The sequence below is a fragment of the Balaenoptera physalus genome, assembly GCF_965194825.1.
Source record: "Balaenoptera physalus genome assembly, chromosome: 17".
In the NCBI taxonomy this organism is placed as follows: domain Eukaryota; kingdom Metazoa; phylum Chordata; class Mammalia; order Artiodactyla; family Balaenopteridae; genus Balaenoptera; species Balaenoptera physalus.
In genome coordinates this window covers 49,292,068-49,518,388 of record NC_138895.1, presented here as the reverse complement: position 1 = coordinate 49,518,388, position 226,321 = coordinate 49,292,068, and the positions used below count along the sequence as shown (strand labels likewise).

The following is a 226,321-nucleotide window of genomic DNA, read 5'->3' as shown; positions in this document are numbered from 1 at the left end:
CCAACTGAAGCAGGTGTAGGTTCTTCTCCACCCCCATTATCTTCCAGAGTAATGCAGTAGCTTCCTAAGCCACCCTCACCTCTCTTCCTTCTGTCTTCCATTCTGCCACCAGAGTGGTCCTTCTAAAATGTCCTACATTGCCTGGGACTTCCCTGGGGGCACAGCGGTTAAGAATCCGCTTGCCAATGGGGGACAGGGGTTCGAGCCCTGGTCCGGGGAGATCCCACATGTTGCAGAGCAGCTAAGCCCGTGTGCCACAACTACTGAGTCTGCGCTCTAGAGCCCACGAGCCACAACTACTGAGCCCACGTGCCACAACTGCTGAAGCCCGCGTGTCTAGAGCCTGTGCTCTGCAACAAGAGAAGCCACCGCAATGAGAAGCCTGTGCACTGCAACGAAAAGTAGCCCCCGCTCACTGCAACTAGAGAAAGCTCGTGCATAGGATAAACTTCAGACTCTTAACATGCATCCAAAACTCTCCACGGCTTGGCTTCTTCCTCTTGTCAAGAATTTTCTTTGCCCTTTCCTCAAACCAGTCTTAGTTTCCAGCTGTAACAAATTATTTGTAGTTTCTCTAATGTGCCCAACTGTTTCAATTTTCCTGCTGGTACATTTTGTTTCAAGTTTAGAATCACCTGTTATCTGTCTTTAAAGATGCTACCCTTCCTTCAAAATCCACCTCATATCACAGTCTGTATAAAGGTAGCTCTGCCCACTCTTCCGCTGTAGATTTAGTTGATCCCTTTTCTTTTGTGTTACTACCATTCCTCTACTATAGCACTTACACCAGTGAGCCCTTCAGGGCAGTAACTGCACCATTCCATCTTTGAATTCCCAGTACCTAGCCCAATAATTGGCACATAGTCAGAACTTAATCATTGTTAGTGAGTTTGATTTTGGATATATGGCATTTAGGATAACTGTGGGGCATCCGGATGGAGAAACGTTCTGTCGGAGGAGAGTGGTAGCAGTGGCTGTTACTGGCTTTAAAGTAATGCTTTTAACTCTGAATGAGAATTATGTAAGCACAGAATGGTAAAGTAAGAAAAATGTTGGGTAGGACGCCCATTTAGACAGTAAGCAGAGGAAAAGAAGCCGGAAAAAAGAGATTAGGAAGAAGTTGCCAAGAGCACAAGGATGGAGCCTGGCACATAAAACATCCCTTTTTAGATGCCTAAATAAACAAGCATAATGATGTCTAGAGATGCTGTAACCAAGTTAGTCAAACCTTTCAGACCTTATCCTGTGTATAGCTGTACTTCTAACCTAAAATGAGTCATTCGGTTGGTAACCTGCTTTTCACGCTTGATTTCATCTCCGGAAACATTTGCAAGTGAATGTTTTCCTACATTATTTTTAATAGCATCCCACTGTAGGACCTATTAACCTTTCTATACAGTGTTCCCCAAAGTTAAAATGGGGAGGGGAAGAGCCTATCAAATTAGGAAGCCCTCACGGAGCCTCGGAGGGGTGTGGGCATGGAGGGATGGGAAAGCGCGTACAGACTTCCTCGGGAGGAGGCTGGGCCGGGGGCCTGCGGGTCGCGGGGCCGCCGGCGGGGGCGCCGCGGAGCGAGAGGAAGGGGCGGCGCGGGGCGGCGCGCAGCGGTTACTCAGGGCGGGCCGTTCAAACCGAAGGAGGGAAACGCGGCGGCCCCACGCGAAGCTGGCGTGGGGGTTGCCATAGCTTGGCGTGGCTGGAGGCGAGGCCGCGGCTCCTCCCCTGTGCTCCAGCGGCAGCCGCCTCGGTCCTCGCCCGCCCGTCGACCCCGGGGGGGCGGCCGCCCCGGGTCTCCAGGTGGGCAGGAGCGAGGGACGCCAGGTGTGTGCGGGCTGGCCGGCCTCCGGGCGTCCCCGGGCCCGCGCCCGCTCTCGCTCTGCTTCCCGGGTTCCGGGACTAGAGAGGCGCCCTGACGCCGTTCACTTTCCCCTCGCTCTGCTCCAGGGGACGCCCACCCACCCTCAGCCCGTCGGTGGCTTCCTGGGCCCTGTGGCCAGGCCGGGCCTCCCTCCGACAGCCTGGCCTGGGGAGGGTCCGCGGAGGGACGAGAGGCCCAGTTGACGCCTTGCGGAGACCGTTAACCACCCACCCGCCGACTGCTTCTGGGGGAGGAGATGACCGCGCTGCAGCTTACACTGCATCTCAGAAACCCCAATTTAGGAAGTTTCCTCCGTTCCAAGGCTAGCTGGAGAAAACAAAGATATTAAAATTACTGTTGTCCGGAAAGCTGGAGGAAATTCAAAATGATTTAGGCCTTTTCAAGTGTTAGAACTAATCCCTGTAGCATGTACTTCACGTATCCAAATTTTAGCCGGTATCGTGCTACTGCACGTTTCAATGAATTGTTCAAATTAAAATTTTCTCTTTAAGTGGTATTACTTTGGTACGAATTTTAAAGGCAAAGTGAGAAATTTCCTTTTTTGGAAGCCTACATAACGTTGACGTCTAAGAACTCAAGCTTTACTGATGGTAAGATTTTACACTTTAACAAATGAAGGAAATTTGGTTCTAATTTGTTATCATATTGTAAGTACTTCATTGAGTTAATCAGTGCTTTTTTTTTTTTTTTTTTTTTTAAGAGCGCTATAGAGATAAGTGTTCTCAATCCTCATCAGGAGTCTGGTTTTAAAAAACGAATATTGAAGAGGCTTGTTTGATTCATCAGTGAACTGTTGAATCAGTAAAATTGAACAAGTCAACAGGCATTCCACGATTTTGCATAAATAATTTTAAATTTAAAGTTTGAATAACCACATTTTGTTTGAGACCAATGTCTTGGGTTGAAAATGATGAAAGATGAAAAAAAATGATGACATCAGAGAAAGCACGGTGGAAGCAACTTCAAATGTGTAGATGAACAGAAAAAATTAGGAAGTTTTTTGTATGTTTAAAGCAACCAGTTTATGGTTTTTAGCAGGGAGAGGATGATCTCTGCACCCCTACTTTTGTTTCTAACAATTTGCCTCTCAGATTCCCAAATTCTAGCATGGTGAGACACCTAGTGGTGAAGTAGCAGAATAGTTACATTTGTTGTAACTTTAAAAAAAGGCTCGGACCTAACTTTACCAAATGATATGAGTGAAAACTGTTACTTAATAGAGTGATTCTCAGAGAGGGGGAAATATTCGTGGATGGAAGTGTAATTTGAAAACACACTCTATCTTATTAACTTAATATTTTGAAAACAAAATTGTTTTAAAATATAATATGAATTATAGAAAGCAAAGTTTGATAAGTTTGGCTGGTAAGCATGTACAGAAGAGAGCAGTGATTGTCACAATCTGAGGGAATCTAAATCAGAAGAGAACATGTGTGAGATTTACCAAAACGGAATATAGGTTTTAAAGACTGAAAAACACCTAGATACTTTGCCCAGTAACAATGATCTCCTAATGATCATTACACCGTAAAGAAACTATTTAGTTTTGTGGTTATTGTAGCAATTTTTTTTAAGCTCATTCATTTACATATTTAACTGATGTAACTTAAGCATAAATAAATTACTCTCCCATTATACTCAACTAAAATATATCTTCCCAAGATCTTTTTAATAGAAAAGAATCGTGTACTTGGTCTGGAGAAAACTTTGAACGAATGACAATTTTCTTAGTGTCCCTTGAATAGTCTGCAGAAATACATGCTATGATAACTTTCTTATCTTTTCTTCTTATACTTTGAGCTAAGATGTAATTCAAGTTTCCATAAAGAAAGAATGCAATGATAGCGTTGAAAAGGTGAAAGAGTAAAGTGTTTCCTTAAAAAAGAAAAAAGAGTAAAGTATTTCCTAGTGTCATTCCTTACAAATATAATTACTGAATCACATTTCTTCTTTAATGAATGTACTTGAATTCTTTATTTGCAATTTCAAGAATATTATAAAGGGTGGGTGTCCCCCAGATAGAAAATATTTAGAAGATGAAGGCTGAATGAGTATAACTTGCCAGGTTTGAGATGGCCATGTATCTGTGGGGCAGGGGTTCATTTTCGCTAACTCAAGAATGTGTTAGTAATTTATTAGTGAGCCAAAGAGTCTTTGCAAAGGTGAAAGTCTGGGAATTTAGACCTTGTGAATGATGAGGAGGACTGAGTTTCTGAGACAGGCCCGTGTTACAAGTATAAATGACATTATCCTAGAGTTGTTTAGCCATATTGCAGTTTAGTCTAGTGGCAGCACTTACTTGACACATTTCCCAAAGACATGTTTAAAAATCAGCATATAGTTTTTTTTTTTAAGTAGCTTTATTTACATCGCAAAACCTCAAAAGGAAATATCCAACTGACTAAATATAGGTCAGCACAAATAAGCTAGAATATTAAAACTACAATAATGTACTTTAGCGCTGTAAAAGTCATAAAGTAATAAAATCATCTAAAAATGATGCCATGAGATTTTTTTTTTTTCTCAAGTGTAGTTCAAGAAAATATTTGTGCATGGTGCCTAGACTATGCTTAGTCAGGTAATCTGTGAATATTTACTTCCTGGAAATTTTGGTCTTCATGATGTTGAAACATTGTTTTAAATAAGATACACATGAGTATAGTGTAGAGTAGATTTGTTTTTTAAAGTAACTTTTATTGCCATACAATTTTCCATTATTATTTGTGCTCATAACAAGTAATGTATTTTGGTGTAAACTGCCAGACTGTTCATTTCAAAGGAAGAATAAGATTTGTTTTCACTTTGTAGAAACAGAGATTTTGAAGATGTCAGAAAGGCATTCAGGTCAAGCTGGCACTGGAGCAGGAAATGAGGTGGACTCTCCTATTGTCAATGTCAAGTTGTCCAGCTTTGGAGACTTTTGTTCCACGTCTTCATTTCAAGATAGTGGCTACAGTGAGCTGTTAAAATCGTGCAGCTTTGATAATACAGATAAAGAATCATTTGGAAAGAAAGAAAGAGGCTCAACATTAATCCATGAACATCCTGAAACTTCAAGTCTGGCCTTAACACATAGTTTAGAGTCTCCCACTCAAAGAAAGAGATTTGTCTTCCCCAGGAAGGAAAAGGATAAAACCCCAGACCTGTGTGAAACTCCTAAAGTCAGTGGAAAAAAATTTTTACTGCGTAGAAGATTGGACGTATCTTTCTCTCTTCTAAAGGGGGACTTTGAATCACAAAATAGTTCTCTTGAAAGTAGTACAAGCCAAGTTCCCAATTTAGAAAAAAATATTCCAAGCAGTGCTTTAGGTTTCCCAAGGCAAAATAATTTTAGTTCTTTAGTTACTAGCACTTTGAAAACAGAAGAAGCGACTTCCAGCAGTCAAAAATTGAGACTTAATTTTTCTCAACAGAAGACGTCCACAGTTGATGATTCCAAAGATAACTGTAGCCTATTTGAAGCTGAATGTATATCTCCAATTCAAGGCAGTAGTTTTAAAGACTCTATCACACATGACTTTAGCGACAGCAGTCTATGTATTAATGATGAGAATACATATCCTGAACTTCTGGGCTCTTCGGTCAGTGGAACAACTTGTGGAACAGATGAGGACATATTTGTGACTCCAATAAGTAATCTTGTAGCAAACGTTAAATTTAATGCAAGTCAAAGGCTTTCTCCTTTAGGTGAAGTGAGACGCAATATTTCAACACCTGAAGACAGTGGTTTTAACTCACTTTGCTTGGATAAATCAGAAGATTCCCTCGCTGACCAAGAGGGCTCTTTCCAAGAACTGCTTCAGAAACATAAGGGAACTCTCAAAGTCAGGGACACGGTAAAAAGATCAAGGCGTCTTGGAAGATTAAGAAGATTGTCCACCCTTAGGGAGCAAGGCTCACAATCTGAGACAGAAGAAGAAAAGCAGCCCAACCTCTCTGTCTCTGAATCAACACCAGTGGCCACTTCAGACATCTCAGAGAGTCAGCCAAGCAGTGACAATAAGAGTGGGGATTTGAGTTTAAGCTTTAAGAATTTATCAAAGACCCCAGCCTTGCAGTTAGTGCATGAGCTCTTTATGAAAAGCAAAAGGAAAAGATTCCAGCAAAGCAGTGCACGTGAATTGTTAGAAGAAAGGGACGGGGGGAAAATAGCTGTACTACAGCGTGTACTTGCCGGACTGATTGGCAAGAAAATGGGTATAGAAAAACTGGACATCTTAACAGAATTAAAATACAGAAATTTAAAGCATGTTCTTGCTATGGTTTTAGATTCCTTGGCTGCAGAAAGCCTATGCAGGTAAGAATTTTTTTTTTTTCTGAAATAAAACTGCCTTTTATCACTTTTTTTTAAGTTGGAAAGCTTTTCTGTTAGTTGAGTACTTTTTAAAAATTTTGTTTTATCTATCTTGATTACTTTATATTTTATCAAAGGTGGTTTAGTGAAATTCTTCAGTGTCTCAGAAATTTCACAGAAATTTCAGTATATTGAATGTTGCTTCATAAGTAAAGAGAAACTAAGTCACATATATAGGAGTATTGAGGGTAGGAACTAGAGTTACAAGACTAAAGAGAAACTGTGTTTATACTGGCAATTTTGCAAAGTGCAGGACTATCAGAAGACAAGCCCCTTGGGAATGCCGTGACCAGGAAGTAGGGAAGCCATGTGGAACAGGATTTTTGCAAGATCATGGTTGGGGGAGGACATGCAAGAGAGTTAGTGAGCCTCTTTTTCCATAGGTATATGTGAAGAGTTGGGTTCATAGAATCCTTACTCTTTTATGGCCCCTGCTTCTATTAAAACCCTTCTTCACCTTTTCGCCATAAATTAAGTGTAGGCTATTGTAGAGAATTGTAGAATCTCATAGCTGGAAGTCTTCTGAACTGTCTAGTCCTATCATGTATTTTGCAGATGAGAAAACTGAGCTCCAGAGAAGTGACCTGCCAATGGTCACTCAAGGAGACAGAAACAGATCCAGGTCTACAGCTGAGCCCTCTGATTTCTAAGCCCATATTTCCCCAAAACTCTTATTAAGGTTTAAGTCCTTTCAGAATAGCCTTGATCAGGAATGTCTTTGGTGTCACCCAAATAGGATGATAAGCAGATTAATGACCTACATACATGTGCCTTTTAAAAATGTTCAAATGAGATAAATTATTTGTTTAAAAAAATACGGAGATGGCTGCGATATAGGAATTTTATTTTTATATGCTGGAGTATTTGGATACAGACCAGTTAAAATTAAAACTTGGGTGACTCTTTTGGGTGCTTGCTTGTAGGAACAAATGATATTCAGTCATATTTCAATAATTGCCTTTGCTGCCATCCCTCTAGATTTATGGTATTTGTATTGCAGAGTGCATGTATAATCTTGGCAGTGCTTATTCTTGGTAATATGAGGAATTATGGTCAGTTGAAATAGCTGAGGCAAATACCCAAATGTGTATTTCATTTCTTCCCCGTTAATGAGTGACTTTCTGCCTATATCTCTCCATCTGTCTGGTGTAAGGCACATGTATCGGCTTAAGGAGAGGCAATGGCAATTGAAGTGGCCACGGTAACTGGAAGAATAGTAGTGTTGACAACTCAACTATAACCTGGGGCCCTCCATAACCTTCTCCTGGCCTCATTCACTTTGAGTGATTTGTTAAGTTAAAGTAATAAAAAAGACCATATTAACAGCTGCAGGATTAGCTTTTCTTTAATAATTAATACAGTCAAAGTTATTGATAAATAAGCGATCACTAGACATAAATTGTGTTTTTCTTTAGCTGCTTTAGTCTCATAAACTTTGGTTTATAAAATAGGAACTTTGTAGTGCTACCCATAATAATGTTTATTACAGCTGACCCTTGAACAGCCAGAGATTAGGGGCGCTGACCCTCTGCCATGCAGTCTAAAATCTTTATATAATTTATAGTCAGCTCTCCATATCCGAGTTTCCTCCGTATCCGCGGTTCGGCATCCCTGGATTCAACCAGCCAGAGTCTGTGTAGTATTTACTATTGAAAAAATCCACCTGTAAGTGGATCCACAGAATTCAAACCCATGTTGTTCAGGGATCAACTGTGTTTGGCACTTAGTACTTCCAATAAAGGATTGATTGCTTTTGTGTTTATTTAATCAAAGTGACAGAAATTTGTTAAATACAATAATAGAAATTTATAGAATCTCTTGCACTACAGTTGATAATCATCTGCTGCATGTCATGTTCCAAATTTTTAATCTTAGTGTCATGTTTAAGTTAAATCCTCTTAATTAGTCTCACAGTGGACTCATTTGGGTTTATATGAAACTTTGTTTTTTCCTTAACCATCTATGAGATAGTAATCTGTCAATATGATGCTGGCATATTTTAATAGGTATTCTTTCACAACTTTGCAGATCAAGTCATATTTTTAATGTAAAATTTTAGCTTTAAATAAACTATCCAAAATCTTTAAAATGAATTTTTCTTATTGTCATGTGTGAAAAATATTAATTCTGTGGAATATATACAATATAAGGACTGATCTTTCTGTTACAGTGTTTGGAAAGTGAGCAGAAATTGGCGTGAAATTATTATTCAAGATAAAAAAGCAAATCAGAGGAGGAAATTTCATATCACACAATTGAAAACAGATTCTGAGGTAATGTATATAATACTATTCTAAAATGGATTTGTATAAATATCTAATAATCCCATATGGCTGGACAACCTCATTTGGTTTTCCTGCTATCTTGCTATCTTTTAACCTTTCCATTTACCAACATTGACCCATAAACTCTTTTTTTTTTTTGTTTTTGGCCATGCCGTGTGGCTTGTGGAATCTCAGGGATTGAGCCTGGGCCATGGCAGTGAAAGCCTGGAATCCTAACCACTAGGCCACCAGGGAACTCATGTACTCATAAACTCTTTATTTTTCCCAAACTCCGTCTCTACCCAGTGCATCAGTGGAGTAGACTAACTGACATCAAGAACATCTTACTGGGTTTTGTTGTTAAGTGTGTATGCTGTTAGCAGTATTTGAATACCATTTGAATAGGATATGCTGGACCCTATTCATAGCTAGACATCCTTATAGCATTTTCCCATCCAGTCTTTTGAGTAGATACTACATGCAGTTGCTCAGATTACAATGGTGAACATTTGTGACATGATCCCTTGCTTTCTTGGCGCTCATACCCTGTGGGTGATACTGGTATAAACAGGTGATTACAGTACAGGTGTGTTAGAGGAAGCCCAGAGTTCTCTCTATTGAACATTTAAAAGGAGTGGGGACCAAGAGGAGGAAAAAATGCATCTCAGCTGAGAGCTGAATAATGAGTTAGACAGGGAAGGTGTTTCAGCAGAGGGAATAGCATATATGAAGGCCTGGAGGTGAGTGAGCATGGCAGATTAGTACATGTAAAACATCATAAACTTGTGCTCTCTTGAAGATTTGAGGTCCAGCTTTGAAGTTACAAGAAAAGTTATACAGAAGCTGATTAATTCTTCCTGGGGATACTACTTTGTATAACAGCCATCTGATGACTCTGGCACCCATATTTACTGTATATTCAACTTTTAGACCTTTCTTAGGCATCAATACCAAAAGAAACTCTGAGAATTAACTTTCTTATTCTTATTCTAATAAAAAGTGTTTAATAACATAAGTAAATTTATAATTTGGCTAAATATAATAACTGATATGAAGCATGGCATAAACTAATATGAACACCTAGATACAGATTGGGGGGTTTCTCATTCCAAGGAAATATTAGGGACTGCTATTAACTAAAGTATTGACTTTCTATTTTATTTGAAGAAACGTTTTACCTTCTCACCTATGATAATCCTTCACGACTGACTCACGGCTCTTGGCTACTGCTGCAGCTGCTGGCTCTGGGAGCTTATAATACTGAAGATATAAATTTCCTTCTTAACATATCGTTTCAGAGTGGCTCCCTACATGCTAAGGACAGACCAAAAACACATTTTTAAGCAAGTACCCATTAATATTAAACTTACAGCTCCATGTACTCTTTACATCCTATGTGGAAGAAACATGTTGTTGTATTGGTAAGCCTTCGGGTAATTCTAGATAAAGCATTCTACCCTCATATCCTAGCCACCATTTTTTTTTTTTTTAACTTGGTTTCTTAAAGGACTATACTTTTTTCCTTACTTGAGTTTTTTCCTTTATTCTGATTTGCTTTAATTTTTTTTTCAGTAGACACAAGTATATGGTTTAAAACATCAAATTGCACTTTAAGGCTTATAAAAAAGCACATATTCTACTGCCCTTCCTACTCTTGATTCTTGATCCCTTCCTACTCTTGATTCTTGCCCCATCGAGGCAATCACTTTTTAGTTGTTCCTTTTGATATTTACCTCCATATTTCTGAATGGCATGCCTTTACTGCTATTTCTTCTTTTGTTTTTTTCTATAGAGGGACTAGGTTAGTTCTCTAACCTCTCACCACTACCTATCTACCCACCTCTCCCTCTGAAGTCCTTTCTCCTATCTTATGAATGTAGCTACACCATCGTTTGGGAGCGAATTAGAATTAGGTGCTGACATTATTAAGACTGCGTTGAGATTCTTATGACTTTTTGACAGCTGTAACATGTAGTACAGTATGATTATACCTGTTATACCTTTTTTCTTATAACTTTTTTCCTCAGAGTTAATAATTGCCCAGTTTCTTTCTTTCTTTCTTTCTTTTCTTCTTTTTTTTTTGCTTAGTGTTTCTCTATACAGATCCCTGACTCATCTCCTGTTATCCACCAGAACTGGAAATCTCCTCTAACTCTGAATATATCAGGTATTCTACCTGTTCTCTCCTCTCCTCAGAGACGTCCTTCCAGATGCCTTTTGCCCTCCTATTCTGAAATGGACTGGTTGCTTTCTACCTGAACTATCCTAATGTATATCATTAACCAAAACAGAAAAATTATAAAACAAAGTTGTTTGGTGGTTTTCCTCATACTTGTATAGTGTCACTGAAAGCCCTTTATATGTAAAAATTAAAAGGCACACACCAGCTACGTGTGATAGGATCTCTATTTAATCTGTTTGCTTTACAGCAGTGAGAATGACCATTAAAATCAGAATATCACACTTTTTCCACTGAATTTCTTAATTTACTGTAGTCTTCACTGTTCTCTTATAATCATGGAAATGAACATCAGTAAGATGACTCCCCTGTCACGTTTAAATATTTTCTGGTAACGTGATGGTGACTATATTTTGAAAAATGTTGGTGCTCACGAATGCATGCCTTTGTTGACTACTTGACCTTATACTGTTCAGAGATAGTAGCACACATTTTAAGCTCCAAGAGGGCAGAGATTAGACTGTTTTATTCACTTGGCACCTAGTAGATGTTTTATGAATATTTGTTAAGTGAATGAATGACTCTTCTGTGGATGAAATTTGTTTCAACAACAAATCTCTCTTCATTTTTTGGTGCATGCAGCATCACTGTGTTTGCCAACTGCATCGAAATCCAATGGGTGTCTTCTTTTAGTATGCTCTTGTGTCATACGCTTCTAGCTTAGGCTGCAAATCATTTATAAAGTGTAACATAAAGAGATGTATTGAGTCCTTGAATAAGTTCAACTGTATTCATTCTAATTTCTGAAAACCAATATTCATCCATTACACTTATGCATATGTTGTTAAACTGTTAATGGCATAAGTTTTCATGGCCAGCTAACTTCATTCCTATACTTATCCTACTGTCATTTCTCATGTTTTTAACTCTCCCCATTTAGGAGCCAACTCTGGCAAAAGGAGACTGTCAAGGGAGAGGAAACACAATTATAGTTGGACACTTGAGGAAATTCACCTGTAGTACATTTTATTTTGATAATTGGTTATGAATGCCAATTTGTTAAAAAAAAAAACTTACTATTTTTTCTCATTCCCAACCTTAACAAAATAGAAGGCTATAAGGATTATTCATTGAAAATATTTCTTGGCTAAATATTTGAGTAACGTGGAAATCCAGTTCAAATAAGAGACATTTTTTTCTCCTTTTAAAATATCAAAGCTGTTTAAAACTCAAGTGTAAAAATTAATCAAGTATTGCAAGTATCTGGTATTTGTAAAAACCAGCCAAACAAATTGGGTTTCATGGTCTAACCAGGCCCATTATTTTTCTGACATGTGGCTAAGGTAAGAAACCTTCAAAGAATTCCATGACGTCCCGCTTTGATTCATCTCCTCTTACACCTTGGCCTAAAAGGGGACTTGTTAAACTCTGATCTGTGGGCCAAATCCTGTCCATCACCTGTGTTTTTAAAGTAAGTTTTATTGGAACACAGCCCTGCTTTTTCATTTACATATCTCCATAGCTGTGTTTGCTAAAACAACAATTAAGTGGCTTGCAACTATCTGGTCCTTTTCAGGAAAAGTTTGCAAGCCCATGCTCTAAACAGAAAAATAACCAAGCATGCAAACTTAAAGCTAGCATTTATGGTCTTAATTTTTTCTTTTTCTTTTTCTTTGACTTTTAAATGCTAGATGAGAGGGTTTGTTTTTTTTTTTTTTTTCCTTTTTTCTAAAAAGGAAACGTTTAGGGAGAAAATTCCAGTAGTGTAAAACCACTTCCAAACATTTAAATACATGTGCATCAGAAAGCTGTCCTGGAACTTTTGATATTACAGTGTTGACCCCTCTTGTCTTTTACCACAGGGGGCTATATTAAATGTTGATGATGCTGCCACTCGGCTCCATCTTTTAAATCGATCAGCTTTAAGATCTGTGCAAGCACAGGCTAGGACACCAGGTTTTCAGAAAGAACAAGTTTCAACATTTTCTCCTTGGGGAGAAGTTTTGACACCTATAGCGAATTCTTCTGTTACTCACTTAAGTAGTAAACAGGAAGAATATGTTAAGGTGAGTATTTATCATAAGTTATTAGAAGTAAATATTTACAGAGTTTGAAATAAAGCAATTCTCTATGCGAAAATGGAAGATTTAGTTTGTGTGCTTTTACTGCAGGTTGCCAAAACACTTTTTATTGATGAAGCATTAAAACCTTGCCCAAGGTGCCAGTCCCCTGCTAAGTACCAGCCTTATAAGAAAAGGGGACTGTGTAGCAGCACAGCCTGTGGTTTTGACTTTTGTGTGTTATGTTTGTGTGATTATCATGGGTCTGAAGAATGTAGTAGAGGAGCAGCAAAGCCAAGGAATAGAAAAGATGCTCTTCCAGGAAGTGCCCAGAGTAAGCGGAATTTAAAACGCCTCTAAAGAGACTTCACATATAAGAGAAGCATTCCCTCTAAGCAACATTTTGTTTGACTTAAAATTATGACTATTTTGAAAGCATGCAAGTCTTCCCATCAATGACAGATGATGATTTATTTCCTACTTTGTATATATTGTGATCCATGTCATTGTATGTTTTCTTTAAAGTAGTGAGCTTTGAAAAAATCTTATTTTACGATGTCATTTTTACTCATTTTAATAATTTAGTGTTTTTAAATAAAGAATTTTCAGTGTTATATATATGTATTTAACTGTTTCATGTAACATTTAAAAATTGTGCATTTCATCACTATGTGTTGAAATGTTCTTTGATTAATTTTCAAAAATAGTTTTCCAAATAGTATTAAAAATTCTGAACTTGAGATAGATGCCCTTATAGATTTCAAAATCTTTGAATATTTGACTGAAATGAAATATAAATAAAATGTTTTCAGAAGTTCTGTTGAATTTACTCTATAATCTCAATCTTTCTCTTAATTTAGTGAGTGTCATATTTGGGCAGACTTCTGGTTAAATAAAATTTACTTAATATTGATAGCTAAGAAGATGTAAAAAGTAAATTATTAGATATATGTGGTTATTCACCATGAGAGTCTTAGGTAATAAACACCCATAAGTCACACGTAAGTTTCTTTTACCCTTGTTACACATGAAATTGTCAGTAGTGCAATGTAGAAATCTGGAATCCTATCTCTGGTCTGTGAGGAGGCACTTTGTTATTGTTTTATGTATTGCAATCACATTGCCCTCTCAGTGTGTCACATTTGTCATCTTATGGTTACTCAGTCCATTAAGAATGTAGTATTTTATTTCACTCTGGTGGTGAAAAAGAAGATTTTACCACATTTAGTTTTAGAAATCAGTAATCTACATGTGTTCCTCTCTACTGAAGGAACTGTTAAACGATGGAAGTTCAATTAAAAAAATTTTTTTCTGGCTTTAAATCGGGATGAGTATTGTAATAAAGTCAATATGAGTGAAATAGTGTAAGGACTTAATACCACATATTTAAATGAGTTTATAATAAAAATAAGACTTTCTGAAGACAAAAGATCAGAGTAGAAATTCAAAAGGTAATGAATGAAGCTAAGTCCAAGCTTCTTATTGGTAGGTTTTACATTTGCGATGAGGTCAAGAGGTAGGTAGGTTAACTGGAAGAAAATCATATGGAAAATCATAGGTCTACCTATGGAAAATCATAGGTCTGTGTAATCTAAAGATACAAGGCATGAAGACAAGAATAACTATTAACACATTCCATCCATATTCATGAATAACTTTATGAAAGTCTCCAGCTATTCAGAAAATAATCATCATTATCCTAATTGCTGTAAATTATTATGTATTATAGTAACTGGCTGGTGCAGCTACCCTAGCCATATGTTCCAATAGCGTCCTGTGTTTCCTCTGTCGTGGCACTTAGTTCACTTTGTTTAACTTGTTTCTTTAATTTTCTTTCCCCATGAGACTGTAAACTCTGTGAAGGCCTGTCATATTTGATTTAAATACCATTGTATCCCTAACACCTAGCCTGGTACCAGGCAAGTAGCAGGTGCTCAGTAAATATTTATTGAATGAATGGATTTTTTTTAGTGCTACCAGTGTTAACTTTTTATCCAAGTAAACCATTATAACGCTATCCTAATAATTTGTTCATTTTTAATGCTTGATTTCATTGATTAATGCTTGATTACCAAAAAAAGTAGAATCTAAATGATTTCTTAAATTGATTTGAAACATGTAATCTAATCAATAGATTTGCTTGGTCTACTCATTCTTTTAGCTGATTTTTCTATGACTAGTTAGGGTGTAATGCAAGGAATACTAGGCCAGGAATCAAAAAGCCTGGGTTGGTATCCTGAACTACTTACTAGCTGTGCCCTTATGCAAGTCACTTATTGATTCTGAGTATATTTCTTTAACTATAAATAAGGGAAGTTAAAAGAAATGATGTATTGTGAAATTACCCTGTTAACACCAATCAGTGTTACTACACGTTTGGCTGTATGTGAATACAATAAAGTGAAATAACATTTGTGGGGATAGAGCATATGATCTTGATACCATTAACACTATGCTGAATGAAACTGTAAAGTCAACCTCTAACCTGCTTGTGAAAAATGTCTGGTTTGAAAAAAAATTCAACAAACCATTAATTGAGCATTTGCTATGTCCAGGCAATGTTTTAAGTCCTTTACATGAGTTAACTCATTTATTCCTCAAAGCGACTCTATAATGCAGTTACTATCATTCCTTTTTTATATCAGGAAACCAAGAATCAGGTTAAATAATCTAAAATCACACAGAGAGCAAATGTGGGGAGCCAGGATTCTAGCAGAGGTAGTCTGCCACTTGTATGTGACAAAACTCTTTGCAGAACCCTTGTTGATAAATTCAAGATGCATATAATTACCATGTCTTTAATGGAAGACTGTTTTGCCATTTAAGAAAAATCTTTTGGTATACCAGGAAAAAAAATTCTAAGTTAGAACAATTCTGCCTGAATAGAGTAGTTCCTTAGCTCATGTGGCTTAAACAACTATCTCATCTGATAAACTAAATGAATTGCATGAATACAATTATCTTGAGAGCTCAGTTCCAGAAGAAGGCCACTGCTTCCATCCCAAGGTCTGTGTAATCTAAAGATACAAGGCATGAAGACAAGAATAAGTATTACCACATTCCAGTAATGACTACATTCTTACAGGTTCTGATTACTGGGTGAGAGTAAGTAATAAGAAGAAGCTCACTGATCATTTCTTGATGGGACTACTCAGTTCCCAAGAAGATTCCAAAACAAGACGGATGATTAAATTTGGCACTTTATTCTTCTGTTTCACTTCTTAATGAAGACATTAGGAAAAGAATTAGTATTAATTCTGGGGAAAACCAATAAATTCTTTACGTTCTACTGATTTAGGATAACAATCTCTCTGTTGTTTCCCCCTATTGTGTGCCTCCCTTGCAGCCTTGCTAGCAAGTGGGCAAGAATATTCTTTCTATTTGACTTCTACTTGATTCCAGGAATGATGGATATTTTTTTATTTTGACCCCCTAGTTTGGGAAAAAATGGTGATAAACTTGTGATAAGTCATATAAAGTGAAACAACACTTTAAGAGCTATCTGATCATTTTATTATAACATTTCTATGGGCGAAAATAATAGATTTTAAAATCTATTCCAGCTATTTAAAAGGCTTAATAAGGTCTTATGGAATTCTTATCAATAATTTAATGGTAAAAGTACTACTGAGAAAACATTTTTGATACTTACGTAGCACTGCGTAAAGCTAAGTTTTTTGATTACCTTTCCTTAATTTATGACACAAAGCAAAACCGTCAAAAATTTATGACTCGGAAACTTACTGAACATTTCTACATTTGATCTCTTATGTTCCTGGTTTGCATTAAGTTACTTATATGGATTTATTTTAAATTGTGTCTCTTAAAAATAGTATAATATATTAAAAGAAGGAAATACCCATTATTGTTTCTGTGTGGAGGGTAAATATTTCAAACCTCACACTAAACATTCCACAAGGGGGCACCAAAGACTCATTTATGGTGATTTTGGCTACCCTTCAAAAAAAGTAAATTTCGCTTTTATATATTTGATATTGATGTGGTGTGACATTGCCAGATAGGGGAAATGTTCCTTGACTTAATTTTTAAAGGGTATATAGAATAAATTTTGGTAATAGTTATTACTAAGAGTTGGTAATTAAAATACTTGAGCTGACTTGCAAGAGTGTACTGTTTTCCGGGATGACTTTAGCAGAACACCTTGTTGGCGGCTGGGTCTGTAACTTGGCCATCTGTGTTCCCTGGCCCAATGGCTCTGCCATGCTGGCTCCTTCATCACAGACTGTGGAGCCAGAGGAGTGGAAGGAGCAGTAGAAACATGGAGGTGAGTGCTGATCATGACTGGTGATGGCATGCTACCAATTTTTTCCCTCTGGAATTCTCATTTCTGCAGAAAGATGGTGCTGGTTCAGGTCCCAATCACATCCTGCCTAGATTCTGCTCAGTGCCTCCTAACAGGTCTCTTTGCTTCTACTTTCTCCCCATCTGACTCTGTCCTAAGTGTCCATTGCCAGGTTATTTGTACTAAAACATGGCTCCAATTACGTTGCTTCCTATTAAAGATGTGGCAGAATTTAGGATCTCCTAATGGTCCTAACCTTCTAGCAATCTCTCCCACTATTCCACTGTACATTTTGTTCCAGCCAAACCAGACTCCTTACTGTTTTCTAAACTTCCCCTGTGCTTTCTCCTGCTTCCTCTCTCTCTTGCCACTGTAAATCCCATCAAATCCAGGTAATCCTTAGTTTCTTTCCATGAATCATTTTCTTTTTTTTTTTTTAACATCTTGTATAATTGGTTTACAGTGGTGTGTTAGTTTCTGCTTTCTAACAAAGTGAATCAGCTATACATATACATATATCCCCATATCTCTTAAACCAAACAAATAAGAAACCCACGAACTGTGGGTGGTGACATTGGTCTGCACCTTACATTTTCCTTATCTCTTTTCCTTATCTATCACTGATACAGAGCTGCCTCATTCTTTTCACTAGCTGCCTGTGGCTGTACCATAATAGAACCCAAACCCCTCCTGATGGACAAATAGGTTGTAACTGAGCTTTTAGTCTTTGTTTTCTTTTTTTTTTTTAATTTTTAAATTTAATTTAATTTAATTTTTTATACAGCAGGTTCTTATTAGTCATCCATTTTATACACATCAGTGTATACATGTCAATCCCAATCGCCCAATTCAGCACACCATCACCCCCACCCCCCACCACTTTCCCCCCTTGGTGTCCATACGTTTGTTCTCTACATGTGTGTCTCAATTTCTGCCCTGCAAACCAGTTCATCTGTACCATTTCTCTAGGTTCCACATACATGCGTTAATATACGATATTTGTTTTTCTCTTCTGACTTACTTCACTCTGTATGACAGTCTCTAGATCCATCCACGTCTCAACAAATGACCCAATTTCGTTTCTTTTTATGGCTGAGTAATATTCCATTGTATATATGTACCACATCTTCTTTATCCAGTTGTCTGTCGATGGGCATTTAGGTAGCTTCCATGACCTGGCTATTGTAAATAGCACTGCAATGAACATTGGGGTGTATGTGTCTTTTTGAATTACGGTTTTCTCTGGGTATATGCCCAGTAGTGGGATTGCTGGGTCATATGGTAATTCTATTTTTAGTTTTTTTGTTTATTTTTAAAATTAATTAATTAATTTATTTATTTTTGGCTGTGTTGGGTCTTCGTTTCTGTGCGACGGCTTTCTCTAGTTGTGGCAAGCAGGGGCCAGTCTTCATCACGGTGCACGGGCCTCTCACTATCGCGGCCTCTCATTGCGGAGCACAGGCTCCAGACGCGCAGGCTCATTAGTTGTGGCTCACGGGCCTAGTTGCTCCACGGCATGTGGGATCTTCCCAGACCAGGGCTCGAACCCGTGTCCCCTGCATTGGCAGGCAGATTCTCAACCACTGCGCCACCAGGGGAGCCCCCTAGTTTTTTAAGGAGCCTCCATACTGTTCTCCATAGTGGCTGTATCAATTTACATTCCCACCAACAGTGCAAGAGGGTTCCGTTTTCTCCACACCCTCTCCAGCATTTGTTGTTTGTAGATTTTCTGATGATGCCCATTCTAACTGGTGTGAGGTGATACCTCATTGCAGCTTTGATTTGCATTTCTCTAATAATTAGTGATCTTGAGCAGCTTTTCATGTGCTTCTTGGCCATCTGTATGTCTTCTTTGGAGAAATGTCTATTTAGGTCTTCTGCCCATTTTTGGATTGGGTTGTTTTTTTAATATTGAGCTGTTTATATATTTTGGAGATTAATCCTTTGTCTGTTGATTTGTTTGCAAATATTTTCTCCCATTCTGAGGGTTGACTTTTCGTCTTGTTTATGGTTTCCTTTGCTGTGCAAAATCTTTGAAGTTTCATTAGGTCCCATTTGTTTATCTTTGTTTTTATTTCCATTACTCTAGGAGGTGGATCAAAAAAGATCTTGCTGTGATTTATGTCAAAGAGTGTTCTTCCTACGTTTTCCTCTAAGAGTTTTATAGTGTCCAGTCTTAAATTTAGGTCTTTAATCCATTTTGAGTTTATTTTTGTGTATGGTGTTAGGGAGTGTTCTAATTTCATTCTTTTACATGTAGCTGTCCAGTTTTCCCAGCACCACTTATTGAAGAGACTGTCTTTACTCCACTGTATATCCTTGCCTCCTTTGTCATAGATTAGTTGACCATAGGTGCATGGGTTTACCTCTGGGCTTTCTATCTTGTTCCATTGATCTATGTTTCTGTTTTTGTGCCAGTACCATATTGTCTTGATTACTGTAGCTTTATAGTGTAGTCTGAAGTCAGGGAGTCTGATTCCTCCAGCTCCGTTTTTTTCCCTCAAGACTGCTTTGGCTATTCGGGGTCTTTTGGGTCTCCCTACAAATTTTAAGATTTTTTGTTCTAGTTCTGTAAGAAATGCCATTGGTAATTTGATAGGGATTGCATTGAGTTTGTAGATTACTTTGGGGAGTATAGTCATTTTCACAATATTGATTCTTCCAGTCAATATTGGAAGAACATGGTATATCTCTCCATCTGTTGGTATCATCTTTAATTTCTTTCATCAGTGTCTTATAGTTTTCTGCATACACGTCTTTGGTCTCCCTAGGTAGGTTTATTACTAGGTATTTTATTCTTTTTGTTGCAATGGTAAATTGGAGTGTTTCCTTAACTTCTCTTTCGGATTTTGCATCATTAGTGTATAGGAATGCAAGAGATTTCTGTGCATTAATTTTGTCTCCTGCAACTTTACCAAGTTCATTGATTAGTTCTAGTAGTTTTCTGGTGGCATCTTTAGGATTCTCTATGTATAGTATCACGTCATCTGCAAACAGTGACAGTTTTACTTCTTCTTTTCCAATTTGTATTCCTTTTATTTCTTTTTCTTCTCTGATTGCCGTGGCTAGGACTTCCAAAACTATGTTCAATAATAGTGGTGAGAGTGGACATCCTTGTCTTGTTCCTGATCTTAGAGGAAATGCTTTCAGTTTTCACCATTGAGAATGATGTTTGCTGTGGGTTTGTCGTATATGGCCTTTATTATGTTGAGGTAGGTTCCCTCTAGCCCACTTTCTGGAGAGTTTTTATCATAAATCGGTGTTGAATTTTGTCAAAAGCTTTTTCTGCATCTATTGAGATGATCATATGGTTTTTTTTTTTTTTAATGTTCTGTGCGTCATTGCATTTTTTTTTATTTTATTTTATTTATTTATTTATTTATGGCTGTGCTGGGTCTTCGTTTCTGTGCGAGGGCTTTCTCCAGTTGCGGCAAGTGGGGGCCACTCTTCATCACGGTGTGCGGGCCTCTCACTATCACGGCCTCTCCCGTTGCGGAGCACTGGCTCCAGACGCGCAGGCTCAGTAGTTGTGGCTCACGGGCCTTGTTGCTCTGCGGCATGTGGGATCTTCCCAGACCAGGGCTCGAACCCGTGTCCCCTGCATTGGCAGGCAGATTCCCAACCACTGCGCCACCAGGGAAGCCCGATCATATGGTTTTTCTTCTTCAATTTGTTAATATGGTGTGTCACATTGATTGATTTGCATATATTGAAGAATCCTTGCATCCCTAGGATAAATCCCACTTGATCATGGTGCATGATCCTTTTAATGTGTTGTTGGATTCTGTTTGCTAGTATTTTGTTGAGGATTTTTGCATCTATATTCATCAGTGATATTGGTCTGTAATTTTCTTTTTTTGTAGCGTCTTTGTCTGGTTTTGGTATCAGGGTGATGGTGGCCTCATAGAATGAGTTTGGGAGTGTTCCTTCCTCTGCAATTTTTTGGAAGAGTTTGAGAGGGATGGCTGTTAGCTGTTCTCTAAATGTTTGATAGAATTCACCTATGAAGCCATCTGGTCCTGGACTTTTGTTTGTTGGAAGATTTTTAATCACAGTTTCAACTTCATTACTTGTGATTGGTCTGTTCATATTTTCTATTTCTTCCTGCTTCAGTCTTGGAAGGTTATACCTTTCTAAGAATCTGTCCATTTCTTCCAGGTTGTCCATTTTATTGGCATAGAGTTGCTTGTCTCTTAGGATGCTTTGTATTTCTGAAGTGTCTGTTGTAACTTCTCCTTTTTCACTTCTAATTTTATTGATTTGAGTCCTCTCCCTCTTTTTCTTGATGAGTCTGGCTAATGGTTTATCAATTTTGTTTATCTTCTCAAAGAACCAGCTTTTAGGTTTATTGATCTTTGCTATTGTTCTCTTTGTTTCTATTTCATTTATTTCTGCTCTGATCTTTATGATTTCTTTCCTTCTGCTAACTTTGGGTTTTGTTTGTTCTTCTTTCTCTAGTTCCTTTAGGTGTAAAGTTTGATTGTTTATCTGAGATTTTTCTTGTTTCTTGAGGTAGGCTTGTATAGCTATAAACTTCCCTCTTAGAACTGCTTTTGCTGCCTCCCATAGGTTTTGGATCGTCGTGTTTTCATTGTCATTTGTCTCTAGGTATTTTTTGATTTTCTCTTTGATTTCTTCAGTGATCTCTTGGTTATTTAATAATGTATTATTTAGCCTGCATGTATTTGTGTTTTTTACGTTTTTTCCCTGTAATTGATTTCTAATCTCATAGCGTTGTGGTCAGAAAAGATGCTTGATATGATTTCAGTTTTCTTAAATTTACTGAGGCTTGATTTGTGACCCAAGACGTGATCTATCCTGGAGAATGTTCCATGCACACTTGAGAAGAAAGTGTAATCTGCTGTTTTTGGATGGAATGTCCTATAAATATCAATTAAATCTATCTGGTCTATTGTGTCATTTAAAGCTTCTGTTTCCTCATTTATTTTCATTTTGGATGATCTGTCCATTGGTGTAACTGAGGTGTAAAGTCCCTCACTATTATTGTGTTACTGTCAATTTCCTCTTTTATAGCTGTTAGCAGTTGCCTTATGTATTGAGGTGCTCCTATGTTGGGTGCATATATATTTATAATTGTTATATCTTCTTCTTGGATTGATCCCTTGATCATTATGTAGTGTCCTTCCTTGTCTCTTGTAACATTCTTTATTTTAAAGTCTATTTTATCTGATATGAATATTGCTACTCCAGCTTTCTTTTGATTTCCATTTGCATGGAATATCTTTTTCCGTCCCCTCACTTTCAGTCTGTATGTGTCCCTAGTTCTAAAGTGGGTCTCTTTCATTAGACAGCCTATATATGGACCTTGGTTTTGTATCCATTCAGCAAGCCTGTGTCTTTTGGTTGGAGCATTTAATCCATTCACGTTTAAGGTAATTATCGATATGTATGTTCCTATGACCATTTTCTTAATTCTTTTGGGTTTGTTTTTGTAGGTCCTTTGCTTCTCTTGTGTTTCCCACTTAGAGAAGTTCCTTTAGCATTTTTTGTAGGGCTGGTTTCATGGTGCTGAATTCTCTTAGCTTTTGCTTGTCTGTAAAGCTTTTGATTTCTCCATCGAATCTGAATGAGATCCTTGCCGGGTAGAGTAATCTTGGTTGTAGGTTCTTCCCTTTCATCACTTTAAGTATATGCTGCCACTCCCTTCTGGCTTGTAGAGTTTCTCCTGAGAAATCAGCTGTTAACCTTATGGGAGTTCCCTTGTACATTATTTGTCGTTTTTCCCTCGCTGCTTTCAATAATTTTTCTTTGTCTTTAATTTTTTCCAATTTGATTACTATGTGTCTCTGCGTGTTTCTCCTTGGGTTTATCCTGTATGGGACTCGCTGCGCTTCCTGGACTTGGGTGGCTATTTCCTTTCCCATGTTAGGGAAGTTTTCAACTATAATCTCTTCAAATATTTTCTCGGGTCCTTTCTCTCTCTCTTCTGCTTCTGGGACCCCTGTAATGCATATGTTGTTGTGTTTAATATTGACCCAGAGGTCTCTTAGGCTATCTTCATTTCTTTTCATTATTTTTTCTTTATTCTGTTCCGCAGCAGTGAATTCCACCATTCTCTCTTCCAGGTCACTTATCCGTTTTTCTGCCTCAGTTATTCTGCTATTGATTCCTTCTAGTGTAGTTTTCATTTCAGTTATTGTATTGTTCATCTCTGTTTGTTCTTTAATTCTTCTAGGTCTTTGTTAAATATTTCTTGCATCTTCTCGATCTTTGCCTCCATTCTTATTCTGAGGTCCTGGATCATCTTCACTATCACTATTCTGAATTCTTTTTCTGGAAGGTCGCCTATCTCTACTTCATTTAGTTGTTTTTCTGGGGTTTTATCTTGTTCCTTCATCTGGTACATAGCCCTCTGCCTTTTCATCCTTTCTATCTTTTGTGAATGTGGTTTTTGTTCCACAGGCTGCAGGATTGTAGTTCTTGCTTCTGCTGTCTGCCCTCTGGTGGATGAGGCTATGTAAGAGGCTTGTGCAAGTTTCCTGATGGGAGGGACTGGTGGTGGGTAGAGCTGACTGTTGCTCTGGTGGGCAGAGCTCAGTAAAACTTTAATCCACTTGACTGCTGATGGGTGGGGCTGGGTTCCCTGCCTGTTGGTTGTTTGGCCTGAGGCAACCCAACACTGGAACCTACCTGGGCTCTTTGGTGGGGCTAATGGCAGACTCTGGGAGGGCTTACACCAAGGAGTACTTCCCAGAACTTCTGCTGCCAGTGTCCTTGTCCCCACGGTGAGCCACAGCCACCCTCCGCCTCTGCAGGAGACCCTCCAACACTAGTAGGTCGGTCTGGTTCAGTCTCCCCTGGGGTCACTGCTCCTTCCCCTGAGTTGCGATGCACACACTACTTTGTGTGTGCCCTCCAAGAGTGGAGTCTTTGTTTCCCCTAGTCCTGTCGAAGTCCCGCAATCAAATCCCACTAGCCTTCAAAGTCTGATTCTCTAGGAATTCCTCCTCCCGTTGCCAGACCCCCAGGTTGGGAAGCCTGACGTGGGGCTCAGAACCTTCACTCCAGTGGGTGGACTTCTGTGGTATTAGTGTTCTCCAGTATGTGAGTCACCCACCCAGCAGCTATGGGATGTGATTTTACTGTGATTGCCCCCCTCCTTCCATCTCATTGTGGCTCTCCTTTGTTTTTGGATGTGGGGTATCTTTTTTGGTGAGTTCCAGTGTCTTCCTGTCGATGATTGTCCAGCAGCTAGTTGTGATTCTGGTGTTCTTGCAAGAGGGAGTGAGAGCACGTACTTCTACTCTGCCATCTTGGTTCAGGGCTCCCATGAAGCATTTTCTGATCTCTCCAACAAGACAAAATTCTTACCTTCTTTGAACATAGTGTTTATTCATACCTTTCTTATGGTATTTATGGCATGTTTTATTTGTATTAAATTCTTGTTTTCTACCATTAGCAAGTTCCTTAAGAGCAGAATTGTTTTATTCACCTCTCTGCCTCTTTTAGCAGAATGTCTTGTGCATGATAGATGTTGCAAGTATTAATTGAATTGCTGAATTAATAATGATTATCACATGATATATAATATAATAGTTATGATGAGTGAGAATTAAGATATGCACGCATGGATGTGTATATACACACACACATGTTAGGTGTTTAAGGGCAGAGGATTTTGGCCTTTAGAGTTGAAATATGCATCACTTTATGATTAAGTGGTATATTACTACATGCAGAAAGTAAACAATACATTCCAATTTTTATGTGCTAGGGTGGCAAAGATATTTAATTTTTTTGTGTGTTGGTATTCAAGAGAGGGAAATATATGTTCAAAATATAGTACTTTAAAAAAAATTATTTATTTATTTTTGGCTGCGTCAGGTCTTCGTTGCTGCACGCAGGCTTTCTTTACTTTTTATTTTTTATTATTTTTTTTCAGGCTTTCTTTAGTTGCAACGAGTGGGGGCAACTCTTCATTGTGGTGCGCGGGCTTCTCATTGCAGTGGCTTCTCTTGTTGTGGAGCATGGGCTCTAGGCGCGCGGGCTTCAGTAGTTGTGGCACGTGGGCTCAGTAGTTGTGGCTCATGGGCCCTAGAGTGCAGGCTCAGTAGTTGTGGCGCATGGGCTTAGTTGCTCCGTGGCATGTGGGATCTTCCCAGACCAGGGCTCAAACCTGTGTCCCCTGCATTGTCAGGTGGGTTCTTTTTTTTTTTTTTAAGTAACACTTTTTTTTTTTTAATTAATAAATTTATCTATGGCTGTGTTGGGTCTTCGTTTCTGTGCGAGGGCTTTCTCTAGTTGTGGCAAGCGGGGGCCACTCTTCATCACGGTGCACGGGCCTCTCACTATCGCGGCCTCTCTTGTTGCGGAGCACAGGCTCCAGACGCGCAGGCTCAGTAATCGTGGCTCACGGGCCCAGTTGCTCCACGGCATGTGGGATCTTCCCAGACCAGGGCTGGAACCCGTGTCCCCTGCATTGGCAGGCAGACTCTCAACCACTGCGCCACCAGGGAAGCCCGTCAGGTGGGTTCTTAACCACTGCGCCACCAGGGAAGCCCTATAGTACTTATTTTAAAGGAAAAAAATATTTTATTTCTTTTTTTTCTCCAGCTTTATTGGGATAGAATTGACATATAACATCCTGTAAGTTTAAGTTGTACATGTTATTTTGATACACTTATATATTGCAAAATGATTACCACCATACTCTTAGCTAACATCTCCATCCCATCACATAATTACTATTTCTTTTTTTGTTGGTGAGAACATTTAAGATTTACTCTCTTAGCAACTTTCTTTTTTTAAAAAAATTAATTAATGTTTTATTTTTGGCTGTGTTGGGTCTTCGTTGCTGCACACAGGCTTTCTCTAGTTGCGGCGAGCGGGGGTTACTCTTTGTTGTCATGCGTGGGCTTCTCATTGCGGTGGCTTCTCTTGTTGTGGAGCACGGGCTCTCGGCGCATGGGCTTCAGTAGTTGTGGCATGCAGGCTCGGTAGTTGTGGCTCATGAGATCTAGAGTGCAGGCTCAGTAGTTGTGGTGCACGGACTTAGTTGCTCCGCGGCATGTGGGATCTTCCCGGACCAGGGCTCGAACCCATGTCCCCTGCATTGGCAGGTGGATTTTTAACCACTGAGCCACCAGGGAAGTCCCTCTTAGCAACTTTCAAGTGTATAATACAGTATTATTAGCTATAATCACCATGCTGTACATTAGATCCCTAGAACTTGTTAATCTTAGATTAACTGAATGTAATTTTATTTCTTGAATGTTTTCATGTGTTTTTGTAAATATTAATGACTTGAAGCTTATTTGGGTGTCACCTGAGAAGAGCTGAATGATCTTAAATGTTTAAAATAAATATTTTAATAATAATAATGTCATGGGTTAAGAACAAAACAATTACGATCTGGGTGATCTTATTGAAGTACACATCTTGAGTGTGTCTCTCATTTGTTTAAAATCTTAATTGAATTGATGAATTAATAATAATTGGTTACCATATAAGATAAATTTTATCCAAATCTGTTTTCTTTTTCAGCTGATATCAAATAAATTTATCGAAATCTCAGTTTGCTCTTTAAGCTGATATGCTAGAGTACTTCGAATATAGTTGTTTGCTTTTGAGAGGGTGAAAACTGAGCCACTGCCCCTTTCATACTCTCTTTGCTCCAGCCCTCTAACCAGTATCCCTCTCCCATGGCAATGCTGCTTTCTCCTTCGGATTGCCATTCTCTCTCTTCCCCTCTGCCTCACTCCTGTTTACCTTTAAAACTCTGCTCAGTGGACACCAGGGCTGATCACCTTCCCCCCACTCCCTGGCTGGTTATGTCACTCTCTGGAGACCCTTTGTATCTGTGTTCTCACAGCATTTATCAGAACTTTTATGCTTTCTTTGTTAGCCAGTGAAGTCCTCTGACCTGTGTCTGAGTCCCCAGTACTTAGTCTAGTCCCTTAGCACCGAATAGAAGTTCACTGCTTGCCAAAAGTCTTCCCTGCCACCTCCCCTATGCCTAGCCTGGGTTAGGTATACATGGGGTGCCCTGGGTGCCCTGGGGCGCAGAGAGTGGGAGCTCTGTGTCATTGTTGAAAACGAGGGGTTGTCAAGACTGCTGTCATGAAAGGCCTCTTTTTCCCTTATTCTCTGCTGCCAGGGAAATGTACACTGCTGCCTCTCTCCTTTTGTACTGATACAGAGGATAATCTGCACTCATTTTCAAGTTACTTTGTAAGTACTTTTGAATTGTTTCATGAGGAGTGTAAATGTGCCAAGGGCAGGGGCTGTTCTTTCTTACCACTCTCTAGTGCTCTAGAGTCTACTAGTATAATCAGAGACACAGTAAATGTTGACTAAATGGGCTGTGGAATCCTGAGACAGTGATCTCAGTTTAAAATATTTATAGATCTTTATTGTTGGTGGCTAATTTTTAATTTGGCCAGGAAGTGAACGATGTATATTACAGACACTATCTCATTATATTAAGAGCAATGCTATGAGAGTGGTACCATTATTTGCTTTTTTTCCCCCTTTCAGATAAGGCTTAGAAGAGTTTAAAATTGTGTTCATCCCCACTAGTGAATTTAGGGCTGAGGTTAAAATGATGGCTGTTTGACTCCAGATATTTAGACTTGGCTTTCTGCCTGCTCATACTAACCTGAGTAGTATCCCTCTCCTGTGGCAGCAAAACTTTGGTTCTCCTGCTCCCTGATTATTAGAGAATCACTTGCTGTTGGCTTGGCTTCAGGTAAGGAGATAGGAAATTCAAGCTAATGGACATTTTATTTTTCCTGATCACTGATGCCTGACTGGCAGATCAAAAATTAAGATCTTCCAGCAATCCCACTCCTGGGCATATATCCAGAAAAGATGAAAGCTCTAGTTTGAAAAGATAATGCACCCCAATGTTCATAGTGACACTATTTACAATAGCCAAAACATGGAAGCAACCTCGTATCCATCAACAGATGAATGTATAAAGAATATGTGGTATACACACACACACACACACACACACAATGGAATATTACTCAGCCATAAAAAAGAATGAAATAATGCCATTTGCAGCAACATGGATGGACCTAGAGATGATCATACTAAGTGAAGCAAGTCAGACAAAGACAAGTATTATATGATATGTGGAATCTAAAAAATAGTACAAATGAACTTATTTACAAAACAGAAACAGACTCACAGACATAGAAAACAAACTTTTGGTTACCAAAGGGGAAGGGGGGGAGGGATAAATTGGGAGTATGGGATGCACACTACCATATATAAGATAGATAAACAACAAGGATTTACTGTATAGCACAGGGAGCTATATTCAGTGTCTTGTAATAAACTATAATGGAAAAGAATAAAAAGTATATATATATATACACATAAATGTATAACTGAATCACTTTGCTGTACACCTGAAACTAATACAATACTGTAAATTAACTATACTTCAATTTTTAAAAATTAAGAGATCTTTTATTTTGACCAATCTACTAATGTTCTTTATAACTTTTTTAAAAAGACTTTTTTAGAGCAGTTTTAGGTTCACAGCAAAATTAAGAGGAAGTTACAGAGATTTCCCATAGACTCCCTGTCCCCACACTTGCATAGCCACCCCATTATCAACATCCCCACCAGAGCAGTACATTTGCCGTAACTGATGAATCTACATATACCATTATAATCACCCAAAGTCCATAGTTTACCTTAGGTAGGGTTCACTGTTGGTGGTATACATTCTATGGGTTTGGACAAATGTATAATGACTTGTATCCACCATTATAATATCATACAGAGTAGTGCCACTGCCCTAAAAATCCTCCGTGCTCTGCCCATTCACCTCTCTCTCCACTAACCTCTGGCAACCACCGATCTTTTTACTGTCTCCATAGTTTTCCCTTTTCCAGAATGTCATGTAGTTGGAATCATACAGTATGTAACCTTTTTCAGGTTGGCTTTTTACTTAGTAATATGCATTTAAGGTACTTCCATGTTTTTTTGTGGCTTGATAGCTCATTTCTTTTTAGCACTGAGTAATATTCCATTGTCTGCATGTACCAGAGTTTATCTATCTACCGAAGGGCATCTTAGTTGCTTCCAAGTTTTGCCAATTATGAATAAAGCTGCTATAAACATCCATGTGAAGGTTCTTGTGTGGACATAAGTTTTCAACTCCTTTGGGTAAATACCAAGGAGCACAACTGTTGGATTATATGGTAAGAGTATGTTTCGTTTTATAAGAAACCACCAAACTGTCTTCCAAAGTGGCTGTAACATTCTGCCATCTCACCAGCAATGTTGTGGTTAGTTCCTGTTGGTCCACATCCCCACCAGCGTTTGGTGTTGTCAGTGTTTGGATTTTGACCTTTTGAAAAGGTTTGTAGTGGTATCTTATTGTTGTTTTATTTTATAACTTCCAATAATAAAATCTTTATTTCTTCATTAAATATAATTCACTAATTTAACACACATTTATTGAGCATTTACTATATCATGGCAGGTTTTGTTCTAGGTGCTAGGCCTGCAGGAGAGACCCACACAGGTCAAAAAATCCCTTAGGGCTCAAGTTCATTTTTTTAAAAAAAGTAGAGATGGGGCTTCCCTGGTGGCGCAGTGGTTGAAAATCTGCCTGCCAATGCAGGGGACACGGGTTCGAGCCCTGGTCTGGGAAGATCCCACATGCCGTGGAGCAACTAGGCCCATGAGCCACAATTACTGAGCCTGCGCGTCTGGAGCCTGTGCTCCGCAACAAGAGAGGCCGCGATAGTGAGAGGCCCGCGCACGGCGATGAAGAGTGGCCCCCGCTTGCCACAACTAGAGAAAGCCCTCGCACAGAAACGAAGACCCAACACAGCCATAAATAAATAAATAAATTAATAAATTAATAAAGTAATTAATTAATTTAAAAAAAAAAAAGTAGAGGAGGGGAGAAAAAAAAGGAGGAGAAAAAGAAAAAATAATGTATTCTCTATTTGTAAAAATTACAAAACCCTAGAGCAATATTAGAGTTTTAAAACTTTAGGGAAGCGTTAAAAAATTGAATTATCTCATCAGTTTGTGAAAGAAACAAAGTAATGTAATGGAATATATTGACAATTAGAATAAATCTAAACCAGCAGGTCCAGAGGGTAGTTATCTTGAATAAGTTAAGAAATTGCCTAATGAATGTATTAAACTAATTATGTTCCTTCTTCAAAAAATTATGAACTGTTAAGTGAAAAAATTAAAAAAAGAATGCCGTTTTCTAGTTAAGTGTGATACGGAGTGTATGTAGTTGTTATCCAGTATTGATACGTAATTTCACAAAAAGGAAAGAATCAGTGATTATCAAAAAGAAAATGTAAAGAAACAATATATAAATGTTATAACTGCCACAACTGCAGTTATTTTAGGGATTGGAATGGGGGATGGTATTGTATATCATCAGATGTTGAGTTGCCATCCAGCTCCTAGGAAAAACATTCTACTGCATTATCCTGTCATTTTGATTCATTTATTCATGAATAAAAATGATTCATGTAAAAATTAAGGATATAGTTTAGCTATGTGGAAATAAGTGAAAACAACCCAAATGAGAACAAGCAAAGGCTATTTATTCAGAGCTTGTTTTAGCAAAGGAGTCAGCCACCATCATTTGCATGTGGCAGTGGCTCAAAGGCAGGCAAGAGAGTGGGAAAGCTGTATAGTGAAAAAAGGGGAGAACTTCAGGTGTGCTCTGATTGGAGTTTGTTAGCAGGGGAAGCTGGAAGTGGGCTATCTAGAATCCTATGTTACTAGTTAGGGAAGCATATTTGGTTTTCTCTGGTTGGTCCCGAGTTGGAAGTGAGGGCAAAAATGAGAGAAACTGGCAGTTATTGATGAAGTCCTGACCATTTGGGGCTTATTGCTGCAGAAGTTGTGGCTTGGCTTCCCAGGCTGGTTGCTACAGAGGTTATTAAAGTTCTCTTGTCATATATGGTCTGGCCATTGTCCATTTGTACAGTCAGACTTTCTATTAAATATCCCATTACTATCAAAAATTAAAATCACAATGGTAATATGAATTTCATCCCGTTGATGCTATTCCTGTTCACATTTAGAAAGGTTTGGAACTAGGCTTAAGTTTGACCCTACCACACCAAACCCAAGAAACGACCAATAAGTTGAAATCACTAAACAGGTAGGATGCCTGAAAAATCTGCTGTTGACTGTCAAGGAGATATATACACATACACTCCAGTCTCTCCAGCAGTACCTGTGAGAATCGTTGGATAAATCCCTGTAGCTTCTCACCCTGAGCAGGCTACAAAGAATAGCCCTAATGCAAATTAATCCTTGCAGTTCAGATCAGCCCTTGTGACTTTCGGTTTAGGATTCATATTTGGAGACCTGATCATTTTTCTTTGTCTACAGCACCTTTACATGATATCACTTCTGTCCTGTTCCGCAGTTTCGTCACAGTTTTAGCTATTTTGCAGGGAGACTGTCTGAGATGCTCTCCAAGATTCCCCCCAATTGACTTTAGGTGTACTACAAAGTCTATGTTTTAGTAAGTCTATCCCAAATACATCCTTCAAATTCTCTAATAATATGTCCAGAATCAGAAGAGAATAAACAAAAACTTAATTCCATTTACGTAGATATAGGTCTTATTACAAACGTGGTTTTGAACTGCCTAGGTTTTCAACAATGGTATAGACTACTAGTAAAAAAAAAAAAAAAAAAAAAAAAGGCCTTTTTGGAAATACTAGCTAGTTTTGGGGGCAGAAACATAATAAAATGTGTTAAAAGTAAGTAAAATATAGTCATCAGGGAAATACAAATCAAAACCACAAAGAGATACCACTTCACACCCAGTAGGATGGCTAGAATCAAAAAGACAGATGATAACAAGTGTGAGAGAAGCTGTGGTAAAATCAGAACCCTCATCCACTGCTGGTGGCAATATAAGATGGTACAGCCAATTTGGAAAATAGTCTTGTAGTTCCTTAAAAATTAAACAGGGCTGCCAAACAAACATAGAATTACCACATTACCTAGCAATTCCACTCCTAGGTATATATCCAAGAGAAATGAAAACATGTCCACACAAAAACCTGTACACAAATGCTCACAGCAGCATTATTCATAATGGCTAAAAAGTAGAAACAATCCAAATGACTATCAACTGATGAATGGCCAAATTGTGGCATAGCCATACAATTGAATATTGTTCAGCAACAAAAAGGAATGAAGAACTGATTCATGCCACAACATGGATGAATCTTAAAAACATTATGCTAAGTGAAAGAAACCAGTCACAAAAGACCAATATGTGGTGTGATTCCATTTATATGAAATGTCCAGAATAGGCAAATATATAGAGACAGAAGGTAGATTAGTGGGTGCATAGGGTTTGGGTGGGGACGGGATAATAGGGGTGACAGCTAAGAGTATGAGGTTTCTTTGAGGTGATGAAAATGTTCTAAAACTGATTGTGGTGATGGTTGCACAACTCTGAATATACTAAAACCCACTGAATCATACAGTTTAAATAGGTGAATTTTATGATATATGAATTCCATCTCAATAAAACTGTTACCAAAAAAAATCATCGAAACATTAGAATAGCTTCTTATCTAAGCATTTGGGTTCAAGTAACTGCCTTTCTGATTCTTATGCTGTTTTTTAAAATCTCTAATGAGATTATTTTTAGCGAGAAAAGCTGCCTAGCCTGGTTGTTAGAGAAAAAGCTTTGGATGAGACAGGCCTGGATGAGTTGGTGGTTTCAACACTTTCAGGCTTTGCTTGTCTTTGAGCAAATTTTATAAGTCCAAGTCTCAGTTTCTTAAATTGTTGAGGATAATATCAATCTCCCATGGTTATGGTTATTGTTAGAGGCCCACAGCCTGTGCAATAAGTGTTAGCCACACTTAATGTGAAAACAAATTATTGTCTTCTCATCAGTATGGCTACCTAAAACAGGAATTAACGTATCTTGTCTGTGAGCAGGGCAGAATGACTGCAATGGAGAGAAGATGTTTCAACAAATATGTACTGAGCAGTGGCACTCAGTAGTGGGTGCTGGGTGGGGGGTTGTTAAAAGAACATGAATCTCCTTCACCCCCAGGAGTTTACTGTCTGGTGAGTGGCACTGAGCGTAGAGGGTATCCCTTTAAGACATGAGTTTGTACCAACTACACAGGAGCAAGAGGAGAGGTCAATGAAAGGAGCTCACATGAAGGTATTCTGGAGATGACACCCAAGCTGAGTATTGAAGAATGAGAAAATTTAGCCTGATAAAGAAAGGCCAGAAGGGCTTCCCTGGTGACAGAAAAACGGTGCAAGCAAATGCCTGAAAAGCTCGTTTGTCGACTCTCAAATTTATATCTCCCAAATTCCAGGCTTCTATATCAACTGCAAACTCAAAATCTTTGCTTTGCATGGCTAATAGGCTTCTTAACCTCTCTCCTACCTGTGTTCCTCTCACAGCTTTCTCCATCTCCAATGATTGCAACTCCATCCTCCTGGCTGCTCATGGCAAAAACCTTGGAATTATTCTCAACTACTTTCATTCCAACATCCACTTTGTCAGGGAATCATCTTGGCCCTACCTTTAAATATATGCAGAATTTGAGTCCATCTCAAACCTGTTACTCAAACCTGCTACTCCCCTGCTCCTCCCCTGCTCTGAGCCACCCGCTCTTGTCTGCTACTACCTGGCCCATCTGCATTCGCTATACAGCACCCAGAGCGATCATTTTCAAATAAAAGTAAAATCGTGGTACTTCTTTGTTCAAACTCCTATAGTTCGTGTTTCACTCAGAATGAAAGCCAGAGTCCGTATGAGGGCCGACAAAGCCACTGTTGATTTGTTCCCTCACCCATCCCCTTCCTGTTCTCCTCACTAGTCTCCCTTGACTTCATTTGGCCCGCTGATTCTGTTTGGCCAAGGTAGTGGTTTATTGCTTTATTTTTTTGTCTTTGCCTATGTACTGCTGAAGAGGAAATAAATATAACTAAGCAGGTGTTAGGGTTTCTTGCAGTACCAGCACCCCTTGTCTTACTTCTTGTTTGCTTAAGCACTCACACACCTGCAGGCCCTAGGAGGCAAATGTGGAGCCACTGAGGGTTTCAAGTAGGTCACATTTGCATTTGGATAATTTTGCTTTCAGCATGGAGAATGGACTTAAGGGGAACTCTACTGGAAGCAACGACCGAGGGACAAGTTAGGAAGTTTTTTACTACAGTCCAAATGGCAGCCTGTGCTAGGACTCTGGTTGTTAGTGGGAAAGGAGAGAAGGTTCCAGAAATACTTCAAGGTAGAATTGGCAGGACCTAGTGCTTGAGTGAATATGGTGTTTCTGGCTTGAGTCACTTGGTGGAAGAAGGTATCGCTTACTGAATATGGGATTTATGTAAGAAGATGAAATTTGAAAATAAGAAATGGGAAAAATTGTGAATTTCCCTTTGGACATTTTGATTTGGAAGCATCCAGGAAGAGCTACCACGGGTAGAAATTGGATTTAGGGTTCTCAGGTTCAGGGGGAGAGCTCTGGGCTGGAACCTTGAGTTAGCCACGACGTTGCTAGAAACGCTCACTTTTCCCTAATTAGAGGTATTGTTTTTCTTTTTTCAAATTTCACTCTTCACTTAAACTCCTCTATCATAACTTTTCCGGGAACATACACTATGGGCAACCTCAGTATATTGTCCCCTCTTCATGATTCCTTCGGTAATTTTAAAATCTTAGCTATCTTGAGAATTTGGCTGCCCTAACCGATTGGAGGAAAAGTGTGAGGACGATCTGGTTCCTAAAGCACGTGAATATTTAACTTTTTATACAGGCAGTCATATAACTGAACGCGCTCAAGAGCTGTGTGTGGCGAGTACTCGCCCTCCTTCGGTACCTAGAAAACTCTTCCCTTCCTTCCTCGTCTTCTCAGGACGAGCCAGAGAGGCCTCCATCCCCGCACCCGCTCGGAGCCGGTCTTTTCTTACTGTGGACGGTGTGGGCGGAGCTTGTGCGGGAGCTTGTGCGGGGAGAACAGGCCTGAGCCGCAGTCACCACAGTAACGAGACCCCAGCTAGTTCGGGCTCTAAGGGCGTTGCGTCTCCAGGGCCCTAGCGGTGGCAGCGCGGGGGTCTGGGCGCGCGTCGTCCCACAGCCGTTGGCGGCGGGGTCGGCCCCTGACCCGAAGGGGGGCGGGCTGGGACGGACGGCGTACCTTCCTCGGCCCGTGGGGGGCCCGAAAGGCGCGTGACTGCCCACTGCTCGGCGCGCGCCGTCCCGCAGCCGTTGGCGGCGGGGCCGGCCCCTGGCCCGAAGGAGGACGGGCTGGGGCGGACGGCGTACCTTCCTCGGCCCGGGGAGCCCGAAAGGCGCGTGACTGCCCGCTGCTCGGCGCCCGCATTGTCTCAGTTCCATAGCAACTCGGGCCGGGCGGGGCCACAGCGGCCGGCGCAGTCCGGGGCCGCGCGCCGCTCCGCGTCGGCATCCGTTCCCGGGGCCTGACGGCCCGCACGGGTGCCGGGGGCGCGGGCAGGGGCGGCGGCATGCCCGAGAGGCGGCTCACCGCCGGTAGGTGGGGCGGCCGGGGTCGGTGTCGGGGCCGGGGCGCGCGGGCCGCTGCTCTCGCCCGCGGGGCGGCCCCACTGCGCACCGCCTCTGGGTTCCCGCGCGTCCCGTAGCACTGGCTCCAGAGTTCTCTCACCGCATTTTGTAAGGAATTTAACCCCTCAACCCTTTCCCAGTGCTTCGTTGGCCCCGTCCTATTTTATCTTGCTTAGTTCTCCGTTTTGCAGCGGGAGTAATGGAGGCCTCCGTCTATTAAGGTTAACTCCGGGGTCAACAGTCAATTAGTGACCAAGCTGAATTCCAGAGGCCTTTCCTCCCCACTTCCACCTTGAATTCCAACTTAAAATTCAGTCCATGTGCAGAGAATGAACAGAGGGCCAAGAGTTTTACTGAGCTTGCCCACGTATAAAGCAGCAGGGCTAAGTGCTGTCTCAAATTATTTCATTTACTTTAAAAGGAAATCAGATTTGAGTGAGATAATGTAATATTTTATCTTGTTTCAGAGCCACCAACTATTACAGAAGAAGGATTTGTAAGTACAATTTAGAGGGCTACTTTTTTTTTTTCTTGGCTTTTTTTAAAAATAGCAAATCACAGATCATTAAAAAAAAAGCTGTTTTCTTCTTTTTGTCAGATGAGTATAATAGAGGCTTCCGTTTCATAACAAGGGTGCTGAGTACAAGAATTGCTTATTTTTTAACAGGTACATTTTTAAGAAGGGGCCAACTGATTTTTATGGTGGATGCTATTCATTGTTAAAGTTCTTTTACATAAATGGCCGCATTTAATTTTGCTGAACTTGTTAATGACTCCATGAGTGGTAGACTTCATCTCCATGGTTTTGTTGTGATGGGGCTGTGCAGTTCCTGGTTACAGTAAACATTAGTAGGTGGCATTGATTGATAATAAGTGGTCTATTTACGGCTATAATTCCTTTAAAAATGTGCTAAATATTTTCTCAGGTCAGACTTCTGGAGAGTTGAGTAATAATAAGTACTTGGCCAAGTACATTGTAATTGTTGTCATTTAGGGGAGTGCTATATCTAGGGTGGTGGGCTCTGCTGTGGTTCCCACAGTGTATTTAAGGAACTTGCCCAAGGTTATACATTAGCTAGGAGGCCGTAGAGCCTCATTCCTACTAAGGTTTGATTCCAGCAGTTCTAACCACTTCTCTAGATTATTTGCTTATGTCCTACAGCACTTATTTCTCTTGTTGGTCAATTATCTTATTTGCTTTTGACTTTTTATTCAACAAACGTGAGTGCCTCTACATTCACAGTGCAGTGCTAGATGCTGAGGATAAGTCTCCAAAAGTTCACAGTCTAGTAGGGGCTATGAGAATGGAGGCTCTCTGCTAGCTTCATTTGCTAGTATTTTCCACTTTCACCCTTCCAGACCTTTGGTCCACCATTGAGAGAGGGAGACCAAAATAGAGGCACAAAGAGTGTGTCAGAAACTCCAACCATCTTCCTGTTGCCTTGGCATCTCTCTGTGTAGTGGCAAATTTCTTTAATCTGCTTCCTGAACTGTTCTTCACATCAGCAGGAGGTAGGTAAGCATTTCTGGAGATAACCCTTTCCCATACAACTCCAGCACGAACTCTGACAAGCACCCAGCGGCATTACCCTTTGAGCTGTCTGCTAACCTCTCCAGGTCTTTTCCCAACTTATGGGAACTCATAACATCTTGAAGATTCTACTAGCCACTACACTTCCTCTTGGTTTCTTTGTACCACTGTCTCCCAGTTATCCCATCTCTCATTTTTATGTCCCCCTTTCTGGCTTCTCTTTTTTCCTTACCCATGAAAGTGTTGACCTTCTTCAGGATTCTCTGGGAGGACTCCTCTTCTCCTCCTATGGCTTCAGCTACTCTTATTTCACAGGACTCCCAGATCTACACATCTCCAGCCCACACACCTCTTACGATGCTAGAACTCTGTATCTATTGGGTTATTGGACACTTACATCATCTGGATGTCCCTGCATCACTTCAATAGTCTAAACTGAATTAATCACCCCACCCCATTCTATCTTTCTTCCTCTTTTTCTTATTTTGGTTAATGGTGCCACTGGCCATTCAGTCACCCACATCAGAACCTTTCTTCCCTTTTCTTCACCTCCCACCTGCGGTCATTTAGCAGGTTCCTTTCATAGCCAGATCTTTTTCTCCATCCTCAGCGCTGTCTTATTCAGGCCCTCATCCCTGAGCATGGACTTTGGCAGCAGTCCTCCCTGATATCACTGCCTCCAATATTCCCTCTGCCAACTTCAATTTTCCTTTGCCTAAGGCTTAAAGAGCAGACTCCTGTGCGTCCGCTCTGCTGGATTACTTGCTATGGCTTTGCTCTGCCTTTATATTTTTCCTTCTCCCATCAGTCCTACCTTGGCTATCAGATTGCTGTTAACTCTTTAAAAAATTACCATGTTACTCAATTACTCAGAGCTTTATTAATCCTACTATTTACTGAATGCTGGCTGCATGTTAATATTTAACCTCAAAACAACTCTATTAGGTGGTTATTAACACCCACATTTCACAGGTGAGGAAGTCAGTGTTCACAGAGGCTAACTAACTTGGCTTGGGGCCACACATCTAGTAACTGGCAGAGCCACAATGTCAAAAGCCTCCCTTTAGCATTCAAAATCTTTTCTACAACGTTTCAGCCTTCTTTAAACCTTACCTTCCGATACTTTCTATGTGATAAAGACAATGTTCATACCATTTTAGGTTTATAAAGTACTTCCACATGCCCTCTGCTCCAGCCAAACTGCCCTGCTTGCTTCCTTGCCTTTGCTGTTGAGTTTTGTCTCAGTTGCCCTTCCCCATCCATTTCACAGTCTTGCACATGCTTCAAGGTTCAGCTCATCTCCTCCGTGAAACCTTTCCAACCTAAAATCATCCAGATTGCCTTTGAGCCCTGTGCAGCTTTCAGTTGTGACCAGTTTGTGACCAGATCCTCAAATTCATATGCTCACCAAGCATTATCTATAGGTTAATTAATTCATATGTCTTGCACATAATATTTGTCTCTGTTTTTCAAAAGTATAAAAGTATTTTTTTCTCATTAATATTTTTAGAAGAAATTGTGTGACAGAGATCTCTGGTTTCCCAAAATCCATTCTACCATTTTCCATAATACATGCCAGACATATTACTCTCCAAAATAATTACAACATTTTCTAGCCTCCCTTGCAGCTAAATGTAACCAAATTCTGCTTACAATGGAATGTAAGCAGAAGTGTTGTGTCATACTTCTGAAAAGCTGATGTTTACAGAGATTAAATAACTCACCCCTGGGTCACACAGCTAGTAACTGGTCAGGCCACAATTAGAACCTGTGTCATTCTGACTGTAATACTCAGATAAATGTAAAGGGAGAGAACATGCCCTTCGTCTTGTTTCCTGCTGGCTGAAATGAGGATGTGATCCTGGAGCTGAAGCAGCCATCTTGGATTCTGAGATAGAAGTGGCATCTTGAGGATGGCGGAGTCACAAGATCAAAGGAGCCTGGGTTCCTGATATGTTGGGAAGCCAGTATGCCAGTTCTGAACTGCTTATAATTACATGAGAGAAATAAACTTTTGTGTTATTTAAATAGTGTTTTCTTGGTTTTCCATTACTGGCAGCAGAGTCCTGTTCTAATATAAAGTGCTTCCATAGTCATAGGAACTTTTTGCTTATTTCATTTTCTCAACCAGTGATCTAAAAACTACAGTGCTATTAAGTATGTCTGCAAAATATTTTAACCCTACGTCTTCAAATGAGAGAATAACATTTAGAATAAATCATTTGTTGTCAGGGACACATTGCCTTGTATATATTTTAACTTTTTGTTTGTAAATTTTGCAATTTCTTAACAAAATTGTGAACTCCTGGAGGGTTAGTGTTGTGACTCAGTACACCTTAATATTCCCTATAGTTAATAGAACAATTCCCAGAATATGTTATTAGATGATTAATAAATTAGTGTAATTGCTTCACTTACAATTTTTTGCAAAGCTTCATTTGATATATATTCTATATTTTCTATTTTAGCATTTTTAAGTAGCATTTTTTCTACTTTAGTGTCTTTATTAACTTTGGTCTTTGATAATTTTCTCAGGGAAAATATATACAAAAAACTTACATATTCAGTTTTCTCATTAGTTCCTTTGGGGGTATATTTTTAATTATATAAGCAATGTATAAATACATTCCTGTAAATAATTCAAATAATAAAAGTGATAAAGTGAATGCTTCTCTTCATTACTTCCCTCAATCCCATACTCTTTTTCATATTCCATAAAAATTGAAGTATAAATCTGTCATAGCAAGAATAGTAGAGTTCAGACCGCTTTATGATACATTGAGATTTGATTATGTGTTAGGTATACATTGAGAAAAGTTTAAATTTTAGAGTGACCCCTAAAATTGTTTTTGACTTTAAAATAGAAAATAAATTAGTATTAAAGACTTAAGTACTTGACTCTTTAAATTCAAAATAATATTTTTTTATTGTGCCTTAAAAATTGAAACTATGCAGATATGTCATGCTTCAAAAATAGTCTTTGTAGAGTAAAAATTTTGTAGTATAATGATCTATTTTGTTGAAGGATTTCTGATATATAAAACTCAGTTTCAACTTTAAAAGCAGATGCCATTTAAAAAAGAAAAGTTTTTTTAAAAAAGCAGATGCTCTTTATTTATACCATAAAATTGAGACTGTAGTTTCAAGCAGTATTTTCTGTATTTTACTTGTTAAAAATGGTATTTATTTTTAGTTAATCTTTAGTCTGTTTAAATTCATATTCTGTTATTTGTATAGGGTGAATGAATTTATTATAAACACAGAGCATTTCCCAAGCATGAGGATATTCTCATTATTCTAATGTAATATGCAAAAAAATCCATATGTTCCAGTCCTCATGAACAAGACTGTCTAATTATATGAACATTAATGACCAACTGGTATTTGTCTTTTCAGATTGTAAATATGGCTGACTGCACATCAGTTGGTTGAATGAACTGTGAGCGCACACTCGGTTGACACGCTAGGTGGCGTTATGTGGAAGTGGTGGAGGGCAGGGGCAGGTGGATGGAGGTACCATCCTGCTTCCCTGCTCACTTTCTTTTTAGAGGGTGCAGAGCGAGGTGCGAGAAGTGTTTCCAACAAGTCATTTGGAAACTGAGACTGGTCCTAGAGGTCCTCTGGAAAGTGTAGGCTGTTTGGAATCCTTCCATCTCTGTGGAGTCCAGTTCTCTGGTTGGAATCAAATTCTCTAATGCTTTTTGGAACTGCAGAAAGTGCGTTAGAAGTTCCATCAATATGATAGTCAACAAGTATATCATTAAGCAACAACTTGCACTTCTCATTGTATTAGGCACTACTGGGGACACACACTGTCCGTCGCTATTCCCAAAAGTTGTATACCTTCTGATTGGCGAGGTGGCCTTTAATATGAAACAATGAGGACACACAGTTTATATTTAAGTGTGAATTTTGAGGTTTAAACCAAAAGCACATTTAGAGAAGCTTTCTATCCGTAGGTAAGGTGTGGCATGGGAGAAAAGGTGATAAAGAGTGTGAGATACTCTCTTTTAAATTAGGATATCAGATTGTAAGAACTTTTGTACAGGGAGGAAGCCTTACGGTATTTCACCAAATGAATTGACTGAAGCCAAGTAGGTATAATTAGACAGTGTGATTGGATAAAAAGGGAATTGAGAGCTTCCTTTACCTTCTCCAGGCCTTTGAGAATTTCCTCCAGGAGAGAGCGTGAGAACAGAAACCAAATGGAAAAGTACCGCGGGGTAGATGCTGATTGTAATATGTGATGATAACCCTTGGTATCAAAGGAGATCCATACTTTTGTTCTTCATTGCTTGAGCCACTCTTATTTTCTCCTTCCTTCATAAACTATATTCATAATACAATATACAATTTTGCGATCCCGTGAGGATCTGATAAATGGGCTTTTGGCTCTTAAGTTTCCAAAGTGCCTTGGATCTATGCAAGATATACTTTCAACAAGCCACTTTGTGAAGTTTGTTTCCCCTTGTGTTCTCTTTTTGTTTTTCTTTTTTGGCAACATCTCTGCTTTTTATTTTATTGATGTTGCTTTATTAGAGTCTTTCTTAGGTTATCAGTCTCTTCTCTTTAGGTTTCATGTCCTCAGTATAATCATTCAAGCATTCACTCAACAAAAGTGTAAGCATCTATTATCTGAAGCATTGGGATTTTTTTTTATTGAAGTATAGTTTATTTACAATGATATGTCAGTTTCAGGAGTACAGCAAAGTGATTCAGTTATACATATATATTCTTTTTCAGATTCTTTTAGCATTGGGAATTTTCAAAGTGAGTAAGAAACAGTCTTTTTCCTCCAGAAATTCACAGTCCAGAGAGTGAGATATCTAAACAGACAATTATAGTCTGAAGTATTAAAAGATATGATAGGGTAAACATATCATAGGGGAAACATCACATTTCTTCTCTTCTTTTGGAGAAGAAAAAAGGATAGGTGGGTAAATAAGAGGAGAAAAGATTTTCCAAGTAGAATAATCAGCATGCGCCAAGGTGCAGAACTATTAAAAAAATTGCTATGACTGCAGCATGGTAGTATGAGATGAGGCTAGACAGCTGGGCAGGAACTAAATTGCATTCGTCATAAGCCATTTGTTGTGTGTTAGAAAAGGATGGGGGATTGGGAGACAGGTGGAACTCTTGTATTGATTATGGTGGTGTTAGGAAGATTGATCTCTACTGTAATGGTGATAAGGAGAGGTAGGAAGATGAGGTTTGGCATGTTATGGGCAGAAGGGTGAAGCAGAGGTCCCAGGGGTCTGACCATTAGTGCATGGGATCGCAGGGTAGTGGTCAGAAGATTGTCAGATAACCAGGGACTGATTCTAGATGTGGTGATAATGATTTGGGATCTATCATTTAGTACACAGGAGGCTAAGAAGGCTGTCCATAAGTGCAGAGAAACATGATACTGTTTCCTTGTACATAAGTCCTCCCATCCCAACATTTTTTTAATGAAAAAATTTAAACATATAGGAGAGTTAAAAGAACTGTATGGTGAATACCTATATACCCATCACCAAGGTTTCACAGTTATTAGCATTTTGCTACATTTGCTTTTTCATGTTTCTGTCCTTCTGTCCATCACACCGTTTGTCCATCAATCCATTTTATCTTTTTATGTATTTCAGAGTATAAGCTGCAGACATTGATATGATACAGATCACCCCTAAACATTTCAGCATTTTATATCATAAACTAGTGTTCAATATTAGTTTATGGTTCTTATGTTGAGGTAAAATTTATGCACAGTGAAATGGAAAACTTTTGAGTCCCATTTGACAAATTTTGACAAATGTATACACCTGTGTAATCCAAACCTCCATCAAATATAGAACATTTCCATAATCTTAGAAAGTCCTTTCATGCCTCCTTCCAGTTGATCCTTCCTCCATTCTCCAAAGACCACTGTCCTATTTTTTCACCATTGGATTATAGATTCAAATTCATATAAGTGGAATCATACAGTTAGTTTTCTTTTGTGTAAAATTACTTTTGCTCAGCATAATGTTTTTTTTTTAAACATCTTTATTGAAGTATAATTGCCTTACAATGGTGTGTTAGCTTCTGCTTTATAACAAAGTGAATCAGTTATACATATACAATATGTTCCCATTTCTCTTCCCTCTTGCATCTCCCTCCCTCCCACCCTCCCCATCCCACCTCTCTAGGTGGTCACAAAGCACCGAGCTGATCTCCCTGTGCTATGCGGCTGCTTCCCACTAGCTATCTATTTTACATTTGGTAGTGTATATATGTCCATGACACTCTCTTACCCTGTCACATCTCACCCCACCCCCTCCCCATATCCTTAAGTCCATTCTCTAGTAGGTCTGTGTCTTTATTCCCGTCTTGCCACTAGGTTCTTCATGGCCTTTTTTTTTTTTTTTCCTTAGATTCCGTATATATGTGTTAGCATACTGTATTTGTTTTTCTCTTTCTGACTTACTTCACTCTGTATGACAGACTCTAGGTCCATCCACCTCATTACAAATACCTCCATTTCATTTCTTTTTATGGCTGAGTAATATTCCATTGTATATATGTGCCACATCTTCTTTATCCATTCATCTGTCGATGGACATTTAGGTTGCTTCCATATCCTGGCTATTGTAAATAGAGCTGCAATGAACATTTTGGTACATGACTCTTTTTGACCTATGGTTTTCTCAGGGTATATGCCCAGTAGTGGGATTGCTGGGTTGTATGGTAGTTCTATTTGTAGTTTTTTAAGGAACCTCCATACTGTTCTCCATAGTGGCTGTATCAATTTACATTCCCACCAACAGTGCAAGAGTGTTCCCTTTCCTCCACACCCTCTCCAGCATTTATTGTTTCTAGATTTTTTGATGATGGCCATTTTGACCGGTGTGAGATGATATTTCATTGTAGTTTTGATTTGCATTTCTCTAATGATTAATGATGTTGAGCATTCTTTCATGTGTCTGTAGGCCATCTGTATATCTTCTTTGGAGAAATGTCTATTTAGGTCTTCTGCCCATTTGTGGATTGGGTTGTTCGTTTTTTTGTTATTGAGCTGCATGAGCTGCTTGTAAATCTTGGAGATTAATCCTTTGTCAGTTGCTTCATTTGCAAATATTTTCTCCCATTCTGAGGGTTGTCTTTTGGTCTTGTTTATGGTTTCCTTTGCTGTGCAAAAGCTTTTAAGTTTCATTAGGTCCCATTTGTTTATTTGTGTTCTTATTTCCATTTCTCTGGGAGCTGGGTCAAAAAGAATCTTGCTGTGATGTATGTCATAGAGTGTTCTGCCTATGTTTTCCTCTAAGAGTTTGATAGTGTCTGGCCTTACACTTAGGTCTTTAATCCATTTTGAGTTTATTTTTGTGCATGGTGTCAGGGAGTGTTCTAATTTCATACTTTTACATGTACCTGTCCAATTTTCCCAGCACCACTTATTGAAGAGGCTGTCTTTTCTCCACTGTATATGCTTGCCTCCTTTATCAAAGATAAGGTGACCATATGTGTGTGGGTTTATCTCTGGGCTTTCTATCCTGTTCCATTGATCTATATTTCTGTTTTTGTGCCAGTACCAAACTGTCTTGATTACTGAAGCTTTGTAATATAGTCTGAAGTCAGGGAGCCTGATTCCCCCAGCTCCATTTTTCGTTCTCAAGATTGCTTTGGCTATTCGTGGTCTTTTGTGTTTCCATACAAATTGTGAAATTTTTTGTTCTAGTTCTGTGAAAAATGCCAGTGGTAGTTTGATAGGGATTGCATTGAATCTGTAGATTGCTTTGGGTAGTATAGTCATTTTCACAATGTTGATTCTTCCAATCCAGGAACATGGTATATCTCTCCATCTATTTGTATCATCTTTAATTTCTTTCATCAGTGTCTTATAATTTTCTGCATACAGGTCTTTTGTCTCCTTAGGTAGGTTTATTCCTAGATATTTTATTCTTTTTGTTGCAATGGTAAATGGGAGTGTTTTCTTAATTTCACTTTCAGATTTTTTGTCATTAGTGTATAGAAATGCAAGAGATTTCTGTGCATTAATTTTGTATCCTGCTACTTTACCAAATTCATTGATTAGCTCTAGGAGTTTTCTGGTAGCATCTTTAGGATTCTCTATGTATAGTATCATATCATCTGCAAATAGTGACAGCTTTACTTCTTCTTTTCCAATTTGGATTCCTTTTATTTCTTTGTCTTCTCTGATTGCTGTGGCTAACACTTCCAAAACTATGTTGAATAATAGTGGTGAGAATGGGCAACCTTGTCTTGTTCCTGATCTTAGTGGAAATGGTTTCAGTTTTTCACCATTGAGGACAATGTTGGCTGTGGATTTGTCATATATGGCCTTTATTATGTTGAGGAAAGTTCCCTCTATGCCTACTTTCTGCAGGGCTTTTATCATAAATGGGTGTTGAATTTTGTCGAAAGCTTTCTCTGCATCTATTGAGATGATCATATGGTTTTTCTCCTTCAATTTGTTAATATGGTGTATCACATTGATTGATTTGCGTATGTTGAAGAATCCTTGCATTCCTGGGATAAACCCCACTTGATCATGGTGTCTGATCCTTTTAATGTGCTGTTGGATTCTGTTTGCTAGTATTTTGTTGAGGATTTTTGCATCTATGTTCATCAGTGATATTGGCCTGTAGTTTTCTTTCTTTGTGACATCTTTGTCTGGTTTTGGTATCAGGGTGATGGTGGCCACGTGAATGAGTTTGGGAGTGTTCCTCCCTCTGCAATATTTTGGAAGAGTTTGAGAAGGATAGGTGTTAGCTCTTCTCTAAATGTTTGATAGAATTCGCCTGTGAAGCCATCTGGTCCTGGGCTTTTGTTTGTTGGAAGGTTTTTAATCACAGTTTCAATTTCAGTGCTTGTGATTGGTCTGTTCATATTTTCTATTTCTTCCTGGTTCAGTCTCGGCAGTTTGTGCATTTCTAAGAATCTGTCCATTTCTTCCAGGTTGCCCATTTTATTGGCATAGAGTTGCTTGTAGTAATCTCTCATGATCTTTTGTATTTCTGCAGTGTCAATGGTTACTTCTCCTTTTTCATTTCTAATTCTATTGATTTGAATCTTCTCCCTTTTTCTCTTGATGAGTCTGGCTAATGGTTTATCAATTTTGTTTATCTTCTCAAAGAACCAGCTTTTAGTTTCATTGATTTTTGCTATTGTTTCCTTCATTTCTTTTTCATTTATTTCTGACCTAATCTTTATGATTTCTTTCCTTCTGCTGGCTTTGGGGTTTTTTTGTTCTTCTTTCTCTAATTGCTTTAGGTGCAAGGTTAGGTTGTTTATTCGAGATGTTTCCTGTTTCTTGAGATAGGCTTGTATTGCTATAAACTTCCCTCTTAGCACTGCTTTTGCTGCGTCCCATAGGTTTTGGGTCGTCGTATCTCCATTGTCATTTGTTTCTAGGTATTTTTTGATTTCCCCTTTGATTTCTTCAGTGTTCACTTCGTTATTAAGTAGTGTATTGTGTAGCTTCCATGTGTTTGTATTTTTTATAGATCTTTTCCTGTAATTGATATCTAGTCTCATAGCGTTGTGGTTGGAAAAGATACTTGATACGATATCAATTTTCTTAAATTTACCAAGGCTTGATTTGTGACCCAAGATATGATCTATCCTGGAAAATGTTCCATGAGCACTTGAGAAAAATGTGTATTCTGTTGTTTTTGGGTGGAATGTCCTATAAATATCAATTAAGTCCATCTTGTTTAATGTATCATTTAAAGCTTGTGTTTCCTTATTTATTTTCATTTTGGATGATCTGTCCATTGGTGAAAGTGGGGTGTTAAAGTCCCCTACTATGATTGTGTTGCTGTCGATTTCCCCTTTTATGACTGTTAGTATTTGCCTTATGTATTGAGGTGCTCCTATGTTGGGTGCATAAATATTTACAATTGTTATACCTTCCTCTTGGATCGATCCCTTGATCATTATATAGTGTCCTTTGTCTCTTGTAATAGTCTTTATTTTAAAGTCTATTTTGTCTGATATGAGAATTGCTACTCCAGCTTTCTTTGGATTTCCATTTGCATGGAATATCTTTTTCCATCCCCTCACTTTCAGTCTGTATGTGTCTCTAGGTCTGAAGTGGGTCTCTTGTAGACAGCATATATATGGGTCTTGTTTTTGTATCCATTCAGCCAGCCTGTGTCTTTTGGTGGGAGCATTAATCCATTTACATTCAAGGTAATTATCGATATCTATGTTCCTATTACCATTTTCTTAAATGTTTTGGGTTTGTTATTGTAGGTGTTTTCCTTCTCTTGTGTTTCTTGCCTAGAGAAGTTCCTTTAGCATTTGTTGTAAAGCTGGTTTGGTGGTGCTGAACTCTCTCAGCTTTTGCTTGTCTGTAAAGGTTTTAATTTCTCCATCACATCTGAATGAGATCCTTGCTGGGTAGAGTAATCTTGGTTGTAGGTTTTTCTCCTTCATCACTTTAAGTATATCCTGCCACTCCCTTCTGGCTTGCAGAGTTTCTGCTGAAAGATCAGATGTTAACCTTATGGGTGTTCCCTTGTGTGTTATTTGTTGTTTTTCCCTTGCTGCCTTTAATATGTTTTCCTTATATTTAATTTTTGACAGTTTGATTAATATGTGTCTTGGCGTGTTTCTCCTTGGGTTTATCCTGTATGGGATTCTCTGTGCTTCCAGGAGTTGATTAACTATTTCCTTTCCCATATTAGGGAAGTTTTCAACTATAATCTCTTCAAATATTTTCTCAGTCCCTTTCTTTTTCTCTTCTTCTTCTGGTACCCCTATAATTCGAATGTTGGTGCGTTTAATGTTGTCCCAGAGGTCTCTGAGACTGTCCTCAGTTCTTTTCATTCTTTTTTCTTTATCCTGCTCTGCAGTAGTTATTTCCACCATTTTATCTTCCAGGTCACTTATCCTTTCTTCTGCCTCAGTTATTCTGCTATTGATCCCATCTAGAGTATTTTTAATTTCATTTATTATGTTTTTCATCGTTGCTTGGTTCCTCTTTAGTTCTTCTACGTCCTTGTTAAATGTTTCTTGCATTTTGTCTATTCTATTTCCAAGATTTTGGATCATCCTTACTATCATTATTCTGAATTCTTTTTCAGGTAGACTACCTATTTCCTCTTCATTTGTTAAATCTGGAGTGTTTTGACCCTGCTCCTTCATCTGCTGTGTGTTTTTCTGTCGTCTCATTTTGCTTATCTTACTGTGTTTGGGGTCTCCTTTTCACAGGCTGCAGGTTCGTAGTTCCCGTTGTTTTTGGTATCTGTCCCCAGTGGCTAAGGTTGGGTCAGTGGGTTGTGTAGGCTTCCTGGTGGAGGGAACTAGTGCCTGAGCTCTGGTGGATGAGGCTGGATCTTGTCTTTCTGGTGGGCACGTCCACGTCTGGTGGTGTATTTTGGGGTGTCTGGGGCCTTATTATGATTTTAGGCAGCCTCTGTGCTAATGGATGGGGCTGTGTTCCTGTCTTGCTAGTTGTTTGGCATAGGGTGTTCAGCACTGTAGCTTGCTGGTCATTGAGTGATGCTGGGTCTTGATGTTGAGATGGAGATCTCTGAGAGATTTTTGCCGTTTTGTATTACGTGGAGCTGGGAGGTCTCTTGTGGACCAGTGTCCTGAAGTTGGCTCTCCCACCTCAGAGGTACGGCCCTGATGCCTGGCTGGAGCACCAAGAGCCTTTCGTCCACACGGCTTAATCTAGTCCCCAAATCTCCACGAGGCACAGAAAACAAAATAAAATAAAACAAAAACTCTTCAAAAATGCATTGGCAATGAAGTCAATCCTCCTCACATAGGTCTTCTTAAAATTAGGTCATCTAGGCTTCATTCTCACAGAAGGTCAGAAAAGGCTATCCCGGGAAAGGAAAGAAGCCATCTGCAGCCTTGCCCCACCTCAAACGAGAAGACAGCTTAGGTGTTTCCTGGGGAGGGCCGGGTTTTGCCACATCTGGATGCATAACTAGTTAGCCCTCCATATGAAAAGCTTTTTCTTTCTCCTTTGTGCTTTGTCTCCTTTCCCTTGCTCAGAGGGTGCCGCATGCAGAGGCCTCACACCCGGCCCTTCAGACCAGAGTTCCTGGTGCAAAACGGCAGCCCGGACACAGCTCCACGGGCGTCTCAGCATAATGTTTTTGAAATTCTCCATGTTGTTGCATGATTCTGGCATGTACATAATTTTTTATTGTGGTAAAATATACATAAAATTAAACTTAACATTTTAACCATTTTTAAGTGTATGATTTCAATGGCATTAAGCACATTCACATTGTGCAACCATCACCACTATCCATCTCTAGAACTTTTTCATCATCCCAAACTGAAACCCTGTACCCTTTAAACAATAACTTCCAATTACCCCTCCTCTAGCCTCCAGTTACCATTATTCTACTTTCTGTCTTTATGGATTTGCCTAGTCTAAGTAACTCATATAAGTGGAATAATACAATATTTGTCCTTCTGTGTACGGCTTATGTCATTTAGCCTGACATTTTCAAGGATCATCCATGTCATTGCATGTATCAGAATTTCATTCCTTTTTAAGGCTGAGTAATATTCTATTATATATACATACCATATTTTGTTTATCCTTTCACACATCAGTGGACATTTGGGTTATTTCCACCTTTTGGGTGTTGTGAATAATGGTGCTAGGAACACAGGTGTACAGATATCTGTATGAGACCCTGCCTTCAGTTCTTCTTATACCCAGAAGTAGATTGCTGGATTATATGGTAATTATATGTTTAACTTTTTGAGGAATGATGGCTGTACCATTTCACATTCCTGTCAGCAATGCACAAGGGTTCCAATTTCTCCACATTCTCACCAGCACTTGTTATTTTCATTTTTAAAAAAAAATCGTAGCCATCCTAGTAGATGTGAAGTGATATCTTGTTGCGGTTTTGATTTGCATTCTCTTGTTACTATTGTTGTTGAGTATCTTTCCATGTGCTTGTTGACCATTTGTGTATCTTCTTTGGAGAAATGTCTATTCAAGTCCTTTTCCCGTTAAAAAATTGGGGATTTTTTATGTTTTTCTAGCTTAGTTCTTTATATATTCTGGATATTAAACCCTTATCAGCTATATGATTTGCAAATATTTTCTCAGATTCTGTAGTTTGTCTTTTTACTTTCCTAGTGGACTCCTTTGATTCAAAAGTTTTTAATTTTCATGAAGTCCCATTTATTTATTTATTTTTTGCTCATGCTTTAGATGTCATATTAAAGAATCCATTGCCAAATCCAAGGTCATGAAGGTTTATCCTTATGTTTTCTTCTAAGTATTTTATAGTTTTAGCCCTTATGTTTAGGTCTTTGATCCATTTTGAGTTAATTTTTGTATATGGTATAAGGGAAAGGTCCAACTTCATTCTTTGGCATGTGGCTATCCAGTTTTCCTAGCACCATTTGTTGAAAAAAATGTTCTTTCTCCACTGAATTGTCATAGCACTCTTGTTGAAAATTATTTGACCATATATGAGAGGATTTATTTCTGGACTCTTTTCTATTCCAATGGTCTGTATGTCTGTCTTTATGCCAGTACCACTTTATTTTGATAACTGTAGTTTTGTAGTAAGTATTGAAATCAGGATATATGAATCCTTCAGTTTTTGTTCTTTTTCAATATTATTTTGGATGTTTGCAGTCCCTTGAAGTTCATTGTGAATTTTAGGATGGGTTTTTCATTTCTGCAAAAAAAAAGGCATTGGGATTTTGATGGAGAGTGTATTAAATCTGTAGATTGCTTTGGGTAGTATTGTCATCTTAGCAATATGGTCTTTCAGTCCATGAACGTGGCATGTCTTTCCATTTATTTATATCTTCTCTAATTTCTTTCAGCAATTTTTTAGTTCAGTGTACAAGTCTTTGCCTCCTTGGTTGTTATTCTTTTCTCTGCTACTGAAATGAATTATTTTCTTAATTTCCTTTTTTGATGCACATAACTTTTTTAAAAAAATTTATTTATTTATTTATTTATTTATTTATTTTTGGCTGCATCAGGTCTTAGTTGCAGCATGTGGGATCATTTCGTTTGGGCACATGGGCTCTTCGTTGTGGCGCACAGGCTCTTTGTTGTGGTGCATGGGGTCTTTGTTGCAGCGCGCAAGCCTCTCTCTAGTTGTGGTGCATGGGCTTCTCTCTAGTTGTGGCATGTGGGCTCCAGAGGGCATGCGCTCAGTAGTTGTGGCACATGGGGCTCTCTAGTTGTGGCGCATGGGCTTAGTTGCCCCTCAGCATGTGGGATCTTAATTCCCTGACCAGGGATCGAACCCACGTCCCCTGCATTGGAAGGCAGATTCTTAACCACTGGACCACCAGGGCAGTCCCCTGAGGTGTATAACTTTTTAATATTAGGTTTTATGCTTGAGATGACTGTATGTAATTTCTAATCAAGACTTTCAGTGTTGATTTTTTAATATTCTTGTATAGTCTCTCTTGGTGAGAAACTGTATCTCCTAATAGGTATTAACATTTTTTAGACTTTTTTACAACCATTCAAAACTGCAGGAGTTGAAATTAAATTTTAAATTTAACAGTACTCCCTCTTTTCATGACAAATACAATGTTAAAAATTCTTAGGAAAAACAAATTTAGAAGTCAATAAAATGTTTCAGTTATTTCAAAATAATGATGAAACTCTATACTGCAGTATATTGCATATATTTTTCAAGTGATTGCCTTGTATCTAGCTGGTATACTACTACAAGGATCCATCAGTTGCCAGCAGACAGAAATATCTGTTGTATGTGAAGGCCAGATTTGGAGCCATCATCCTTCCAGGGTCTCCCCTCCCCCTTTCCTTCAAGCTGTTAGCACCTTTTGGCTGTGAACTGTCTTCTTGGACATCTCAAACAGAAACTCCTCCAGCAGCTTCGTAGCGCAGTGGTATGCTCTGCAGCTAGCTAATAAATCCATGTCCAGGGGCTTGAGCAGCTCTTTGGCTATGCTCAGTGTCTGGGTGTGGGATGTGTCTGATAAATCACTGACTCCAGGGAAAGGAGTTGGATCTGAGGAGTCCCAAACAAGTTTGCTCACAACCAGAGGTCACCATCCTGGGAGCACCAGCCATCCCTGACTGTGCCTGGTAGCCTTGAGGTCTGAAGAGGTCCACTTTCACTTGACCCATTGAATTCCATTGTCTGCACACCACCACGTGTCATGGCCATACCGGGTGGGAGGCTCTGGTCTAGTGACTGGCCTGTTTAGAAAGGAGAAAAGAAAGAATTTATATGTACTTTAGGAAGAAGAAGTAAAAATAGGTCCATCCTGATAGGCTTAGACCTTATTTCCAAAATTATACCTATCTCCTGATCGATGATAGCATTCCCAGTCTAAAGTGTGTCAGTTTAGGATTCTGCATTGGAAATTAGATGAATGGCTTTGGTTAATGTGTGAATGGCTTAAAAGGAAGTTGGAAACTTGGATTATTTTTCTAGTTGTGCCATTAGCTAACTGATTACTATGTTTTGCTTTCCAACCTCTCTTTCCTCATGCATTTCTCTCTTTACTCTGCATTATTGCCTCTCGTGTATACTTCTAAATATAGAATTTGAAGTTATTTGAAATATAATTCAAATGCCATTTTCCCCACTTGATTCTTTTCTGATTCCCCCTACCAAATAATATCTTTCCCTCCTTTGGGAGGAAACGTTTTATGTTGTAATTTTCTTATGGCATGTATTGTATTCTTTCTTGGACTATGGTTTTTGTCTGTATTTATCTCATTTCCTCTTCCTTGTTTAGAAGGTCTCTGTATATCTTGCATCTTTTAGAGTTGTGAAGAAGTTGTAGTTTATCTCATTTGAGAGTCCAGCAAAATGATTTTTTAAGCAATAAAATTTTTTACCTATTAGAATTAGCAAGCACATATAAACTATTTTGTTTAACCCTCTGTCAGGAAGAAATTTGAGAAGTTTGGACTAAAAATGGAAAAGCTGACTTCACTTTCACAGATGGCGCACCTGTAATACATGAAAAAACAGGTTTCAAGAGTGCATTCAATTCTGAAAAAATGTTCCTGCCTTCCATTGCATCATTCTGCAGAGAATCTGTGTTGCAAATTTTGCAGCCAGGTTCATGGAATGATGTAATGGAGGAATTGATTGTAACTCAATTTTCTTCTTGATTGTACCACTAACCGTCACCAGTTTATTGGTTATTTGGAAGATATTAAACCTGAATATGGAGACTTAGTTCATTTTACTACAGCCAAGTGACTGGATTGTGGAAATTTATTGCGAGTAACTGAGCTGCTTCTCCAGATCAAGGCCTTAAAAAAATTTTTTTTAAACTAAAGCGTTTGGAGAATAAAGGGTTTATCAGATTCTCATAGGTTCACAGGACTTTATTACTGATGTGACAAGATATCAGAACACAGTGAACTAGAAACTGCAGTGGGAAAATATGCTCAATTATTTAGAGAGGTGCAGGACTTCCCATTAACGTGTGACAAGAGGATTGAGCAGATGGCACTTGAAGGCTACACTTATTTGCATTGGGGAACTAACTGCCCTGATATCAGCAGAAACTCTTATGGTTAATATTGGTAGAAATTAAGATACAGTTTCAGAAAAGAAATACAGATTTTGATGTATTTGAATAATAACGTCCATGGTTGTAAGTGCAAACTGAGGATGTGACTGAACACCCAGGGAATGCCCTCTTGTGTGGTGCCTCAGGGGGACCTGAGGGAGCTGAGAGCACATTGCTTACCAAGGGTCAGGGCAGTGCTGCTGGAGTCAGGTGTGTGGGCTGGTACCGCCTGAGAACTCCTGTCCATCTATCCGGAGATGAGTTCACAAATTGAGAGTAAATGTTTAGAAACCTTACAGTAATTTGTCTGACAGAGTATGGAATTTAATAATAAAAATGTTGGGCTTGTATTATGTATATTTTTATTTCACTTTCTAATAATTCATTCTTATTGTATTTTACAAAAGTTATCTGTCTGAAATCGATTAGGGAGAAAACAAAACAAAACAGGTACTTCATCACAGGTGGCTTGGAAAGCATTGATTAGAGTCTCTTAGAAGTGTGAGGCATCTGTAAATGAATATATGAATCTGAGGATTCTGTAGAAATTTCTGGCAATGTGACTGACCAAATTCTAGGTGACATTTAGGTCTATGAGGATTTATGAAATACGCATTTTGTTTTATTGCTAAAAATTAAAAACGAAATGGCTCTTTTAGAAAAACTAACAGGGACTGTACTCCATTACAGTTACTAATTTAAAATACTCAACTTTCCCATCTGTGGATTTTTGATCATGAGCCCAGTAGTGTAAAATTTGGCCACACTTATTGTAGTACAATGCCTTTACCTAGGAAATTTACCCAGGAAATCCTAAAAATATTTATTGAATTATTTATTAGTTTGCTAAATGAAAATTAAAGTAACTCTGAAAGGTGAAATTCAAAAGATGATTAGACTTTTAGCCTCCACCAAATGTTATCTGCCTTGTTCTGCTGTATTTGACCTGTGCCAATCAGAATTTTTTTGAGCATGTATTACTAAAGTACCACTATGAGGGCAGTATGTTTGTGAGATCCTGAGTTTGATATTGTTGTTTTAATCAGCTGAGATTTTTAGTAAACTAAATCCTTAGTTGTTCTAACCAGTTCATATTTTTACTAAGTTCTTTGATATAAATCCTATAAGTGATTGTTCATAAGTCTATTCTGATACTGCAATTACTTAAAGAAATTACCCTGAAAATCTGTTTTCCAAAGTAGGTGTTAATATACTATAATATCTTCCTTATACTTTCACACTATACTTCAACAAATTTTTAAAAGTTGGCCCGTATAAGAAGAAAATAATCAGCCATATGGAAATAATAGCATTGTGTCGTATTGTCAACTTTCATGTTAGATTTGTGAAACTGAAATATAATTACGAATAACAAAATAAACACACGTACTATACAACAGGGTATGTGATGATGTGCTTTTGACACAATGGAAACAATTACTAATAAAATAAGGTGTTTTATTTGGAAGAGAGACTTTGTTATTGGCAGTGGCTTTCCAGTTTGCCAACTTCAAAAGTGACTACGTTGGTGGATGAGATAGTTATGGAAAAAAAATGTATACAATCCTTATTCTTAGAACACATGCATTGTCAAAGTTTCTTCATGCAAAAGTTACGCAGGACCCAGATTACTAAAACTGTCTCATTCTAAGGGGGAGGAAGTGGAATATTTTCTTCACTTAGTTTATCACTTCTTTTAGGCAATTCATGAAATTCTTCATTCTGAATTTCATCTTAACCCCAAACACTGGTTCTGTCTTTATTGACTCTGCCTTTATTCTTATGAAATAAGTATATTTAATAAGTCCATGGGAAATTTACTGTGTGTAGTATTTTGTACTTGTTGACGTTTCTTTGAGCATCGTGCTATATTTCTCATGTGCTCTGTTTTCCAGCTAAGTACAGTGGCATCCTTTTAAGAGGATGCTCCATTCTATTTTCTTATTTCTTCCTTCCAGAGATTGTAACACTGTGTTCTATTTATAGTGAGGGTTCACTCTTGACTGACTGAAAATAATTTGAAGATCTACATTATAATCTGTTGGTATCAGAATTAGAGAATAATATTGGCATGTTTTAAGACATTTTAGTGTAAGCATAATATTGTTTCTGTATTTTTGCAGGAAGATTCTTTGGCAACAGATGATTTCCTTGTGGACTACTTTAATGAATTCCTAAGCCTTCCAGTGAGTGTATTATTATGTTCTGTGGAATATATTATCAAAGCAAAATATTGTAAACACTGGATTATCTTGTGAGACAAATTTATCAGGGATAATATTTTTTTAAATACTAATTAAAGCATTTAGATAAAGTTTTGCCTTTTTATGGAGTTAATCATTTGGGTTTGAATCATATTTAGGAATTATTCTTATTGAAGAAGCTGGGTCAGTTATACTACAATAAAAGTAAATAAATAAAGAAAAGGAAAAAAGAAACCTGGGATTTTTCGAACAATCAAAAGCATTCTGTACAGAATTGGATACAGTTGTATTTGGGTATCATTTTACACTTTAAACTGAGGTGATGAGGAGAGAATATAAAAAAATTTAAGAAACTAAATTTCTTGCCTCTAGGCAATTATTGTCATCCTCTTGGACAGATATTAAAGTGGAATTTGTGTTTAAGGAAACTAGCGTTTTATGTCAATAGTAAATAAGACTCGAGACACTGTTGTTGGTGTAGCATAGGTAGATGCCAAATAAGAGTTTTGGTCTTAGACAACAGTGACTGGTAGAGTAAGTATTGAGGGATTTAGGAAAAGTGAAATGGGGATGCATTAAAAACACTTATACTGTTGTATAGAAATAAAGTTCATCAGGAATGTCAGATGAAAGAAAGTTAGATAAGAAATGGTTTTTATTATTGTTATGGAAACTTTTTTCATTCAAATACTTACTAGGCAAAATTTGAAATATAAAAAGTCACAAATAATTTTAAAGCGACTGGACCCTAAAATGAGTAATCTCTTAAATCCCAACCACTGAAAATGATTTTTGAAGGGAACGTATTAGATGTATTTTTTTGCCTAGATTAGCTTTTGTGTATATGTATGTATCTATGCATGCAAGTTTGTTTTGTTTCCTTTTTTCCAAAAAGAATTTGCGATTTCTCCTCCACCTGGCATGCTAGGTGTTTGGAACCATTATGGGGGTCAGGTTGAGACACCAAGCCACGCTCTCGCCTTCCAGCATCAGGCTTGAGCCACATTACAGGACACCCCTGGAGATTCTTCTGTGGTCTGACTCTTCAACTTTCTTTGTCTAATTGTATATTATAAAAAACCCAGCAGAGTCACAAAGTTGTCGGAATTTTGTTCTTCTGGATTATGTAGTCTTTCCTCTAGGCTCTGCATTCTCCATTCTTCCTCCAAAAAAAGTACATTTTTGTGAAGTTTTAAAAAGAAGAATCTTTATATTGGGTCTAATTTCAGTTTCTCAAGATTTACATTTCATTGTCTAAAGATTTATGATTATCTTGACTTTTACTTGCTTTAGAAAATAAATCCCCCTGCCTAACTTTCTTTTTAAAAATATTTTTTAATTCTAGAAGAAATATAACAATAGTATAGAAAATTAACTTCAAACGTAAGAAAAACTCGGCTGAAGTCCTGCCCTCCAGTTAGAATAGACGTGACCTTTTCTTGTACATTTGCTTCAAGGCTTTAGTTGAATTGACTGAGTGTGGTTTCTGTTGAACTCTGTCTCTGCAATAATGTTTTTCATCCCTCCCCAGCAGTTTCGCCCCTTCATATGTCCCATGCAGCCCACCTGGGCCACTTCTCTCTCTTTTCTGTCTCTCCAAATTCTTCTGCTTTTACATTCTCTGTCTCTATGTCTCTCTCTCTCTCTCTTTCTGTCTCTGTTTCTCTTCCTCTCGTTCCTTTGCATTTACATTTGATACCACACAATCTACTTACTAACTACCCATGCTTCATGCCATAAAATGGGAGGAGGGGAAATGTCACAGGTTTTCAAAAAGAATTTGGGGGCAGGGAGGAGAAGGAATAATGGATTCTCAAACCAAGTTCCTAGCAAGATTCTAGAACAGATTAGTAATGTTTGGTTTATGAGCACTTAGCTAAGAATTAGAAGCCAGCATGGGTTTACTGAGAATTAGTGAGCCAAACTAATCTCTCTCTCTTTTTTTTGGATAGTTATGAACTGGCACTTTAGGGAACAATAAGTTTAATGTATGAGGATTTCAGTAAATAATAATAATGATAATAAATTGAACCATGTTACTTCCTACTCAGAACTTTGTCTAGTGGCTTCTCATTACACTAAGAATAAAATCGAAAATTCTCTATGACCTGGCTCTTGCCATCTCGTGGTCTTTATTTCCTAAGCCTCTTCCCCTTGTTAATTCTTTTCCAGCCTAACTGGAAAACTTGGCCTTCTTTATGTTTCTCAAACATGAATATGCCAAAGGTACTCAGGGCCTTTCAGCCTGGAGGGCTCTTCCCTGAGATACCTGTATCACTTTCTCTCTGATTTATATCACTTCTGTTCAGGAAGCCTTCCCTCCCAACCTTGTCTAAAACAATACACGAAACACATGCTCCACTTCTGCTGCTGTATTTGTCTGCAAAGCCCTATCATGATCTGTGAAATTCGTTCTCAAATATTTGAAAGAGTTCACTAATCACAGCTAGAAGGGGTTGACTCTTAACAGACGACAGATTGAAATCCAGATTCCTTAATATGGACTCTTTGCAACATGGCCTCGGTAGAGCCTTTCTAGCTTTGTCTCTAGCTTCGTACTTCTTATGTCACCCTGTGTGCTCTTTCCTGCTTCCCGCAATCACCCTCCCTCACCTTGACCACACGTGCTCTTCCTGTGCTCATCTCCCAGTGCAGTGGCTAGGAAGGGGGGGCGGGCAGAACTGTTGGCGCTCAGCCCCTCCACTCATTACTCATGTGATCTTAGACACGTTCCTTAATTACCTAATTCTTCGATTCCTTTCTCTACCAAAACAATACAACTATCTTACAAGATTGTTATGAAACGAGGTAACGTGCATTAAGTGCCTGGCACAGAATTAGTGCTTCTCTTTCCTTTCCCTTCACTAACTAGCCCATCTTGTCATCCATTCCTGAAACACGAGGAGTGGTCACTCTTTAATTGGATTGATGGATCATTGTCATTCTAGAGAATAGTCTGTCCCATGCAAATCTGTCATTGGTTTTGATGTTTAAAAATTATTTTTTATCGGAGACTTGGATGAAACATTGCAAGTGAACCAGTGTTTTTCCAGCTTAAGGTCACTCAGCTAGTAAGTGACAGGGTCCACTCAGGTCCACGTGGCTCAAGAACTTGTCTTACTGCACTGTAGTGACTATAGACATGGCAGCAGAGGGATAAACTAATAGTTTGGATAACAGAATCTGGTCTCATTTTTGTCATGGTAGTCTGAAATGGGCTAAAACAAACAAAGCTAATGTGTTTTTAGGGTGCATTAATAGAAATGTAGTTAAGATCAAGAAAAATATTAGTCTGAAGCATAGCAGGCGCTCAGTAAATGGTTTTTTGAATCGGATTGAATTGTCAGACCGCATTTGGAATATTGTGTTGCATTCTTGGTGCTGTATGTTAAGAATTGCTCTGCCAAACCAGACTCAGGAAGACTCAGTTAATGGATGCTCTGGAAACCATGTCAGATGAGTGAGGGTTGAAAGACGAGTCGGTGTTGAACCTGGCTTGGGAATGGGTAGAAGTGCTGTAATGAAGAGCTCTTTCCAAGTATTTGAAGATCTGATTGAGCAAGAAGGGTTAACATATTCTGTGAAGCTAGAGGGCAGAACCAGGGCCAGCATTTATGAGGAAATTGATTTTCACTCACTAGAAGAAAAATGTTTAAAGATTGTTTTCTAACAATAGAATGGCTGGCTTGTGCAGAACTAAACTCCCTGTGATTGAAGATATTCAGGTATAGGTAATCATTGGGGGCAATATTTTATAGGGGATATATATACTGGGTGGGAGATTAGACTTTTTCAGCCAAAGAAAATTTGATTAATTTCTTCTCCTCTAACTGTGTATTTCTCAATCTCAGGAGTTACGCCGTAAATTTCTTGGGGCCAGGATAGGTCCCTTTCTTCTGTGTCTCCCTAAACTTCTTGAGGACGATTTTCTTTTTATTTTTACGTCTTCCACGTAAGATCCTTGAAATAAATAAGTAAACCTTCTAATCTGCCTCTGCTTCTCTACCACCTGCACCCTCCAAAAAAAAAGGCCCAACAACCTAAGCCCAAGAGTGTAGATACATGTTATAACATTCTCTCTCTAAAAGAGCTCTTAAGTTGTCTAGATTTCTGAGATTTCCTTCACATATGTAGTGCAATGCCCAAGGTCCCATAACTGGATTGTGGCACAAATGGGCCTAGGAATCAGGCTTTCTGTCTCCTACATCATTTCTTTCCATTACACCATTACACCCTTGGGACACATTGTAAGATCCAGAAATTGATGGCTGGTAGCCTGCCTCCATGTTATTTTTTGATGAGGGGAATCCAGGACAGTTGCTGCTATTATAAATGATTATGGCACTTTCCAAATCCTAGCTTTCATAACTTCATTCCGTTTGTTCTGGTGCCAGGTTCACTTTTAGATATTGTTTTCATTTGGTGTCTGGGAGGGTTTTTTTTTGCTGTCAACTCTTTATGGACAAGTGTTTGCTTATTAAATTTTCTTCTGTGCTATAGTGTGAAAACACTTTTTTTCCCTTTTGGTTTTGCTTTGTGTGTATTATGCTCAGTGACTGTTGTGGGATTGAGTAGATGAGCCCACATACAGATTTAGGTTGGTCCTCTGTGGGTGGTTTAGAATGTTTGTGACATTTATGGTTTGCAGAAGCTGAAGGGGTGGCCTATTCTCTACCCTCCTTGCAAGGATAGGTATGTCATGTGTTTGCCAGACCATGCTTAGCTATGTGCCTTTGGAATTTTACCATAACTTCTCTTTTTGGAATGATTCTCCACACTTTTTTAAAATCTGTAAACTATTATAATTTCTTGCAGCTTTATGAAGGAGTTATATGTTAGATTGTTGGGTAAGGGGAGAGCGAGAGAGAAGGAGAGAGAGTATGGATTTGGGGAATGGGTGGGATGAAGTGGGGATGAAGGACTTGGGTCTTCCCCTGCCAAGATTTAAATACTCAGAGACTGATTTTTAAAGGTGTTGTTGGAGCCCTAGGTAGTACTGCTTAGTTCAGCATTTGTTCCTATGGGTGTTTTGATAAGCCTTGTAGCTCAAACATAAAGCACTCAAATTACCTAACGTAACTCATTTTATTAACTAATGATATTTTCTCTGCATTTTATGTGGCACATTATTCCTTCCATCCCACTGGTGAATATGTCCAGTAAATAGTTTATGGTTAAGCATCTAAAATGACAATAAAGCTTAGATTAAAAGAAGTTGTTATTGGTAACTGACTTGTTATATTCAAGTTGTCAGATGTTTCTCATTCACTGACTAAGATGCATGTTTAAAATATAGCTTTGGAACTCAATTAGTAGAGACAGAGTTGGAGCAGAGATGAACGTGTATTAAATTAACCTAGTCATTAGTTTTTAATTTAAATACTGTTCAGCTAAATAATTTGGCACCCGGTAAGTTTCAGTGGTGCTGGGCTGGCAGTTAAAGCACATCACTAATTATTCACAGGTTTTTTTTTCCTCCTCTTTTCAAAGAAATGTGGAACCAGCAATTTATTGTGGTAAAAATATTTTCATGCACTTGCTTTTTCTGTGAAAATATTTTTCGCACATGGATGACTGGTACTACAAAGTTAGCTTTCACCACCTTCAGGTCAATTCGTTTTAGAACATTTGGAAAATGATACCCTTGAAATAAGAAAATTAAGTAAGGGAAAGAGCAGTCTGTAACAGCTTGCAGAGGATTGGGTTTGAGGCTCAAACTGAAGATTTTTCCTATCATATGATTAAAAGCTGAGTGTTCTCTAAATCAGCCTACTCAGCTTTCTGCGGGAAAGTCTTCCTCCATCGTTCATTTCTGTCTCCCCCACTTTACATGTCTTTTATTGTCACGTACTAAACTAATTTGAGGAATTTTGTGGATGAGCTTAGAAACGGTAAAAACAAGAGGACATGACGTGTGAGAGAGATTCTTCTTAAGCAGACAACAGGACTTGGGAGAATAAAGCCCAGGGTTCTTTCTCCTATAGACCATAGATGGTATAGACCATAGATGGCCAGCCCCTCCATGTATGTGAACACGCATGAAAGTCAGCATGAAGTAGGAAACAGAATGTGGGCTTTGAAGTTTGCTTAACCTGGATTCTGTCTCCCCCCAGCTAAAAACTCTGCAGTGGCTCCCTGTCATTCTAAAGCAATGATTCTCAAACTTGAGCATGCATCAGAATCACCTGAGGGCTTGTTAAACACAGACTACTGGGACCCACCCTCAGAGTTTCTGATTATGGGGTGAGGCCCAAGAATCTGCATTTCTAACAGGTTCCTAGGTGATGCTGATGCAGCTGGTCCAGGGACACCCTCTGAGAGTCACTGATTTGAGAGAGTAAATTGAGAGTTATGGCATAAATAGCAAGTCCTTGGTGAACTTCTCCTCTGCCTTTCTCTCCAGGCTTCCATCTCGTTATTCTCCCCTCGAATATTAAGCTTCAGCACCGTCAAACTGCTTCCAGGTCCTCAAAAGTGCCCTGTTGTCTGGTGCTCCTTGTCTATTGTTGGTGCATGTATCTTGATACACTTGCTATTTCTTTTGCTGAATTCCCTTCTCTCCCTCATCTGGCTGTTGAGACTGCCTGTTTATTCTTCCAGACTCAGCTTTCTCTATACAACTTCCTGAATTTCCTAAAGATAGTTAACAAATCCTTCTGTGCCATCACTCTAGTTTGTATATACTTCTATTGTAGTTACTGTGGGTTAAAGTGGACTTGCCTTATACACGGGTTATTACTCAAAATGAATTATTCGTGCTCTGCAGAGTGAGCGAGGGTGATTTAAAGAGTGAGGGTGACTGTTTACCAGTCCACAAACACACATAGACCAGTCTGTGAACATCCTAGAGAGCGTGTGAGATGGAAGATGAGAATCTGCCACTCCCTCAGTGGCTCTTCTCCCTCTTGCCTCTTAGTGTAGTCATCTTCTCATGCTGAGGGTGATTCTCGTGGTAAACATACATATTTTTGTATAACATGAGCTTTAAACACAAGCCCACCACTTTATCTGGTCCCTAAATAAAGTAGTGACACATTTCAATGTCAGAGGAAAAATTGACTGTGATAAACTTCTTGAAAGATAGAACAACACGATACTAAGTGTTTTCAAGGATTTCAAGGGATAGTTTTGACTAAATATGATTTCACCTTATGTGCTGACTGTAGGACCCCTTTCCCTTGTCTCACATCTCAGTTCATGTCTTGGGATGTGAGCCCTGTTGATTTTCAAAATCAGGGGCTCGTCTCTCACGCGCAGGTCTTTAAAGTTGGGATGCCTGATGTGGGGTTCGAACCCTTTGCTACTCATGGAGAAGCTCTGGGTTTTGAGTTGCCTCGCAGGGTCACTGCACCAGGGGTGGGGTTTATGACGAGGTTGTATCCCAGCTTCTCCTACCTGTTTGATGTGGTTTGCATCTTGTTTGCCCAGTGTGTAGTCATCACTCAGCCAGCCTTTTGGCTTCTTTATGAGGAAATTGTTCCATATGTAGCTGTGGACTCAGTGTGTCCATTGGAGGAGGCATATTCAGGATCTTCCTAAGACGCCATCTTACTGTAGGATGAGTCTTTATTAAAAAATATATGTGTGTGTATATATATATATACCCACATATACACACACAAACACATAATAGGTATTTATACATATACACATATATTTCTAACTCCAATTTTGTAACATCCTGCCATTTATTAAATTTTAACTATAGTATATCTAGCATATCTAGCCATCTGTTAGTAAAACTTGGAAGAATTGATGCTCTCCCTAGTACCCTTACTGATCCAAGGGGAAGGGCTTAATGTCTTCTACTACCTGGCTAAATATATATAAATTAATCCACATGAGTATGCAGTTTGCTGAAGGAATCCTAAAATAAATTAATATTCTGGAAAAGGGACCTGATTCTGAATTTGGAGGGCAAAATGAGAAAAGACACAGCCAATCTACCATATACTTGCTATGGAGATAGAGGCCCCAAACATGTTAGTGATTTACCCAAAGTCACAGAGCTACTTACTGGCAAGCTGGTATTCAAACTCAAGACTCCTGACTGTTGTATATTAACTGACTGACTTTAAATAAAAGTTGGCAGCATTTAGTAATTACTGAGAAAAGCTCAGAAATATTGTCTTTCACTCTCTCTCCTTTTTTTGGTCACAGTGAATGGAACGGTGTTGAAATAGTCTTAAATGAAGAACACATTGTACTTAATTTTCTCCTTTTGGGCAAGGGAGACTTAGCTTTCATGGCTCCTGGGGATGAAAGAGACAACAGGAGTGTTATTTCTTCTTACTTTACTCATTCTTCCCTAGTAATCCACCCCCTTCTAAGAGAATAACATTGCTTCATAGAGACCAGGTGTGTATTTCTTTCCAGTTCCAAAGAAGCACAGAGATAAGAGGTTTATGCAAAAGGACTTTCTGCCATAATATATCCTGACACTTATCTCATGGCTTAAGTACATTTGGAAAAGAAGGATTCAGTGGGTTCCCTTACCTGTAGTCAAGAGATTTCTAAGCTTCCAAAAGGAAAGAGGTAATGATTAAGAATACAAAACTTTGTGTAAGTATATATGCATACATGTAAGTATCAAGTCTTCTTGGAGACAGTGAGTTTCTGGTTTTTAAAATTGTAAGACGTATTTCCACAAATTTATTTTGCAGACCTTTTCAGAGGCAATTAGATTTAATGTGGACTATGGAGTTTTTGAAGTAGTTAACAATGCTCCACAACTTCTGGAAAAGCAACTGAAAAAAATTCTCTTAAACCAGCAACCTCGAAATCCCATCTATGATGTTGTAAGAAAAGGAAAGAGTGATGTTAAACCTGTTCAAGTGAATGCCCCTTATGAAGATGAGACCATTAATGTCAACTACAATATCATGGTAAGAAAGTATATTTGAGTTTATATCTTGCTAGATAGATAAAGCATTAAGTGAGATTAACATCAGGTTCCTTGGGCTTCCCTTTCTGAAGTGTAACTGTATCTATTAAATTTTATTGTACTTGCACAAAGTATTTGTTAGTTACTGTATCATCTTATTCATATCAAATGGCCAGTTTAGTCTAGCAGTTTGTTGATATTTGATTATCAATATGAGAAGGTTCATGTAATTTACTTTGAATATTTAGAAAATAAGTTTAATTTGGGGCAGTATAAATGTATGTATGCTTTACAGTTTGGATGCATTCTAGAAAGTGTGGGTATACAGGCATAGCTTGGAGATATTGCACGTTTGACTCCAGACCACCACAACAAAGTGAATATCATGATAAAGCAAGTCATACAATTATTTTGGTTTCCCAGTGCATATAAAAATTATGTTTACACTACATTGTAGTCTATTAAGTGTACCATAGCATTGTGTCTTAAAAAACAATGTACATACCTTAATTTAAAAAATACTTTCTTGCTAAAAATCACTAACCATCATCTGAGCCTTCAGCAAGTCATAGTAGTAACATCAAAGATAACTGATCACAGATCACCATAACAAATGTAATAATAATGAAAATGTTTGAAATATTGCAAGAATTACCAAAATGTGACACAGAGACCTGAAGTGAGCTAATACTGTGGGAAGAATGGTGCTGATAGACTCGCCTGCCACAGGGATGCCACTAACCTTCAGTTTGTAAAAAACACAGTATCCGTGAGGCACAATAAAGCAAAGCACAATAAAACAAGTTATGCCTGTGCAGTGAATTTATTTCATTTGAGTTCTATCCTATCAAGCATTTGGGAATTGAGATTTCTGTCTTTTAATTATTATATTAGTTTCAGGTGTACAACACAGTGATTTGATATTTTTATACATTGTGAAATGAAAACCACAATAAGTCTAGTTACCATCTGTCACTATACAAAGTTATTACAATATTATTAAGTATGTTCCCTATGCTATACTTTGCATCCCTGAGACTTATTTTATAATTGGAAGTTTGTACCGCTTAATTCCCTTTACCTATTTTGCCCATTCCCCCGCCCCTAGAGGTGGAATTGCTGGATCATATGGTAGTTCTAGTTTTAATCCTTTGAGGAAACTCCATCCTGTTTTCCATAGTGGTTGTACCAATTTACAGTGCACGAGAGTTCCTTTTTCTCCACATCCTCGCCAACACTTTATTTGTTGTCTTTTTTGATAATAGCTGTTCTGACAGGTGTGAGGTGATATCTCATTGTGGTTTTGATTTGCATTTCCCATCCAGTTAGTGATCTTGAGCATCTTTTCATATACCTGTTGGACATCTGTATATCTTCTCTGGAAAAATGTCTATTAAGGTCCTTAGCCAATTTTTTCAATTGGATTTTTTTGTTGTTGTTGTTGAGTAGTATGAGTTCTTCATATAATTTGGATATTAATCCATTATCAGATGTATCATTTGCAGATATCTTCTCTCATTCAGTAAGTTGCCTTTTTGCTTTGTTGATGGTTTCTTTTGCTGTGCAAAACTTTTCAGTTTGATGTAGTCCCGTTTGTTTGCTTTTGCTGCCCTTGCCTGAGGTGACAGATCCAAAAAAAATATATATTGCTAAGACCAGTTTCAGATAGCATATTGCCTATGTTTTCTTTTATGAGTTTTATGCTTTCAGGTCTTACATTTAAGTCCTTAATCCATTTTGAGTTTATTTTTGTATATGGTGTAAGAAAGTGGTCTAGTTTCATTCTTTTGCATATAGTTGTCCAGTTTTCTCAACACCATTTATTGAAGAGACTGTCTTTTCCCCATGGTATAGTCTTGCCTCCTTTGTCATGGATTAATTGACCATATAAGTATGGGTTTATTTCTGGGCTCCCTATTCTGTTCCATTGATCTATATGTTTGTTTTTGTGACAATGCCATCCTGTTTGGATTACTGTAGCTTTGTAGTATAGTTTGAAATCAGAGAACGTAATACCTCCTGCTTTGTTATTCTTTTTTTTTAAATTTATTTATTTTATTATTTTATTTTAATTATTTATTTTTTCTGGTTGCATTGGGTCTTCGTTGCTGCACGCGGGTTTTTCTCTGGTTGTGTCGAGTGGGGGCTACTCTTTGTTGCGGTTCACGGGCTTTTCATTCTGGTGGCTTCTCTTGTTGCGGAGCATGAGCTCTAGGCACGCGTCCTTCAGTAGTTGTGGCATGTGGGCTCAGTAGTTGTGGCTCGCGGGCTCTAGAGCGCAGGCTCAGTAGTTGTGGCACACAGGCTTAGTTGCTCTGCGGCATGCGGGATCTTCCCAGACCAGGGATCGAACCCATGTCCCCTGCACTGATAGGCGGAGTCTCAACCACTGCACCACCAGGGAAGCCCTGTTCTTCTTTCTTAAGATTGCTTTCGATATTTGGGGTCTTTTGTGGTTTCATACAAATTATAGGATTATTCTAGTTCTGGGGAAAGTGCCATGGGTGTTTTGCTAGGGATTACTTTGAATCCATAGAATGCTTTGGGTAGTATGTACATGTTAACAATATTAATTCTTCTCATCCACAAGCATGGTATATCTTTCCATTTATTTGTTCATCTTTAATTTCTTTCATCAATATCTTACAGTTTTCAGAGTACAGGTCTTTCACCTCCTTAGTTAAATTTGTTCCTATGTATTTTTTTCTTTTTGATGCAGTTATAAATGTGATTGTTTACTTAATTTTTCTTTCTGGTAGTTCATTATTAGAGTATAGAAATGCAACATATTTCTGTATATTAATTTTGTACCCTGCAACTTTACTGAATTTATTTGTTCTAATAATTTTTGGCAGAGTCTTTAGGGTCTTCTATATATAGTATCATGTCATCTGCAAATAGTGACCGTTTTACTTCTTTTTTTCCAGTTTGGATGTCTTTTATTTCTTTTTCTTGTCTGGTTGCTGTGGCTAGGAGTTCCAATATTATGTTGAATAAAAGTGGCAAGAGTGGGTATCCTTGTCTTGTTCCTGATCTTAGAGGAAAAATTTCACCATTGAGTATGATGTTAGCTGTGGGTTTGTCATATGGCCTTTATTATGTTAAGGTATGTTCCCTCTGTGCCCACTTTGTTGAGAGTTTTTTTTTTTATCATAAATGGATGTTGAATTTTGTCAAATGCTTTTTCTGCATCTATTGAGATGATCATATGATTTTTATTCATTTGTTAATATGGTATATCACATTTATTTGTCGATATTGAACCATCCTTGCATCCCTGGGATAAATCCCACTTCATCTGATTTATGATTCTTTTAATGTGTTATTGAATTTACCCTCTATGTTTTATTGGGGATTTTTGCATCTTTGTTCATCAGCTATATTGGCCTGTAATTTTCTTTTCCTTTTTTTTTTTTTTTGTAGTGTCTTTGATTTTGGTATCAGGGTAATGCTGGCCTTGTTGGATGAGTTTGGAAGTGTTCCTTCCTCTTCAATTTTTTGGAATAGTTTGAGAAGGATAGGTGTTAACTCTTTTTAAAATGTTTGGTAGAATTCCCCTGTGAAGCCTTCTGGTGTTGGACTTTTGTTTGTTGGGAGGTGTTTTTTTTTTTTTATTACTAATTCAATTTCATTATTGGTAATTTGTCTGTTAAGATTTTCTGTTTCTTCATGATGGACTCTTAGAAGATTGTATGTTTTTAGGAATTTATCCATCTCTTCTAGGTTGTCCAGTTTATTGACAAATAATTGTTTGTACTAGTCTCTTATGATTCTTTGTATTTCTGTGATATTTGTTGTAACTTCTCTTTCATTTCTGATTTTATTTATTTGGGATCTCTCTTATTTCTTGATGAGTCTGGGTGAAGGTTTATCAATTTTGTTTATCTTTTCAAAGAACTAGCTCTTCATTGATCTTTTCTTTTTTTTAAGTCTCTATTTCATGTATTCCTGCTCTGATATTTATTATTTTCTTCCTTGTACTAACTTTGGGCATCATTTTTCTTCTTTTTCTAGTTCCTTTAGTTGTAAAGATACATTGCTTATTTGAGATTTTTCTTATTTCTTTTTTTTTTTTTTTAATTAATTAATTAATTAATTTATTTATGGCTGTGTTAGGTCTTCGTTTCTGTGCGAGGGCTTTCTCTAGTTGTGGCAAGCGGGGGCCACTATTCATCGCGGTGCACGGGCCTCTCTTGTTGCAGAGCACAGGCTCCAGATGCGCAGGCTCAGCAATTGTGGCTCACAGGCCTAGTTGCTCCACGGCATGTGGGATCTTCCCAGACCAGGGCTCGAACCCGTGTCATCTGCATCGGCAGGCAGATTCTCAACCACTGCGCCACCAGGGAAGCCCTCTTATTTCTTGAGGAAGGCCGGTATCACCATGAACTTCCCTCTTAGAACTGCTTTTACTGTGTCCCATAGACTTTGGAAAGCTGTGTTTTCATTTTCATTTGTTTCAGGGTATTTTTTATTTCCTCTTTGATTTCTTCACTGATCCATTGGTGGTTTAGTAGCATGTTATTTGGTCTCTCCATGTTTGTGTCTTTTCCAGTTTTCTTCTTGTACTTGATGTCTAGTTTCATACCATTGTGGGCAGAAAAGATGATTGATATGATTTCAGTCTTCTTAAATTTATTGAGACTTGTTTTGTGGCTTAACATGTGAGCTATCCTGAGTAATGTTCCATGTGTACTTGAAAAAAAATGTGTATTATGAAATTTTTGGGTGGAACGTTCTGTATCTGTCTATTAGGTGTATCAGGTCTACTGTGTCATTTAAAGCCAATGTTTTCTTACTGATTTTCTGTCTGGATGATCTGTCTGTTGATGTATGTTGGTCACTAAAGTCCCCTACTATTATTGTGTTACTGTCTATTTCTCCCTTTGTGTGTGTTAATATTTGCTTTATATACTTAGATGCTCCTATGTTGGTGCTTAAATATTTATGAATGTTATATCCTTTTCTTGGATTGACCTTTTTATCATTATGTAATGCCTTCCTTTGTCTTTTGTTGCATTGTTTGTTTTAAAGTCTATTTTAGGCATGCACAGTCAGTAAGAGGTGGGCGGAGGATGCGGGAGATGTGCGTGGCTGTGTTTTGCCGGCCCAGTAGGGGAACTGCATGCTTGAGGTGACCAGGGACTGAGCATTTCAGATCTGCTTGGTAAACCTGGTGCACCACCATGCTGGCCACAAGACTTGTGTGTCTCCAGAAACTACCTTCCAGGGTTTTCCACCAAGGTTTCACCAAGGCCTCCCCTATTGTGAAGAATTCCATCACAAAGAATCAGTGGCTCTTAGCACCCAGCAGGGAATACGCCACCAAGACAAGAATTGGAATTCGGCATGGGAAAACTAGCCAAGAGCTCAAGGAGACAGCTTTGGAACAATCATTGGAAAAAATATTTTAAATTGATCAGATGGAAAGATGGTTTATTGCTGCAGTTGGTCTTGGAGCTTTGTGCTACTATGGCTTGGGAATGCCATTGTCTAATGAGATTGGAGCTATTGAAAAAGCTGTAATTTGGCCTCAGTATGTGCAGGATAGAATTCATTCCACCTATATGTACTTAGCAGGAAGTATTGGCATAACAGCTTTGTCTGCCCTGGCAGTGAGCAGGACTCCTGCTCTCATGAACTTCATGATGAGAGGCTGTTGGGTGACAACTGGTGCAACCTTTGCACGCATGATTGAAGCTGGAATGCTGGTACGGAGCCCAGGCCCAAAGCATCTTGCTTGGTTACTACATTCTGGTGTGATGGGTGCAGTGGTGGCTCTTCTGATGATATTAGGGGGGCCTCTTGTCAGAGCTGTATGGTACACAGCTGGCATTGTGGGAGGCCTCTCCACCATGGCCATGTGTGTGCCCAATGAGAAGTTTTTGAACATGGCAGCACCCCTGGGCGTGGGCCTGGGTGTCGTCTTTGTTTCCTCACTAGGATCTATGTTTCTTCCACCTACCACTGTGGCTGGTGCCACTCTGTACTCAGTGGCAATTTATGGTGGATTAGTTCTTTTCAGCACGTTTCTCCTGTATGATACACAGAAAGTAATCAAGCATGCAGAAGTAGTACCAGTGTATGGAGTTAAAAAATATGATCCCATCGATTCGATGCTGGGAATCTACATGGACATTTTAAACATATTTATGCAAGTTGCCAGTATTCTAGCAACTGGAGGCAACAGAAAGAAGTGAAGTGACTCAGCTTCTGACTTCCTTAATACATCAGATATCTGGCTTGTCTAATAGGGGCAGATATTCTTTAAATAGTTTGTGCAAGCAGCTTTCATGGAAATTTAGAAGATAAGAACTTGTCAACATGTTTCAAGTGTTCCAGTAACGTGATGCTTCAGGTCTGCTTTTTCTTTTGGAGAATAAATTCAGTAGTTCTCTTCCAAATAGCACACATATTTTCAATTCTCATGTTTGAGTAATTCTAAAATGTTCTAATGAATGTGAAAACCAAGTTTTGTGTTGCAGGAATTTAAGTATTTTATCTATTATTAAATTTATTTGGTTAAGTGAAATTTAACAAACTTGTGTACCTGCATTTTTCATTTGGAATGTGGAATATTAACAAGTAATGTCATAAGCGATGTAGGGGTTTGGTAAAGGGACCAGAGAGAAGTAAAGGGACACCTGCAGTCTTTCTTTGAATACTTAGAGCTTAACAGTCGTGTAATTGCGGTGAGCCAGTGAAGGGGTCTGGATGTTTGGAAACAAGTCATGGCTGTACATCTGCTGAACTTGTCAGAAGTGTTGAGCAGAAAACAAAGACATAGGTGATTCTCCAGGCTCTCCTTATAGTATAGATGTGGTCATATTTGGCTTTTCATTGTTTGACACTGTTAGGAGAGTCCACAGTGCTAATCATATGGAGAATTCCTGTTATATATATTATGTGTGTGTGTAAGCCTTACTTTTGAATCATCTAGAACAAAATATCCTTAAAACACTCAGGAAAAAATATTCAAAGCATGCAAATTGTTGCGTTTTTAAGTGTACAAACAACATGTGCGTAGTTGCTGAATGTTTCTACAAATTTATTGAAATGTTTAAAAGAATACATGCTTGCCTTTCTCATCTCTTCAGGCTTTAAAGCTTTTATCAGAGAAGCCTGTTTGTGGTTTACACTTGAGATTATGAAAACAGTTTTTCCCCTCAGATTTGGTTTCTTGCATTCCCTCTCAGAGGAATCACTAAAAAAAGGAAGGCAAAGTGAGGCTTCTTTCATGAACTATATCAATCAAAAATGTAATGGAGAAAACGCTTCATTAGAGTTTCCCCTAGCAGAATTTTTCTTCTGTCCTCCACAGACCATTATTTAACTCTCTTGTGCCATTTGTAAATTTTTTGATACGGAAGAGTTATTTTTGGAAGTTCTTATGAATGAAATAAGTGTATGATTATTGAGGTAGTTGGTGTTTTGACAAATATTTATTACAGTAATCCATAAATAACTATTCTAACCACTTCAAGTTACATAGGATGCTTATTTCTGAAATAATAAAGGTTCTGGCCAGATTAAAAAAAATAAAGTCTATTTTATCTGATATGAGTATTGTTATCCCAGCTTTCTTTTGGTTTCCATTTGTATGGAATATCTTTTCCATCCTTTAACTTTCCGTCTGTGTGTGTCTTTAGATCTGAAGTGAATCTCTTGTAGGCAGCACATAGATGGGTCTTGTTTTTTTATCCATTCAGCCACCCCATGTCTTTTGATTGGAGCATGTAGTTTGTTTACATTTAAAGTCATTATTGATAGGTATGTACTTATTAATTTTTTTCTGGTTCTTTTTGTAGTTCTTCTTTGTTCCTTTCTTCTCTCTTGCTCTCTTCCTTTGTGACTTGATGGCTTTCTTCGGTGTTATGCTTGGGTCGTTTTATCTTTATTTTTTGTGTATTTATCATAGGTTTTTGTTTGTGATTCCCATGAGGTTCATGAATATAACCTATCTATACATGGCAGTTTATTTTAAGTTGATAGTTGCTTAAGTTCAAATGCATTCTAAAAGCATCACATTGTTCCTACTCCCCCATGTTTTATGTTTTTGACATCATATTTTACACCTTTTTATTTTATTGTAGTTATAGTTGATTTTACTACTTTTGTCTTTTAGGCATCATACTAGCTTTTTAAGTAGCTGATATTGCCTTTACTATATATAATTTTTGCCTTTACCAGTGTAATTTTTTTCTTTCAAGTATTTTCTTATTTCTATTTATGGCCTTTTCTTTTCCACTTAAAGAAGATCCTTTAACATTTCTCGTAAGGGTGGTTTAGAAATGATGAACTCCTTTATCTTTTGCTTCTCTTAGGAACTTTATCTCTCCTTTAATTCTGAACGATAATCTTGCCAAGTAGAACATTTGTGTTTGTAAGTTTTTATTTTTTCAGCCCTTTAATATATTATGCCACTCTCTTCTGTCCTGAAAAGGTACTGCTGAAAAATAAGCTTGTAGTCTTATGGAAGTTCCCTTGTATGTGACTAGTTATTTTTCTCTTGATGCCTTTAAAATTCTTCCTTTATCTTTAATTTTGCCATTTTAATTGTGATATGTTTTGCTGTGAATCTCTTTGGGTTCTTCTTCTTTGGGACTCTCTGTGCTTCCTGGTTCTGGATATCTATGTCCTTCTCCAGGTTAGGGAAGATTTCAGCCATTATTTCTTCAAATAAGTTTTTGCCCCTTTCTCTCTCTCTCTTCCTTCTGAGTCATCTACAAATTTTAGTATGTCTGATGTTGTCTCAGAGGTCCCATAAACTATCCTCATTTTAAAAAAAACACTTTTTTTCTCTTCTGATTGGGTGATATCCACTATTCTGTCTTCCAGATCTCTGATCTCTTCTTCCATATCATCTATTTTGCTATCAATCCCCTCTAGTGTATTTCTCATTTCAGTTATTGTATACTTCAGCTCTGATTGGTTCTTTCTTATATTTTCTAACTCTGTTAAAGTTCTCACTGTATTTCTCCATTCTTCTTCCAAGTTTAGCGAGCACCTTTATTATTATTACTTTGAACTATTTATCAGGTACCTTTCTTATCTCCATTTCGTTAAGCTTTTTTTTTTTTTCCTGGAGTTTTAGCTTGTTCCCTTTTTTGGAACATATTCCTCTCTCTCCTCTGTTTGACTTTCTGTATTTTTTTTTGAATTTTATTTAATTTATTTTTTTATACAGCAGTTTCTTATTAGTCATCAGTTTTATACACATCAGTGTATACATGTCAATCCCAATCGCCCAATTCGTCACACCACCACCACCACCCCACCGCTTTCCCCCCTTGGTTTCCATACGTGTGTTCTCTACATCTGTGTCTCAATTTCTGCCCTGCAACTGGTCCATCTGTACCATTTTTCTAGGTTTCATATATATGTGTTAATATACAATATTTCGTTTTCTCTTTCTGACTTACTTCACTCTGTATGACAGTCTCTAGATCCATCCACGTCTCAACAAATGACCCAATTTCGTTCCTTTTTATGGCTGAGTAATATTCCATTGTATATATATACCACATCTTCTTTATCCATTCGTCTGTCGATGGGCATTTAGGTTGCTTCCATGACCTGGCTATTGTAAATAGTGCTGCAATGAACATTGGGGTGCATGTGTATTTTTCAATTATGGTTTTCTCTGAGTATATGCCCAGTAGTGGGATTGCTGGATCATATGGTAATTCTACTTTTAGTTTTTTAAGGAACCTCCATACTGTTCTCCATAGTGGCTGTATCAATTTACATTCCCAACAACAGTGCAAGACGGTTCCCTTTTCTCCACACCCTATCCAGCATATGTTGTTTGTAGATTTTCTGAAGATGCCCATTCTAACTGGTGTGAGGTGATACCTCATTGTAGTTTTGATTTGCATTTCTCTAATAATTAGTGATGTTGAGCAGCTTTTCATGTGCTTCTTGGACATCTGTATGTCTTCTTTGGAGAAATGTCTATTTAGGTCTTCTGGCCATTTTTGTATAGGGTTCTTTGTTTTTTTAATATTGAGCTGCATGAACTGTTTATATATTTTGGAGATTAATCCTTTGTTTGTTGATTCGTTTGCAAATATTTTCTCCCATTCTGAGGGTTATCTTTTCGTCTTGTTTATGGTATCCTTTGCTGTGCAAAAGCTTTTAAGATTCATTAGGTCCCATTTGTTTATCTTTGTTTTTATTTCCATTACTTTAGGAGGTGGATCTAAAAAGATCTTGCTGTGATGTATGTCAAAGAGTGTTCTTCCTATGTTTTCCTCTAAGAGTTTTGTAGTGTCCGGTTTTACATTTAGGTCTCGAATCCATTTTGAGTTCATTTTTGTGTATGGTGTTAGGGAGTGTTCTAATTTCATTCTTTTACATGTAGCTGTCCAGTTTTCCCAGCACCACTTACTGAAGAGACTGTCTTTTCTCCATTGTATATCCTTGCCTCCTTTGTCATAGACTAGTTGACCATAGGTGCGTGAGTTTATCTGTGGGCTTTCTATCTTGTTCCATTGATCTATGTTTCTGTTTTTGTGCCAGAACCATATTGTCTTGATTACTGTAGCATTGTAGTATAGTCTAAAGTCGGGGAGTCTGATTCCTTCAGCTCCGTTTTTTTCCCTCAAGACTGCTTTGGCTATTCGGGGTCTTTTGTGTCTCCATACAAATTTTAAGATATTTTTGTGCTAGTTCTGTAAAAAATGCCATTGGTAATTTGATAGGGATTGCATTGAATCTGTAGATTGCTTTGGGTAGTATAGTCATTTTCACAATATTGACTCTTCCAATCCAAGAACATGGTATATCTCTCCATCTGTTGGTATCATCATTAATTTCTTTCATCAATGTCTTATAGTTTTCTGCATACAGTTCTTTTGTCTCCCTAGGTAGGTTTATTCATAGGTATTTTATTCTTTTTGTCACCATGGTAAATGGGAGTGTTTCCTTAATTTCTCTTTCAGATTATTCATCATTAGTGTAAAGGAATGCAAGAGATTTCTGTGCATTAATTTTGTCTCCTGCAACTTTACCAAATTCATTGATTAGCTCTAGTAGTTTTCTGGTGGCATCTTTAGGATTCTCTATGTATAGTATCACGTCATCTGCAAACAGTGACAGTTTTACTGGTTCTTTTCCAATTTGTATTCCTTTTATTTCTTTTTCTTCTGTGATTGCTGTGGCTAGGACTTCCAAAACTATGTTGAATAATAGTGGTGAGAGTGGACATCCTTGTCTCGTTCCTGATCTTAGAGGAAATGCTTTCAGTTTTTCACCATTGAGAACGATGTTTGCTGTGGGTTTGTCACATATGGCCTTTATTATGTTGAGGTAGGTTCCCTCTATGCCCACTTTCTGGAGAGTTTTTATCATAAATGGGTGTTGAATTTTGTCAAAAGCTTTTTCTGCATCTACTGAGATGATCGTATGGTTTTTCTTCTTCAATTTGTTAATATAGTGTATCACATTGATTGATTTGCGTATATTGAAGAATCCTTGCATCCCTGGGATAAATCCCACTTGATCATGGTGTATGATCCTTTTAATGTGTTGTTGGATTCTGTTTGCTAGTATTTTGTTGAGGATTTTTGCATTTACATTCATCAGTGATACTGGTCTGTAATTTTCTTTTTTTGTAGTATCTTTGTCTGGTTTTGGTATCAGGGTGATGGTGGCCTCATAAAATGAGTTTGGGAGTGTTCCTTCCTCTGCAATTTTTTGTGGGAGTTTGAGAAGGATGGGTGTTAGCTCTTCTCTAAATGTTTGATAGAATTCATCTGTGAAGCCATCTGGTCCTGGACTTTTGTTTGTTGGAAGATTTTTAATCACAGTTTCAAATTCATTACTTGTGTTTGGTCTGTCCATATTTTCTATTTCTTCCTGCTTCAGTCTTGGAAGGTTATACCTTTCTAAGAATTTATCCACTTCTTCCAGGTTGTCCATTTTATTGGCATAGAGTTGCTTGTAGTAGTCTCTTAGGATGCTTTGTATTTCTGCAGTGTCTGTTGTAACTTCTCCTTTTCCATTTCTAATTTTATTGATTTGAGTCCTCTCCCTCTTTTTCTTGATTAGTCTGGCTAATGGTTTATCAATTTTGTTTATCTTCTCAAAGAAACAGCTTTTAGTTTTATTAATCTTTGCTATATTGTTTTCTTTGTTTCTACTTCATTTATTTTTGCTCTTATCTTTATGATTTCTTTCCTTCTGCTAACTTTGGATTTTGTTGTTCTTCCTTCTCTAGTTCCTTTAGGTGTGAGGTTAGATTGTTTATTTGAGATTTTTCTTCTTTCTTCAGGTAGGCTTGTATAGCTATAAACTTCCCTCTTAGAACTGCCTTTGCTGCATCCCATAGGTTTTGGATCGTTGTGTTTTCATTGTCATTTGTCTCTAGGTATTTTTTGAGTTCCTCTTTGATTTCTTCAGTGATCTCTTGGTTATTTAGTAATGTATTGTTTAGCCTCCATGTGTTTTTGTTTTTTACGTTTTTTTCCCTGTAATTCATTTCTAATCTCATAGTGTTGTTTGTGGTCAGAAAAGATGCTTGGTATGATTTCAATTTTCTTAAATTTACTGAGGCTTGATTTGTGACCCAAGATATGATCTATCCTGGAGAATGTTCCGTGCACACTTGAGAAGAAAGTGTAATCTCTTTTTGGATGGAATGTCCTATAAATATCAATTAAGTCTATCTGGTCTCTTGTGTCATTTAAAGCTTCTGTTTCGTTATTTATTTTCATTTTGGATGATCTGTCCATTGGTGTAAGTGAGGTGTTAAAGTCCCCCACTATTATTGTGTTACTGTCGATTTCCTCTTTTATAGCTGTTAACAGTTGCCTTATGTATTGAGGTGCTCCTATGTTGGATGCATATATATTTATATTTGTTATATCTTCTCCTTGGATTGATCCCTTGATCATTATGTAGTGTCCTTCCTTGTCTCTTGTAACATTCTTTATTTTAAAGTCTATTTTATCTGATATGAGTATTGCTACTCCAGCTTTCTTTTGATTTCCATTTGCATGGAATATTTTTTTCCGTCCCCTCACTTTCAGTCTGTATGTGTCCCTAGGTCTGAAGTGGGTCTCTTGTAGACAGCATATATATGGGTCTTGTTTTTGTATCCATTTAGCAAGCCTGTGTCTTTTGGTTGGAGCACTTAATCCATTCATGTTTAAGGTAATTATCGATATGTATATTCCTATGACCATTTTCTTAATTTTTTGGGGTTTGTATTTGTAGGTCCTTTTCTTCTCTTGTGTTTCCCACTTAGAAAAGTTCCTTTAGCATTTGTTGTAGAGCTGATTTGATGGTGCTGAATTCTGTTAGCTTTTGCTTGTCTGTAAAGCTTTTGATTTCTCCATCCAATCTGAATGAGATCCTTGCCGGGTAGAATAATCTTGGTTGTAGCTTCTTCCCTTTCATCACTTTAAGTATATCATGCCACTCCCTTCTGGCTTGTAGAGTTTCTGCTGAGAAATCAGCTGTTTACCTTATGGGAGTTCCCTTGTATGTTATTTGTCATTTTTCCCTCGCTGCTTTCAATAATTTTTCTTTGTCTTTAATTTTTGCCATTTTGATTACTATGTGTCTCGGCGTGTTTCTCCCTGGGTTTATCCTGTATGGGACTCGCTGTGCTTCCTGGACTTGGGTGTCTGTTTCCTTTCCCATGTTAGTGAAGTTTTCGACTATAATCTCTTCAAATATTTTCTCTGGTCCTTTCTCTCTCTCTTCTCCTTCTTGGACCCCTATAATGTGAATGTTGTTGCATTTAATGTCCCAGAGGTCTCTTAGGCTGTCTTCATTTCTTTTCATTCTTTTTTCTTTATTCTGTTCCGCAGCAGTGAACTCCACCATTCTGTCTTCCAGGTCACTTATCCGTTCTTCTGCCTCAGTTATTCTGCTATTGATTCCTTCTAGTGTATTCATTTCAGTTATTGTATTGTTCATCTCTGTTTGTTTGTTCTTTAATTCTTCTAGGCCTTTGTTAAACACTTTTTGCATCTTCTCGATCTTTGCCTCCATTCTTATTCCGAGGTCCTGGATCATCTTCATTATCATTATTCTGAATTCTTTTTCTGGAAGGTTGCCTATCTCCACTTCATTCAGTTGTTTTTCTGGAGTTTTATCTTGTTCCTTCATCTGGTACATAGCCCTCTGCCTTTTCATCCTTCTATGTTTCTGTGAATGTGGTTTTTGTTCCCCAGGCTGCAGGATTGTAGTTCTTCTTGCTTCTGCTGTCTGCCCTCTGGTGGATGAGGCTATCTAAGCGGCTTGTGCAAGTTTCCTGATGGGAGGGACTGATGGTGGGTAGAGCTGGGTGTTGCTCTGGTGGGCAGACCTCAGTAAAACTTTAATCTGCTTGACTGCTGATGGGTGGGGCTGCATTCCCTCCTTGTTGGTTGTTTGGCCTGAGGCAACCCAACACTAGAACCTACCTGGGCTCTTTGGTGGGGCTAATGGCAGACTCTGGGAGAGCTCACGCCAGGGAGTACTTCCCAGAACTTCTGCTGCCAGTTTCCTTGTCCTCACAGTGAGCCACAGCCACCCCCCGCCTCTGCAGGAAACACTCCAACACTAGTAGGTTGGTCTGGTTCAGTCTCCCCTGGGGTCACTGCTCCTTCCCCTGGGTCCCGATGCGCACACTACTTTGTGTGTGCCCTCCAAGAGTGGAGTTCCTGTTTCTCCCGGTCCTGTCGAAGTCCTGTAATCAAACCCCGCTAGCCTTCAAAGTCTGATTCTCTAGGAATTCCTCCTCCTGTTGCCGGACCCCCAGGTTCAGAAGCCTGACGTGGGGCTCAGAACCTTCACTCCAGTGGGTGGACTTCTGTGGGCTTAGTGTTCTCCAGTCTGTGTGTCACCCACCCAGCAGTTATGAGATTTGATTTTACTGTGATTGCTCCCTTCCTACTGTCTCATTGTGGCTTCTCCTTTGTCTTTAGATGGGGGGTATCTTTTTTGGTGAGTTCCAGTGTCTTCCTGTCAATGATTGTTCAGCAGCTAGTTGTGATTCTGTGTTCTCGCAAGAGGGAGCGAGTGCATGTCCTTCTACTCCGCCATCTTGGTTCAGTGACTGTATTTGATTCTGTGAATTAAGCAAAACAGCTACCTCTCCTGATTTTGAAGATGTGGCCTTGTGTAGGAGTATTCCTTGTGTAAAGTGCTTGTGCCAGGCAGCTTTGGAATGCCAGCTGGAGCTGGAGAGGATGTGGACTGGGATGGGGGGGGGGTCCCCAGGGCATACAGCATCGGGGCTGCCTTGGTAGGATGGTTGGAGTTGGAGTAGACCCATTCCAGGGTTTCCCCAGGCATGCCTCGCCAGGGCTGCTCTGGCAAGATAACTGTAGCTGGAGTGGGTGCAGGTTGAGTATTCCCAGGTTGCACTGCACAGGGTTGAGATTTCTGATCTTGAAATTACATTGTGTGGTTCTGACTCCCTGGCATTAAATTGTCTCAGCTTCTGAATTTTGTCTCCCTAGCATGATGTAAAAAGACTTGGGTTCTAATATTGGCTCTTCACCTTACTAGCGCTGTGCTTTTATACAAGTCATTTTGATGAGCCTCATTTTCCTCATCTGTCAAATGATGCCTTCAATACCTACTACTTAGGTTTGTTGTGTGAATCAAATGAAAATAATAATGTTTAACAATACTGTTTTCTCTTGATTTAAAATGTCTGATGGACATTTTAAGCTAACATATATCTAATACTTAAAACATAGCTCTTCTCCAGCCTGGAAGGTCTTCAATTCTTCTTTTACTGAATTCAGATATATTTCTGTCTTTCTTGTTTACTTTCATCAAATTAAATGTATTAATAATAATAACAGTATTTATAAATAATGTTTATAAATACAAAAGTAAAAATAGTAATAACAACTATGTTACAGCATTGTTTTGAATTTAAAACAAGGAAATCTATTATGGACAGTATAGCACTGTATAAACATTTAGTTAAAAACTTTTTTCCTGGACTTCCCTGGTGGCGCAGTGGTTGAGAATCTGCCTGCCAATGCAGGGGACACGGGTTCGAGCCCTGGTCTGGGAAGATCCCACATGCCGCGGAGCAACTGGGCCTGTGAGCCACGGTTACTGAGCCTGCGCATCTGGAGCCTGTGCTCCGCAACAAGACAGGCCGCGATAGTGAGAGGCCCGCGCACCGTGATGAAGAGTGGCCCCCACTTGCCGCAACTAGAGAAAGCCCTCGCACAGAAATGAAGACCTAACACAGCCATAAATAAATAAATAAAATTTAAAAAAAAATAATAATTAAAAAAAAAAAAACAAAACTTTTTTCCCTAGTTGGGACAGTGATATTTATTGGTTTATTCACTTTCTTCAGTGAACAGAAATTTTTTATTTCATGGAAGTCTTTATAACCTACTTCTTTATTGTTAAAAACTGTTTATTAGGAGCTTCTTATTTTTTTATTGAGGTACAATTGACATATAACATTATATTAGTTTCAGGTTTACAACATAATGATTTGATATCTGTGTACAAAGAGCTTCTTAACTTGAGTTATGTATTTTGACACAGTCTGTCAAAAAGATCTAAAAGGTGATCTTATTCGATATATTCGAGGTAGACTGTGATTCATTAAATATACATATTGTAAACAATAGGACAACAATTTTAAAATATTTTAAAGAGGTATAAATCATATAATAATAGTGGAGACAAAAAGGAATAAGAAAGTACTCAAACCAAAAACAGGCAGAAAATGAGGAAAAAAGAAATAAAGGCTATACGGAACAAGCAGAAAACAAGATGGTAGATTTTGAGCAAACCACATCAGTAATTAGCAGTAGCTTAATAATATACATGAATAATTACATTAAATTTAAATGACTTACACACCCCAGTTAAGAGTCAGAGTCAGATGGGTTAAAAAAAAGACCCACCACTATTTTCTGTCTTTACGAACATCACCTTAAATATAATACAAAATTTTGTTGAAAGTAAAAGAGTGGAAAAAGCTATACCATACAATTACTAATTTAAAGAAAGCTGGAGTGACTGTATTAATATCAAAGTAGACTTCAGAACAAGGCATCTTGCTATGGATATAAAGAGACATCACATAGTGATAAAGGAGTCAATTCACCAAGAAAGCAGAACAACCCATAATTATGCACCTTACAAAAGAGCTTCAGAATACATGAAATAAAAGCTGATAGCACTGAAAAGAGAAATAGACAATCCATAGTTATAGTTAAAGACTTAAACACTTTTCTCCCAGTAATCCAATAAAAAAAAGACAGAAGATCAGTAAGGATATAGGAAATCTGAACAACACTAGGAATCCAGTCAATCTAATTGATGTTTCTAGAATAATTCACCTCACAACTGCAGAGTACACAGTCTTTTTCAAGTACACTTGGAATATTTACCAAAATAGACCAATTCTGGGCTGCAATACAAATTTCAACAAATTTGAAAGATTTGAAACCGTGCAGAATTAGTTCTCTGACCATAACAAAATTAAACTATAAGTCATTAACAGAAAGACACCTGGAAAATCCCCAAATATGTAATTAAACAACAGACTTTTAAATAGCCCATAGCTCAAAGTAAGTCCCAAGGGAATTTAGAAATTATGGGGAATTGAATAAAAATTAAAATGCAACATAAAATTTGTGGGATGCAACTAAATAATTCTTCAGAGATAAATTTATAGCATTAAGTGCTTATGTTAGAAAAGACTAAAGATCACAAATCAATGATCTAAGCTTCTACCTTAGGAAACGAGAAATAGAAAATTAAGCCCAAATTAAATAACTAAATGACATAATCAGTTAAATGGAAAACAGAAAGACAAGAGAGAAAATCAATGAAAATAATGTCTAGTTCTTTGAAAAAAAATCAATGAAATTGATAAACTTTTAGCCAGAATGATGAGGAAAAAATATGAGAAGAAATAACTGATCAGTATCACAAATGAAAGAGGGGACAGCAGTATGGATACTACAGACATTCAAAGGAAGATAAGGGAATACAAACAGCTTTATGTCCATAAACTCAGTAATTAAATGCAATAGACATATTCCTTGAAAGATACAAATTACCAGTGCTAACTCAAAAGGATATATGTAATCTGAATAGTTCTAAATCTATTAAAGAAATTGGATTCATAGTTTAAAATCTTCCTACATCATACTTAATGGTGAGAAACTCAAGTTTTCTCACTAAGATCAGGCACAAGGCAAGAATGTCTCCTCCCACCAATCCTTTTCAACATTGTAATGGAAGTCCTTGCTAATGCAGTAAGGCAAGAAAAGGAAATACAAGTTATACAGATTGAGAAGAAAGACATAAAACTGTCTTTGTTCACAGATGACATGATCATCTATATAGAAAATCTGAAAGAATAAACAAAAAAAACTCCTGGAACTAATAAGCAATTATAGCAACATTGCAGGATACAAGGTTAACATACAAATGACAATTGCTTTCCTATATACTAACAATGAACAAGTGGAATTTTAAAATAAAACCACAATACCATTTATCATAATAATACCGTTTACCATAATAATAAACATAATACCACTAGCATCCCCCAAAATGAAATACTTAGGTATAAATCTAACAAAATATGTACAAGATCTATATGAGGAAAACTATAAAACTCTGATGAATGAAATTAAGGAACCAAATAGAGATATTCCATGTTCATGGATTGAAAGACTTGATATTGTCAAGATATCAGTTTTTCCCAACTTGATTTATAGATTCAATGCAATCTCAATTAAAATCCCAGCAAATTTTTTAATGGATATTAACAAACTGATTCTAAATTTTTTGTAGGGAGCCAAAAGAGTTGGAGGACCGATGCTAACCCTACTTCAAGACTTACTGTAAAGTTACACTAACCTATACAGTGTGATATCAGTGAAAGAAAACACAAATAGATCAATGGAACAGAATAGAGAGCCCCAAAATAGACTCCCGTAAATATAGTCAACTGATCTTTGACAAAGGAGCAAAGTTAATACAGTGCAGCAAAACAGTCTTTTTATTTTTAAGTGAAAGCAGGTTTATTTCAAAAAGCACTCCTTTCAACAAATGGTGCAGCAACAACTGGACATCCAATGCAAAAGAAATGAATCTAGACACAGACTTGACACCCTTCACAGAAATTAACTCAAAGTAGATCATAGTCCTAAATGCAAAACACAAAACTATAAAACTGCTAGATGATAATACAGCAGAAAACCTAGATAACCTTTGGTAAGGTGACTTTTTAGATAGAATATCAGAGACATGATCCATGAAAGAAATCATTGTTAAGCTGAATTGCATTAAATTTAAAAATTTCTGCTCTGCATAAGACATTATCAAGAAAATTAAAAGACTAGCCAAAGACTTGAAGAAAATATTAGCAAAAGACACATCTGATAGAGGACTGTTATCCAAACTAACAATAAGAAAACAAACAACCTGATTTTATAATGGGCCAAAGAAGATATAGAAATGGCAAGTAAGTATATAAAAGATGGTCCACATTCTATGTCATCAGGAAAATGCAAATTAAAACAACAGTAAGATACTAGTACACACCTATTAGAATGGCGAAAATCCAGAACACTGACAACACCAAATGTTAATGAAGATGTGGAGCAACAGGAAATCACATACATTGCTGGTGGAAATGCAAAAGTGGTACAGCCACTTTGGAGGACATTTTGATGGTTTCTTACAAAACTAACATACTCTTAGCATACATTTCAGCAATCATACTCCCTGGTTATTTACCCAAAAGAGTTGAAAATATATGCCCATACAGACACCTGCATATGGATGTTTATAGTAGCTTTATTCATAATTGTCAAAACTTGGAAGCAACTAAAATGCCCTTCATTAGATGAGTGGATAACTAAACTGTGTACATCCAGACAATGGGATATTATAGAGTGGTAAGAAGAAATGAGCTTTCAATCCACAAAAAATACATGGAGGGACCTTAAATACATATTTCTAAGTGAAAGAAGTCAATTTGAAAAAGGCTACATACTGTATGATTCCAACTATATAATATTCTGGAAAAGGCACATCTATGTAGACAATGAAAAGATTAGTGGTTTTGTATAAAATGGATAACTAATAAGAACTTGCTGTATAAAAAAATAAATAAAATTCAAAAAAAATACAGAATAAAAACTAAAAATAGAACTACCATACGACCCAGCAATCCCACTACTGGGCATATACCCTGAGAAAACCATAATTCAAAAAGAGTCATGTACCAAAATGTTCATTGCAGCTCTATTTACAATAGCCAGGACATAGAAGCAACCTAAGTGTCCATCATCGGATGAATGGATAAAGAAGATGTGGCACATATATACAATGGAATATTGCTCAGCCATAAAAAGAAATGAAATGGAGGTATTTGTAATGAGGTGGATGGAGTTAGAGTCTGTCATACAGAGTGAAGTAAGTCAGAAAGAGAAAAACAAATACAGTATGCTAACACATATATATGGAATCTAAGGGGGGGAAAAAAAAGGTCATGAAGAACCTAGTGGCAAGATGGGAATAAAGACACAGACCTACTAGAGAATGGACTTGAGGATATGGGGAGGGGGAGGGGTGAGATGTGACAGGGTGAGAGAGTGTCATGGACATATATACACTACCAAATGAAAATAGATAGCTAGTGGGAAGCAGCCGCATAGCACAGGGAGATCAGCTTGGTGCTTTGTGACCACCTAGAGGGGTGGGATAGGGAGGGTGGGAGGGAGGGAGATGCAAGAGGGAAGAGCTATGGGAACATATGTATATGTATAACTGATTCACTTTGTTATAAAGCAGAAGCTAACACCATTGTAAAGCAATTATACTTCAATAAAGATGTTTAAAAAAAATACAGAATAAAATCAAGCATGTCAAAATATTAAAAAAAAAAATGATTAGTGATTACTAGGGGTTCCAGGGGCCAGAGATGAATAGGCAGAGCATAGAGGATTTTTAGGGTAGTGAAAATACTCTGTATGATATTACACTGATGGATATATGTCATTATACATATGTCCAAACCCATAGAATGTACAACACCAAGAGTGAACCCTAAGGTAAACAATGGATTTTGGGTGATTATGATGTGTCAGTGTAGGTTCATTCTTGGTAAAAAATGTACCATCCTGTGAGTGATGTTCATAAAGGGGGAGGCTATGCATGTGTGGATGCAGGAGATATGTAGGAAATCTTTATCTTCTCAATTTTGTTGTAAACCTAAAACTGCTCCAAAAAAATAAGTCTAGGGGGAAGAAGATTCCCACGAAGAAAACTCTAGGTCCAGATGACTTCACTGGTGAATTCTGTCAAACCTTTAGAGATGAAGTAATACTAAATTTATGAAAACTCTTCCAAAAAAAACAAAAGAAGAGGGATCAATTTCCAACTCATTTTATGATGCCAACATTATCCTTATACCAACACTAGATAAAGAAATTTCAAAGAAAAGAAGAGCTTACAAACTAATATCCCTCATGAACATAGACACAAAAAAGTTCAAAAAAAGCAAACTGAATCTAGCAATGCAAAAAATACTAATAATGAAGCATATTTTAGAAGAAAACACAAATGTAAATCTTCATGATTACATGTGTCTTCATGATCAATAGGCATTGATATTTTAGATATCACACCAAAAGCATAAACAATAAAAGAAAAAAATAGATAAATAAAAATTTAAAACTTTTATGGTCTAAAGAAAGTGAAAAGACAACCCACGGAATGGGAGAAAATATTTGCCAGTCATATATCTGATAAGGACTGTGTATCTAGACTGTGTAAAGAGCTCTTACAACTCAACAATAAAGAGACAACCCAATTTAAAAATGGACAAAGGATATGAATAGATATTTCTCCAAAGAAGATGTAAAAATGACCAATACACATATGAAAAGATGCTCAACATCTTTAGTCATAAGAGAAGTGCATTCAACATTGGGAGGTGAGGTGGAGGAGTTGGAATGAATGGAGAGTGATTGCTAATGGGTATGGGTTTTTTGGAGAGGGTGATGAAAATGTTCTAAATTTGTGGTGATGGTTTCTGAATATACTAAAATCATTGGCTTATACTTTAAATGGATGAGTTGTGTGAAACGTAAGCTATATCTCAAAGCTGTTATTAAAAAAAAGTGTTCGCACATACACACATCACAATGAACTATTTCTACACACCTATTATGATGTACAAAATAAACAACAAATAAATATTGACAATACAAAATGCTAGCCAGGATGCAGAGCATCTAGAATTCTTACATTGTTGATGCAAATTGCATTTTGGAAAACAGTTTGGCAGTTCTTCCTAAGTTAAACATATACCATACTACCTATCTATCTTATTCCTATATATTAACCCAAGAGAAATAGACAGTTATGTTCACATAAAAACCTGTATGTGAATGTCTCTAGTTGTTTTATTATAATCACCAAAAGCTAGAAACAACCCAAATTTCCTTACTGGGAATGGATAAATAAAATGTGGTTCATCAGTACAGTGGAGTACTACTCAGCAATGAAGAGGAATGGACTAGTGATCCATGGAAGAACATAGATCAATCTCAAATGCATTATGCTAAATGAAAGAAGCCAGAGTCAAAGGCTACATACTATATTGATTCCATTTATATGACATTCTGGGAAAGGCAAAACTATACAGAGAACCTGTCAGTGGTTGCCAGGGCCTGGGGTTAGAGGGAGTCATTGACTGCAAAGTGTCATGAGGAAGTTTGGAGCTGTTGGAACTATTCTACATCTTGACTGTAGTCATGGTTACATGACTGTATGTAATTGTCACAACTTGTAGCACTGTGTACTAAAAAGGATGGATTTTACTCTATGTAATTTATACCTCAATAAATGACTAGACAGAAAATCTAGTCCATTGGCAGATAGCCATGCTTTATTTAGTTGCTCGTACATCTAAATATAATTTTTATTAATCTAATCCTGGTGACAGTTTAAAGAGCTTGTGTATGGCTAATTGGAAGTAGTTCTAGAATGATTTACCGACAGCCACTTTCCCCTAACCTTTTGGTTATCTGTTTTTCTTTCTTAACATTTTTTTTAGTTTTAAGGATTAAATAATTTTATTTTAGGTAAATTATTTTTGTGTTTCTTATAGTATTTATTAATTTATCCTTCTATGGTTGGCAGGGTTGTTTTGTATCTCTTTGGTCATTATATTTTAGTTACTTAAAAACACCTTGAAAGGATTTTTTAGCAGTTTGACTAAAGACTTTTCTTCAATTTTGATTTTATTGTTTTATACTTTTCACTTAATTTTTAGATCAAATAGATGCAAAACATACAAAAGGGAAAGAGTTATAGGTGAACTGTTCATTAGGTAAATATTATGCAAACTGATTTTGTATGAACTGACTAGTTCCACAGCCTTGTAGAATTCCTCAAGTGTTTATGTCGATTTTTATGTGCGGTCTGGTATCTTTCTGTGATACATTGAATGCATTGCTCATGAGAATTCAAGACTCCTGTGTGGTTGGTTGTCAGTGTGTAGCATATGTGGAATCCTTCTTACTCAAGATCCAAATGTCCTTCAGATCTCACTGATAAGCAGTGAGACAGTCAACAAGATGCTACTGTTCAGGTGCTGGCTGTTTCCAAAGTTTCTTCTATTCTTTCAGTACCCAGAAGATAGTCTTTGGTGAAGGCAAATGGGTGTTTTTGGCTAAACAGGAGGAAACCATTGTTTGCTCAGTTTTCCAGTCCTGGGGAGCCTAATGACTTGGTGCCACATGTCAGCATTGCTGAGCACAGGTGCACCCTCAAGAACATTAGCTTCTCAGATGGTGGCAGCACTGCTTTGTGAGCCTGCGATTTCCTCAAAGGAGATAGCAGTGGTCTGCGTTGACTCTGACGTTAATATCACAGCAAAATTTTTGCTTTAGCAGACAGTCAATGGAAGCCACATAGTGCAGACACATTTGCCTCACTGAAATGCATACTTTATTGGTTGTTTTACTTATTATTAGCATTTGTTTAGTGTCCGAGGTACTGGCATTGATTAGAATTCTGGGAAAAGTGAATATAAGACAAAATAGAAACAATAGTGTATAAATGTCTTAGGATGAATAGCAACTTAGTAACTCTTCCGTAAATTCATATGGCCCTCACAACCTCAAGGTAAAATCTAAACTCCATAATGTTATTTAAAAGACTACTCATAATCAGGGCCCTGCCTACTTCTCCAGCCTTCCTCCCTCCATCTCTCAAATCTTACCCTGTGATTTATTAAACTAAACTTATCTTTATTTCTTTCCTGCTTCCCTCTTCAACCTAGCTAATCATGCTTCTAGTCAATTATAGTTTTTAAAAATTTTTATTGGAGTATAGTTGATTAACAATGTTGTGTTAGTTTCAGGTGTACAGCAAAGTAATTCAGTTATACATATACAAGTATTCTTTTTCAAATTCTTTTCCCATATAGGTCATTACAGAGTATTGAGTAGAGTTCCCTGTGCTATGCAGTAGGTCCTTATTAGTTATCTATTTTATATACAATAGTAGTGTGTATATGTCAATCCCAATCTCTCAGTTTATCCTTTCCCCCTTCCCCCCATAACCCTAAGACTGTTTCTACGTCTATGACTCTATTTCGGTTTTGTAAATAAGTTCATTTGTACCATTTTTTTAGATTCCACATATAAGTGATATCATATGATGTTTGTCCTTCTCTGTCTGACTTACTTCACTCAGTATGACAATCTCTAGGTCCATACATGTGGCTGCAAATGGCATTGTTTCATTCTTTTTTAATGGCTGAGTAATATTCCATTGCATATATGTACCACATCTTCTTTATTTCTTCTTCAGTCAATGGGCATTTAGGTTGCTTCCAGTCCTGGATATTGTAAATAATGCTGCAGTGAACATTGGGATGCATGTATCTTTTTGAATTATGGTCTTCTCAGGGTTAATGCCCAGGAGTGGGATTGCTGGATAGTATGGTAGCTCTAATTTTAGTTTGTTAAGGAAACTCCATACTGTTCTCCATAGTGGCTGTACCAATTTTCATTCCCACCAACAGTGTAGAAGGGTTCCCTTTTCTCCACACCCTCCCCAGCATTTACTGTTTGTAGATGTTTTGTTGATGGCTATTCTGACCAGTGTGAGGTGATACCTCACTGTAGTTTTGATTTGCATTTCTCTGATAATTAGTGATGTTCAGCATCTTTTCATGTGCTTTTTTGGCCATCTGTATGTCTTCTTTGGAGAAATTTCTATTTAGATGTCCTCCCCATTTTTTGACTGGGATGTTTGTTTTTTGTTATTGAGCTGCGTGAGCTGTTTGTATATTCTGGAGGTTAATGCCGTGTCGGTCACTTAGGTTTGCAAATATTTTCTCCCACTCTGTTGGTTGTCTTTTCGTCTCATTTATGGTTTTCTTTGCTGTGCAAACGCTTGTAAGTTTAATTACGTTCATTTGTTTATTTTTGTTTTTATTTTCATTACTCTAGGAGGTGGATCCAAAAAGATATTTCTGCAATTTATGTCAGAGTGTTCTATGTTTTCCTCTAAGAGTTTTATAGTATCCAGCCTTACATTTAGGTCTTTAATCCATTTTGAGTTTATTTTTGTGTATGGTGTTAGGGAGTGTTCTAATTTCATTCTTTTACATGTGGCTGTCCAGTTTTCCCAGCATCACTTATTGAAGAGACTGTCTTTTCTCCCTTGTGTATTCTTGCCTACTTTGTCATAGATTAGTTGACCATAGGTGTGTGGGTTTATCTCTGGACTTTCTATCCTGTTCCATTGATCTATATTTCAGTTTTTGTGCCAGTACCATACTGTTTTGATTACTGTATCTTTATAGTATAGTCTCAAGTCAGGGAACTTGAGTTCTCCAGCTCCTTTTTTCTTTTTCAAGATTGCTTTGGCTCTCTGGGGTCTTTTGTATTTCCATACAAATTTTAAAATTTTTTGTTCTAGTTCTGTGAAAAATGCCATTGGTAGTTTGATAGGGATTGCACTGAATCTGTAGATTGCTTTGGGTAGTATAGTCATTTTGATAATATTGATTCTTCCAATCCAAGAACATGGTATATCTCTCCATCTGTTTGTGTCATCTTTGATTTCTTTCATCAGTGTCTTATAGTCTTCTGAGTCTTTTACCTCCTTACGTAGGTTTATTCCTAGATATTTTATTCTTTTTGTTGCAGTGGTGAATGGGATTGTTTGCTTAATTTCTCTTTCTGATCTTTCGTTGTTAGTGTACAGGAATGCAAGCGGCTTCTACACATTAATTTTGTATCCTGAAACTTTACCAAATTCACTGATGAGCTCTAGCTGTTGTCTGGTAGCATCTTTAGGATTTTCTATGTATAGCATCATGTCATCTGCAAACAGTGACAGTTTTACTTCTTTTCGAATTTGGATTCCTTTAATTTCTTTTTCTTCCCTGATTGCCATGGCCAGGACTTCCAAAACTATGTTGAATAAAAGTGGTGAGAGTGGACATCCTTGTCTTGTTCCTGGTCTTAGAGGAGATGCTTTCAGTTTTTCACCATTGAGAATGATGTTTGCTGTGGGTTTGTTGTATATGGCCCTTATTATGTTGAGGTAGGTTCTTTCTATGCCCATTTTCTGGAGAGTTTTTGTCATAAATGGGTGTTGAATTTTGTCAAAAGCTTTTTCTGAATCTATTGAGATGCTCATATGGTTTTTATTCTTCAGTTTGTTAATGTGGTATATCACATTGATTGATTTGCATATATTGAAGAATCCTTGCATCCCTGGGATAAATTCCACTTGATCATGGTGTATGATCCTTTTAATGTGTTGTTCGATTTGGTTTGCTAGTATTTTGTTGAGGACTTTTGTGTCAATGTTCATCAGTGATATTGGCCTGTAATCTTCTCTTATTGTTGTATCTTTGTCTGGTTTTGGTATCAGGGTGATGGTGGCCTCATAGATGACCTTGGGAGTGTTCCTTCCTCTGCAATTTTTTGGAAGAGTTTCAGAAGGATAGGTGTTAACTCTTCTCTAAATGTTTGATAGAATTCCCCTGTGAAGACATCTAGTCCTGGACCTCTGTGTGTTGGAAGTTTTTAAATTACCATTTCAATTTCAGTACTTGCAATTGGTCTGTTCATATTTTCTATTTCCTCCTGGTTCAGTCTTGGAGGGTTGTACCTTTCTAAGAATTTGTCCATTTCTTCTAGGCTGTCCATTTTATTGGCATATAGTTGCTTGTAGTAGACTCTTATGATCCTTTGTATTTCTGTGATGTCAGTTATAGCTTCTCCTTGTTCATTTCTAATTTCATTGATTTGAGCCATCTTCCTTTTTTTTCTTGATGAGTTTGGCTAAAGGTTTATCAATTTGTTTATCTTTTCAAAGAACCAGCTTGTAGTTTCATTGATCTTATCTATTGTTTTCTTTGTCTCTATTTCATTTATTTCTGCTCTTATCTTTATGATTTCTTTCCTTCTGCTAACTTTGGGTTTTATTTGTTCTCTTTCTCTAGTTGCTTTAGGTGTAAGGTTAGGCTTTTTTTTTTTTTAGGTTTTTCTTGTTTCTTGAGGTAGGCTTGTATAGCTATACACTTCCCTCTTAGAACTGCTTTTGCTGCATCCCATAGGTTTTGGATCATTGTGTTTTCATTGTCATTTGTCTCTAGGTATTTTTTATTTCTTCGGTGATCCATTGGTTGTTTAGTAACATATTATTTAGTCTCTACATGTTTGTGTTTTTTACAGTTTTTTTTTCCTGTAATTGATTTCTAATCCCATAGTGTTCAGTTTCCATTTGCATGGGATACCTTTTTCTATCCCCTCACCTTCCATCTGTTTGTGTCCCTAGATCTGAAATGGGTTTCTTGTAGACAGCATATATATGGGTCTTGTTTTTGTATCCATTCAGCCAGTCTGTATCTTTTGTTTGGAGCATTTAATCCATTTACATTTAAGATAATTATTGATATGTATGTTCCTATTGACATTTTCTTAATTGTTTTGGATTTGTTCTTGTAGGTCTTTTTTCTTCCCTTCCTCTTTTGTTCTCTTCTCTTGTGATTTGATGACTATCTTTGGTATTGTGTTTGGGTTGCCTTTTCTTTTTTGTTTGTGTATCTATTGCAGTTTTGGGGTTTGCTGTTCCCATGAGGTTTTGATACAGCAGTCTATATAGGTACAAGGTTGCTTTAAGTTGCTGGTCTCTTTCCCACCTAGAGAAGTTCCTTTAGCATTTGTTGTAAAGCTTGTTTGGTGGTGCTGAATTCTCTTAGCTTTTGCTTGTCTGTAAAGCTTTTTTTTTTTTTTTTTTTTGTTGAATCTGAAAGAGAAGCTTGCTGGGTAGAGTATTCTTTGTTGTAGGTTTTTCCCTTTCACCACTTGAAATATATTGTGCCACTCCCTTCTGGCCTGCAGAGTTTCTGGCTTAAAAATCAGCTGATAACCTCATGGAGATTCCCTTGTATGTTACTTGTTGCTTTTTCCTTGTTGCTCTTTATATTTTTTCTTTGTCTTTAATTTTTGTCAGTTTCATTAATATGTGTCTCAGCATTTTCCTCCTTGGGTTCATCCTGTATGGGACTCTCTGCACTTTCTGGACTTGAGTGTTTCCTTTCTCATGTTAGGGAAACTTTTGGCTATAATATCTTCAAAAATTTCCTCAGGTCCTTTTTCTTTCTCTTCTCCTTGTGGTACCATATAAAATGAATGTTGGTGCATTTAATGTTGTCCCAGAGGTCTCTGAGACTGTCCTCATTTCTTTTCATTCTTTTTTCTTTATTCTGTTCTGTGGCAGTGATTTCCACCACTCTGTGTTCCAGCTCACTTATTCGTTCATTTGCCTCAGTTACTCTGCTACTGATTCCTTCTAGTGTGCTTTGTCATTTTAGTTATTGTATTGTTCATCTGTTTGTTTGTTCTTTATATCTTCTAGCTCCTTGTTAAACATTTCTTGTGTCTTCTAGATCTGTGCTTCCATTCTTTTTCTGAGATCTTGGATCATCTTTACTATCATTACTGTGAATTCTTTTTCAGGTAGATTGCCTATCTCCTCTTCATTTAGTTGTTCTTGTGGGGTTTTATCTTGTTCCTTTTTTGCAACATATTTCTCTGTCATCTCATTTTGTTGAACTTTCTGTGTTTGTGGTCTCCTTTCCACAGGCTGCAGGACCATAGTTCTTATTGCTTCTGGTGTCTGCCCCCTGGTGGGTGAGGTTGGTCCAGGGGCTTATGCAGGCTTCCTGGTGGGAGGGACTGGTGCTTGCCCTCTGGTGAGTAGAGCTGGGCCTTGTCCATCTGATGGGCAGGGTTGTGACAAGGAGTGTGTTTTAGGTAGCTATGAGCTCAGTATGACTTTAGGCAGCCTGTCTGCTGATGGGTGGGGCTGTGTTCCTGTCCTGCTGGTTGTTTGGTCTGAAGCATTCCAGCTCTGCAGCCTGTAGGCTGTTGGGTGTGGCCAGGTCTTAGTGCAAAATAGGGACCTCCAGGAGAGCTCACACTGATCAGTATTCTCTGGGGTCCAGTATTCTCTGGTGCCCACAAAGCCCCACCTCCGCCACCAGTGCCCCTGCCCCGACAGTGAGTTACAGCCAATCCCCGCCTCCCCAGGAAACCCTCTCAGACCCTAGTCAGGTCTAGCTGTGATTCCTATGGAGGTATTGCTTTGTGCTCTGTCCCAGCGCACACGAGGTCTTGTGTGCACCCTCCAAGAGTAGAGTGTCTGTTTCTTCCAGCCCTGTGGAGCTCCTGCACTCAGGGGTTCTTCCTCCTAATGCCTGACCGTAAGACTGTCTTGAAGGTCTATTTTTATGTGGGAATGTCCCTATGTAGTCTCTGTGTGTTTAATATTTTTTGGTGCAAGGGCTGTTTTTAGTATGGATGTCTGCTACCTCTTTCCTCAGTGTATGCTGGCCGTTATCCCTTGATAGGAGGTGTGACTGATGTTGTGGTGACCTAAGCCTGCACTGGATATTGAGCGCAGCCTCCTCTTTGCTCTGTGGTTGTTAATTCCCTGTCAGGGGCAGGGTCTGCTCCCTACTTGTTGTAGTAGAGACCCTCAGATCTGTTTCTGAGCTGTGTTTCTAATCTGCAGTAGGTGAGATTGGAGCACTCCCACTGGGAGAGAAGCCACTGAGTTTTCCTTCTCTGGAGCTGTTCACCTGTGAGTGAACTCTATTGTGTCACTTTTCACCCATTGTGTTGGCTCACAAATTACACTGTTGTTGGAACTGCTCTCAGCGCCCCCTTAACCGTGGGTATGCCGGCAATTGGCCCCGGCGTCTCTCAGGCGTTGTTTTCACCAGGCCACCAGTGCAGATCCACCGAAGTCATATCCCAGGACTGCAGTAGTCGTGTACCTGGACCCACTGTGGTAGCTGTGGAGGCAGCTCAGATTCTGGCCTGGTCCAATCCCTGTGTGTACGTGCCCACAAAGCCCACAGCTGCTAAAGCTAGACCCGTCTCAGCTATGGGAGCCCTCGTCCATTTGGACGTTCCTCAGTTGCTGAGTTTACAATGCCGACAGCGGGGGTGTAAATCCGTGGTTCCTGCAGCCTCGAGGAGAGATTTCAGCTCTTCTTCCTTAGTTGCATTGCCCTTGGGGCTCAGCTGTGGTTTCAGCCCCACCTCTGTATGTGTTCCTCTCACTGGCATCTGCTCTTCAGGCTGTCCCAGAGCACATGCAGCCACCCAGGTGGGCGGGGGTGGAGGCGGCGACGGGTGGGGCATGCGAGCCTGCTCAGGCAGGTGACCATACTAGTGCCCCCCGAGGCAGGGGCCAGTGCATGGGGAAGGGGGCTGCAATGGTGGCCTCACCCCTTGCGTGCCACTCAACAATGGCACTCCGCTTCTATGGCGGCCTGGGCTTCTTCCATGAACATTCCCAATCGTGAAGCTCCTTACTCCTGTCCCTTCAGGCTGTCCCTTCACAGCCAACAGCTGTCCCCTTCCTGAGTCCACTCTCCAGACCCCGTGTTCCAGCATGCAGCCCCGCTCGTCCCAGCAGACACAGGACTCGGTCTGGGGAGCTCAGGGCTGCGGCACGGACCATCTGGGCCATCCGTGTAGGTCTTACTCTGTCCTGTCTGCCACAGACTGGTTGCTGCCCTCTCCTCCGAGCCCCTGAAGCTCCCTCTCTGTCCCAGCTGGTCTCCCCACCGGTGAGAGGGCTTCCCTGAGTGTGGGAACCTCTCCTCTCCTTCAGCTCCCCTGCAGGGGTGCAGGTCCCGTCCTGTTTCCTCTTCTTTTTTTCTTTCTTAAGTCCTACCCGGTTGCGTGAGGATTTTTCTTGCCCTTTTAGGTGTCCAAGGTCCTCTGCTAGTGTTCAGCAGGTGCTCTGTGAGAATTGTTCCATTTGTAGATGTATTCTTTTTTTTTTTTTTTTTTTAAAGATATATTGATTGATTGATTGATTGCTATGTTGGGTCTTCGTTTCTGTGCTAGGGCTTCCTGTAGTTGCGGCAAGCGGGGGCTACTCTTCATCGCGGTGCGCGGGCCTCTCACTATTGTGGCCTCTCTTGTTGTGGAGCACAGGCTCCAGACACGCAGGCTCAGTAGTTGTGGCTCACGGGCCTAGTTGCTCCACGGCATGTGGGATCTTCCCAGACCAGGGCGCGAACCCGTGTCCCCTGCATTAGCAGGCAGATTCTCAACCACTGAGCCACCAGGGAAGCCCAGTAGATGTATTCTTGATGTACTTGTGGGGAGAGGCGAACTCCACATCCTCCTATTCCTCCATGTTGACTCTGTGCCCCGCCCCCCTAGTCATGTTCTGTGGGAAACCTTTGCTGGTTTTCGTGCCCATGTGGCCTCCCACAGAATCCTGAACTTCTGGTGCTTACAGCACTCTGTTATTATTGCTTATTGAATTATCTGCAAACTCCTTAAAGGAAGGGCCTTCTCTTTCTTGTTAACCTTGGTATCCTCGATGATCATGCCTGGTGATGTTAAACATTTAACATAATTTCCTAAAATTGGAAGGACAAAGGGCTTGCAGTTACTCTAGCAGTCTTACCAAGTTTTCTGGTTAGTTCTTTTTCTGTTTGTGATTATTTTTAACCCATTTTATGACTGTGAAAATACTGAGACTGAATTTTTTGTCACTCTTTCAGTAAGTTACTTAAGTTTTCTGGATTCAGCTTGTTAATCCGTAAAACGTAGATAATAGTTGATATAGGGTTGTTGAGAGAATTGAAGAAGTACTTGTGACTCAGGGTTCTTACTCTCTCCTGTCCAAATAGAAGGTACAGGCAGGCCTCCCTGTAAGAGCTAGAGGTAATATTGCTCTAGTGATTAAGCCATCATTATCCTGAATGGTGAATTTCTTTGACACACTTTTTCTTTTTCACTTGTCCTCTAATAGTGTCTCAATCGTGAACAAGGTATTCACTGGGTCAAAAAAGAAAGACTTCCAGCATTTCTGGAAAGTGATTGCTACTTTGAATACAGGTATTGTAATCCCATCAATATACATATTTTTAAATGATTTTTTTCACCAAAAATAATTTTTCTGTACTTTCTTAATAAAATTGTATACCTTTAAACTCATTTGAGTTTATATTCCACTTGCTATATAGTATAAGATAGAACATTGGTAAAAATCACTTAACTTTTGCAAAGAGATTTTGTAGAAACAGTACCTAATAAGTGTATTTCAATTCTGCTTCTTTGATCATTATATTTAAAATTTTTTTCTACTTCTGTAAAGGTATTTATGTTCAGGGTGTTAAAAAATGAATATGAGTGTCATAAAAAAGACAGAATGTTGTAGTGCAGGGCCATGTTTTTCTTTTGTGCTCCCTGACTTCTAAAGTTTAAGTACCTAAACATTCTGAAGTTTTACTAAAATTTGACTTTTGCTTAGAACAACTGTTTTTTTAAATAAAAATAAAATAAATTAAAACAGAATAATTATTAATTAGTAATTCTATGAATAAGCCATTAATTTTAGCAGATCCTAAGAGAATCATCCTGCAGAGTTAGGACGGGAGATTGATTTGAATACATAAAACAAAATTTTAGGTTTTTTTTTTTCCTGAATTCTACCATATTTGAAACTTATTTCTAGTTTGTATGATTTCTGAAATGCAGGTTAGCCAGATTGGTTTCACAAGTAAGATGGAGTGAATCAGGCATGAATATCACATTAGGTGCAGATTTTTCTCCCTGGGTCCTGAAAAAACCAACCACTCCACCACCTCCTCCTGTTGAAGAAGATGATGCTATAATTATGAAAAAGTTCTACATTTCTCTTGGCGAGGTAAAAGTGTGAGTGTTTCTTTGTGTCTTGCCGCTTCAGTGAAACTTCTCATTTTAGGGATATGAATTTCATTTGTACCACTTGAATAGGAAAATGATTTCAAATACTTCTAAAGTAGATTTAGCAAATATTCTTTTGCATTTATGCTGACTTATTTGCCCTACACTCTTTCATCTGAAATGTAATTAGAATTATTATCCTCATGTGTACAAAGGAAAAATGCAAAATTGAAGAACATCCCCAATGTCACCTGGGAAGCAAGGGTTTCATTGTTCATTCCAAATTTTTTATTATTTGGAATCTGTAATTTTTGTACAAAACAACAATAAATTGGGCCTTCTCTTCCCTATTGTCAAGATTATTCTTCAGTAATAAAATGCATAACTGTTTAGCTGTTATCAGATAAATTTGCCCTTCACAATTGGAGAATGTTGGGTGGTATGGGTACATTTGAAGAGATCTAACCTAGAATCAAATGTCCTTTTGGGGAATCACAGTTTAGTGAAAACTGTTGTTTGATCTTTGCCTTTGCCAGGGCGGAACAATTTTCCTTCTACCCTTCTAAGTTCTTTGCCTGGTCTATTAAAAAAAAAAAAAAAGACATAAGACAGGGTAACAGGAAAAAAACAAATTAATTTAGTATGTACGGGACCCCTATAAGAATATAAGACCCAAGAGCAAGTTGGGCAGTTGAGGCATATATGCCATCCTGAGCTAAGGAATGTGGTAGGGGCCTGGGGCTTCAAAGTGGAGGAGGGTAATTCACAGGACTATAAGAAGACCAGATGTTTGGTAATTAGATGTTTACCTGCCATATACATAGGTCGGTCATTCAGATAAAAGTTATCTCTGGTACTGGCTGTCTCTGAGCCAGGTCCCCTATGTAAATTCTTTTAGGTAGTTAAAGGAGAGGTAAGTGTTTTTCTTGAGTCTTCTGGGTCGTGATCTCCTTCAGCTCACAATAATCCACAGTGCCATGGCATATTTTGGGGTCACGTATTCTGCTTCTCTTTAGCCTCTATTTATCATATCTTCTCTCTGGGAACACATTTCTAATACACAGTTCTTTACAAAACCAGGAATTGCAAATATGTTACCCATGTGTTGCTATTCTCCTAGTTTGCATTCATGACGGAGATTGCTAATCAATTATGGCAATTTTCCTGCTGAGCTAGGACTTGGCTCCAAATTCTTTTTCAACACAGCATTCTAGGCAGGCACTTCCAAGTGATCAAAGATGTCATACAAGAGGAAAACTATTTGCCATCTCTGTTGGAATGGATATCCTTATCCTATCTTATGTGAACATTTTTTTAATGTGTAAGCTCCTATTTAATTTCGTAGTTTGACAGTTCTATCAGCAATATTTGGCAAAAATGTTAAAAAATTATGCCAGTCCCATAATTCCCTCTGAATAATGCTCAGGGATGTACTGAAGGCACATTTTTCTTTTCTCTTATATTTATTTTTAGGTATTTATTTTTTATGTTAACCCATATGTTATAATAATGTTAGGGATGTCAAAAAATATACCGATAGTAGGGGTCAATAAACATACAAAGGAAAGAATCAATCTAGGGGAATAAGTTCTGATTCCTTACAGGTAAATTTAATCAAATATAAGAGAATAAAAATCCAAGCTAGTTTACTTTTACTATTTTCTGTGATGGAAAAAGCTCATTTCTGTCAACTTGAGTAATACTTGAACTATATATTTTTTTAATAGCCTTTAAACTTTGAGGATTCAGTTTTCTTTGGGCCCTTAAATCACTAAACCATGACTATAGATAGGGATTAATCCATATAATCGGTAATATTTCTTTGAGTCTTCAGTTATACCATCTAAACACAAACAATTAACCCATCTTTTAAGAGTATAAAGTAGAATAGTTAACTGCTTTTATGTCTGGCTAACTACTTCTTTCTCCCCTATCTTCTACTCTCTCTTCTTTTTTGTGCAGTTGAAATAGCAAGGACTCTTGTATGTTGGTCTCTCTCTATTCCTTGAAAGTTCCTTAATTATTTTGGTCTCTTCTCAGTGCTTAGGATACTACTTGAAATAGAGTAGTCATTCAATAAATATGTTGAATGAACATATAATTAGTAATAAATGACTTGGTTTTAGAGGAAGGAAAAGAGGAAACAAAAGGCAATTAGATTCAAAGCTTTTATCTACCAAGGAAACCTTACTTCTAAGAGGGGCAGTGAGTACACCGATGGCACCTGATATTTCTTTCTCTTGCTTTTGGTCTTATTGTGTGGCCTGACTTACCCTACTAATTCTGCATAATAGTCAGGGAACAATTCTATTCCATTTGAGCCTTGCCTCCTCTGTGAGTGTTCCTTAGGCTGAGGGCCAACCAGGTTGGAGAAAGGAGAGATGAGAGTAATGCTGGACACTCCCTTTTCTGCTTCTGTTGAACAAGCTGGATTATCCTAGAAGAGTAGGTGAGGACATGACTAAGAGAAGCAGGAAGAAGAATCTTCCCAGGAAATCTGAGATGGAGTTTCTTAGGACTGGGGTTCTAGAAGCCGTGTGTCAGGTTGAGAATTGGGTCAGCTGGCTCAGGAGTACATAAAAGAAAGGAAACATTGAAGGCTCCATCCAGGGGCAGGTGAGTCAGGAATCAGCCTTCAGGAAGCATCCAATCCAAGCAAAGTTGTGAAAACTGAATCTAAGGTAAAGGGGAAGTTGAGCATGGAGAGGTTTCCAGTGCTACTGAGAGTTAAGTTTTTGTCATATTAGGGAGGAGTTGTTAAAAACACTGAGCCAGGCCAGACAGAATTGGGGGCATGAAATAATTGGGAAAGTTGTGAATGGGAGTAGCTGGCAAAAGATGCATCCAAAGACTGATGAGCCGCTGGTGACTGCCAAGTTAAAGTTAGATGGTGTGAATTTGTAGTGAATCCAGGAAGTAGGATTGCATGCTTCTGGTGGAAGAGTGAAGAATTTGATGGGTAGTGAGCTCATTTCTTTCCTTTGATCATCTAATATGAAAATAATCTGAATTGAAATTTCCTTACCATTATTCTCAGTTAATGAGTTTTTCTGTGTACAACATTCTTTTCTTTCACGGCATAATTTTTCCTTTACATATTGCACTATGCAAATGAATATTATCATAATGACTTGTCCAGATTCATGACTGGAAGAATACTGCTAATCTTATGTTAAACAAATGTGCTCCTTTCTTCCTAGGCCTCCTATACTCAAACAAAAGATTGGTTTGCATTAGCAAAACAAAGTCAGCAGACAGTATCAACCTTTTCATTACCTTCTTGTGTATTCCACAACAAAATTGGATCACCAGTTATTTCATCTGTTTCTGGTAAGCAGAAAAGGACAAAAATGACCTCAGAACTCCTTTTTACATCTTCTGTTGTTATTCTAAACTTACAGTACAACACTTAGTGGGTGGGGAGAAAAAATTATCTCCCCTGCAACACCACTTTCTACTGTTTTTCAAGAGACAACCTGATATAGTGAAAAGAGGATGGGTTTAGAACCCAACTCTGATACTTATTAGTTTGTGACTTCTGCAAATAATTCCACTTCTGGGAGCTTTGCTTTTGTCATCTGTAAGATTAGACTAATGATGCATACATACTGAATGTATAGAAAATGCTTAGTGCTTCGTACCTAATGGACAGTCAATAAATATTTGTCTTGTCATTATTTCCTGTCACAGTTTACAAATTCTTATTATTAAGCCTTTGAAATGAAGTGGGTGCAACCTTTCTCTTCTCCCCAAAGTAAATAGTGATTTATGGAACTTGAGTTTTCCTTCTGTTTTTAAGTTCAGACTGTTTCTCACCTTGAAAAGCAGATAAATTTCTACTCTGGGGAACTTTTGTGGGTGATACAAACTTTTCATAAATAAAGGGAACCTTCCAGAAATGGGAGTAATTAAATATGATATTGCTAGAGGGAAAAAAAATCTTGCAATGTGATTCAGGAGGGGAACTCAGCAATTCACTAACAATTCTTACATAATTCCTTTGAAAAGTATAAGCAACCTCTGGAGGTGATAAGTCTGGATTCTCTAGGATTGAACCCAAATCTAGGTAAAGGGGAAATCATCTTCCTAACTGGAAATTGCTGAATTTATAGATTTCTTGCTATTTTCCCCAAATAGTAAAGTAGAAAATTGGAGAGTGACGTTAGTAAGCAGGAAGAGAAAGGATAGCAGGAAGGCAGTGAGCAGAAGTGCCAGGCTTGCACTTTACCTCCAAGTCTGTGGGGTTGAGTGTATACCCAGTATCCTTTCACAGGTTTACAAAAGTCTAATCTCAATTTTGGGGAAGTTTAGTATATTTATTTTCAATTAAAATTGTAATGAAACATTTCCAGTTCATTGAGACTTGAAATCTTTTACTGAGAAAACTGAGAGTGGGACACATGGATCAGGGTTTTCCTGATCCACGGCTTTGCAAGGGGTAGATTTGCCATGTGAAATAAAGCACTGATATCAGACATTTCACTGATCTCTGAAAGACAGAAGAATAGGGGCTAGACTATATCTTTAGAAAAAGTGTAAAAGCAATCCATTTGTATTTGTAAGTCTTCACAAGGGCCTTATGCAATTTTGTAATTTTAATGATAGGTTGTAAGTATAGTAGTAATTGAATCTTTCTGATAAAATAGTGAATTTTTTAAATTGCTAGTATGACTCCAGTTCTGGTCTGTTCATCTATCATCTCATCACCTATGGCAGCTAATTTTATTTTACCATACAACATGAAATATTAGAGTACATACAGTTGTTTGATGTACACATTCTAATTCTTTAATAGGTTTGGCCTTTGTATGTTGACATTTTCAGCCTGGAATATTACATTTTAAAAGTGTATAATGTCTTTTTGAAGATCCTCTTTATTAAGGATATCAAAGATTTAATTCATCTGCCACCAATATCCCCTTTCATGTCCAGGGAAGACATGGCTAATCCTTGTTGGCAGTTTTTTTCTCTACTGATCCCAAATGTAGCCTTAGACTCCTCATGACACTGGTCCCTGCAGTCACTACCGATGATAAACCCATTTGCCATCCTAGCTCTATAACATCTAGTTAATAATTAAAAGAAAACTTTTACATTCATATCTGATCTAATAGCCTTTTATGATTTAATGCAGAGAGTTTTATCTTTGATGATGGAGTTCACCCCAGGACGGAAAAGGGCCCATCTACAACCACTAGGTTAATTTCCAAATTTGAAGAAGATGGGCCTGTATCTCTACAAGACACTCCTTCTCAAGCTCTTCTGAGGACATACCTTGAAAAGCAACAGGATGTTGATGAAAGCCTGACATTGCATTTCTCAACATGTGAAGAGTTTTTAAGATCTTATATAAACTTTATTTTGAGAGTGGCAATTCATCAAATACTTGGAGCACCACTTAGAGAAAGCCCAGATTATATAAATTTCAGAAATGTAACAGAAGTGGTATTAGATGAGTGTTTGGGGACTACCTCTGGCAAGAATGTTTTGCTGAGTGAAACGCTAAAGGAAAAGTCAGAAGACGTGTTAGCACAAGCAGTTTCAAAAACTGAGAGCGTTGGACTAGAAAGCAGGGCTAATTGGTGTATTTCTCACAAAACTTATGACATTGGCAATAGAAAGGAGTTTGAAAGATTTAAGAAATTTATAAAAGGTACATTAGGGGAGAAATATTGGTGGCTCTGGATGGATATTGAGAGGTTAAAAGTTCTTAAGGATCGTGGAAGACATCAAAGGTATTTCTACTTTTTTATTTTTCAAAACAGTTTTAAAACCAAATTATAGAATATTAGTTTGGGTCATCTAAGCACCGGCAGAAAGCCTGAAATACATATTTAAATGTAATTTATACTTTTAGAGGAATGAATAATAATAAGATTTATTTTATTATAATAATATTGATTTACGTAAAAGATACCTTATGCCAGCGTAAGGGGCTGGCTGTTCCTAGCAGCCTGCTCAGTTAACAAATTCTATGGTCTTTAGTCAGGTGCCACTTAGACATTCATATCTGAATGTGATAGCTGCTAGATATGATGCGGGCTATCCTCTAGAGAGCCTCTTAAAAGTCTGATGGGGCACAGGTCTTTGGCCGCTCCATATGTTTTAGGTCACTATAAGTCTTAAGAACCTTAAGAGGACCCTGCTTTAGGAAAGTCCTTATCTTGTGTTTTCCTGATCTGCTCTGAACTCTGAAGCAGATCAACTATAGCAGACCGCAGTTCCCATTAAAGGTTTGACTGAGTAAGTACTAGTGACTGGATTATTCCAGTTATCTCAGTGGCATTCAGATCATAATGCCACTGTTGTTGATCATAATGATCATAACGTCATTGTTGTACAAGTTATAAGAGCAGGGATTACCAAATGGTTAATTATGAAGCATGACCTGATTGATCCCAGGGTAGAAGGACACTACCACTTGCCAAGACATGTTAGGGAAGGGATATGCAAGCAACCTACATAGATTCTTCAGAATTAATACTGTATTAGTTCCTATTGTTGCTATAATAAATTACCACAAACTAAGTGGCTTAAATCAACACGAATTAATTCTCTTACAGTTAAAAGGTTAGAAATCTAAAATGGGTATGCAGGGCTGCATTCCTTCTGAGCACTCTAGGGGAAAATCCATTTCCTTGCCTTTTCCAGCTTCTGAGGCCACCTACTTTCCTGGGCTTATGCCCCCTTCCTCCATCTCCAAAGCCGGCAGCATGACATCTTTTCTCCTCTCTGACCGCTGCTTCTATCCTCACTTCTTTTCTCTATGACTATTACCCTCCTGCCTCCATCTTAGAAGGACTGTTAAGATTACATTAGCACCAACTAGATAAGCCAGGATGATCTCCTCAAAATCCTAATCACATCTTCAGAGTGCCTTCTGTCATGTAAGGTAACATTCTTAGGTTCTGGAGATTAGGATATGGACATCTTTGTAAGGCCATTGTTTGGCCTACCAAAAATACCCTTCCCATTCCCATATCTGTGAGAAATATTTTTATCTCCCTGTAACTCACTTTTGGTTTTAAGACAGTTCATTACTTGCCTGAAACATTTTGGAAGTGAAAATATTTGGCTAGTTGAATATTGTGTCAATGTGTGTGTATGTTTGTGTATGTGTTTTATTTCAGACATATTGAGAAGATGAAAAAATGCTATCTAGTGAGCAGTGGAGACTGCTACCTTTCTGCAGAAATCTTATCAAAATTTAAACTGCTAGATGGATCTCAGTGGAATGAAGAACACTTAAAAAATATTCAGACTGAGGTTGTAAAACCCTTACTTCTTTATTGGTAAGGAAAAATAATATGAATCAAAGTTATTTGCTTTCACTTTTCTTAAGCTAGTTGCAAGTTATACTTTTTTGTCTTAAGGCTGTAACATTTATGGAAATTTTAAATGACAAGATTATTATATCTTTGGCCTTCTCTAAAGTACCTATCCTTTAGATAATTTTGATATTTGAGGGACTTTAAATCCGTAATAAGACTAGACAGTACTTAAGCTCCGTTTGAACTTTGTGAGCATATCCTTCTACCCCTGACCTTTTTACGCTCAGGACCTCATGAAATTGATGTGTGTGTGTGTGTGTGTGTGTGCATGTGTGCGCATGTGTACATGTAGCTTGAGTTAGATTTGTCTCAATAAACATTCCATGAGCACTTTCTATGGGCCAAGTGTTGTGCTAAGGATACAAGGGTGAAACACAGTCAAGTCTAGTGATCCTAGTCTAGTGGGAGGAACATACATATAAAATGAGTGTAATAAAAGAAAATGTGGTGAATGCACAGGATACAGAGAAGAGGTATTATTTCACCTGCGACTTGAGGGACTCTAAACAAGAGAAAGAGAATGGACCTAGTGGAGAAAATGTGTGCCTTCTGAGGATCAGTGAGCTGTCCAGTGTGGCTGTGATGGATCTGATCATGTTACTTCTCTGCTTTAAGTCTTTAACTAGTTACCCCAAGGCTTTCAGTGTAAGGTTCAAATTCCTTAAGTTAACAAATAAGATTATCATGATTTTTTTTTCAATGATATGTGTTTATTTCATTAGCTCAATCACATCCCCCCTTTTTTTTCTTAACATCTTTATTGGAGTATAATTGCTTTACAATGGTATGTTAGTTTCTGCTTTATAACAAAGTGAATCAGTTATACATATACTTATATCCCCATATCTCTTCCCTCTTGCATCTCCCTCCCTCGTACCCTCCCTATCCCACCCCTCCAGGTGGTCACAAAGCACCGAGCTGATCTCTCTGTGCTATGCAGCTGATTCCCACTAGCTATCGGTTTTACATTTGGTAGTGTATATATGTCCATGCCACTCTCTCACTTTGTCCCAGCTTACCCTTCCCCCTCCTCGTGTCCTCAAGTCCATTCTCTAGTGATCTGTGTCTATATTCCCGTCTTGCCCTTAGGTTCTTCATGACCTTTTTTTTTTTTTAGATTCCATATGTATGTGTTAGCATACAGTATTTGTTTTTCTCTTTCTGACTTACTTCACTCTGTATGACAGACTCTAGGTCCATCCACCTCGCTACAAATAACTCAATTTCGTTTCTTTTTATGGCTGAGTAATATTCCATTGTATATCTGTGCCACATCTTCTTTATCCATTCATCTGTTGATGGACACTTAGGTTGCTTCCAAGTCCTGGCTATTGTAAATAGAGCTGCAATGAACATTGTGGTACGTGACTCTTTTTGAAGGAATAAACCTACCTAAGGAGACGAAAGACCTGTATGCACAAAATTATAAGACACTGATGAAAGAAATTAAAGATGATACAAATAGATGGAGAGATATACCATGTTCCTGGATTGGAAGAATCAACATTGTGAAAATGCAATCTACAGATTCAGTGCAATCCCTATCAAACTACCAATGGCATTTTTCACAGAACTGGAACAAAAAATTTCACAATTTGTATGGAAACACAAAAGACCCCGAATAGCCATAGCAATCTTGAGAAAGAAAAATGGAACTGGAGGAATCAGGTTCCCTGACTTTAGACTATACTACAAAGCTACAGTAATCAAGACAGTATGGTACTGGCACAAAAACAGAAATATAGATCAATGGAACAGGATAGAAAGCCCAGAGATAAATCCACGCACATATGGTCACCTTATTTTTGATAAAGGAGGCAAGAATATACAATGGAGAAAAGACAGCCTCTTCAATAAGTGGTGCTGGGAAAACTGGACAGCTACATGTAAAAGAATAAAATTAGAACACTCCCTAACACCATACACAAAAATAAACTCAAAATGGATGAAAGACCTAAATGTAAGGCCAGACACTATCAAACTCTTAGACGAAAACATAAGCAGAACACTCTATGACATAAATCACAGCAAGATCCTTTTTGACCCAGCTCCTAGAGAAATAGAAATAAAAACAAAAATAAACAAATAGGACCTAATGAAACTTAAAAGCTTTTGCACAACAAAGGAAACCATAAACAAGATGAAAAGGCAACCCTCAGAATGGGAGAAAGTATTTGCAAATGAAGCAACTGATAAAGAATTAGTCTCCAAAATTTACAAGCAGCTCATGCAGCTCAATATCAAAAAAACAAACAATCCAATCCAAAAATGGGCAGAAGACCTAAATAGACATTTCTCCAAAGAAGATGTACAGATTGCCAACAAACACATGAAAGAATGCTCAACATCACTAATCATTAGAGAAATGCAAAGCAAAACTACAATGAGGTATCATCTCACACCAGTCAGAATGGCCATCATCAAAAAATCTACAAACAATAAATGCTGGAGAGGGTTTGGAGAAAAGAGAACCCTCTTGCACTGTTGGTGGGAATGTAAATTGATACAGCCACTATGGAGAACAGTATGAGGTTCCTTAAAAAACTAAAAATAGAACTACCATACGACCCAGCAGTCCCACTACTGGGCATATACCCTGAGATTATCATGATTTGTCCCTGCCTGTGTCTCTGGCATTATCTCCCATCTAGGTATTCCAGATTACATGTAAACTTTTTATTTTTCCATATATAGAGAGAATGTTGTTTTTCTCTTTCTCTATAAACTTCTATTCTTAAATATTTAAGAAATGCAGAAAGGTGTAAATTATACTATAATAGGCACCTGTGTACACACCACCCAACTTAAAAAATCATTACTAATACAGTAGAAGCTTTCCTTTTTTAAATTTAACTTTTTGTTTTGAGAGAACTGTAGATTCATATGCAGCTGTAAGAAATAATACAGAGATTCTGTATACCTCACCCAGTTTCTTCCAATGGTAACATCTTGCATAACTGCAGTGCAATATTGCAATGAGGAAATTTACATTGATGTAACTCTCCAATCTTTCTTTTTTCATATTTTGCCAGCTTTACAAGCATTTATTTCTCTGTGTATAGTTAGTTCTATATAGTTTTATCACATGCATTTGCTGTTACAGTCAAGATACAGAGCAGTTACATTACCACATGCCTCCCTTTGTACTGCTCTCTTATAACCATACCTACCTCTTTCCTTCCCTCTTTCTCATAATTCCTAGAAACTACTAATCTATTATATAAATGAAATAATACAATATGTAATCTTCGGGGATTGGTTTTTTCATTCAGCATAATTCCTTTGATATCCATCCAAGTTGTTTTGTTCTTTTTCATTGCTGAGTAGTATTCTGTTGTACGGATGTTATACATTCATTCACTAATTGAAGGACATTAGGGTTGTTTCCAGTCTTTCGATATTACTAATAAAGCTGCTATGAACATTGATGTACAGGTTTCTGCATGAACGTAAGTCTTCCTTTCTCTGGGATAAATGTCCTAGAGTGAGATTAGTGGGTCATATAGTCTGTTTTTAGTTTCAGTAGAAACTGCCAAACTATTTTCCAGGGTTGATGTACCCTTTTACATTCCCACCAGCAGTGTATGAATGATCCAGTTTTTCTGCATCCTTGCAATTGTTTGATGTTGCCACGGTTTTCTATTTTAGCCAGTAAATACTTATTTACTTATTTTTATAAGTGTGTAGTGATATCTCATTGTAGTTTTACTTTGAAACTCTCCCGTTGTTAATGATGCTGAATGTCTTTTATATGCTTATTTGTCATTTGCATATACACTTCATTGACACATCTGTGTGTTTTGTACATTTTCTGATTGTGTTCTTCCTTATTATTGAGTTTTAGAGTTATTTTTATATTCTAGATAGTAGCCATTAGTCAGATATATAGTTTGCAAATATTTTCTTCCAGTCTTTAGCTTGTCTTCTTAAAGACAAGCTTTCTGAAGTCTTCTTAAAAAGGTCTTTCATACCTTCTGGATGGGTGAACATGTAGAGGTGCACCCACATCCCTTGCCCTATGCTTCTCTTCCATCTGGCTATTTCTGAGTTATATCCTTTTATAGTAAGCCAGTCATCTAGATTAAGCAAACAAGTAAAAATATTGTGGATAATGGGAACCAGAATTCTCATCAATGTGGAAGAGAGTTACAAATATAGAAGAGAACAGAGTGAATCCTGTGGTGATGAACTGGAATTAGAGGTGCAAATGGAAAATGCAGCTTTCACAAACTCATGTTACCATACTAATTATGAAGACTTATTCACTGAAAAAAACAGGACAAATCAAACAACAGAAGACCATGCAGACAAGAAAGGAAACAACTTGCAAGGGAAAATCTGAAATTAAACATGTGTGGGATTTTCCCTGGGAGGGGGAGGGGAATATATTGGAGGACTCTCTAAATGAAGGGTTCCACTTAATTGTTACTACAAATGTTTCATTAGAGTAGAGGCAGTTATCCTCTTGAGCCAAGTTTATTCAACTAATGCAAACTTTCCTATGTCAAATACACCTACTATTAAGAATAAATGTAACCGTATCTGAAAAACCAAAAAACAATGAGTCTTTTATAGAGCAAAATTTTTGAATTCTGATGAGGCCTTCCTTTTATGGATTATACCTGTGGTGTCAAACCTGAGAACTCTTTGCCTAGTGCTATATTCTGAAGATTTTCTCCTATGTTTTTCCTAAAAACCTTATAATTTTATGTTTTACATTTAAGTCCATGGCCCATTTTGAGTTATTTTTTACATATAGTGTGAGGTTTAGGTCAAGGTTCAATTTTGGTTTGTTTTTTTTCTTGCTTATGGATATCCAGTTGCTCACCCTCATTTATTGAAAAGGCTGTTTTTCCTCTTTCCTTCTTTTCTATGTTTTCCATTAATATACAGTGAAAGCAAACTGTATAGATTCACATAACCACCATGACAATCAGTGTACAAACAATTCTATCATCTTAAGAAACTCTCACACCACCCTTTTGTCATTAGACTCTTCCTCCACTCCCAACCCCTGGCAGCCACTGATCTGTTCTTTGTCACTATAGTTTTGTCTTTTTAGAATGTCATATAATTATACAGTATTAACTTCTGTTGGTCAGCATAATGCCACTGAAGCATAATGCATCCCAGTTGTTGCATGTACCGTAGTTCATACATGTTGTTATTTGGGCTTTCCAGTTGTTATTTGTTGGTAAGTAGAAATGTGATTGAATTTGTGTGTACTCACTCAGTGTTGGAGAGGGCAAAAGCCCTTCCAGGCTCAGTTGCTAACCTCAAACAGGCCTGCTGTGCTTTTCTGGCTCTTTTGGTGCTCTTCCGTTCTCAGGTCCATCAGGCACTTCCTTCTTCTTCTCACCGACACACCAATGTCTTGCAGGTCTTATGGCTGATCTTTTGTACCCACCTGCCTGTATATTGGGGTTTGTGGGGATACCGTGTCACATTAACATTTTGTTCTAAATGTCGTCTGTGAATTTTTGGTTTTGCCATCTAGCTGTGCTGTCTGTTTTTATGAAGGGATTCTGAGAGGTAGAAAAACAGTATTGCTGACTTTGCCACTTTCCCAGAATTCTTTCTTAACCTTTTTTCTTGATCTAGCTAAATCCTGTATATTCTTTAAAATTCAAACCTAAACACAGACAAACATTCATGTCACCACCATGTTGCTTGGGAAATAAAGCATTACCGAGACCCCTGAAGTTGCCTTCCTGATCATGCCATCCTTACTCCCACTTGGGGGTAACCAGTATCTTGACTTTTGTGATTATCGCCTTGCTTTTCTTTGTAGTTTTACCAACCATGTATGCAAATAAATCCCTAAGCGTGTATTTTTATCTGCCTGTTCTACAACTTTATAAAAATGGAATCATGTTGTATGCCTTCTTTGCGTCTTCTATCAACAATATATTTGTAAGATTTGACTGTAACTGTATTTAAGAGTTTTATTAATTTTCACTGTTGTATATGGTATTCCAGTGCATGAATATACCATAATTTATTTATTGTTTTAAAAAATTTGTGTCATTTTCTCTTTTCACAATTACAAGCAATGCTGTACACATATCCATTTTTCCAAAGTAGTTGTACCAATTTGCATTCCAACCAACCAGAATATGAGAGTATCCATTGCTACAAATCCATGGTAACATTTAATATTGTCAGATTCTTAAATTTTTGCCTATGTATTTGGTATGTCATTGGTGTTTTGTGCTTTTTCACTTACATTTCCCTGATTATTGGTGAGGTTGATAACCTTTTCAATATTGAGTGGTCATTTGGATTTCAGCTTTCATGAATTGCCTGTTTATCTTCCTTGCCCATTTTTCTATTGCGAGATACATAGATAGATGGATAGATAAATAGATATAGATAGATATACATACATTCACATACACACACATGTATGTACATATATATACGTGTTTACACACACATATATTGGATGCAGTTCCTTTGGTGGACTGTGTGGCAAATACCTTCTCCTGCTCTCTAGAGCTTCAGATTGAGGTGTACAATCAATGTACATGAGAACCTGTATGATGGAAGCGTGAAAAAGAATACAATACCTGTTTAGAATTGACTGTGAAATGTAGTCCACAATATTTGATGAATTCACATAGTGGCTAATAAAAACTTAATGCAATGAATTAAATAAGAATGCAAGATTAAAATGGGGTCATGTGAATATACTGTAATGATGGGAATTAGAAAATTGATATACCCAGATTTCCTGTCCAGCACATGTATGATTTATTTGATAAGGGTCTTGTAAATATGCCCACTTACTAATTGGCATGAAAATAAGAGGTAATTTTAGATATTTCCAAGTCTGCAAGTACAGGTTTTGAAATATGGTGTAAAATGACCACCCAGATCTTTACAGGGTGCTTTCTGATCCTAAACTAATTATGGACTTTGGGTTCTCTTCCACTCCTAACCTGTGTTTACATCAGGAAAGTATCTACCATCTTCCTGTTTTTAAAGGGAGGCAATTTTCTACCAGGACCTGAAATATGAAGTGGGAATTAGTCTTTGGGCCGTGGCACCAGGGGGAAAACCTAGTCCAAGAAGTAATTAACAACAGGCCCTGACTGCTGGAGTTAACCCCATAGGCAATATAGAGTTAGCCCACAGACTGAGTATGGGAATATCCATCCAGTTAAGTGGGGCCTTGATATTGTGCCAAACATTCTTTTTCCTAAATTTCTGGCAGTAGTGTAGGTCTTTCATTTATTATCTAAATTGTTATAAAATTAATTCTTACCTTTAAATTTAAGGCTTGAAAATAGATCATATGATTCACAATCTACTTTAGTAGTATACTTCAGCATTATAAAAATGTTTATATATTTTTAAATGTTAATTTCATCCACTAGTTTTTATTTGGTATTATAGATAAATTGTAAACTGCTTTAAAACAGATCACAGGTACATTTTATTTTTGTTTTACTAGAAACTGTAAATTATTTTTTAAAATTCCTTCATCGAATAGATATATGTTTCTTTTTCTTATCAAGCAGATAATAATTTGAATGCAATTTTATTAATTATTTTTTCTTCGTGTATATTGCCTCTTTATATTGTATAAGTGAATGTGATTTCAGGCAGTTGATATATCATAGAATAACATTGGAGGGAGGAGCTAGGCAGCAGAAAAAGAAGAAATTATTAGAAAAGGGATGTGGCAAGACTGATAATTGTGAGCACAGATATTATACATTTGGTAGCCTCTTGATTTTTGAGGCTTATTGTCTAGTTTAGTCTTAAATTTGTTTTTCCTCCAACTAGGGCACCAAGATTCTGTGTTACTCATTCACCCTCAACAAAACATGCTAGTGCTGAACTGAAATTCTGGCACCTTCGTCAAGAGAAACCAAGGAAGGATGTCGACCCTTTTCCACAAATGGCAACCCTCTTGCCATTAAGACCTAAATCTTGCATTCCACAGATACCTGAGATGCAGGTAGAATGTACATCGATACTTTGATCTCTTAAGTTTGTAATAAAATATCCATGCTTGGGTTTTGTACACTAGTACTTAAGTTTCATCATAAACCTTTTGTTGCTGTTGTTAATGTACATGCTGCAACAATTAGGAAATAAGAAAACCTATGATTTGTTCTCCACCAACCAGCCAATGTGATCTTCTAAAGATGCGTGATCATGTGCTCACTTGCTCAAAACTCTCTAGTGGCCTCCTCTCTCCCTCAGAATACAAGCCAAAGTCTTTACACAGCTGTTCACACCCCTGCTAACTTCCTGACCTTATTTCCTAGCATTCTTCTCTAGCTTACACCACTCCACACTGGCCTCTTTGCTGTTCTTGGAACACACCAAGCAAAAACCTGGGAGGGTTGCACTTGCTGTTCCCTTCACTTGCAGCACCCTTCCTCCGGATATGTTTGCCCCTCACTCACTTTGGTGTCTGCTCAGATATCCCTTAATCAGAGAGGCTATCCTTGACTCTTCCATGTAAGCACACTTGTGCGGGACAGCGCAGATACCCTCCCTCACTATCGGAGCCCTCTGCTCTGCTTTATTTTGCTTTATTGTACTTAAGACCACGTGATTTATGTTTATTGTCTTTCCGCTCCTACTAGAATATAAGGGATTTTTCTTTGTTAATTGCTTTTCCTCAGTGCCTAGAACAGTGCCTGGCGCTTAATAAATATAAACTGAACAAATGAGTGAAAAGTAGCAACAGCAAAATTAGAAATAGTGAGCATTTTTTCACAGTGGGGAAGAATAAGATAGTACAAAAGATAGGGGGGGAAAGTCCACAAAGAGAAGAAAAGTTAACCAACTTTACAGAGAAGAAGTAAATAATCCTATATGCTTTGGCATAGAGATATAATAAATGTAGCTAACACCTGCATTTCAGAAGTAAGGAGCCTTATTAATCTTTCTAGCTTTAAAGGTGTCACAGAATGTTAAGTGTTATTGGCCATAGTCACACACAAGCCCTTCAAAAAAAAGATTACTTTATGATCAGGATATCTTATTTTTAAAAGTCAGGAAGATGTATAATTACAGTTTTTAAAATTCTGCTTCTACAAGTAGTGCTTTAGAGCTGGAAATACCTTACAGTTTTTCTGTTAGTGGTTTCTTAATCCTATATACATACTAGAATCACATAGAGACCTTTTAAACATACTGGTGCCTGGGTCCCACCTTCAGAGAGTCTGATTTAATTGATATAGACTGGGTGAGAGTCACTGTAAAATCAGGAGGTTGGCTTAGAATTGAAGTTCTCATCCTGCCTGAACATTAGAATCACATTTTAGAACCTACATTTTAATAAGATTCCTAGGTGATGCGTAGGCAAAGCATTGCTACAGGCTGCTGGTTCTCAAGCTTCAGCATGCGTGAGTCACCTGAGTCAGAATAGAGACTTCAGGGCTGCACCTAAAGATCAATATTCAGTTGGTCTGGGATGGGGCCCAAGGATTTGCGTATCTAACAGGCTCCCTCCCACGTGATGTTTTTGCTGCTGGTCTGGGGACCACACTTTGAGTTAGTGTCACTGTAGTGAACTAATGGTTTCTTATCCATTGTTTAGACATTTTTCTGACCTCCTTTGCACTTGTGGCCTTTTTGTATGCCACTCTACTGATAAATCTGAGCTTCCTTGTTAGCTCATGTGACTTTGTGACCCAGTCACCAAGTTAATACAAATCTTAGAGGTGTGGTGTAGGGAGCACATCATCTGATAACATTTGGCTTTCTGAGTACCATCACTATATGTGGTCATCGGTGTTTTCTAGTTGGATAACTAATTCTGATCTCATTCTGTTTCCCCCGCAGAAAACAGTGTAAGGAATGGAACTCGATTCTATTTTCTTTATTTTTCTTGTTTTAAAAGTTGAGATATCATTTATGTAGAGTAAAATTCACCCTTTTTAGTGTACTGTTCTGTAATTTTTGACAAATATATACATTGTGTAGCTACCATCACAATCATGATATAGAGCAGCTCCTTAACCCACCCCCCAATTCTACTGTGCCCTTTCGTCAGTTTTTTCTCTATCAGTTTCTTTCTGGCTACTTTTCTTGCTTTCTCCCAAGCCAGAAAGCTCAAAAATTCTAATTTAGGCCATCCTCTCATTTTAAGTATAATACACTTAAAAAATTTTTTTATATTAAGAAAACTTTTTTATTGTGGTAAAAAGCACATAACAAAATTTACCGTCTTAACCATTTTCAAGTGTACACTGAGGTAGTAAGTATATTTGCATTGCTGTGAAACAGATCTTCAGAACTGTTTTACCTTGCAAATTTGAAACTATATACCCATTAACCAACCCCTCCTGCATCCCCTGGTAACCACCATTCTACTTTGTGTCTATGAATTTGCCACTTCTGTATGATACACTTTTCATAAGCCCAGTCCCCTGTGGTCCCACTCATATAGTGAGTATTGGTTAATGTCATGCTTTGTTCCAAATTACTAAAACAGATGTGAGCCCTGATACCTAGAATGTTATAAGTAAAACATACTTAAGTAATTAATTTTGTTTAGAGAATTCTTAAAAAAATATTAGTAGCTGTTAGGCACCTAGAGTGTATATAAGATTTTATTGTTTGTTCTGGATAATAAAGCATCACAAATAAATTTCTTGCTCTCCAGCAGCACATATTACATTCTAATTGAAGTTGACATATAAGAAAAGTTTGTTTCTTTTTCAAATTATAAAAATAATAAAACTACTGTAAATTTGGAAACTGAAGAGACAAATCACTCTGATCTCACCAACTTGTAGACAACTATTAACCTATTTTCTCTTAGGCTTTTTGTGAATTTTTAATTGTAATACACTTATATTTTTCGATTCTGGTAATTTCTTTTAACATCTTCATCAGTATTTTTCCATAATTTTCATAATCCTTACTTTTAAGTATTATATAATGTTACATTTATATATAATATATATATAAATACATGTATAAGTATATATAATTGTTTCTTTCTCCTCTCTTTGGACATTTAGGTGTTTGTATTTTTTTGATTCATGTATGTAGCATCTCATGTTCTAGATTTAAATAATTAACTTTTACCATAAAGAACATTTAAGAATGAGAAGAATACCCATGAAAATAAAATGTCCAAAAATGGAAGGAAATAGTTCTGTTAAGATATAAGTCTCTTATGGACCAGTGGTGTCCACACCTCTTTTCCCGCCCTGCTACCTGCATTCCCTACCCCACCACACACACATACACATACACACACAGAGCACTAAAACTTATTCAGTTACAGAATAAAGTTTTTACAAAGTTCTTCCTCCAGGAAAGAGTCTTTTTTCATAATAATGTAAAGCCTTTGGCCTTGTTTTTTTAATACTCTAAATAGGTATAGGGATTTCAGCCTGCTGGTTGCATGAAAGTCGGAGTTTGAGAAGGAGAATAAAAAATATTCTCCTTCTCAAACATAGCATAGTAAGTGGTAGAGTGAGGAAAGAAATCCTCTAATGATCAAAACAATTTTGAGGTATTTTTGGAGAGCTATGCTTTATTCTCTGTCCTTTTTTCCCCATTTTGCCCATTTTTCACTTTGTTCATTATCTTACTGCTTTTTAGAAAGAAGAATCCAGATTATCACAACTTTCTAAATCTCCCAAGAAACCACCTAGAGTAAAAACAGCAATTCAAAAACCTTGGAAGAGTGAGTCTTTGAATCCAGTTTCTTCTAAGGATGATGTGATTAAGAAAGGGTAGGTGCAGCTTTTTGTGTCCCAAGTGCTTTTCTGCAATGGTAAGATTTTTTTTTTTTTTAACTTTTTTATTTTTGGCTGCGTTGGGTCTTTGTTGCTGCACATGGGCTTTCCTCTAGTTGGGACGAGCGGGGGCTACTCTTCATTGCGGTGCGCGGGCTTCTCACTGCGGTGGCTTCTCTTGTTGCGGAGCACGGGCTCTAGGCGCGCAGGCTTCAGTAGTTGTGGTGCGCGGGCTCAGTAGTTGTGGCTCCCGGGCTCCAGAGCTCAGGCTCAGTAGTTGTGGTGCACAGGCTTAGTTGCTCCGCGGCATGTGGGATCTTCCCGGATCAGGGCTGGAACTGCAATGCTAAGATTTTTGAAGAATATAAAAATTAAATAGAAATTGAAAACTAATAATTTTATTTTTTTACATGAGTTCTTATATTTCAGGGATAGATATTAGAGGGTTGTATTTCCCATGCATACTCTAATTAATTGTAGAACGCCTAAGATTGGTTAATTTTAAAGATGTGGTAGTTATGATCTCTAGCTTCTCATGAGCTGTACAATCAAAAGACGTCTCTGAGATTGCCCTTCAATTCTTTTCCCTGCTCAGTAATATTTCTCAAGCTTGAGAACTCAAAATACCCTCAATAATATTGTACTTATTTAATACAGTATATTTTAAAAATTCGTTTAGATTTGCCCACCTATTTACCCTTTTCATTGTTCTTTATTTCAAACGGAGTTATTTTCCTTCAGCCTGAAGAAATACCCTTTGGTGTTAACTTTGGTGTGGAGTCTGCTGGTGGATAATTATTTGTTTAAGGATTTATTACTTCACTTTTATTCTTCTTTATTGAGATAAAATTTACCTATCATAAAATTCACTATTTTAATCATGTTCAGGTATACGATTCAGTGACTTTTAGTATATTCACAAAGTTGTAAAACCATCACCACTATATAATTCCAAAACAGCTCATCACCCAAAAAAGAAGCTCCATCTCATTAACAATCACTCCTCACTCTTCCCTCCCCCAACCCCCGGTAACCACCCATCTACTCTCTGTACCTTTCCCTTCAAAGGAGAAGAGAGGGAAGGGTTCAGTAACCAAGGCAATGAGGCTACCTTGGACAGGAAATAGGACACTTCTTCCTGAGACAGGATGGAAGGACGTAAGGATGGGTGTAGGTGAATATATTTGTTGATAGATAAATTTGAAATGCTTTCAGCTGCAAATAACAGAAAAGTTGACTAACAATGGCCTAGACAAATGGAATTATTTTTTTCACAAAACAGGAAATCTGAGTGTAGGCAACTGCCAGTATTGGTTCACCAGATCAGGAGTATTGTGGCCTAAGTCTTTGTAATGCTCTTGGCCATTCCTTTATAGTCAGTGGTGTTACAGCGCCTGACGTCAGGCTTTCAAATCATAAAGAAGGAGGAGGGGCAATATCCATTAATTCTCTCCCTGTAGTCAGGAAAGCAGGCTTTCATAGAAGCTCCCCAGCAGACTTCATTTTATATCTCAATCATAACTGTGTTACATGACAACCCCTGCCTACCTGGAGTCTTGATAAGTGAATATTCAGCTTTTTTAGTATTTTAGTGATGCTGGTGATAGAATCATGTTGTCAGAAATGGGTGTTGAGTTAGCCAGTCAATTAATAGTGTCTGTTACATGGTGCAGGGGAAACTGAAACATGTTGTACCTACATTTTGTCTGAGAAGAACCTGCAGAGTAATCTGCTGGTGGATTGGAGTGGAGGAAGGCTGGTGAGTTGGAACAGGCGTGTGTTATGGAGCTGGAAAATGAAGTTTGGAATAATTGCAGTGGTCTGTGGGAGAGGGAGCTGGATGAGAAAATATAGAAAGATAATGTCGAAAGTTATTAGTCTAACTCCAGAGTCTTCCATCATCTCATCTCAAACTACCACATATAAACCCTTGTGAATCCCACCTGTTGTGAGGATTAAATATGATCATATGAATTATATTTGGCACAATGTTTGGTATGTAGTTTAGCTGTTAGTGTTCTCTTGACCTAAGAAAATTGGTTAACTTGCTGCATTTTAAACAAGACTTTGCCTACTTACCTTCATACATTGTTCACTCTTCTCCCCATCTGAAGAACCCCTCTAAACACACCCCCCCCACACACACACAGAATTTATCTTCCACCCATTATTCAGGAAAAAGCTCATTTCTTTAATTACTAATATAGCTCCAAGGGACTTCTCATTCTTACACGCCCGTAGTTTTATTATCCGTCCCAGACATTTGGCATCTGTGATATGTTCACGAATTCATTCAACCAGCAGTTATTTTATTGAGAGTTGTCTTTATGTATGACTGTACCTCATTTTCTCAACTGCCTCTTGAGGGCTGGAATTGATGCTGATACTTTTTTTTCTAATTCTCTCACAATGCTTAGGAGCACGCCTAAGATTCGGTGAATGTATACCAAAGGTGCTCAAAATATTTGTTGATCAATTAGTTCTCATCCCTATAATTTAGGTCAAGGCACATGTCAGAAAGCAGCAAAGTTATTCGTTTAACATCTTTTACTGACATTTCTGAATGTCTGAAGCCCCAGCTGGGTAGAAGATATACTTATACAGAAGAACCTGTGGTAAGTATTTTGAGAACTGAGTAATTTGATTCCTCATTTAACCTATTCAATGTCCCCTGAATTTAGAGAATTTTTATTGATTTACCATAATGACTTTTTTCTTTACTGAACAAAAAATTTATTTTTTCCTTGCAAAAGGATTTTTATGCAAAAACTTTCTATTTCCTTTTGTAGTACCATGTTGCTGTATACTCTGTTGATTACTGTTTTCAAAAACAGCTATGTTCTTGTTTTGGTATGATCACACCTCAGACACAAAATAAAACCCTCTAGGATTTTAATTAAATTTTTAACATTTTATAAAACATAATATTCGATGTTATGTTTTGGAAATATGTTTAGAACTTTTATAAAGCAGAGTATTTCCGGTGTGTGGTTACCTTAATAATGTGGATTTAATACACCAGTTCTAAATGAAAATTTCACATTCTTTAGCAATTATACTTTAGGTAGAAACCTTCATAGTCCTAGTATGGGCTGAACATTTACATATAATTTTGGACTATTTATTTTATTCTAAGCAAACAGTTCTCCTTTTCTTCTATTTAGTATTATTTCCTACCCAAATAATGATTTTTTAGCTTTGGAATGCTAATGGTTAATCATCATAAAAACATTAAATTTTTACCTCAGAATTTGTTTAGTAGGGGGATAAAGGGAGAGGCAGAGAGACACTATAACAGAGATAGCAAGAACCTGACTTAAACCCTAAATCGTCCATTCCACAGTTATCTTAAGATTACAAAGAAGAAGTCTGAATTCCACACAACAAATAGCAAAGAACTCATGTGAATAGTGGACGCCCTTTCTTATTCTAGAGTTACTCTTGTGCTTGGAGAAATAGCCAGCTCTCTGTGTTTCAGAAACGGTGTTAGGCTTGCCAGCACTGTTGGCAGAGAAGCCCATAAATAGCAAAGTTTTATGAGAACTTATACTGCCATTTACACTCTGAAGGCCGTGACCTGTATGGAGTGAGACTGTCCAAAGAGGGACCCCGTAAGGACAGTTAATGAGCATCACTGAGAGGCCTTGAAGATATTTCTTTTTATAACTCTTGTAGCTATTATAGCAGCAGTTCAAGGCTAAAATAACAGTAAATACGTAGGAAAGAGGCCACCAACAGAGATTTGGAAGACTCCTAAAATGGTGTCACGGTGCCTGAAATGTGAAAATAGTTGAGGTTGGGAAGTCAGTTTAATATTAAGTTTGAAATCAGATTGGTTTATAATAGAATGAACTCTGCTGCTATAGTTGGCTCCATAAATGAATCTTGTGCGACAGGCAGATGCAAACATACTGCATTAATTACATATATGGTACAAAAATAAAATAAAATAGTCCAGTGGGGAAATGACAGCTTGGTAGAATTTATGAAACCCTGTTGTTGTACAATGCCATAAAAAAATAACAATGTTTCTGGGTGGATAATGTACTTCTGTTTTGTTATCTAGATTAAAACCATGGCAGATGGTGCCTTGGGAGGATTTCACATGGAAAATTTGTTGCAATCTTTGTATGTAGAAAATAGAGCTGGATTCTTCTTTACTAAATTCTGTGAGAACTCAGGGAACAAGGTAGAAGATAATTATTTTAAATCTAATTTTATACTTTTATTTCATTTAAAATGAGAGATTGAAATAATTTAATGCTCAAGTAGTCATATTTGATGTTAAAATTCCCATCTCCTCTGGTAAGAAATCTCATGCTAAATATTTAGTAAAATTTTAAATATCTTAATTATAATTCTCTTTGGTTCATTTTCCTACTAAAATTACAAAGAAAAGTAAAATACAGATAGACAAGAATTGACTTGCATTATTAACAATAGATTACTTTCATATAACTTTGTTTCAGTGTAATGTATATTAACTTCAGTGCTGATTTCTATCAATCCTTTACTTTTTATTTTTAATAAGTCTAACAATGACAGTTGCAATGAATAGTGACAAACTTATTTCTAGGTTTTTTGTTTGCTTGTTTTTTAGTTGTCACAAACAGTCTTTATTTTGCTCAAATGAAAAGTATTTCACTAGCTCAATTATTAGAGTAGTGTTTGCTTCTGGTATAACACACATTTGCCCATATATATCCAAATACCTTCAGATTTTGGTTTCATGCCAGAGATAGCGTGATTACTTTTTAATTATTAACTAGAACACTTACTATTTTGATGACCAATTATGTGAGAAACATATATGCAAAAATATAATGATCCAGTGACAATACCAATAAATAATTTGTATGTTGCCAGTTTGTGATACAAGATAAAACCACCTTAAATTGAACCTGATTTATAGTAACACCGAGGAGCTAAACAATTATTTTTATTTGAAATTAGAGCTTTGTAGAGCTTTAATAATTGGGTGGTAGTAATTTATGTACTTTTTCCATCTGCAGTTGTGGAAGAACAGTGTGTACTTTTGGTTTGACCTACAAGCTTATCATCAGCTTTTCTACCAAGAAACAATTCACCCTTTTAAAGTATGCAAGCAAGCTCAAGTAAGTAGTAAATAATGTTGGTTCAATGTGAAGCACTAAGTACACAGAAATGAAAAGTTGTGTCCAGCCTCAAACAAGAGAAATCTGGGAGTGTGGGCAAAAAGGCAGCAGGTAAATTGTTGCCATTGAATTACTTTATTTAAATGTCAGCAGAATATTGTTTTATAATCTGATTTGTGGGTTCTCAGTTTTATCTATTTTATTTGGTATGCCTTATTTTCTCTTTGCTGCCGATTAATTGTTTTCCAACAAAGGACATCTTATCTTTTTTTCTAATTTATGCCTTTTTAGTTTGGTTGTGAGTAATTTAAAAGAGAACCCTGAGAGAGGACTTGTAATGAATCATTGAAGTGATTGGGAGCAGGGGCATTGACCAAAGATGTTCTCTGAGCTTCCTGCAGCAATCAGCTGTTGGAGATACTTAGGCTGTTGGCCTGTCTAAAGATGGGGAAAGAATGTTGACTGATTCCGTGTGGCATAGGCCTTGTGTCATCACCTGACCTTCTGTGCTACATGCTATGCAAGACAGATACTCAGAGTTGGAGGAAAGAACATCTTAAGACCTCTCCAAAGCAAAATAGAGGACGAAGAACAGAGGATTCTCTGCAAAGAGAAAGAGAGAGTAGCCATTTTTTGAGGGGAGAAGGAAAGGGAATAGAATTATGACTCAAGCTAACTTACCTTTTCAGTTTTTATTCTTAGGCTCTCCTAATCTTTTATGGAGAGAGGTCATCAAGCCTAGAAAACTGCTAATCACTTCTATATCTGTTGACCACTTAAGTCGTTCTTATAATCTGAAATAACCCCATTCCAGGGGACCTTTCCTCGAGCAATGCTGAGGAGATTAGCTTCGTCATATTGTTTATTATCTTATTCAGGACATCAGAGAGTACTGCCGGGTGTTTGCTGTTACCTCCACCACCCTGACTTTGGCATTAATAACTATGTTTTATAAATCAGCTGACAGAGCTTTGTACTTTTTACCATGAGAATTAGGGCTTCGGTTCCTACAGAACCCAGATCTGGCTCCATGAAATCATGAAACTGTATCTCTAATTTGCCAGTACCATTTTCTGAGACCACACAGTTGGCTCTTCTGCTTGTTAATCCTTTACCTGTAATTCTCTACTTATCCTTCTTTCCCTAACCTATTGTCTCTGACTGCTAAAGTGCCACCATTATTTTTATTATGTTTTCACCACTGCAAGGCTTACTCCTCTAAAAATCTTCAGCAGCTCACTCAGTTAAGTAGGTTTTTTTGTTGCTGTTGTAATCACAATACTTCCATACACTTGTAAAAGTGGAAATTCTGTTTGAGCTTGGCAGATGTTAATTCTTTGTAATGGTATTCAACTAGCTATAAATGATTGTGAAACAGGATACACTCACGTTTTGGTTACTCTGAGATATTCTGTTTTGGGGTTATCGAGGCCTATAAGCTTTTTATCCTTCCCTAGCTTCTCTTTTGAAGAGTCAAAACAGTATGGGGGGAGGGGAGTGATGGAGACATTGGTTTTAGTTTAACTGGGGGAAATAAAAAGAGCAAATCATGTAATCTTTTTGACTTGCTTGCTTTTTGCATCCGTGGTTATTTTATTTTTTGGTTAGTGGAGCAATTGTCTAAATTGGTTTAGGTTTTAATTATCCAAGATTTCTGCCTCCAGATATAAGAATTGCTTCTAATACCATGATCCTATAGATTTGTTTCACAATATGAAATACCATTGGTTTCTTTATAATAGAAATGCTGTATAACTTCCTTCAAGGGTACACGTACAATACAGATCTTTGGATTGATCAAGCCAATGGCAGAATATAATCAGCTGGCACTGTGTTAAAGTTGCCATTAACTTGATTTTTATTTTGTTTTTATACATCTGATGAGCTGCGTGGTAGGAGACCAAGAGTTGATTACAAAAGACTTACATGCTTTTCTGTATGGTGATCGACACATTACATACGTTGAAGTTTTACTGCCTCAAGAAGTATTGCAGAAATATCTGTAGGCAGAGTAGATGGGAGGTCAGTGATAGTGATTTAGCATGACTAACTGTGGTCCAAGAGTTTGAATGACAGTCTTGGGCACATCCTGAAGGTTTCATTGCACAGCTTCCAGATAGAATCGTTCAGTTAGAAACCAAATGAAATGGTCTTGGCAAGGAGGAAGAGAAACACCACCAGAGTGCAGAGATACAGTCTTTGATCCTCGCAACAACTTGCCAGTGGACCATCTATCACTGCCAAGATTTGGAACCAGGATTTCTGCCGATAGTCCTACTGTTTTTTTAACATTACATACTTGCTTCAGTGATAGACCATTACAATAGAATGAAGTGGATCTGGGTACCACAGTCTTTTGTAAGTTCTTCCATCTTTGTAGAAATCTTTCAAACTGTATCCCAACAAAAACTACACATTTAGAATTTACCACTCTCCAAAGCATATACATTGAGATTTTTTAAAAATTAGTAAATGTATTATACATGCATAAGTATTATACATGTTTACACATATGTATACACAAACATGTTCAAAATAAAAAATCAGTGGGAAGGAGGAAGAGAGAAAAAAAGAGTATAAATTAGAGCCTAGGAGAAAAATTATGTGGAGAATGTAGGAATTAATGAGTAGAGAGGGTAGATAAGAATGAAATGGAAGTGAGGAATAAGAGGATTACTAGGTAAATCCACAGCACTTTTACCACAGAGTGCTATTTAATATAAAGATATTCTTGCAGCAGTGTGAGATTTTTGCCTTATTGAATTGAACATCAGGGTAACACATTTTTTAATTGAAGTATAGTTTATTTACAATGTTTCGGGTGTACAGCAAAGTGATTCAGAATATATATATATTAATTTTGTTTTATACCCAGTAAGTAGTCTTAACTATTTTTTTTATTACCATCAATGCTGTGTAGATTTATTTATTTATTTATTTATTTAACATCTTTATTGGAGTATAACTGCCTTACAGTGGTGTGTTAGTTTTTGCTTTATAACAAAGTGAATCAGCTATACATATCACGCACAAATTTCTTGCTTACCATTGGTTTTTGCATCACATTCCTTCCTTTGGGTTTGATTTCTGAAGAATAGCTTTTAGTAGGTTTTTCATTAGGATTTACTAGTGGTAAAAATCAGATTTTTTTGTCTGAAAATGTGTATTTTATTCTCTCATTGATCATTCAGTTGAATATAGAACTCTAGGTGGACAATTTTCTCTCAGCACTTTGCAGATATTATTCTACTGTCTTCTGGTTTCCATTGCTATTGTTGAAGAGTCTGCTGTTACTCCCTTGAGGGAGGATGTTTTTTCTCATTCCTTTTACAATCTTCCCTTTGACTTTGGGGTTCTGTATGTCACCTCAATGTGTTTACTACAATTATCTTTCTTGGGTCTAAGTTGCTTCTAGAATCTGAGGAGTCATGTCTTTCATCAATTCTGGAAAATTCTCAGCCATTAGTTCTTTCAGTCTTTCTACTTCTCTTTTCTGGATTCTCTGGTCAATGTTGGTGCTTTTCAGTCTATCCCATATCTCTCTTAATCTCTCAAGTTTCTCCATCTTGTAATATCTGTGTTATATGTTTTAAAACTGAACAAGATCAGTTTGTTTGATCTGTTTTCCAGTTCATATTTTGTTTCTTCAGCAGATTTCAATCTGCTGTTTAACACATCCATTGAGTTAAATCATTTAAGGAATTACTTTTTTTTATTATTAGACATTCTACTTGTGTTTTTAAAATCTTCTTGGTGATTTATCTTTTTGTCTTATTTTTCTTCATGTTTTTAGTTCTCCTTTTATGTCTCTAAGCATTTTAAACATATTTTATAGTCTGTAGCTGTGTTAGGTATCTATTCCTACACAAGGGTATTATCATAACTTTGTAGCTTAAACAACACACCTTTATTACCTCACAGTTTATATGGATAAGGAGTCTGGGCACAGCTTTGCTGGGTCCTCCACAAGGCTGTAAATCAGGATATTGACCAGGACTGGTTTCTCATCTGGGTCTCACCTGGAAAACAGTCTGCTTCAGTGCTCACCTGGTTGTTAGCAGCATTCAGTTCCTTGCAGGCCACCAGAATAAGAACTCATTTTTTGTTAGCTGTCAGCTAGCAGCCACTTCGGCTCTCTGCCATGTGGCCCTCTCCACATGGTAGCTCACAACATGGCAGCTTGCTTCTCCAAAACCAGCAAGGGAGGGAGTTTCTTAGTAAGACTGGCATTACCATCTTATGTAACATAATCATGTACACGTAGTCACATAAATCTCATCACTGTTGCTGTATTCTGTTGGTTAGAAGCAAGCCATACGTTATGCCCACACTTAGAGGGAGAAGGTTATGAAAGGGAATGAACACTAGGAGACACTGTTCATGGGTGCCACCCTAGAGTCTGGCTGCTACAATATCCAATAATTCCATGATTTGTAGTTCTTGGGAGAACTAATTCTGCTATTTATTATTTCTGCTGACATGGTGGATTCTTTCCTTGTGTGTTTTGTAATTTTGACTTATGAGCTCTTATAGTGAAGTTTTTATCTGTGGTGCTTCTGTTAGGCACATTTTTAATGCTAATTTGTCATCTTGGGGTTTCCTCATTTGCCAAGTGTAATCTTGAAAAACACACCCAAATGATGGTAAACTCATGATAGTGCATCCTCAGGAGATATTTTTCTTTTACATAGAGTATAAGCCAAGACAAGCAAGCTTCTTTTTTGTTTCCTAGGTTTGGTAGGTGTATATATGTACATTTTTTCCCACTCTATGTTTCACTTTGTGTGTACCCCTTCAAGGACCATGGTGTACGTATGGGTCTCAGTGTTACATTTTCACTTTGTGAGGGTCCAAGGCCTTATCTCCTGTACCCTGTGGCTCTTATAATCCACATCCTTGATTCACCCCATGGTAGTGTCATCATCAGCTCATGCTTAGCACCCTGGTTTTCAGTACACTCCTTAATTTTTACCCATGGTAATTTTCCTTACTACCACAGCTATGCATTTAAAAGGATATTAGTTATACTTTATCCAGTACTTCTAGGCAGTTTATAGAGAAAAAGGTTCAAGTAATCTAGCCTGCCAACGTACCAAAAAAGGGTGTCTCTGCAAGAAGCAGTCATATATTTTCTAATTTAATACCCATAGTAAGAATGGGAGGTATTTTTATCCTATTTTTTATAGATAAAAAAGAATCTAGATCTCTGAAATGTTAACTTTGCCAAGGTTTCGTAGCTGAGAACAAACTTAAGCTCAAACTTGAGGTGCAAAACCTACTTCAGTGCTGTACTTTGCCTTCTCTGCTCTACATATAAAAGTTCATCACGTCTACCTCAGAGGACTTTGTAAAGTCTGCATAAGATAATGTAGGTGGAAATATTTTGTAGTTTAATGTAGGGCCCTCTATGAAATAAGTAGGTATTACTATTATTAGAGTCCATACTTAAGGTTCTATCAATTGCCTGGTTAATGGAGAAAGAAGATAGGAATTTGAAGAAAATAGGATAGAAGAACAGCAACTCCTAAACCAACAGCTATTCATTCAACCAATACTATAACTTATTCTGAGATTAAAAATACCACTTAAATCAAAATATGCTTCATATAATTACAACCTTTTAAGCTATATTTTATAATATTTTGTTACTCACTTCTTAATTAACATTCACAGAGAGCCTGGTATGTGCCAAGTAATGTTCTGTGAATGCAAAGATAATTAGGAGAAAGTTCTTGGCTTAAAGAGCTCACTTTCTAGTGGGGGAGAGAGAGAATTATGGAGGTACTTCAGTCACATTTAAAATAAAACCAGATAATAGCATCTTAACTGGAAATTAAATAAGTTCTTCCTTTACTGGCAGATAAAAGTTGGTTATCGTTTTTTTTTTTTTTAAATCAACTTCTTTTCAAATACCTGTAGAAGGGAGAGATCTATTTCCTTTTTTTTTTTTTTTTCCATTTTTTGAGCCAAAAACTTTTCTCCTTTGGTCTTATTCCTGCTCTGTGAAGCAATACAAAATAAATCTCTGTCTTCTGGGTGACAACTCTTCAAACAAAAATATTATACCGTCCAGTTTTATTCATCTCAACAACTTTAGACTAAATCTCAAATCTTTTACATTTGAGATTTAGGTCTTTAATCTTAGCTAGATGAAATCTTGACATTTGGAAGTCCCATTCCTGACATCTCCACCCAGTAATTTGACAGCTTGTAAATATTCTGACCTAATGCTCTAGTGAGCGACTCCTGTGCATCTATATCCCTACAAAGAAATCAGTTGATGGGTCCCATGGCAAATAAGTCAGTGTAAGTGATTACCCCTATTTGCCCAGGATCTCTAAGGGTTTACTCTATTTTTTTTTTGGAATTTTATTTTATTTTATTTTATTTATACAGCAGGTTCTTATTACTTATCTATTTTATACATATTAGTGTATATACGTCAATCCCAATCTCCCAATTCATCCCACCACCAACTGCCCCCCCCCCCGCCCCGCTTTCCCCGCTTGGTGTCCATACGTTTGTTCTCTACATCAGTGTCTCTATTTCTGCCTTGCAAACGGGTTCATCTGTACCGTTTTTCTAGATTCCACATATATGTGTTAATATACGATACCTGTTTTTCTCTTTCGGATTTACTTCACTCTGTATGACAGTCTGTGTCCGTCCATGTCTCTACAAATGACCCAATTTCATTCCTTTTTATGGCTGAGTGATGTTCCATTGTATATGTATATACCACATCTTCTTTATCCATTCGTCTGTCAATGGGCATTTAGGTTGCTTCCATGACCTGGCTATTGTAAATAGTGCTGCAATGAACATTGTGGTACATGTCTCTTTTTGAATTACAGTTTTCTCAGGGTATATGCCCAGTAGTGGGATTGCTGGGTCATATGGTAGTTCTATTTTTAGTTTTCTTTTTTTTTAAATTTATTTATTTATTTAAATAGCGGTATGTGTATGTGTATTTAGCATTGTCAGCTATTCTCTTCTAGAATTTCACTTATTTATTTATTTATTTATTTATTTATTTATTTTTGGCTGCGCTGGGTCTTCGTTTCTGTGCGAGGGCTTTCTCCAGCTGCAGCAAGCGGGGGCCACTCCTCATCGCGGTGCGCAGGCCACAGCCTATCTTGTTACGGAGCACAGACTCCAGACGCGCAGGCTCAGTAGCTGTGGCACACGGACTTAGCCGCTCCGTGGCATGTGGGATCTTCCCAGACCAGGGCTCGAACCCGTGTCCCCTGCACTGGCAGGCAGACTCTCAACCACTGCGCCACCAGAGAAGCCCTATTTTTAGTTTTTTAAGGAACCTCCATACTGTTCTCCATAGTGGCTGTATCAATTTACATTCCCACCAACACTGCAAGAGGGTTCCCTTTTCTCCACACCCTCTCCAGCATTTGTTGTTTGTAGATTTTCTGATGATGCCCATTCTAACTGGTGTGAGGTGATACCTCATTGTAGTTTTGATTTACATTTCTCTAATAATTAGTGATGTTGAGCAGCTTTTCATGTGCCTCATGGTCATCTGTATGTCTTCTTTGGAGAGATGACTATTTAGGTCTTCTGCCCATTTTGTGACTGTGTTGTTTGCTTTTTAATATTGAGCTGCATGAGCTGTTTATGTATATCAGGCATTAATCCTTTGTCTGTTGATTCGTTTGGAAATATTTTCTCCCGTTCTGAGGGTTGTCTTTTTGTCTTGTTTAGAGTTTCCTTTGCTGTGCAAAAGCTTTTAAGTTTCATTAGGTCCCATTTGTTTATTTTTGTTTTTATTTCCATTACTCTGGGAGGTGGGTCAAAAAAGATCTTGCTGTGATTTATGTCAAAGAGTGTTTTCCTCTAAGAGTTTTATAGTGTCTGGTCTTACATTTAGGGCTTTAATCCACTTTGAGTTTATTTTTGTGTATGGTGTTGGGGAGTGTTCTAATTTCATTCTTTTACATGTAGCTGTCCAGTTTTCCCAGCACCACTTATTGAAGAGACTGTCTTTTCTCCCTTGTATATTCTTGCCTCCTTTGTCATAGATTAGTTGACCGTAGGTGCGTGAGTTTATCTCTGGGCTTTCTATCCTGTTCCATTGATTTATATTTCTGTTTTTGGGCCAGTACCATATTGTCTTGATTACTGTAGCTTTGTAGTATAGTCTGAAGTCAGGGAGTCTGACTCCTCCAGCTCCGTTTTTCTCCCTCAAGATTGCTTTGGCTCTTCGGGGTCATTTGTGTCTCCATACAAATTTTAAGATTTTTTTGTTCTAGTTCTATAAAACATGCCATTGGTAATTTGATAGGGATTGCATTGAATCTGTAGATTGCTTTGGGTAGTATAGTCATTTTCACAATATTGATTCTTCCAATCCAAAAACATGGTATATCTCTCCATCTGTTTGTGTCATCTTTGATTTCTTTCATCAGTATCTTATAGTCTTCTGAGTCTTTCACCTCCTTAGTTAGGCTTATTCCTAGGTATTTTATTCTTTTTGTTGCAATGGTGGATGGGATTGTTTCCTTAATTTCTCTTTCTGTTAGTGTATAGGAATGCAAGAGATTTCTGTGCATTAATTTTGTATCCTGCAACTTTACCAAATTCATCGATTAGCTCTAGTAGTTTTCTGGTGGCATCTTTAGGATTCTCTATGTGTAGTACCATGTCTTCTGCAAACAGTGACAGTTTTACTTCTTTTCCAATTTGTATTCCTTTTATTTCTTTTTCCTCTCTGATTGCTGTGGCTAGGACTTCCACATCCTTGTCTTGTTCCTGATCTTAGAGGAAATGCTTTCAGTTTTTCACCACTGAGAATGGTGTTTGCTGTGGGTTTGTTGTATATGGCCTTTATCATGTTGAGGTAGGTTCCCTCTATGCCCACTTTCTGGAGAGTTTTTATCTTAAATTGGTGTTGAATTTTGTCAAAAGCTTTTTCTGCTTCTATTGAGATGATCATATGGTTTTTATTCTTCAATTTGTTAATATGAGGTATCACATGGATTGCTTTGCATATATTGAAGAATCCTTGAATTCCTGGGATAAACCCCACTTGGTCATGGTGTATGATCCTTTTAATGTGTTGTTGGATTCTGTTTGCTAGTATTTTGTTGAGGATTTTTACATCTATATTCATCAGTGATATTGGTCTGTAATTTTCTTTCTTTGTATTATCTTTGTCTGGTTTTGGTATCAGGGTGATGGTGGCCTCATAGAATGAGTTTGGGAGTGTTCCTTCCTCTGCAATTTTTTGGAAGAGTTTGAGAAGGATGGGTGTTAGCTGTTCTCTAAATGTTTGATAGAATTCACCTGTGAAGCCATCTGGTCCTGGACTTTTGTTTGTTGGAAGATTTTTAGTCACAGTTTCAACTTCATTACTTGTGATTGGTCTGTTCATATTTTCTATTTCTTCCTGGTTCAGTCTTGGAAGGTTATACCTTTCTAAGAATCTGTCCATTTCTTCCAGGTTGTCCATTTTATTGGCATAGAGTTGCTTGTAGTAGTCTCTTAGGATGCTTTGTATTTCTGCAGTGTCTGTTGTAACTTCTCCTTTTTCATTTCTAATTTTATTGATTTGAGTCCTCTCCCTCTTTTTCTTGATGAGTCTGGCTAATGGTTTATCAATTTTGTTTATCTTCTCAAAGAACCAGCTTTTAGTTTTATTGATCTTTGCTATTGTTTTCTTTGTTTCTTTTTCACTTATGTCTGCTCTGATCTTTATGATTTCTTTCCTTCTGCTAACTTTGGGTTTTGTTTGTTCTTCTTTCTCTAGTTCCTTTAGGTGTAAGGTTAGATTGTTTACTTGAGATTTTTCTTGTTTCTTGAGGTAGGCTTGTATAGCTATAAACTTCCCTCTTAGAACTGCTTTTGCTGCATCCCATAGGTTTTGGATCGTCGTGTTTTATTGTCATTTGTCTCTAGGTATTTCTTGATTTCATCTTTGATTTCTTCAGCGATCTCTTGGTTATTTAGTAACGTATTGTTTAGGCTCCATGTGTTTGTGTTTTTTATGTTTTTTTCCCTGTAATTTATTTCTAATCTCATAGCGTTATGTTCGGAATAGATGCTTGATATGATTTCAGTTTTCTTAAATTTAGTGAGGCTTGATAGGATTTACTCTTACATCTGCAAAATTTCACAAGAGAGAAAGGAAACTAAAAAACCAAGTCAATTAATGTCATCAGGCCTATACCATCTCTTGGTGTTTTTAGGAAGCTGTAAGTTGTGATATAATAATAATGTAGAATTCATTTATGTATTCATTCAACAATGTTTTATTGCTGTCCTTCTCAACCTCTCTGGCCCCAAATCATTTAAATTTTCCATTAGGTGATCTTAGGCACAGTGTGGATCCAAATGAAGTTCATTCCAAGTTGTGCCCTACCTCAGGGTTCTACAGTAATGTCGATGTATTTGGCCCCTTTGCTCCTGCTCCATTTTCTATTACTGTAGAAACAGGAAATAAACATAACCTGGGTAGCACTTAGACCAGCAGTTACGAGCACATTTGCCCTTGCCTAAAAATGTTGCAGTTATTTCCACAAACATTTATCAAACATCTAGTACATGAGGCTCTGATCCATGCTGGAAGCACTTTGAGAAACAAAGCACATACAGGTGCTACCACCTAAATACTATCAAAGTTCAAGAATATGCTCTTGGGCTTCCCTGGTGGCGCAGTGGTTGAGAATCTGCCTGCCAATGCAGGGGACACGGGTTCGAGCCCTGGTCTGGGAAGATCCCACATGCCATGGAGCGACTAGGCCCGTGAGCCACAATTGCTGAGCCTGCGCATCTGGAGCCTGTACTCCGCAACAAGAGAGGCCACGATAGTGAAATGCCCACGCATCGCGATGAAGAGTGGCCCCCACTTGCCGCAACTAGAGAGAGCCCTCGCACAGAAACGAAGACCCAACACAGCCATAAATAAATAAATTAATTTAATTAAATTAAATAAAAAAAAGAATATGCTCTTTTTTTTGCCTCCTTTTCCAGAGAGTCCTAGAAAGATTGAGAAAGAAGAGACCGTGTAGCTCTTTCTCTATGAAATTTGCATTGTCCTGACAATGTTTTCCAATGAAGTCTGAGCTAATTTTAGGTAACCAAAACTTTGGGTGTTAACCACAAATTCCTTTGAAAAAATTTTATGGCATAAGAGGGGCAGTGTTGAAGATTTTTTTGATAATCAGCTTAGCTTTTTCTTTGCTTGCTGTCATCCATTATGTTAATTGTTTAGCTCCTCTCTTTACTTGGCATTTACAGGACTTAAATACTTCAGGGTGGTCCTGACATTTTCATTAAAGTGGTATGAGCTAAATGCTCCTTCTCTAGGCTGATGATGTATTTTCAGGTGCACTAACAGACATCATTATTTCTTCATACAGCAGTAGTATTAAGAATCAAGCTGAGTTTCCTAAAAGATGAATGGGCATGGGTGAGGGGTCAGGTTGGGGTGATGATTAAATGTGGAAAATCATGTACCTCTTTATAGCTTAATGGTAAATTTCAGAATCTTCATAATTAGGTTGTTTCTGAGTATCAGGCCTGTTATTATTCAGGCTTTGTTACATTATTTGTTTTTGTTACCAGAGAGATGGTGTCTCAAGTACCAATCGGGCTTGGACTGTCGAACACTATGAATCACTGAGCACAGAATCCACAGGGTTCTTGTCCTGCATCCCATTTTGTGGCACTTGCTGGTGAACTGGACTAAGGAAGAACACATGTAGCAGCCAGCTCTCTGGCTTACAGTTATTCATTCGTTTTCCCTGTTCCTGATGTTCATACCAGCTACCCATGTTCAATCCTAAGATTTTGAATATTATAGGATTCTGGACCAAAAGAGATCCTTTTTTAATCCTTTTGTTTCCAGAAAAATCAACACCTGAACTTCTCTAAACCATAATTATCATTATACCTGACCTTTATTTAATGTTTACTATCTGTCAGGTTCTGTGGAAATCACTTTACATGGATAATTTTTTTTAATTCTTGACAGTTCTAAGAGGTAGATATTGGTGTCCTCTCCATTTTACAGATTAGGAAACTGAGACTTAGAGAAGTTGAGTAATTACCTAAGGCAATACTTTCCATTTAGCAATTAGCGAACTTGGAATTAGAACCAAGTATTCTGACTGCAGACTCTGTAGTCTTAACTTCTAAGTCATTGCTTTCTGATTAATTGTCTCTAGAAAAAAAGGAGTATCTGTTTATCACCTTGTTTAATTTTTCACTTTGGTATCTTAAAATATCTTTATGAACATTGAATATCAAATTTCACCCTTAATAGTTTCCCCCACTGGACTATAAGTTCCAAGAAGACAGTCTGCTTTGTTTACCTCATATATTCAGAACTGGAGCTGGCACATAAAAAGTGTTGTAATATTTTTTGAATGACTGAATGAACTCATTGGCATGCTTATATTCTTAGCAACATATTGTAAGCCTAATTATAGATAATAATTGATTATTTATAAATGACTGCCAGCTGGGTGCTTTTAATTGTTAAAAAAATTTTAAATAAAATAGCTTCATGAGCCCCCATATACCATCACCCAGCTTCAACAATGATCAAAATTCTGTCTTTCCAGACATACTGTGTTTATAGTCCAAGATTGCTCTTAGTAAGGAGCCCTTTACAAGCTTCACTGGAGCAACAGTGAAATCTCCCTGTCTCCTCCCACCTCACTCAAGGAACTTTAAAAGTAAGGTTGTTTTCTGAAACTTAAACTATGAAATCAGTGTGTAATAATTCAGAATGGATATGAGCAGTTGTCTAGAGACAGAATGGCTTCACAGGCCTCAAGACTTCTAATGAACATGCCAGTACATCTAAAAAAAAGAGTGTTCCGGGCAAGAAGAGGCATTGATCAGCAGCAGCATCCAGAAAGAGAGGTGTTACAGAGGCAGTCCTTGACCATGCCCTTGAAGCGCTATCCTCAGCCAGCTGCTCCTGTGAGCAGCTGGGCAGCCTGATAGATCCGGAAGGAAAGAACATTCATAGGATCATAGTTAACTTCCCTTATTTTGACTCCAAGCAACCTGCTACATTTGAGCTTGCTTTCCAAGGTGCCATGCTGGTGAATGTAAATATCCCATCTGTTTGGTGGTTGATTTTCTCATTGTAAAGTAATTCTTCAACGCCCTGGTTTTAGTATCAATTTCTTGTGCTTTGTTGGCCTGGGTTAGCTTCTCTGTGAGGCAGGTTTTTTAGGCCCAAAATGTTAATATAGTCATGCTTTTCTTACTGAATTATTCTTTGTTCACTGATTTTCAAGGAATTATTTTTATTAGAGGTTAAATAATTCCATTAGTTTAAATATATATTTTGCTTTGGTCTGTTAAAATGTTTTTTAAATTGAATCCAAAAATTATAAAAATAAAATCCTTGTTTTTTGCTTAGGTTGCCTAAACTGCTTAATAATAACTCTTTTTTTAAAAAACTTTATTCCATCATATACTGAGTTGATTTTGCTTAAAATACCTTAAGCAATGGCCCGAGTCAGTCTTAAGCCTAGTCTGTTTTGTCCCTTCAGTTTGTGGTTTGTTTTTGGCTTTACTTAACATGTTGTTTTCCCTTTTGATTTTTCATTCTGTCCAAAATGATTCAAGTTTGTTTTACTCTTTTATCCTATTGGCATTTTCTTAGGTTCTCTTTTGCACTGAATTCTGCTTAGCAGAATCTGAGTAATGGCCAGAAATTCTCTGTTTGATTGTCATCACATTATCTTTTTTGTGCAACTCCATCTTGTGTTGATCTCTGCAGTAGTTTGCCTCTCAGTATCAGGATGTTGCAATCTCTAGAGCCCATCTTTAAGATTCCTACTTGAAAAACCCCAAGGTCCTTCACATGAAAATCCATTTGTGGAAAGCTCCATCTGTAATTTATTCCCTCTCGGCATAGCTCCTCAGTAAAGTTTTTGAGTTCCTTGTGGGGTATGAGAGGTCGTTAAAAATCATCATTTTTTCCTCCTTTTGCAGAAAAAAACAACAACATTGGATTGCTTGAACTTGCTCATTATTTTTCTTCTTCCTCATATGAACTCAGATAATGATGTTCTATGTCTGCTAGAGCTGTGAAGTTATGAAAACAGACTTCTCTTTTTGCTGAAGTAAATATTTTGTGATTTCTGAAAGTATCCCATATCAGGGCATTTACATTCCTTTTGTAAACTCCTCTAGGGACTCTTTGCCTTAGCTTTTTGGAGCACAGTTTCATTTCATTTTTTTATATGAACTCCAAGGATGGAATTATTGAGCTCAGTTGAGAAGATCCCACGTTACTTGCTATTTGCCTTCAAGTACAGTAATATGTTTTTGTTGTTGTTGTTACAGCGTAGTGGACATCTGCTCTGCTGTGTTCAGGATTATCTGTGAAGTGATTTTGGTCTCTTTGGGGTCCAGACACTGCATCAAGATCCATTAGTACCAGTTAGTTTTATTTCTCATGATGCTTTAATGTTTCTCCTTCGTAGCTTCTCCTTATACTTTCTCATGAGAACAAGTTAACAAGCTTTTCCCAACTAAACTCTTACTTCTTCTGGTTTCCTAATCCGACTGAAGTTAAATTTAACATTTGAAGTTTAACTTTGCCCTTTTCCAAATAAAGACTATTCAGGATGTAAACAAACAATTTTAAAGAAAAACTTACTTGCCCTGCTCCTGTAGTTTGACTTTAACTATTAAAAAGAACTTTACTGTAGCCGTATTTTTAAAAATGGATGCCAGTTAAACAGTATTGAAGTAAACTGTGTTATAAACTGGCATATTCTGGCCCGAATTAGTTTATTCTGGTATGTGGCTTTGCCTCCAGTGAGTATATGAATTAGTTGGTGTCATTTGCTTTTTTCCTACTTTATTTCTCTTTCTTTGGTAATCATGATAGGAAAAGAGAATTATCTTTGCCTTATACTCAGTGGTATGATGATAAATGTTTAATAACCACCTCTCTGGGCGGTAGATAAACAGCCCTGATTTGTAGCTTTTGCTGATCTCTGGGTGTAAATACTCTCACCGTGGACGATTACAAGCTGCCAACGTGGCGTTACTGAGCACAGAGTTGAGAGGAGAGGCGCAGCAGCCCACCATTATACAGTATTTCCACCAGACAGATAGAATAGAGGTAAATAACCTCAAGAGCATGGGCAGTCATAAAACAGTAAAATCATTAGGATGTAATCGGTTTTGAGTATTCATCATCTTTGTTTTTGATATAATTTGCTTAATTGTAAGTTTATATAATTTTTGATAGTGACTGAATTTAACAACCCACTCACCAAGTTCCTGAAAATTCGTGAATTAGCTCTTGTAAGCTGGCTTCAGTTTACAGTGGAGGAAGAGATAATGACAAGGGTAAAGGATCAGTCTGATCCTCTCAATCTTATATTTCTCTAATGTTATCGCTGGAGATCCTGACCCTCCACCTTCAAATTTTTCCTCTACCCTTTAGAGACTGCCAATGAACTCCTCGCTTGTACCTACCAAAGAAAGCATATTATCTTTGCTCCAGAATCTCCAGAGCCTGCACAGTTTGTTTAGTATAAACTGAAAATAAAAGGAGTTTAAGAAAAATCTTTGTATATTTCAGTAGCCAAAGTTGTTTTCGTCTTTTATCTTTCGAGTGTATGAAATAGTGTCATGGGTTTTATGGGATATTTCTTCTTCTCAGGGGCCAGCGAGGTCTTTGTTGATACTACCCTGTCAGTCCATCTGGCAGGACCCTAATGCTACCTCCCAATAAGTAGAAGGAAATGGCAACAGCAGACAGCTTTATATTTCCTCTACGCTCTTGGTGGGCATGTTGGACAGTTACTAGAAGATGGTGAAAGATACATATCTTTGTGTAGCCTTACATGATTAGAGTTACTTCTTTTACTATTGCAGTGGAGTAATGGGTCTAAGAAAAAAGGATTTGCTAAAGACACCAAATGCTGAAGCATGATTGTTTTCTCCTAATCTCTGGAATACTTTAATAAGTTATTTTGAAAATCTTCTTTTTAAATGTCCCCAGTTTTATTAACCTGGTGATATGCTCTGCTAGTTGTCCTGTAATCCGGTATTAAGATCTCACAGCATATAGGTTTTTACACATCTCGTACCTAGTTTACTGAGGGACTCATTTTACGTCATACAGTTCTGCAGTTGGCCTGGAGGTGACAGCAGAACATCATGCAATCAGTGTTACCAGGCAATCATAGAAAGATACATACACATGATCATTAAAATAAATACATCAAGACAAATTATGTGAAACTGTTCCATTAACATAACTAACAGCTGAAATGTAACATAGCAGATCAACACATGTGCTACAGCATTTGGTGTTATTCTTGACTTTGCCTTTTAAGGCTACACAGAAATTGTTCTTATTTTCGTTGGAACACAGATGAGTATCAAGCTGCAGCTCATCAAATGGCCCCTACTTATGGAAAAGATGCTTTCCCAAAGACTGTGCTCACCTTTGGCACAGCGAAAGTACTTCGTTGGGTGCTTCTACAGCATGATAATTGGAATCTAACCCCATAGCTGGCATCATTTAGTCCTTGGTACAAAGAGAAACCCAAATAGCACAGAAAGTTTTGGAGGCTATTTCATTATTTTTTTGCTTTTTACACTGTTAAAAACAAGAATAAACTCAATAAACCCCAAATTCTCCTTCCTCAGGTATGTTCCTCTAGACTTTATGATGCAGTAAGAAAACATCAATACATTTCAGGGTCTATGAAAATCAATAAAATGTCGGAAAGCCAAGCCTGGAATGCATTATGATATATTTGAAAGGAGATTGGTATCCACTTTCATCCAAGAATATGCTCATCACATACACTTTCAAAGTGAATTTGAAAGCTATTAAGTGGCAATGCTGAAACCTTGCATGGAAAGTATCTTAGCATTGGAAAAAATATAAATTGCAATGGGAAGTATCATATTTTAATTTGAGCCGTCTCCTATGTAGTGCAATACAGTTGTTGTGTTCAGGATATTAGCTCTAAGTAATGAATCATCTGAGATTTCCTTGAAAGGCAAGCAGACACATTTTTGTATTTTTTCCTATAATTCCAACAAGGTCATGTGTATTAAAAATAATTTAAATTAAATATTGTTTGTCATCTTACTGTCCTTTAGAAGGCAAATGTTTATCAAAATCTCTCTCTCTCTCTCTGTCTTCATTTCTCCCAGTTTGTTTCTCCATTCCACTTTCCAGTTCCATTCTTCCTCCTGTCTCCAAGGTATCTATCCTACACCTTTTTTTCTTCATAGTCTTGAGAGTTTAGCTAAACAAGAAAATTAACTCCCAGCATTTCAAGACTGTAAGAGATGTTTCAGGGGGAGGCATGGCTTTTTATTTGCATATCTGATACAGATGCCAAGAAAGTGAGTCACAGGCACAGGTATAGAGCAGGGCCGGGCAAGCCGCCCATCGTGCATTTCCTGCTTACATAACCTTTGAGTGTCTCCAGGAGAGATGGGGTTTAGAGAGAGCCATGCTGAGTGCAGTGCCAGGCAGTCTGATCACAGACAGGCTTGTATCCCTTCTCAGAAGCTTCCCTGCTGGGTTGTTAAAGAATCATAGGTTAATGTTTAAACTGGAATCATGTCGGCCACAGCTGTTTGTGAGTGAATCTCCACTTTAATGTGAATCTGAGTAGCTGACTAGGATATGAAGGGAGCATTGTCCCCTCCAACATTAGCTACATTGTTATTTAGTCAGTGGCTGAAAAGGAAGAACTGGGTGGCCAATAAGAAAGCAAATGATGCAGGATACTTAAATGATGTTTCTAACCTGTGATTAGACTATATTACTTAGCTATAATAAAGCATAATCTTTATGTTTCATTATAAGGTCAATTTACATCAACGTACAAATGATTTTCACCATCTTTATATAGATCTTAAATGTGTTGTTTAGCTTTTTAATTTTGTTTCATATATATGATTACATCCCTTATGTTTGTTATATATAGTCAGTTGGTCAGTTATCCACTTAAAGATGATCTCTGGATTATTAGAATCACATATTAGAAAGACATTCTCAGATGTAATGGCAAAATTAAGTTGAATATACTATAATTTTACTGTGTGGCCTAATTAAGGATTGATAAATCAGTTTTCTCCTCCTTACCCCTGTAACCACCTTTGTCCCCACCCTCCTGGAGAGGGGAGGAAGAGGAAGAGACCAGAGACCAAGCCTCAAAGGAAGCCAATAAATGCGCACAACGTGGGCTTTCAAGACCCTTTCTAATGCTTCCAGTTCTGTGATTTTATAATAAAACTGGTAAAGAGTCAAGAAGGCGAGGGGAGTATATTACTCTTAAGGATTATGCTAGTTATCATAGCGGGGGTTGATATTTGAACAAAGAGAAGTTACTTAGGTGATAACAAACAATGTTCTGATAAACTGGCTTCGAGAAAGCAAAAAAAAAAAAAAAGTCGGAGGGCGAACAAATACCTACATTTAGGTACAATCAGAGAGAGGAAATATTTTAAAATTTCTTTTAAGATTTTGATTTAGAACATTTATTCTTAACAGGGAAGTCTGTGAAACTTCAATCCAAGTTCTAAATAAAATATTCCTGCTTTGGGATTTTTGGCTTTTGATATCAGGTATTCAATTCATATGATTTCAAATTAGACAAATGTGTGTTCCTTAGAAAGTAGTTCCTCTGCCTTTCTTTCCTTTATTTTTAGCTTTAAATATGTGTCGAGCACTTCCAGGTGTCTTGTTTTAGAGAAACTTTCATTTTGTCTAACTGGTGGCAGTTAAATATAGAGAGACCATATAATTTATCATCTAAACCAGGATTCTTTCAAAAATAAAGGGGGAAATATTAATAATTATGCCAGGATGGTAGGCTTAAACCAGAATGAAGTCACGTGGCTACCCTAATTGTAGCTCCTTGAGGTTATGGGATATGCAGTTAAATCATTTGTGGAAAAAAACAGACTCAGAGAAAAAGAGATCAGATTTGTGGTTACCAGAGGTGGGCGGTGTGGGGAGGGAAAATTGGATGAAGGTGGTCAAAAAGTACAAACTTCCAGTTACGAGATAAGTACGAGGGATGTAATGTACAACATGATGACTATAGTTAGCATTGCTATATGGTATATATGAAAGTTGAGAGTAGATCCTAATAGCTCTCATCACAAGGAAAAAATTCCTTGTCTTTTCTTTTTGTTTCTATATGAGATGACGGATGTTAACTTATTGTGGTAATTATTTCATGATGTATGTAAGTCAAATCATTATGCTGTACACCTTAAACTTTTACAGTGCTATATGTCAATTATATCTCAATAAAACTGGAACAAAAAAAAAAACTGGAACAAAATAGTCGAACAACAACAAAAAGTGTACATGGAGCCCTGTGACTTTATAGAGCACAGTAAGAGTGTGAGGTCAGGAAGTAGGGAGTAGCCTGGAAAGGGTCTGATCTAGCTTGGAGAGAAAACTGTGTTTTATTATGGTTTTTGTTGGGATGGAACTGCTGCCCCTTATTTCCTCCTCATATTTTTATATTTGTCAGTTTTTTCTTGTTTTATTGTAGAGAGTTAAATTCACAGGACTTGCATTTGAGGAAGAAGGAAAGTGAGGAAGAGTCAAAGACTGTGCTGTGAATCGTATGAAAACTGGAAAAGGAAAAGATAATGTGTTATATTACTGAGTCATTGAGTTGGAGGGTCCATAGGCTATCCATGTAGCTATAATAAGTAGGCAGCTAGAAGCAAAGATTTTCAGTTCAGGAAGGAAATCAGGTCTAAAGCTGTGTATATTTGTGTTTCTTCCACATATAGTTGATTGTTAAGTCTCTGAGAATGGATGAAGTCTTTAATTCATTCATTCATCCATTCATTCATTCTAAATGTATCATTATGCTAGATGCTAGGGATACAGTAATAAACAAAGTAGACCAAATCTGTCTTCATAGAGTTTATAGTCCAGTGGGAGAAACATACAAATACAGGGTCCTATGGGCACACATAAGAAAGATACCTAAGCCAGACTTCAGGAGTCAAGGAAGACTCAGTCCTTTAGGATGAATAGAAGCCCAGCAAAGGGGAAAAGAGGAGGAGGGTGGAGTATAGAGAGGGCATAGAGCACATACTGTGAAAGTCTTGTGAGAGAGTGCCTGGCATGTGTGTGAAACTGAAAGAGTATGAATTAAGAAGAAAATATAGTTGAACATAGAACTTTAATGAATGCCTTCCTTTAAGGGGAGGATATGGAGGAAGAGGAATCAACAAAGGAGCCTAAGAATGGAAATAGGCAGCGAATCAGGAGAAAGTGTTGAAGGCAGAAGAGAGAGTCAACAGTGTTAAAGCTGCGTAAGGGGACTTCCCTGGTGGTGCAGTGGTTAAGAATCCGCCTGCCAATGTAGGGGACATGGGCTCGAGCCCTGGTCCGGGAAGATCCCACATGCTTTGGAGCAACTAAGCCCATGCGCCACAACTACCGAGCCTGCGCTCTAGAGCCCGCGAGCCACAACTACTGAGCCCACGTGCTACAACTACTGAAACCCACACGCTCTAGGGCCCGTGTACCACAACTACTGAGCTCACGTACTGCAACTGCTGAAGCCCCATGCCTAGAGCCCGTGCTCCACAACAAGAGAAGCCACCGCAATGAGAAGCCCGTGCACCTCAACAAAGAGTAGCCCCTGCTCACCACAACTAGAGAAGGCCTGCACGCAGCAACGAAGACCCAACGCAGCCAAGAATTAAAAGCAAAACAAAACAAAAAAAGCTGCGTAAGGCATCAAGTAGGATGAAGATTAAGGAGAGAAACCATTGAATTGGCAATTACGTGGTTCTTAGTAATCTGCGACATCAGTTTCTTTGGCATGAGAACCAGATTGCAATAGATTGAGGAATGATAGAAAAGTGAGTATGAAGATTTGTTGGGAAGGGAAAGAGAGAAAGGGTGATAGTTTGTGGACAAAATGGTGACAATTAGAATAGGAGAGATGCTTTGTTAGAACACCTTTGAAGCATTAGAAAGGAGATGAAATCAAAGGAAAGGTGGATTAAGGGTGTAATTGGTGTTGCACGTTTCTGGGGAAATGGAGTCAACAGCATGCATGAATCATTTAGCCTTGGGAAGGAAAATTTTGAAACATCAGAGAAAGAGAAAGATTTAGAAGAAAGCTCTTGAGGGGACAGTTGAGGGCATCCATACCAGTGGTTTCTCCCAGTTGAGTGGAAGATAAAGTCCACTGAATGTGGAGAAGCATAAGGGTACAGTTGGGAGCGCTAAGGAGCATGGCAAAGTTTAGAAATAAGCAAAATCTTGCCAAGTTTTGTGATCACAGCTGAGGTGGGGTTTTTTTTGTTTTTTGTTTTTTTGTCGTTGTTTGTATTTTAAAGAGTATTTATAACTGAACCAACTATCATAGCTTTTATTGGGAGCTTGAGTATAGAATTGGAAAAATGAACGAATGATTAAGGTGACCCAGAATTTGGCCTCAACAAGGTAGCAGATTGAGGTGGGAGGAATTAAGGATGTTTTAAGAGTGTAGTTGAAACGATGGGCAGTTTTCAGTCCAAATTGTGTGAGAAAGTAAGACAGAGTAGGTGGTGCATGATTTATTTAGAGGACAGGAAGAAACCGCAGATTGTGCTGAAAGTAAAGCAAAGCTTGGTGAGAGGTACAAAAAGATGAAGAGTAATGGTCAGAGCGAGAAAGCTGTGCTATTAATATAGTAAATGGTAAAGTGAAGTGAAGGTCATTCTGAAGAAAATCATAAAGCAAAATTGCAGAAGGTATGATGGAGTATATAAATGGCATCTAGGGTGTCATAAGACTGTGGGTAGCAGTAGATTTTAAAAGACATGAGGGAGTGAAGGCAAGACTGGGAGTCGAAAGGAAAGGAATAGATTTGGGTGTCCACCAGAAGCTGACAGTCACTTCTATCACTGTTATTCTAGTCACCATTTCAGCTTCTTTGGTACTTTACCCTCTTCACTGTTATGCTTTTAAATCAAAGGAATCACCTTGATGTCTATACAAAGAGTTTGGTATGTGGCACACCAAGTCTCCTTAAACTACAGTTTTGAATGTAGCTGACTCAGTGATAAAATAGTTGCTTTATTTTGCCATTAGAGGATATTCCTGCCCCAATAAAACCTGAATACTGATTTTTTTTTCTTTTCTTTTCTTTTTTGCTAAATAGGAACTGATTTTAAGTGATTTGGGGGGTCAAATTTACTTTCCTTTGGGGTAAATTTGAAATTACTGAAACAAATTCTAGAGACATTTTTTAATGTTGTTAATTTGATCATGTTAGTTTTTAGTTTCTTAATTTACCTTAGTATAGACACTATTTTAATTAGTGCACTTTTTAAAACTTGCAGTTTAGAAGATGTTTAAGAGTAGATTTTAATCTGATACAATCTTAGCTTGTTAAACAGGTTAGATTTAGGTCATTCTTCTAAATAACTCCCAAGGTTAGGAAAAATTGCCATGTGTGTCTGAAGCAAATTTCATTTAAAATATTTTAGAATCATTTGGTAAGAGTATGGTTCACTTTGGACTATTAAATCCAGCAGGCTATGTACCTATATTTTAGGGAAGGGACTTTCCAGACTTGCAGATTATCTAATTAAATAGAACATCTAGAATGGCTTTTAAATACGCCCCTTCTCCCGTATTTCACAACCCTTAGGAAGAAAGAGATGTTCTTTGCTGCTGTTCAGGACTCATCTTTTAATAGCTTCAGAAATGCTGGAGTCTGCTCCATCTGCTCCTTTCCCCCCTCCTTAACCTCACTAATGTTATCTAAAGACCTTTTCAGTTCTCTTTATCTTCCTAGAAAATTTCAATACATGACTCATGAAATTTCTCCCTACTTTTTCTTTTTTATCACCTTGAAGCTTTTTCAATACCCAAACTAATAATCCTTATAACGTATGTGCTAGAGTGTTTCTTAATTTACCCAATTCCAATGTCTTTTATCTCCATTTCTCCTAAGTTAGCTATAGGGATGGCCATATATCAGAATTCATCATAATTTGGGACTACTCCAGCTTAAAATTTTTGAACTCTGAAATTTCCCTTTCAGATCGTAATTTCAGATTAGGCCACTATCTTCCATTCATTCATTTAGCAAATATTTATTGAGTGCCTATTATACACTGAACTTTATAGTCCTTCCTTTTAACTATGCTACATGGGCTTCTCCTTTATCTTCACTTCTACTTCTTTGATACTCTGCCCTGCTTGTTATTGTATTACTACCCTGACTGTAACCTCATGTGCTTTTCTACCTATAATGGGCCTCATGGTTGGTCATTTCAACTGCACTTTAAATCTGAACCTTCAATTCTGACTTCTTTTTCTTAGGCTCTTTTACGATTTCCTCTGACCTTATTCATTATTATTATATTTTACAATCAATATGTATTGATATTTCCCTACATATTTATGCTTTATATTGTTCTATATTCCATCCTGCTTTTGTCTAGGGCTTCCCTTTAATTAATTAATTAATTTAGTGTAGGTCTGCTGGTGATGAATTCTGGTTTTGTTTATTGACTTATGACATCTTTATTTCCTTTTTATTTTAGAAGAGTATTTTTTTTACCAGGTATAGAATTATAGGTTAGCAGTTATTTTCTTTTGGCCCTTTAAAGACTCAAGGCAAGAGTCTGTATCAGGTCCACCCCTGCTCTTAGAGTGTTTTGAGAGCCTGGGGTTTATAGGGGCTTCCCTGCTGGCAGGTCCTGAACTATAATCCTTGTCCTCTCAGTGCTGAGAAACGTCCAAATACTCCAATTATAGGTAATTATAAGGACTTTGGCTATTATTCTGTGTGAGATGGGAAGTCACTGGAGAGTTTGAATGGAGGAGTAATACACAAAAGAATTTCTCTGTTTGCTGTGGTTTAAAAAAAAAAAAGACCATGAAGAAGCAAAGAAGAACCTGAGAAGACCAGTTAGGAGGCTATTGCAGAAAAGCAAACAAGAGATGAGGGTGGCCTGTAATTTTTTGTCTGGCTATTAAAATAACTTCCAAACTGCCTCAAATCTTGATCTGCTCAAACCGTTTCTTCCATATGATGCCACAGTGATTTATTTCTAAAATTCATATCTAAAGATGTCACTCCTCAGAGATTCCCCATTTTATATCTTTAGGTAAAAATTCAAATTCCTTACCAAAGGAAAACAGATCATATCCATGCTCTGGAGCCTTCCTCCCTTTATATCCTCCTTTCTTATTCTACCTCTTTCCTTTAGCCAGTGTTATCTACTTGGAGCCTAGACTCTCTCTATAGGTTATAAAACCCCCTTAGGCCTCCATGCCTTGGGCCATGTTTTCCTTCTTCTTGGACTATCCTTCTCATCAACTCCCCTCTCTTGTCTGACTTACTCCAACTCATCTTTAAAGATTCAGATTAAAGACTAAGGAAGAAGCTTATCTTTCTCTTGGAAGAGTTTCTGAACCTTTTCCTTCCCCATTCCAAGATAAAAATGAGTCTTTTCTGTGGATTCAGTACAAATCAATAAACATTTATAACATCTACTCTCTACCAAAACAGTTTTTAGGAGTTGGAGAATCAGAGAGGACTAAGCTGCATTATTTGCCCTCAAGATCCTTGTTCTAGAAGAGAAGACACATAAATACATGATTGCATTATAGTGTGATAAGTGTAGTAGTAAAAAGCATGATCTTGGGAGGAGGGTATGAGTGAAGGGCTCCGAGAAGAGGAGAAATCCATATCGGTTTTTAAGAATAAATCAGAGTTTATCAGGCAGACAAGGTGCATGGGGTAGGGCATATATACAAGATTGAAGGAACAATATGTGCAATGGTATAGAATGGCAAAACATCAAGGTTTAGGGAATTACAGAAAAATGCGTATCTGAGTGTAAAGTTTAAAAGGTGATTAATGGAGGTGAGCTTAAAAAGAAAGACAATTATTGAAGATCTTATTTTCAATACATACCTTTATTGTAATACTTAGCATACTGTGTTGTAACCACTGGTTTTCATCTCTATATCACACCAAATGGCTCCTTCAGGGCAGGCATTCATTAATCTTTACATACATAGCACCTATCCAAGTGTCTAAGATGTAGTGGATACACAGTAAATGCTTATGTTATTAATGTGAACCCTTTAAAACTTTTAAAAGATTATTTTACATAGGACTATTATTCGGTATTTGGTACAAATATCTATCTATCCGTCTACCTATCTATCTTATCGCCTGGGTCGAATCTAGGCATTATCAGTTCCAAAGTCTAAGTATAAAAATAAAATTGAAATAAAATGCAATTAATTAGAGATTCTTTTTTTTTAGATAACTATTTATTTTGATATAGTGATGTAAATAGAACAGAATGAAGAAAAAATTATGACAGAAATCAGATAATCTTTAAAACGGAGGAGTGTGTCGCTTTTGGGAGAAATCACCAATAGTCTTTCTTTTTTTAATTTTTATTTTTAACAGCTTTATTGAGGTTTAATTTACATGCCATAAAATTCATTAATTTTAAGTATGAAGCAATAACAAAAACTTCAGTTAAATGTGATGTGCAAGGCATGACATATCCAGTATGTAACATTTTAAAAATTAAATGTTATTAAATTGCTTCTCAGATTTAAATAGCTGTTATTGAGAGACGAGACAAATGAGTAGAATGGAAGAGACATTTATGCAGCTTTGTCTAGGAAGCTAGAAGTTCCATGTACATCTTTCCATCCACTCTTATTTCCTTCTTGTATCTCTTCCACAGCATTGGACACCAGAGGGAGACAATTAAGAACTCTGGAACTCAGTTGGGTAGGGGAGGTAGTCTGTTGGGTCTCTAGATTGATAGTCAGTTTTCAGCCCTGGTGAATTCTTGTCTCTTTTTCCCAAAAGGGCATTTCAAACCACTTTGGAAAGTAACACAAATATGTTAGAAATGTCATGAACATAAGGAAAAGAGACGTATAACCTGGAATCAATCATAATAATACATAATAGTAATTTGAGAAAAAATGGAATACCCAAATCACGTACACTTATACAAGATCCAGTGACTAGCTGACTAATAACCAACAAAGAAATAGGAAAAGAAAATGAAAAGCAAAGGTTTTGAATAAACACATTGCTTTGTCTTAAGTAGTTTTACACATCTTTTCAAGAAAAACAATCTCTTGAGCTTGTTTGCCTTCTCTTAACTTTTTAAAAATGGCTTTGCTGAGGAATCTACTAACCATTATGGTTTCTTCCAATATCCTCTCCTTTCTCCCCCTTCTCCCTTAGCATCTTTTTGCCACATACATTGCTCCTTCAGCCACTCTTGACATTGGACTCCAACAGGAAAAGAAGAAAGAAATTTATATGAAAATACAGCTGCCATTTGAAGACCTTTTCGACACAGCAGAAGAATATATCCTTCTCCTCCTTCTTGAGCCTTGGACAAAGATGGCAAAATCAGACCAAGTTGCTTACAGAAAGGTATTGTGGCACTGATGAATTGTGTGTGAACAATTCAGGTTTACTCCAAAACTGATGATGGCCAACATTGTTAACTCACAAGAGAGAAAAGCTGGAAAAGATTTCATGTGGGCCAGGGACTCAGAGTTAAGATTTGGGCAGACACAAAATTGGGGCAGGGAAAGTATTTATTAACTTAGTTTTTGCCAGTTTCCGTGTTGTGTCCTAACAAAAGGCTAAAATTGATGTCATTTTTAAGTCTGTCTACAAATATGTCAGCAGAGAAAAATCTGAGTTTTGGTTTCCTGTGAACCAATAAAATATGCCATGATAATATACTGGCTTTGTCACTTCTTGCCATTTCTCAGCAGTGACTTTAATTTTGATTAATGGAAGGAGGCTGTTTATTTTTATTCTGGATGAATTACAGTAAATATTACACCCATGGAAAATATAAACGTTTCATATATACTGTGGAAAGCACATTCTCTGACTTAAAGCACCCTCAGATGTTCATCAGGTCAGACTGCTTGATTTGATAAAAGTATCAACACATCTTTTTTCATTCCAAAAGAGGTCATTTTAAGTCTCAGTGCTTGAATATTTTCACTATTCTTATTGATGGGTGGAGGAAATTTCTTTAAATGTTTATTTTGAATCACAAATTAAAACCATTTGTGGGTATTTTTAATATTAAGTTAATGCATGTACCCTGTACATGAGGTCATTTCAGATGGATCCCTGCTGTCTCTGTATTGCTCTTCTTCATTCAGATCTCCTGAACAACTTCTTGGTCATGTCTTCTCCCAGAAAGGATGGGTGAGGTAATTAAGATGAAATTAATACCAAGCACCTCGGATAGAGTCACCTTATTGGATAGTGACCAACACAACTCTACGGCTCACTAAATTCATTGACCAAACTAATGAATTTTTCAGTCCTGATTTCGTTTTGTCCTGAAAAATTAGCATTTGTATCCTTTCTACTACAAAAATACTTATTTTACACTAGGAAAATTGGGATATTATATGAAATTTTTAAAAAATTCTCTCCAGGGACTTCCCTGGTGGTCCAGTGGTTAAGACATCGTGCTCCCAATGCAGGGGGCCCAGGTTCCATCCCGTCAGGGAACTAGATCCCGCATGCCACAATGAAGATCCCACATGTGGCAGCAGATATCCTGCGTGCCGCAACTAAGACCTGATGCAGCCAAATAAATAAATAATTGTTTTTTTTAAGAAAAGAAAAATTCTCTCCAGTCATGATTTTATTATTTTTTAAACTAATTAAATTTTTTTTGGCCACGCCTCGCAGCTTGCGGGATCTTAGTTACCCAACCAGGGATGGAACCCATGCCCCCGCAGTGAAAGCGCAGAGTACTAAGCACTGGACAGCCAGGGAAGTCCCCAGTCATGATTTTAAATACAGTATATGGTACAGAGGAAAATGGATATAAGATATGGTCCTAGGATGACAAAACAGATTCAGAATTATAACTGACTTCCCTAAACCAAGAAGTTTTAGCATTAGCAGTGATTCTTATGAAATGCCTGGGACAAATTATACACTCTTTTTAATAAGAGGAAAAATAAATTTCTCTTAATTCTATAAACTTCTTAAGTTCAGCCCAGAGGACTCCTCGAAAAGTCCAGCTGGCTGGATCACGTAGACTCTTTCCCAAAAGGGATAAACAAGAAGATTTAACCAAAATGAATTATTAAATACAGGAGTTCTCAGTCGGACAAACTGATTTCTCTCAATAGAGAAATGGAAAATGATCTTGTTCTCCTGACCGTATGAAGCAGTGCAATACGCACTCTGAAGGCTAAGTCCTACTGTGAGGTTTACTTGGATGATTGACTCTCCCCTCTCTTGCTATGGCGGTAAAACCTTTGCTCACAGACTGATAACAATAGAGTCCAGTCATTTTTTTTGTTCTACTGTGGATTATTTGGTCCCTAAAGCTAACAGTGCCTATCTTCATGACTATTATCCTGTTATAAAGAATAGAAGATGGAAAAGTGATCCACCCAACATGTTTGCATTGTCTGCTGGTTCACATGGGGTGTCCAGAAAGGAGGAATGATCTTTGGTGGCATTATATCATTACATAGAAATGTATACGTTTTTTATCATTTGAAGCCTGACTTTGCTGTAGCTAATGTCTTTCACTATGTGGGTCTTCCTGCTTCTGCCTCCAAACTAACTTACTTTATTGTCAAGTGTATTTATTTTTTAGCCCACTGTTATTGGCAAATGGTGCATTCCTTCCCCACTTTTTCATAATGCACATTGTTTTGATGTTACAAACTTTATTATTGTGTTATTATAGGTGGAGCTGGTGGAGGAAACTCGACAGCTAGATTCCACGTACTTCAGAAAGCTACAGGCTTTGCATAAAGAGACAGTTTCCAAGAAAGCTGAGGTAAGAAACTCTCTACTTAGAAAAACACAGATTTTAACCTAGGAAGGATTATCACTGCATATATTGGGGGGGAGCGGGGGAGGGAGTAGGGATCCTATATTGAGGAAATCATGTATTGATAAAGTAGGGGACAGGCAGTTTCATTTTCTGCTGCTTCTTTGCCCAACATGCTGCATTTGACAGGTGTCACATTTTATTGACACATTTAACAACAAAGCCAGAAAAATAAAGCAGATGAAGTAGCATAGGGAGCCAAGATACACGTTTGCCTTAGCTAGGAGCCTTCAAGCCACATTATATTCCTTTGAATGTTACTGGTTATTTTCTGTATGGCAGCAGCGCTATTTGTTGTCAAGTCACAAAAGAATTAAATTGAGTTTTCCAAACAGAAAAGGAAGTGTTGTGTGACAGCAATAAGCAAAATAATAAAGAAAAAATATGGAAAGGCTTTAACAGAGTCAATAAAAAGATCATAGGATTGACTAGGATATTAAAGTGTTAATTTTGATTTATAAATTTGCAAATTTGTGATTGGCTAAGTAAACCATGATAGATCCATAAGGCCATAAGATTAAATGTGCGTATCTACATAAAAATGACAGTTTAGATTCATACTTATTGACATGGAAAATGCCCCCGACATATTATTATATAAAAATGTGGGGAACAAAAACACTGGTATCGTGTAATCCTATTCACCTAAAATTATACATGCATTCCTAGGTGTATACATATATGCAAAGAGGGCTATCTGGAAAAATGTTCATCAAAATATTAAAAAGTTAGCTCTGAGTGGTAAGGTTTCAGGTGATTTTTAAATTTTCTACTTTGTACCTATCTGAAATCTTTATTCTTTTGCAATAAAGTTTTACACAAACAGTAAAGCTATTTTTTAAATGTAACCTTCATGTTACTGCCTTATAAACACAGAAATTCTTTATTTGAAATTCTATTAATATCTGGAAAGGATACATAAAAATTCATAAAGTTGTATCTTTAAAATTTTTTTTGAATTTATAATACTATTCATAATACTTATACCTATCAAAAATTGATTTTTTTAAATATAGGTAGTTTATCTCATGGTCTGATGCTTTTCAAAAACAAGTAGGGAGGTGAATTAATTATATAGGGAGTTACATAGGAAGGATTTCTGAAGAATAAGCCTCTCTAGCTCTTTGCCCTGAAGGACTTGTAAACTGTTCGCAAAACATCAGAGGTGTTAAAAATACGTGACAATTAACTGTTATATGAAGGAGATTACATCTAAAGTATCTTGTACTACTCTATAACATAAAAAACTTTTATACACAAACTAATGTTTTATGTTCATGATATATCGTTAAGAAAAAGAACCAAGTTACAAAACCATACATAGTTGTATAGTCCTATTTCCATTTGTAATAAACCACATGTGTGTACAAAAAAGACTAAAAGGATACACATAAAAATGTTTGTGGTGGTTATCTCTGAATGGTAGTACAATGTATGCTTTTTGTTTTCTTTTTATTACAAAAGACATATTACTTCTGTACCAACAAAAATAATAAAATTAATATTTTATGAGCAAGTGTATAGTAAATATTTACTAATGTTCCTGAAAAGAAGGGAATGGAATGGAAAGGAACAGAACAGAATTTGATGTGAGTTAGAACCAGATTCTAGATTCTTTACCCAGTTCTACCATTGGGCTGATAAATGCCATTGGCCTAATAGTTAATTTTTATTTCAGTTTCTCTTTAAATTTGGAAAATAATTTGTTATATTTAAGAGATTTTTATGAAAAGTATTATTTCATTAGGACACTACTTGTGAAATTGGATCTGGTATTTCAGTACTTCCTCATGTCTCTAAACAAACAGAATACTGGAATAATGTTCCTGCAGAATATAGGCATTTTAATTTTAATGATCTGCTTAACAACAAACTGGAGTTTGAACATTTCCATCAGTTTCTTGAGGCTCATTCTTCAAGGTAAGGAACATAACCATTTTAAAATTTATTTCTCTCTTAAAATATTTTTCTAAACTGCTATTTCTTTAAGATACTTGTTTTGATTCAACATATGATAAAAATGGTTTGGTGCTAGATTTTACCCATTTCAGTAAAAATTAATGAAACCTGTATGGATAACTTTTTGTTGGGAATTGCATTTTGATAATAGCAGCCTCCAAAATGTTATTTTAAGTGGTCAAACAATATTTGTTGATACTTTTACCATTGGCTAAATTAAAACACCAGTACGTTTTATTTTTGCCTATTCTGTTTCTTTCTTTTGCATTTTTCTAAACAGGTACTCTAATGACTCTTTCTGAGAATGTCTCTTTTATATTTCACTAAGCTATTGAAATTACTGTACTATTTTGTGATTTTCATTAGTTAATACATAAATGAAACATTATAGTTTTGCATAGAATCTTGGTACCTTATGACACATTTATCTAATATAAACTGAAGTATTAATCATATTTTTTCCAATAATTTTCTCCCAAGTTAACAAAAACTGGTTAGACCTGGGAGCCAAGTTTCACATATATAGTTTCCCTTCTTTGTGATGATAATTATTCTAAATTTAGCAGGTTGCCAAATAGACATGCAATAGGTGGAAATTTTTCCATATTTGAAATTGATAATACTAGTTCATCATTAATGGAAGAACTCTGAGACCCTACCAGTATGGTGGTAGATTCTTCTCTGATCCCAGCACTCCTTGTATCCATTCATATATTTAGCCAGGATAAGACAATATTAATAATAATATTAATAATATTGTACTCATTAGTTCTGTGGTCTAATCGGTTGTGCTAACTACTCAATACAGCACTTTCTAAATTCTGTCAAAACAGCAACTTGTTTGGTGTTTAATAGAATTGAAAGAAATAAATAAGAAGGGCTGTACTTTTTCATTTTAGCATGGACCTTATGTGCTGGACAGACATTGAACAGTTCCGAAGAATAACTTACAGAGATCGAAAGCAAAGGGAGGCAAAATCTATGTACATTAAAAACAAGTACTTTAATAAAAAATATTTCTTTGGACCCAACAGTCCAGCTTCTCTATATCAACAGGACCAGGTATCAACATGGAGACGTATTTTCTACATTTAAGTGTGAAAACTAGTAATTTATTTCTTTTTGCCAACAATCTGAACGTCTTCTTTTTTTCTTTTGCTTTTATGACTTATATGTTAGACACTTTTGATATCTTTTTTTTAGGTATTCATAATTATCTACAAATGTCTTTTTTTAAAATAAAGGCTGCCTTCCTTTGTTTACTTATTTTTTTCCATAATTTAAATTATTGATTTATTTATTTATTTGGCTGCACCGAGTCTCAGTTGCGGCATGTGGGGTCTTTAGTTGCGGCATGTGGGATCTTTAGTTGAGCGATGCAAACTCCTAGTTGCAGCATGTGGGCTGTAGTTCCCTGACCAGGGGTCGAACCCTGGCCCCCTGCATTGGGAGCGTGGAGTTTTAACCACTGGACCACCAGGGAAGTCCCTCTACAGATGCCTTAAAATTCACTCAAGTATTATATATTATTAAAACTGTGTTATTTTTAAAGTAATTTATGGAATAAAAATAACTTTCATTCATCCACTCACCCATTCATTCAGCAAATATGGGTGCCTGTGATATGCCAGACGCTGTTCTAGGTGCTCAGGATAAGTGGTAAACAAGGAGGACAAAGTCCTTGCACCTTTCAAAAGCAGAAAACAGCCATTATCAGCCATTAAGCCCCATCTCTACCCCTTTTCTGTTCTTCTCTTACTTGAAATTACTCCAAACATAACTGATCTTTGAAAAATCCTGTTTGCCATTGTACTGTCTCCCAAAACAATTTTTATTGACCAGGAACAAAGATTTTCCATTTTGTTGAGCCAAGATCATATGGCTTTAATCACAACTTATTAATAACTAGATGGTGTCATTACTTACAGCAAAAATGTCAGGCTGGGATTCAGCGGTGGTTTTGAGTGTTCATGTAACTGATCACATGAGATATGGCTCAATTTTAATGCCTTTGAAATATAAAATTAAGTGTTATAATTTATTTAACCTGAAGTTTGCTAATACTAGAAGTTTGCTAGATCAAATGTGTAGCATTTGATTTCTTTATTTTCGTAGTTTAAAAGGATGTGTACCCTAATGGCATACATTTGTAAAATACAAATCTCAGATTAATTCAGTAAATTAAAGAAAAATTCAGAGCTATTCACAAGTAGGGCATACCAAATTAAAAATCTAGATCTTTGGGGGGAAAATAAACAAAAGTCCTTGGGAGTAAGAGGGAGAAGAAATTCTAGAATTAAGCAACCTTAACAAAAATGTCTTGCCATTAGTTCCCTGAGATACAAATCTGGGATGTATTAGCAAAAGTGGCTGGGAGTATCTCAATAAGCATAAGTATGAAATAAACACATGGAAAGCATTTGTTTTCTGTTTGGCTTGTGCTACATTGTGTGAGGTTTCATGGTATCTGATGCTACTGTGTGAACCTTCCATAGTAAAACTTGCTGAGAATTAAAAATTCAGTGGAAAAAGTCACCCATTGCTGTCATAGCAAATGATTGTACTTACTACAGAGGAGTTTTCCAAATGACCCTTCTTCCTCATCTTTGTCTTTACTTTTATTTATTTTTTATTTTTTTTATTAATTTATTAATTTTTTTATTTTTTGGCTGTGTTGGGTCTTCATTTCTGTGGGAGGGCTTTCTCTAGTTGCGGCGAGCGGGGGCCACTCTTCATCGCGGTGCGCGGGCCTCTCACTGTCGCGGCCTCTCTTGTTGCGGAGCACAGGCTCCAGACGCGCAGGCTCAGTAGTTGTGGCTCACGGGCCTAGTTGCTCCGCGGCATGTGGGATCTTCCCAGACCAGGGCTCGAACCCGTGTCCCCTGCATTGGCAAGCAGATTCTCAACCACTGCACCACCAGGGAAGCCCCCTTTTATTTTTATTTACATATTTTATACTTAAGGATTTCTGCATCACCTTATGTTTTATATAGACCATGCTAGTTCTAATCCTAGTTGTGTGGCCAATTTGCAGTTTGATTAGCAAAGTAGTCTTTTCTCTTATTCTCTTTTCTTCTTATTTTTATATAGAAACCATATTATTGTTAATATTATTTGATTAATATTATTAAAGGATGGCTAAGAGAGTCTCTTTTTTATATAAAACAGTATTATTATTAGGATTAAGTTAATCTTATTAATCAAAGGAGAGCTAAGACTCCAACGAGGAGCCCAGTTTTTTTCTGTGTACAAAAATCTCACCAGTTTTGAGTGGTATATACACAGAAACAGGATGATTTATAGTAGGAATTGGCCATTAGTATTGTTTTTTAATTAATTAATTTTTATGGCCATTAGTATCGTGGAAGCCAGTAATTATATAGAAGGAAGATTTTGGCCACAGAGAAATTGTCTTATAAAAGGGCTACTTGTGCAAGTCAGAGACTATTGTCTGTATAACCTGGCCTTTTTCTACTTCCTGCTATCTCTGTTTTCTTCTTTGAAGTTGTTGGAACAGCCCTACATTGCTACCACCACCATCATTCCACCATCTCCAACCCAATGTTTATTGGTAATATGCATATTTATAATGTCTGAGTCAAGGTTGTTTCTTAACTAATTAATGCCTTATTTTTCTCAGACACAAAAGAAAATGCCTTCTCAAACAAGTCCATTTGAGTAGAATCAGAGATTCCTAGAATATTAGACCTAGAAGAGAACTTAGAAAACTAAAAGTCTAATGCCCTTATTTTACAGTCGAAGAAACTGTAGCCATGGAGAAAAAAATGGCATTGCAGTTGTCACACAGGATAGAAATCCCTGTGTTCTTTGAAATATATTATCATAAGCAAAATCATACATCTAAAACAACCATCACATAAACCACAATTCTCTGTTTGATGTTAGGGGAGTTATCTGTCTTTACTATACACAGTAAAGCCAGGAGCTCTTTTACAGAAAATGAAAATTCTGGCACCCATCAGGTGCTCAGCAAATAGTCTTGGGGTGAATGAATAAATGAATGACGATTAGCATTTCTTTACCTAAACAGAAGTTTGTTGTTTCTGTTTCATTTTTATTTTCTTAGATAATGCATTTAAGTGGTGGCTGGGGAAAGATTCTCCATGAGCAGCTTGATGCAGCTGTTCTAATTGAAATTCAGAAGCATGTCCTAAATAGGCTAGAAAATGTGTGGTTGCCATTGTTTCTTGCAAGTGAACAGTTTGCAGCACGTCAAAAGATAAAGGTATGTAAATTAGTATAATCTTGGGATAGCAACGGACAGCACCTCTCAAAGCCTCAAATGTGAAAGCCTGTTGACTCAGCCATTGTATTTCTATGGCATAGTGGTTAAGAGCAGGAAGTCAGACTTCCCAAGTTTTAATCTCAACACTGCCACATATTAATTGTACAACACTAAGTTTTATAACCTTAGTTTTCTCATTTGGAAAAGAAATAGAGTTAATAAGAGTAATAGCTTCATAAGATTGTTATGAAGAGGAAATGAAATGATATATGTGCAGTTTCTTAGCGTGGTGCCTGGTACACAGCAAATACTCACATACTGTCTATTAATATAGTTATTATTTTTTACATTATTATTATTGAGTCTTCATATAAATGGGCAAGGATGTACAAAGGGGAAGAGTTAAATGAATAAGAATTCCATACTATGGAAAACTATGCAGTTTTCCATATAAAATGAGATTATAAAAATGAGATTTCCACATATACTGATAATGAAAGATGTTATTTATTGAGTGAAACAAGCAGGATGCAGAACAATACATAGAAGATAATCCTGTTATATGTACTTATATCTCTATGTCTGTCTATTTATGCATTTCTCTTTCTCCTCTCTATGTTTATGTTTATGAACAAAGATCAAAGAAAAGATCTGCCTCCTGGGAATGGGTATGGGGAGTGTGAAGGATTTTTACTTTGTAAAGTAGGGTTTTTGTTGTTGTTGTTTTGCTTTGTTTAGTTTTTATTTTATAAGAAGCATGTGTTGCTTCAATAATTTTAAAGTCATTATCACACCTAAAAACAGGCAAACCTGATCTTTACAAAAAGAACACAAGGAGTAGAGAGCATGTAATTTTGGACTTCAGTGTGCAAAGCACATGCCATTAGTATTGATCAGGAAGAATGTAGAAAAGCTGCCCTCCATATTTAATTTATCAAACACTTTGAGTCTTACTTATCTGGAAATATCCTTAGTCTTCTTAGCACCTTAAGTTATGGAAAACACAGTACAGCTGGGAACATAGAACTTATAGTATGGGGAAGAAGACCTGACTTGTTTTAGGCAAAAAGTTCCTGGAAGTAAGCTTTGGGACAACTCAGATTTCCTCATTTCCTTTCTTCAGGCTAACTCTAATTGTCTATCCAAAGCCAAGTAAAAAGATATTTGGCTCATTAATATTGTTTACCGTGTTTTCTCACTATGTTTACCACAATAATTTTATTGTAATTTACAGCTCCTTCCTAACTTAGCAATTCTTTGGGTGGCCAACAACATTCACTGATTCTGGCAACCTTAAGCCAAAGACAAAAGGGAAGGAAGATCAAGAATTTTTAATAAAATGATGCTGGAGCATCTCACGCATTTAGGGGAAGAGTTGACACCCAAGCTTTACAAAGGCCAGGGGCCAGGACAGCCCTGGGAACCCAGCAAGAAGAATTCTCAGATCTTTTCTCCAGGCTGTGGCTACCAAAAGACTCAGCAGCAGTGATTCTAGTCCCTGTCTGTCTGGGTCAGCTCCTGGATCTACCTGCTATAGACAGGGAGGTAGAGTCACATAGCACAGACTTGGCAGGAGTGGTTCCCAAAAAAGGGAAAATATTTTGAATAGGCAATAGCCTCAAGAAGTATCTACTGTATTACCTCCCTGTGTTGAGTAACTTTTGTACTCTTCCCAAATTAGTTGTGGCTAGAGAATACACAAAAATGTGGGGAGTCCTAATTATCCTTCCAGCTTCAGTTTCTATGGGGCCCAAGTGAAACTGTTGTCTACCTTTGGGGCAATACACTCAGGTACTATTATCTGCATTTTGCAGATGAGGAGACTGCTAAGAGAATTTGAGTGACTTGCCCGGGGAACTGGACAGGGCTTCCGTTTCTAAGTCTTATCCTCTTCCTCCTGTTCTTTCTCTTATTCACACTGACCTTCACCTCATTTTTTAAAGCTGTTAAATCAGTAAATGATTTCAATACTGTAGACATTCTGAATAACTCGGATTAAATCATTGGTTTGCTTCTAGGTACAGATGAAAGACATAGCTGAAGAGCTTTTACTACAGAAGCGTGAAAGGAAAATTGGAGTCTGGAAGGCAAGTAATATTTGTTATGTTCTTCCTCTTGTAAGTTCCACTGTCAGAGTATTGTTTTTCTTCCTCTTCTTGTACAGAGACCCTCATTGTAGATAATGCTTTCTAAGCCACCAGATGCTGACACTGTTCTTAATTGGCTGATGGAATCGGCAGGAAAGTGTGATTCTACTAGAGCCCTCTTCTTAAAGAGTTCCTTGACCTGCTCAACCCTAGAAGTGTGCGATTGGACTTTAAATGTGTATTTTTAGTTGTTTTGCTTGTGATGAATTTATTGAGACAGGCCGATCATTCCAGCATATGGTAGTTTATTTATTATTGGGAGTGGATTACACAAAAAGAATGAGGAGTATGCAGCAGAATCAGCAACTTAAATTATCTTATATTATCCTCTTTATTTAGAATTACATTTTAACTTTAAAAGAATTAAGATAGCTATCATTTTGGTGATTATTTAAACCACTACAATATGATACCTTCCTAGAAATTGCCTATTTTGCTTCTTAACAAGCATGATAAACACAGTCTTCTTTTTGAGCCTACAAATGTATGTGTATTTGTTCTTCTATAGGTCTTGATAAAATGTCAAACTAGACCCAGGTGACCCCCTACAACCTAACAAAGATAAAAATCTATTCGACTGTTAGAGGAGCGTATGTATCTGTTAGGATGCTTTTTTCCTGTATCTTCCTCTTGAAAGGAAACAAACTGTTCTTATATTTGTCCTTTGCTATGTATTTTTTAAAAATACTAAATAGAATGGGCTTATATGTCATATTATCGTACATTATACATTATGTTATTTTCTGTTTAGTTAAATTATGGGTTTTAGTTAAATTACTAAGTTTTAGTATCTTAAGAAGCAGGTCTTAAAACATTATTTGTTGAGTGGGTTTTAAATAAACATCCCAGTCTAATACATAGTTGTTCCTATTTATAGGGCTATAATTTTAATATGGACCATCTGGTGATGGTCTTAACTTTTTGTCCTTGGAACACCACATGTGCCTCACTAAAATAGTGATAGACATCTATTCACTTTATCTGGGGTAAAGGCACCACCATTCGTCTAGACTGCCTGGAGTTGCCTTCGCTTTTCAGTTTCCAACTCAGATGTCATCCTCAAAGCCCTTCTCTGTAAAGCTCTTACTCCTCCAGGCAGAATTAGTTACTCCTTCCTTTGCATTCCCATAGACTTTTTTACATAACTCTCTTAAAACACTTTTATTGTTGGTCACATATGATTTGTTTCAAGAAACTTATTTTATGCATTGTCAGTAATGGGTATTTATCATGTGCAATGGATATTTGTCATTGATTGTTACTATAATTCCTAAGTTCATCTAAAATATTGCCTTTAATGTGATGCTTCCTTGCATGGTTGTAGGCTAAACTCAGATTTGGGGCACTTCAATAAATTTACCAAATGAAAAAAAATCTATTCAGTAAATTCTATAAAATCTATTATTTTTTTAAATCTGAGAGTCTAAAGGAGGATGAATATGTGATCTAAAATGGTCAAGGTAAAAAAAGTAGACATCATATACTTCAGAATTGTGAAGATAAAGTAAGTAATACCTTTAAGCATTAGTAAAACAACATGGCTTTTTTGTTGCGTAAAGTAAATCCTGGGTCAGAGAAAGTTTATTATTAAAAATATACACTGATAATTATTTCCTCTGGTTGTTAATTATTAATATTAATTTATTATTAAAATAATATAAAGATGTCTCGCCTAAAAACATGATCTTTCGGGAATTCCGTGGCGGTCCAGTGGTTAGGACTCAGCACTTTCACTGCTGTGGCCCAGGTTCGATCCCTGGTTAGGAAACTAAAATCCCACAAGCGGCACAGTGTGGCCAAAAAAAAAAAAAAAACATGATCTTTCTAGGATAGAATTATAGTGAAGCTCCACAGTAAATTTCCTATTTAAATTAATAAGATTAATTGGTAATTTTTTCTAAAATTTTTGAAAAATATCTTAAATGTTCAACTGTTTTTACTTTTTAAAAGGCAGGAAAGTTATATATTAATATATAACATATAATATATATAATTATAACATTATGATTACTTTGTTCTGTTTAAGCACAGAACTCATACTGTACACCAAAGTGTAGTTTTTCACCATAGTCCGAAACTGTAATGATTGTTAACATTCTTAATGTAGTCATATGTTCTAAGTCATCCAATCATTTCTTTTTCTCTCCACCTCTTAAGAAACTGATGCCATAAAAATACAAAAGAGACAAAAGGGAGAACAGAGGGGGAAAGCTGCCAAATTCTATTTATCCATGCCATAAATTTCAACAGACAAAAATAAAGGAGATAGAAGTTGGTAATTTTTAGCCTAATAAATGACTTTATTATTAACTTCTGGAACACAGCTAATTTTCTGTATTCTCTGATTTGGACAGCCTGTGGAGAGTAAGTGGATATCGTCATCTTGTGAAATCATTGCTTTCCGTAAAGCATTATTGAATCCAATTACCGCAAGGCAGTTTCAACGGTTTGTGGCTCTAAAAGGAGATTTATTGGAAAATGGGGTGCTCTTTTGGCAAGAAGTACAAAAATATAAGGTATTGTATTAGAAGCTGGAGAAAAGCACCTCTTTTTAAGGAGGAGATGCATTAACATATCAGTTTCCTAACTTTTTGGGCAAGATTTATATAAGATATCCCAACTTCGATGTTTTCATACCAATGTGTAAATATTGAGGTATCTATTGTTCTGTGTTAGATACATTTATTATTATACAGTGAAAAGTAAGAGTTAACCCTGAAATGATAGTATTAGGTTTTTCAAGGTTTCACGTATATTATGATCTAACAAGAATCTTCCTGAAAAGTTTTAACTATATTTTTGCATATTGCTTATCTATAAATGTACTATACACATTTTTGCTGAAGATATTCATATTCAGTACTTTAACCAAGACCTGTTTACAAGAATTCCTCCTAACCATATTTGCAGCAATAGTAATAAGAGATAGTGGATTACAGATAAATAAACCAACAGAGATGAGAGAGGCTTTACTATTAGAATGGCCAAATTCTTAACAAAATAAATAAATGAAAGAACAAGTTATTAGGTGCAAAAGCAGTTTATTGTCAGGTTTAAGTGTTTGACGGAATCATATAGAATCTCTGCACTGAAGAGGAGGAAAGGACTTCCTAGGTTGTGTAATCTAGACTTGAATACAGGAATGTTGTCTAGAAATACCTAAGAGTAGGCATCCCTGCTCCCAGGGTTAGCAGGCTCATTTCCTTGCAAGCAGCCTATTTAATCCCATTATAAAAATAGGGAGTAAAAATAAAGCTGGAATTTAAGAGGATAATGCTTTCAATTGGCCTACAATCTACGTATGTATAATATTATGCAGTACTAATACTCTGCAGCATATTTATTCTATATAGTTAGTAGTTGCTCAATACAATCTTATTTCCAGACTTTCTCCAGCATTCCATGAAACTGTTTTCTACCCTTTTCTGTTATCACCAGTTTTTGTACCTTTGTTAACATAGAAATTTCCTCAGGAAAAAAAAAAAAAGGATTTTGAGATAAGCTTTTTAAAAATCTATCACAAGATAAGTAATATTAAGATAATTTTTTTGAAAATTAAAAAGGAGGTAGAGTCTGTTTTCCATAACAGGAAATTATTATGAGTGAGCAGAACAGTCTTTAAGCTAAAATGAACATGAGTAAGTCCAACCCTGCTAGGATAAGAGGTAATGAGATAAACTGTGCAAAATAAGCATTTAAGAAAACATAGACTCATACATAGTCAACCCTTAACTTTGTGACTGTTTCTCCTTCAAGACTTCCCTTGGTCTTCATTTAAGTATCTTTTCTGTGGTATAGAACAGAGGACATATAATACTAGGTAGTTATTAAAAATCATGCTTTAAGGGTGAATTTGTTTATTCAATAAGCATTTACTAAATCACTAATGTGCCAACTATTATGCTAGATTGTAGGAATAAAAAAAATGGATAAACTACACTGCCCTCCTTCAAGGAGGGACTCATCCATGAAAACAAAATATCATGAAATAACATTGATTATGATCCCTGTTCTAACTAGTTATAATTTGGGCACAGAGGGGAAAATGATTCAGGGAGGGTGGTAGCTCAGGGAGATCTCAACAGAAGTAACGATACTTATAGGGAACTCTACTCAATACTCTGTAATGACCTATATGGGAAAAGAATCTGAAAAAGAGTGGTTATGTGTATATGCATAACTGATTCACTTCGCTGTACAGCAGAAACTAACACAACATTGTAAATCAACTATACTCCAACAAAAATTTAATAAAAAAGAAGTGGGACTTCCCTGGTGGCGCAGTGGTTAAGAATCCCCCTGCCAGTACAGGGGAAATGGGCCTGAGCCCTGGTCCGGGAAGATCCCACATGCCGCGGAGCAGCTAAGCCCGTGCACCACAACTACTGAGCCTGCACTCTAGAGCCCGTGAGCCACAACTACTGAGCCCATGTGCCACAACTCCTAAAGCCCACGTGCCTAGAGCCCGTGCTCCGCAACAAGAGAAGCCCCTGCTCGCTGCAACTAGAGAAAGCCCACGCGCAGCAACGAAGACCCAAACAGCCAAAAATAAATAAATTAATTAATTAATTAAAAATAAATAAATAAAAAAGAAGTGATGATACTTGAATTGGGTCTTGAAGAAGTTTGCCAGGGGGAAAGCATTCCACCTAGCAAGTCTTACTGTGCTCACTTTTCTATGGCTTACTCATATTAAGTGTTTACATCTGTCAGATATTTCCTTAATGCTTTTCATGTAATAACGACTTTATTCTTTATAAGAATCCTAGGTCAAAGCTGTTAATTCTCACCATTTTACAGATGAAGAAGCTAAGGCACAGAAAAGTTAAGAAACTTCTGACATCCTTCAGCTAATTAAGTAGTAGAGCTGGAATTTGAACCAAGACATTCTATTGCTAAAATTTGTGCCCTTAATCACTAAGTTATGCTCCCTCCCAGTGATGACTGTAGTAATATTTAAAAGATGGCTACACTGATCTTAGTCAAACATTATTCTGAATTGTGAAAAATTGGAAAGAACCCTGATGTACAACAACAGGACATGGGTTATTTTAATTATGATACATCTATACAGTAGAATACTCTGCAGCCATTAAAAATTATGCTCTAGGAGATTAATCAATGAGAAAAGATAATCATCTTACTGATTTTTTTAAAACCTACTTTTTTAAAAGCTATTTTTAAAAAGCTTTAGCTTTAAAAGCTAAAAAAACCTATTTTTTTAAAAGCTACTAGAAAGCAGTATGATTTACTATAAAGTGTGTGTGTGTGTGTGTGTCCATCCCCACAGAGAAAAGACCTGAAGGAAATATACATCCAAGAAATACTTTTTCAGCACCTATCAAGGGCCAGGCTAAATCCTGAGGATACAACTGTGATCAAAACAGTCTTTCCTGTCAGGGCTTACAGTGTTAGGGGAGGGACAGACAAGTGATAGATAAGATGATTATAAGAGTGTGATTAGTGTAGTGGTGGGAGAAGCACAGGGTAAAATGGAAGTACCTAGGATGTCCATCTCCTGGACTGGGGGAGACACAGAAAGTTTACTAGAGGACAGTACAGTTGACCCTTGAACAACACAGGTTTGAACTGCAAGGTCCGCTTATACCTGAATTTTTTTCAGTAAATTCAGACTACAGTACTTCACAATCCACTGTTGGTTGAATCCAAGGATGTGGAACTACGGATACAGACGGCCAACTGTAAAGTTATACGTGGATTTCCAACTGCGAGGCAGGGTTGGTGCCCCTAACCCCCACGTTGTTCAAGGGTCAACTATGTGCTTAACACATAGGCCTTAACGATAGGTAAAAGTGAACTCTGCTACAGGTATAATAGGGCAGAACAACTAGAAAAAATACCAGTCCTGATTCTATCTAAATTCTATCTCTATACTCTCAAAGTTAAAACCATATAATTTCACAAATTTGTTTTTATTTCATAATCCTTATATTCCATAATAATAAGCCAGGCTTACAAATATATGATCATTTCCCTAGTAATGGCAAAAAATTTAGTTTTTGGTAACATACCAAACATATGTGTTATAAATAGGCATTTTCAGAGGGAATACTAAATTGAGTAAAAAATGCTGTTATCTCAGTGTAACATTTATATCAAGATTTTTCACATATACCAATGCCAAATTTATATATGTAAAGTTTTATATGGCAAGCACTAGAAATTTTCTTTCTTTAATACTGTCTGTAAGATAGTTATTACAATGCCTGTCATATAGTAACTACTTAATAAATGTTGGCTTATTTCTGGCCTAGAATTAAAGTTTCCAAATCTGTGTGCTTTCTAGGGATTTAGAGAACAATGTCTTTGATAAAAAATGTCATAATTCAAGCTAAGCTACCTCTTTATTTTAAAAAGTGATAGCCTTACATCTGTGACATAAAACTGCGTCTTTTTAATGTACAATTACTGTTTTTAAATTCTTTAGCTATAAAGATGATAATGTAATAGGTTATCTGAAAAAATATAGCTCCTAAGAGATGCATAATAATACACCTGTAACCACCAGCATTCCCGCTTGTGTTGCTAGCCTTTTTGAGCCTAAATCACCTTGCTGTAGAAACAGTTATGTAGAAAAAGCTTTTGCATCCACCTGTAAGTTGAGTAAGGTGCCTATTCTCAGTGCTCTCCTAGGGCCCTGTTTATACCTTTATCATGCCACTTATTAACTATCTCAGATTGGAAAAACGTTTTTCATGCTTCACTTGCAATAGATATTTTTCTGAACATCTTTATTGGAGTATAATTGCTTTACAATGGTATGTTAGTTTCTGCTGTATAACAAAGTGAATCAGCTATATGTATACATATATCCCCATATGCCCTCCCTCTTGAGTCTCCCTCCCACCCTCCCTATCCCACACCTCTAGGTGGTCACAAAACACCGAGCTGATCTCGCTGTGCGATGCTGCTTCTTCCCACTAGCCATCCATTTTACATTTGGTCTTGTATATATGTCATTGCTACTCTCTCACTTCATCCCAGCTTACCAATCCCCCTCCCCATGTCCTCAAGTCCATTCTCTACGTCTGCGTCTTTATTCCTGTCCTGCCCCTAGGTTTGTCAGAACCACTTTTTTTTTACATTCCATATATATGTGTTAGCATACAGTATTTGTTTTTCTCTTTCTGACTTACTTCACTCTGTATGACAGACTCTAGGTCCATCCACCTCACTACATGTAACTCAATTTCGTTTCTTTTTATGGCTGAGTAATATTCCATTGTATATATGTGTCGCATCTTCTTTAACCATTCATCTGTCGATGGACATTTAGGTTGCTTCCATGTCCTGGCTGTTGTAAATAGAGCTGCAATGAACATTGTGGTACATGACTCTTTTTGAATTATGGTTTTCTCAGGGTATATGCCCAGTAGTGGGATTGCTGCATCGTATGGTAGTTCTATTTTTAGTTTTTTAATGAACCTCCATACTGTTCTTCATAGTGGCTGTATCAATTTACATTCCCACCAACAGTGCAAGAGGGTTCCCTTTTCTCCACACCCTCTCCAGCTTTTATTGTTTGTAGACTTTTTGACGATGGCCATTCTGACTGGTGTGAGGTGATACCTCATTGCAGTTTTGATATGCATTTCTCTAATGATTAGTGATGTTGAACATCCTTTCATGTGTTTGTTGGCAATTTGTATATCTTCTTTGGAGAAATGTTTATTTAGGTCTTCTGCCCATTTTTGGATTGGGTTGTTTCTTTTTTTGATATTGAACTGCATGAGCTGTTTATATATTTTGGAGACTAATCCTTTGTCAGTTGCTTCATTTGCAAATATTTTCTCCCATTTTGAGGGTTGTCTTTTCATCTTGTTCATGGTTTCCTTTGCTGTGCAAAAGCTTTTAAGTTTCATTAGGTACCACTTGTTTATTTTTGGTTTTATTTCCATTTCTCTAGGAGGTGGGTCAAAAAGGATCTTGGTGTGATTTATGTCATAGAGTGTTCTGCCTATGTTTTCCTCTAAGAGTTTTATAGTGTCTAGCCTTACATTTAGGTCTTCAATCCATTTTGAGTTTATTTCTGTGTATGGTGTTAGGGAGTGTTCTAATATTCTTTTACACTTAGCTGTCCAGTTTTCCCAGTACCACTTACTGAAGAAGCTGTCTTTTCTCCATTGTATATTCTTGCCTCGTTTATCAAAGACAAGGTGACCATATGTGCTTGGGTTTATCCCTGGGCTTTCCATCCTGTTCCATTGATCTATATTTCTGTTTTTGTGCCAGTACCATAGTGTCTTGATTACTGTAGCTTTGTAGTAAAGTCTGAAGTCAAGGAGCCTGATTCCTCCAGCTCCGTTTTTCTTTCTCAAGATTGCTTTGGCTATTCGGGGTCTTTTGTGTTTCCATACAAATTGTGAAATTTTTTGTTCTAGTTCTTTGAAAAATGCCATTGGTAGTTTGATAGGGATTTTTTGGAATCTGTAGATTGCTTTGGGTCATTTTCACAATGTTGGTTCTTCCAATCCGAGAACATGGTATATCTCTCCATCTGTTTGTATCGTCTTTAATTTCTTTCATCAGTGTCTTATAGTTTTGTGCATGCAGGTCTTTTGTCTCCTTAGGTAGGTTTATTCCAGCTATTTTATTCTTTTTGTTGTAATGGTAATTGGGAGTGTTTCCTTAATTTCTCTTTCAGATTTTTCATCATTAGTGTATAGGAATGCAAGAGATTTCTGTGCATTAATTTTGTATCCTGCTACTTTACCAAATTCATTGAGTAGCTCTAGTAGCTTTCTGGTAGCATCTTTAGGATTCTCTATATATAGTATGTCATCTGCAAACAATGACAGCTTTACTTCTTCTTTTCTGATTTGGATTCCTTTTATTTCTTTTTCTTCTCTGATTGCTGTGGCTAAAACTTCCAAAACTGTGTTGAATAATAGTGGTGAGAGTGGGCAACCTTGTCTTGTTCCTGATCTTAGAGGAAATGGTTTCAGTTTTTCACCATTGAGAACAATGTTGGCTGTGGGTTTGTCATATATGGCCTTTATTATGTTGAGGTGGGTTCCCTCTATGCCTACTTTCTGGAGGGTTTTTATCATAAATGGGTGTTGAATTTTGTCAAAAGCTTTTTCTGCATCTATTGAGATTGTCATATGGTTTTTATCCTTCAATTTGTTGATACGGTGTATTACATTGATTGATTTGTGTATATTGAAGAATCCTTGCATTCCTGGGATAAACCCCACTTGATCATAGTGTATGATCCTTTTAATGTGCTGTTGGGTTCTGTTTGCTGGTATTTTGTTGAGGATTTTTGCATCTATATTCATCAGTGATATTGGCCTGTAGTTTTCTTTTTTTGTGACATCTTTTGTCTAGTTTTGGTATCAGGGTGATAGGGGCCTCCTAGAATGAGTTTGGGAGTTTTCCTCCCTCTGCTATATTTTGGAGGAGTTTGAGAAGGATAGGTGTTAGCTTTTCCTAAATGTGTGATAGAATTCGCCTGTGAAGCCATCTGGTCCTGGGCTTTTGTTTGTTGGAAGATTTTTAATCACAGTTTCAATTTCAGTGCTTGTGATTGGTCTGTTCATATTTTCTATTTCTTCCTGGTTCAGTCTCGGAAGGTTGTGCTTTTCTAAGAATTTGTCCATTTCTTCCAGGTTGTCCATTTTATTGGCATATAGTTGCTTGTAGTAATCTCTCATGATCCTTTGTATTTCTGCAGTGTCAGTTGTTACTTCTCCTTTTTCATTTCTAATTCTATTGATTTGAGTCTTCTCCCTTTTTTCTTAATGAGTCTGGCTAATGGTTTATCAATTTTGTTTATCTTCTCAAAGAACCAGCTTTTAGTTTTATTGATCTTTGCTATTGTTCCCTTCATTTCTTTTTCATTAATTTCTGATCTGATATTTATGATGCCAGTAGATATTGAGGCTTTAAAGGACAGGTGCTGTGTCTTGGGGCTCAGCTCAGTGTCTGGCATGTAGCAGGAACTTAATATGAATTTGTTAAATGAGTCAAAGTAGACACTAAAGCTGCTCCTTTGCCAGGAGAAGAAAGAATCAGGATTAAATGAAACCCGTATTTACGTAAAGTATGTGCATCAAAGTCTTAGGTTCCTTTAAAAGGCAGAGATTGACAGAATGGGTGGGAAAAACATGGAACTAGATGCTATCCATGAGACATACATAGATATGAAGACACAGGCTAGGAGAAAAAAAGAAAAAAATCTCTTAGGTTCTTCAAACCCAAGAGAAATAAAAGCTATGATTTTTTAAGATAGTCTTGAACATGTCCCAGTAACCTCTTGATCTGAAATTAAAATATATATATATTAACTGACAGACATATTGACACATTCTATAAAGTATTCTATTAATGTATTAATCATATATTGTTCTATCTTTCCTCCTTGTTTAGGACTTGTGCCATTCTCATTGTGATGAGTCCCTCATCCACAAGAAGATCATGACTATTATCAACTGCTTTATTAATTCCAGTATTCCACCAGCTTTACAAATTGACATTCCATTAGAGCAAGCCCAGAAGATTATTGAACACAGAAAGGAGTTGGGACCATATGTATTTAGAGAGGCACAGGTAAGAAATCAGGGCATGTAGTAAGCATACTTTAAAATAGATTAACAATCTAGATATTCTTTAAAAGTTTTTGCATTATTCGTATTTGGCAAAGCTCTAATCCTCCTAATCCTGGGATTTATTCTGTTTAATTTAAAAAATGTTGTGTATGCCACAGAACATAGAAACTAGTAACTTACTATTTTGTTGATGATAATATACAGCAAATACAATTATTTAAATTCTGTACTTTGACTTTGCATGGTTATCATTTTATTTCTAACTTATAAAACTCCAGTTAATTCCTCCTTCCTTTCCCACCATTCATATTTCCTTTTAAAATATCTGCTACCACAAAAATGTGTAAAGTATGTGTGTCCCAAGATTTGTGTATTTTTAAAGGTTGGAATATTCACATAGCTCATAAAATAAGTGAGAGGAGATTTAAGTACCCAACCAACATAAAGTACACAAGCTCATGAAAGGAAAACCATGGCTGTTAACCTGCTCAAGTTACTTCTTTTTAAGACAAATAATAGAAAACAGTGAGTTGCTGAACATAATTTATTTGCATTTTGAAAAGCCTTTTAGTGATGTTCCTGAAAAATGATTAAGAAAAATAAATTATAATAGGGGTAATAGGGAAGGCCATGTCACTATTTAAGTGATATGAAACAGAGATTTAGGGTATGATTGCCCTTGAGCATGGAAAAAGACCATTATTCCTTAATATTCATTTGCAAGCCAGCTGTGTTCTAAGTCCTAAAAGGAACTGAAAGTAGACTCACCATCCAATTATGCATTGAAATAGGTAAAAATAAAGAAGAATGATTGAGGATGTGCTAGAGAGAAATAGAAAAAACATGGTGTCAGAATTGTAGCATCTGTTAATGAAAAGATCACTTAGCCTAGCCTAGGTCTCCTGATAGCCAGGAGACCATCTAGCCTCAAGTCTGATGGTGAATGTCTGGAGCTGCTTACGTAGGTTGGTTCCACTGCACTGTCCAGGGATTACAGCCAGTGAACTTTATTGGAGTCCTCTAGTTTATGCCTCCTACCTGATTTCCCAAATCAAAGTCCCAAACATATCTTAAATATGGACTTTGGAGTATCAGAACACAAGAGAATATTTAGGGGCCTCACCTCACCAAATCTATTGTTTCTGTTTTCTGTAAGGAAGCTCAGAGAATGGCATATCTCCTACCCAGGTATACAAGCCAGAGATCTGGTTGCCATCTTCATGTCTTCCCTATCCTTCATTCCTTACCTTTGGGGATCTTCAGTCACTTATATGTATCCATTTGTCTCCTTCTTATCTGTTATTCTATCTACTTTTCTCCAACTCCATGCCGCTACCTCAGTTCACATCTGCAATGTCTCACATTGATTACCAGAATTCCCTGCCTCTAGGCTCTCTCAAAACCATTTAACTCACTGCAGACAGATCCATCTTTTCAAAATGTATATTTGATCATGTCATTGCTCTGCTTTCAATTTCAATTACTCCCCATTGTCTTCAGAATGAAGACCAAGCTCCTTACGACATATTTCTCTAACCACATGTCTTCCCACTCCCTGCCATCTGTCTCCCAGTCTTACTGAAATATTTGTACTTCCATAAAGAGGGCTTACTTTCTTGCTTCCAGAGCTTTTTACAGTATCATCTTCTCTCTCTTATGCTTCTATGATATCTTGTATTTGTCCCTGTCAGAACACTTATCACACAGAACTGAAAATGGCTATTCTCATGCCTCACTTTCCCATCGGACTGTAAGGTCTTTGAGCGTAGGGAATGTTTCTTATTTGCCTTTGCGGCCTGAGTGCCTGGCATAGAATAGACACTCAGTAACATTTTTGAACATATGAATGAATGATGTGAGAATAGATGGATCATGACAGGAATAGATCAAACTGGACATGAGAGCAAAGTTGAGCAAAAGGGCTGAATAGTAAATATAAAAATTGCCTGTTTTAGTATTTATTTCACTATAGCAGTGGTCCCCAACCTTTTTGGCACCAGGGACCGGTTTCGTGGAAGACAGTTTTTCGACGGACTGGGGTCGGGAGTGTGGGTGGATGGTTTTGGGATGATTCAAGCGCATTACATTTATTGTGCAATTTATTTCTATTATTATTACATTGTAATATATAATGAAATAATTATACAACTCACTATAGTGCAGAATCAGTGGGAGACCTGAGCTTGTTTTCACTTACCACTCACTGATAGGGTTTCGATATGAATCTGCAAGCAGTTGATTTCTTATGGTCTCTGTGCAGTCTAACCTCTCTGCTAATGATAATCTGTATTTGCAGCCGCTCCCCGGTGCTAGCATCACCGCCTAAGCTTCACCTCAGATCATCAGGCATTAGATTCTCATAAAGAGCACGCAACCTAGATCCCTCACATGTGCAGTTCACAGTAAGGTTCACGCTCCTTTGAGAATCTAATGACGCAGCTGATCTGACAGTAGGCGGAGCTCAAGCAGTACTGTGAATGATGGGGAACGGCTGTAAATACAGATGAAGCTTTCCTGGCTCACCCACCGCTCACCTCCTGCTGTGCAGTCCTGTCCGTGGCCCAGGGATTGGGGACCCCTGCACTATAGCGTCTGCCTGTCCCCCACCTGCATTCCTAATAGCTTGAAAGTTTTCATCACCCAGCCATATTTTCACTGGCCCTTCTCACTCATACTAGAGCATTGCCCATCTGCTGGCAGTGAGCAAAGTAGCTCTGTATTTATTAAAACATTTACTTACCCACAGTTTGGTTATCTTTTAAGGTTTTGGAGGTATAGGACAATTTTCATGAATAACATGTATGTTATTAACCTTAATTGCAACTTCTAGAAATAGAGCAATTTTATGTCTACCTTGAAAAATTGTGTCCTAATAGGGTGACTTTTACTGGAAAGCCTTCTAGATGAAAATAAATATATTTGAGAGCTGGGAATGACTTAGGTTTTGGAGGGGTAACTGAGAAGTAGGGTCAATAGTTGGTAAATAGAGGTGGAGGAGGAGTATTTAAGTTTAAAAAGTGCATATAAAAACTACCATGATCGTTTAACTTTGGAGAAGGGGATTACTTAATTAAATGCATGACAGATAAATGTAAATGAAAATTTTTTAAAAGCCTGCACTTCATCAAATAAAGTATGTTTAGCTTTTGTGTTCACAATCCCAAGAGGCTATAGCATTCAATGACAAGATAGTATTGTAAAGGGAGTAAATAGTTTTACTAATGATACTCATGTACAGAAACGAGGAGTCATGAAATATATCAATTCAGGACGCTGTTGATCACTGCAGCATTTACTTTTTAAAAATTCCACTTTCCCCCTGAAGAGTTGGCTTAGAGCCTAATGGGATAGTTCATTTTTCTCCAGGGCATTAGGTATAGGCCATTCCCAGCAACAAAACGTTGGACTTGATCTGATGTGGCAAGTCCTACCTTCTTGGAAGTAATGTATGCCTCTGGAACTAATGGAAAAACTTGGCATGGGAATTTGAGCAACAATTCTTATCTCTATAAATATCACAATTAATCACTTAATGTAGAGTGTCCTAAGAAAGCATTTGTGCAGGATACCACTCTGCTTTTTAAATGTTACTTTTCTTGCTCTCACATAAAAGAGAGATTATATCATTTAAAAGTTACTCAAGATTTATTCTTAGATCTGCAGCTTTGTTTAAGAGCTTTTCCAGAGGCAAAATGGTATTTCCTTTCTCTAAAAGAAAGGAAAGGGGACCGGAGAGGAGTTCCCCTTGATGAACTGAATATTTGGAATACTTGCATAAAACAGCAGAGTGTATGGCAGATCAACTGGTATATGTTTTCAAAGAAAACATAAATTTCTTATTTTAAAAGACCTAATGGATTCTTTATTAATACAATCAACTGGATAGGGAAACATAAAGCATAAAGTGACTTTTAACTGTATTTAAGAGTATGTTTTTTTTAAAAGAAAGACTTCTCATTGGTAGTAAAAAAACATTGATGATAAGCATGTGCTGAACTAAACTATACCAAGATGTCTGGAGACAATAAGTTGGAGGAAACATGCTGTATATTAAAGAATAGAATAGTTAATCCATTATTATGGTGAATTAGAGTTTAAATTGGTACATTTGTATAAAACTGTAATCTGAGACATACTTTGTTTTATATACAGATGACAATTTTTGGAGTTCTGTTTAAATTTTGGCCTCAGTTTTGTGAGTTTAGGAAGAACTTAACTGATGAAAAAATTATGAGTGTTTTGGAGAGAAGACAAGAATATAGTAAGCAGAAAAAAAAATTGGTAGTCACAGAAGACGAAAAATTTGCAAAGGTGAGACAAGAATCATTTTGGGTTTAATCAGACTTTTATAAGTTATGTGATACATGTAGAAGAATTTGGGCTGAGCAAAAATACAGAGAAGTTATAGAATACAGATTTTAGTGATTTTTAAAGCCTTCATTCAGAGGTTTCAGACTTGTTTTTGAATTTTAAAAAATTTATCTCAAATGTCATCTCTTCTATGTACCTCTCTTGGAGAACACTTTATATCGTCTTGTGAATAAGTTTTTGCATCTGTCTTTCTCACTGGACTGAGATCCTCAATTATACCATCTGTCTTATTAAAAACACTTCTACCACTATCCAGCACATGCTCAATTATAAATTATTGTTTACCAAATAAATATGGGAATGAATGAATGAATGAAAAAATATTATGTACTGGGAGCAGCATTTTCAATATTAAAATTAGAGAATGATATATTGACTGTGAAATTTACAAATATAAGTCATAAATTGTCCAGCCTGCCTATTTGTCTTTTAGTCTGTCCATTCATTTATCAATTCCTCTATCTTTATATTTACCTATTTTCCTTGACTTGAAAAGGGATAACAAGTAATGTATTTCATCTTATTTGTAAGTTTATCCCTATTCTGTTTTTTAAAAGAAATTTAAAAGATAATCTAAAGATATAAAAGTAATATAATTATAACACCCATATTTGCACAGGTCAAAATAAACAGTTAACATTTTCCTCATTTGCTTTTCATTTTTCCTTAAGAAGTGAAATACTGCAGAACAGTAAACTCTCTTAACTCCAGCCCTGAGTTCTATTACCCTCCCCATCTCCAAGAGCAACCATTAAGTTTGGGGTATGTTCTCCCAGATCCTTTTTAAGATAGTGTTTTATATGGGTATATGGATTCATAAACAATCCAGAGGACTATTTTGTATGTATTTTAACTTACGTAATGGTACCATATTTTATTAGTCTTCTCAGGCTACCATAGCAAAATATCAGAGACTGGATGGCTTAAACAACAGAAATTAATTTCCTCATAGTTCTGGAGACTAGAAGTCCCAGATCAAGGTGCCAGCTAATACGATTCTTGGTGAGACCTCTCCTCCTGGCTTGAAAATGGCCACCTTCTTGTTGTGTCCTCACAAGTTGGGGAGAAAAAGAGTTCTCTCTCTCTTCCTCTTCTTATAAAGCCACAATTCCTTTGGATTAGGACCCTACCCTTATGACCTCATTTAACCTTAAGTACCTCTTAAAGACCCTATCTCATGATACAGACACAGTGGAAGTTAGGACATCAACATATGAATTTGGGGAGACACAGTTCATTCCATAGCACATATTGTGCTTTCTACATCTTGCATTTTAAATTCAATTTTGTCTTTTAATTCTACCCACACTACTCTACTTAGATCTCATTTAATCAGTTTAATTGCTGCATTTCCATCATATGAATAAATATACTATTTTTATTTAACTTTCTTTTTTTTTTTTTTTTAAGTTTTGGCTGCGTTGGGTCTTCATTGCTGCATACGGCCTTTCTCTAGTTGTGGTGAGTGGGGGCTACTCTTCCTTGCTGTGCACGGGCTTCTCATTGCGGTGGCTTCTCTTGTTGCCGAGCACGGGCTCTAGGCGCGAGGACTTCAGTAGTTGTGGCTCGCGGGCTCTCGAACGCAGGCTCAGTAGTTGTGGCACACAGACTTAGTTGCTCCGCGGCATGTGGGATCTTACTGGACCAGGGATCGAACCCGTGTCCCCGGCATTGGCAGGAGGATTCTTAACCACTGCACCACCAGGGAAGTCCCTAACTATTTCTTTATTGTTGGATTTTTTTCAATTTTTACCATTACAAACAGCACTGCAGACAACATTCCTGTAAACGTCTTCATATTCACATGTATAAAAATGTTTTTGGAATGGCTGAGTAAGAGAGTATGAGCGTGTGTCAATCTGTATTCCTACTTCTCCCCATTTGGTTTGTTCAGACTTTGAAATTTTTGTCAGTCTGTTGATGACAAGTGGTATGTCATCATGCTGATGCATTTATTTACGTTCACCTAATTATTAGTAAGGTGGAACAACTTTTCACATGTTAACTGTTCGGATATTTTGATCAGGATTGTAATGAACCTATAGGTCAGTTTGAGAATTGATGTCATAACAATACTGTGTCTTCTACTCCATGAACACAGTTTATCTCTGTTTATTTATTCTTTCATTTCTCTCATCAATGATTTGTCATTTTCAATGACAGGTCTTGAGTATATTTTGTGAAATTTATTCCAAAGTATTTCATGTTCAAAATAATGCTATTGCTATTATATTTTTAAATTTCAAATTCCAAATTATATTTTAGAAAAATTTTTATTTTGAAATAATTAACATTCACAGGAAGTTGCAAAGATAGTAGAGAAGTCCCATGTACCCATCACCCAGTTTACCCCAGTGGCTATACCTTACATTAACTATATACAATAGTAAAATCAGGAAATTGATATTGATACAAGGTGTGTGTATAGTTCTATGCCATTTTGTCACATGTGTAGATTCAAGTAACCAACACTATATTCAAGATGCACCACAAAGATGTCCCTCGTGACTATAAGTCATATCCATCCAATTACCCATTATAATGTCTGTTAGCCATGAATCTGTTCCCCATTTAGAAAATTTTGTCGTTTTGAGAATGTTATATAAATAGAATCATACAATATGTGACTCTTTGAGACTGGCAGTTTTCACTCTACATAAATACCCTTGAGATCCATCCACATTGTTGTGTATATCCATAGTTCATCCTCTTTAATTGCTGAGTAGTGCTCTGTGGTACATTGTACCACATTTTAACCATTCACTCATTAGAGGACATTTGAGTTGGTTCCTGTTTTGGACTATTACAATAAAATGCTAATGTAGTCACTCTTGCCTTCTTCTCCTCCTTCTCCTCCTTCTTCTTATTCTTTTATTTGAGTGCTTTTATTTAATAATAGCTTTATTGAAATTTAATTCACATACCATAAAATTCACGCTGCTAAAGTGTACAATTTTGTGGTTTTAGTATATTTACAGAGTTGTGCAACCATCACTACTACTTAATTTTAGAACATTTTCATCACCTCAAAAAGAAACTCTGTACCCATTAGCAGTCACTCCCCTTTACTCCTTCCCTCTCAGCCTCTGGAAGCCACTAATCTACTTTCTATATCTGGACATTTCATGTAAATTAAATCATATAGCATGTGGTCTTTTATGGCTGGCTTCTTTCACTTAGCATGATATTTTCAAGGTTCATCCATTTTGTAGCATGTTTCACTACTTTATTCTTCTTATGGCCGACTAATATTACACTATATGGCTGTACTACAGCTTGCTTATCCATTCATCAGTTAATGTACTTTTTGGCTATTATTAATAATGCTGCTATGAACATTCTGTACAACCTTAAGTATAGACATGTTTTAATTTTTCTTGGGACCTAGAAATTGAATTGATGGCTCCTTTTGAGGAACTGCCAAACTTCTCCCAAGCTACAGAACCATCTTGCTCTCTTGATTTTCACATGGTATATTTTTCCATTCCTTTACTTTACTGCCTACATCATTATATTTTAATTAAGTTTCCTGTAAACAGCATATAGTTGGGTCGTGGTGGTGTTTGATTTTTGTTTTTAGTCTACTCTACGAATCTCTGTTTATTAATTGGTGTATTTAGTCTGTGTATCTTTAATGTAATTATTGATATGTTAGTTCTTAAATCTGCCATTTTATTTTTTGTTTTATTTGTTCCCTGTTTCTTTTTTTCTGTTTCCTTTGTCTCGCATTCCTGTGGATTTACTTGAACATTTCTTAGAATTTCATTTTGCTGTATCTCTGTTTGGATGTTTCAGTGGTTGCTTTAGATATCACATTATACATGCATAACTTATTGCAGTCTATTGGTGTTGACATTTTACCAGTTTGAGTCTAGAAACTACCTCCCTTTAAGTCTCTTTCCCCTCACCTGTTTATAATTATCCTAAATATTTCTCAACATATATTGAGAACCACATCAGACAATTGTATAATTTTTGCTTCAACCATCAAACATAAATCAGGAAACTCAAGGTGAAAAGTCTACTGTATTTACCCTTACTTTTGCTCTTGCTATTTTTCTTCCTTTTTGATGTTCCAAGATTTATTATTTTCTTCTTTCTTTTTTTCCTGTAAGTAAGGTATTGTTTCTCACTTACTGCTTTCAAGATTCTTTTCTTTGTCTTTAGTTTTCAGAATTTTGATTATGATGTGTCTTGTGCAGATTTCTTGGGGTTGATTCTGTTTGAGCGTTACTCAAGTTCTTGAGTCTGTATGTTTATATCTTTTGCCAACTTTGGAAGAGGTGAATTTATATTCATATTATATATATGTGTGTATATATGTATATATACACTTTCTTTATGATCGATATTCGTGAACCCTTGGGTACCTTATAGCTTCGTTTCTGAGAGATTTTTATTTTTTACAGTCTTTTTTAAGCTCAGTAAACTGTCATTTTACACTGCCTTTTAAAATTTCTTTATGTTTCTGTTCTGAGTTTCTTTTTTTTTAACATCTTTATTGGAGTATATTGCTTTACAATGGTGTGTTAATTTCTGCTTTATAACAAAGCGAATCAGCTATACATAAACATATATTCCCATACCGCCTCCCTCTTGTGACTCTCTCCCACCCTCCCTATCCCACCCCTCTAGGTGGTCACAAAACACCGAGCTGATCTCCCTGTGCTCTGTGGCTGCTTCCCACTAGCTATCTGTTTTACATTTGGTAGTGTATATATGTCAATGCCACTCTCTTACTTCATCCCAGCTTACCCTTCCCCCTCCCAGTGTCCTCAAGTCCATTCTCTACTTCTGCATCTTTATTCCTGTCCTGCCCCTAGGTCCTTCAGAACCCTTTTTTTTCTTTAATTAGATTCCATATATATGTTTAGCATATGGTATTTGTTTTTCTCTTTCTGACTTACTTCACTCTGTATGACAGACTCTAGGTCCATCCACCTAACTACAAGTAACTCAATTTCGTTTCTTTTTATGGCTGAGTAATATTCCATTGTATATATGTGCCACATCTTCTTTATCCATTCATCTGTCGATCGACACTTAGGTTGCTTCCATGTCCTAGCTATTGTAAATAGAGCTGCAATGAACACTGTGGTACATGACTCTTTGAATTATGGTTTTCTCAGGGTATATGCCCAGTAGTGGGATTGCTGCGTCGTATGGTAGTTCTATTTTTAGTTTTCTAAGGAACCTCCATACTGTTCTCCATAGTGGCTGTATCAATTTACATTCCCACCAACAGTGCAAGAGGGTTCCCTTTTCTCCACACCCTCTCCATCATTTATTATTTGTAGATTTTTTGATGATGGCCATTCTGACCCGTGTGAGGTGATACCTCATTGTAGTTTTGATTTGCATTTCTCTAATGATTAGTGATGTTGAACATCCTTTCATGTGTTTGTTGGCAATCTGTATTATCTTCTTTGAAGAAATGTCTATTTAGGTCTTCTGCCCATTTTTGGATTGGGTTGTTTGGTTTTTTTGATATTGAGCTGCATAAGCTGCTTGTAAATTTTAGAGACTAATCTTTTGTCAGTTGCTTCATTTGCAAATATTTTCTCCCATTCTGAGGGTTGTCTTTTCATCCTGTTTATGGTTTCCTTTGCTGTGCAAAAGCTTTTAAGTTTCATTAGGTCCCATTTGTTTATTTTTGGTTTTATTTCCATTTCTCTAGGAGGTGGATCAAAAAGGATCTTGCTCTGATTTATGTCATAGAATGTTCTGCCTATGTTTTCCTCTAAGAGTTTTATAGTGTCTGGCCTTACATTTAGGTCTTTCATCCATTTTGAGTTTATTTTTGTGTGTGGTGTTAGAGAGTGTTCTAATTTCATTCTTTCACATGAAACTGTCCAGTTTTCCCAGCACCACTTATTGAAGAGGCTGTCTTTTCTCCATTGTATATTCTTGCCTCCTTTATCAAAGATAAGGTGACCATATGTGCATGGGTTTATCTCTGGGCTTTCTATCCTGTTCTGTTGATCTGTATTTCTGTTTTTGTGCCAGTACCATACTGTCTTGATTACTGTAGCTTTGTAGTATAGCCTGAAGTTAGGGAGCCTGATTCCTCCAGCTCCATTTTTCTTTCTCAAGATTGCTTTGGGGGCTTCCCTGCTGGCGTGGTTGTTAAGAATCCGCCTGCCAATGCAGGGGACACGGGTTTGAGCTCTGGTCCGGGAAGATCCCACATGCCACAGAGCAGCTAAGCCTGTGTGCCACAACTACTGAGCCTGCACTCTAGAGCCCACGAGCCACAACTACTGAAGCCCACGAGCCACAACTACTGAAAGCCCACATGCCTAGAGCCCGTGCTCCGCAACAAGAGAAGACACTGCAATGAGAAGCCCATGCACCGCAACGAAGAGTAGCCACCACTCGCTGCAAGTAGAGAAAGCCTGCGCACAGCAATGAAGACCCAACTCAGCCAAAAATAATAAATATATTAAAAATAAATAAAGTACAAAAAAAAAGATTGCTTTGGCTATTCGGTGTTCTGAGTTTCTGCATTTATGATTTGGAGTATTTCATATATGAAAATGTTTGTGTAGGGATATTTTATCCACTTTGGGCTCCTGTGTTAGAGTTTTCCTCTGATTCATGATTAGATTTCTTGGAGAGTAGTGTCATCAGCTAAAATATTGGAGTTCTCATTTTCTGTTTTATTCTTGTAATGGTTTTATATGCATATAACCTGCCATTTCCTGCTCATTTTGAAATGTCTTATATTTTCATCAACCACCAGTAATAGGGAGCAGTCAGAACTCTTACACACTGTGGATGGGAGTGTACATTGATAGTCACTTTAGAAAACAATTTGACTTTATCCAGTAAATTAAAAGATGCACTTAGCCTTCAACTTATCAAATCTACTTGAATAATTCATGGACACAAATATCAGGAGATATGTCCTAGAATAATTCATGGACACAAATATCAGGAGACATGCACATGGTTTATAGCACCCATGCTTTCTATAGCAAAAAATCAGAAGCTATTCAAATGTCTATTAACAGGAGATTGGAAAAACAAATTCATGTAGTAGAACACAGTGCTGTGATGGGAAACAAATTAACTATAACCACAATAATAAACATAGGTATATAGCAGGAGTATAATGTTGAGTGAAAAAGTTGCAAATGAATAGAACCAGTAAAGTTAAAATTCGTATAAAACTAATCAATACAAATGTGGGAAATTATAAATAAGAAAAAGGGGGCTTCCCTGGTGGCACAGTGGTTGAGAATCTGCCTGCCAATGCAGGGGACACGGGTTCGAGCCCTGGTCTGGGAAGATCCCACTTGCCGCGGAGCAACTAGGCCTGTGAGCCACAATTACTGAGCCTGCACGTCTGGAGCCTGTGCTCCGCAACAAGAGAGGCCGCGATAATGAGAGGCCCGTGCACCACAATGAAGAGTGGCCCCCAGTTGCCGCAACTAGAGAAAGCCCTCGCACAGACACGAAGACCCAACACAGCCATAAACAAACAAACAAACAAACAAACAAACCCGAAGTTTGAAAAGAAAAAGGAATGATAAACATACAAAATTCAGTATAGCGGTTACCTTCATGGGTTGGGTGGAGATAGATGATGGGATTGGAGAGTGACACAAAGGGGAACAGAGGTACTGGTGATACTGCATTTCTTAAGCTTTGGTGGTATTGTTGTTATTCATATCTTATGTGAGTGTTATAAATGTTTTTATAAGTATTTAATATATAATAACATTTTCATATGAATGATGCTACAAAAAATTATCACATTTTCAGAAGCTTATCTTTGGTTGATGTATTCTATCATCTGGAGGTTGAGGGTATTTCCAGTACCCTCAGGGAATGAGAATCAGGGAAGACATAAGAGCAAGAAAATAGGAAGAGGTGTCTGCAAAATCTTGCTTCTACTGAATCAGCTCTTCACAATGTGGCTTCACATATTTTTGTTGATGTATTGTGAGTTATTTAACCATGGAGCCAATATATACACATATATATCCCATGTATGGAAATGAAATGTTATTTAACTTAAATATAATTATTTTTGGATTATTTATTTTAACAATTTCTGCAATTATTTCCCTTCCAGTGGTTTAGGTGATAAATGATAGATCAAATAATACAAAAGCTGATTTCCCCCTCAAACCAACTATGCATCTGGCCCAATCTATGTAATCTGACTAAAAACAGAGTTCACTAAATAAAAATCCTCTCATTTACCTTCTCCAGTCCCTTGAGGCAAGTCCATGTCTGACTGAGCTGCATGAATGTGATCCTAAGTTGGTAGGCTCAGGAAGGAAATATATTTGAAGGGTTGATGTAGGGAGAAAAAATAGAATGTTGTCTAACATGTATGCTTGGAGCTCTTTTCTGATTCCACCTGTGGCACATGAATAACTTCACCAATCAGATGAGTCTCACGTGAGTCTGCTGCATTTTCTACTAATGTGGCCTAAACAGTCTCTCAAAAGAGCCTCCCCTCCTCATCCTTTTCTTCCTTCTTTCACCAGACTTTTACTGATCATCTACTACATAGAGTTTTATTGGTCATCTATTCATATTGATCCCTACTACATATGCTAGGGATATGAATATAATTTACATATAGTGTAAGGATAGATAGATACACACATACACTTAACTGAAAAGAATATAAACAAAAACTGAAATCCCAGAAAATGAGGAATTAATTATTTGTGGGGGAAAGGTAAAGGATCTCAAAGAAAAGGTAAATTTGAGTTAGTCTTAAATAGTAGGATTTTAACAAATGGTTCTAAATATATACTTATTGAATAAAGAATATAGAAGTAAGGAGGATATAAAGATCTCTTACTGTATCCTAAACACTTATGAAGAACTTCACAGCTCTCTAAGTGTCATCCCAGGTATTTTCAGTTTGCTTAGATATATGGTAAACATATTGTCTGAAACAAAAGTTGAAACCTACAGTGTGATGAGGGTAGAGAAAATCTGCAATTGCTGCTTCTCCAGAAAATCCAGAATGTATGTTTATATCGTCCATATTATACTTCAGTTATGGAAATGCAAATGTCCTTAAGTGATCTTCTGATCTGTCCATATCTGTCAACTGGTAACTGCTAACAGGGTTAGGTACAAATATTGACATTCGTTTTGTAGGGTGACTAATCCTAAAGAAAACATAGGAATTCTACTTTTGAATATTCTTATTTTACACAATAAACATATTGCCATCACTTATTAGTAACTACAAATTTCGCACATGCACTTATTTTAACACGGAAAGTGTAAGCTAAGGAAGACCAGTAGAGTCGACATTTGTTCCAGGATTTCATTGTCAATGAAGACGTATGAGGAAATGTTGGAAAAAGTGAATATGGGAAACTCATAAATTTTTTTTGTAATGTAAAAATATATCCTCTGGGCTTCCCTGGTGGCGCAATGGTTGAGAATCTGCCTGCCAATGCAGGGGACACGGGTTCGAGCCCTGGTCTGGGAGGATCCCACATGCCGCGGAGCAACTAAAGCCCGTGAGCCACAACTACTGAGCCTGCGCGTCTGGAGCCTGTGCTCCGCAAAAAGAGAGGCCGTGATAGTGAGAGGCCCGCGCACCGCGATGAAGAGTGACCCCCGCTTGCCGCAACTAGAGAAAGCCCTCGCACAGAATCGAAGACCCAACACAGCCCAAAAAATAAATAAATTAATTAATTTAAAAAAAAATGTATCCTCTGAAAAAAATCACTCACTATGAAAAACATTGGATTTCACTAGGTAACCATGGGCATGACTCATAACCCTCTTAACCTCAAATTCATCTATCAACTAATGGTGATAATATTAATCTCATATGATTTGAAAGGGATTCATTGAAATGATATGAATAAAAGAACGTGTAAGGTATTTCACTATACAATTGTAAGGTATCATTTGATCTGAGACAATATAGTATAGTGATTAGGAGTGCAGTTTCTAGAGTCAGACTGCCTGGTTTTGAATCCTAGCTTTATCACTGATCAGTTCTAATATCTCAGGGAAACCACTTCACTTCCCAAAACCTCATTTTTTTTTTTTTCAGGAAAATGGAAATAGTAATAGAACTCACATCACAGGGTAGAATTAAATATAGTATGTGAAGAATAATACATGTCATACAGTAAATGTTAGTTATTATCTTTTTAATATTGTAACAGTAATTGGCCTTCTTTATAATAAAAATACTAATATCAATTATATCCTTCATTTCTCATTCTTATAAAGGAATCAAATGAAACTAAGTAATCTGAAGAAAGTTATGACAGGAGAAACAATCTCATGGAAAACTTTCATGTAGTTTAATATCAAGTACTTAAAATGAACAGTGGCAAATTCATTAACAAAGGATCAATAAAAATTTTTAAATTTTAAATGGCAAAAAACAAGGTTAAAAGACAAATTGGGAAAACATAAAGTGTATGATATGTTATAAAAATAAATCATAAATACTCTTAACAAAAAAATAGGGCAAAGGGCATCAACAGGCAATTCTCAAAAGAAATACAAATGATTAAAAGCATTAAAAGGTGTTCAACCTCACTAGTAACCAAAGACATGCAGACTGGCAAAGAAGAAAATATCCAGTGTTGGTTGAGGGTATGAGGAAGAGGCCTGCAAATTCATGCATTATTGGAGAAAGTGTAAAATGGTGCTTTGTTTCTGAAGGGCAGTTTGACAACTTTTATTGTTTAAAATGTTCATTCTTTTTAATCCGGCAGATAGACTTCTAAACATTTATTCTAAAGGAGAGAATTTTTGAAAAGCAGAAAGATGTTTGTATACAGCATTGTTTATAATAGTAAAAATTTTAAATGACTTAAATTTCAGGTATTGGTTAAATCATCTATGGTACATTCCTTTACTAGAATATTATTCACCTGTTGAACTGATAATGTAGTTTATTCTTTAATCATTCAACAAATATTTGAGTGTATAAGACCATTCAGGGCTTCTCTGGTGGCACAGTGCTTAAGAATCCACCTGCCAATGCAGGGGACACTGGTTCAAGCCCTGGTCCGGGAAGATCCCACATGCTGTGGAGCAACTAAGCCCGTGTGCCACAACTACTGAGCCTGCGCTCTAGAGCCCAAGAGCCACAACTATTGAGCCCACGTGCCACAACTACTGAAGCTCGCGTGCCTAGAGCCTGTGCTCCACAACAAGAGAAGCCACCGCAATGAAAAGCCCGCGCACAGCAAGGAAGAGTAGCCCCCGCTCGCTGCAACTGGAGAAAGCCCGTGCGCAGCAATGAAGACCCAACACAGCCAAAAATAAAATTAAATAAATAAAATTTTTTAAAAAGACCATTCATCCAGTGAAAATGATGATGTAATTTATGCATTCCATCATCCAACAAATATTTAAGTATATACTCTGTGTTCTGCAGTAGGCATACTTGGTGAATGATACAAAGACCCTGCCCTTATATTCCTGTTCTTTCTTTATTCACAGAGAAATGTTTTCATGAAAAAGCAGATTTTAAAAGAGCTTGTATAGTGTGATTCCATTTATATGAAATTTAGGTAATAAAATATCAATATTCAAGTTATAGATTATATCTAAGCATTTGTCTAGTGAGAAGTTTGGATGGATGTTCATGAAAATGTTTGTAGTGGTTTTTCTTGGAAGCTAGAATTTGGGGGTGATGATTACATTCTACTTTGTAATTTCTCTCATTTATTTTTTAATATTTTTATATTAGTATGAAAGAAATTAAAGATCATAACAATAGAATATGTCATATTCATGACATTGACTTGATGAAACCTTGTGGTGTGGTGCTTACCACAAAATATTTTTTCATATAATGTTATGACTTCTGAACTGTAAGATTATGTTAATGTAGTGTTACCCCTTTTTTGGAATAATTTAATTTAATATAATTACAGGATGGAATCAAACAATATCCAAGTACTTCAGGATCTGCTATCAAAACAGCCACTTTAATCAGTGACCCAGGTTTAGGCCTGCAAGCATACGGCCGACAGGTAAGCAGGAAAGATATCACTTCTGTAGAGCATTGGATAGCAGAATGCAATAACTGAGTCATTTTATAGTAGTAAAGTTGTGTTTGTTTGAAAATGAGGCTAAAATTATATCACTAAGAGAGATTGGAAGAGAATTTTCTTGAGCCTTCAGAGAACATTAAAATTTCAGCTGATCCTGGACAACATAATCAGGGGAAATGATTTCTTGATACATATGAAGAAGATTTTAGTGGCAGAAGTTGAAATAACTATCTTATTGGAAAAGAGATAATGATATAGAATAAGAGAATATATATAAGTTGATATCTTCTTGGGTCAAGAAAAGAAAGAATGTCACATTCTAGTTTCAGTTTTTTAAATCTTTAAAGTGGTCATAAAATTGACTAATACATCATCATCAACTAATACATGTAGAGTTTTTTTTGTTTGTTTGTTTTTTATGGCTGTGTTGGGTCTTCGTTTCTGTGCTAGGGCTTTCTCTAGTTGTGGCAAGCTGGGGCCACTCCTCATCGCGGTGCGTGGGCCTCTCACTATCGTGGCCTCTCTTGTTGCAGAGCACAGGCTCCAGATGCGCAGGCTCAGTAATTGTGGCTCACGGGCCCAGTTGCTCTGCGGCATGTGGGATCTTCCCAGACCAGGGCTTGAACCCATGTCCCCTGCATTGGCAGGCAGATTCTCAACCACTGCGCCACCAGGGAAGCCCACATGTAGAGTTTTTATGTTTATACTTACATGTATAACATACATTAATATTATGTCCCAGTAATTTCATAAGTTTATGTCCATTTTTAAAGACTGGTATTGAAATTGTTTGTATCATAGGATAATACTAGCTTAAGAAACAATCTTTTTGATACTTGAGAATGTCAAATGTGTTCAGCTACCCAGCTAAGATAACCAGTAGACTACAAAGCTATTATTAAGAGAAGAGAAATGTCCAATTTTGTGGAACCGTATATTGAAAAAGACATGTCTAAAAGTGTGTGATACCTAATAATGCCATTTGGAAGTACATTTATTAGCAAACAACTAGCATTAAGTTTCAGAAACACTGTGTAAAAATAAAGGGAGGAGATGTGGAATTAGAGATACTAGGCTTCTAATTTTTACTCTGTCACTTACAAGTCAGCATTACTTTGAAGCCTAAAAAAAAAAATCACTTCTCCTTTGAGCCTGTTTCCTTATCTGTTAAAGAGAAAGAGAGAGAAAGGAATGATGATGATGATGATGATTATGATGGTGATATCCTGTCATATATCTCAAGACTTTTGTAAGAAACTAAAAAGCTTTTGGAAACCAAAAGCATTTTATAAATATAAATTATTATTATTATTATTGCTATTAAGGTACACATGTTGAATTACTCTAGTAATTGGTAAAATAATAATACACTATGATTTTGCAAGTGTGGCTGCTCTGTATATGCATGTTGCAGGTAGATTTTGCACACTGAAGAATGGTAATTGATCCAAAAGCATAACTACCCCCCCCCCAAAAAAAAACTTGGATCTTTCCTAAGCACCTAAATTCATAGTCAAATTGAATGTATAAATGTGACTGAATACCTGTCAAGAAAGCTATAAAACTTTTTCAACATTGGTTCACTGAGAAATACTACACGAAAACACTCACATCCCTGCCCCACCAACCTAGGGCCAGGGAGTTTAAAAATTTACATCAAGGGGCTAGACAGCCCCAAGACCACAGCAGCCCCACAGCCAGCTGTAAGACCTAACCCACCAACTGGTAGACCAGCACCATCCTGGGATGCCCTGGGTCATAGCCCCACCAATCAGCAAGCCTACATTAGCTCCAAAACCAGTCTCATTACCCAGTCCTGCCAACCGGTGGACCAAGACCAGGACTTCCCTGACCTTGCAGCCAGCTGTGCCAGGACCTAGCCCCCCCTACCAGTGGCTGACAGCCCCTACACAAGGCAGGTCCTGGCAACCAACCAGACGGGGCCAGCCACACCTACCAGCACACCTGTAGCAGTCAGCCTGCCACAACAGAAGGACCCAGGCAGTCCACAGAGAGAGCATCCCTAAATCATATAGGTCTGGTGACCAGACAGGAGTGCACTTCTGACCCCATAGTATGTTTCCTACATAAGACCACTTCTCTAATATCAGGAAACATAACCAACCTACAAAATGCATAGAAATAAAACTGAATAGGCAAAATGAGGTGACAAAGAAATATGTTCCAAACAGAGGAATAAGATAAAACTCCAGAAGAAGAACTAGTGGAGATAAGCAATCTACTCAATAAAGAGTTTAAGATAATGATCATGAAGATGCTCAAAGAACTTGGGAGAAGAATGTGTGAACAGAGTTAGAAGTTTTTAACAGAGTTAGAAAATATAAAGATGAACCAAACAGAGCTGAAGAATGCAATAACTGAAATTAAAAATACTCTAGAAGAAATCAACAAAATGGTACAGAGGAACAGATCAGTGAACTGAAAGACAGAATAGTGGAAATCACTGAAGTGGAAAAGAAAAAAGAAAAAAAATGTTTTAATGAGGACAGTTTAAGAAACTTCTGGGACAACATCAACCACACTAACATTCACATTATAGGGGTCCCAGAAGGAGAAGAAAGAGAGAGAAAGGGGTGGAGAACTTATTTGAGCACATAATAGCTGAAAATTTCCCAACCTGGGAAAGGAAACAGACATCCAGGTCTGGGAAGCACAGAGAGTCCCAAACAGGATCAAATCAAAGAGGACTGTAACAAGACACATTCTATTTAAAATGGCAAAAATTAGGCCTTTCCCACCTTCTGAGATGGCTTGCGCTCTGTCTGTGGAATGCGTTTCTCCCAAGGCCACTCTCACCTTCTGAGATGGCCCACATTCTGTCTGTGGAGTGTGTTTCTCTCTAAATAAACCCATTTCTTACCTAAAATAAAATAAAATAAAATAAAATGGCAAAAATTAAACATAAAAAGAGACTATTAAAAGCATCAAGGAAAAAGCAACAAGTTATGTACAAGTGAACTCGCATTAGGTTATCAGCTGACTTTTCAGCAGCAACTCTACAGGCCAGATGGGAATGGCATGATAAATTTAAAGTGATGAAAGGGAAAACCTACAACCTACCCAACAAGGCTTTCATTCAGATTTGAAGGAGATATCAAAAGTTTTACAGAAAAGCAAAAGTTAAAAGAGTTTAGCACCACGAAACCAACCTTACGAGAAATGTTAAAGGAACTCCTCTACATGGAAAAGAAAAGGCCACAGCTAGAAATGTGAAAATTACAAAAGGAAAAATACCATTGTTAAAGGCAAATATATAGTAAAGGTAGTGTATTAACCACTTATAAAGCTAGTAGGAAAGTTCAAAAATAAAAGTCATAAAATCATCTATAGCCACAATATGTAGTTAAGGGATACAAAAAACAAAATGATGTAAAATATGGAGTCATAACTAGTAAATTTGGAGGGAGCAGTAAAAAATGCAGGGTCGTTAAAATGCATTTGATCTTAAGAGATCAGCAACATAAGATAAACATATATATAGAGAGATTGCTATATATAAACTTCATGGTAACCACAAACCAAAAATCTATAACAGGTACACACTCAAAGAGAAAAAGAAATACAAATATAACATTAAGGTAGTCATCAAATAAAAAGGGAAGAGAACAAAAGAAGAAGAAAGGAAAGAAAATGAACTACAAAACAACCCCAAAACAAATAATAAAATGGCAATAAAAACATACCAATCAAAAATTACTTTTGATTGGGAGATCAAGATGGCAGAGTAGGAGGATGCTGAACTCAGGTCCCCCACAAACACATCAAAAATACATCTACTTGTGAGAACAAACTAGATTTGCAGAAAGACAGTTCTACAACCAAGGCTGTAAGAAAAGATCTACAGAGTCAGGTAGGAAGTGAGGGGAAGCTATCAGGTCAGGACCTGCACCCCTAGAAGGAGACACAGAAGAGGAGGGGGATATCATGGGCTCAGAGATCCTCCCTGGGGAGTAAGGGGTTCAACGTACATATTGGGAACCCCAGCTCTGAGACCCAACATCAGGAAGACAAGTCCCCTTAGCTGGTTTGAAGACCAGCAGGACTTACTGGAGGGCTGTAAGAAACCTAGACTCCACTCATGCTTGCTTACTCACAAAACAAGGTGGAGGAAGCAGATTGAAACTACCCAGGGCTCTGGCCAGTTTCCCATGGCCATTCCAGCACATGCCCCAGCCTGCACTAGGAACCTGCTCTGGCCCCTCTTTGTTTGGTGCTCTTTCCCTCTAAGGTGAAGGTGCCATTGTCAGGAGGGAGGAGAGTGCACACTTAGAGGGAAAGGAACCAGCTCAGACCTGATCCTCAGTGCTTCTGCTCCAGCAACTTTGGACCCACCCCTACCCCTGATAGGGTGGTGATGGACACTGAGCATAGGAGAGGCCCTTGCTTATACCTGGTGCTGGCTGCAGTCCACAAAGGTGATAGCTGCCACAGCAACCTGGGGGAAGACGTGACCTGTGCTCACTTCATATCCAGCTCTCCCACCAAACCACTGGGCACATGATGACTGCATAGGGACACTCCCATAAAAGGACACATCTTCAAGACCAGGATAGGTAAACTGTTTCACCTAATTTCATAGAGATATAAAAAGTTAAAATGAGAAGACAGAGGAATTTGTCTCAAATGAAAGAACAAGAAAAAACTCTGAAAAAAAATGAAACAGATAAATAATTTACCACATAGAGAGTTTATAGCATTAGTAATAAGAATGTTCACTGAACTTGTGAAAATAATGGAAAACACAGTGAACATTTTAACAAGGGACTAGAAAATGTAAAAAAGGACCAGTCAGAGCTGAAGAATACAATGCCTAAAATGAAAAACACACTAGAAGTGATTAACAGGAGACTATGTGATACAAAAGAATGCATAAGTGACCTGGAAGAGAGAAAAATGAAAATCACCCAATAAGAACAAGAAAAAGAAAACTACAATTTTTAAATGAGGACAGTTTAAGGGACCTCTAAGACAACATCAAGTGTACTAACATTCGCATTATATGGGTCCCAAAACGAGAAGAGAGAAAGGGATTGAAAATGTGTTTCATGAAATTATGGCTCAAAATTTCCCAAACCTGAAGAACGAAATAGATATACAGATATAGGAAACACAGAGGGTCCCAAACAAGATGAACCCAAAGAGACCCACACCAAGACATCATAATTAAATTGGCAAAAGTTAACGATAAGGGGAAAATTTTAAAGGCAGCAAGAGAAAAAAACGTCACATACAACCCCATAGGCAATCAACTAATTTTTCTGCAGGAAGTTTGCTGGCCAAAAGGGAATGACATGATATATTTAAAGTGCTGAAAGGGAAACACCTACAACCTGGGATAATCTGCCCGGAAAGTTTATCATTCAGAACTGAAGGAGAGATAAAGAACTTATCAAACAAACAAAAACTGAAAGAGTTTCTCAATACGAAACTGGCCCTAAAAGGAGTGTTTAAGGGTCTTCTCTAAGAGGAAATAAAAGGCTACAACAAGAAGAGTTTATAGAAAAGGAAAAATCCCACTAATAAAGTCAAATATATAGTAATGGCTGTGGATCAACCACCTAAATAAGCTAGTATGAAGATTAAAAGACAAAACTTGTAAAATCAACTATAACTAAATAAACAGGGGATAATCATGAAGATGTTAAATATGAAATCAAAAACACAAAACGTGGGGGAGGGGAGTAAAAAATGTAGAGCTTTTAGAATATGTTTGAACTTAAATGACTATCAGTTTAAAACAAATAGATATAGTTTTACATCAAAATATATGAACCCCATTAAAACCACAAATCAAAAACCCACAATTGATACACAGAAATTGGAGAGAAAGGAACACAAGCATACCACTAAAGAAAATCATCAAACCACAAGAGAATAAACTAAAAGAAGAAGAAATGAAAAGATAAGAACTACAGAAACAATCAGAAAACAAGTAACAAAATAAGTACATACTTATCAATAATCATTTTAAATGTCAATGGACTAGATACTCCAATGAAAAGTCATAGGGTGGCTGATTGGATTAAAAAAAATCCAGCTACATGTTGCTTATAAGAGATTCATATCAGAGCTCAAGACACACAGATTGAAAGTGAGGGTATGGAAAAAGAAATTTCATGCAAATGGAAATGACAAATTTCCAGTAACAATACTCAGACAAAATAAACTTTAAAATAAAGACTATAACAAAAGAAAAAGAAGAGCATTATATAATGATAAAAGGATCAATACAAGAAGAGAACAGTATACGCGTTAACATATATGCACCCAATACAGGAGCACCTAAATATATAAAGCAAATATTAACAGACCTAAAGGGAGAAATTGACAATAATATAATAATAGTAGGAGTAGTCCACTTACATCAATGGATGGATCATCCAGAAAGAAAATCAATATGGCATAAGTGGTCTTAAATAACACAATAGACCAGTTGGACTTAATAGATATCTACAGGACATTACATCCTAAAACAGTAGAATACACATTCTTTTTGAGCGCACATGGAACATTCTCAAGGATAGAGCACATGTTAGGCCACAAAACAAGTCTCAACAAATTTAAGAGGATAGAAATTATATCAAGCATTTTCTCCAACAAATGTTATGAAACGAGACTAAACAACAATCTACTAAACAACAATCTACTAAAAAACCAATGGGTCAATGAAGAAATCAAAGAGGAAACTAGAAAATACCTCCAGATAAATGAAAATGGAAATGCAACACTCAAAACTGTATGGGATGCAAAGACACATTAATCAAAACAGCGTGGTATTGGCACAAAAACAGACATATGGATGGATGGAACAGAATAGAGAGCTCAGAAATAAACCCACACACCTATGGTCAATTAATCTTTGACAAAGGAGGCAAGGATATACAATGGGAAAAAGACAGTCTCTTCAGCAGGTGCTGTTGGGAAAGTTGGACAGTCACATGTGAACCAATGAAGTTAGAACACACCCTCACACCATACACAAAAATAAACTCAAAATGGCTTAAAGACTTAAACATAAGACACCATAAAACTCCTAGAAGAGATCATAGGCAAAACATTCTCTGACATAAATCATAGCAATGTTTTCTTAGGTCAGTCTCCCAAGACAATAGAAATAAAAGCAAAAATAAACAAATTGGAGTGAATCAAACTGACAAGCTTTTGTATGGCAAAGGAAACCACAAACAAAAGGAAAAGACAACCTATGGAATGGGAGAAAATATTTGCAAATGATGCAACCAACAAAGGCTTAACTTCTAAAATATACAAACAGCTCATACAACTCAACAACAAAAAAACAAACAACCCAATTGAAAAATGGGCAGAAAACCTAAACAGACATTTCTCCAAAGAAGACATACAGATGGCCAACAGGCACATGAAAAGATGCTCAACATCTCTAATTATTAGAGAAATGCAAATCAAAACTGCAATGAGGTACCACCTTGCACGAGTCAGAATGGCCATCATTTAAAAAAATCTACAAATAACAAATGCTGGAGAGGGTGTGGAGAAAAGGGAACCCTCCTGGTACAACCACGATGGAAAACAGTATGGGGTTTCCTCAAAAAACTAAAAATAGAGTTGCCATGTGATCCAGCAATCCCACCTCTGGGCATATATGCAGACAATAATTCAAAAAGATACATGCACCTCTATGTTCATAGCAGTACTATTTACAATAGCCAATACCTGGAAACAACCTAAATGTCCATCAACAGTTGAGTAAAGAAGATGTGGTACATATATACAATGTAATACTACTCAGCCATAAAAAAGAATGAAATAATGCTATTTGCAGCAACATGGATAGACCTAGAGATTATGATACTAAGTGAAGTAAGTCAGAAGAAGAAAGACAAATACCATATGATATCACTTATGTGTGGAATCTAAAATATGACACAAATGAACTTATCTACAAAAGAGAAACAGACTCACAGACATAGAGAACAGACTTGTGGTTGCCAAGGAAAGGGGGGTGGGGGAGGAATGGAGTGGAAGTTTGGGGCTAGCAAATGCAAACTAGTATATATAGAATGGATAAGCAATAAGGTCCTACTGTATAGCACAGGGAACTATGTTCAATATCTTGTAATAAGCCATAATGGAAAACAATATTTAAAAGATTGTATGTATGTGTGTATATGTATAATATATATATAACCGAATCACTTTGCTGTACAGCAGAAATTAACACAGCATTGTAAATCAGCTATACTTCAATTTTTTAAAACTATATGGGATGCAGCAAAAGCAATTCTAAGAAGGAAGTTTATAGCCATATAGGCCTTCCTCAAGAAAGAAGAAAAATCTCGAATAAACAACCTAACCTATCATGTAACAGAATTAGATAAAGAAGAACAAATGAAGCCCAAAGTCACAGAAGGAAGGAAATAATAAAGATCAGAGAGGAAATAAATAAGATAGAGACCAAAAAAGTAAATAAAAGATCAATGAAACCAAATGCTGGTTTTTGAAAAGATAAACAAAATTGATAAACCTTTAGCAAGACTCACCAAGAAAAAATGAGAAAGGGCTCGAATCAATAAAATCAGAAATGAAAAAGGAGAAGTTACATTGGCACCATAGAAATACAAAGGAGTATAAGAGATTACTACAAACAATTATATGTCATTAAAATGGACAACCCACATGAAATGGACAAATTCCTAGAAATGTACAATCTCTCAAGACCGAATCAGAAAGAAATAGGAAATATGAACAGGCCAATTAACAGTAAAGAAGTTGATTCAGTAATCAAACAGTTCCAGGACCAAATGGGACCTAATGAAACTTAAAAGCTTTTGCACAGCAAAGGAAGCCATAAACAAGACCAAAAGACAACCCTCAGAATGGGAGAAAATATTTGCAAATGAAGCAACTGACAAAGGATTAATCTCCAAGATTTACAAGCAGCTCATGCAGCTCAATAACAAAAAAACAAACAACCCAATCCAAAAATGTGCAGAAGACCTAAATCGACATTTCTACAAAGAAGATATACAGATTGCCAACAAACACATGAAAGAATACTCAACATCATTAATCATTAGAGAAATGCAAATCAAAACTACAATGAGATATCATCTCACACCAGTCAGAATGGCCATCATCAAAAAATCTAGAAACAATAAATGCTGGAGAGGGTGTGGAGAAAAGGAACCCTCTTGCACTGTTGGTGGGAATGTAAATTGATACAGCCACTATGGAGAACAGTATGGACGTTCCTTAAAAAACTAAAAATAGAACTACCATATGACCCAGCAATCCCACTACTGGGCATATACCCTGAGAAAACCATAATTCAAAAAGAGTCATGTACCAAAATGTTCATTGCAGCTCTATTTACAATAGCCAGGACATGGAAGCAACCTAAGTGTCCATCATGGGATGAATGGATAAAGAAGATGTGGCACATATATACAATGGAATATTACTCAGCCATAAAAAGAAAGGAAATGGAGTTATTTGTAGTGAGGTGGATGGAGTTAGAGTCTGTCATACAGAGTGAAGTAAGTCAGAAAGAGAAAAACAAATACAGTATGCTAACACATATATATGGAATCTAAGGGGAAAAAAAAAAAGGTCATGAAGAACCTAGTGGCAAGATGAGAATAAAGACACAGACCTACTAGAGAATGGACTTGAGGATATGAGGAGGGGGAAGGGTAACATGTGACAAAGAGAGAGAGTGGCATGGACATATATACACTACCAAATGTAAAATAGATAGCTAGTGGGAAGCAACTGCATAGCACAGGGAGATCAGCTCTGTGCTTTGTGGCCACCTGGAGGTGTGGGATAGGGAGGGCGGGAGGGAGGGAGATGCAAGAGGGAAGAGATATGGGAACATATGTATATGTATAACTGATTCACTTTGTTATAAAGCAGAAAGTAACACACCATTGTAAAGCAATTATACTCCAATAAAGATGTTAAAAAAAAAAAAGTTCCAGGACCAGATGGTTTCACATTTAAATTCTATCAAACATTTAGAGAACACTTAACACCTATCCTTCTCAAACTATTTCAAAAAATTGTAGAGGAAGGAATGCTTCCCAACTCAATCTATGAGGCCAGCATCACCCTGATACCAAAACTGGACAAAGATATCACACATGAAAATATTACAGGCCAATATTACTGATGAGCATAGCTGCGAAAATCCTCAACAAAATATTAGGAAACCAAATTCAACAATACATTAAAAGGATCTTACACCATGATCATGTGGCATTTACCCCACTGATACAAGAATGGTTCAGTATTTGCAAATCAATCAATGTGATACACCACATTAACAAACTGAAGAATAAAAATCATATAATCATCTCAATAGATGAAGAAAAAGCTTTTAACAAAATTCACATTTATGATAAAAGTACTCAACAAAGTGGGTATAAAGGAACATATCTCAACATAATAAGGCTATATATAACAGGTGCACAGCTAATATCATACTCAGTGTTGGAAAGCTAAAAGCATTTCCTCTGAGATCAGGACAAAGACAAATATACCCACTCTGGTCACTTTTATTCAATATAGTATTGGAAGTCCTAGCCACAGCAGTTAGGCAAGAAAAAGAACTAAATAGAATCCAAATTGGGAAGGAAGAAGTAAAACTGTCACTGTTTATAGATGGCATGATACTATATGTAGAAAATCCTATAAACACCACCAAATAACTACTAGAACTCATGAGTGAATTCAGTAAAGTTGCAGGATACAAAATTAATCTATAGAAATCTGTTGCATTTCTGCACAATAACAACAAACTACCAGAAAGAGAAATGAAAACCTATTCACAGTCACATTCAAAAGAATAAAATATCTCGGATAAATCTAACAAAGGAGATAAAAGAACAGTACTCAGAAAACTACGAGGTACCTGTGAAAGTAATTGAAGATGACACAAACAGATGGAAAGATATACTGTGCTCATGGATTGAAAGAATTAATATTGTTAAAATGACCACATACCCAGGCAATCTACAGATTCAGTGCAATGCTTATCAAAATACCAATGGCATTCCTCACAGAAATAGAACAAATAATTCTAAAATTTGTGAGAAACACAGAAGACCTCGAATAGCCAAAACACTTTTAAGAAAGAACAAAAACAGGAGATATCACACATCCCTCATTTCAAACTATACTACAAAGCTACAGTTTTCAAAACTGTATGGTACTGGCACAAAATCAGACACGTATATTAATGGAACCAAATAAAGAGCCCAGAAATGATTCCACACTGATATGGGCAATTAATCTATAACAAAGGAGGCAAAAATATGTAATGTGGAAAAGACAGCCTCTTCAGCAAATTGTGCTGGGACTTCCCTGGTGGTCCAGTGGGTAAGACTCTGCTCCCAATGCAGGGGGCCCATGTTCAATCCCTCGTTGGGGAACTAGATCCCTCTTGCATGCCACAACTAAGAGTTTGCATGCTGCAACTAAGACCTGGTGCAGCCTAAATCAATAAATAAATAAATATTTTTTTAAATGTTGTTGGGAAAACTGAACAGCTACATGCAAAAGAATCGAACTGGACCACTTTCTCACACCATATACATAAATAATCTCAAAATAGATTAAAGGCTTAAATATAAGACCTGAAACAATAAAACTTCTAGAAGAAAACATAAGCAGTACATTCTTTGACATCTGTCTTAGTAAAATTTTTGCAGTCAAATGCTCTACCACTGAGCTCTACCCCCTGTCTTAGTAAAATTTTTGGATATGTCTCCTTAGGCAAAGGAAACAAAAGCAAAAATAAACAAATGGCAGTACATCAAACTAAAAAGCTTTTCCACAGTGAGGGAAACTATCAACAAAACAAAAAGGTCACCTACTGAATTGGAGAAGATATGTGCAAACAATATATCCAAAGGGTTAATATCCAAACTATACAAAGAACTCATACAACTCTATATTGAAAAAGCAAACAACCCAAGTAAAAAATGGGACAGAGGGGGGCTTCCCTGGTGGTGCTATGGTTGAGAATCTGCCTGCCAATGCAGGGCACACTGGTTCGAGCCCTGGTCTGGGAAGATCCCACATGCCTTGGAGCAACTGGACCTGTGAGCCACAATTGCTGAGCCTGCGTGTCTGGAGCCTGTGCTCCGCAACAAGAGAGGCCGCGATAGTGAGAGGCCCGCGCACCATGATGAAGAGTGGCCCCCACTTGCCGCAACTAGAGAAAGCCCTCGCAAAGAAACGAAGACCCAACACAGCCATAGATAAATAAATAAATTTTTTTAAAAAATGGGACAGAAGTCCTGAATAGACATTTTTTCAAAGAACACATACAGGTGGCCAATAGGCACATGAAAAGATGCTCAACATCACTAACCATTGGAAAATGCAAATCTAAGTCACAATGAGGGACCTTCAAGATGGCAGAGGAGTTAGACAGGGAGATCACCTTCCTTCCCACAAATACATCAAAAATACATCTACATGTGGAACAACTCCTACATAACACCTACTGAACGCTGGCAGAAGACCGCAGACTTCCCAAAAGGCAAGAAACTCCCCAGGTACCTGGGTAGGGCAAAAGAGAAAAGGAAAAACACAGAGAAAAGAATAAGGACAGGACCTGCTCCTCTGGGAGGGAGCTGTGAAGGAGGAAAAGTTTCCACACAGTAGGAAGCCCCTTCACTGGCAGACAGGGATGGGTGGAGGGAAAGCTTCAGAGCCACGAGGAGAGTGCAGCAACAGGGGTGCAGAGGGCAAAGCGGAGAGATTCCCGCACAGAGGATTGGTGCCAATCAGCACTCACCAGCCTGAGAGGCTTGTCTGCTCACTTGCTGGGGCACGTGGGGGCTGGGAGCTGAGGCTCGGGCTTCAGAGGTCAGACCCCAGAGAGAGGACTGGGGTTGGCTGTGTGAACACTGCCTGAAGGGGGCTAGTGCACCACAGCTAGCTGGGAGGGAGTACAGGAAAAAGGCTGGAACTGCCTCAGGGGCAAGGGACCATTGTTTCGGAGTGCGTGAAGAGAGGGGATTCAGAGCACTGCCTAAACAATCTCCAGAGACGGGCACGAGCCACGGCTATCAGCACAGACACCAGAGACGGGCATGAAACACTAAGGCTGCTACTGCAGCCACCAAGAAGCCTGTGTGCAAGCGCAGGTCATTATCCACACCACCCCTCCCAGGAACCTGTGGAGCCCGCCACTGCCAGTGTCCCATGATCCAGGGACAACCTCCCTGGGAGAACACATGGCACGCCTCAGGCTGTTGCAGCATCACACCGGCCTCTGCCACCACAGGCTTGCCCCACATTCTGTACCTTCCCTCCCCCCAGCCTGAGTGAGCCAGAGCCCCCTAATCAGCCGCTCCTTTAACCCCGTCCTGTCTGGGTGGGGAATAGACACCCTCAGGCGACCAACACGCAGAGCAGGGGCCAACTCCAAAGCTGAACCCCAGGAGCTGTGCGAACAAAGAAGAGAAAGGGAAATCTCTCGCAGCAGCCTCAGGAGCAGCGGATTAAATTTCCACAATCAACTTGATGTACCCTGCATCTGTGGAATACCTGAATGGACAACGAATCATCCCAAAATTGAGGCGGTGGACTTTGGGAGCAACTGTAGACTTGGGGTTTGCTTTCTGCATCTAATTTGTTTCTGGTTTTATGTTTACTTTAGTTTAGTATTTAGAGCTTATTATCATTGGTAGATGTGTTTATTGATTTGGTTGCTCTTTTCCTTTTTTATTTTTATATATATATTTTTTCCTTTTTCTCTTTTTGCGAGTATGTATGTGCATGTTTCTTTGTGTGATTTTGTCTATATAGGTTTGCTTTTACCATTTGTCTTACAGGTCTGTCTGTCCTTTTTTTTTTGGTATAGTTTTTAGTGCTTGTTATCATTGGTGGATTTGTTTTTTGGTTTAGTTGTTCTCCTCCTGCTTTTTCTTAATTACTTTTTAATTTTTAATAATTTTAAAAAATTTTTTATTTTAATAACATTATTTCTTTTATTATATTTTTTCCTTTCTTTCTTTCTTTTTTTTTCTCCCTTTACTTCTGAGCCGAGTGGCTGACGAGGTCTTTGTTCTCCAGCCGGGTGTCAGGCCTGAGCCTCTGAAGTGGGAGAGCCGAGTTCAGGACATTGGTCCACCAGAGACCTCCCAGCCCCACATAATATCAAACAGCGAAAGCTTTCACAGAGATCTCCATCTCAACGCTAAGACCCAGCTCCACTCAACAACTAGCAAGCTATAGTGCTGGACACCCTATGCCAAACAACTAGCAAGACAGGAACACAACCCCACCCATTAGCAGAGAGGCTGCCTAAAATCATAATAAGTTCACAGACACCCCAAAACACACCACCGGACGTGGTCCTGCCCACAAGAAAGACAAGATCCAGCCTCATCCACCAGAACACAGGCACCAGTCCCCTCCACCAGGAAGCCTACAGAGCCCACTGAACCGACCTTACGCCTGGGGGCAGACACCAAAAATAACGGGAGCTATGAACCTGCAGCCTGCGAAAAGGAGACACCAAACACAGTAAGTTAAGCAAAATGAAAAGACAAAGAAATACACAGCAGACAAAGTAGCAGGGTAAAAACCCACCAGATTAAACAAATGAAGAGGATATAGGCCGCCCACCTGAAAAAGAATTCAGAGTAATGTAATAAAGATGATCCAAAATCTTGGAAATAGAGTGGAGAAAATACAAGAAACGTTTAACAAGGACCTAGAAGAACTAAAGAGCAAACAAACAATGATGAACAACACAATAAATGAAATTTAAAATTCTCTAGAAGGAATCAATAGCAGAATAACTGAGACAGAAGAATGAATAAATGACCTGGAAGATAAAATAGTGGAAATAACTTCCAGAGAGCAGAATAAAGAAAAAAGAATGAAAAGAATTGAGGACAGCCTCAGAGACCTCTGGGACAACGTTAAAGGCACCAACATTCTAATTATAGGGGTCCCAGAAGAAGAAAAAAAAAGGGACTGAGAAAATATTCGAAGAGATTATAGATGAAAATTTCCCTAATATGGAATAGGAAACAGTCAATCAACTCCAGGAAGCACAAAGAATCCCATACAGGATAAATCCAAGGAGAAACAAGCCAAAACACATATTAATCAAACTATCAAAAATTATATACAAAGAAAAAATATTAAAAGGAGCAAGGAAAAAGCAACAAATAGCATACAAGGGAATCCCCATAAGGTTAACAGCTGATCTTTCAGCAGAAACTCCGCAAGTCAGAAGGGAGTGGCAGGACATATTTAAAGTGATGAAGGGGAAAAACCTACAACCAAGGTTACTGTACCCACCAAGAATCTCATTCAGATTTGATGGAAAACCAAAACCTTTACAGACAAGGAAAAGCTAAGAGAATTCAGCACCACCAAACGACCTTTACAACAAATGCTAAAGGAACTTCTCTAGGCAGGAAACACAAGAAAAGGATAAGACCTACAATAACAATCCCAAAACAATCTAGAAAATGGTAATAGGAACATACATATCGATAACTACCTTAAATGTAAATGGATTAAATGCTCCAACCAAAAGACATAGACTGCCTGAATGGATACTAAAACAAGACCCATATATATGCTATCTACAAGAGACCCACCTCAGATCTAGGGACACATACAGCTGAAAGTGAGGGGATGGAGAAAGATATCCCATGCAAATGGAAATCAAAAGAAAGCAGAGTGGCAATACTCATATCAGACAAAATCGACTTTAAAATAAAGATTATTATAAGAGAAAAGAAGGACACTGCATAATGATCACGGGATCAATCCAAGAAAAAGATATAACAATTGTAAATATTTATGCACCCAACATAGGAGCACCTCAATACATAAGACAAATGCTAACAGCCATAAAAGGGGAAATCGACAGTAGCACAATCATAGTAGGGGACTTTAACACCCCACTTTCACCAATGGACAGATCATCCAAAATGAAAGTAAATAAGGAAACACAAACTTTAAATGATACGTTAAACAAGAGGGGCTTAATTGATATTCATAGGACATTCCATCCAAAAACAAAAGAATACACTGTTTTTCCCAAGTGCTCATGGGACATTCTCCAGGATAGATATCTTGGGTCACAAATCAAGCCTTGGTAAATTTAAGAAAATTGAAATCATATCAAGTATCTTTTCTGACCACAAAGCTATGAGACTAGATATCAATTACAGGAAAAAATCTGTAAAAAAATACAAACACATGGAGGCTAAACTATACACTACTAAATAACCAAGAGATCACTGAAGAAATCAAAGAGGAAATCAAAAAATACCTAGAAACAAATGACAATGAAACCACAATGACCCAAAACCTATGGGATGCAGCAAAAGCAGTTCTAAGAGGGAAGTTTATAGCTATACAATCCTACCTTAAGAAACAAGAAACATCTCAAATACACAACCTAACATTACACCTAAAGCGATTAGAGAAAGAAGAACAAAACCCCCCAAAGTTTGCAGAAGGAAAGAAATCATAAAGATCATATAAGAAATAAATGAAAAATGAAGGAAAAAATAGCAAAGATCAATAAAACTAAAAGCTGGTTCTTTGAGAAGATAAACAAAATTGATAAGCCATTAGCCAGACTCATCGAGAAAAAAAGGGAGAAGACTCAAATCAATAGAATTAGAAATGAAAAAGAAGTAACAACTGACACTGCAGAAATACAAAGGATCATGAGAGATTACTACAAGCAACTATATGCCAATAAAATGGACAACCTGGAAGAAATGGACAAATTCTTAGAAAGCACAGCCTTCTGAGGCTGACCCAGGAAGAAATAGAAAATATAAACAGACCAATCAAAAGCACTGAAATTGAAACTGTGATTAAAAATCTTCCAACAAACAAAAACCCAGGACCAGATGGCTTCACAGGCGATTTCTATCAAACATTTAGTGAAGCGCTAACACCTCTCCTTCTCAAACTCTTTCAAAATATAGCAGAGGGAGGAATACTCTGAAACTCATTCTATTAGGTCACCATCACCCTGATACCAAAACCAGACAAAGATTTAACCAAAAAAGAAAACTACAGGCCAATATCACTGATGAACATAGATGCAAAAATCCTCAACAAAATACTAGCAAAGAGAATCCAACAGCACATTAAAGGGATCATACACCATGATCGAGCAGGGTTTATCCCAGAAATGCAAGGATTCATCAGTATACACAAATCAATCAATGTGATGCACCATATTAGCAAACTGAAGAATGAAAACCATATGATCATCTCAATAGATGCAGAAAAAGCTTTAGAGAAAATTCAGCACCCATTTATGATAAAAAATCATCCAGAAAGTAGGCGTAGAGGGAACTTACCTCAACATAATAAAGGCCATATATGACAAACCAAGAGCCAGCATCGTTCTCAATGGTGAAAAATTGAAACTATTTCCACTGAGATCAGGAACAAGATAAGGTTGCCCACTTTCGCCACTGTTATTCAACATAGATTTGGAAGTTTTAGCCACAGCAATCAGAGAAGAAAAAGAAATAAAAGGAATACAAATTAGAAAAGAAGAAGTAAAACTGACACTTGTTTGCAGATGACAAGATACTATACATAGAGAATCCTAAAGATGCCATCAGAAAACTACTAGCGCTAATCAATGAATTTGGTAAAGTAGCAGGATACAAAATTAATGCACAGAAATCTCTTGAATTCCTATACACTAATGATGAAAAATCTGAAAGAGAAATTAAGTAAACACTCCCATTTACCATTGCAACAAAAAGAATAAAATACCTAGGAGTAATCCTACGTAAGGCGACAAAGACCTGTATGCAGAAAACTATAAGACATTGATGAAAGAAATTAAAGATGATAGAAACAGATGGAGAGATATACCATGTTCTTGGATTGGAAGAACGAACATTGTGAAAATGACTATACTACCCAAACAATCTACAGAGTCAATGCAATCCTTATCAAACTACCAACGGCATTTTTCACAGAACTAGAACAAAAAAGTTCACAGTTTGTATGGAAACACAAAAGTCCCCGAATAACCAAAGCAATCTTGAGAAAGAAAAACGCAGCTGGAGGAATCAGTCTCCCTGACTTGAGAGTATACTCCAAAGCTACAGTAATCAGGACAGTACGGTACTGGCACAAAAACAGAAATATAGATTGATGGAACAGGATAGAAAGCCCAGAGATAAACCCACGCACATATGGTCACCTTGTCTTTGATAAACGAGGCAAGAATATACAATGGAGAAAAGACAGCCTCTTCAATAAGTGGTGCTGGGAAAACTGGACAGCTACATGTAAAAGAATAAAATTAGAACACTCCCTAACACCATACACAGAAATAAACTCAAAATGGATGAAAGACCTAAATGTAAGGCCAGACACTATCAAACTCTTAGAGGAAAACATAGGCAGAACACTCTATGACATAAATCACAGTAAGATCCTTTTTGACCCACCTCCTAGAGAAATGGAAATCAAAACAAAAATAAACAAACAGGACCTAATGAAACTTAAAAGCTTTTGCACAGCAAAGGAAACTATAAACAAGACGAAAAGACAACCCTCAGAATGGGAGAAAACATTTGCAAACCAAGCAACTGACAAAGGATTAATCTCCAAAATATACAAGCAGCTCACGCAGCTCAATATCAAAAAAAAAAAAAACCAACCCAATCCAAAAATGGGCAGAAGGCCTAAATCAACATTTCTCCAAAGAAGATATACAAATTGCCAACAAACACATGACAGGATGCTCAACATCACTAATCATTAGAGAAATGCAAATCAGAACTACAATGAGATATCACCTCACATCAGGCAGAATGGCCATCATCAAAAAATCTACAAACAATAAATGCTGGAGAAGGTGTGGAGAAAAGGGAACCCTCTTGCATTCTTGGTGGGAATGTAAATTGATACAGCCACTATGGAGAACAGTATGGACGTTCCTTAAAAAACTAAAAATAGAACTACCATATGATGCAGCAATCCCACTACTGGGCATATACCCTGAGAAAACCATAATTCAAAAAGAGTCATGTACCACAATGTTCATTGCAGCACTATTTACAATAGCCAGGACATGGAAACAACCTAAGTGTACATCAGCAGATCAATGGATAAAGAAGATGTGGCACGTATATACAATGCAATATTGCTCAGCCATAAAAAGAAACAAAATTGAGTTATTTGCAGTGAGTTGGATGGACCGAGAGACTGTCATACAGAGGGAAGTAAGTCAGAATGAGAAATACAAATACCATATGTTAACACATATATATGGATTTTAAAAAAGAAAAGAAAAGAAAAAAAATGGTTCTGAAGAACCTAGGGTCAGGACAGGAATAAAGACGCAGAAATAGAGAATGGACTTTAGGACATGGAGAGGGGGAAGGGTAAGCTGGGACGAAGTGAGAGAGTGGCATGGACATATATACACTACCAAATGTAAAATAGTTAGCTAGTGGGAAGCAGCTGCATAGCACAGGGATATTAGCTAGGTGCTTTGTGTCCCCCTAGAGGGGTGGGATAGGGAGGGTGGGAGGGAGATGCAAGTGGGAGGAGATATGGGGATATATGTATACATCTAGCTGATTCACTTTGTTATACAGCAGAAACTAACACACCATTGTAAAGCAATTATACTCCAATAAAGATGTTAAAAAATAAGTAAATAAAATTAAAAATAAAACAAAACAAGAAACAACAAATAACAAGTTTTGGCAAGGATGTGGAGAAAATGTAACACTTGTACACTGTTGGTGGGAATGTAAATTGGTGTAACCACTATGGAAAACAGTACAGAGAGTCCTCAAAAACTTAAAACTAGAACTACCATAAGATCCAGCAGTTCCACTACTGAGTATTTGTGAAGAAAACAAAAACACTGATTCTAAAAGATGCATTCACCCCTATGTTCATTGCAAGACTATTTACAGTAGCCAAGATATGGAAGCAACCTAAGTGCCAATCAATATATGAATGGATAAAGAAGAAGTGGTACACACACACACACACACACACACACACACACACACACACACCGGAATATTACTCAGCCATAAAAAAGAATGAAATCCTGCCATTTGTGATAACATGATGGACCTATAGGGTATTATGCTAAGTGAAATAAGTCAGAGATAGACAAATGAACAAACGGAACCAAACAGAAACCGAGTCTTAGACACAGATAACAAACAGGTGCCAGAGGGGAGGGTATTGGTAGGAGGAGAGAAATACATAAGTGGTAGTGAGAGGTACAAACTTTCAGTTACAAAATAAATGAGTCAGAGGTATGAAATGTATAGTGTGGGAATATAGTCAATAATTATGTAATATCTTTATTGTGACAACTAGACTTATCATGGTGATCATTTTCAACGTATAGAAATATCGAATCACTGTGTTGTGCACCAGGAACTAGCATGGTGTTGTAGGTCAATTATACTTCCAAAACAAACAAACTCATAGAAAAAGAGATCAGATTTGTGGCTACCAGAGGTGGAGAGTGGAGGGAGGGTGAATTAGATGAATGTAATCTAAAGTACAAATTTTCAGTTATAAGATAAATAAGTACTAAGTAGGTAATGTACAACATGATAAAAATAATGAACACTGCTGTATGTTACAAATGAAAGCTGTTAAGAGAGTAAATCCTAAGACTTCTCGTCATAAGGAAAAAATTCTTTTTTCTATTTCTTTAATGTTATGCCTATGTGAGATGATAGGTGTTTTCCAAACCTCTTGTGATCATTTCATGATGTGTGTAAGTCAAATCATTATTGTTGTACACCTTTAACTTAAACAGTGCTATATGTCAATTACATCTCAATAAAACTAGAAGAAAAATTAAATTATTAAAAATTTAGGTCAAGGCTATAGAAAAATCCCTTTACTTCATCATAAATATAATCTACATAAATGTAGATCCATAATAATTTTTGGTACCCAGTTAAAAGTTTAAATCAGTAAGTTCTGTTTGTGAAAATTCATATAAATTTTTGAAATGTGCATGTTACTTTATATGTGTTCTTCTAGAGTAAACGGTTTAAATGAGGGAGCTGATACTATCTTACCTTCAGTTTATTTCCTGGGGCAAATATTTCCAAAATTAATTTTGAAAATTGTTTTTTTAGCCAACCTGGTGCTACTCAAAGTACATAGAAGCCTTAGAACAGGAAAGGATTCTTCTTAAAATTCAAGAAGAACTAGAAACAAAGTTGTTTGCAGGTAATTTTTGCTTTTTGCTTACAGGGTTGCTTTGTTATCTTCTATTACAGATTAATATTAACGGACTTTGTTAATGATTACTTCACTGTTTCCCTTATTTCTCTTATTTTTGTGCAGCCACACCATCTTTTACAAATTTCAAGTCTACTGCTTCTGCTATGTCTTTGAAAAAGACCATATCTTCCCACAACATCCAGAGTGAGTTTCATGTGATAGTCTGTCTTCAGTTCTTTCTTCCTTATTGTTAGAACTCTACCTCTCACCTGGCCATCTGGAGAGGGTAGGAAGGGATGAGGACTGATTCCTTCCCAACTGCTCTGACCCCCAAGTTAGGAGAATTTCAGAGTGTGTGTGTGTTCCGTCTGTCTCTGTTTTTTTCTCCTCTGCTGAGGAGGAAAGACTATGACATATACCCAACACTACATTATACTTCCAGAGTGACAGCACTCATGGAAGTGTATACACTGCTGCTGATAGGTACAAGATAAGTCATAGACTGAATTGATCAGTCCCATCCATGTCCCTCTGACTCACACACTAATGCACATGCACACCCGCACAGTGCACACACAAAACACACACACATACACTTACACTGTCCAGTAGCAAATTGATGGCTAGGAGCACCTTGCCTCCCTTCTGAATGGCACAGTCTCCTGAATAGGAAGACCCCTGGGGAATGATAATTTATTCCTTCTGTCTACTCCTTATCTAGTCTTCTCTTCCACAAAGAACATTTATGGAAGAGTGGGCTCAGTTTCCCAAGCTGAATTTTTCTAGGTTCCACTTTCCCAAGATGGGAATATAAGAAGGAACTGAAAATAAAGAACTGAAAATCAAGCTGGGGTCCTTCTCTCATACAGATACTGATGTGATTATACAGTTTTGATACTAGCGTTAGAGTTTAACAATGCCCTTACAAAGTAGTATACTAGTATAATGTAATGTGTGTAACCCATTGACCTAATACTTAAAGAACCCAGTAAAAGCCCCTTTTCTCTTATCTTCCATCTTGTAGCTTAGATTTTTGTTTCTGAAAATCCTTAGTTTTCTGGTTCTTGGGAGGGTTTGACGAGCAGGCCTTTATGCTCTTAGCCTGCTCATCTCTTTTCTCTTCTGATTTATCCTACCCACTGTGCCCTCTGTCAGTTCCCCCACCCCTTAGACCAACCTCACAGTCCCTCCAACATTGAGGGTGTGCTGACACATTTGTTAACTTTTTTGATCCTTCTTACAACTCTGTGTACATTTCTGTTTTTGTTGGTTGGGATTTAAATTTTCTCTAGCAGCTTATGTTTCAATCATTTCTTCTTCTTCTTTTTTTTTTTTTTTTTTTTTGCAGGAATTCTTTAAACCAAATTTAACTAACATGGAAGCTCAAGTGAGTTTTTGACGGTCTGCTTTAGAGCAAGCCTATCATCTAAATAAAGTTTAGCTTGTTTTACTTCCACAGTTTGAAAACGAAGTCTCTTCTGTACACACGACATACAAGACTACAAAAAAATTTTTAACTTATTTAGGATAAAATGACTTCTATCTAGGTTAGAAGAATCAAAATGTTTTGCTTATCGCCCACGTTAAGGAGCTATGTTTTGCTCCTCAAGTAGTCTTTCAACAAATATTTCTTGAGCACTCACTATACGGTTGACCCTTGCACGACACAGGTTTGAACTGCACAGATCCACTTATAGGCAGATATTTTTCAGTAGTAAACATTACATTACTACAAGATCTGTGGTTGGTTGAATCCACAGATGCAGAACTGCACATACAGAGGACCTATGGATACAGGGGCCTACTATAAGTTATACACAGATTTTCAACTTTGTGAAGGGTTCAGTACCCCTACCCTCAGTGTTGTTCAAGGGTTAGCTGTACTTGGTTAGCAGATATATTCGGCAAGTGGTTAGGGGACTAATATTCCTAGCAATAAATTGACCCAAAACATAGAGGGAAGAGCCTTCCCCACCTTATCCCTATCCCTATCCCACTCTAAAGAAACCGTGTATTAAAACAGTGGTTCTCAGACTTTAGTGTGCATAAGACTCACCGTAACATTTGCTAGCAATGCCGATTCCTGGGCTCACTCTCTGAGAGTCTGATTCAGTAGTTCTTGAGCAGAACCCAGGAATCTCCCTCTTTAATGGACATCCTAGTTGTCTTTGTGATACAGGCATTCCACAGACCACTCTTTGAGATAAACTGTTAGGGTAGCAAGAGAAGACCTTTAAAAGGCAAAAGCCCTCTTATTAACTGGAGTTACACTTATAGCAGAGAGAACCCAGACATACATCCTCCTATCCTCTTTCCTGGAGGGAAAGGAGAATCTGAAATAAATGATCTGGGAGGATGAACCTTCACCATCTGTTGGCCTCAGGACTCAGAAGCTCCAAGGACTGTGACCTGGCTTAGCAGGTTGGAAGCCTTAGACTTTCACCTTATTATGATCCCAGAAAGTATATGCAAAATAGGAACTACCATTCCTAATTCTCTAAAGAGTTAGACATTGTAAAGGGGGGAAGCATCAGGAGGCACACCTCAAAGATCATTTTTCTTCTAAAGCAGTGGTTTTTTGGACACTTTTTTTAAAGCATTGGAACCCTGTAGTTTCCTCTGCTCCCATACTCCTCTATACCCCACATTGGCCAAGAAGTTTGTATCTCTTTGCCATTCATTGCCCTTGTTTTTTTTTTTTTTAATTCCATTCCTTTTCTGCCTTCTTTTGATTTTAACTGAGCATTTTATGTGATTCCATTTTCTCTCTTAGCGTATCAATTATACTTCTTTTTAAAATTTTCTTGTTGGTTGCCCTAGAGTTTGCAATATACATTTACAGCTAATAAAAATCCACTTTCAAATAATACTCTGCTGCTTCATGGGTAATGCAAGTACGTTTTAACAGAATTTTCCAGTTTCTCCCTCCTGTCCCTTATCATATTGCTGTCAATGAATTCACTTATCCATAAGCTATAATCACTGAATGCATTATTGCTGTTATTATTTTGAGCAAACTGTTTTCTCCTAGGTCAATAAAGAATAAGAAAAATAAAAGGTATTATTTTACCTTCATTTATTCCTTCTCTAATGGTCTTTCCTTCTTTGTGTAGATCTGAGTTTCTAACATACCATTTTCCTTCTCTCTGAAGAACTTCTTTTAAAATTTCTTTCAAGGAAGGTCTGTTGTTTGCCTTAGAATATCTTTATTTCTCCTTTACTTTTGAAGGATAATTTCACCAGATAAAGAATTCTAGGTTAGTGGGTTTTTTTCTTTCAACACTTCAAATACTTCACTCTCTTCTTGCTTGCATGGTTTCTGAAGAGAAGGCAAATGCAATTCTTTTCTTATCCCTCGGCTTCTTTCAAGATTTTCTCTTCATCTTTGATTTTCCACAATTCAAATGCGATATGTCTAGGTGTAGATTTTTTAGTATATGTCCTGCTTGTGATCTCTGAGCTTTCTGGATCAGTAGTTTCATGTCTGTCATAAATTTTGGAAAATTCTGTCATTATTACTTCAAATACTTCCTCTGTTCCTTTCTTTTTTTTCTTCCACTATTTCTATTACATACATGTTGCACCTTTTGTAATTGTCCCATAGTTCTTGGATATTCTATTCTGTCTTTTTCATTGCTTTTTTCCTCTTTGCATTTCAGTTTTGGAATTTTCTACTGACCTCTTTTCAAGCTCACTGATTCTTCCCACAGCTGTATCTAGTCTATTGATGAACCCACCCAAGGCGTTCTTCATTTCTGTTTCAGTGTTTTCAATTACTAGCATTTCCTTTTGATTCTCTGTTTGAATTTCCATCTCTCTGCTTACATTACTCAGATGTTCTTACATATTGTTCACTTTTTTATTAGATCTGTTAGCATATTAATCATAGTCATTATAAATTTCTGGTCTGATAATTCCAAAATTTCTGCCATATCTGAGTCTGATTCTGATGCTTACTTTTTGTCTCTTCAGACTGTGTTTTTTTTTGCCTTTTAGCATGCTTTGTAACATTTTGTTGAAAGTAACATATGATGCATCAGGTAAAAGGAACTGAGGCATATGGGCACTTAGTGTGTGAGGTTTTATGTTTTTCTGGCTAGGAGTTAGGCTGTATTTAATGTTTGCTATAGCTGTGGTGTTAATGGCTGAAATTTCTTCTATGTCCTTATTTTTTATCTCCTCTGTTGTTTTGAGTTTTCCTAGAGATTCCTTCATAGGGTCTGAGGCTTGCAGTTCTTTTATCTGTAATCCCTGTTATTATACAGGAGCACTATTAATGTGGTAGTAGAATGTGAGAGAAAAAGTGTTTTATAATCCCCTGAGTACATCTCAGTCCGTTAGTGAGCCTGAGTTGGGTATTTTCCTTCTCCCATGTCAGTTAGGCTACGGAAAAACCACAGTCTGTTAGGCTGTGGCAGAATAGTTTACCTTGAGGGCTGGCCTTGTTAGGAAGACCAGAGAACTCTGGGTGTATTCCAGTATGGTTCCTCCATCCTTCCCCATACCAGAAGCAGGAGGGGATTTTTCTCTGATCTTTACAATGAAAACCTGGTGGAGCTCCTGTAAGTAAAATTCAAGAATGTGGTGGAGGGGCAGGGAGGAGGGTATGGAAGCTAAGGGCCCCCTTGGATTTCTAACTCTCAAGCTATTCTACACTGAGCCTTGAGAAATTCATCAATTACCATTTAAAGTTTTCCTACTGAGGAGATTGGTTCAAGATGGCAGAGTAGAAGGACGTGCTCTCACTCCCTCTTGCGAGAACATCAGAATCACAACTAACTGCTGAACAATCATCAACAGGAAGACACTGGAACTCACCAAAAAACATACCCCACATGCAAAGACAAAGGAGAAGCCACAATGAGATGGTAGGAGGGGTGCAATCACAATAAAATCAAATCCCATAACTGCTGGGTAGGTGACTTACAAACTGGAGAACACTTATACCACAGAAGTCCACCCACTGAAGTGAAGGTTCTGAGCCCCACCTCAGGCTTCTGAACCTGGGGGTCCAGCAATGGGAGGAGGATTTCCTAGAGAATCAGACTTTGAAGGCTAGCGGAATCTGATTACAGGACTTCAACAGGATTGGGGGAAACAGAGACTCCACTCTTGGAGGACGCACACAAAGTAGTGTGCACATTGGGAAGCAGGGGAAGGAACAGTGACCCCAGGAGAGACTGAACCAGACCTACCTGCTAGTGTTGGAGGGTCTCCTACAGAGGCGGGGGGTGGCTGTGCCTCACTGTGATGACAAGGACACTGGCAGCAGAAGCTCTGGGAAGTACTCCTTGGCACGAGCCCTCCCAGAGTCCACCATTAGCCCCACCAAAGAGCCCGGGTAGGCTCGTGGTGGGTCGCCTCAGGCCAAACAACCAACAGGCAGGGAACACATTCCCACCCATCAGCAGACAAGCGGATTAAAGTTTTACTGAGCTCTGCCCACCAGAGCAACAGCCAGCTCTATCCACCAACAGTCCCTCCCATCAGGAAAATTGCACAAGCCCCTTAGATAGCCTCATCCACCAGAAGACAGACAGCAGAAGCAAGAGGAACAACAATCCTGCAGCCTGTGGAACAAAAACCACATTCACAGAAAGACAGACAAGATGAAAAGGCAAAGGGATATGTACCAGATGAAGGAAAAAGGTAAAACCCCAGAAAAACAACTAAATGAAGTGGAGATAGGCAACCTTCCAGAAAAAGAATTCAGAATAATGATAGTGAAGATGATCCAGGACCTCAGGAAAACAATGGAGTCAAAGATAGAGAAGATGAAAGAAATGCTTAAAAAGACCTAGAAGAATTAAGGAACAAACAAACAGAGATGAACAGTACAATAACTGAAATGAAAACTACACTAGAAGGAATCAAGAGCAGAATAACTGAGGCAGAAGAACGGATAAGTGACCTGGAAGAAAGAATGGTGGAATTCACTGCTGCAGAACAGAATAAAGAAAAAAGAATGAAAAGAAATGAAGACAGCCTAAGAGACCTCTGGGACAACATTAAATGCAACAACATTCGCATTATAGGGGTCCCAGAAGGAGAAGAGAGACAGAAAGGACCAGAGAAAATATTTGAAGAGATTATAGTCGAAAACTTCCCTAACATGGCAAAGGAAATAGCCACCCAAGTCCAGGAAGCGCAGGGAGTCCCATACAGGATAAACCCAAGGAGAAAAACGCTGCCACACATAGTAATCAAATTGGTAAAAATTAAAGAAAAAGAAAAATTATTGAAAGCAGCAAGGGAAAAACGATAAATAACATACAAGGGTGGCTTCCCTGGTGGCGCAGTGGTTGAGAATCTGCCTGCTAATGCAGGGGACACGGGTTTGAGCCCTGGTCTGGGAGGATCCCACATGCCGCGGAGCAACTAGGCCTGTGAGCCACAACTATTGAGCCTGCGCGTCTGGAGTCTGTGCTCCGCAACAAGAGAGGCCGCGATACAGAAGAGGCCCGCGCACTGCAATGAAGAGTGGCCCCCGCTTGCCGCAACTGGAGAAAGCCCTTGCACAGAAACGAAGACCCAACACAGCCAAAAATAAATATAAAAATAAATAAATTTTAAAGAAAAGATTACTATAAAACATACAAGGGAACTCCCATAAGGTTAACAGCTGATTTCTCAGCAGAAACTCTACAAGCCAGAAGGGAGTGGCATGATATACTTAAAGTGATGAACGGGAAGAACCTACAACCAATATTACTCTACCCGGCAAGGATCTCATTCAGATTCGATGGAGAAATCAAAAGCTTTACAGACAAGCAAAAGCTAAGAGAATTCAGCACCACCAAACCAGCTCTACAACAAATGCTAAAGGAACTTCTTTAAGTGGGAAAGACAAGAGAAGAAAAGCACCTAAAAAAACAAACCCAGAACAATTAAGAAAAAGGTCATAGGAACATAGATATCAATAATTACCTTAAACGTGAATGGATAAAATGCTCCAACCAAAAGACAAAGGCTTGCTGAATGGATACAAAAACAAGACCCATATATATGCTGTCTACAAGAGACCCACTTCAGACCTAGGGACACATACAGACTGAAAGTGAGGGGATGGAAAAAGATATTCCATGCAAATGGAAATCAAAAGAAAGCTGGAGTAGCAATACTCATATCAGAAAAAATAGACTTTAAAATAAAGAATTTTACAAGAGACAAAGAAGGATACTACATAATGATCAAGGGATCAATCCAAGAAGATATAACAATTATAAATATATATGCACCCAACATAGGAGCACCTCAATACATAAGGCATCTGCTAACAGCTATAAAAGAGGAAGTCGACAGTAACACAATAATAGTGGGGGACTTGAACACCTCACTTACACCAATGGACAGATCATCCAAACAGAAAATTAATGAGGAAACATAAGCTTTAAATGACACAAAAGACCAGATAGATTTAATTGATATTTATAGGACATTCCATTGAAAAACAGCAGATAACACTTTCTTCTTTTTTTTTTTTTTAGTTATTTCTGAGATATACATTTTAAAGTAATAACTAGAATTATGACTTATAACATTATACCAGAACATATAACATTTTTAGAAATTTCATGTAATGTCTGAAACATTTATATTAACATATTTCCATACAAATAACACAAAGTTTAGTACTAATTGTTTTTTTGTTTGTGTGTTTTTTTATACTGTCGGTTCTTATTAGTCATCAGTTTTATACACATCAGTGTATACATGTTATTCCCAATCGCCCAATTCAGCACACAACCATCCCCACCCCACTGCGGTTTTCCCCCATTGGTGTCCATACATTTGTTCTCTACATCTGTGTCTCAACTTCAGCCCTGCAAACCGGTTCATCTGTACCATGTTTCTAGGTTCCACATATATGCGTTAATATACGATATTTGTTTTTCTCTTTCTGACTTACTTCACTCTGTATGACAGTCTCTAGATCCATCCACGTCTCAACAAATGACTCAATTTCGTTCCTTTTTACAGCTGAGTAATATTTCATTGTATATATGTACCACAACTTCTTTATCCATTCGTCTGTCAATGGGCATTTAGGTTGCTTCCATGACCTGGCTATTGTAAATAGTGCTGCAATGAACATTGGGGTGCATGTGTCCTTTTGAATTATGGTTTTCTCTGGGTATATGCCCAGTAGTGGGATTGCTGGATCATATGGTAATTCTATTTTTACTTTTTTAAGGAACCTCCATACTGTTCTCCATAGTGACTGTATCAATTTATATTCCCACCAACAGTGCAAGAGGGCTCCCTTATTCCACACCCTCTCCAGCATTTGTTGTTTCTAGATTTTCTGATGATGCCCATTCTAACTGGTGTGAGGTGATATCTCATTGTAGTTTTGATTTGCATGTCTCTAATAATTAGTGATCTTCAGCAGCTTTTCATGTGCTTCTTGGCCATCTCTATGTCTTCTTTGGAGAAATGTCTATTTAGGTCTTCTGCCTATGTTTGGATTGGGTTGTTTGTTTCTTTAATATTGAGCTTCATGAGCTGTTTATATATTTTGGAGATTAATCCTTTGTCTGATAATTCGTTTGCAAATATTTTCTCCCATTCTGATGGTTGTCTTTTCGTCTTGTTAATGGTTTCCTTTGCTGTGCAAAAGCTTTTAAGTTTCATTTGGTCCCATTTGTTTATTTTTGTTTTTATTTCCATTACTCTAGGAGGTGGATCAAAAAATACATTGCTGTGATTTATGTCAAAGAGTGTTCTTCCTATGTTTTCCTCTAACAGTTTTATAGTGTCTGGTCTTACATTTAGGTCTAATCCATTTTGAGTTTATTTTTGTGTATAGTGTTAGGGAGTGTTCTAATTTCATTCGTTTACATGTAGCTGTCCAGTTTTCCCAGCACCACTTATTGAAGACACTGTCTTTTCTCCATTGTATATCTTGGGCTCCTTTGTCATAGATTAGTTGACCATAGGTGCGTGGGTTTATCTCTGGGCTTTCTATCTTATTCCATTGATCTGTGTTTCTGTTTTTGTGCCAGTACCACATTGTCTTGATTACTGTAGCTTTGTAGTATACTCTGAAGTCAGGGAGTCTGATTCCTCCAGCTCCGTTTTTTTCCTTCAAGACTGCTTTGGCTATTCGGGGTCTTTTGTGTCTCCATACAAATTTTAAGATGATTTGTTCTCGTTCCGTAAAAAATGCCATTGGTAATTTGATAGGGATTGCATTGAATCTGTATATTGCTTTCGGTATTATAGTCATTTTCACAATACTAATTCTTCCAATCCAAGAACATGGTATATCTCTCCATCTGTTGCTATCATCTTCAATTTCTTTCATCAGTTTCTTATACTTTTCTGCATACAGGTCTTTTGTCTCCCTACGTAGGTTTATTCCTAGGTATTTTATTCTTTTTGTTGCAATGGTAAATGGGAGTGTTTCCATAATTTCTCTTTCAGATTTTTCATCTTCAGTGTATAGGAATGCAAGACATTTCTGTGCATTAATTTTGTATCCTGCAACATTACCAAATTCATTGATTAGCTTTAGTCATTTTCTGGTGGCATTTTTAGGATTCTCTATGTATAGTATCATGTCATCTGCAAACAGTAACAGTTTTACTTCTTCTTTTCCAATTTGTATTCCTTTTATTTCTTTTTCTTCTCTGATTGCTGTGGCTAGGACTTTCAAAACTATGTCGAATAACAGTGGTAAGAGTGGACATCCTTGTCTTGTTCCTGATCTTAGAGGAAATGCTTTCAGTTTTTCACCATTGAGAATGATGTTTGCTGTGGGTTTGTCGTATAAGGCCTTTATTATGTTGAGGTAGGTTCCCTCTATGCCCACTTTCTGGAGAGTTTTTATCATAAATCAATGTTGAATTTTGTCAAAAGCTTTTTCTGCATCTATTGAGATGATCATATGGTTTATATTCTTCAATTTGTTAATATGGTGTCTCACATTGATTGATTTGCGTATATTGAAGAATCCTTGCATCCCTGGGATAAATCCCACTTGATCATGGTGTATGATCCTTTTAATGTGTTGTTGGATTCTGTTTGCTAGTACTTTGTTGAGGATTTTTGCATCTATATTCACCAGTGATATTGGTCTGTAATTTTCTTTTCCTGTAGTATCTTTGTCTGGTTCTGCTATCAGGGTGATGGTGGCCTCATAGAATGAGTTTGAGAGTCTTCCTTCCTCTGCAATATTATGGACGAGTTTGAGAAGCATGGGTGTTAGCTCTTCTGTAAATGTTTGATAGAATTCACCTGTGAAGCCATCTGGGCCTGGACTTTTGTTTGTTGGAAGATGTTTAATCACAGTTTCACTTTCATTACTTGTGACTGGTCTGTTCATATTTTCTATTTCTTCCTGGTTCAGTCTTGGAAGGTTATACCTTTCTAAGAATTTGTCCATTTCTTCCAGGTTGTCCATTTTATTGGCATACAGTTGCTTGTAGTGGTCTCTTAGGATGCTTTGTATTTCTGCAGTGTCTGTTGTAACTTCTACTTTTTCATTTCTAAGTTTAATTTGAGTCCTCTCCCTCTTTTTCTTGATGAGTCTGGCTAATGGTTTATCAATTTTGTTTATCTTCTCAAAGAACCAGCTTTTTGTTTTATTGATCTTTGCTATTGTTTTTTTGTTTCTATTTCATTTATTTCTGCTCTGATCTTTATGATTTCTTTCCTTCTGCTAACTTTGGGCTTTGTTTCTTCTTCCTTCTCTAGTTCCTTTAGGTGTAAGGTTAGATTCTTTATTTGAGATTTTCCTTGCTTCTTGTGGTAGGCTTGTATAGCTATAAACTTCCCTCTTAGAACTGCTTTTGCTGCATCCCATAGGTTTTGGTTTGTCGTGTTTTCATTGTCATTTGTCTCTAGGTATTTTTTGATTTCCTCTTTGATTTCTTCAGTGATCTCTTGGTTATTTAGTAATGTATTGTTTAGCCTCCCTGTGTTTGTGTTTTTTACGTTTTTTCCCTTGTAAATCACTTCTAACCTCATAGCGTTGTGGTCAGAAAAGATGCTTGATATGATTTCAGTTTTCTTAAACTTACTGAGGCTTGATTTGTGAGCCAAGATGTGATCTATCCTGGAGAATGTTCCGTGCACACTTGAGAAGAAAGTGTAATCTGTTGTTTTTGGATGGAATGGCTTATAAATATCAATTAAATCTATCTGGTGTTTTGTGTCATTTAAAGCTTCTGTTTCCTTATTTATTTTCATTTTGGATGATCTGTCCATTGGTGTAAGTGAGGTGTTAAAGTCTGCCACTATTATTGTGTTACTGTCGATTTCCTCTTTTATAGCTGTTAGCAGTTGCCTTATGTATTGAGGTGCTCCTATGTTGGGTGCATATATATTTATAATTGTTTTATCTTCTTCTTGGATTGATCCCTTGATCATTATGTAGTGTCCTTCCTTGTCTCTTGTAACATTCTTTATTTTAAAGTCTATTTTATCTGATATGAGTATTGCTACTCCAGCTTTCTTTTGATTTCCATTTGCATGGAATATCTTTTTCCATCCCCTCACTTTCTCCATCGAATCTGAATGAGATGCTTGCCGGGTAGAGTAATCTTGGTTGTAGCTTCTTCCCTTTCATCACTTTAAGTATATGCTGCCACTCCCTTCTGGCTTGTAGAGTTTCTGCTGAGAAATCAGCTGTTAACCTTATGGGAGTTCCCTTGTATGTTATTTGTCATTTTTCCCGCGCTGCTTTCAATAATTTTTCTTTGTCTTTAATTTTTGCCAATTTGATTACTATGTGTCCTGGAGTGTTTCTCCTTGGGTTTATCCTGTGTGGGACTCTCTGCACTTCCTGTACTTGGGTGGCTATTTCCTTTCCCATGTTAGGGACGTTTTTGACTATATTCTCTTCAAATATTTTCTCTGGTCCTTTCTGTCTCTCTTCTCCTACTGGGACCCCTATAATGCAAATGCTGTTGCGTTTAATGTTGTCCCAGAGGTCACTTAGGCTCTCTTCATTTCTTTTCATTCTTTTCTCTTTATTCTGTTCCGCAGCAGTGAATTCCACCGTTCTGTCTTCTAGGTCACTTATCCGTTCTTCTGCCTGATTTATTCTGCTATTAATGCCTTCTAGTGTAGTTTTCATTTCAGTTATTGTATTGTTCATCTCTGTTTGTTTGTTCTTTAATTCTTCTAGGTCTTTTTTAAACATTTCTTGCATCTTCTCGATCTTTGCCTCCATAGTTTTTCTGATGTTATGGATCATCTTCACTATCATTATTCTGAATTCTTTTTCTGGAAGGTTGCCTATCTCCACTTCATTTAGTTGTTTTTCTGGGGGTTTTTCTTGTTCCTTCATCTGGTACATAGCCCTCTGCCTTTTCATCTTGTCTATCTTTCTGTGAATGTGGTGTTTGTACCACAGGCTGCAGGATGGTAGTTCTTCTTGCCTCTGCTGTCCGATTGCACTTTCTTCTCAAGTGCGTAGGGAACGTTCTCCAGGATAGATCACATCTTGTGTTAAAAATCAAGCACCAGTAAATTTAAGAAAATTGGAATCATATCAAGCATCTTTTCTGACCACAAACAACACTTTGAGATTAGAAATCAATTAGCGGGAAAAAAACGTAAAAAACACATACACATGGAGGATAAAAAATATGTTACTAAATTACCAAGAGATTACTGAAGAAATCAAGGAGGAAATCAAAAAATACCTAGAGACAAATGACAATCAAAACACGATGATCCAAAACGTATGGGATGCAGCAAAAGCAGGTCTAAGAGGGAAGTTTATAGCTATACAAGCCTACCACAAGAAGCAAGGAAAAACTCAAGTAAACAATCTAACCTTACACCTAAAGGAACTAGAGAAGGAAGAAGAAACAAAGCCCAAAGTTAGCAGAAGGAAAGAAATCATAAAGATCAGAGCAGAAATAAATGAGATAGGAACAAAAAAACAATAGCAAAGACCAATAAACCAAAAGCTGATTCTTTGAGAAGACAAACAAAATTGATAAACCATTAGCCAGACTCATCAAGAAAAAGAGGGAGAGGACTCAAATTAAACTTAGAAATGAAAAAGTAGAAGTTACAACAGGCACTGCAGAAATACAAAGCATCCTAAGAGACAAAGATACTACAGGAAAAGAAAATTACAGACCAATATCACTGGTGAATATAGATGCAAAAATCCTCAACAAAGTACTAGCAAACAGAATCCAACAACACATTAAAAGGATCATACACCATGATCAAGTGGGATTTATCCCAGGGATGCAAGGATTCTTCAATATACGCAAATCAATCAATGTGAGACACCATATTAACAAATTGAAGAATATAAACCATATGATCATCTCAATAGATGCAGAAAAAGCTTTTGACAAAATTCAACACTGATTTATGATAAAAACTCTCCAGAAAGTGGGCATAGAGGGAACCTACCTCAACATAATAAAGGCCTTATACGACAAACCCACAGCAAACATCATTCTCAATGGTGAAAAACTGAAAGCATTTCCTCTAAGATCAGGAACAAGACAAGGATGTCCACTCTTACCACTGTTATTCGACATAGTTTTGAAAGTCCTAGCCACAGCAATCAGAGAAGAAAAAGAAATAAAAGGAATACAAATTGGAAAAGAAGAAGTAAAGCTGTCACTGTTTGCAGATGACGTGATACTATACATAGAGAATCATAAAAATGCCACCAGAAAACTACTAGAGCTAATCAATGAATTTGGTAAAGTTGCAGCATACAAAGTAAATGCACAGAAATCTCTTGCATTCCTATACACTAACGAAAAGTCTGAAAGAGAAATTAAGGAAACCCTCCCATTTACCACTGCATCAAAAAGATTAAAATACCTAGGAATAAACCTACCAGGGAGACAAAACCCCTGTATGCAGAAAACTATAAGACACTGATGAAAGAAATTAAAGATGCTACCAACAGATGGAGATATATACCATGTTCTTGGATTGGAAGAATCAATATTGTGAAAATGACTGTACTACCCAAAGCAATCTACAGATTCAATGCAATCCCTATCAAATTACCAATGGCATTTTTTACGGAACTACAACGAAAAATCTTAAAATTTGTATGGAGACACAAAAGACCCTGAATAGCCAAAGCAGTCTTGAGGGAAAAAAACGGAGCTGGAGGAATCAGACTCCGTGACTTCAGACTATACTACAAAGCTACAGTAATCAAGACAATATGGTACTTGCACAAAAACATAAACATAGATCAATGGAACAAGATAGAAATCCCAGAGGTAAACCCACGCACCTCTGGTCCACTAATCTATGACAAAGGAGGCAAGGATATACAATGGAGTAAAGACAGTCTCTTCAATAAGTGTTGCTAGGAAAACTGGACAGCTACATGTAAAAGAATGAAATTAGAACACTCCCTAACACCATACACAAAAATAAACTCAAAATGGATTAGAGACCTAAATGTAAGACCAGACACTATAAAACTGTTAGAGGAAAACATAGGAAGAACACTCTGACATAAATCACAGCAATGTATTTTTTGATCCACCTCCTAGAGTAATGGAAATAAAAACAAAAATAAACAAATGGGACCAAATGAAACTTAAAAGCTTTTGCACAGCAAGGGAACCATAAACAAGACGAAAAGATAACCCTCAGAGTGGGAGAAAATAGTTGCAAACAAGTCAACGGACAAAGGATTAATCTCCAAAATATATGAACAGCTCATGCAGCTCAATAGTAGAAAAACAAACAACCCAATCCAAAAATGGGCAGAAGACCTAAATAGACATTTCTTCAAAGAAAACATACAGATGTCCTAGAAGCACATGAGATGCTGCTCAACATCACTAATTATTAGAGAAATGCAAATCACAACTACAATGAGGTAGCACCTCACACCAGTTAGAATGGGCTTCATCAGAAAATCTACAAACAACAAATTCTGGAGTGGGTGTGGATTAAAGGGAACCCTCTTGCAGTGTTGGTGGGAGTGTAAACTGATACAGCCACTGTAGAGAACAGTATGGGGGCTCCTTAAAAAACTAAGAATAGAATTACCGTATGATCCAGCAATCCCACTACTGGGCATATACCCAGAGAAATCTATAATTCAAAAAGACACATGCCCTCCAATGTTCATTGCAGCACTATTTACAATAGCCAGGTCATGGAAGCAACCTAAATGCCCATCGACAGACGAATGAATAAAGAAGATGTGGTACATATATACAATGGAATATTACTCAGCCTTAAAAAGGAATGAAATTGGGTCATTTGTTGAGATGTGGATGGATCTACAGACTGTCATACAGAGTGAAGTAAGTCAGAAAGAGAAAAACAAATATCGTATGTTAACACATATATGTGGAACCTAGAAAAATGGTACAGATGAACCGGTTTGCAGGGCAAAGTTGAGACACAGATGTAGAGAACAAACGTATGGACACCAAGGGGGGAAAGCTGTGGGCGGGTAGGGGTGGGGGGTGTGATGAATTGGGAGATTGGGTTTGACATGTATACACTGATGTGTATAAAACTGATGACTAATAAGGACCTGCTGTATTAAAAAAAAAAAAAAAGGTGAAGAAGAAAGGAAAAAAAAAAGAAATAATGGCCAAAAAAATCCCCCAGTTAATAGAAAACACTAATCTACACATCTAAGAAGCTCAAAAACAAATTGGATACAAGATTTGTTTAAAATCCAAAATCATTTACTGTACTAATAAAGGACAAAAACCACATGATCAATAGACAAAAAACATTTGGGATAATCCTACATCCGTTCTAAAAAACTCTCAACAAATTAGGAATAAAAGGGAACTTCTTCAAAGTAATAAAGAACATCTACTAAAGAAATACAGCTAATATTATACTTAATGGGGAAAGACTAAAATCTTTCCCCCTGTGATTGGAACCATGACAAAAGTTTCCACTCTTTCCACTTCTCTTCATCATTGTGCTAGAGATTCTAGCCAGTACAATCAGACAAGGAAAAGAAGATACATTCAGATTGGAAAGGAAGAAGTAAAATTATCTTTATTTGTAGATGGCATCATTCTGTGTGTAGAAAATTCTAAGGAATCCACAAAAACTACAGCTAATACATGAGTTCAGCAAGGTTGCAAAATTCATGATCAATGTACAAAACCAGTTGTATTTCCCTATACTAGCAATAAAGAAACCAAAAGCGATCACAATGAACACATTCTATTCACAATAGCACCAAAACAAATCAAATACTTAAATGTTCCATTTATCAAAGGAAGTGCAAGACTTGTACATTGAAAACTGCAAAACATTGTTAATAAAAATTAAAAGTCTAAATAAATGGAGATGCATTATATTTTCATGGAATGGAACATTCAATATTTCTAAGATGCCAATTTTCCTGAAATTATTAATGGATTCAACACAATCCCTAACAAAATTCTCCAGACTTTTTTGTAGAAATTGACAAGCTGATTTAAAATTTATATGTAAATACAAAGGATCCATTCCAAATTAAATTTGATAAGAACAAAGTTGGAGGACTTAAAGTTTCTAATTTCAAAATGTACTCCAAAGCTACAGAAATCAAGACAGTGTGATAGGACTTCCCTGGTGGCGCAGTGGTTAAGAATCCGCCTGCCAATGCAGGGGATACAGGTTCGAGCCCTGGTCCAGGAAGATCCCACATGCCACAGAGCAATTAAGCACGTGTGCCACAACTACTGAGCCTGCACCCTAGAGCCCGCAAGCCACAAATACTGAAGCCCGCATGCCTAGAGCCTGTGCTCTGCAATGAAAGGCCACCACAATGAGAAGCCTGCGCACCGCAATGAAGAGTAGTCCCCACTCTCCGCAACTAGAGAAAGCCCGCACGCAGCAATGAAGACCCAATGCAGCCAAAAATCAATCAATCAATCAATCAATTTATTTTTTAAAAAGGCATTGTGATTTTGGCATCAGGATAGACATACAGATCAATGTGATGGAATTTAGAAACCAGAAATAAATCCATATATTTATCATCAGTTGATTTTCAATGAAGGTGCCAATGCAATTCAGTGAGAAACTATCTCACACCATATGCAAAATCTTCCTCGAAATTGATAATAGACCTGTATTAAGCAATAAAACAGAAACTCTTGAAAGAAGACAGGAGAAATATCTTCATGACCTTGGGTTATTCAAAAATATCCCCTATATGAAATCAACTACATAATAGATCCATAAAAGAAATAAAAACGGATAAATGGCACTTTATAAAATTTAAAAACTTTTGTGCTTCATAAGATCCCATTAAAAAAAACAAAAACAAAAACAGGGACTTCCCTGGTGGTCCAGTGGTTAAGACTCCATGCTTCCACTGCATGGGGCAAGGGTTCAATCCCTGGTCAGGGAACTAAGACCTGCATGCCCTGCAGTGGGGCCAAAAAACAAACAGGTCAAACAAACAAACAAAAATGAAAGACAAACCGAGGACTGGAAAAAAATTTTTCAAATTATATATGTATATATTTGCATGTTATAAATCCTGCCAAAGGATTTATATTTAGAGTACATAAAGAACTCCTAAGATTCAATAATAAGAAGACAACCGGGGACTTCCCTGGCAGTTCAGTGGTTAAGACTCCACGCTTCCACTGAAGGGGGCATGGATTCTATCCCGGGTCAGGGAACTAAGATCCCACATGCCACGCGGCCAAAAGAAAGACAACCCAATTTTAAAATGAGCAAAATATTTGAATAAACATTTCACCAAAGAAAAATATATTAATGGCTAATAAACACATGGAAAGCTGTTTAACATCATTAGTTGTTAGGGAAACACAAATGAAAACCACAGTGAGATACCAACTCACTAGAATGGCTATCATCAAAAATACAGAAAATAACAACTGTTTACAAGGATGTGAGAAATTGGAACCCTATACATTGATGGTGGGAAAGTAACTGGCACTTGGTAGAAATTTGGCAGTTCCTTAAAAAGTTATGGTTACTATACTACTTAGCAATTACACTCCTAGGAAACTACCCAAGAGAAATCAAAACACTTCCACACAAAAATGTGTATGCTAACATTCATAGCAGCATTGTTCATAATAGCCAGAATGTGAATACTGTACAAATATCAATCGACTGGTGAGTGGATAAACAAAATGTTGAACTTGCATACAATGGAATATACTGTCTGTTGTTTTCCTTGAAGTAACAGTCTCATTTTGTACATTTTTGAATAAACATCTGCCAAATACCCACGTCTGAATAGATATAATTTGTATGCCTGTCCTTTCAAGTGAAAATGGTGTTCCATGAAAAGAGTGGCTAGGTCAGCTGGCAACTCAAACAATTACACAAGTGCTTTTTCTGGAGATAACCATTATACTTTGGTATGTGACAGGCATGCTTTCTGTTTACTTCCCCTTTCATCAATTAGAATATTATAAAGGTGTGTACTCAACAATCAACATTAATAAAGTTAATAATTTTAGACATTCTTAAGTGAAACTGTTTCTTTTTTCCTTTAAAAGAATACAATCATTCTGGTCCACTGCCTTGATACATATAAAGGGGCCAGCAGTTTTACCCACTATCACATTAGCATCATCAGTGCCAATATCAACACAGTGAAAAAGGCACATAGCATCTTAGTATTATTATGAAAATAGTTTTGACCTCATGGACCTCCTGAAAGAGGAGTCCACATTCCACATTTTGAGAACCACTGAACAAATTACTTCCACTCACAAATAGGTTGTGGCAGTTTCATACCTGTCCCCTCTGCATGGAAATCCCTTCCCTCTTCTACCCACGAAGCTCCTATCCATTTTTCACAGACCCAATTCAAACATTCTCTCCTTAAAGCTTTCCCTGACTCTTTTCTCCCCCAGATGA

At 37.3% G+C, this 226,321-nt stretch overlaps 2 protein-coding genes, 1 long non-coding RNA gene and 1 pseudogene across 5 annotated transcripts; 3 read left to right on the top strand and 1 right to left on the bottom strand.

The window, feature by feature from the left end:
• Nucleotides 1-4,687: 4,687 nt before the first annotated feature.
• On the top strand, nucleotides 4,688-20,358 carry FBXO43 (F-box protein 43). Its single transcript, XM_082432802.1, has 4 exons — nucleotides 4,688-6,176; nucleotides 8,404-8,506; nucleotides 12,539-12,742; nucleotides 12,848-20,358. Exons 1-4 carry the CDS (start codon nucleotides 4,705-4,707, stop codon nucleotides 13,094-13,096), a joined length of 2,028 nt encoding a protein of 675 aa, XP_082288928.1. The 5' UTR covers nucleotides 4,688-4,704; the 3' UTR covers nucleotides 13,097-20,358.
• A 9,558-nt stretch (nucleotides 20,359-29,916) lies between these two features.
• On the top strand, nucleotides 29,917-212,786 carry RGS22 (regulator of G protein signaling 22). 2 transcript variants are annotated; one of them, XM_082432681.1, is made up of 27 exons: nucleotides 29,917-35,541; nucleotides 36,042-36,070; nucleotides 55,723-55,785; nucleotides 64,467-64,688; nucleotides 97,007-97,092; nucleotides 97,735-97,903; nucleotides 101,103-101,232; nucleotides 103,037-103,637; nucleotides 105,033-105,194; nucleotides 113,025-113,199; nucleotides 116,814-116,947; nucleotides 119,451-119,565; nucleotides 121,017-121,139; nucleotides 121,963-122,064; nucleotides 148,299-148,493; nucleotides 150,805-150,897; nucleotides 152,699-152,871; nucleotides 153,810-153,972; nucleotides 156,998-157,156; nucleotides 159,175-159,243; nucleotides 161,658-161,819; nucleotides 169,696-169,875; nucleotides 174,027-174,185; nucleotides 186,137-186,235; nucleotides 207,412-207,505; nucleotides 207,623-207,703; nucleotides 208,848-212,786. In XM_082432681.1, the coding sequence occupies exons 1-27, from the start codon at nucleotides 35,517-35,519 to the stop codon at nucleotides 208,856-208,858; spliced, it is 3,774 nt and encodes a 1,257-aa protein (XP_082288807.1). In that variant the 5' UTR covers nucleotides 29,917-35,516; the 3' UTR covers nucleotides 208,859-212,786. The 2 variants fall into 2 exon arrangements, with proteins under 2 accessions (XP_082288807.1, XP_082288808.1); XM_082432682.1 differs by lacking the exon at nucleotides 174,027-174,185.
• LOC309646458 lies at nucleotides 42,717-51,017 on the bottom strand. Its single transcript, XR_014255380.1, has 2 exons — nucleotides 49,177-51,017; nucleotides 42,717-43,093 (listed from the first exon to the last, which is right to left on the bottom strand). It is a non-coding gene; the product is annotated as an uncharacterized lncRNA (long non-coding RNA).
• On the top strand, nucleotides 69,045-74,639 carry LOC309646417 (growth hormone-inducible transmembrane protein pseudogene; annotated as a pseudogene). The gene has a single exon. The product of its transcript is annotated as a growth hormone-inducible transmembrane protein pseudogene (transcript).
• Nucleotides 212,787-226,321: the final 13,535 nt, after the last annotated feature.

Bases quoted from the DNA above. Each gene is read 5' to 3' on its own strand.
- FBXO43 (XM_082432802.1), top strand. From the start codon at position 4,705: ATGTCAGAAAGGCATTCAGGTCAAGCTGGCACTGGAGCAGGAAATGAG. The intron at 8,507-12,538 runs GTAATGTATATA...CTTTTACCACAG, and splicing joins AATTGAAAACAGATTCTGAG to GGGGCTATATTAAATGTTGA. The intron at 12,743-12,847 runs GTGAGTATTTAT...CTTTTACTGCAG, and splicing joins AACAGGAAGAATATGTTAAG to GTTGCCAAAACACTTTTTAT.
- RGS22 (XM_082432681.1), top strand. From the start codon at position 35,517: ATGCCCGAGAGGCGGCTCACCGCCG. The intron at 55,786-64,466 runs GTGAGTGTATTA...TTTATTTTGCAG, and splicing joins ATGAATTCCTAAGCCTTCCA to ACCTTTTCAGAGGCAATTAG. The intron at 119,566-121,016 runs GTAAGTATTTTG...TTTGTTATCTAG, and splicing joins CTTATACAGAAGAACCTGTG to ATTAAAACCATGGCAGATGG.